Genomic DNA, 288,358 nt, shown 5'->3' with positions numbered 1-288,358 from the left:
GCTTTACATCCTCTAGAAGGCCTTGTGCTTGACTGGTATTTACGAGAGAACACCAAAATTTGCAGGTTGGGCAGTGAAGCTCTGTTCTTTTCACAGATGAGAGCAGGTTCACGCTGAGCTCATGGGACGTTATCCTGCCTGCAACATCGGTCAGCTTGATCCATCTGGTGGTGGGTGGTCTGGAGAGGAATTTCCTTGGAGAAACGCAGATCAGTACAGCACAAACAATGGCACCCTGACTGCCATTAGGCGTCGGGATGAAATCCTTTTTCATCCAGACACCTTTGTTAGGCCTTTCACTGGTGCGGTGGGTTCAAGGATACCTGCTGGTAAAGGGGCTGTACTTGTATCATGCTTTTTCAAGTCCTGAGGACCCCAAAGCGTCTCACACTACAATCTGTCGTTCACCCATTCATTCACACAGTGACGGAGGTAAGCTATACTCTAGTCACATCTGCCCTGGGGCAAACTGACATAAGCGGGGATGCTATACACTCGGCACCACTGGGCCCTCTAACCACTGACAGCAGGCAAAGCATGTTTAGGGCCATCCACCAGCAGAATGCACTTCAGACTGTCCAGGAGCTTAGTGATGCTCTGGTCAGGATCTGGGAAGAGATTCCTCAGAACACCATCCATCATCTCATCAGGAGCATGCCCTGATGTTGTTAGGTATGCATACAAGCACATGGAGACCATACAAACTACTGAGGACCATTCTGAGTTGCTGAAGTGACATTTCAGCAAACGAGACTTGCCAACCACGTCAAGTTTTTCAGTTTCACTTTCTGTGTGACTCACTGTGGGTTGATCATTTTCATCAAACGATGCAACGTCTTTTTGTTCCTAAAAGATTACCCATTCTCCATATTGTGGAACGTTTTACTGATGTATGTAACTCTGATCATATCTTGTCCAGATGCACCTGCATAACTTTGCCCTGTGATAGAAGCTCACGTGCTTACAGTGTGAATTATTGTATTTTCTTTAACCAAGGACTCAGACAGCAGTTGTGTTAGATAAGAACTGGATCATACCAGCATGTGCGCTCGTATTTTCTCAGCTGAAGTCTACTCCCACGTCCTATGTTAACCCAGAATGTATAAAGGTTTAGTTTTCCCTTTTCCTCTTGCTCTGTTTCCTGACTGTGTTGGTGGGCAGACACATTCAAACGCTCTATGCCTTTAAATTAAACTCGCAAAGACAAAGATGTGTCTTTCTCTTAATTAAATTATTAGTGTGCTTTTCTCCTTGAGAGTGATTAATACCCACCACAATATAATAATAATAATAATAATAATAATAATAATAATAATAATAATATTATATTAATATCCACTGATGTTTCAGAGGGGCTACATGTAACCAGAGAGGCTTTCAAGATGTTTTCTTGGCAACTATCTGAGGACTCTGTATTTACTTCAATCCATTTTTGTAACTCTCATCCTCCTCTTGGTTTTCCTGCATGCACACCAATCTCAAATGTCTTTAGAATTTTGTGAATCAAAGTGTCTGGAGCGCAGCAGGCTGGCTAAAGGGCCTGCAAGCGAAACCCCAGCTATGACAAATGCAGCTTTAGTGGATACAACTGAATTATTTAGACATAGAGGCCTTGGGGCTGGTTGGGGAAAAGATCATTGGTTTGGGTTCCTGTGGCTGTTATTCATGGTGAGACAACAACAGCAGCAAAGGCAAACCGAAGGTCACCATCTATAATCCATTGAAACATGAAATCAATCAGCAATTTTAGTTAACATTTGTGTTTGTGAGTAAGGGAGAAACCTGAAGAGTGATTGGATTGCAGAAAGAGTTGGTTTCAATATGAAGTTGATCAATGCACTGCATTAAATAGGCCTGACAGTGTGTGAGTGGTGAAAATCGAAAAAACAACAGCAAGGTCAAAAGAGCTCACTCAGCCACCGTACACACTGCTTTACACCGTTCAACACATGCACACAATGAAATGCACAGTGCTGCAATAAAACAGAGAGATCCTCAATAGTACTGCTAGACTGCTCAGTAGGAGAGCTCCAAAACAACTTCTGCATATTTTTATAACATTTATGGTCTTTTTACAACTACATTACAGTAACTCCCTAAAAAAGGAATATAGTGCACAACTCTCTGATGAGCATCGCATACAAGAGTGTGTTAAAGGTGGGGTGCTCCTCTCTGCCTCTCACCGACCTGCAATTTTTTTGTTACAGACAGAAGTTTGTTAGTTCAAGGCATGTGTTATGTTTCAGGCCCGGCTAACTGCAAGGTTCTCTCACATTCCTCCTGCACCCTGCAGTCAAGATAATCTGCAGCACCCTTGATCCTCCTCCCACAGCAGTGAAACTCAGCTCCATGCTATTCACCTGCTCTCCTGCCTTTATATCATAGTTAGTTGGCGCCAGATTATTTGAAAGCCATAGTTTGAGTAGATGTCAGCGTTCTTTGCCTGTATTGCCTGTTTATTAGATTAGAAATATCTTTATTGTCCCGCATTGGGTAAATCCAGAGGAGGCTGTGACAAAAACAAGTAGAAGTCAGACTTACAAACAAGATGAATTTATATGAAAATAGCTAAATATAAAGTTAAGCTATTCAGCAAGTGCAATTATTAATTGTTAATAAGGCATATACAGGTAAATATGAAATGTTGAAATTGAAAAAGGAAAACAGTAGATTGTTACAGAACAATGTAGAGAATTGTTTAATTTTCATGAATGTACACACTCCCTGAGAAACTAAAAAGCTAAATATAGACATTAGCATCTAAGAGACAGAACAGATTATTCTTTATCAGATCAGGAACTATTAGTATGTTGTAAACACTTATTGATTTTGTCGGGAGCAGCAGCATGGGTTGGGAGACATTGTCCACTAATGATGTTATTGTATTATTATACCGTAGTCGGGGTGAATACTCGATTCTGATTGGTTGCAGGATGTCGATTAAAAAGTGTTATAGGAAACCTATTAAAAGGTTCCGGTCAAATAGCCTGTTTTTTCTAAATTATATTGTTGGCTCAAACGTTAGCTAACGGCAAGACAGTTGACTCACTGGTTACCTTGGCAATATGTCACAACAAGAGATAAATAAACAGTTATAGTTAAATCGTTTTCTCAGCTACTCCTTACGGAAAACTTATTATTTTAACTGTGAAAAGTATTAATAATTGATATAATATTTATCTATTTTGAAAGTGACCATGGTATAAGAAGGATACTGCCCTTTGAGGTGTCCATTATCTGAAATTAATCGACGTTGCGGAAGCAACTGCCCTCCCAGTCAGACAGTTCACGCCTCTGCATCATCCATTCATTTCTGATAATGGACACCTTGTCGGGCATTATCCCTAAGTTATATCATTAAAATCAAGTTCTCGGCATCTGGATTCCCCTGCTTTGCCTTGCCTCTGTCTGACACCACATTAGCTTCTGATTTCTGGACATAGTATACGCCCCACGACTCCCGCATCTTACCTATAGCCCTTGGATTTTTCTGTCTGATTCTGCCTTCAAATATATGATCCTCGACTGTCAAAGGGATCCTTCTCAAACCTCAGCTATTTACCCAAGAACTGAGATTAAAGCTGCCTACCATTTTCTAAGACACAGCCTGGTGTGACATCATCACTCTCTGGATCCAAAACGGAGCACGATGGCCTTCAAATCAGATCCATCAACTCCAACTGAATCCTGAGAAGATTAGTGGCTTCATTTCTGAGTTCTTCATCAGTCATTAAATCCACAGCAACAACTAACCTTTGTCTCTCCCTCAAAGTGGTTCCCAAGAGTGCTCCTGCTAGTCTCCTGTTTACCACCAGAGTTTATTTCAATAAACCTTGTCAAATGCTCCCTGTGTTTGGCTGAGTTTTCGGGTTCTCTGTATTTGGTGTTACAGTACCAATTCAAACAGAACCTTAAATTGGATGTGAAACAGCAGATTATCTGTGACAGTGTTCAGATGCTACCCTGTGATGGACTGAATACCTGTCCAAGGAACTGGAAGTAAAAGAAAAGAATATATAAATGTTTTTTCAACATATTTACCAAGTGTGAATTTACCACACAGTTTAGACTGTACAGGACTGTCTCAGAAAATTAGAATATTGTGATAAAGTTCTTTATTTTCTGTAATGCAATTAAAAAACATTAAATGTCATACATTCTGGATTCATTACAAATCAACTGAAATATCGCAAGACTTTTATTGTTTTAATATTGCTGATTATGGCGTACAGCTGAAGAAAACTCAAAAATCCTATCTCAAAATTTTAGAATATTTCCTCAGACCAAGTAAAAAAAAATAAAAGAATTGGCAGGCCAATCAAGGACAGTAATGCCATGGTCAGTACACCAGTTACTGTGAGAATCTTATGTCGTCTCTTAACCACTACCATACTTGTGATTTAGTTTACTGAACCAAGCTGAGTGTTTTTCAAGGCTCAGGAAACCCTTGCAGGTGTTTCGAGTTAATTAGACGATTCAAGTGATTAGTTGAATAGCCTACTAGTATACTTTTTCATGATATTCTAATATTTTGAGATAGGATATTTGGGTTTCTTAAGCTGTAAGCCATAATCAGCGATATTAAAACAATAAAAGGCTTGCGATATTTCAGTTGATTTGTATTGAACCCAGAATGTATGACATTTCATGTTTTTTAATTGCATTACAGAAAATAAAGAACTTTATCACAATATTCTAATTTTCTGAGACAGTCCTGTATATCAGTGTTCTGTACCAATGTGATTTTCAATCCTGGTACTTAGGACCCACTGTCCTGCATGTTTAGTTGTGTTTTTGCTCCAGCACACCTGAATCCAATGTTTGCATGACCTGCCTGTTAAACACATGTATTTAACAACAGTGTGTTGAGGATGGTAAACTTGTAAAACAAGCAGGACAGTGGGTCCTGACGACCACAGGGTTCAAAACCACTGCTCTACCCCATTTAGTATTTTTTTAATATGGACTGCAAAGTTCAATTTGTGTCTGCTCTAACAAGAGCAGCTTCTTCCAAATGTTTGCAGAGTTTCCTGCATGGCCTGAGACAAAGTACCACCAGGAGGTCTTACAGCTTTTATCTTGCCACTCCTCTGGAACGTTCAGGTTTGTGGAGTGCACTGCTAATAGTTTTCCTGTCAACAGAGTTTACTACCTAGGCTCTGGATCTCTGCAGCTCCTCCAGAGGTACCATGGACCTCTTGGCTGCTTCCCCAATTATTGCTCTTCTTTAGAACCTCACCCTGCTTTAAAGCTCTCTACAACTTTCTCACTAACCCGTCTGTTGTGTTCCTTGCTCTTCATGTTAAAGGGGATTTTCCTTTCTGCTGCCCCTGTATGCATGCAATATGAGGGAATTGCTGTAAGTCAGTGACTTGATCCAACCTGCTGGGTTTCCTTAGGCCAGCTTCACACTGACTACATTCCAAAGAATCCACTCGATGCAGAAGATACATTATTTTAGTGTATCTCAGAGGATCTTATGTAACTTTTATTATTCATTTAGTGAAAGTCTTTTTTACCTGATTGTTTTATGGATTGTCTGTGAGGGACAAGAATAGCCTCAGAAGCATTGTTAAAATATGTTCTAAGATCACTGGAGTTAAGTTGAGACAGACTTCAGCTCCCTCTGGAAAAATCGTGGGCTCCAGAAGGCTAAACAGGTCATGATTCATCCTGACCACAGGACGGCGCTACCTCATCCCCCCAAGAAAACTAACAGATGTACAAATTATTTGATTTCTTCTGCCATCAGGCTTTTAAATACTGCTGACAGTGGTGCCAAGCATTGTAAACATCTGTATCTATTTATTTACTTGTATTATTTTCTGTTTTCATTATCTTCTTGAACATTGGTCCCTGCTTAGTCCATGTCACCTTTGTGTGTTTGTGTGTTTGTGTTTGTCATTGACACTTTGTCTCAATTCATTGTTGTCTTCTTTTGTTTCTTAATACGACTGGTAGGCTAAAACTGAATTGCCCCATGGGGATAAATGAAGTTGTTTGATTTTGAGAATTTGAATTTGTCCGCTCCATCATACACCGCAAAACATGTGCAGCAATCTGAATATGTAGGATATACAGTCACGCACCCAAACAGTCTCCCTTCCTATTTTGAAATTCTATGGATCTGCTTCACTCTTCCTGTGTCTAATTTTTTTGTCTGGCTCATCTGGTTTTTAGAAATGCATGCCGTCTGCTTCATGATCTGTTAAAAATAGACTTGATCTGTGTTTCTGACGATGGACAGTGGAGGGCTGTCTGTCATGCCGCAGCACCACGGGGGCCGTGGGAATTACCGCATTGACTAGAATGGCTTCTTTTGCCACTGACATAAAAACGCACAGATGATGAGTCTGTGTGAATAAGATGTAGGGCAGATAACTTGTTACCACTTTGAATATTAAACTGAACTTCACTGCATTATTTGATGACTAGAATCAAATTGAAATGTATTTATTTAGTGATTTGGAATCTCCCTGTGTTTAACTATTTTTTTGCCTTGAGACAATGTATGGAAACTGGCTTCCAGATCTGTGGACAGTTGCTGAATGGAAGTATGACGTGAGCAAGTGGCCCAGTATTCAGTGGCCTGATATTTATCCAGTTTACTACATTTATTTAAGTGACGTGCACAAAAGAGATAAGCTACGAGCAAACAAATCACTTGATCCGTATGACTGTGATTTGTGGAGATGTACAGGAGGTGACATACCATGACTTTTTGTGTCCTAAAAACTTTTTCTAGAGAGCAGTATTTCAAAGCCAGCGCAAAAGCATATTACATATCATGGCAATGTAAGAGGCAATGAGATTAAAAACGGTAAGAGGCCAAGGCTAAAAATCCCTACCTTTCCATCTTTGCCTCAGGTGTATGGTTTTGTTGAGTTTACACAAACACAAAAGTCACAAAATCAGGACTCTGCCAGTCCAGGGACATTTTCTCTGTCAATAATGCATACACACAGGTGATTATTAGCCACAAGCTGATACTATGTATCCAGATTTAACTGCATGAACACTGCGAGGTTTCTAGTGAAGTTAAAGAGTTCAAATAACCGTACCTGGTATAAAATAAGCACTGCAGAAAGGTACATTTCTTATAGTGTCTTTGGTCCAATTCAGCCGCTTGATAGATTGAAGCCAAAGCTGCCTTCAGTAGCTCTAAAACAATCAATTACCCCTTGGTAACTCAAGTACTTTCTCAGAACAACCATAAACGAAACAACCTGACATATTGATGCCAGTGGTGCTAATTGTTCTGCGTTTAATTTAGTCCTTCCTCCTCCTTTGTTGGACAAACATTGAGCATCCACTATCTGTAGGCTAATCCTCCATCGCACTAATGTGAATGCATCTTCCTGATGATGTAGGCTGCAAATGGGTCCGTTATTGCCAAAGGTAAGTTGCATAGGTGATTTCTTCCAATAATTAAATCTTCAATGAAAGATGTGATGTAAAAGTTGAGCAAAATTTTAGTATGTTATAGTTTTACTCTGCTTGGGTTGCTAGGTGGGAGGCTGGGCTGCGCTTGGTTGGGGTTGTTAGACGAGGGGCAGTACCTGCAACTGTGGCATAATAATTAGGGGTTTTAAAAATGGCAACATTTAATTATTACTAAAAATAGCTGGATGTTTTTAGCGTTTGAACTGTTCCTAGAAGCAGTAGAGACCCAAAGAACAAAAACATGCAAAGAAATGTATTTTTAACAATAGGTTACCTTTAACACTTTAAAGATTTATGTTACTATTCAAACTCAAATTTTATAAAATTTTATAAGCCTGTGAATCTACCTTACCCTTTCTATGGATGCAAGTAGTGGATTCGGGTGTTCATCAAAATATTAAGCCTATCGTACCTATCAGTACTTCAGCAATATTCTTTAAGGAATAGCACATATAGAGTTCATTTTAGGGGTTCAGGCAGAGCTCCGGTTCTCTCAGTTTCAGAGCTCAGTGTTCTGACAAACATTATAGACAGCCCCATGTGAAAGGGTTTTGACTCCTTCAAAGAAGAGGCTTCCTGCAACAGCAGTGATTGATTTAAAAACTGGTACAATATTTTTCTCTTTCTTTTTTACAAATTAAATTTCTCAAGTATAGTGAATGTCTGCATTGTATGCATCTGTGTGCAAAGGCATCTGTGCTGATTTCTGCTTCAATATCAATAATGTAGACTAGTTCTATTCATTTGTTATGAAATATGACAGAGCTAGACGTCTAACTGTGCCACTCTCTAGCCTGGGTGTGATTTATGGTGGTGGGGGGGGGGGGGTTGTTTGAGCACTGTATCTGATTCTGTTAAAGAAAAAAATTTAAGTTCCAGTAATCAAGTGACAAATGTGATTTTTTTTTTACAGAGAGCGGATGCAGAGCTGCTCCCAGAAGGTGGAAACCTGCCTTCAGCAATAATCAAGTGCCTGACAGATATATAAAATGTGAATAGCTTTCTATTTTCATTTTCCAGAAAATGGTTAGTTTGGAAAAACATGTAACCATTGTTTAGTTCTTTTTTATTTTAATCAATGTAAAACTGGGTTAAAACAGAACGAGACACATTGCTCATATTAGGAAAATCACATCACTGATGGAGAAAGTCTCCCACCCCATGCATGGAGCTGTTGTATCAGGGACAGACTGCTGCATCCCAGATGATCTAAGGAGGGTTTCCGCAGATCATTCGTCCCGGCTGCAGTCAGACTTTATAATCTCAGCTGCTCCCAACAGACATAATAACTCTTTGCATCATGGTAATTGTTGCACAGGTTCTGATTTAACTATTAATTGTCTACACTGTTTCCATATGCTAAGGTACCTTGCACACGCCTTAGCTAGGGATGCTGTTGCACTATTATGCATATTGCACATATTTTGTTTTATGTAAATATTGCATATTCTATTATCGTGCATTATGTACATTTACCACTGTGAAATGTTTACTCTGGAATTTATTTTATGTTCTACTCTAGGTCTTTTCTTTAAAGCTAACTTTATGTTAGATTGGTTTGTTCTTTTTTCTTTATCTCTTTATTTTTCATTGCTAATTATTGTGTCTAACTGTCTGAGTGTTTCCCACTGTCACACCCGAATTTCCCCATTGCGGGACAATAAAGGAATTCTTATTTTGAAGAAGCAATCATACGCCATTTTATTTAGGGTAGTTATTTTACATTTACTTACTATATTGATCATGTTTTCTATTCGTTTTGTGAAGCAAATATTTGGGTAAATCAATTGCATGCACCAAAAAGTAAAAATGTGATTTTAAATGCATATAACTTTTTCAGGCTTTGCTGGACTGTTTAGACCTTTGTTCTCACTTAGAACCCCTGCTACTACAAAGCTGAAAGTGTGATCTAAGTAGAAAGTGGCACTGAGGCCCTCTAACAATGAACAACAGCAGGGTTTGGGTGTATGTGTGGGGAATGTGACAGAGAGAGCTGCAGAGCACAGCCTGTGTGCACATGTAGGCAGTGTAGTAGTAGAGTGACATGAATGGGGCTAAAGTCAGAAATGAACTGGAAAATCGACAGAGAATCAGCAGAATAAATGTTACACCAACAAATGCTACAACAACAAGGGATCCCACTCATGGCAGCACTACAACAAACTTAACTTTGTGCAGAGAAGGTGGGTACAACGCTTGCTTTGGTTATACAAGGAATAGACAAGTCTTAAAAGAAACCTGAGCAACATGCAACCCACCTGGAACATGGCAGTAAGCTTTGTCCAGATCTACAAAAAATGTAGAACAAGTCTTTCAACTCTGTGATTGAACAGATCTGGTCCACTGTTTTGTGGCCAGAGAATAAAGACCAGCTATTTTTTTCCCTGAATCAATTATCAGATAGAACCTCGTTCTAGGATCTCAATGAAGTAAGAACACAGAAACTAGTGAAGCTCCCCTGAATCAAGGAGAGCAGTGCACCCCCCTAACAACATGTTTAGTGGCATTATCTCCTGTGACTAACTCCAAAAACACAACGACCCTCTCAAAGTGGGCCCGCCACCTGGGGACAGGCGCTAACTGAGCCAGGGTCCCAGCATCATAATCTGGCTGAAGCAACATTCATTTTCAGAATTGGAAACCATGACTATTAAAGTGTGTAACCCAAAAATAGAAGTAACTTAAAAACTCTCAGCAATTTTGACAACACAATTCCTCAAAAAAAAACTATTTTACAGGGCTATTTGCTTTTAGATGAACTTTTGCTTCCCACAGCAATCTAAAATCCCTTTAACATCTCAAGGACCCAAACTAAGAACTATTGAAAAAAGCAAGAGGCTTGTATCTCATGTCAAAAGCTCCTCTGTAAAGCACCCCAAAAAAATCCCTGTGCCTTTGATTCTCATGAGCAGTGAATTTTTTTATGAGCAAGTATAAAAAGAGCATAGTATTTGTAACCCGTCAAAGATATTCTCATTTTATTTTTTCTGTCCTCGTCAGATTCCCCTGTAGAGTCTGTGTACCTTGATGAAAATAAGACCTCCTTTTTAAAGGCTCCTCATATGCCAGCATCATTTGCTAGATTGTTTCAGCATTGTGAAGTCCAAAAGCTTTACTATGGATTTTCCCTCTGAGAAACCCCCGCCATCTGAGTGAGATCAAAGCAGCTGAAGCTAGATGATTTGTGGAGTGTTTAAGAGAGTTCTGAGGGCCTGCAGACGTGACTGGACTGATTAGGCAAGGTCAGGCGCTTCGGATGAGTTGATGGATTTCATCAGCCCTGAGATGAAGCACATAAAGTGTAAGAAGATTGAATCATGCTACCTGAACAGGTAAAGGGTGAAAGGATCCAGGCAGGGTTATAAGATAACACAAGTAGGCCTGCTTATCAGAGGTGTGTGTTAAAAAAATACGACAAAACAGCTTCAATGAGTGAGGCCCCTTTACACAGTGTAATAACTATACACTGAGGTTTTACCTATGAACTAAAGTGCTCTGAAAAATGATTTACGCCCTTACAGATTTCTTCTATTTTTAATTTTTGATCCCATTTAAATATTTCAGATCAACAAAATAAAATCACACAAACTAAACCTAAGTAAAGAAAAAATCTGTTTTAAAATTATTTTAAGTAAGGAGTGGTAAATTGCATGGGCAAAAAAAAATTGAGCATGCAATAAGTGGGCATGTTGCAGCTGATCTAAACCAATTGGGTTCACAACATTTAAATGAGTAAATTAATTCTGACAGTTTGAGAGAAGCCATAAAAGAAAGATGAAGTTCTAAGCAATGTGGTTGAAGATAAGAATGACATTGATTATGAAAACAAATAACATGGATAATGATGATGGATATTATTTACAGTGTGTTTTGAGTATCCCAAAGTGCACAAACAAATGTAAAAATATGAAAAGACAAAAAATACATTTAAATTTAAAGGAGCAATAAGCAATATTTCACCACTAGGTGGAGCTGGAGCACTGTCTGTAGACCAAAACAAGATGTGTATCAAGCCACGCCTTTCTCTCCTTTGCTCCAGCACTCGACACCCATTTCCCCTTCTCACCCATCATGTTGTATGCGCAAATTTGCAAAGGATAAAAACACAGTAAATCAGTATCAAGTTTTGGAGGAACATGTCTAGTGAAGAAGTAAGTAACTCATAACTCTGTAAAGCCGTTAGCAAGAGAACGTTTTGATCCGCTGGGTGTGCTCTCTGCCATTTTGTGCCTGGCGGTGGCATTTTATGGGCTCTACTAAGCCATAGTCCATCTAAAAAGATACCTTTAGTTCGTCACAAAACATTTTTTTTGTTTTTTTCTATAATGAAATTTTGCTTATTGCTCCTTTAAAAATATCAATCATAAAACCTGGAAAAGCTGACATTGTCAACTCCCTCCCAACCCAGTCTGACAGGGTTTTATAATGTAATAATAATAATAAAAATACAATAATCATCTTTAATGTCATTGCAACTTACATTTCAACGTTTAGCCAGAGAAGGAGTCATACAGTCAGACTTACAGCAAGATTCATCTCTAAATAGCTGGATTTACCTCCACCAACTCCTTATAACAGACCCAAAATATTCCAAACCAAGGAAGGCCCATAATAGTTTAACACAACATAACTGCTTCATACAGAGCCCATAAAGGACCAGGGAGGGAGGAAAAAAAACTCCCTCTTGCTACAAGATATGACCGCAACTGTCTTTATCCTCACTATTATTCTACTATTATCATTTCTGACAGTCCAATGTGTTCATATGCACACAGACTCTCTCCACCATCTGTCATTGTACCAGACCAGTGCCTCCTCTCTGGTCACAAGGACTCTATTTACATATCCTTCTTCCATACATTTGCAGGGTTTGGTCATCAGCATATGATCTGCATATTCATGAAGACACAGATGCAAAAAGCTTTGTAACCGCTGTACCACTCATTTTACACACACAAATTAGTTTGCACGTGTTATTATACACACAAACCATTTGAAGATCAGGAGCAAAGTATTTCCCTTTCATTATTCATAGATTTTTCTTTTCATGATGTAGTAAAAAGGACACTACAAATATCCAGTGGCTTTAACTCAAGAAGAGGATTGGGGCGCATTTTTTCATTAAACTTGGCTAAATACATCAATCAACCAATATTCTGTTGTTGTTGTTGAGAACAGTTAAAACAGGAAAATTGGGCACATTTGATCTAAAACTTTAGGATATTGTATGCCTTTATGTTTATAAGGCAAACACCAGAGAGCATTTCTATTTTTCATATCTACAATGATTTACAGATCCCTTCTCTATAAAAATCAGAATACTTTGCTTGATTCAGTAAAATATTGCATGTTTAGCTTCTATTTTTTTAATGGCTTCTGAAAAAGTTTCATTCCTTTATACTGCTCTACTGCTTCAGGAGTTATGGGTCAGTGAAACAGTGCCCTCTAGAGTCAATGCCAATTTATTTAGCTCCAAACAAATGTGTTTTCCTTTATAATAGCAGCAGTGTTTGCTTTCTTGAGTCTAGTGGGTTTCAGATTCTCATAAGGCTCCATCAATAGATGCTGCTTGTTTGGTTGAAAGATTGGCGCCCACAACTCATCCATTGTAGCATCAGTGAATCTGGGATCGACCTCATGGTCTTTTGTAGGCAGCCAGGGACGTGCATTTAGCGGGATTACTTACACCTGGTTTGACAAAGTCACGTTCCCTGAGCCTGGATTGGGTTTAGTCAAACGGATAAAACCAGGATGCGTTGATCACGCTGTGTCAAGCTTGGCTTTAACGCTTATCCTGGATTTCCAAATTTGGCTTTTGTGAAATAGTCCTCAGGTTTTGTTCTGATAGGTTATGCACAGCATTAGGGCTGCAACGATTAGTCAACATTACCGACAATGAAAAATTGTCGACCTGTCAAGAACTGGTTATTTGATCCCGAATTCAGCCACACACAGAGCCATGTTTTAAGAGAGTTTAATTAGAAGTGATGAATAGTGGATGAAGAGAACCAGGGAGCAGGACCGGTCTGGAGTAGGTTTCTAATGGCGGCAGAAGTGGGAAGGAGCCGGAGGACCGCGGGTCCTGCGCTGCGGAGCCAGGCAGGAGCTGAAAAACCCAGGAAGCCTCCTGGCAAGGTGGGTGAGCGCTGAAGTCGTGGGAGAGCCTTAGTGCAGGAGTGCGAGTTCTTGGAGCTGAAGGCAGGCATGAGGCAGGGGAGTGCAGCAGGCGTGAGGCGGAGGGGACGGTGAGGAAGACGGTTCGGGATGAAGGACGCTGGGAGACGAGAGGCAACAGGTTGCTGTGAGCTGACGACAGAACAATGACGACAAACCAGCGAGGATGAGCTGACTGGAGAGTGTTTAAGTTGGCAGAGTGGCAGGTGGAATCAGGCAGGCTTAATTAGCGGCGGCAGGTGACAGTGATCAGCTGTAGAGTGGAAACTGGGGAGTATGGAAGGAGGAAGGTGCCAGAGAAGGTGAGGTAGGCAAAAAGACCCTGACATGACCTAAAAATTAATGTGTCGACGTGTTGTTTAAAAATATGTAAACATTGCTGCAGTCTCAATATTTCATTTTCAGCGGTACAGTTTAAGTCACATGCAGTTCACTAAAACCACTGTTTTAAATCTACCGCTGCAATTCAATCGGATGATATCTAACGGTTATTTTTGGGTTTATTTCATCTCTATGATTAGTGGCTGAGATTAAAGTGAAGCTACATGACGGGAGAGTTATATTTAGCTTTAATGTCTGACTAGAGCGCTGGAGTTAATTTGGAAATGAGTAATTCACTTGTTTTTAATACTGCTGCTGGGAATATTTCTGAATTAAACAGAACAAACATGTTATGCTCCTCTTTTTTACACTTTGTTTAAAATCTTTGTAAACATTAAGCCATGCTTGGCGGTCGAAAGATTGTTTTAAAAACATTTTTACAGTAAAAAAAAAACATCTACTTTGATAGAAATATTAAAAATAAACTAAGTCAGTTAAATTTAAAATTAATATTTGATGGAGGATCATTTTATAAAGCTAATAAATAAAGGATAGTGTCAACAAAAGGCAAAACAGAGGCATTCAAAGGTGTGCAGACAAGAAGAGGTGAGTCAAAATATTTTTACAAGCAACTTAAGTGATGATGGAGATCATACAAAAAAAATAATCATGACTAGTCGACTATAAAAATAATTGTTAGTTAGTTGCAGCCCTACACAGCATTACCTCCCTAAAAGAACAGCTGTGCTCCCAGAAGACCATTGACTGCTTCACAAACTCCCACACAAGTGAAGGCAGACAGATTGGTGCTCTCCCTCTTCACAGAGGAATGTGCTTTTACAGACACATCAAAGTGTGCTGACAGAGTATGTAATGACTTAACACTTATCTCCTTGTTACTGTTCAAGCTACACCCTTCTACTGAATATCTAATGAACCAATTTATTCATGCTGATGGTGTTCCTCCTGAATCGCAGCAGTCACTCTGTTAATGTGCTTATTGGAAGCTATAGATTTCATTTAGCCCCATGAAAAAAAGGAAATAATAATTTTAAATCATGCAACCACTTTCTGTGCCAACACAATCCTGTTCAGAGTCATACGGGGTTGGGATCTTGCTGGTCTCCTATTTACCGGCCATCAACAGATAAGAGGTGGCTACTCACAGGACAGGTCATCAGAGACTAACAACCACACCAACACTGCTAAGGCAGTTAAGAGTTGGCTGATAATCCAGGATGACTGTGAGGGGAAACTAGTCATTATAATACCCACTATTTACCCTTACAACGAAAGAAATTACAGGGAAAGACGGATTATATCCAACTACTCACTTTTAAAACTTTGCAATGAAAGCAGGAGAAAAATTAAATGCTTCTGAAGTAAGAAGTTATTTCGCTTTAAGTAATTTGAATCAGCTGTAATGTCAACTAAACTTAAAGTCAGAAGTTTCCAACCAACCCTCAGTCTAAAGATCCAATGTTGCTGCCATTCATAATTAAGGAATTAACAGCAAAAATAGCAGGTAGAAATTATCTGTTTATTAAGAATTTTCATGAGCAGAATGTCATGACCATGTTTAGTAGTACACAATGAAAAAGCTAAATGGATTTCATTTATATCTCATTTCAATTCCCACTCAAAGTACTTTACTACAATCTCCATTAACCCTTACACACACTGATAGCAAACAATGGCTTCAGAGCCTTGCCCATGGACACTTTAGTTCAGTAGTGCTTTTTGTGGGCCGGTATGCACCGTTACACAGTACCAGCACTTTTAAATTTCACCCCATAACGTACTAGGACTTTTTTCAGCTTTCCCAGCAGTCAGTACCAGTTGTGACGATTTCGCTGACGTATCTCAGCAACAGGCCAGCTTATGATGCTTTTGTGGTTGGATGCCCCCGCTGTAGTTTGGCGGTTCCTACTTAGAGAGCATGAGCAATGTCCGATGGATCAGTATTGGTATCATGATTTTTCCACTAAGGTTTGTGTCGTGTGTTGACATAAACCACATAGATCAGTGAAGCATGTTATTTTTCAGAACCAATCACATAAACATAGAATATCTTTGATGTTTTAAAGAAAGTTCCCACGGTTCCTGAATGCAACAGCTGGGAATGTTGACTCTACCGCTGTTGATTCCACACTCGGTATCTGAGGCCAAAACAGGGCCAAAAGTTTAGAAACAGAAAAAAACATCTATAAGTGTAAAAAAAATAAAAAGATGAAAATTCTTAAATTATTTTTCAGTTTCAAATATTTTTTTCTGTTTCAAATGTTTCTTTTTTAACATACTTTATGACCCCAATTTACCACCATACAGCACCTCATAATGACAAGCAGCTGAAGGAAGTTTTAACTTCTCAAACTTACTGAATTGAACAATTAAACAGTTTGAACCTTATTTAGTAGAAGATTATCACAGTAAGCCAAAACACAAAAAAACACCAGAAGGTGGCGATGATAGAGAGGGAGATGTACCCTTTGTACACTCACTAAGCTGCTTTTGAGTTTAACACCTCAGAACCTTCAGCCTATTTTAACAGACTCAGCAGTGATTTTACACAGAAACATCAACTAAACAAGTACAAATACTGAGAAGTAGTTTTGCCATGAATGAAAATATATAGTTTCAGCTAAGCACCCACTCACCACGTACTGAACAAGCAAAATATTGCTTACACAGAGTTGTTGGGCTGCCAAGTGGTGCAGACGTCACTGAGTAGCAACCCTTGCTCATGATGTATTTTTATATACATCTGTGTCTTTAAATCCAAAATGTTCCACACAGATGAGAAAACTCAACCTTTTATTCACTGCTGCTGTCATTGCCACATGTTGGTCAAACCTTTTCATTTTTATCTTTGAATTCCTAACTTTCTAAGGTATGAAATGGTACTGTCTATGTTGGGATGTTTCATACCAAGCGTGGTTAAATTTTTACCTGCTAGAGACACGCTGTTAGTGCTCTTCCTTTTATCTTTTTGTCATCTATACTTGTCCTGAACTTTCAGAACACGACTCCTAAAAGCATGTAGGTATAACCTTTTTAAGAGGAAGCACACATCAGACAGGATATATTACAAAATAATGGCATATGGAATACGGCCTAATCAGAAAAATATATTTGTTTTGACAATTGTGTTTTTGTGAGCTTTTGGAGTCAAAATAAAAATGTAATGATAAATTTGATTAATTTCATATTCTTTGTTGTATCCCTAATTATACATGTTGACTTTTTTTGATAATGCCCCGACCCGCTGAGAACACCTGCTTTATATTACATGGTGAAAATGTAGAAAGTAAATGTATCTTACTCAATTCAAAGGCTTTCAGAATCAAGCTATCCTAAAATTGGATCTTGGTTAGGTTTGAAAAATGTGGTACACAACATATCATCTGATGCATCAGATGATATGTTTAGGTCAAAGAAATAGGAGACAGGTTTCTCAGTCATTGGACACCCTGTCTACTTTCATCAAAGTACGATATTAAATGTTTTATCCCTCAATAGCTTTGTTTTTGGGATTTCTTTGGATAAGGCAAAAAAAATTTAAGGATAACTGACAGCTTTAGACTCTCCATAATTCATGACCTAACTGTTTGCTTTAAGCAGTAAAAACAACAGAGGTGAGTAAAAACACCGTGACTGTGTTCATCAGTCTATAATGAGACAGACAGTGGCATATTTTTATTCCCATTTTCTGCATGTTAAAATGCAAAATAGTGGCATTCCTGAGTGCGGAGAAAACTTTTGTTGCTTTAATCACTTTTAGAAATAACAAGCTGTAAACATTATGTAAAGCGGAAAGGAGGAAGAAAATCAGTGTTTGCTATTGTTCTGTTTAAATACTCCATTACTGCTATAGCAATATGCTTTGTAGGCATTTCAAATATAAATCCACATTTCAGGAAGTTTGAAAGTTTGAACTTTGCGGTGTTGAATGAGAACTTCCACCTGTACTCTTCTTGCTGAGAGGGAGTAAGTAAACTCAACAAAAGTTTGTCACTTTGCTAAACTTTATCTCTGCAGTGCTAAGCATTCCCCAATGTAAGCAAGGTGACAGTAATAAGGGAGGGCGTCATGAAGGCTCGGAGCTTTCCATGGTTGCTTATACGTATGTCTGTGGTAGTTATTTGCAATCAGGACAGACTGCAAAGCAAATTTCAGAGGATTACAATCAGATGGTGCTGGATAAGAACTGGTGTGTGCCTGTTTTGTCCCCAAAAAGTCACTCCAGCAAGTCCGGTGAAAATGTTTAAGGGCAGATGTTGCATTCTCAGCATCTTTCGAGAGTTTTTCAGCTGAGGTATCTACTGCCTTGTAAGCACTTTTATTTCTCTGTCACCTTTTGCTACAGTAACTGAGGGCCAACACTTTAGTATTTGTAAAATATTGACATGCTGGAAGCTGCAGTTGCCTTGACACAGCTAGGCATCAAGGTGCAAAGCTGTGGTTCTGCATTTGAATAAACACATTTTTCTAAATGACCTATACGCAGAATAAGTCAAGGTTAGACATAGTTGTATAAAAACAAGTTGTTTTCAAAATAGTATTGAATTTACATTGACATTCTTAAGGAAAATCACATTTTTCTTTCTTTTGAGTTTTCTTTTTTATTCTTTTGGTAAGAGAATCCTGACAAAGCAACACATTATTGCTCACTGTATATTTCTGAGTAAAGTGTTTAAAGTATTTTTAGACTCAGACTCTAGTTGCACTTAACGTGCACAAACCAAATTTTAAAGGGGACTTGTGTTTTTCATTGCCTTCCTTTTCACACTAAAACATTCAGTTGTGGTCTATATAAAGTGAAACTCCAATGTTTTGGTTTGAATTCTTTGTTATTGTTGCCCCACAAACCGTCCTTTACCCCATGTTCTGAGGAGCATCTTAGAGCACCTCGTTTTGGTGCTGTCTCTTTAAATGTAAACGAGCCACTACACAGCCCTCCAGGTCGCAGAGCGATTCACTCCTTCCATTCGGCCATTTCGTAATATGCTGAGGGATGGTGTAATGAACTGTGTCGGTTAATACGTCTATTTTCTCTAAATCCCTTGTAACTTTAGAAACCTTCAGCTTGGACTACAAAATTGCGGCGAAAAAATAAATAAAAACAGCAGATTCGCAAAATTGGTTAGGTGGAAGTCTATGACCTTGTTTAGCAGTTTCGCAGCAAATACTGTGATGCAATTGTTCAAAAAACATAATAAAGAAAACTGAATGGCTTGAAAAGGGAGCTGAGAAAATTAAAAGTTGTAATTTTCAGCTGTAAAATCAGAACTGATGATTCTGTCACAGGAAATACCCTGCAACTTATAAAACAAACACTCCAGCTTTTCTGGTAACAAAAGAATCTTGAATTCCATGTTTACTTGTCTTTGCAGCAGACCCTGTAAGCCTGTCTGCTTGCTTCACCGTTAAAATTGGTTAATATTTCCAAAAACCTGAGAGGCTGTTTGAATTTGTGTATGAGTAAAACACTCCATCATTCTTAAATGATGATAATTTCAATTCATTCATATTCCCAACCAAAATGAGGACAATTGATTAATATATTGAAAGGTAATGCTGTAAAACATTGACATCCAACATGAGTATACTTTATTTAAAGTTTACAAGAAAAAAATACTAATTACTTCCTTTATATATAAGTTAAAGTTACATTAACTGTAGGGGTTAAAAATGGAAAGACAGAAACAGGAATAATCCCCCATTCCGTTTAGATTCCAAATTTCTGTGCATGTGTTCAGCAATGATTGGTTTAACACCTTATTTATACATTCCTCCTTTTAAACATTAGTTTTATACTATATATTCATATTTTTTTAATTCCAAATCTGGCACAAATCTTCTGAGAACTGTCTATAGAAAGATTAAACAAAAAACATCACATACACATTACCCTCAGATAAACCTTAACCCCTTTAAGAAAAGCTAATATTAGGTAACTACTTCATTGCGCACGTAAAGCCACAATGATTACATTAAAATAACATCAATCATCACAGGAAGAAAAAAAATTGAAAAGGTAATCATGAAAATAATTAGAGGTGTCAGGATTCCATTATATATCTAATTACTGGTTTCCATTTAGATTCAAACGTCTACATCTTAAATTGTAATCATGATGTCTCCATTGCATATTACTGGGAGATCGGGGTCTTAACCAAGCAGATGTAATAAATTTAAAATAAAAAATAAATCAGAAGACTCTAATTATTTATTGTCTTTGTCCACTATATCATCAGAAACCAAGTATACAACAATCCCTAAAATACTTTTTATCTCTAATTGCACAAGTTTCCAAAACTCAGCCACTTTAAGGCAATCCCAAAATATGACTAAAGTCACCCACCTCTCCACAATTCCTCCAACACAACTGAGATGTCTTACATTTTTTGAGTTGATAAGTGGCGCGTTAAAATAGCGCATTTTAACTTTTCAATCCAACTCCCTCCATGCCGTCTATTGATTGAAACTACTGCTTTTTAAAAGAATTGTGACGAATGAACTTCTATTCCGGATAGATAATCAACCCTGAATAAGTGCTGGGAACATGTGTAGTGGAAATTAAATCACGTTATCCACCTCCCTCATGACTTTATAATATGAGACTCAAAAAGTAGATACTTCCCCAAACCTGTAATTATTTTTCCTCTGTGAATGTTCAGGTCTTGAATCTTGAGGCGTCAGAAAATGTACTTTTTCATTAGCTTGATCTCAGATCGTATCAAACAAGCCTCATGAACAGTGGATGTACTTCGCTAGATTTGCTTTCAGAGCCTGCTGCAGCTGGAAGGCTCAGCAAGTTGGTCTGCACATTTATTTTGATCATTGTTTTAATTCATGGCAAAACCGTTTTTTAATTACTATGACAAACATATGTTCAAAGTTATAGCTCCACCAAGCTACAGCAATATAAGCTTTATGGCTACTGCAATCTGGAATTATGATTAATGTTCAAGACAAAACATTGAGAGAAAGAATAATATAAAGATGATCTGAATAGATATATCATAGAATTTTTACAGTTTAGCAACGATCTTGAGAAGCCAAGGTAGGTCGTCACTGGTCAGGAGGCAGCTCCAGCTCTATGCTTAGTGATGTTACATATTGAGCAATACTGTTATACTGTAGGGATTAACTCTTAACGAAACCTAATAATTACAATAAACAATATGACTGCAGGAAAAAGCAGATGGCACAGACAGCTGTGATCAAAAGGCTCCCATGTAATGGCAATCTGAACATTTTCTTCCTGAAGTTGGAGCAGGACCAAAGTGCAGACAGGAACTTGGGAGCTGCATTGTAACTGATAAAATGTAGCAAAACAGATGAACTTACAAGGACTATGTAAGGATCGCAGGACCAGGAACAAAAACGTGGAGCGGGCAACTGGAGCAGAGGCACAAAACCCGAGGCAGCATAACAGAGGATCTGGTAATGCTCCGTGGAGCAGCCAATGAGCTAGAGCCACAGCGCTGCGTATCGCTCTGTTGGATGAGAGGGAAGAACAGGGAGGTTTAAAGGTAGGTTTATATTTGCCACGTTGAACAGGGCGCACCACCTCCATGATGTCGCGCACCTCTGAATTTTTGTAACTTGGTGCACACCGCGCGCTCAAGGTTGATTCAAAATGGGCGATTCAATGGAGCACTTGCCGAGCAAGTTTGCTTATACTGACATCAAATGGCACAGAAGTTTAAAGCAGCACAACATTGATTGAAAACGTTCTAAACATATTATTGGCATACTTTCAGGGGTGAGTTTATAAGCCAAGTTGTGGGTGCAAAAAAGGGATTTAATTTGTTTCCATCACTTGCAGCGTAAACCCACCACATTTAAAGCCATTATCTTGTATTTAGTAAAGCAAAGTGTTTTTTTAAGCCTTAGATTAAAAAACAAATTCCCAAGAGCCAGCTTCTTCAGCCGAGGATCAGAACGCCAAGGTCCCCCGCCCTTGACTGCCACCCATTACACAACGCACCCGGCCCCTTTGGCCCCTCCTACAGGTGGTGAGCCCATTGGAAGGGGGACCCACGTCTCCTCTTCGGGCTGTACCGGGCCGGGCTCCATGGGTAAAAGCCCGGTTATCAGGCGCTCGCCAGCGTGCCCCACCTCCAGTGGCTGGGGAAAGGGAAGTCTGCGCCTCCCTACAGAAGCTGCTACCCCCGCAACCCGACTCTGGATAAGCGGAAGAGGATGGATGGATGGATGGATGGATGGATGGATGGATGGATGGATGGATGGATGGATGGATGGATGGATGGATGGATTAAAAAAACGGCCTTCTGTTTGCAACAGGTGAACATACCAACTTCTTCTGCGTCTCTAGCCCTCCATTTATATCTGTGCAGCTACCATAAACACACCAACTATTCTTCATGATTGTTTACAATACTGCACACGGCCATTATGTGTGTGTAACGTCAACTGTTTCTTCTCTTGTATACTATATTGCCACTGGTCATGTTGAATACTGCCCCCCCCAACCCGTTTGACCTTTGAACTAGAAGAGTCAGAGTTCACCTTAACTTTATGTAAAATAAACACATTTTCATGCTTTGTTATAGATATTTTCATTTTAAAATCTATATAAATGCAAGTGTGAATAAACAGGAAGAGTAATGGAATAAAATAAAGTTTTATATGCAGTTCACTGGCGTGTTGTGCTGTTTTTAGAACAGGCTCATGGGCACCACACGTGGTCCTCGGGGCTACTTGGTTCCCACAGGCACCATGTTGGTGACCCCTGATATAGACCTTTTGTCTGGAAGTAAGATGTGGATGAGTTGGTGGAACTAGCTGCTTTTGAAACCTACTGTACAAGTTCTTAAGCTTGTCTGCCAGTTGAAAGTCCTCCAAAAAGTATGGAGAATGGCTCCTGCAGTTGGCCTTTTTTTTTTCAGTCAAATCCAACCTGATGTGTCCTCTGTTGAGAAGCTGTTTAGTTTCTCTTTTTACTCTAGCTTCTCTTAGCTGCCCTGATCTCTTGGTCAGTTTATTTCTGCCTGGTCCTCACTGCTGTAAGCTTCTTCCTTGGTCTGGAACATCTTCAGATGTGAAGGGAACCATGGTTTGCTGAATGTCACATACAACACACGTCAGTGTCGTTCATTCAGATCAGTGGCTGCAGCATCAAAATCACTTTACTCTGTCGTCAAAGCAGGCCTGTAGTTCTGTCACAAAGCTTTGGCAGACAGCTACATGAGGATCCAAGAGTATTGGCAACCAAGACAATTATACCCATGAGAATAATGTCATTTACAATGCATGTTAAATGTAATTTAAATTCAGCAGCTCTTTTAATAACTTATCCTGCAGAGAAATCCCTGTTCTCTTCCCTATGAAATAGTTATAAGGCCGGATGCTCAGAACATGAAAGAGTCAGCTCTTCTAGGCTTAGCATCACTATCTAACTAAATTATCATTGTCTCAGCTTTGTCCCCAAGACTGTGGCAGACTGTGCCATAATTATTTCATGGTGAGTTTTTAAAGGGAATTGAACTTGTGTTTAATTAAATGGAATCACAGTGTTCCTCCTGCTGGCTGAAAAGCAGAACCAATAGTTCCTCTGAACAAAAAGCATGTTTTTACACCTGAAGGAGAACCACAGGGATGGACTTTGCCAACCATATGTTTATACTGTTAATGTAGTACAACACTATAGATATATGCAAAGAACATTACATTCATCTCAAAATTCATCCCTACAACAAGCCTTCTACATTCTGTACACATAACTCAGAGACATGGCATTAGGTGTTAATCCACAGAACCAAGTATTGCTAAGTACAGGTCGTTTTTTTTACATTTTTAATTCACGTTGTTCTTGAGAGCAATTTAGCTGCACAGCTGCTAAAAAACTCCCTGATTTTTGTGTTGAGAACTCCACACAAGTTTCCAGATGATTCTCTGAGCAGAACCACACAGAAGCGGGTCGTGGAATGGACAGTTTTGATTTTCAAGTACCAACTACAGATAAAACCCAGAGCTGTACGACTACAACTTCATCCACCCTGACTGCTGAGAATAATTAGTGAGCTGATGGACTGATTGTGGGTCCACTCAGCTCGACCCAACATGACTGCAGAACCGGGTTCAGTTCTGCACGACTCAGAATATAAAGTCCTCCTCTGGTTTTATGCCTCTGTAGGGTGTAGAAATCAGTCAAATGAAAAACACCAAGCAGGAAAATAAATAGACACATACAAGTTGGAAGTTCTCAAAATGAGAACAGTCAGACCTTATTTCAGCCTCGGCACCCATGTTTCCATCTATTATCAGAGTCAAACACATGAGGCTCAACTTCTTGCAGAAGGAACTCTTCCTCTGTCCCAGCTGAGGTATTCATCATTTAAAAAGCCCATCTGACTGGATGAAAATGCTGCAGGATCCAAACCAGAATCTGTTCAAAACCACTCATCCATCATAGACTTTAACCTACTCATTAGAGCAGATAGCTTGCGTCCTGTGAAGGCTGCAGTGGGTTTGAATCCCACAGTCACTCTGGGTCCCTGAGCAAGGCTCATAAGCCCAGAATCCTCCCGGTGCTCCCTAAAGGGAGGAGCAGCAGTGACAGCGTGAGCCCTCCTTTCTTACAATCATTCTATCCATCTACTGCCGGTCCTTCCAGCCCTCTTTGAAATCAGGTTCTGGTGCTGGTGACCCTGAAGTACACTGAATTTGTTTTTAGTTCTATTTTTTCTTACGCATAACATCATATTTTGGTGACACGTTGTATTTTGCAGATTCGTAGATTTTTATCTAGCTAGATGTTTCCGCCTCCTTACAACAAAATTGACTTGTTGGAATTGTTTCATGTCAATTGTAAAGTTTTCCTTTATGCAGTTAGCTGCCTCTGATTTCTTAAATGGTTTAATAGTTTTCTGCTTTGAACAGAGAGAAACCAAAATGTTTGCTAGTTGTGACGGACTTACACTTAAGCCAAAGCTTGTGTTTCAACAACTTGTGAGAAGAACGCAGCTACCAACACATCATGTGTGAAAAAGCAGCCTTAGCAGTTAAAAGCTAGTGATTGTTCATCTTCTTGACAGAGTTCATCTGGGCTCCAATGTTGAATTTTTTTTCTCCCCTAAATTTATAAACCTACAGTACACATTATCACAATCCATGTTTAAAAATCATATGTTGCCAATTTATTTTTTTATTTTTTTATTTGTATAGCATACACAACCCCAGAACTATTCCTGTTTTGCAACGTTGCAACCACAATCTTGTTTTATTTGGATTTAATGAAACGGGCCAATAGAAAGTGGGGCACTAGTCCAATGATGAAGCACCTTTTTACAACATCATGGTGTGGGGAGGCTTTTCTTCAGCAAGGAAAAGGAAAGCAGCTCAGAGTTGATTAGAAAATGGATGGAGCTAAAGCCAGGACAATCCTGGAAGAAAACCTGTTAGAGGCTGCAGGAGGCTGGAGGATGTGACTGAGGTTCACCTTCAGGCAGCTACTTTATGTTCCTTCATCCCAAATCCTCATAAAATAAATTTAAGTTTCTGGTTGCAAGCTGACAAAATGTGAAAAACTCTCAGAAGCATGAATGCTCTTGTATGTGTAACCTTGAGCCATTTTTGTTCTTTTTTAATACAAACCTAACTATTTACAAATATGTCTTATACTGTAAATAGTATTTTAAGTGTTATTACAAGAAAGGACTCTTAATGCTAACCATTAAGTAAATGAGCTTGGGCACTGTGTGCTCAAACAATGGATTTTGTGAAGATACCACCAAAACCTTTTCTCCTTTGTTTGCTTCCATACCCCATCAATTCTCTTCAGTTGTATTTAGTAACACCTTCTTATCTGACTAATGAGGGATAACAAACACCCTGATGCAATTTTTACTTAAGGTTCATGGTAACAAATCAGTATGCCAGTTAAGTTCTGTCTTCCACTGAACAAGATATCTTTCATTCATTATTGATGTTGTGTTAGAGGAGCTTTCCCCTGAAGGCACAGTAGGATTCCCATAGCCAAACTCAGCTTCAAAGGCTTCTCTATAATCGTGTCTTCTCTTTTTCTCACCCCTCCGCTCGCTGACTTTCCACATTACATGCTCCATCTTACTCATTTACTGTTTCCTTCACTATATCTCTTTAATTGAGACATCACTTGTGCTAGACAATAAGGTCGCAGGGTGAACAGCACAACAGCTCCTTTTTGGGATGTTAAGTGCCACATTTTTTCTGAATAAAAAAAGCATTTCTTTTTGGTGGACGTACTGTTTTGTATAGTTTGCGCGGGTTCACCCATGCAGCTGAAACACTAAAGTACGCGTTAAGAGGAGCAAGGGTGTGCGAGAGAAAAATCAAAATACGCTGTGGATTAAATTACATGTTTCAGACGTTTTGGTAATCTTTATTTTCTTCTTATCATATTCTCAATATTTTATGTAAAAATCGTTATTGACCTCAAAGCAAACCCTTCTTCTAACAGCTGAGCAGCTTTTTGCATGTTTCCTCTGGTGTTTGGATTATTGTTCTATGGTGATGAGCTCCGAGTCTTTGAGGTTGGAAGGCCTTATTACCATCACCCCAATCTGTAGAACTCTCTACAGATTCTCTATCAGATCCTAGTCAGGACTCGGGCTAGGAGCACTCCACAGCATCAGCATTACTTCACGCCACAAGAAACATGTTGATCAATTCAAAAGCTTACTTTAAATCTAAACCTGCCAGACGAATGAATAATTTAACCAGTAAAAATCTAATTCCGTTGTACCTCATTAAAACTGTGAAATAGCCTTTTAGTTTAGCTCTGACAGCATGCTTTGAAGCAGACATTTACTATAGCATTTTTTAGCGGCTATTGGTTAGCCTTGGTCACTATTTCTTTTTTTCAATTACCCAAAATGCAGCCAGGCTTCTTTCATGTTTTTGTAATGGAGTACTGTGAGCCAGTTTAATGAGCAGTTTATAAGGACAAAGAAGACATGACTATTTATTATTATTATTGTTATTGTTATTATTATTGTTATTATTATTATTATTACATATTCATAATATATTATTATTATTATTATTATTATTATTATTATTATTATTATTATTATTATTATTATTATTATTATAAAGATAATTAAAAAATAATTAAAAAAACTTTCTTAGAGCAAAATAAAACTTTCAAACATGGATTCAACACATGGTCGATCAAGAAGCACTGAAGTGTCCAAGTGGTTAGAGCACGCTTGTGTTCTGAGAAGGCCAACCCTGTTTGATCCCCACAGACTGCTACCACGGGTCCCTGAGCAAGACCCTTAGCCCCAGATTGCTCCCTGGGCGCCACTTGGAGACAAGACTGGAGAAAATACCTTCAGGTTAACATTACAATGAGCTAAGAATCTATTCCACAGACTGTGCTCCTGAAATTGTTCCAAATGCAATATTTAAAATATTTAGTAAAATGTTATTGCAAGTGAATACAGGTCAAATGGATGTTCTTTAAAGCTGTGGTATGTCTCATGCTAAGACTAACTTCTATATTGTTGCCTTGAATGAATAGGTTTTACCTTTGCTTTGTTCCTTAAATGATAAAAACCTAACTGAGGTCCTTTTTTGACTGTCAAGCTTAAAATCACCGTCCATTTTAAAATCGAGGTTCATAATTGGGGCTAAACATTAATTGCCAGGGGTCTAAATCAACAGGATCAACAGTTCTTTGGTCGTTTCAACTGGTATTTTTTGACAATTCATGATTTGCAAAGAGAAAGTTTGAGTTTTGGAGGCCTCCTTGTCATCGCATTCATCTCTTTCTACAGATTCTCTATCTCATTCAACTCAGGACTGTGCATGTGCCTTTTCATCTAGGTCTATGTTGAAAAACCTACAGTGGAGTAATGAAATGTTTATTCCAGATGTAGTGTAGGAATTCCTTTAATATAAATCAAAGAAACTTTTCTCATCACCTCCCGGAAGCTGGAAAAAAAATCTTTAAAAAAATGAGACAACAGCATTTTTCACACATCACTTAGTAGCTCAAGGAAATATTTTAGGCAAAATATTTTTAGGCTAAAATATTATATTAGGAAAAAGAAATAATATATATTATATATTAGTTCTTTTTCTTTTTATCCTTCAATCCCACCGTTGTGTTTAGTAATTTCTGCCAAAAGCTGCAGCATTTTTTATTTAATTCATCCGAATGCAGTATTTGCAAGCAATACTGTGATTGGATGAAAAAAACCTGTCTGTGATTGGCTGGTGGTGTGGACTGTCTTTGAAGTCGCGAGCAGAGAGACAGAGTCGAGCGAGGAAGTTTAGCGTGGAAGGAGCAGGTCGGGCACGAGTGCAGTGCCGCGTGCGAGCAGACACGGAGCCGAACACGTGCAGAGATGGAATCAGGCGTGAGGACAGTGGGTTGAGTAGAGTTTTTCAGAGTTGAGCGCACGTCAGACCGGTATTGAGCGTGTTTGATGTTTAAACCCTGAATACATGTCTCACTGCGCGCTCTGACTGGTTCCTGCATGCTCAAGTCAGTGGCACAAACGTTACGCCATAGAGCTCCGGGAGATGACGTCACGCAACCACCAGGCGCCATATTGGCAGGATAAGCTTGTGACTAATGAACAGCTGTTCAGTTTTGCGACAATGGCTGACTCGTGTTGTGCCCCCGCATGCACAAACCACCGAGGGAAGTTAAAAGACAGAGCATTTTATCGGCTAAATTAAAACGGCTTTTTCCAAGCCACCCACAAACCTCTAAAGAGCATTCCTTACTTTTCTGTCTCCCATTTTGATTGATACAAGCTTTGTCTCCGCTGTCACAACAATCAGTCCCTGATTTCTTGACAAGATACGATTTGACAGAAAAGTTCTGATTTTTTAACTTCAGTGAGAGTCGTCACTTTGCTCGTTACGCGCAGACCGTGACGACCCCACCGCTCTCACCATGGCGATCGCACCACAGGCCGCTTTACTGCTCCTGATCGAGCTTTTTGCATAGGGGTAATATTTAATTTCCCCGCTCAGACCGCCTCATTTGCATTCATTGTGAAAGGAGAGGAGAGGGTCGAGCCAAAGGAGTGCTTAGAGATTTCAAGAAAAAAAAATAGGCCGCATTTCGTGTCTCATATACCGTCAGATAGTCAATCAGAATCCGATTCATAAGCACACTCCATCTCAGCCCATATCTGCCCCATCACCATGGCAACCAATCAGCCCCAGAAATCCTCCCTCTGCTTCACTGCTCAGTTTAACCTGTTTGGCTTCTTGCATAGTCTCACATTTATCTTTGAATTTTTTTTCGGATTCATGTGGGATCCCATTGTAGCAACCGAACCATTCCCAGCCTTTATGTCTGAACTGCATCTGGACTGGGACAAAACTTCCAGCTCAGAGCCATAACTGCCTGCTGTCCACACTGGCAGCTGTGGAGCCTCTGACTCTACTCCCAGCCTTCACTCTCTCATCACCAGAGCCAGTGAGAGGCGCATAATCAACGTGGTCTCAAGTATCCTTTCTCACCAGGAACAGTGGATGAAAGCACCAGCTCCACTAGGGGTCAGCCCTTCCTGCCCACTTCTGCTTCCGCCAAAAGCTGCCACTGCAGCAGCTTCTGCCTCCTGTTGTCTATGGGGACAAGCAATCCCATGTGCCCCACATTTCCACACTCAAAGCATTTCATAACACCTGAACTTATAAACTAGAGTTGGTGACTCCAGGTAAATGAACAAGTGTCTACGTACGGACTGAATGTGTTTAAGTTTTGAATTTCTACAGCCTAAACTCGCGGCCTTGAATCCATTGGCCATTCTTCTGAAGTGTTTAGGCTCCTGTGCCAGCGCTTTATTGCATACAAAGGACAGAACTCTGGACAGTGTAGTCCAGGTAGATGGAACAGCCAAGGAGTATATTTATATGAACTCATAATCCATAGAAATCCCACTGTCTATGAGTTGAATAACCAACTCAGGTTGCTTAACAAGAACAACAGCTCACTTAGTCATACGGGAGGCGTATGTGATATTTGTCCCACTTTGTCTGCCAACTGCACCTGCTCTTCAGAGGTATTGGGCTGTGGCGCCATCCTCACACCACGTCTCAATGACAGCGACGGCATCCCTGAAGATGCCATCGCTCAGTGAAGTCATGAGCAACAAAACACGAAAACGTATTATTTAAAGCAAACACAGCAATAAAACTAACTTAAAACAAATATAACCACCCAAGCATTAAAGAGGATTGAAATATGTGACAAAAAGTTTGAAGAACCTCTCTCAGTCCTCTCCCCACATGCTCCACCGCCAAACCTCCAGCATGCAGTGTGAAAGAAACCAACGGACAAAGAAAAAAGACAGATGATAATAGGATCTTCAGGTAATTGATAATAAATCAATAGCATAGTTTTCTTCCGCATACTTGGGTGCCCAATGATGTTTCTGAGGCCTGTGTAGAAGATTAATGCGGCCATGCAAAGAGTGAAGCAGTCACTGCTTTCAGCTTAGGGACCCGACAGATCCCTTTGACTTGTTTCATGTGAAGAACTCTGAGGTGGAGTGAGGCAGAGAGGCGGTGGTGTCACTGAAACTCAGCTGAGCACCTCCGCCTAATGAAAGCTCTATCCCCCCACCACACTCCACCCCCAGCAGCTAGAGGTATCCCTCCTTATATCCCTGAGAGCATTTTGCCACCTGCTGACAGAAAGTAGAAACCACTTGGCTAATCACTGCATGCATCCACCTTATTGTGCAGTATTGTGCACGGGAGGGCAGTGGAAGGATAAGCCAAGTCAACTATGAGACGAATGAATACATTGTTTGCAGAAATCACTTTTACAAAAGTAGAAAAAGGCACAAAGCTCAGCATTTTAACAGCTGAAAAAAACAAGAATGTTTGGAATACTAAAAACACTTTCATTTCAGCAAAAGCCTCGGCGTGAAAGTTCTGGATAATCATTGCCGAAAGGATTAAGCATATTGTTAATTAAACTTTCCTTCAGGGTACTGCATCTCAGATCTTCTTCTTTGATATTTTCTAAGTCATTAACATTGAATTGTGCATTCAAAGTCTTTATCGCCAGCTGTACAAAGTATTGCCTTAAAAACCGAGGCCAAAGATTTCATGCAGAAATAAGTCGGTGAAAATATCAAACCAGGCATCATCTGAAACGCGACCTGCTACTGACTTTGAAATTCGCACTGACAGTATGTTATTCCGTCATGGCTCCACTTCCAGCACTGATGGCATTTCACAGAGGACAAAGCTGCAGCGTGCATACAAGTGGGTTAATTAAAAGACTCTGAAGTCAATCAGAGAACATTTACATACCAGGGAGCTCTTTGAATGTGCAGGGTTCAGCGTGAGAAAACATCAAAGGGGTTTAAACTGCAGGCATGAAAAGCATGGGAAATGAGCTTTGAGAAGGAAGAAGCTGCAGGAGGAGGGGGAGTGACTGTCTCAGGTAGCCTTCAGAGTCCCTCCAGCAGCAGAAGGAGAGAAATAAAAGAAGACCTCAAACACCTTGGGCTTATTTCTTTTAACCGGTTTTGGTCGTCCTACAATGTGTGCACTCACTGATGATGCTCCTTTTGCTTTTAGAACCTCAGCTGTAGATGACACCAGCGAATGCATTTTTAAGAAATGAACCGCTTTGAGGAATAGGAAACTTGTTAGTGTCAGAGCTGCTCATCCTGATTGTAAATGCAGAAACAAAGCACCGACACCTGACAGACTTAGTTCATGTTGGTCAGCTTTGGGCTGCAACAGGTAGCCTATCAGCTGTCACCACTTTCACAGCCACAACAGTCATCAAAAGAAGGTCAGCTCCCCACAGTGCCTGATTCATCCTTACCAGGCTGGCCGTATGCAGAGGTCCTCTGAACGGGGCGCACCAAAACTGACCCGAGATGCATGAAACTCTTCTTTATTCTCTGACCCACTTCAGGGTGCTCACCTGCTGCAGATTTTACACAACTTTCTAAACGCTCTTTTTTTCCCTCTAAATTGCACACATCTATAATACTATCAATGGAAACAGGATTTCATGAACACGTGGAAGCATGCAAAAACTTACCAGCGACTTGGTCTTGACGTCCGCGCAGCAAACGCGCATCGCTTTGGAGGTTAGTCTTTGGAGAGAAGCCTTTTTTTTTTCCAGCATGCATCCATGCGGTGAGCAGAGCAGAGCAGCTGTAGCGTCCTCCCATGCAGCTGAGGCACAGGTGAAGTCCTTTAGTCACCGGCGGACCGACCTGCAGCCGCTGCTCCGAGCCGGAGATCTCTAGTTGTTTTCCTAACAGGCGCGTAACCGCAGCGCGGCAGACACAGGGTCTAACCCAGCGGGATGGGAGCGCAGGTTGCACTGACACCGTTAACCGCATGACACCAGCCTGCACACACACACACACACACACACACACACACACACACACACACACACACACACACACACACACACACACACACACACACACAGCGCTGCTCATCCACAGCTAAAGACTTACTTGGGGGCAAGCAGAAGTGTTGAGGTGGAGACGTGTAATGATTTCATGAAGTCATTGCCCAAGTCATATTCAATAATTTAGAAAATGCATTTCAAGAGGCTTTTTTGTCAGATTAAAACTACATTTTGGAAGAAAAAAAAAACGACCCCCAAAGCACTATTTAACCCACTTTTAATCAAGTCATCATCTCTGCGTGAAATGGGTAGATTTTGTATTGGTTTGATGCTAGTCGTAAATGCTGTGTTTTTAAGCGGAGGTGGAAAAAAATCCTAACATAAAAATCTTAAATAAAGGCTTTAAAACATCATCAGTTAATCTATATAATGTGTTGACCCAAGTGAAATATAATTTACCTTTAGTAATACTCTTCGCTATCGAATACGACTGTGTATATACATCTATATCTCTATATATATCACTATATATATATAAATATATCAGTATCTATATATATATCACTATATATATATATATATAAATAACTATATATATATATATATATATATATATATATATATATATATATATATATATATATATATATATATTAGTAGTTAATATAGAAATATTTAGAGACTGGCTGAAGATAAAAGGAAAGAAAGGTATTGATGGCGGGGACAAGGGACGAGGTCCAAGAGGAGTTCAGTTTAACCACAGATTTGTTTATGGTTGAGTTTCAAATGCATTTTAGTTAATTTTACAGTCATTTTTACTATTATCGCAATAAATACCACAAGATATGAGGTAAAAATGTTAAGTTCATATCACTGGACTGCTAGCTGTTTCCTCCTTGTGATTAAATTGCTGGTCAGTTAGTTTTACAAACATAGCAGTACTGAATGTTTGGCATTGAACTGATGTTATAATTCAATATCAAAATGTTCAAACGACTGCCTACTTCATGTTTAGGCTTGAAGTTTGAAATTGTACCAATCTGATGTGTAGTCTCAAAGCTCTTGATGCAAGCTTGTCATGTTAAAATTTAAGTTAGCATTAGAATGAAACTGTAACTTTATTTCAGTATTGTTTGTTAGGTTATCCTTGTTAAAGAGCCAGTGAAAACACTGGCTTCTAAAACATTTGTGAAATAAAATTTATTATATGAATAACATTTTTATTTTCTAATCAAGAGATTCAGCACCTTTTCAAGATAAGTAAAAGTCTGATCCCTTGTTCATTGATGCTGCTTGGGTTAAGGTAAGATCATTCGAGTTTGGGTCATTTTCTGTCAGCACACCGCCTCTTCCTTTCAGTGAAGGTAAATACACCATTCTAATTCATAACAGTCTAATCTTGAATGGCAAGTTGGACAGGAAAGTAAGTGCATCAGGAAGGTAAGTAGATAAATATGGACAGTTTATAGTAGTCACTATAAACTATACATATGTTTATATAAAATATTGTGACGCTAAGGACCGTAATATATCAAAAATAACTGTTCCTTTAACTCTGCAGTTTGCCGTGGCTAAAGGTTTGACTGGATTTTCCTGCACAGATGAGCAGTGCCATCCGAAGAAGTTGAATGATGGATGTTTCCTGCACCACAAAGAATTAAATGGTCTACAAATATGCCATAAGTGAAATGTTTAAACTTAGCAGTGTTTTGCTATTTTGAATTTTAAATGCAATTACATGTAATGTAAACAAATTGCATAAATTAGTAAATTCAGTAAATTAAATAATGTATCGTCTTGCCAGTTTATGTACATAAGATACACTTTAGCTCTTTACATGTGCTTAGGACAACAACCACTTGATCAAAATATGAATAAATGAAAATTATATTAGCAAGTGAAACAGATTAAAAAATTTATAATATACATTTTAGTTGGACACAACCTTTTGTATATGGAATGGAGATACCTAGAAATCAGAATCTTTTTCACACGTAAACTTCTCTGCTCAATCAGCGTCCTCGTGGATGATCTCCCACTGCATGTTCACAAGGGCTGCACCGATTCTAAAGATTTTGTCCATTTTATTTACCAAGTTGATGGGTACAGTCTGGGAGATTATTTTCAAAACATTCAGCCTCCTGATAACTCTTTCTACATGTATGTGGACATTTGCAATCTTCCTTGTGGCAGTTACATCCTCATTAGACAACTGTCCTCGTTTTATGACTGAATGCTGGTAGAACAAGGTTAAATCTACTCTCAAATAGCAGATCTCCGATGGTAAAGCCTCTGTCTCCCATCACTTCATCACCAGGATGAAGATACTCCAGGAAGCCAGCGTTTTCCATGTCAAATACAGTCTTCTTCTTTTCTCCTAATATGTATGTTTGATCCATCGGTGCCTGTAGTGTCAGAATCTTTTTTTATAGGTGACTCTGACTATGGAGCAGTCCGGTCAGCCTATGCATCACAGTGGCTGTCATCTGTCAAACGCAAGACCACATAAGCCCACAGTCAGTTTAGCAAACAGCATAAAACATATCAAGACTGCTTATAACTACGTTAACACCAAGCTAATAGAGCAACATCTGTATCATTACTCATACTCATTCAAATATTCATATCACACATTCCTTCCAGTTTTTACAAATGCCCTGTGCTAGTATCTGGGTTGTCGTTTGTAAGGTTATGCAGTCAAAAGCTTACAAAGAGAATAAATTCAATTCAATTTTCAATTAAGTTTTATTTATATAGCGCCAATTCATGAAACATTCATTTAAATACACATAATATGATTTATCAGTATCAATATGGATTTAGAAAGAAAAGAGGTACAGTAGCTCAGGGTAACATAAGCCACTCTAACTATAAGCTTTGTCAAAAAGGAAAGTTTTAAGATTAGTCTTAAAGGTGTCATGGTTTAGTTTTTTCCCCTGTTATTTTTCAGCTCCTCCTCCTCTCTCACAGTTCAGCCTCCACTCACTCAGCAATCAGTCACACCTGTTAGGCATTAATTAGTCAGAACTCACTCCACCTGCCAGCCTCAATACAAAAGCCTCCCTCAGTCTTCTCTTCCCTGCCGGTTCGTCATCAGTATCCACTCACTCCACGTCTGTCAGCCTAGTTTGCGCCCTGTTTTGCTGCTGAATTCCTGCCACCTCTGTGCCTCAAGTAAGCCTCTGCTAGCTGCTGGATTTACTGCTACCTCCGTGCTCCAAGTTTTCTCTCTGCTCTGTTGCCAGATTGCCTGCTACCCTGTGCTCCAGCAGTCCTGCATTCCAGTAACAGTCTTGCTCTGCATCTCTGGTCTGATAATAGCCCTGCATCTCCAGGAACTCTCTCCAGTCCCTCAGCTTCTGCCATCTTCATCCTCCTGCTCCAGCTTGGTTACATACTCCGGTTCGCTTCATTTACTACCCATCTCACTTTCAATAAATTCTCAAAACTAAGCTTCATGTGGCATGTGTTCGGGTTCATATAACAAATCGTGACAAAAGTAGACAGGGTGTCTGCCTCACGGACCAAAACTGGGAGTTGGTTCCACAGGAGAGGAGCCTGGGGAACCAACCAAATGGGTTTTAATTTTTAAAGTCAGATTTTCACCATGTTATACATTTGTAAATGTCCCAGTTCCAAATTTAATATTAAATTACAAAGCTAAATGTTTAGTTTGTAAACTATATAATAAATTGCCAACCAAGCATTTAGTTTTCAAACTAAATATTTAGCTCCAAATTAAATGTTCAGTTTACAAGCTAAAAGTTTACTTTGGAGCTAAATATTTAGCTTGCTAATTACATATTTAACTTGGAACTGTGACTTATTTTTAAATTTATGAATAACAAACATATGAAAAAATAACTCTGCCTTTTATTTCTTATGACAGTATAACTTTACAAATGGAACCCCATAGCCTACTAGCAGGGATAAAAGATACAGATAATAATATAGAACAAATGGGAGTCTGATTACCACTCGTGTGATAAAAAAAACAATCTGGCTTCTGCCTGAGGGAGCCAGCTCCTCTTTATACTCCTCCTGATGAGCCTTGGTTAGCTTCACCTGCCAACACTGCGCACTGAAACAAAAGATGAAGAAGTATACTAAGCACTAGAGGTATCCTGATCCCAATACTGGTATCAGTATCAGGCCCAATACTAGTGTCAAGTACTCATACTTGTAAAAGCAACTCAATACTCTGAACCGATACCAATTTTCCTAATGAGCTGGGCTACGCTGCAACTCAAAGGATAGCTACCACTCTATACTAGGTAGTGGTGCTATACACCAAGACACTCCTTGCTGACCCTCCAAAATAAAAAGAAGGTGAGACTATAACTGAAGCTCTTACCAAATTCATCGCACTTGATGGTCAGTGGTTTTCAGTGGTCAATGATATTATTAAGTTATTAGTGATGTATAAGTATCACTTTATTAAGTACTTAGTATCAGTACTTGGAATCAGCAAATATCTAAACTGAAGTACTCATACTTGTACTCGGTCTGGAAAAAACTGGTATTGGGACACCCCTACCAAGCACCAGAGAACACCTTCAGGAGTCTAGTGGAGTCCATGTCTTGTCGGTCACAATATTATGTTTGTTTTGTCTGGTTGATGCTACAGACCCGTTCAATAAATTGGATTATTGAAAAGCTTATTGTAGTAACTCAATTCAGGAAGTGAAACACATAAATGAATTTCACACGCAGATGTTTTCAAGCCTTTGCTTCTGTTTATTATGATTTTCTTCTTACAGCTAATGGAAACACGACTTAAGATTAGGATATTATATCAGACCAACAAAATAAAAACATTTTGATGCAGAAATGTGGATTTAATTGTAGAATATGCTTAACACTTTCCTGAAGGTTACTATTTCAAAATGTACTTTTAATCTGACATACAAGCCTTATCGGGACGCATAGCCTATTCTTAATTGTTCAATAGTACTGTCTGTGCCATGCTCTCTGATCTGTTTGATCAGTTGAGCCTGATGAATCAGTCCACTGCAATTTCATTCATTTTCTGTGCTATCATCCAATTAAATAAAAACTTTTGTCAGAAAAATATGCTCATTTAGTATTGTCGGGTTTTCAGCTGTTTTCGGGGACATGGTGCGTCTCACCCTCAAGTAGAACAACTTAATCACCAACACTCTCCTAACTAGCTTATAAAGGCAGTCACTTGATGTGGACGTTGTTTTATGGGAAAACTTTCAGATCCTTATTTGTCCAAATCACCGTAGAACAGAAGAAGTCTGAATCCATCATATTAAACAGTATTTTTTGATTGAAAAAATTAGGAACCTGAAACATTACTTCTAATAAAGGGAAGGTAGGAGGGAAAGAAGCTTTCTCTCAGCTTATAACATGAATTAGTTGTACTTTTCCCACATCAGATGAATGCCAATCGCTGTAAGATGTAACTTCCAAATCAAATTTCCTTTCAGCTAAAAGACCAGCGCACAGGCCAGCGATCAGACCGTTTCCTCGTGACGGCCTAATGTAGTCAATGCCACACTCTCATCTCATTCAGTGGAAAAAAGATGATGTTGCTATCAGCACTAAAGGCTGAGTGGGCATTCTTCTTCTTGAAGATATTATCTTTGCCCTCCTCAGCAGAGAGTCAGAGAAAGGAAAGAGTGATGGCAGGAAGGAGGAGGGAAACTCCTCTTTTGACGGCATATCAACTGAGTGCTCCTTATCGCTTCTATTTGCTGCTGAGCCAGACGATTACCAGGGTGCCTTTATTCTCACTGCTCTGACACTCAATTATTCTCACACTACTTTCCCTCTGTTAGCGCTCGACAGCCGACTCAAGACCTGGGAAAATACAGAAGAGTTGATGTAAGAAAAACCCACTGCTGGCCTTTAGTCTCAGATAACATCTTTGTGTATCATGAAAATCTTGTATATTATATTTTAGCCAGGATTTTACCTAGAGTGTATAAAAAGACACGCCATAGTTTTATTCTCACTGTCTGGCATTGAATCAGCCTGGACATTTCCTGTTTAGTTCATTTGGGATTACCTGCATTATTTTAATTTATTAAATGCCAGAAAAATTGAAAAGATATTTTTTTTTTATTTCCTTGTTCAAACTCAGAGAATTACATATGCTGAGAATGTATATAAGATTAATTCACACAGTTTGAGTCAAGTGGGGGTATCGCTATGTGGATGTATTTTAAGGTAACATCCCAAACACTCTGCTACCTTGTGTGATATCATGGAAAAATAAAACAAAATCAGGAAAACTGTGGCTCTCCATCATCTGGTTCATCCTTGGGTTCGACGTCCAGATACTTGAAGGTTCAACGTTCATCTGTTCAAACAGTTAAATGAAAGTATAACCTGGAACAAAAACTCATGACGTTAAGATGTTGCTCAAGCTAAAAGAGTGGAACAAGTTCTGTGCCAACACTGGCTAAAAATCCACTCAGAAGAGTTCCAAAAGCAAGATTTGAAAAAATCTAGATTACAGTTGGAAATGCCCTTGGGGACAATTTTTTTTTTCAAGAAACGTCCTGTGGTCTGTTAAAGCTTAACTTAAAGCATTTACCCACAATATCCATCATTTCATTCATATGTTGTGCAATTACACATTGTTTTAAATTTGTAATGTTTAATAAATAACCCTCGGTTTGTTAGGTATTGACCGGTGGATATAAGCCCAAATAGCTGGTGTTAGGACAATATTTGAAGGGATGATTCGAGCACTGGCATTCTTTTAACAGCAAACTCTGCACACATATGGAATAAATGAGTGACGACTTCTCTTCAAGTTCAAGAATTTCTTAACAGAAATAAATGAACATCCAGAGAACATCACTATAGAATACTGTTTATCTGAATTATATTTTAATCAACAAATCCTCTCTACTAGGCTAGTGAAACTTAACTAAAACTACTAAGCATAGTTAAGATAAAAAAAAAGGAAATATTTACGCACAAAAGAAACAAAAGTAAAAATAAAATAGTTGTAAACCATCATCAGAATGATTCAGTGAATCCTGGTTCATCGCAGATCCAAGTTAGATAACCAAAGTTAATCTGAAAGAACATTGAATGAGGTTAAATTAGTTTAACTAGTTTAGAACATTTGATGTGAGTTTCAACCCATTCACAATGCAACACAATGCAACACAATGCAACACATTCACAATGTTAAACAAAACATTATTTGAGAAAATAACATTTAAAAAATTATTTGCTCAGTGAAAATCAATGCTTTTAGGATACTTGATTTTATTAATGCAATTTTTTTTACCAGGAAATAATTAACACTCAAATTTGTAACTTATGAAGCTAGAGGGAACTGTGAGGAGACAATCGATGGGAAATGACATGGCGGGGCACTTCCTGGGGCCATTGTTAACACCATAGATATCCATAATAAAGGCTAGATGTCTCATCCGCGCTGCTGGCCAATGGGGGTCGACGTCCGAACGTGGCGGCCATCTTGCCACAGGCAGCTCGCTCATTTGTAACATTGTGTTTCAATGGCGCATGTACTTAAATAACCATAACTTCCTCAATTGTCTAACGATTCGCAAACTGTTTGATTTGTTAAACAAAAGTCAGACATGTAGTTATGACACTGTACACTTATGAATAATTATAACCATGGAACACTTTTATTTGGGTGTGATTAATTATTTCACAGTCCTAATTTATTTATATTTACATACATACTTTTATAATATGAATATTACTGTTATAATAAAATATGACATACTGGCAAAAAAGGCTTATTGTGTGGCAACCTCTTGGTGTAGAAGCATAATCCAGGTTTCAAATTAAAGGTAACACTTTGAAGTTTCGTGTAAACTGTTCAGATCAGGGGTAATTACACAAAAGTTCCTATTTTTAAACCATTATAAAAGGGACATTTATTTGCTAATAAAATTGGTACAATAGTCCCCTTCACAAGTATATATAGATGTAGCATGTTGAAATCCCCACCTATACTACTGTGATGGTATACACATGGAAGACAGAGATTTAAAAAAATGACCCAAAAAACATAGCTTGGCTAATGCCCTTTGAAAAGGACGGTTTTATTGAGCTTCTGTCGCATGTTGTTGCTCTGTAAGCTAAGGTTAGTTATTTTGGCAATGTGGTGCAGCCTTAACTTAAAAAACAAGGACACAACCAATGTTAACAGCGTATGGTGGTGGCTGTCTATGCCATACTGTGTTTCTCCGATGTGCTCTCTGAGCACAAACACATCCTCTGACCCTATCCTCTTCCGTACAATGTACACGACCTCTAGCACTTTGATGGGCTGTGATCGTCTGGTACATGAGGTCTGACAAATGACCCACTCTGCTGCCCTGACTACCATCACTGTGCCTTCTGATGGAATCACCAGACCTCCGTTGTTTTTTAACTTCAGCAGGTGGTAGCTCTGGTCCTTGATGGCAGATGCAGCATCTGTTACCAAGCTGGCACGGCAGACATCACAGGACAGCTTTTTCAGAGCCCGTCGCACAACATTGAAAGATGGCGGAGTGAAACGAGAGAAACATTATGTGTAAAAACAAACCGTAGCTGCATTTACTAGGGCCTTAGCCTTAAGTTGTCCAACAGCTAGTAGCGGCTAATGCTAGCGGATATGCACTGCTATTTTAAAATACTTTTTAATTCTCTTTGGTCTATCTAGATGAACGGACTAGACAAGACAAACATTAATATTCCATCAGTGTGTAAAACCCTTCTGCAAATAAAGTTTGTTAGTGGGTTTAGCGTGTTAGCTCTGTCAAGCTTTAAAAAGACAGTGAAACACACATTAAGTAAGTCACTTTACTTTCCCTGTCTAACTTTGCTAAACATAGCTGTCCCTCTGTAGCAGTTCAGTTGACTTTGGGCATCAAGTTGGGCGAGGACGAAGGCTTGTTGTCTGAGCAGTGAGCAGCGATTAGCTCGAATAGGGAAACAGTGGTGGTTTAGGAAGCCAGGCTTGGCTGTGCGGGCTGGACATGGCTCCCAGAAGGGTTGCGCTCAGCCCCAATGCTGCTCCAACTTAGCAGCCAGGTCCCTTTATCCAATGGCCCCCTGCTGTATAACATTCACTTGGGAGGGGTGACTGCAACAGTCCCTTACGTTTATGGTGGCCTTAGATCAGCCAGAGTCTGATATTGTGTTATTTTCCTGTTGGCTGATTTCACAACACATGTCATGCTCACAGAGATGTGTGCAGAGTTGTTGTGTTGTGCTGTTTTTCCTGCAGGGCGCAGCTGGCAGTTCCCCAGGTGTGTCTCATGAGCACCTATTAGGAGGATTCAAAAGCAGCAGGAGCCAGAGGGGAGATGTCAGCTTGTTTGCTCACCAAGCGCCGTAACGTGACCAGAAGATAACCTGTGCTACATTTAACTTCTGAGATCTTCCTAGTACTTAGCCTGTCTTTGCTTCTTCTTTACAGAGTCACACTAGCATCCCTGTGATTCCTCCTTCTGCTCCAGTGCTTTGTGGTCTGTTTTCTGAGCAGAGGTGAAGTTGCTCAGCGCTCAACTTCTGTAAATCTCCCGTCTGCTCTTGGTGCCGTCCTCCCAATGATCAGAGACCATCTTCGTTCCTGCTTCCTCCAACTTAACAGCCTGTCCACTGTCCACATCTCTGCACACGTCAACCTGCTTGAAGACAACTATATAAGCTCCAGCCAAGCTCAAAATCTGCCTAATTCAGTTTCTGTGAGTATACTCACCTTCTCTAGGAACTCTCCATCCTTCCTACTTTAGTAAGATTCTCAGCATTATCCTACAAACCTCCACCCAGCAAATAACCTTATTTACCAATCCTCCTCAGTGCCTGACCAAACCAGACGTTTGACATGGTATTCGGCCTGCCTTAAAATAAACCTTTTAAACCATCTTCTTCCTGCTTTCCAGGAAGTTGAAGCTTGGAAACAAATGTTACTTCAATATGAATAAAGAAAATTGTTCACAGACTGGCTTGAGGACAACAACATCCATGTTTTGGAGCGGCCATCACAAAGCCCTGGGGTCCGTTCTTCGTACGTCGCTAACTCAGTTAGCAGGATTTCATTGTTGACGATTTGGCATGATCTTGGATCGTTTGGTTCTTCGAAAGACATCCTGCACTTGTTGTCATAGCAACATGTGCGCCAGCTTAAACCTGCTCGAGAGCAGGCTTATTTCATGTAAACAAGATTAGATCACGGCTGTATAAGCGGAGGAGATGGAGAAGTCTGCCGTAGCCATGTCTATTTTTACGACTGCAACCTGTTGCGGAAGGTGCAAGAATAATTTGCAGAGTTTTTCGAATTAATCGCGTATTGCGCAATAGACAGGATCCTTTGGCGCAGCGCAACAGTGTAATTGTAGAGAGATTTTTCTTGGTGGCTGTTATAAACAGACAAACACATCATTTAACAGTGGCTTTTAAAGAGGAAAAAGTGATGTTGGAGCCATAAATGTAAAATATTTAAGTTATTTGTATGATGGTTTGCTTTTTATTTTTATCATATTCAGTAAGAAGAGTTTGGAGCAATACAGTTTTACCGTGTAAACTGTGGATGACTTGGAAAAGGAAAATTTTCATTTTTTTATGGATAAAGATTTTTTTTTTTGTTAAACTTCCCAGTTTGCATGCGTCCTTTACTTCCCGTCTCTAAGGAATGACACTGAAATGTGGATCTCTTGACAGAACAAGTGCCTTTTTAAAATAAAGTGTAATAATTAAAGGCTACCATTTTGTAGAATATTCTTGTATTTCACTTTTACTTGTCCCCATGTTCTAGTGGGTCTCGTGGCTCTGATATAAAATAACAAATAATATAAAATTATTAAAATGCAAACATTCATGCTGTAGAATGTGATAGAAACATCTACCACGGACAGTATTTACGCATTAATTTGTCTGCTGCTTTTTGCCGGCCCTCTCTCCTGGCTTTAGCAGATTTTGAGGTGTTTTAATTAATGACTCAAATTCGGCATAACCTTCCAAGCTCTTGTTCTGCTTGGGAGAAAAACTGTGGGCGTTCTTTTCTGAACAGCCAATAGCAGCGTTGCTGATCATTGTTTCTACTATCGATACATTTCCCCTTTTAAACAAACGCATGAACGCGCGGTCATCTCAGATAACTCAATCCAGTCATACTAATCGTAAACAACAGGTGTGTTCGAAGAACCCAGTTAGCCGGATCATGATTAGCCGGATGAAATCATCTTGGATGTGTCATTTGATCTCGGATGTTTTAAGCAACGTACGAAGAACAGACCCCTGATCTCAGTCACATCAAAAAATGCTAGGCAGAGGTGAAAAGGTGTGCATGAGCAAGGCAGTCTACAAACTTGACCCAGTTGCAACAGTTCTGTCAGGAATTGGTCAGACTTCCATCAAACCATTGAGAGCCACAAGTCGGACAAAGAAGCACTACTGGATACTGAGGAAATCTAGGTAAACTCTTGAATTTGAACAAAGTACTCCACAGTTAACTGCTTTCCTTTGTCCACTAATTATAATTTTTCCCTTATCCACTAAGGCTGAAGATATAGTTTGTTTAAATCCAGCTTGCAGTTCATTTGGTCTGAATTTAACGTGTGTGTGTGTGTGTGTGTGTGTGTGTGTGTGTGTGTGTGTGTGTGTGTGTGTGTGTGTGTGTGTGTGTGTGTGTGTGTGTTTCCCCATGCCTGCCATCTCCTCTCTTCAGTCCAGTCAGTAGTGGCTTTATTTAGTCATAGAGTCTGTTTATTGGAGTTTTCGTGTTCTTGCTGATTATTTTTTTGATGCTGCTAATATACCAACAATCAATGGTGCATAAAGGAAATGTATGTACAGAATTAAAGTGCCTGCACTCTCTGTTGGCTGGGAGATTGAGTCCACCTGGTTCTCATCACTAACCAGCAGAAGCAGCAGAGGGGAGTGGCTAACTGCCAGTTTGCAAGCACAATATAAGTTGTCAAAAACATTAATATTTTTATTGCACACCGTTTTAGGCCTATATACTATAAGACTATATACTGAGTTTATCAGGCAAGTTGCACACAGTCTGACAATTGAGCACTTCTGCTTCCAGGAACCAGGTGTAGTTCACACCCTGACCACTACATGGTAGCGAAGCTCTTCTAGTAGTGCTTTAAAGCCAAGTTGCTGTCAGAACACTAACTAATGGAAATTATGTCTTATCATTTGCGATAGAGAGGCATATGGATCAACCAACATGTTTGGCATTCATTCTCCACAAAACACTTATGAATTATGATTATTCATCCATAAGGGGTTAACAATATGTAATTATCCCAGAGAACTGCAAATTCATTCCAGTGACACAGGTAACACAATGTAGAGAAAACATTCCCTAAATACATATTTAGAAGTTCCAGGTTGATAGGTCGTTTTCCTGTAACAAAGCTAACTAGGCTGGGATTTAGGACATAATTACTGTTATATTTAAGTTTGCTGTGTTTTTATGGAGCTGTTTAATGAGATTTGTTCTGATCTAATCTCAGATGCTCAGAAGTTGAATTAGTTTACCAGAAGTAAATGAAACTATCTGTATTTGCTGGACGGTTTGGTATTTGATAGTGTGTTCTTTCTCCCAGATGTCTTGGCTGAAAGTAAAAAAAACACAATCTGTATCATGTACAGATCTGATACCGAAGACCACAGATGACCTCCTCAGAAAGGAGAATTGAGATTTCAGTCTTTTCGACAGGTCATCTGTGTCTTTAGCTTGCACTCCTTGAAATTAACTATTTTTTCGGCAAAAACAGCCACCTCAGTTTCTGCAGACCAAACTGCACCATCAGGATTTCAAACATTTGGTGTTAACAGTGCTCCAATCCTGCTGTATAATTTCTTTAATTGCTAAATTTTCTCTTAGTCACATTTAGTTATTTTCTGTTTTAATCTATATGTTCTATTTTCATCTTGAAATTCAAACCATTCACAGGTAACAGTAAATAAAATAAAATAAAAACTTACCCACAAAGGTAACATATTCTGAACCTCTAATACAGTCCCCACAGATGCAGATCTTCTGCACCAAACAAGAGATGCTCTGTGATGTTTTTACAAGGATCCTGTGGGTTTGGTAACCTTCATTTACTGTTTACACTGACTGACTGACTGACTGACAGCCAGATGGTGGAAACTCCATTGGGTGTTGGGGATCATTGTTCCAAATCAAAACTGGTTTTAGAATAAATAAAGTAGTCTGAGTTTAAGCTTTTGGGATGGCCCTGGACTCAACACTACTGAAAACAAATGGACTGTGCTTAAAAGCCAAGTTGATGTCAGAACACCAACTAAAGGAAATTATGTCTTATCATTTGAAAAGTGGTCTAGCCCAGGGGGCTCCAAACGTTTTCATGTCATGGCCCTCTAAACAGCATTAACTTCTGGCTGGGGATCCCCATTAAAAAACCACAAGCAATGCCACAAAATACATAAAGAAAAATTCACTTTTCTTAGTTTTATTTACTATCCAATAGTCACTACATTTGTTTAGCATCAGAATATTAACTAACATGTTTTGAATACTATTATAGTCCCACTGGATGTCAAACTGTTGATAAGAACAGAACAAAAGTAATCAAACCTCTCTTAAATGTGTGTAGTGGGAGGGCGGGGCTTAAGTCTGTCAGTGCCATACACGTCATTGTCTATGTTTTGTCTTGAGTACCTTTAAATTGGAAAAGCCAGACTCACACAAGTAGGTTGTTGCAAAAAGAAAACTTCCAGAGGAAGCTTCTCCAGATCAGTTGGAAGACAGACCGGTAAAGCAGATCCTTCCTGCCTGCTCCCGTCATCATCTGCAGCAACTCGTTGAAGAAACCCCTATAACATGAGTTGCACCAGCATTTAATTAAGTTTGTCATCTCAATATGATATATCAATACAATTTATATTTTATAATTTTTTTTAAAATAAAATTCAGTTTTCATTTTTGCATACTTTTGTCTCATTTCGCCTTTAATTTTCTGAGCCGCCCCCCGGTGGTCCCCACTTTGACAGACACTGAAGTAGATCACCTTTAATTTTTGTTTGTTTTGTTTTGCACAAATAAAGCTTCCCGTCCATTTATGCCAAACGAGAATAATACAAACACTAAGAACTCATTTAAACATGAAAACAACATTTCAACTCAATGACCAGTATCCACGAGAAATCAACAAACGGAGCAAAATCCTGTACCCCATCATGAAACAACCTACAAAACAATAAAAGTGCCAATCTCACTGTGGACAAATTTTACATGGATGAATAGCTCTTCCATCTCTCTAACATTAAACCCTGGCTCTTCAAAACTCTGTTAAACAATGTTCTTACATCAACCACAGTATATCTTGTCCCCTGGACTTTTGATTTGTATATAAATCCCCTAATTCCCTGTTCTTAGCTGACAGGAGCGGCACCCGGTGTGGTTTTCTGCTGCTGTAACCCATCCGCCTCAAGGTTCGACGCGTTGTGCATTCAGAGATGCTCTTCTGCAGACCCTGGTTGTAACCACAGCTTATTTTAGTGACTGTTGCCTTTCTATCAGAGGGTCACGGGGACCTGCGGCTCACTGGATATTCTCTCTTTTTCGGACCATTGTCTGTAAACCCTACAGATGGTTCTGTGTGAAAATCCCACTAGATCAGCAGTTTGTGAAATACGCAGACCAGCCCGTCTGACACCAACAACCATATCACGTTCAAAGTCACTTAAATCACCTTTCTTACTCATTCTGTTGCTCAGTTTGAACTGCAGCAGATTGTCTTGACCATATCTACATGCCTAAATGCATTGAGTTGCTGCCATGTGATCGGCTGATTAGAAATTTGCGTTAATGAACAGTTGGATAGGTGTACCTAATAAAGTGGCTGGTGAGTGTAAATCCTAGTTATCAAACAGTGCAGTCAGATTTACTTTATTATTAAAATTGGTTTGAACATTTTTTATCTAAGGAAACCTAGCAGAGCGCACCACCACTATTCTATAACAAATGAAATCAAATCCAATTTTACAGTACCACCACAGATCAACACAGAAGGCAAAATAATACTTCTAAAACCAAAAGAAGATTTGACGTACCCTTCAAGCCACCATCTAATCTCCTCAATAAACGGTGATCTTGAAAACCATTGCTAAAACACTAACAGCACAACTAAAAAAAAAGCTGTCCATACACTAATTTACCCACTCCAAACTGGCTTCAGTAAAAACAGAAACCATTCACAATACACAAATACTTCAGATCCAGATTTATTTTCATAAAACCACCCTTAAATCATTTAACTACAATTACAATTTCTCAACAGAAGCAAACTAAAACTAGTATCACTTTACAATAAGGCACCCTTTCAAGGGGTTTATAAATGATTTGTAGACACATTATAATTTAATCTGTAAACATTTTATAAATCTTTAATAACAAAACTGACTGGTTTCTTGCCAGATAGTGAGCCAAATCTATATTTGGCTAAAACATTTCAAATTCTATGTATACTTTATGTCATGGTGTACATTTTACAATAAGGCTCCCTCTAGGCATTTATAAATGTTTAGTAGTCATTATCAAAGGGTGCCATTGTGTACACTTTGCAATAAGGCTCTCTTTTATAGTTGTGGATGTTTATAATGCAGTGACAAAGCAGATTATTACATGGTACAGAATTGTGTTTTCAAATGTTTATTGAGCTTACACGGTTGTACTTTAGAGTGAAATATTTAGTATAGCAAATTTATAGAATTTTAAATATTTTAGCCAAATATAGATTTGGCTCCCTACTTGGCAAAAAAAAGAAATTTTGTCTCCTTTTTATCTTTCTGGCCCTGTATTAAGCATAGTAAACAGTTATTAATGATTTTTAAAGTGTTTACCAGTTAATGTTTGATATATCTCCAAACCATTTATAAGCTTATATGAGGGGAGCCTTATTGTAAAGTGATGCCCTAAAACTGCAAGTTTCCTTGGACGCAAGGAAAGCCTGTGACAAAATAAACTGGACACATTTACTCAATGTATTATAATAATTGTGATTTGGAGAGTCATTTGTCAGATGGATAAAAATCATGAATACCTTACAGAAGGTGTCTACTACTAATGGAATCACCTCAACCAGTTTGATACTCAGAGGAACCAGACATGGATGCCCACTTTCCTCATCTCTGTTTGCTCTTTTCATTGAACCACTTGCTGTAGCAATAAAAAAAGACAACAATAAAATCAAATCAAATTGTGACGCAAACATCAAGCATAAAATCAGTTAGTATACAGATTATATTTAGCTATTTTCACATTTTTTAAGTAATTTCCTTCAGAAAACCTTCAAAACTATTAACAAAAGAGATTAAACCATAAACTGGTAAAAATCAATTATCCTTTCACTTTCTGATAGGCCGTGGTACTCTGCATTCCAAAATACTTCACTTCAGCTTACTACTGGAAAGATTAAATATTTAAGAATAAATGTACTCCACAGCCTTGTAGAATTATTTATTCTTAACTACACACCACTACTAAAAAGGCATTCAGGCTCTGCAGACAAACATTTAACTTTCACTTCTAGCCATTAAGATGCAGATACTTTTACCAGCTGATTGCCTATTTTTAGTGCCCCAAAGTACAGTCATTCATACAAGAAGACACATCTCTCAAATGAAAATGTTTAAAATAAGTTTAGCTGAGACAGACCCTTGTGTACAGATTACCTTGGATAACAGTGGTGATTATTTTCATGGACCTTGGACCTGCACATCTGTTGACATTCTGGATAAGATGCCCCTCTCTTGTTTTTTGCATGTTATTGTGTGTTCATTCTGCTCTGTTCCACCATTTGGTGGTCAGTGTCACAAGAAGGGAACTCCTACACACGAGAAAAGTCCTCTTTAGGCATTTTTTCTCTTTGTGTTCTTGACCCAAACTTTTCTGAGATCCTGGTTGACAGTGCAGCGGATGTGGAATGTGTTCAACAGGTCAGTCACAGGGCGTATATTTATAGCTAATGTCTGTACGCTGTGAGCGGACTAACCAAAGGCAAAGTCCTTGACTGTGCATACAGACAAATACAACTGATTCTGATTTAGAGTTTGTCATACTCCAGGTCTGGGTTCTCTCTCTCTCTCTCTCTCTCTCTCTCTCTCTCTCTCTCTCTCTCTCTCTCTCTCTCTCTCTGTCTCTGTCTCTCTCTCTCTCTCTCTTCTCTTCTCTACAGGGTGTGACGGGCAGCTGTTTCTCATCACTGCTAGCTAGAGCCCTTCTTAAGGAGCAGAAACCAGGAGGAGGGCATCAGTTCTTTCTGGCTTCCAGCGTGGTACATGACTGACCTAACTCTTTTTACTCAAGTTCCTACAAGACCTGTCCTAACTCTGTGTCTCTGTTTTCTTCCTAGAACCATTTACTCAAACTCCAACAACCTTCGAACCCGGATTATCTCAGGATACTGGATTCCTCTGATCGCCTGCATGCATTAGTCCTCATCCCTGAGCTCACCTGCCTGTCCGCCCTCCTACACCATCTGCACTGGAATAGAGAGCCACTGGATTTGCACTCGGACCCTGGACACCACCCTCCCTGGCTTTTTCCAAGCCTCTGCCTCTCTGAGTTTAGCTCTGTCCACATTCTTTTCAGCTACGGCCTGTTACTCACCTTTTCCCTCGTCCTTCCAAGCAGACCTGAAGACGATCCCGCCTGACAGCATCACCCCCGTGACCCAGCACTTTGACAATAAACCTTATTTAACTAAACTGCCTGTCTCCGTGGTTGCCCTCAGATTCAGAGTCATTCTTTTCTAACATGACAGATTTATTTGTTTATTTAGCTGTTCATTTACTTTCTCAGTGTTATTTTTGCAACTGATACTTAGTAATGTCATAATTATAATCTTTATTTCTAATTTATTATGATTATTTGGATTATTATTATCATTATTAAATAATTATAATCATTGTTGGTTGAAATGCATTTGAGGATGCTTTCTTTGTTTTGTTTTGTTTTGTTGTAGTTTATGCTTGTTTATCTGACCATTTACACTAGCAATGAACACACATCCTATGCATAGTTGAGCATAATAATTAGTTTTATGATCATGTCAAACTAAAAAATAATGTTTCAAATGTGTCATTTAAAGTCCCAAATTAGTGTGGCTTGTGTGTGTGTGTGTGTGTGTGTGTGTGGAGGGGGGGTGGAGGGGGGGGGGTTGTGTGCATGTGTTTTAATTCGATTTCAGTGGTGTATCTGATGACACTATTCATTTCCAAGTTTATTTCACTTTTGCAGCTGTTTATATGTTTACAGGGTTCTGCTTAGTTAGTCTTCTAGTTAAGAATCTCCATTCTGTCTTTTATTTACATCCCTTCAACACTGGTGCCATACTGTTATGGTGTCAAGTTTTCCTCTTCTCAGTACTTCTTGAACAAAAAAGGAAACAATAAAATACAATTTCTTATCTCCCTCATTTGTTTCCCCCTGCGATTCCCATATTTTTACATCAAATCTTTGAACTTTAATTCCTCACATTATGTTCAGACTTGATCACAGAAATAATCACATCGCCGTGTGACGTGGTGGAAAACACTGAGTTTCTGATGTGAACGACAGCTGGTGGGACAGGTGAAAGAGAAAGCTGTTTAACTGTGATCCTTAAATGTGTCTTTGCAGGAAAGGCTGAAACGTGCTTCATCAAAACGTTCCACAATATTCATTCAGCCTCAGATTTAGTCACCACAGCCTTCTCCTTCACTACTAAGCTACTGTCAGAATATCCTAACTGCTTGCACACCTTCCCGCAGAGCCACAATGATCTAGGTAAATGATATTGTTCAAAGGTTTTTGCTGAGGACAACACATTTCTTTGCAGATGAATGGTTGTCGGGGTTGGGCCTATGGAGTGTGATTTCTTATCTCTGTCAGCAGGCACTGGTGTAAGCTCATCGGGCTTCAGAAGACAATCTATCTGGGTTTGCAGAACAGCTCAGGGGAGCAACTGATGAGGTCAACCAAGGGGCAGCAGAGGAAACAATAACACAGGAAAGATAATGACACAATACAACAGAGTCTCCTGAAAATGGCTTGTTTTATCATCAAGGATATCATATGTTGGGGAATCCTCTGATAGAAATGTGAACAATTACTCCCTCTAGTGGCTAAACAGAGGTGGTTCCATCAAAGATTCAATGGTCTCATGTTTGGCCTGAGGTGTACAAAGGTTGCTCAGAGGTTTTACTGGAAGACCTGTGTGCATGGCACTTAAAGCTATATGTGGTAATCCTGTTCAGAAACACTGACAGAGTGAAATGGTTCTTCCATCCTGAAAGTAGTCAATCCATTTAGTATTCAGAAATAAAAATCGATCGAACTGCTGTCCGAAAACGGCACAGCAGTTCGAAGCTCTTTTTCGCTTCACTATAGAGTTGTTGCTGATGACCCCATTAAAGGTCAAGGAACAGGAGCTAGGAGCAGTTATGAGACGTTTTCTGATGTAACCTCGATCCCAACAGAGTCTATGTGTGAGGACCATCTCAATTCCCAAGAAAAAGGCGGTTCCCGGGAACTGGAGGTGATCCCCAGTAACCAGAGTGTTGTTGATGATGGTGGTGGTGGAAGTGGTGGAGACTTGGAATGCTAAGTAGCTTTAACCATGAGGTTTTGAAAATAGAAGCAAATGTACAGTATTTTATAATACAGAGCCAAAGCTCTGTTATGTGTAGAAAAAGTCACCTTTAGTTATGGAGTTCTTTTCATGCAAAGATCTCAACTTCAACTGTTTCGATGGCTAATTAACCTTACAAGCTAGTAGGAGGCTAAATATAAAGCTCTGTGATATAAAGCAGCATACAGAACATAATTAATTAATAAATCAAACTGTTACTTAGCTGTATATTAGATTTTATCAACACAATAAAACACATAGACACACTAAACCTGCTAAGGACTGTGGAGATGACGGTGGACTTCAGGAGGAGAGCTACTGCTTTGCCTCTTTGTAAATAGTTTTATTTTCTATTGAACATTGCATGCTTCCTTTTTATGTCATTTATTCAGAGCAGTTTTTAAAGAGTTTTAGGTTAGTATATTTCCGGTGATTATGGGAAATGGTCTGTACTTGTAGGGTGCTTTATTGAAATGTATTTATTTATTTGAACATGATACAAATATAAAAATAAAATAGTGCACAGTAACAAGAAGTGCATAAGAAAGAAGAGAAAATACAGATTTTTGTTTCAGTTAACATATCATGCTCAAAACGGGGTAGGAAGAAGTGAGAACTTATAAACTCCTACCCCTAAACACTTGAGACTTAGAGTCCTACTGTCATTAAAAAAAAAAAAAAAAATCAAAATCAAAGTGGCAGTTTGAAGTAACAGTTACTAATATTTACCTATACATTTTCCCATTTTATGCTGGTTTATCTTTCTAAACCCTTACACCAAGTTATTATCTTCAATACACACCTTATTGCTTTCTGTCCCCATGTGTATATCTATTGAAAATTACCTCTTTGTACCTTCTTTTGAATTGTGTTAAACTATTGCTTTGTTTTAAATCTTCATGTAACTTATTCCATAACTTTACACCTTTAATTGAAATACAGAAGCTTTTCCTTGTTGTTCTAAAATTGCGGATCTTGAAGATTGAGTGACCCCTTAAGTTATACCCCCCTTCTCTTTCAGAAAACGTGCTCTGTATGTGCTCAGGTAACAACTTCTTTGATACCTTGAACATAAATTGAGCCATTTTAAATTCTACAAGGTCGTCAAATTTGAGAATTCTGGATATTATGAAGAGCGGGTTTGTATGCTCATAATAACCGACATTATGGATGATTCTAATGGCTCGTTTCTGTAGGACGGTTACCGGATGTAAAGAGCTCTTGTAATTAACTCCCCACACTTCACAGCAATATGATAAATATGGTAAAATCAGAGAGTTATATAGAGTATGAAGTGATTTAGCATTCAATACATGTCTAGCTCTGGCCAATATGGATATACTTCTACTGAGTTTACTCTGTAAATGTTGAATATGAGGTTTCCAACTGATTTTGTCATCTATTATTAAACCGAGGAACTTATTAGCAAAAACCCTTTCTAGAGTTACGTCCTCTATTTGAACTTGAATTTCAATATTTTTATAACAGTTCCCAAAGACCATGAATTTCGTCTTGTCCAAATTTAGGGATAATTTGTTATGGTCAAACCATATCTTTAACTTACTAATCTCTGAAGTGACTGTTGAGAGAAGATGCTCTAAATTATCTCCTGAGGCTAGAATATTTGTGTCATCAGCGAATAAGATAAATTTTAATACATTGGACACTTTACTGATATCATTTATATAAAGATTAAATAAAATTGGTCCCAATACTGATCCTCCACAGACAGTCTCCTGCCAATCAGATTCCACATCTCCCAATTTCACAAATTGTTTCCGGCTCTTTAAATAACTCCTCATCCAGTCAGAAACTACTCCCCTAATTCCATAGCGTTCTAATTTTTTAAGTAGGATTTCATGATTTATTGTATCAAAAGCTTTCTTTAAATCTATAAATATCCCTACTGCCAGTTTCTTACTATCTATTGCGTTGGTTATTTTATTTATTTATCAAATCTGACGACCCCAAAACGCTTTACACCACAATCTGTCATTTCCCCATTCCCTCACACGTCACATGCTGACAAGCTACACAGTAGCCACAGCATCCTTGGAGCAGACTGACAGAAGCAAGGCTGCCGGACAATCGGCACCACCTGACCACCGACAGCAGACAAAGCCAGTGAAGTGTCTTGCCCAAGGACACAATGACTGAGATTGTGGGGGTTCAAACCCGCAACCCTGCCGGTAACCCACCAGTCACAGGGCAAACCCCGGGCTCTTGCGCCATTGTCTCCACTAATTATTTCATATATTGTCTGATTATTAAAAAGTATGCACGACATGGCTCTGATCTTGCCTGGTATTCAGTTATTTATTCAATTTAATCATTTGAGGCCCTGTTTGATAAGCAGGGTAGTAATTGTGCTCCATCCATCCAGCTGCTTAACCTTACAGGGTCGCGGAGGGGGGCGCTGATCTCCAGCGGTCATTGTATGAGAGGCGAGAGTAACATGTCTGCCTTGTTAGATAGCTCTAGATGTAATCAAATGATAAACATGCATTAAGTGCTCAGTTTTGATGCATCATACCCTGTGATTGGTTGAGATCACAGCTGCAGCACACTGGACAGGATCAAACGCTCAGAAATATGGACAACTATATTTAGCCTCTGTAATTTCATTTGTTTTTGTACATTTGTGTCAATATAAATGACATGTTCCAGTGACTGACAGTGCATTAGGTGAACACTGAAGTGAATATGTGTTGTTGTTTTTTTCATGGTGAACGCAAGAGATCAAATAAAACTTAAAAGACATCTGCAGAGGTGGGTAGAGTAGCCAAACAATTTTATTCAAGTAACATTAGCACTACTTCAACATATTTTTACTCAAGTAAAAGTAAAAAGTATTCAGTAAGAAGGCTACTCAAGTACTAGTAACTAATGATGACAGCTGATGATTTGATGTTTAATAATGTAATGGGACAAACAAAAAGATAATGTTATGTACAAATGCTATTTTAAAGACAAAAGATACACTAAAGACACCAAAGACAAAAGTCACACTTTTCTAAATCCTTTTTTTCTTCATCATTAAACTTGAAAGCAGCACATACAGCAGTGTATGTATATAATGTATGTTAGAACAGTGCAACGTACTGCCAATTACAACATCTACTGTTTACTCTGCGTTCATTTGACTTCCAAATGGCTCAATGAGCGCATGGGATAGAAAACAACATTAAAATAACAAAGCTGTTGTACAAATAAGAAGTCTCACTTTAACATTTTTATTTTTATTTTTTGCCTGACCTAAGCAGACACAGTAAAAGTGTGCCATCCAGTATGACAGAAAACGTGACAGGACATAGCCATGAAGGAACAGAGCACACACAACCGGCAGTGGTTCTGGCCTTCATACCTCCTGTGTCCAGAAGGAGCTGCAGGGAGAGGCTGCTGCTGCTGCTGAATTACGCAGTTCACCACCTTCGCCAGCAGAGAGAAGCATCTGCCAGCAAAAGTAACCGGTCTGTAAATCTTCTCAGAAGACTCTGAGACTCTAAAAGACGGCAGCCGACCAACTGATGGCAGGAGATGTGATTGCCTCTAACAACACTTTGAAAGACGTATGGATAATAAATATTTTGAGCATAACCACATAAAGGCTGTTTCATATTGACAATGTTCTAATGATACACTGTTTGAGCCAACTAGTGACATCTGAGAAAGTGAAGCTCAGAAAATCAAGGGAGAGAAAGTTGACCCTAACATGCTGGAACTTAAAAGACAAGACATCTCAGAAATGGAGACTGAATAAACGACGCTTTGCAAGCTTCAACTAGATTCCTGTATTAAGTTTAAAATGAGTGTACAGATGCAGATTTGACTCACGTGCTGCTGAAGGGCTCGAGACACAAGTATAAAAGTATGATCTCACTCAGAAGATCGTACAGCAGAAGGCTCGTACAGCAGTGACTTCAGATTTGATGCATCTAATGAAAATAAGGATGAGTGAAGCAGACCCAGATGAGTTTGACGCAGAGGCAGAAAAGGCAAGACTTTGCATGGTACTTGATAAAGAGTATGCACAGTCACTATTTGGGTTGGTGTTCTCAAATCCTGCTTTTCGTCAACATTAAAACTGTTCATCTGCACCACAAAAGCATCACAGCTGAAAAAGAAGTGTGAAGCAAATGTTGCTACAAAACAGGCTGAAATAAACATGGAGGAGATTGTTGTTGCAAAGGCAAGAACTGAAAAGACCTGCTGATCAGACAGCTCTTGAAATGTTAGCAGTTAGGCTAAAGACGTGCTAATTCTGCCTCAACTGAGCCCTGCGATGTTAGCAATTCGATATGCGGTGAAGTGACCAGCACTTCAGCACTTTTTAAAAAGGTGAAGAAAGGACAAATATTTTAGAGGGGTAGCTGTGATCCAGCAAACAGAGAAGTTTCCTTTATGCAAACCTTACATGTATTGTTATTGACCAGACGTCCTACTCCAGAACGCTTTACTGAGAATACGATTAAGTTCCTACATAAGGTTGCTTCAGAAACTTCCATATTAGTTCACCTCTGGCTGAAACTGTTACGGTACAAAGTAGTTGAAACAAACTGAAGAATATCCAACTTTCAAAGAGTTTGCTGATTTTCTGGCACAATCAGAAAATCCATGCAATCTTATAACATCACTTAGGCCCTTAAGTCCACTGAAGACCAGTCAGCCAAGGAAATAAACCAACTAAAGGGGAATGCCTTCATCAAAAAAGGCAAATACATCCAGTAAACAGAGGAAAATGTGCAGAGCTCCAGAAGATGTCATTGAAGATTCATATGACCCTTTCTAGCACTTGTGCTAGCACTCCTAAACAGTACATCTGGTTGCCCAGTGTATATGTGATGTCTATATCAAATAATTAAATAAAATAAAAAACTAAGAAAGCAAAAACATTCTCTACTTCAAACACACATTCATGCATTTAATGTGAGGAAAGCCGCTCCATTCACAAATGCAATTGTTTTGCCAGCATACCTGTGGAGGACAAGAGAAAGTTTGTGTTTGAAAACAATTTGTGCTTTACTTGCTTAAGAAACGACACAATAAGCAAAAAAAACATCTTCCACCATTGTTGCGTGAAGACAGTTCTGCTGCTAAAGAAGACAGATGTTATGAAGTTGATGCTGAAGAGAATCCATCTACACGTTCTAGCTGCATTAACACGGGTAATGGTGGCAGCACTTCCATGACGGTGCCAGTATTGATTTTTTTTTTTAAGCAGTGCTTCTGAAAAAGAGATTTGGGTGTATGCGCTACTTGACACTCAGAGTAGCAACACCTTTGTAGACCAAGGTGTGCATGTAGGATTAGGAGCAAAAACAGTTTTGGTTAAGTTAAAGTTTACCACCATGTTTGGAAAAGATTCCTCTCTCAACAGTAAAAAAAGCAAGCGCACTTAAAGTTGGACAGTTGAGCTCACAAAATGTCACTAACCTGCCTGCTTGTTTACCCTACTGACTTCATTCTACTTGAAGGCTCTCACGTTCCCGTCTCAGAGATAGCCAAAAGGTGAACTGCAGAAATTCCAGAGCTCATTAACTGTGAGGTAGGACTCCTCATTGATACCACTGTACTAGAGCTTTAACTCCAATAGCTAATGGCAGGCAGGGATGATGAGCCATACGCCATCAAAACTGATCTTGGATGGAGCATAGTTGGACGTTCACCACAAGTTGCAAAGTTAACAGAAATGACTGGCTTGTTTCATTCTGTACTGAAGCACCACATCTTGTAATATTCTGAGTTCTGTTCTGGTTTATGTTAGTTTTAGTTTTCCTTCTCTCTCCTGTCTTTTATTAGCTGGCTGTTTTTTGAGTTATGTCTAGTCTGGATTCTTGTTTACTGTTTTAGTTATGTCTTCAGAAGCTTCTTAGTTTAGGTTTGAATTTTTGATCTGTTCTTGTTTTGAGCCTCAGCACTGATGTCTGGTCTAATTACTTACTCTGCACACCTACCTAACTCCACCCCTGCTGCAATCACCTCTCACCGGTTTCACCTGATTCCACCTCCATATAAACTGCTGAGACCAGACATCAGTGCCAGGTCGTCTTGTTGAGTATGGGTGAGTCTCCGCCTGCAAATTCTGTACGTTGGTTTGCTTTTTGACCCCTTTTCGTCCAGAAACCTGAGCCATTCTGTCCGGTCTGTTCCTGCCTTGTCTGCCCTGCTCGTTTGTTTATTTTTTGTGTCATCTTTTTGTTTTGACAGCCAGTTTGGATTTGTCCCCTGTTCTTTTGATTTTGTGATTAAAAAGCTTCTTTTAAAAGAAACCTCTGCTGGTCTGGCTGAATTCTGGGTCCTTTCCCTCTGATCATTACACATCTGACTCTAGTTGCTGTTATCAAAGCTCTTGAATCCCACTTCAGATATAAATTCTGGAAAAAAGAGCATGTCTCATGATGGCATACAATTCATGCGCCTAATGCATGAGAACATACACCAGGAAGCAGAGGGATACCTGAAAATGCCTCTTCCATTCAAGGCTCGTCCTAAAATAACACAGAACATATAGACAAATGGATCTCTAAGTGCTGAGGCGCTTGAAAGAGAAATTTGATAAAAACCTCAAGTTTAAGAATGACTATGTCATATTTACAGAAAGTGCCACCGAAGATGGGGATGAGAGAGAGCTGAAAACCAAGCTCCACCAGGAAGGTTGTGGTATATTCCTCATCAAAAGGCATATCCCTCAAGGAAGCCAGAAAAGATCGGGTTGTATTTGTTTATTACTGTTGCTTGCAAGCTGAATTCTCGGGATGTTTGTGCATTCCCAAACACGAGAATCCATCTTGTCCCACTCCCGCCTCAACCTTTCGAGAAGCGACCCAGCACGAGTCAGGAATCAGATTGCAGTATCATGGTTTAAAGGCAGGACATACATCTGTGACGAAAGCAAGAGCTGCCGAGCCCAAAACCGAAGCAAAATAAACATGGCAGCGCAGGAGGACCCATGCATCGCTGCTGCTATCACATCTGTTTTGACAGAATCCACAATTTCTTCTTTAAAAGAAGAACTGCAACATATCCTTTGTGTATTTTTGGAGGGCAAAAATGTTTATGCTTGCTTATGACATTTTCATTTGAGACCGTGATTGGCTGAAACCAACTTTTGGTAGAAGGGCACTAGTGTTGCATTCAATTTGCCTCGGAAATCAAAAATGGGAGGTTGGAATGGGGTTCTCTGATCCAATGCTGCCATGTTGAATCTGACAATTGGCCTTAAAAAATTCTCTGGCGTTCCGTGGTAAAAGTTTGACTATAGGGGCCGTTGGGACCGTTCCGAGTTTTGACTGCAAAATGGAATCCAATATATGTCACTCTGTCCAATATGCCTGGGAAGTTCTTCTGAATGTCCCTTCTTTCCCTGAATGGATGCAATGGAAGCAGGCTCAGATTAACGTGCAGAACTACACTGCCACACATTATCAATCTGGCTTGCCAGGTTAAAGTATAAGGGCAGTGCTTAAAATTACCACTTGATAACTGCCCCTGATTTCACTAATGAGCTGGTGCGTGTGCACGGTTAAAAAGGTCCCACAGGTTTTATGTCAGCTTCAAGGAAAGACTATCTATGGTTTTTATAATGAGGAAATGATACAAGTATTGAACAAAACAAAAATTGCATGAAAGTCAGCCTTTTTGGAGCAGGATCTTCACAAACTTATCTTCATTAATGCAGAAGTTTTGGAGTCCATTGCTGAGACTGGACGAGTCACTGGAGATCAAGATGTGGATCTCTTTTCAGGTAATCATCCGGTCCAGACTTTATTGGGAGTAAAGCAGAATGTGAACACAGACTCTTTATCCTTTACAGTTGCCTGGGATGAAAGACCAGCAATGCAGCTGTGGCTTTAGTGTTTGACCCATTAGGTTCACTTACATCCTTTATTCTACGTCGAAAGAATATATTGCAAGAAATCTACGATAAAGGTATCAGAGGAGATTAGGCACTGTGTTGTTAGTTGGCTAAATGATCTGAAAGTTTGGAAGATTTCCAGGTTCTGTGATGCTTTGTTTCAGAGAACTTAGGAGTTTGAACTGGTTTATAGGACACACATTCTTGTGGGAAAGAGAGCTGGTTGCACCAGAAACATCTTTAAAGGTTTTTAAAAGGTTCTCAAAATGGTACACTGTACAGAATGCTGGAGCTTGAATTGAGCAGTTAGCAAAAATAATCCGAACTTCACCAACAATAATTGTGAAATAGAGAAAGCAAGTTCATTTAATGCATGCTAAGTTATCACTTTTTTTTTTACAGAATTTTTTATTTATTAACAATTACACAATGTAGTACATAAATGCTTAAGCATTTCACTTTTTCACTTACCAAAACAACAACAAAAATAATAAAACAGACAACAGGCAGTGACAATATCAAAAGCTAAGGACCTAATCATTGCTCAACCAGTATTACTGCAGTAACAAAGGCAAATGTGGGATTTTGTATCCTCAGAGAATATGTTATCTGCTATATTTGATATATATCCCAAACTATCTGGATCCATATATTGTAAGATGTAGGGTCAGGTTTGAGCCTTCTAAGGATTATGCATTTTAAGGGAGCACTTAATAATATATTCAAAAGATATTTTTTATATTGTTTCGCTATACCTGCTGGTATAACTGGTATTACATCAAATAATGCAACAGTAGGGATCAATGACATTTCCTTTTTAAAAATAACTTTAAGAGCATAAAAGCATCTTTCCAAAACAGATCTAATTTAGTACATTTCCAAAATATGTCTGTGGTTAGCATTAATAACTCCACATTTTATCCAGCATAATCCAGAGTGCATCGATCCCATATTAGCAGTTATATCTGGTGTTCTAAAAAGTCTGGTGACAACTTTCCACTTGAATTGTCGTTGGATTTTGTAACAAGATGTGATTCTGTACATATCTGTTCCCAAGTCTCTGCTATATTTATTGACAGCTTCTCGTGTCTGTTGAATATTTTCATAGTAATTAGAATACAAAGTCAAGAAAATATTATACAGTTTGCCAATTATTTTCTTGTCTTCACTGTTAAATTGTTTTACAAGGACTTTTTTTTATAGGGTTGACGATATGGGAGATTTTCCCAGTCTTGATGAGATGTCAGAAATTATCTCAATTGTAAATATAAAAAGAAATTCTATGTTAGGAACACCAAATTTCTAAAACTTTTGTCTAAACTATTAGGAGGAAAAGTTTTCATAAACCCAACGTTTGTCATTGGTGAAAGACACTTGGGCAGCCTGGACACGGATCAAATTTTATTCCAAACATTAAAGCTAAAGTTGGTAATCCAGTTCAGAAACACTTTTTGTTATACTAGGTGAAATGGTCTCTCCATCACGGCAGTGGTAAATACATTATTTATTCAGAAAGGAGGGTTAAAAAATTTCAGAAATATTTCAAATCTATTTCAAAAATTGATTTCAGTGAGAGCTGCAGGACTGTAAAACCTCTGACCAACCACTGCTGTTTGGTCCAAATGGCAGGGATTTGTCAGAGGTTTGGCCCTGCTCTCATTCCCCTCTGTCCCTCAGGTTCTTCTAGTTTTATGTATCTGATTAGCTTAGCGGTTAGCTTCTGTGTTAGCCATTCGTTGCAGCTCCACTGCTATAACTGTATACATTGAACATGGCTGAGAGTTGCAAGAAGCAAACCACGTTCATGTTTATGAGAAGAAAAGGAAGGCCTCAGTAGACAGAAATAAGACCAGAGTGGATCTGGGAGATTTTTTTCACACGATCCCACTGAGCAGTAGAAGAGCAGGTAAGACAGTCTGGCGTATGTGCAGTTATTTAAAAAGGGACTTGGGGAAACTTCCGAAAAAAATCACTGACTCTACCTTTAAGTTTTTTCCTTGTCCAAACCGACATTTCTTTCACATGAGCATCTAAAAAGGGCAGTTCTTGTCAGGGATCTACACACTTAATACTTTCAATGTTTAACCAGTGAGTTGTTGTATAATTTTTTATTCAAAATATCAACAGCTTCATTTGTGTTGCCCAATAATACAATTTTTTGTTTGGAAGATTAAGCCTACCGTCAATTTTAGCCAGCTGTAAACTTTTGAGTCTAATTCTAAGACGCTTCTTTTGCCATGTAAATGTTGATATTAGTTTGTCAAGGTGGTCAAATGTCTGTTTTGAAAATCTCCACTGGTAGCATCTATAATAAGTAAAGGAGCCTGGGAAAAAGGATGTATTTAAGGTGGAAATGCAGATGTTGGGAGACAACAAGCTATTTCAGAGTCATCCATCATCCTGGCTAGATCCAGTTTTGCAAGATATTGTTGTCAGAGTGGGAGGGCAATTAAAAAATTATGTGACTTAAAACACTCACACAGGAACACTGTCTGGACCCAGGGATGGCACCCTGTCTGTTGTGCTGCTGCTCTCTTCTCTCTCCACAGGTGACAGGTGATTAGAAGGGAAGCTGCGATGCGCAGGAGTAGCTTAAAAGGAGGCTGCTGCCAGCACTTCTTCGCCAGAGTGTTAACCCATGTGGTAGGACTCAGTCATCTCTGTTCTGTGTAAACCTAAGTTTCCAAGCTAATCTAATCCTGCGACGCACCTGTAGCGTATGCGTTTCTGATTTCTCGGTCGAGTTTCGTACCCTTGCCGCCGTTCCGGCTGGGAATCATGCGCCCTTAAGGCAGCGTTCTTCCAAGCACTCGACGAGCCACTTGAGGATGAATTAGCACTTCGTGATGTTCCAGATCTTATCACTCTAGCCACACCTAGATAATCGAATTAGAAAGAGGTTGGGGACCCAAAACAGTACATTTATTGTGGTGCCCTGGACCATTTTATTGCAACCTGTCCTGTACGGCCAAAAGACAGGGTCCATCGATTGCTCCTCCTCTCTGGGGGAAGGGTTTTTCTTCGTCCGGAAGAAGGACGGGTCCTTTTGTCCCTGTATAGATTATCGCGGTCTGAACCAGATCACAGTAAAAAACAAATATCCTCTTCCCCTAATATCGTCTGCATTCGAGCCTGTACAATCTTCACCAAACTCGGCCTCGTAACGCTTATCATCTTGTTAGAATCCGCCAGGGGGATGAGTGGAAGATGGCCTTTAAGACACCCTTAGGACTCTTCGAGTACCTGGTTATGCCGTTCAGATTGTGCAATGCTTCAGCTACCTTCCAAGCGCTAGTAAACGATGCTCTCTGTGACAACATCTCTGTTTTCGTTTGACATACTCATTTACCCCAAAAATCTCTCCGAACACCACCGTCATGTCCTTGTGGTCGTATAACGCCTGCTGGAGAACAAATTATTTGTCAAAGCAGAAAAATGTGAGTTCCACCAACTGTCCATCACCTTCCTGGGCTTAATCCTTCGAGGGTGGTCAGGTTCGATTGGATCCGGACAAGATTAAAGCTGTCCTCGACTGGCCAGTACCTGAAACCAAGAAGCAACTCCATAGGCTCCTGGGTTTTGTTAAGTTCTACCACAGATTCATCTGCAACTTTAGCCAGACTGCTGCTCCACTAAATGATCTAACCCTGACCAAGACAGTGTTTACCTGGAACGAGAGAGCTAACGCCGCATTTCTGGATTTGAAGAGAAGGTTTTCCCAAGCACCCATTCTCATACACTCAGACCCACAGAAACAGTTTACCCCGGAGCCGTCCTTTCCCAGCTTTCTAATCTAGACCAAAAGCTTCATCCCTGCACCTTCTTCTCCCTGACCCCTGCTGAGAAAACACACCGCAGAGCAGAACCGCAAGTTCGCTGACCGTAAATGGACACCAGCACCCCATTACCATCCTGGACAAAAGGTTTGGCTCTCTTCCCGCGATATTCCCCTCAGGTCCATGTCTAAGAAGCTGGCTCTCCACTACATTGGTCCCTATGTAATCAAGTCCCTCATCAGCTCCACCACAGTCCGTCTCCGTCTCCCATCGAACCTTCAGATCCACCCCATGTTCCACGTTTCCAGGGTCAAGGTTCCAGTTTTCCAGGGTTAACCAGTGTTAACCAGTCCCTTGTGCCCTCCTGCCGAAGCCCCTCTACCCACCGATCTCGGGGGGCATCCAATCTATACATCTCAGACTACATTTCCTCCCGTTCGTCTATGTCCTCTGGGCCATAAACAGACAGACTTGAGGGGGGGGTGATGTCAGGATCCGGGGGCGGCTCCCCATGTGTTGTGCTGCTGCTCCCTTCTCTCTCCACAGGTGGCGGCTGATTAGCAGGGAGGCTGCGTGCAGGTGTTTGGCATTTTTTGGGCTTCTCAGGAGGAGTTTAAAGGAGGCTGCTGCCAGCAATTTTTCAGCAGAGGGTTAATCCATGTGGTAAGACTCAGCCATCTCCATTCCACGTGAACCTAAGCTTCCAAGTGAATCTAATCCGGCGTCTCTTGTTCCCAGGTCCCACCCAAGTGTTGAACTCTCGTTCCCAGGACTCTCCATGGATCGTCCAAACTGTCCTCCAGCTCCTCCGTGTAAACCCGTCTTCCAAGCTTCCAGCTGGCAGTTTGCCGACTCCGCTCCTCTTGAGTCTTCGCCTACTGATCGAGCCTCGCTCACCCTCCACTTATCCTCCGTCCAGCATCCCTGCGTCACCGCCAGTCCATCTCTTCACCGCCGCTTCATCGGAAAGGATTACTTGTCTGCAATCTCAGCGCTGCACCTGCAGCAGTCCCATCCCTCTGATTCCACTCGCCTCCACCTGGTGGTAAACTAATTGTCTTGCAGTAAGCTGTCATCCCTGTTTAAACATTTATTCTACTCCGTTGTTCTCCCCTCTAACCACTCTGTCTCCCCTCCACGCAGCCTGTATTCCCGTCCCCAATTCTCTCAGTTCCGGAAACCCCGATCCAGCCTAGTAACATTCAATAACAAGTATTCTAGTCTCTTGAGTGTTCTGCATGTGGGCCAAACAATTGTCTAAAATCATGACAGAGACATCACTCGCTTTATCCTGAATCATTGCCAAAAAAGATACAAAACCAAGACAGAGGACAAACTCTAAAATAATTTGGGGCTAATGGGTATTGAATTTGTTAACGGCAGCAAATTTGTGTCAAACCACGTTAACCACATTTTGTGCTACCTGCCGAAGAGCTTGACATCCAACAGAAGTCCAAAGAATGGAATGGACTGCTTTGGGCCCTTTCACACCAATCAAGATTGTAAGGAAAATAAAAGACATGGACTTATATTTACTGGCTTGTCCTCCAGAGCAGTTCACATTGACGTTGTGGAAGATCTAACCACCAATGCATTCATTAATGGTTTGCACAGTTTTATCGCAATCTATGGAGCTGTCAGAGGAATCAAATGAGATCAAGGTTCAAACTTTGTTGGGGCAAATAATTAACTCACAAAGGGCCAAAGAGAATTGAATAAAGACAGACTTATGACTGACTTGTCAAAAAAACAGTGCAACTCCAGTATGAATGAAAGTCACATAGGAGGTGTTTTGGAGCGGCCAATAAGGACAGTTAGGAACATTTTGACCTGGTTCCTTTCTCAAAGTAGACTGGATGATACTTCCCTGTGAAGCTATGAAAAAGTAAGGGGGTATTTTATGACAAAGTTAGATGAAGACTTATTTATGACTCACTGGACAAAAACATCCCCCAGAATAGCAAGGAGAGGGGATTTAAATTAGTTAGATGTTTGTGCCAGATTGGCTGCTGCAAGTATTTGGGAAACTGCTGATCTACTGGGATTTGTCGCAGAACCATCTCTCATGAAGGAATGGTCTGGAAGGAGGAAAATATCCAAAGAGCGGAAATTTCCCGTCCAGAAAAGGCATGATAAAAATTTTATAAAAGTAAGAAAAGGAAAAAAGACAACAGTTTATTGCATGTTATTATCAATAAATGCACCAGTGTGGATAACTATATAACTTTTTCTTTCTGTAGCTCATGCTGTCCACTCTGAATGACCACCTACTAACGGTTAACTCCTGTTGTAAAACTTATTACATCATCCAACCCCGACCATTGATGAGGCTGGACCTCTGTTAGAACAGATAAAGCACAAGCTGTGTAATGCACAGCTAACCAAGAGCTAACCTTCAAAAAACAGTAGGTCGTATGGATGAGCTCTTCTTTTTTGAAACGTTTTGCCTCTTCTCCAAGAGACCTCAATCTAAGAAATCGGAATAGGTGTTGAGTAAAATTGTTAAATGGCTTGTACTTGTATAGCATTTTATCAAGTCCAACAACCCCAAAGCACTTTACACTATAGTCAGCCATTCACCCATTCACACACACATTCACTCCCTGATGGTGGTGAGCTATGTTAGTAGCCACAGCTGCCCTGGGGCAGACTGACAGAAGCGAGACTGCCATACATCATTGCCACCAGGCCCTCTGACAACCATCAGCAGGCAATTCAGGTGAAGTGTCTTGCCCAAGGACACAATAACTGAGACAGTCGGAGCGGGGGATCAAACTGCTAGTTACGAATTCCGAACTCCCTAACTCCTGTGCCACTGTCGCAAAGCTGTTATTGCGAGCATGGCCCGCCACAAGTGGCCATGGCTAGCAGGAAAAAACAATGAGTTTACGTCAAGCGTGAAGGTACTCATGTCATACAGGTATAACTATAGGTGAACATGAACATACATTTATAGTGTTAAAAATTTTGTATGCAATTTCAGGTAAAATCTAGACATCCCCTGTCATGTACTGATGATGTTATCAGGACATTTTCAATGGCCTGTCGAGCATTGAAGGGTGGGGGGATAGGGCAATATGCAGGGCAGACTGCTAGTTTGGAGACAGACTTAATATTGGCGTACACAGCAAGTTTGGAGACAGAAGAGAAACATTTTATTTTGGTAAATATAAAACGTTTCTCTTTGGTTCTGGATATTGCATTAGTATTACATTGTCTGGGTATGGTGACTGTCGTTTTTGTTATTATTATATATCATTTAGTTTTTAGTGTTTGTATTATCACTGTTGCTTTGGTTTTCATTCAGTTCTAAGCAATTCTTGCTTTAGCTGACCCACTGTATCTCCACTGTACACAGGACACAAATGATTCCATAGCCTGCCAGACAGAATGCAGCAGCAAATCTGTTGGGGTGATGTGGGTAGTCCACATGAAATCCAAAGGAGCATAAACAACACAAACGTCGAGAGAAGCCAGTTGAGGTGGCTCGGGCATCTGGTCAGGATGCCTCCTGGACGCGTCCCTGGTGAGGTGTTCTGGGCACGTCCCACCGGGAGGAGGCCCAGGGGAAGACCCAGGACACACTGGAGAGACTATGTTTCTCAGCTGGCTTGGGAATGCCTTGGGATTCCCCTGTAGGAGGTGGCCCAAGCTGCTACCCCCGCGATCCGACCCAGTATAAGCAGAAGACAATGGATAGATGGATGGAAAAAGGAAAGTTTTAAGATTAGTCTTAAAAGTAGACAGGGTGTCTGCCCCACGGAACAAAACTGGGAGTTGGTTCCACAGGAGAAGAGCCTGATAGCTAAAAGATCTGCCTCCCATTCTGCTTTTAGAGACTTTAGGAACCACCAGAAGACCTGCAGTCTGAGAGTGAAGTGCTCTGTTAGGAATTACGAAAGTTGGTACACAACATACGCATGTGGAATATTGCTAAAGTGTTACTTTAGCAATAGTCCAATTGCTAAAGTGTTACTTTTACATTATTACTTTTGGGTGTGTATCCACCAATTTAGATGTCAAACTTTCATAAAAGCTGTCTTAATGCAAGAAACAAAACCCTTAAACATATGAAATAACACGTAACTTTAAATAACTAAAATGGTTTTGTTAACTTTTCACATGAAGCTGGATTAACAGCTAGTAAGATACCTTTGATTAAATTGGTATACTAATGTTTAAACCAGGGGTGTCAAACGTACAGCCCGCGGGGCGAATCCGGCCCGCCGAACGATTTAGTCCGGTCCGGTGCCCAAATGCATTATCATTATTTAACGGCTGTATCTCTTCACTGCATCAAGCGACCAGCACCAGATTTTTTGTGAGTCATGGGGGAGTGCTGCCGAACACGTTCGTGTGAATCGCCCAGTGAACGGGCGGGGAAAATGCGTGACAGCATCGGCGGTGGCGGGCGGGCGGCCGGCGGTGCGCGAATCCCAGCGGTGGCCAATAGGCCGGAGCGGCGCTTGGCTGCGAGGGCCGCTTGCAGCTTTAATTTGTCTTTATCCTAATTCTAGAAGTAGAAATAGTCAAATGAATAACACTATTATTTTGTGGAACCCTAATCATACTATTATGACTACGCAAAGGTCTAAACAAGAGTAGCAGTTGTTTAGGTGGCATTTAGTGTTCTTATACTGTATTTTATGCAAAAGAAACTATACCTGCTATTCATACCTGAACTGCCTCAAATGGTCGAAAATAAATGAAAGCAACAATAACAACGAAATAATGGTAAAAGTGACACTCACCATTTTTTAGACGGCTGTGGCTAAGAATCTGAATTTTTATGACCTACAGTCTTTGCCATCTTTTCAGCAGTCTTCAGAACTCCTGGCTCAGAATATTTAGTTTTATAGAGGAGATTAGGTTTTTGTTGATAAAATGTGTTATACTTCAGAATTAAATGCTATTTTGAGATATTAACATTGGTTACTTACATTTCTCAAGTTCAAATCAAAAATGAAATCTCGTGCGGCAAACACGTACGCACATGCACGCACACACGTAATAGAACACAGCCAATCAGGAAGAGGGAAGGCGGGATTTAAGACAGTACAACCAATGAGAGCGGAGTTAAAGGGGGGTCTCTACCTTGTCAATCAAAGGCCAGGTGCGTTAGTGATTGGCTGCATGGAGCACCAGGCCCCGCCCCCGCTGGCGCACTGCAACTTTGAAATGACATGCCGAGAGCTTCAAACAGAGGCGCTCCGGGAAAACCTGTGCATGTACGCACGTCTGGGTGAGCCAAATCGATACTTTTTTTGTAACGAGTAACTAAACCAAACATTGAAAATGTATCGGAGTAAAAGTATGCAATTAAGTACGGAAATATAGTGAAGTAAAAGCAAAAGTAATAAAAAAAAATTAAACTCGAGAAAAGTATAAAGTACTCCAAAATAATACTTAAGTACAGTAGTGAAGTATTTTTACTTTGTTACTATACAACACTGAAAGTGGGTAATGCTAAAAAGGCTGTTGGAAGTTCTGAAGATCCTGAGTTCAAATTCTTTATAAAGTTTTGTCATCAGAGCATTTAAAAAGATAAATGTGCTAAGAGAGGCACTGTGTAAAGGTCCTTGTGGTATGGTGGGATTGTTGATGGTACTTGGAAGAAGGTCCTGAGATCAAATCTTGCAAGATTTTGTTAGCATGTAAAAAAAAACATAAATGCACTAGGACAGCAGGATATAGTGTGAAAGAGCTTGTGTTGTAGGAAGGTTGTTGATGGTGCTAAAAAGGTTGTTCAAAGTACTAAAGTTCAAATCGTGCTTTGTCTTACAAGGTTTTGTTATCAGAGTGTTTAACACATAAAAAGATAAATGCGCTGGGAGAAAAGGAGAATATGTGAAAGGTCTTGTGGCATAGTGGGTTTGTTGGTAGTGCTTAAAAGATCTTCAAAGTCCTGATAGTCCTGAATTCAAATTTAGCTTAGTCTAACAGTGTTTTGTTATGAGAGCATTTAACACCTAAAAAGATAAATGTGTCAGGAGAACAGGTCAGAGTGAAAAAGGTCTGGTGGCACAGTGGGTTGGTTGATGGTGCTGAAAAACATCCTCAAAGTTCTGATAGTCTTGAGTTCAAATCCAGCTTATTAAAACAGTTTGTCATGACAGCATTTAACACATAAAAAGATAAATGGGCCCGGAGAACAGGTCAGAGTGTGAAAGGTCTTGTGGCCTAGTGGGTTGGTTGGTGGTGTTGAATAAGTTCTTCAAAGTTCAAATCCAGCTTATTCTTACTAGGTTTTGTTATCAGAGTGTCTAACACATAAAAAGATAAATGGGCCCGGAGAACAGGTCAGAGTGTGAAAGGTCTCATGGTGTAGTGGGGTACGTTCGCAACCATAACGCGCCAGTGGCGTCGCGTCTGGTTCGAATCCCGCCTGAGCCTGGATCATATCTCCCACTGTGGTGGGTAAGGGAGGGGGCTGTGTCCCCTCCCCGGCCTCCAGAGAAGTAAATGGAAGGTGTTATGCAACAGGAAACGAGGTTTGGAAAGAAGTTTTACTTCATAAACCACAATAATAATGATTACTTTAATGAACAAACTAATTGAGTCAAAGGTAACTTGCTATCAACATGTTGTAGAACATTATACTTTCATGTTTATGCAACATTACTTACACTTAAGGAACTTTACTAACGTTGAACTGCATTAACATTATAGTTAGACTAAAGCTAAATTGCTTGCATTAACGTAACTTTAAGAACAGAAATGGTTCTGACTTCTTTGATTCAAGTTGTAAAACAAGTAGCTAAAAATTTTATACTTGAAAGTATGTTTATACTACTAGAAGTGTGTATGCAGTAGACATTGAGAACATGCAAAGATTGTGATAGTATATTTTATTTAACTCCAGTTTTAGAACAGGGGGAAACTTGGTTATGTTAAAATATTAAACAGCTTCAGTAAATAGAAACTATGATTTGTATGGAGCTGGTGGTGGGGAGATGACCGGGTTCTTTCCTGGACCTCTGGAGAGAAAAATGAAAGGGTCATACAACAAGAAAGAAAGACATCGGAAGAACTCTGGTTGGAATGAAAGGCACAGAAAGGTTCCAAGTTACCCGTCATATCAATAAAGTGAATGTGAATGTGTGAACGATGCATGCTCGTTCTGCACCAGATTTGTTGACTTGACAGTATAGCAATGGCACCAAAAAAAATCTTAAGCTATTTAAATTCAATGTAAACAGTCATTGATCAAATTGAATGAAGATATTTGGAGCCTATTTTTGTTGCTGCAATTTAACAGTTTCATGAAACTGGGAAACTGTCTAACTCAAGGTTCTGACTGTTGTGACTCAGTTAGAATGCTAACACAACTAAAAAATCTGGGAAATCCAGGTTAGTCAAAAAATCTCTGGTGTTAAGACATTAAAAAAAAAAACACTTTAGACACTAGCTTAGCTCCACTTACAGATTCAAAGACACAGACTGATATCAACATGTGCTCCATCCATGCTGATTCAGGTGAAAGGACAGGCAAACAGGAAGTGGAAGGTTCCAGTTACCTTTATAGAGAGGGGAAAGTGTACTGAACCAACAGCAGGGAGGACTTGGTTAATAAAGCGATGCTGGACTTGAAGCAATTTAAATTATTACACAGCTTCAGTTATATTATATCAATTGGATCTATTAATAATTTATATTTTTGATCTAACTATGAAGATGTAACTTTAATTATGGGTGTTTATTGGTTTCAAGCTGAGAACCAAAACAAAAGGAAACTACATTGGTTTTATAAAGGTCGTAGTGTTTGAACAAAATAAAATTTTTCATTCTAAAAGGAATGAAGAAATAATTCTGTATCAATATATAATGATAGATGGTTCAATCATCTACCATTATACATTGTTTCATAGTGTTTTAGTGACATTGCACTACATTTAATTTAATTTGATTTATTTATTAAACTACATTATACATATATACATATATATATACATATATATATATATATATATATATATATATATATATATATATATATATATATATATATATATATATATATCCATCCATCCATCCATTTTCCAAACCGCTTAATCCCTCATGGGGTCGCGGGGGATATATATATATATATATATATATATATATATATATATATATATATATATACACACATATACAGGGGTTGGACAGTGAAACTGAAACACCTCTCATTTCAGTGTGGGAGGTTTCATGGCTAAATTGGACCAGCCTGGTGGCCAATCTTCATTAATTGCACATTGAACCAATAAGAGCAGAGTGTGAAGGTCCAATTAGCAGGGTTTTGCTCAAAATATTGCAATGCACACAACATTATGGGTGACATACCACAGTTCAAAAGAGGACAAATTGTTGGTGCACGCCTTGCTGCGGCATCTGTGACCAAGACAGCAAGTCTTTGTGATGTATCTCTGAAAAGGGATGTTCGGGTGCTAACCCGGATTGTATCCAAAAAACATAAAACCACGGCTCCCCAAATCACGGCAGAATTAAATGTGCACCTCAACTCTCCTGTTTCCACCAAAACTGTCCGCCAGGAGCTCCACAGGGTCAATAACCACGACCGGGCTACTATAGCCAAACCTTTGGTCACTCGTGCCAATGCCAAACGTCGGTTTCAACTGTGCAAGGAGCGCAAATCTAGGGCTGTGGACAATTTGAAACATGTATTGTTCTCTGATGAGTCCACCTTTACTGTTTTCCCCATATCCGGGAGAGTTACGGTGTGGAGAAGCCCCAAAGACACGTACCACCTAGACTGTTGCATGCCCAGAGCAAAGCATGGGGGTGGATCAGTGATGGTTTGGGCTGCCATATCATGGCATTCCCTTGGCCCCATACTTGTGCTAGATGGGCGCGTCACTGCCAAGGACTACCGAACCATTCTGGAGGACCATGTGCATCCAATGGTTCAAACATTGTATCCTGAAGGAGGTGCCGTGTATCAGGATGACAATGCACCAATACACACAGCAAGACTGGTGAAAGATTGGTTTGATGAACATGAAAGTGAAGTTGAACATCTCCCATGGCCTGCACAGTCACCAGATCTAAATATTATTGAGCTACTTTGGGGTGTTTTGGATATATATATATATATATATATATATATATATATATGCCGTCTGCTCTGCCTTCCTCCTCTGAGGTGGAGCACTCAGACATGCTAGCGCAACTCACGGCCGGTGCATCGGCTTGGGGAGGAGGGAAGGCTGTTTGCTTGATGGTGTGCTCTGACTGGAGAATATGAATTAAGTAGAAAGACAAACTACGTAGACAGATAACCTGTTTTCTGATCTGACCGATTTTGAGCAAAGCAACAAAGCTGACCGCCCCTGAACCAGATGTAAGGACCATCTGTCTATACTGCAAAAATGATGGCATTACCACTTTCAGTAGGATGGATCGAAGAGGTGAAACCATTAAGACCTGTTATATGTTCAGATTCAAGTTCAAAAAGCTACTTTTTAAGTTTCTGTATTTTTATTTCTCGCTTTGTGTGATGAATTTAGGAGGACCCAAGAAATACCCGAAAACAAGTGAGTACAAAAATAATATCAGTCTTTATTTTGACGCTGCGGCTCGGTCCCTGGTTCGGCTCGCACTCTGCGACTGGCCGCTCCTGAAGGCAGAGTCTCAGGTTAGTGACCAGCAGATATTAACAGGCTTGTTAGAGAGAAGTGAGGTCACTAACCTGGACGTGCTGAGGGCAGAACTCTGACTCCTTGTAACGAAGGCGTCCGAGAGGGGGTTATCCAGGGCTCTTTTGTCCAGGTCCGGTCCGGGTCTTTGTCAGGGGGAAATCCGTTTAGTTCAGGCAGCGGTCTCCAAGGGGGAATCCAATAGAGCGTCCAGGTCCAGGTCCAGGTCAATCCAGAAGGCACAGACAGAACAGGGGGGGGGCAGGCGAACTCGTTTACTCACGGACAGGCTGGGGTCGGAATCACGGTGAGGCAGTCCAAAACTCTGAGGCTGACAGGCAGGACCCAGGCAGGCAGACAAATCCAAAGGGGCAGGCAGGTATCCAAAAAACAGAGGCAGAACAGGTCGAGAGGCAGACAGGCAGACAGGAAATTTCAAAAATGCTGGAAGCGCTCACCGTATGGCTAGAGACGTTCTGGCACTGGAGGCTACGAGGAGCAGAGCTTTTAAGCAGCCAGGGTGGGGACAGACACAGGTGTGCTGATTGCAATCAGCAGCTCCAGTGCCAGAAACGTTACACTTTGTTGCTGTGTAGTGTTCAAGCAAATGAATATTCTGAATGCTAATTTATCTTTTGTTTCTTTGAATTCAAGACAGACAATCTGAAAAGAAAAGCCATTTTTCTGCACTGTAAAGGAATAAAAGGCCAGTCTTTCCCTTGGTAAAGCCCCCTTCCGTTATCCAATCCATTCCACTTGCTCACATAGATTACGCCCACATCACTCGAATCCCAGTCCTTGTTTTCAATGCAACGTCGTGGAAAAGGTTTTATGCAAGAAACTGTGAGCTTCCCTCTTCCCTACAAAATGTTCTGTCCTCATTCAACACATAAAACTCTGGGTTGTTTAAAGGTGCAGTAATATAAAGAAACAACCATGCAAACAACTAACACATTAATTAATCCCTTTACTTTTCTGAACAATATGTGCAATATGTAATATTATGTAAACATATTATACAAATATACAGTTTTATTCAGAATGTAATATAATAATGTAATATGTAATAATATAATGTAATAATGTAATATCATCTATATTGTCATTGAAACATACATTGAAACATACATTTCAATGAAATTTGTTCTCTGCTTTTAACCCATGACCCTTGGGGAGCAATGGGCTGCCATGTGCGGCGCCCGGGGAGCGTTCTGGGGTTAAGGTTCTTGCTCAGGGACCCAGAGTGCAGGCGCTGGGGATCGAACCACATGTTGTGCGCATGTGCAATGATTTCTGCTGATTTGTCATACTGGGCATGACCCAGGGACTCCCTGTTGGAATAATTAAAAAATTCAGTTTTTTCCTGTTTCCGTCTTTGAATGATTACGCTCTCGAACCCGTTTTCAAGTTCTGCCGTTGCCAGAGAAAACATTTGGCATTGACGTGTAAACAAGGCTTCAGCAACACGGAACCCAGAGAGAGCGCAACCAAAAGAATCCCAAAAAAATTAAAAAATAAATGGTCCCCTGTATGACCGTTGCCTAGCAACATGGTTACAGAATTTCATGTTGCTTATACGCCGGGTGATTGAAACACACTTCCAAAGCTTATTTTTATTTGTTTGGTTGTTTACAAATACTATATCTCTTTTATGGGACATTCAAAATAAAGCAATACAAACACATGCATAAGAATTTTTCAAAAAATGTTCAAGTATGATCTGATTGTGAACATTCCCTTTTTATCTAAAATTCAAAAGTTTGTTTTATTTTTAGATGTACCATTTCTAAAGATATAAAACAGTGGCTTTGTGAACATGTGATCAAAAGAATCTATGACATCACAGCACATGACATCACAGTAGAGTGTCAAAGGCAACATTCTGTGACATCACAAGAGTGTGTCAGATAGCCTCTCAGTCACAACACCTTTAGCGATCGACCGTGACACATTTGCCTTGGAAATCATTTTTCTCCTCAGAAGTTGTTCAACTTTGGAATCTGATACAAGCAAAAGTTAAAATGAAGTCAAGCAAGCCAACAATTGAAAAGGAAACATGGGGCGATATTGTAGAAAGAGAATTAGGGGAGCCTCCTGAGGGGATTATCATCTATTCCTATGAAGGTGAAGATGATTTTGATGATTTTGACTCCGATGACAGATGCAGTGAGAGGAACAGCTACCCCCGTGAAAACAGCAAGGAGAAGGATTACTCTGACAATCACACCTCAGAGTGCATCAAAGATGTACGTTTTTCTGCTTCTGAGCAGCAAACCCCTACCAATCAGAGGGTTTCTAGAGAAAACGTCAAACAGCAAGCTGTCACAAAAGAATGTGATCAGGAAGCATCCTTAGAAAAACAGAGTTGTAGAAAGGAAACTCCGGTCTCTAAACCACCACTGGTCCCTGAAAAAGAAACGATCCCTGAAACACAGGAGACACAGGACCAACAAGAGAAGGAACAGCCAGTTGAGTATTTGAGCAACAAGAAGATAATAGTACCACTGGACAATTGGTTTGAGTCTGAGTCTGAGTCAGAGTCAGAGTCAAAAATAGTTCAAACACCATATATTTTATTTGACCCCTCCTTTAACCAACTATCTGCAATTTACCCACCGGGTTATTTCGACTATTATGAAAAGAAAGCTCAAAAAGCTGCTAGCAAGAAGGGGAAAAAGAAAGAGGAGGTCATTGAAGAAGTTAAGGTCTCTGAAACACTACAAAATGGGGATGAGCAAAAGCCTTCTAAGAAACCTAAACGTAAGAAGAAACAAAAGACATCTTCGGAAACTGCCTCTGGACCTGAAACCATCAAAGATCAAGAGGTTTCTGGAGAAAATACTGAACAGGAAGAAGTTTCAGTGCAGGAAAATGAAGGTGATCAGGCAGCTTCCTTAGAAAAGCAGACTTGCACAAAGGAAACTCCAATCTTTGCACCATCTCTAGTCCCTGAAAAAGAAATGATCCCTGAAAAACAGGACAATACTGAACAGGAAGAAGTTTCAACACCAGAAATAGTCAAGGATCAGTCGGTTTCCTTCCAAAATGAGATCTGTACGAATGAAACGGTGATATCTAAATCACAGGAGGTAGTTGAAGAAATTAAGATCTCTGAAACCCTTCAAAATGGTGAAGAGCAAGGAGAGAAAAAGCCTTCTAAGAAATCTAAACGTAAGAACAAACAAAAGACATCTTTGGAAACTGCCTCTGGACCTGAAACCCTCAAAGATCAAGAGGTTTCTGGAGAAAATACTGAACAGGAAGAAGTTTCAACACCAGAAATAGTCAAGGATCAGTCGGTTTCCTTCCAAAATGAGATCTGTAGAAATGAAACGGTGATATCTAAACCACAGGAGGTAGTTGAAGAAGTTAAGGTCTCTGAAACACTACAAAATGGTGAAGAGCAAGGAGAGAAAAAGCCTTCTAAGAAATCTAAACGTAAGAAGAAACAAAAGACATCTTTGGAAACTGCCTCTGGACCTGAAACCCTCAAAGATCAAGAGGTTTCTGGAGAAAATACTGAACAGGAGGAAGTTTCAACACCAGAAATAGTCAAGGATCAGTCTGTTTCCTTCCAAAATGAGATCTGTACAAATGAAACAGTGATATCTAAACCACAGGAGGTAGTTGAAGAAGTTAAGGTCTCTGAAACACTACAAAATGGTGAGGAGCAAGGAGAGAAAAAGCCTTCTAAGAAATCTAAACGTAAGAAGAAACAAAAGACATCTTTGGAAACTGCCTCTGGACTTGAAACCCTCAAAGATCAAGAGGTTTCTGGGGAAAATGCTGAACAGGAAGAAGTTTCAGTGCTGGAAAAAGAAGGTGTTCAGGCAGCTTCCTTAGAAAAGCAGACTTACACAAAGGAAACTCCAATCTCTACACCACCACTAGTCCCTGAAAAAGAAACCATCCCTGAAACACAGGACATACTGGATCAACACTCAGAAAATATCCAGGTGGAAAATTTAACTGAGGTCTCTGACAATCAAACTTCAGGGAGCACTCAGGAGGAAAGATTCACACAAGCCTCTGACAATCAGCGTTCTGAGGTTGCAGAGATTCATCCCACAATACAGCAGGACACAAAGGATTGGACTCACACCTACAGGTCTGCTGCCTTCAGAACACGTCAAGATAACAGGCGCTGGTACTGCTATGAGTACTCAGTCCCACCATACCCCAACCCATATACCATTAGGTCTGAAAGGAGAGCTCAAAAAGGCAAGGAAAATCCACTATTTGGTCTTGGTGAGGTGCAAGAAAGATTTTTGCAGATGTTTCACAACTCCCAAAATCCTGCCCCTATGCCTTACCCTAGGCCGCCACCAGAAGTTTTAACACCAGAAATGGTTTCTGGGGAAAATACTGAACAGGAAGAAGTTTCAGTGCTGGGAAAAGAAGGTTTTCAGGCAGCTTCCTTAGAAAAGCAGACTAACACAAAGGAAACTCCAATCTCTACACCACCGCTAGTCCCTGAAAAAGAAACCATCCCTGAAACACAGGACATACTGGATCAACACTCAGAAAATATCCAGGTGGAAAATTTAACTGAGGTCTCTGACAATCAAACTTCAGGTAGCACTCAGGACGAAAGATTCACACAAGCCTCTGACAATCAACGTTCTGAGGTTGCAGTGATTCATCCCACTATACAGCAGGACATAAAGGATTGGACTCGCACCTACAAGTCTGCTGCCTTCAGAACACGTCAAGATAACAGGCGCTGGTACTGCTATGAGTACTCAGTCCCACCATACCCCAACCCATATACTATTAGGTCTGAAAGGAGAGCTCAAAAAGGCAAGGAAAATCCCCAATTTGGTCTTGGTGAGGTGCAAGAAAATTTTTTGCAGATGTTTCACAACTCCCAAAATCCTGCCCCTATGCCTTACCCTAGGCCACCACCACCACCACCTTATCTTCGCCAGATGTACGACCTTCAACAACATCTAAAATACATGGAGGATGTATTTATAAACTGCTTATTTCTTTCCAACCAAGCTGATAGAAGACTGTGGGCAGAGAAAAAATACAATGACTGTTTGACACAGCTCCACTTTTATGAAGGGATCCTTAAAGACTCAAAAGAATCCCCATATTTGCCCAAGTTCCCCGAAGTGCCAAAAAATGGAGAAAAATGTAAATGTCAGGCCAAATTGGAGAAGATCCAACTGGAAAATATGGAGATACAGGAATACTTAATGAAGCAGGCAAATGAGATGTATCACGCCACTCTTTTGCTAAATGCTGAACTCAACCACAAAGAGGAGTTGCTGAAGAAAAAGGACTCAGAACAAAGACAAGACAAAAAGCAGACAGTTTCTGTAGAAATTCAGACAGATTCACGGGAAGCCTCAGAGCTGAAAGCAACCAGCTATCAAACCATTTCAACACAAACTGAGGTGGATGTACAGGAAACTAAATGTGAAATAATCCCAGTCTTTCAAACCATTTCAACACAAACTGAGGTGGATGTACAGGAAACTAAATGTGAAGAAATCCCAGTCTATCAAAACATTTCAACACAAACTGAGGTGGATGTACAGGAAACTAGATGTGAAAAAATCCCAGTCTATCAAACCATTTCAACACAAACTGAGGTGGATGTACAGGAAACTAATTGTGAAATAATCCCAGTCTATCAAACCATTTCAACACAAACTGAGACAGTTTTATTGTTAAATGTTGAAGAAGTAAAGGTCTCTGAAACACTACAAAATGGTGAAGAGCAAGGAGAGAAAAAGCCTTCAAAGAATGAAACACTACAAAATGGTGGGGAGCAAGGAGAGAAAAGGCCTTCAAAGAAATCTAAACGTAAGAAGAAACAAAAGACATCTTTGGAAACTGCCTCTGTACCTGAAACCCTCAACGATCAAGAGGTTTCTGGAGAAAATATTGAACATGAAGAAGTTTCAACACCAGAAATAGTCAAGGATCAGTCTGTTTCATTACAAAATGAGATCTGTACAAATGAAACGGTGATATCTAAACCACAGGAGGTAGTTGAAGAAGTTAAGGTCTCTGAAACAATACAAAATGGTGAAGAGCAAGGAGAGAAAAAGCCTTCTAAGAAATCTAAACGTAAGAAGAAACAAAAGACATTTTTGGAAACTGCCTCTGGACCTGAAACCCTCAACGATCAAGAGGTTTCTGGAGAAAATATTGAACATGAAGAAGTTTCAACACCAGAAATAGTCAAGGATCAGTCTGTTTCATTACAAAATGAGACCTGTACGAACGAAACGGTGATATCTAAACCACAGGAGGTAGTTGAAGAAGTAAAGGTCTCTGAAACAATACAAAATGGTGAAGAGCAAGGAGAGAAAAAGCCTTCTAAGAAATCTAAACGTAAGAAGAAACAAAAGACATCTTTGGAAACTGCCTCTGGACCTGAAACCCTTAAAGATCAAGAGGTTTCTGGAGAAAATACTGAACAGGAGGAAGTTTCAACACCAGAAATAGTTATGGATCAGTCTGTTTCATTACAAAATGAGATCTGTACAAATGAAACGGTGATATCTAAACCACAGGAGGTAGTTGAAGAAGTAAAGGTCTCTGAAACACTACAAAATGGAGATGAGCAAGGAGAGAAAAAGCCTTCTAAGAAATCTAAACGTAAGAAGAAACAAAAGACATCTTTGGAAACTGCCTCTGTACCTGAAACCCTCAACGATCAAGAGGTTTCTGGAGAAAATATTGAACAGGAAGAAGTTTCAACACCAGAAATAGTCAAGGATCAGTCTGTTTCATTACAAAATGAGATCTGTACGAACGAAACGGTGATATCTAAACCACAGGAGGTAGTTGAAGAAGTAAAGGTCTCTGAAACAATACAAAATGGTGAAGAGCAAGGAGAGAAAAAGCCTTCTAAGAAATCTAAACGTAAGAAGAAACAAAAGACATCTTTGGAAACTGCCTCTGGACCTGAAACCCTTAAAGATCAAGAGGTTTCTGGAGAAAATACTGAACAGGAGGAAGTTTCAACACCAGAAATAGTTAAGGATCAGTCTGTTTCCTTACAAAATGAGATCTGTACAAATGAAACGGTGATATCTAAACCACAGGAGGTAGTTGAAGAAGTTAAGGTCTCTGAAACACTACAAAATGGTGAGGAGCAAGGAGAGAAAAAGCCTTCTAAGAAATCTAAACGTAAGAAGAAACAAAAGACATCTTTGGAAACTGCCTCTGGACTTGAAACCCTCAAAGATCAAGAGGTTTCTGGGGAAAATGCTGAACAGGAAGAAGTTTCAACACCAGAAATAGTCAAGGATCAGCCGGTTTCCTTACAAAATGAGATCTGTATAATTGCAAAGGTGATATCTAAACCACAGGAGGTAGTTGAAGAAGTTAAGGTCTCTGAAACACTACAAAATGGTGAAGAGCAAGGAGAGAAAAAGCCTTCTAAGAAATCTAAACGTAAGAAGAAACAAAAGACATCTTTGGAAACTGCCTCTGGACCTGAAACCCTCAACGATCAAGAGGTTTCTGGAGAAAATATTGAACAGGAAAAAGTTTCAACACCAGAAATAGTCAAGGATCAGTCGGTTTCATTACAAAATGAGATCTGTACAAATGAAACGGTGATATCTAAACCAGAGGAGGTAGTTGAAGAAGTTAAGGTCTCTGAAACACTACAAAATGGTGAAGAGCAAGGAGAGAAAAAGCCTTCTAAGAAATCTAAGAAGTCGGTTTTCTCCCTTTCAGCTTCTGCTAAAAGGGAGAGTGGTCAAAAGGAAAAGCAGACTTCAAAAGCGCTGAAGGTAAGCGAAAGAGAAAAAGCCTCTAAATTCCAAAAGAAATCCATCCAGAAAGAGGAGACAAAGTCTAAAAAGTCTCAACACGCTGTAACATCCCCTCCACAGATGAAGATTAAAGAAGTGGAAGATGCCATCCACACACAAGCAGCAAAAGAGGGGCTTGTGCAGGACAATAATCCTAAACAAGCTGATAGCCTAGTAAAAAAGGTTTCACTGTGGAAGCGTATCAAAAAGGCCATGACTCCATCAAATTGGTGCCGGTGCAAAGACAGGAAGGAAAACCAGCCTCAGTAGACGTCAACAGTCTCTGACACTTTAGATTTTAAATGGGGGTGGGCAGGGTAGTTTTGTATTAATTGGAGAGTGCAAATTAAAAAGCTAAGGCTGCACATTGGGAAATGTCTCCCTTAGCATGCGTGGGTTTTTGATACTGAACATCCACTGTTAAAAACTAACAGTGGATGTTCAGTAAAAAGCTGAAATCATTGTTGATGGGATGTAAAAAAGATTTGTAAAAGCAAGGGCATACACGGTTAGTTTTAACCGTATATGCGTGGGTTCACTCCGGGTGCTCCGGCTTCCCCCACATGGTCCAAAAACATGCATTATCAGCCATCATAGGCCCCTTATTTCTGATTCAATGGTAAAATAAATACTCACTATTATTAAAGGGTTTTTTCAGCTAAAAAAAATAAACAAAAGTAATTAAATCACTGGACATGAGCAAGGGGCAGAAATGGAGCCTCTACAATTTCTGAACATATATGAAGCTTATTAGATAGATAGATAGATAGATAGATAGATAGATAGATAGATAGATAGATAGATAGATAGATAGATAGATAGATAGATAGATAGATAGATAGATAGATAGATAGATAGATAGATAGATAGATAGATAGATAGATAGAACTCTCTGAGCGTCCTCTGGACCTCTGTGAGCAACATCACACGTGCACACTGAGGCTACATTACACGTGTCCAAAACCTGAGGTTATATTAAACTACATGGTTACTAAAAGAATCAAGATACAGCAATAATTTATTTTACATTACTTAGTTTAGAAGTACTAACACCAAGTCAAATTCCTTGTAAGTGCAAACTTACTTGGCAATAAACTTGATTCTGAGATAAAAACTGATTTAGCCAGACAAAAGTCTTGGATTTTTTTAAAGAGCTGTATAGCTGTAAAAAAGGGGGTAGGGAGGGGCAGGGAGGGGTCAATCAGAAGGAAGGGACTCAAGAGAGCGGAAAAATGTAATGAAGGGAAAAATTTATCAGAATTACCTTTCACTGAATATCGGATCTTTTCCAGCTTCAGAAAAGACATCGTGTCATTGAGCCACTGGGTACTAGAAGGGGCTTTAGTCGACTTCCAGTGCAAAAGACAGCGGCGTCTGGCCATTAATGAAGTAAATGTCAAAATATCTAGTTGGTTAGAGGTAAATCGGTTATGGTCCTCTGGGATCCCAAAAATGGCAATGTGGGGGGAGACTATAATGACCACAGAAAGTATTTTTGACATGGTATAAAAGTAATTCAACCAGAAGCAAGAAAGTAGTGGACAAAAATAGAACATATGGGATAAATTGCAGGGCGAGGCATGACATTTGTCGAATTGTCTGCATTACTGGGATAAATTTGTGACAGTTGAGTTTTAGAAAAATGGAGTCTAAACAGTACTTTAAACTGTATTAATGTAAGACGGGCGCAGAATGAGCTTGTATAAATTGTCTTAGGAGTAGCGTCCCACCAGTCATCCTCTAGGTTTAAGTCCAGTTTCTTGTCCCAGGCATCCCTAACTTTAGTGATTGGCAAGCAGTCAAAAGACAGAAGTTCATTATAAATTTTAGAGATAAGTAACTTGTGAAATGGGTCATGGTTTAACAGCTCGTCCCACTGTTGAGTTGGCGGTAAAGAGGGGAAAAGAGGAAATAAAATTTTAGCGCAGTGTCTAATTTGAAAGTATCGGAAAAGACGAGAGGGTGGGAGATGAAATTCTTCTGAGATATCTGCAAAACAGCAAAAAATACCATCTTTGTAGAAGTCTTTAAAAAACTTCAGGCCTTTATTATGCCATGCTAGGAAAGTTGAATCTGTAAATGAAGGTTGAAATATATGATTCTTTAGTACAAGACTTAAAGTGGAAACTGACTTAAATTTCAAGTGCCTCCTAAATTGATATCAAATTTCAAATTTAAGGATGATGAACCACATGACTGTGCCTCCCAAATTTAAGAATCTGCACCACGGCAGATTCATAAATTTGAGCCAGAAGGAGATTTTTTGAATGTGTGCCGCCCAATAATAGAATTGGAAATTTGGAATTGCCAGTCCACCATTGAATTTACATCTCTGAAGTGTGGATTTGCTGATCTTGGGAGCCTTTCCACACCATAGGAAGTCAGAGATAGTCGGATCAATTGTTTTAAAAAAACTGCTTTGGCAGGAAAAGTGGGAGACAATAAAACAGAAACAGAAATTTGGGCAAAATGTTGATTTTAACTGCGTTAATTTTTCCTATTAACAAGAGTGGTAGACTCCTCCATCTTTGCAGGTCTATTTTAGTTTTAGATAATAATCGTGAGAAATAAGCGGGGGAAAAAATAATTTATTGTTCAGGTAATGTTGATCCCTAGATACCTAAAGCCAATCAGGTTTGAATTAAAACGGATATCTGACTGTGTGAGCTGTAAGGCTGAAGTGTTAACAGGGTAGCATTCACTTTTAGAGATATCACTTTGTAGCCAAAGAATGAGCCGAACCTCCGGAAAACCGATAAAATTGTTTGAATGAAAAGAACCGGATCTGAGAGATACAACAATAAATCATCAGCATTAAATTCTGTGCTCGCACATGAAATCCCAGTAAAAGTCGAGGAGGATCTCAAAAAAACTTGACAAGGGCTCTATCGCTAGTGCAAATAATAAAGGAGAAAGGGGACAGCCTAGCGTCCCAAATTTGATTACCACTAAATCATTTTCATTTTCTGCAGTGAGATTTAGCACAAAAATGTTGTGCCATGCAGCTTCTCTTCTGTCAGTCTGCTCCAGGGCAGCTGTGGCTACTAACATAGCTCTCCACCATCAGGGTGTGAATGTGTGCATGAATGGGGGAATGACTGATCAGATAAAACTAAATGTGATAAGAGTTCTTCTGAAGGAGATGTTTTAAATGAAATAAAATAATGTCAGATATGTTGCCCTGCGACAGACTGGCGACCTGTCCAGGGTGTACCCCGCCTCTCACCCAGTGAACGCTGGAGATAGGCACCAGCGACCCCCGTGACCCCATGAGGGATTAAGCGGGTCAGAAAATGGATGGATGGATGGATGTGTCAGATAGGCATCACTCACTAAAAGATGCTTGTGAAGTTAAGTTGATGCACATCAGGTACATTTTGTTGTATTTTAAATAGTTACCTATTTAGGGTGTGTAATGCACTTTGGCCGACTTTGTTGTTTTTTAAATTGCTGTAGAAATAAAGATGAGTTGAGTAAGGAAGTGTTTGACCCTAGATAACCCCTATGCTCTCAAGGAGAAGCTTTAATAGGATCGTCACCATAGGTAAGAGGACCATTGAGGGTATTTGCTATATGATAAACACAGTGGCTTGCAAGAGTAATCACCTCCCTTGGATTTTTACCTGTCACTTTCCAACCTGTAACTGAAATATTTTATGATTGATCTACATGGAATAGTCTAAGTTTGTGCTTTTAAACCCTTCCTTTTCACATTTATATTATTCAGTTGTGGTCTATATAAAGTGAAACTGCAATGCTTTGGGATGAATTCCTTATTATTGTGTCCCACATCCCATCTTTTACCCATGGTCTGGGCTGCGTGAACATATCCTGATCAAACTGATGTTATAAATGGAAAGCAGTCATCCACTAATGCACACAGATTACTCATGTTGATTAATTACCTGTGCATATTAGCTTAAAGCTTAGCAAATAGGCTACATTAAATCTCAAAATGTTTAATCACTGAGATGAGTCCTGGCTAGATGTAGAACCGACAAAATGTAACAATATTAAGATTTCAGACTTGCGATTTATTAGCTCAAATATAAAACGCCAGGCATGCTTTGAAAATACCAACATCAGCTCCTTTCAGACATGTTGGGACTTTCGAAAGATGACAGGGTCATTCGTATCCAATACACCCATCTGGAATGATCCTAACATCCCGCAAAATAAATAATACAACTAACTTTCCAGCCTGGAAGTGTAAATGTATGGAATACCTGGAACATATATTGGAAGAAACAGAGTTTATCCCAATTAACAGATTAAATATACAATATGGTATTGATAAAAATGAACTCTTGGAATATCAACAACTCAGATCTATAATTTGAAAATTTTATTTGATCTAATTTAAGTTGTTTTACAAAGGACATTAAATGTATTAGAGTTTCTTGATGTAAACGTCCCAAAATTATTATCTGAATTATACCAGACATTATCTAAACTAGATGATTCAATATCTCTTCCTATTATGAAATGGGAGGCAGATTTATTAGGCAGCTTTGAACAAAATATCTGGACTCAGATATGTTTAAGAACATTCAAAATGACTAAGATTTACAACTATTGCAATACAAAAACCTTCACAGAGTACACTATACAGGTCTAAGATTATTCAGGATCTAATACCTGCTCACAGTGCACAGGCAATAATCCTGACAGTGATATTCATGCACTTCATGCACTATGGTTCTGTACACCTGTTCAGAGGTTCTGGGTCCAGATATTTAAGGACTTGTCAAAGTGCCTGAGTTGTAAAATGTCACCTTCTCCCTCAGTTTGCTTGCTGGGTAACTAAGATAACAGCACTTTGAGAAATAAATCAGTTTTCTTGGCTTTACTGCCCTTTGTATCGCTAAGAGAACTATCATCATGAATTGGAAGTAAAATATCTCACTACTATACTATATCAGTATAGGCATATTTTGGTGGATCATATAAATCTTGAGGCAGCATCTGCCTCCACATCAGATTGATCTCTCTAGGCTCCGTTGATCACCTAGTTGGGTGTCAGGTAGTGATCAGGTGACCACTAGAATTGGCTTTATAAGGGAGATCCACCTGTTTTCTGCTCAGCAGAGTCAAGAACAGTTCTTCAGAGGCCAAGACCAAATCTTTAGAGTTATACTGCGTTCAGGCCAAACGCTTTTGAGCATCAGAAAGCCGTCCAAGGCCTTAACTGGGATGCTTGTGCACAAACAAGTCCGTCAGAGTGTTGAGGTTAGAGATGCCAGTCTGGCAGAGTGACTCCCATTGAGAGGAAGTACCCTGCTATTTACCTCTGCTGGACACTTTGTAAAATTACAGATGAAAACGAGAGAAAAGGCTATTTTTCCGCTGTGACAAAACTTTTTGCTTTTGTGCGCATTGAACATGAAATAGTCCCAGAATAAAATCTAATAAAGCTTCTTGCATACATAAATCAACCAGAGCATTATGGCGGCAGCAGTAAGGCGCCACTTGTGAAAGCAAAATCTGTTGGGCTCTTTTTGGCATAAGACGGACAGGACACGTTAAAAAACAAAAAACAAAACAAAAAAACAAAGGTCCTAAAAACTGGGTCATGAATGAAGACCTAACTACTAATTATGTAGTTGCCTTGTTGAGACGTTAGTTTATTTTGATGCAGAAGCTCCTTTTTGCAATAAGTTCAAGAAAAAAAGTTTTAAAATATTAAGATACAGCTGCATCGCAATTTACAATATCAACGAGAAGTTAAATTGCTTTAATAATCTAATGGCAAAAGCAAGACACATTTAGAGTTTTTTAAAGTTTTTCTTTCAAGTGATGAGAGTTGTTTAAGACTTACAGCTAATGAAAGCCCTAAAATGTGTTTTTTAAAACTATACCAGTAAAAATTACTCTATTGGGGGATCTCAAGTCAGCATAGCTATCTATACTATAATTAGGTCTATAATTCACTTATTTTGTTGTTGTTAAACTTGTTTTTTCAAGAGCTCGTACCAATGTTACAAAATTCCCTGGAAATTGTGACAAGCATTAGTTGTCAAATGGAAAGGGAGGTTTTGGTATTAAAGTAGAAGGGGGGGGGTGATTAGAGAGGGAAACTGAACTGGGAGGTGGGACGTAGGAACGTAAGCTTACAACTTGAGTACAGGAACCGGACCGGGGGAAGCGGAGCGGACTCAGCACTTGCCTGACGATGGTAGGAGCAGGTAGCTGAGTGACTGACGGGCGGGGCTGTGAGCGGGTCCAGATTTCCAGGGACAGCAGGAGGTACGAGGACAATCCGAGCGGGCACAAGAAGCGGACGAGTCAGCAATGTGTGGAACAGAGCGGAGTCAGAGAGGGGCGCCCTCAGCCTCCTGCAGGAGGAGTTGTGGTGAGGAAAGCACAGAGAGGAGTCCCTGCCGCCGTCCATCAGGCAGGAGAGGACACGAGCCTGCATGAAGACGCCTTATTTATCCTCCCTAAAATACGCCCTGCTTCCTCACTGCTGACCCGAACACTGATGCAACTTTTCCTCACCATTTCATCCTGTCTGAATTTAGATTTAGATCCATTTACACTCGTTTAATCTTGGGTTTTTGGAGATAAGCAGAGATTTGTTTTACAGCTGCATCTTAAAAAAATGTAAATACCTTAGAAAATGTTCCAGATGTTTGGTCACTCCTTTCAGAAAGTGATACTTGTATGTTGTACTGACTGGAACGATGTCCAGAGGACAGTCTCTGACACCATCCACATGGAGGGTGAGCCAAAAAAAGGGGTTTACTTGATGCTATTTTTGCTATTCCACATTCCTCAAACTCCAAACCTGTCTTCTCACTTTTAACACAAAGTAAGTGTTTTTTCTGGCCTCTCTTCCATAAAGCCGAGCTCTATGGAGTCGACTGCTTATTGTGGTCCTATGGGCAGATCCTCCAGGCTTCGCTGTGGACCATGTGAAGGAGAAAGTTCAAACCTGAGACTACTCCTTTGTTCTGAAGTCATGATGGAGAATTTCTGACTGCCATACATAGTCCAGATAATCCAGATCCAGGGTTAGCAGGCACGTCTGACATCTTTCCTTAGAGATGGCTTTCTTATTTTAGGATGTTTAATGTTTTACATTGTGGTAGCTGCACTCACTGTATGTCCCCCACAGCAACACATTTCCAGAATGTGTTTATGTTATTGGGGGGGCGTGTCCCCTCCCTGAGCTCCAGAGAAGTAAATGTAAAGTGTTATCCAACAGGAGACGAGGACTGGTTAGAGCTTTTACTACAAAAACATTGATATTGGTGACTAAAGGTATAAAACACAAGTCGCTAAATTAGACACTTAAACAAGAGGCCACATCACTAACACTAGAGTTACTTACGTTAAAGTTATCATCATATCAAGGGTAACTTAATTATGACAGGCCAACATTAACCAACATATAATTAAACCAGCTAAACTTTCCATTCCTTCAAATAAGAACAGAAATGGTTGTGCTGTTCATTGAAGGTGTACAAGTAGCTAGAATGTAGAGTGTAGTGAAAATACTATAAAGTATATTTATACTATTAAGACAGTTCAAGAATAAAGATGTGTGTGCACTAGATATTAAGAACATGCAAAGATTCTCACAGTATATTTTATTGAACTCCATTGTCCCTCAACTATTATTGCTCCTCATGCATGAGGAGCAATAATACGAGGCCCAACCAAGTATTTTCTGCATAGAAATGGACATAGTTTTCCGACGCCTGATATTTGTGCGTAAAGCCTCCTTTTTTGATTGGTCTAATACAATATTCTAATTTCCGGAGACACGTAATTTTGATCACTATGGCTCACGGGTAGAGAAAATCCAAAATTCAAGGAAATAAAAGCTTAAAATATTTTATTCTCTGTGTAATGAATTTCTATCAACCATTTCACTTCCTGAAATGACTGGGAAAAAATATTGAACTTTTACGCTAATTAGGCCCGAGCAGCCACCTAGAAATTTTCAAAGGACCCTTTGCTATTCACTTACTTCGTCCTAGAGACATGAAATTTGGTACAGTTGTAGAGCTCAACAAGCCGCTCAGAATTTACAATTAACGTCATAAAGCAAGTATCACAGGAAGTTGGATATTTTAGACTGAAACTCTGATTTTGACCTCAATTTTGACATTTACAGCATTGGTATATGATCGAACACCTCCCAGAGATTTTGAGCGATCGGCTTGAAATTCAGTCAGTCTGATCATAAGGCATGGCCAATTAAAAGTTATCAAAACGGTGAGTTTTTGAGCATGCTGAAGGGGGGTTAGCAGGGGTCAAAGTTCACCTACTCGCCATGAAACACAAAACTGTTATATTTCATACACTAAAACTCACAGAGCCATTAAACTTTCAGTAGTTGATCACCATTAGGTCTCCTACAATGTCCAATGGTCAAATGATGACATTGCTTAGGCCACGCCCCCTGACAACAGGAAGTGTCATGTTTTACTGTAAATGATCACTATGTTACCCCTCTGAGCTAATCAACATGAAACTGTGTCCAGAGACAGAAGACATGTTGGTGTGTTGTGGATTCCAGGCCCAACTGGATTCAATGGAGCAGGGCGGCGTGGTGGCGTGGCGAAGTCACCTCAAACGCCGCTGGCATATGTCCAGACTTCCATAGGATATTGACAAAATTAATGAAAAGTAACTTAAAATTACCTTAAAAGGATAACATTTTTAAAAGTCAAAAGACGTATTTAATGCTTTGAGAACATCTCTTCTATTCGGCTACAAAATCAACAAAAACAGGATGATCTTTTAAGCTATACAACCATTTTTAAGATGCCAATACATAGATTTTAAGATGGTGGGTCGCCACTGCCTCCGGTGGCCAAATGCATCGCTGCATCAACTGATCTGCACCAGATTTTTTGTGAGTCGTGGGGGAGCGCTGCCCAATGCCTTCGTGTGTATTGCCCGGTGGACAGGCGGGGAAAATGCGTGACAGCTTCTGCGGTGGCTGGCGGTGGCTGGCGGCCGGCGGTGCGCGAACCCCTACGGTGGCCAATAGGCCGGAGCGGAGCGCAATGTACCAGAGCATGTGTGGTAATGCTGCATTCACCACAGGCAGGGAGATGAAAAGGGGTCCTCAGAGATATAGCCGACCATGCTATTTCCTGATTTAAAGAGCTTTATGAAAAAATCTGACGGACTTGACAGAAACTAAGGACACAACTTTAATAGGCAGATTTTTATGGAAAATATTGTTTGATGTTTACTTCATGCATTGTTTGTTATATTTATACCCCTTATTTTTTATTTGATATTTATTTTTTCACAATTTTAGAGCTTTTTTAAAGTTTTTTGGGATGGTTAATATTGTGACCTCTTGCTGAGGACAAGTGAAATGACATGGACCTTCTAACCAAAGACCATACATTTAAACAAATTTTCCCCAAAAAGATAAAAAGGTTTATTCTAAAAATCCGATTGGTATAAACTATTCCTTTAGATTTAACTTTGTAAGTATTTGTAAGTATGTTTTATTATTTTTTTCTATAAATTAGGCTTTTCTATGTGGGACATGTTTTGTCCTGACTCTCAAGAATCAGTGATATATATGTATATATAAATATATATATAAAAAAAATATATATATATATATATATACATATATATATATATCCATCCATCCATCCATCCATTTTCCAAACCGCTTAATCCCTCATGGGGTCGCGGGGGTTGCTGGTGCCTATCTCCAGCGTTCACTGGGCGAGAGGCGGGGTACACCCTGGACAGGTCGCCAGTCTGTCGCAGTATATATATATATACATATAAATATATATAACATTTATAAATATATAAATGACAATATACAAAAACATATATTTACATATATGTATACATATATACATATACACATACTTATATTTAAATATATATAGATTTATTATGAATAACATGTAAAATATTTTAACACCTAATTTCCTAGTAGTTGATAGTGTTAGTACATCCACTGACTGTAGAATTACCTGTGAAGCGTTTTCACACAGCCAGAAAACTGCTTGTTGTTGCAACCAAATCCTATGGGATTCTGTGAGAGTAGGGAGGAGCAAGATGGCGGCCGGTGACTTCAGTTTTTCGGCAAAATCAGCACTCCAGTGTATTATATAGCTCAGTGGCACAACAGACGTTTTCATCTGTGATTAATTGTGTGAAATGTATATTACCACCAGTTGCTTCTAGGTGGCAATAGTGATTTAGTTGTAGTTATTTCTGCGTTCGAAGGGCTGTCACGTTAGTCAGGTTCAGGAAGCAAGTAAGATAAGATAAGATAAGATAAGATAAGATAAGATAGGCTTCATTGATCTCACAATGGAGAAATTCACTTGCCACATCGGCTCATACAAGAAGGTGCAGAGTAGGAAAGGTGCATTCAGCTATATACAGTGAATCTTCATATATACAATGGATCAAAAAGAATACAAAAAGAAATAGGAATGGGCATATGGTGTCTTATTTACATTCATAGTGATCTATCTATCTCTCTCTCTCTCTCTCTCTCTCTCTCTCTCTCTCTCTCTCTCTCTCTCTCTCTCTCTCTCTCTCTCTATATATATATATATATATATATATATATATATATATATATATATATATATATACATATACCTATATACATACTTATATATATATATATATATATATATATATACATATACCTATATGCCTACATACATACGTACCTACACGTATATATGTGCATATACATATGTGCATACATTTGTACATACATACATACATGTGTACTGACATATGTTCAGGTGGTGATAGCAGCAGAAGTCACTACATCAGGATTATTGCACGGGTTGTAGCCCAGTGTATTAAATAGAGTATTGCACATTAGTCATTGCACATTAGTTATTACAGTTGTAGTTACAGTTACAGTGCAGCATTGTAAAATCTGATAGCAGCAGGAATGAATGACCTGCGGTAGCGCTCCTTTTTACAGACAGCATGTCTAAGTCTGTCACTAAAGGTGCTGCTCAGCTCCTCTACAGTCTGGTGCAGGGGGTGGAAGGTGTTGTCCATGATGGATGTGAGCTTGGACAACACCCTCCTCTCAGCTACTTCCTCCACAGAGTCCAGAGTGCAGCCCAGGACAGAAGTGGCCTTCCTTACCAGCTTATTCAGCCTCTTTTTGTCCCGCTCTGTGCTGCCAGGGGCCCAGCAGAAGACAGCGTAGAGGAGAGGTGAGGCCACCACAGCGTCATAGAAGGTCTTAAGCAGGGGCCTGCTCACACCAAAGGACCTCAGCCTCCTCAGGAGGTGGAGGCGGCTCTGGCCCTTCTTGTATAGAGCTTCGGTGTTATGAGTCCAGTCCAGTTTATTGTTGACATGAACACCCAGGTATTTGAAACTCTCCACAGTTTCTATGTCCTGCCCCTGGATGTTCACAGGGGAGTGAGGTGGGGGTCTTCTCCTGAAGTCGATCACCATCTCCTTGGTTTTGCTGGTGTTTAGACACAGATGGTTCTTCTCACACCAGTCCACAAAGTCCATGATGACCGACCGGTACTCCAGCTCGTTCCCCTCAGACACACAGCCCACAATAGCCGAGTCATCAGAGAACTTCTGAAGGTGGCAGCTGTCCGTGTTGTAAGTAAAGTCCGAGGTGTAAGGGGTGAAAAGAAACGGAGACAGAACGGTGCCCTGGGGGGCCCCGGTGCTGCAGAGTGCCACCTCTGACTGACAGCCGTGCAGCCGCACGTGCTGAGGGCGGTCAGTGAGGTAGTCGATGGTCCAGTCAGCTAGATGTTTGTCCACCCCAGCGTCCTCCAGCTTCCCCCTCAGCAGCACTGGTTTGATGGTGTTGAAAGCGCTGGAGAAGTCAAAGAACATGACTCTCACAGCACTCCTGGTGGTCTCCAGGTGGGTGAGCGCCCGCTGCAGCAGGTAGATGATGGCATCCTCTACTCCGATGTTGGGCCGGTAGGCAAACTGCAGCGGGTCCAGGGTGGGGCTCACCACGGTGCACAGGTGTGAAAAGATGAGGCGCTCCATGGTCTTCATCAGGTGGGAGGTCAGGGAGACTGGTCTGAAGTGGGCCGGTTCCCTGGCGTGCGGTGTTTTGGGAACCGGTACCACACAGGAGGTCTTCCACAGGGTGGGCACCACCCCCAGGCTGAGGCTCAAGTTGTAGCACCACCCCCAGGCTGAGGCTCAAGTTGTAGATGTAGCTGAGGACCTCACAGAGCTCATCTGCACAGGTCCTCAGTAGCCTGGGGGGGATGCTGTCCGGTCCAGAGGCTTTCCACTGTTTCAGCCTCGTCAGCTGACCTCTGACCTGCATTGGTGTGATTGTGAGAGGGGAGGAAGGTAGGTCCGAAGGTGTGGATGGGTCGGTCGTTGATAAGAGTGGCGGTGGGGGGGGGGGGGGGGGGTAGATCTCTGGAGGGCTGGTGGTTGGAGGCGTGTGGAGAGTTGACGGCAAGGAGGGGGCCAGTGTGGGGGGAGTCGAACTGGGTGAAGAATGTGTTCAACTCATCTGCAAACTTGATGTCACCGTCTACAGCCCTGCTGGTCCTCTGCCCAAAGCCGGAGATGTTCTTCAGACCTCTCCACACATCCCTGACGTTGTTCTGCATCAGCTGCTCCTCCATCTTCTTCCCATAATCCTTCTTTGCCGCCCTGATCCTCCACTGGAGCTCCCGCTGAGCTCTACGCTGCTCCTCTCTGTCCCCTGAGTAGAAAGCCCTCTTCTTCTGGTTCAGGAGGACTTTCAGCTCAGGGGTCACCCAAGGGGGGTTGTTTGGAAAGCACCGTAGCCATCGTGTAGGCACAATGCTCTCCACACAGAAGTTCATGTAGCCAGTGATGCATTCAGTCAGGCTGTTGATGTCATCACCACCAAGTGACAAGGTTTTGCTGTGACGGAGCTTCACCTTTTCTGACCGCAGTTTTAGGTCTTAAGAATTAACAACATGTAGACAAGTGAATATAATTAGTTTATAAGCATTTTTGACAGTTTTACTTTGCATTTTTATTTTTGAAGAAATAAATCTTTTAAGTTGGAAGCCTAAAACGCGAGTTGGAACGTGACTTCGTCCGACTTTGTGGCTCTATATATAGTCAGAAAAGAGCTCCTTATGGATTAAGAAAACCAGTGGATGTCCTGAAGAGTGGATTCAGTCATCTACATGCAAGTATTGACCTCAAGTTTGGATTTCTGTCGAAGGAACAAGTAAGAAATGCGTCTGGATTTGCTAATGGAGTTAGTCAGACTCAGCTAAATTTGCATATTACCGCTGTCAGCTAATGCTAGTTCTGAGGAATTTGGAAAGCTCTCGAATGGAAAATTACCACATATGACGATTATTGGAATTGTACTTGTGGAAAAGAGGGATATTTGAAGATTTAAAATGCATGAACAAAGTGATGCTGTTGTGCGTTCTAAGAGGACAGTAAAGCTGACTCCTAAAGGCATTGAACAAAAGCTTAGCATGACACTGGATGAAAGGAAATCCAAGTTTGCACATCTCTGTCGAATGATGAAGGATATGGATGTCCTAATGGAAAATTTAAATAATGCTGGTATAGTTTCCCAGAAACTATCAACAAAGTTTATAGATCTGTACCTGCAATTTTGCAGTCTGAATAACACAGCAAAAGAATGTATGTCTAAGAATAACATGCAAGAAGTGCTCATTGAAACATCCTACTATTCTCCACATAGCTAGGAAGCCTACTGGCCAAACCGAGAATAACAAGACAGCGACTGACAGCAGTCCACCATCACTGAATGAAGAAACTTGATGTTGCACTGGGGCCGGAGATGCAAAATGTGCCCTACCTGTGGTTCCAGTGAAAGTTAAGTCTGAGAAAGGAACATATGTTGTGCAGACCTACGCATTTTTAGATTCAGGCAGTTCAGCTTGTTTCTGTTCTGGCATTGCCCAAACTCCCGTGGTGGCCAATAGGCCAGAGCGGCGCTGGGCTGCGAGGGCCGCTCGATGCCACTTGCGGCTTTAATTCATATTACATCTACACAGATGACATTCAGCTGTATGTATCTTTTAAATCACACCAACTGGATAGACTGTCCACTGTAATACAAAGCCTATCTCGTGTCAGTGACTGGTCTTCAGCAACTTTCCGGTTCTCAAGACAGAGATAGCACAGTAACATTCAAAGACAACACTAAACAAATGGGTTGAAGCAGGTGAAAGAAAACATTCCAGACCTGTTTGAAAAAACATTGAGAGTGCTGAAATCCCTGAAGTCCAAAAACATGGGCCGCATTTAAAATCACAAGAGAAAAACAACAAAAGGATCACCCAGCACAGGAGAGCAACATCATCAGGCCAAGATCCTCATCTGCAGGCCAGCGGCCACTCTTTTAGGGATAAAGAGGTTCTCATCCTGGAAAAAGAAGAACACTAGTTTGAGAAAGGAGAAAAGGAGCGATTTTTGTGAAGAATAACAAGCTGTAATTCAACAGGGGTGGAGGCCTCCTGGTCCTCTCACCCCCTCTTACAATGCTGTTATTGCAAGAATGCTAATGATCGGTTGGTAGCATGATGGTCCTCTTTTGCATGTAAACAATCAGTTTTAATTGTCATTGCTAGACTTGCAGATCCACTTTGCAAAGGCACTGCTTATAAGGCAGTTTTTCTGAAACTCAACAGATTGAAGAAGTCTCCCGGAGAAGAGACGAAACATTTCAACAAAGAAGAACCTGTCCAGAGGACCTATCCAATTTATTTATGTTTTTGTATTTCTCTACCTGGATTATTGAGATGCATTAGGACATTTAAGTTGATTCGTTTTTGATTTAATGTCCCTGAGTCATTTATCTGATGGAAGAGGGACAAACGGTGCATCACCACAGAAAAGACATTTGCAGGTCCGCAAATGGCTGAGGATGGAAAAACCAAACATTGGTATGACATATGGCATACTACCAAGGGTGAGTTTTGCCATGTGTTTCAAAGCAAATTTGAAAAGCAAAGCTATACAATGGCAAATAAAACCGCAAAATTATGCAACACTACTATGACAATTTTTCAACATGAAATTGTTAACTTATTACTGTGGTGCTGATATGTATCTTTATTTGTGACTGCAATGGTAAATGGCTTGTACTTGCATAGCACTTTAACTAGTCTTGACAACCTCCAAAGCGCTTCACATTACAGTTTAGTCATTCACCCATTCATACACACATTCACACCCTGACGGTGGCTAGCTATGTTAGTAGCTACAGCTGCCCTGGGGCAGGCTGACGGAGGCGAGGCCCTCTGACCACCACCAGCTGGTAATGCAGGTGAAGTTTTTTGTCCAAGGACACAACGACGGAGACAGACAGAGCGGGGAATCCAACCGGTGCCCCACTGTCGCCCCAACACACATTCCAATGAACGTTGTCCTCCCCATTTAACCCATCAATTAGGGAGCAGCAGCCAGCCACTGTGCAGTGCCTAGAGACCATTCTGGAGCATCTCCAGAATGCAAGCCCCCTCCTTCCTAACCACTAGGCTAGTGATGTGTAGCACATGGAACAGGAAAAACGGCATGTTTGGTGTCATCGTTACTATATTCCTCTGAGCATTGCTAGTTTCATGTATCAGCAGATCCTTGCAAGTGAACAATGGCCTGTGAGGGCCATGGTGACCTTTTCCCAAGGTGTCAGCATGAAGATTGTGAGTATACACACACAACCAATGGAACTTGCATGTTATCAGAATAAAATATCCTAATCCCTTATATCTAATGTGTGTATGTCACACATTGTGTATTGGCAGGCAGCAGAACACAACAAGAGATCAAGGCACAAGGTTGTCCTGAGCTCCAGGCTGCTGAATGTCCGTCAGCTGTCCCATACAGTGCAGACTTCATGCCTTGAATCTTTTCACAACATTGTCTTACCTGCAAAGAAGCAGACAATATATTATGATACAATACATATGTTCATGGGCATTTCTTTTATCCCTCATTGGAAGCAAGGTAAGGGAAAGGATTCTTTCATCTCAGGGTTTATCGATTCTTTACACATAGAGTGAGATATTGCAAGCCTTTGTCTTGTAATTTTGATGATTATCACTTACTAGGGAAAAACCAAAATTCATTGTCTGATAGAAAATTCTAATTTCTTGATATGCGCCTGTGTGTTGTTCTTGGAGAGTGACTATGGCATCCCTCCACTTCAACGAGAATGTGGGGAAGAAACTAGTATAGAAAGTAGGATAGTGCCCTGCAGCGGATGGTGTGGTATCAGAAGTTTAAGAAGAGTGGTGTTGCAGTGAAGCCAGTGAAGGAGTCAGTCACATAAGGTTAGTTCAATCATGTAGTTTGGAGCAAGAAGGAGAAAAAGGTTTGCATGTATCATCAGTCAGAGTCTGTATGAATGATTGCCGCTTCTATTATTCACTTTGGTTTGTTTTGGATCTTAGGATTTTGATTTCTATGCGTTTTGACATATCTGATAGGTTTTTATTGTCCTGTCATTGCAGACTACGAAAAAGAACTGTTGGGGCTTGTGTGGCAGATGAGGGTGGAAGTCCCCATCTAGGAAGAGATTCCGTTTCGAGAAGTTCCTCTTCGGCCTGTTCTCTTAGACATGCAGAAAGTTGCTAAGACAGAAGCCATCGCTGAACAAATGTCAAAATTTAACAAGACAAAACTATCAAATTAACATCCAGAAATAAATGTTTTGATCAAGATTTGACATCTATTTGAAAGGGCACTTAGTCATGATGTGGTTTGTTGTCTCAACCCGAACATGAGGGTCATCGGTTCTCATAATTCTCGGCTCTCAGCTTGGTCGTTGGGGCTCGTCCTCCCGTCAGCCATGATGGTCTTCATTAGGCCCATTTACACGACACTTTTTTAACCGAGCCGAGCCGAGACCAGTCTGAGCTTGGATCAGTTAACCAAGCTGAGACGACCGTTTACACACCACACTATCCCGGTTCCATGGTTGCTCCTCGCCTCCTAGTGACGGTCTGCAGTACTGCTGCTCTCTGGGATTGAAGGCGGGACCGAGCAAATCAAAATGGCGGCGCCCGTAACATTCAGGATGTTATGGTTAGACAGAGTCGGCTTTTGGGACGTGGATAAGACAAACGAACGTCTAATAAGGATTTACAGACGCAGGAAACAACAACAGACGCTGAGGTTCATCACACTGAATGCCTGAAATTTGTCTGAATGGAGTGTGAATCGGGACGTGCAGCCAGACACGCCGGAAAAACCGCGGACAGTCAGCTGACTGTAAGGGGATGACGCGGTCTGCTCATGCGCTCTTCGTTATCAGATAACCGGGATAAAAAAAAACAGTCCGAGACCACACCAGGAACTGGTCTGCATTTAGCGTGGTCCGGTTCAGTCTGTTGACCGTTTACACACAAGAGTTATCTCGGTTACCGAGCTCGGACTGATCTCGGCTGGGTTAAAAAGGTGTAGTGTAAACGGGCCTATAGTCAAACTCTGAATCTGAAGAGTCTTCAGGGGATTCTGGAGTTTCAGTTGTCGGTTTAGGTTCATACTGATATGGTAGACTATCCACTGCTACCACAAAGTCTTCTGGCATTTTTCATGTTCCAAAAAGATTTATTCTGCCATTACCAATACCAATAAGCAATTGGGAAGTAATTCCGCTCTCAGTTCTTCTGCGGTCCATTGGAGCTGGCACTGTCACCAGTAACGTCACCAACCCACAACAGTCAACCCCTCAAAAATAAGCCCACTTCGGCAGATATTGACCAACATGCTTAAAAATTGTCATTTAAGTTTTATGTCAGACAAATGGGTCCCTGGAATGTTTTGTGGAAGCCTTTCACTAAATGATATTCCCGCTATACCAATATTTCAAAATTTGATTTCATCTGACCTGAAATGTTTTGTAGAAAACAGTTCTGCAAAACAAAGTGGGACAGATTCCTCCAATGTGTTGTAAAAAAAAATTCACCCCCAGTGAATTACAGCTGTTTATTCAATTGCATTCCTGTTTGGATAATTTTCCCCTTAATATATGAAATAAAAATTCAGAAAGTGCTTTTTTGTATTTACTTAGGTTTTTTTTCTGTGGCATTAATGTTTCTTCAATTATATTATGTGAAACCAAAAAGCAAAAATAGCATTAATCAATGAGCAATAAGTTAAAAGCACAGAGGGTGTACTTTTATAGGGCAATACCTTTTACCTTAGTGAGGGATAACCCTGATTGTTTTTTTCATATAAGATCCTACCCGGATGTGCCCTATCTAATGTAACTACAAGCAACCGCTATTGAGGAAAACCTTAAAAGAAAAAAACAACTTTGTTTTAGGGCGAGGCTGTGTTCCTGCCCTTGAACCGGCTGTCTCACCCCCACAACCCGACCTCCCAAGTCAAGTTGGCGTGCTGCAACAGTCAGTCTTAGCGCGGTTTCGAAGCGTTTTTCTTCCTCTTTTTCTCATTTCTTCTTGACTTGTCTTCGGCTCCATGTTCAAGTTCCCGGCCGTCACGGCCCGTGGCAGCCGCGCACACGTTCTGCAGCGCGCAGGCACGCGCGCGCGGGTCTAGCCCCTCGCCTGATTTGCACTGGCACGGGTCATTTCAGGTTAGAGCCTGGCTCCATGTCCCGTTCAGCTTGGCCCACCGAGAGCAACACTGGATCCAGCTGAGGAGGAATGCACGGCCAGTAGGACACCGAGTCGTTTCTGGATACAAGCTTCGTTCTGCATATGCGGTACGTTACGTTTTTTTAAGGGGGAGCGGGGCTGATTCTGACTATTTAGCCACTGACAGCCTCGTTAAAAACGAACTATTGCATTACATATCAGCCACATGGACAGGAATGGCTTTTTTTTTCCTGGGCTAAATGCTCTTAGTAATGTTGAACATCTTCATGCCCCGTGGAACTACATTCAAAATGTCTGAAATTTAACGCGATCTTGCTTGTACTAGAATGGGTATGGCTGCACACACATGTTACATTTATTATAGCCATTTACACATTGTTTGTGACAATTCGGCATCTTAATTCTTTTCAAATGACACTTTATATCAGGTTTATTTGAACATTAACGCGGGTTACGACAGCAAAGACGACAAGTTTTCATCCCCGTGTTATAGCCGGAGTAAAAGGACATTTGTGTAAAGATATTCCGTTTGGACCACTTCTGGCTTGTTTTAAAGATGCCGAATCGTAGATGTGTTCATAAAAATCCTTTAGTTTCACTAAAGTTGGTTACAACGGTAGCCGAGTGTTTATTAAAGAAAGAGAGTTAAAAATAGACGCATTTAGCAGGGAGTTCCGTAGGGGAAAGCACAGGATTAGCTTTTTCTGAACACTTGATAGAGTTGGGGTTTTGGGCCCGTTAACGTTCACTTTGTGAATCCACCAGTTCATACTCGAACTCTTCCAGCACGTTCTCACTCACTTATATTCATGCTGCAACTAGATATTGGGTGTATTTCCGCGTCAGCGCCAGCTTTCGCTTTTTGGCACTTGAACTTCACTGGAGCCCTCCATTAACATCTGGTGTGCAGGAATAGGCAAACCCCGCTCACAGCGCATTAGTGACCTTAAAGGCTGAGCATGACGCTGCAGTCTGCGTGTCACTGGCGCAGCACCAACGGACCGGGCTGTTTTAGCCCGGGGAACGGCCTGCCCTCTCAGGTGGGAACGCCACTTTGCGTCCAGTCGCTTATTAGTTGAGTGATGGGTGACATGTGAACATGACGTGATGCATTCAGGCCTGTCAGAAAATTTTAGTGTTATCTCCTAAGAAACACCCAGCAAGCAAATATACCAGTGATAATGGCTGGGGTTGGTTGACACATGTTTTTTTTTTTTTTATGTCTGTGTTCATCAGTATATTTTTCTTCAAGAAACATTTCCTCATTAAAGGAAACGTCTAGGACTTTTTGAAAGTAGGTGTTATAAAGTTATTATCAGTAATAACTCCCTTATCTGTTCTGGAAATATGTCAATTTGTAGCGAGTTTGTGGAACAGCAGTGGGAGGCTAACAGGTAGTCAGGCAGGCTGTCTGTTTTACCTGAATTTAGCGATTTCTACCTCTGTGAGATGCAGTGCTATATTAGCAAATACTGTCTGTAGACACATTGAGCACCTCCATGTTACTATGCTGCAGTTATGTTATTGGACGACTATCGCTGCTTGATCGGCCTGCAAGGATAAGATCCAAACAACTGTGAGACATGGTACAGCACAGAAAGTCAACATTTTCCACGATGCTGCAGAAAAGACAAGCTGTTGCTAAATCCCAAAGTGTACTGCACTCTAGGTTGACGTGGAGTCCCCAGCTGATGTAGCAACCGTGGACAGGCTAAGCCAACTTCAGGAACATGGAGAAAACAGGTCTAAACTTAACTAAGGCCCTTGTGAAGGGGTAGATGTTTAATATCAGCTAACTTAGCATTGTATCAATTTCAAGTCAGTTTTATTTATATAGCACCAATTGACAACACGTCATCCCAAGGCACTTTACAAAGTCAAATTCAATCAAATCATACAGATTGGTCAAAAAGTTTCCTTTCTAAGGAAACCCAGTAGATTGCATCAAGTTAAGCAGCGTAGAATCACAGGGGACATCTGTATTGTTGATTGCTTTGCAGCCATCCCTCATACCAAGCATACATGAAGCGACAGTGGAGAGGAAAACAGGGAGGAAAACCTCCAGCAGAACCAGTACCAGGCTCCGTATGAAAGGTTATCTGCCTCCAACGACAGGGGGTTTAGGAAAATCAGACCTATCCGATAGACAAGAATTTCTGAAAGAATGTTGCCTTCCATTTACCTTGGAACTCAAAACTGGGAACTCGGAGATTACGTCAGCTCATTGTGACTTAACGCTTGTCTTACAGTAGGCAAAACATGGATGCCCGCACCAAAGCCATTGTTAAATGTGCAAACACAGAGTCTCAGAATGCAATCACATTTTATTGCAAAATCTTTTTTTAAGACGTGTTGAACTGAAACATGACTGAACCTGAAACGTCAAACAACAGCTGGCGATTGTTTACTGCCTATTTAGCCACTATTGTTACAACAATAACACTGTTCTATGCCGTACTTTGTCCATGTACACAGCGATGAAACGCCCCGTTTTGTGAACACTGAAAAAGTATTACAGGTATGGCTGATTAAATGTTGCATAAATAATAGAGAGCTGCTAAAAACAGTGAAAGTTTTTACTTAATGTTGCTGCCAGTAACAGCCATGTTGAATATGGAAGTCGGGTATGGTTCTGTTGCATCGATTTTCCGACTCGTAATTACAACTTTAGGGACTGTTCCAGCGGAAATTTCCTATTCTGAGGTCGGACATTCCGATTTCTAGGAAGGCAGCATTAGCTAAAATGTGGGCTGGGGGTTCCCTCTGACTAGCTGATAGCTTCCACTGGTCTGTGGATTTCTTTAATTTTTTACAATCCCACAGCAATATGCATTCTGTGTACCACAAGTACTAAAAATATTATGCTAATAACTTCACCCTACCTGAATGTCCAAATGTTTTAGCTTACCAGCTAAATTAAAAGTTAAGAAGATGGGTGTTTGTTTCCTTTTTGAAATCAGTTCTAACAAAAATAATTAACAGGCAGGGACCTTAACATCTTAATTTCAATTAATTAAATACTAAAAAAAACTGGATGTTAAAAGATTAATGCTTCAGGAGCGAAACTATGGCTTGAATGAATAATTATCAAGTTTCTGAGTCCAAGTGAATGCAGCCTGTAGTTTACCCCTGCCTCTCAGGTGTTTGACTATCATTGGGTCCGTCAAACAGCAGCGGCGTTTAAAGGAGAAGTCCGGTCAAAATCAGAATTCAAACTGCTGAAAGTACTTTAAATATACAATTATTACATACTGTTCAATAAATCATAAGCTTTTTTAATTAAGAGTATTTTTCATTTAAAGGTCTTTTTAAGTGGGAAGCCATCTTGCTGAAGAATAGGACTGCCACCTCCCAGTTTGTGACGTCAGGTTGCGGTATCGGCTGTAGAGCAAGTTCCAATGCCCTATCAGTCCCGTCATGAATAAATATCCGTTTTCATGCCAAAATATTTTTTTTAACCACTTAAACAAAGATAGACATGGTATTAAGCATTTAAATTTAAATGAATACTAATTTTACATTTTAGAGACATACAAAGACAACAAATAAGCATTAAAGTACGGTTTATAGGTTGGGTTCTGCAATGTTATGAGTATAAAACTCATCTTTAGAACCAATCTCTGCTCAAAATGGTGATCTGCACCACCTATTCTACTTTCAGCAGTTATCATCAGTTATTGCAACCGTAAACTGCAGAAAATACGGCCAGAACGGCTCCTTCTGAGTTTACTCTGCTCCTGCTGTCACGATGAGATGCAGCGCATTATGAGGCGGAGGGATATTTCAGCGTCACTTAGTTTAGAGCCCAAACAATCGACTTCACTTTCAGAAACAAGCCCAAAAAAAAACTGCAACCTGCAACTCATGAAATTTACAAGTGACTTTAGAAAAAATAAGACCAAAGTCATATAAAATAAGTGGGCTTCACAACAGTGAGCACTCTTTCCAAGTTCGTCGTATCCCTCCGCCGCTCTGATCGGGTAAACAAACGTTACGGCAAATTCTACATCATGAAAAAAGAAAAACCTACCGAAAATCCTCGCTCTCATGTCATCTTGAAGACATCCCTTTATCCAAATGTTGGCTACAGACGACGTGTTTTCTCTCTGGCCAGAAGCACGACTGGCGAATTCTCCCTCTTCACGGTGGTAATCCAGCAAAACAGCCCATGGTGGATGATGAATCGGAAAGGTGAAAAAAACTAATGTTTTTTCACCTTTTACCCGATGTATTGTTACATCCAACTGCCATGCACGTGAGCATTGTTGCTTCAACAATAGCTCTCGCGAATTTCTATGGTGAAGTCCTCTGGAATGCGCGGCGAAGTTCCGTCGGCTCTCCACTTATCCACGTCACAGGATGTGATGTCAGGCGGCCATTACTGCCCAAATATGGGCAGTAATGGTCGCCCCCATACACAGTGATCCAGACGACAATTTGTTTTTCTTATTGATTAACGCTAAATTCATTAAATAACCATGAACGTATTAGTTTTGGGTATAGCTAATGATCCCCTGATTTTTCCTTGTTGTCCGGACTTCTCCTTTAATGACTGGTGTGGAAGAAAACAACGCCGGACAGCACTAGTGGAAGTAAAGTGGAACAGCCTCTTTGAGCTTGAATTTTATTGAAAATAATTACTACAGACCACAACATAAAGCTAGAAAATCTGCGGTAACATTAGACGCGCTAACCGGGTGAGAGGATGAACAGTTGAACATATTATGTCTTGTGTTTTGGACTTTATTTCTACATTTTATTTCAGTGCTTATTCAGCACTCGGATGGGAGGTATAGTCGTGTTTAAAAGAGAGGCATTTCATGTTGAGGATGTAAAGTCCCATATTTCCTCTAACATGGTGACTGTAATGACTGTGCTATGAATCGCCCATGTGCACAGAATTAACTCATTGGTATTTCTTTAACCTTCTGCGGAATGTGTTTATTTTCTCTGGGCCGTCCAACAGATATCAGGAAAGGATTTAATACAGGAATAATACAGGATTCTCAAATGTGATATAAAGAGTAACAGAACAAGAACCATGACATGTCAGGTATCGTTGTCCAGAAAGAGTTGTCCAGTCAGATATACATGTGACGATATAAGAGTAACACAGAGCGGTTGATTCTTTCTATAAACTACATGGCAGAATCTCCTTTCCTGTAAAATATACAAATATTGAACATCTTTTCTCCCATTTGGAGGCATGTGAAGTGTAAACCTGCTGGTTTATTTGCTCTTAAGACATTTTCAGTGTAACTGCATCTGGATCTGTATGCTTGGGTGTAGCACGGCATGAAGGCAAAGCCACAACATTCAAGTTTCCATTCAGTAAAGGCAGAAATTCCTGTACCTTTTATCATAGGAGAAAGTCCAACTCTTCCCTGACTTAAACGGTTAAACAGAAACTAGTTTTCCAGCAGGAAATCAAATCTGCTGTGTTCATATCTTAAGACAGGAGTCTCCAACTCCAGTCCTCTAGGGCTACTGTCTTTTAGATACATCTCTGGACCAGCACACCTAAATCAAATGGCTGAAATACGTCATCAGCATCATCAGGTTCTGGAGAGGCTTGAGACATTCATTTAACTCAGGTACGTAGGAACAGGACTGTTCTAAAAGTTGCAGGACAATTGTTCTTGAACACTGGACTTAGAGACCCCTGACTCAAGATTACTGTCCGTGCGTCCGTCTGTTTGTCGATCCAACCATCCATCCTCTATGCCTGCTTAACTTCACAGGGATGCATGGGGGTGTCCTGTTTCTAGTGGTGATTGGGAGAGAGGCAGGGTGCAGCCTGGACCGTTGGGTGGTCTCTCACAGGGCAGCAGAGAGACACAACAGGCCAAGATCAAGCCAGGCACATGATCGTAGCTAAGGACCATTTTAAGGAGAACAATTAACCTAACAGTCGGGTTTTGGGACTGGGAGGGGACCGGAGTACCTGGAGAGAGTCCATGCACTAGGTTGTCGTTGAATCCCCAGTTCATGAGGAACATGCAGACTCCATGCAGGAAGTGCACAGGCTGGGATTCGGACCCAGGACTTTTTGCTCCAGTGGCCTTAAGATTCTCAAAGTGGTGGGGATTAATGGAAAGCCACAATTTGCAAGACACTACCATTATTTAAAAAATAAATAAATAACATTTGGTGTAATAAATTGGACATAATTTACATATAAAAGTGAATTGATTTAAATCCACAAAAAATATATTTATATCAAAAAAGTTGGCTTAATAAAAATATTAATATTAATTACAAGTCTCTAATGGTGTCCCACCAAAGGTGGATATAGTAACCAAACATTGCACCATAAGAGCAGCACTACTTCCATACTGTTTTCACAAGCTGAAGTTAAACTGTAGTCCTCCAAGAAAATAAAACAAAACACTTGCGTAGATTATAAAAAGTATTTGGCTCAAGTCTCCTTAAGTACTGAGTAGTTTAGTAATATTGTTTGATTTAATTCAATTTGTAATCGTACAGACTTAAAATAAAATGACGTTGATGTTCTGGTAAACTGAATAACAAAATAAAATGAATAATAAAAATAAATGCTAACATTCCATAATAATACATTCTGGTAGATGAAACACTTTTCCAAATCTCAGTTTTGCACAACATAAAGCCGGTGACAGGGATACATGTTAGAGCAGTGCTAAGTCCTTCTAGTCACTGCTGTTTAATGGATGTTCAGCTGACCTCCACATGGCCAGCAGCCAGAAAATAACATGAGAACAATGGAGCATGTTTACTAACCACAGGTCTCACTAGACACAGACACGCCTGTTATTTTTCACAATAAACCTTTGCATTTATTACAGAGCACAAAATAAAATGGGAACAAAGCATTGTAATATGTAAGAATAGGCATCTTCAACATGACAAAATTAAATAAAATGAAGAAATTATTTCTGTATTTACAAATGGATCAGGCTTACCATTCTAATTTTGATTTGAAATAAATGAAAAATCTGCCTCTGTTCAGTCATGAGATCAGCTCCAAAAGAAATATAGAAGCAGGTTATGTTACAGTCTTTACATAAAAAGCCATAAAGGACACGGTAACGTTTCTGTTTTGTTAATGTTTTTAATCTTCTTTTATTTAGTGGAAATCTAATTGTTTTGGCCTACTGTTGCTAACATGAAACATTACAAAGCATCCAAAACCAGATTGAATCAATAATCTCAATCTTTAGACCTTTGAAAACTGCCAAGTCTTTGCTCTCCTTGCGGTCTCCAGCGGTTTGCAGAAAATCAGGGGCTGTTTTTGTCAAGATAGTTGAAGAAAATAAAGAGGTTATTTGAAATAATTACCATCACAGATAATTATATATGGCTTCACTGACTAAATCAACTCCTGGACTTTAAGAAGTATCTGATATTAAAGCCATCTGGGAAAAGATTCCATATTCCATGGCCCATTTTGAAACTATTTTTTGTGCTGTTTAGACGTTTGATGAAAAACCCCAAATGAGCTCTTGGCAAACATTTCAAGATAGCTACGTGTTAACTTGATAGTGATCAGCCACATTGAATCAAAGTTAATGTATCTTCTTTAAATGTTTAATATTCTGTGAACTTTAAAAATAAAACATAAGGGAAAATGAGTTGACTCATTAAAATTACAAAATACCTTGTCATGTCAAAACACTAAAATAGACAGTCAGGTTAATGGTGTGAATTCAAAATATCATAATTTGACAGTAACCTTGTGACAACCAACCCTGATCTATCCAATACTATTCAGATTGGTCACAACAGCAGACAAGCATTGGGTTTCTTTTTTTTTTTATTCCGATATGTCATGTGAGTGTTTTTCAGCACGCACCCTGGGAGCTACCGAAGGCAGCATCAGTTGTCAGCTGAGGGTATTTAAGGTCTCTGTCTGTCTGCTTTGTAGCTCATGTTTGTAGTGGCTGGTCTGGACAGCCCACTGGTTCACAGAGCAGTAATTGTGTCTGCAGTCTCCAGAATATCCCTGTGTATTATTATTGCAGCTGAGTGCTTTGTGTCACCAGAGCAAATAGCTGGGAAAAAAGTGACATTGCAATTGTTCACCCTTTAGAGAGTAATTACAGTAGATAAAAGTATGAGTCGATGAGAACTGCTTTGACAAACCTAAAAAGATCTATCTATCTATCTATCTATCTATATATATATATATATATATATATATATATATATATATATATATATATATATATATATCTATCTATATATATATATATATATATATATGTGTGTATATATATATGTAAAAAGTAATTTTGCTGTTATTCTGATCATTAGATACATTTGGCCATGCCATATCCACTAAATGTAATTACTGTAATTGGTTCAGTACACAGTATTCAGCAGTGACATTCTACTGCTGTGCACGTAGAATGTACCCCTCCAAAAATTATATTGAGAAATCACTTAAGAGAAATCTGAGTAATCGTAATAGAAATTTAAACACGACAGTTGGAATACTGTGATCACATTACGCTCAATCGCAATGAAATTGTATTCCGAATGACGATGGTTTATGCAGATTGTTAATCCGAACAGCGTCCATCTAAACAGTTGTTCCGATCGTGTCTGACGGGTTTTGGCAAACTGCCCTGACTGCGCATGTGTGCCCTATGTCTCTCATCCTGTGCTGCTGAGCCTGTAGCTTTATTAGAGATTGCAGTAAAATCTTTACTGTTCTTAGAACATGGCGCGGGTCCATTCTGGGCACTCAGAAGACCCAAACAAATACACAACCGTGCATATTTGTTGTGTTTGTTCAAAAAAGTTGAAAAAATAACAAATTTGTGTGTTTTCCTTGAGGGAAGCTTGCAGACTGCACATGTCAAAGTGCTTCTGTTCTGTAATCGTACGTCATGATCGGATGAATTTGTTTTGCATCTATCTAAACAATCTATTTGGGTTATTTTTTATTTTTTGATCCGCATACATTTCAGGAATTTTGTTCACGTAAACATAGCTCATTCATTTTTGCCATTGTGCTTTATGTGCAATTTGTTACCCCAACATCAATAAGAATGGAAATAAGTGCTTCAAAACATTCTCTTGCCGTGAGTTGCTGCGTGTTGAAACTGTCCACATGGAGAGCATCTCTCTCAGCTTGGCTTAAAAAGCCAAAGCGGTATAGGACGTCTTCCTGAGTATGTTCTGGAAACTGTTTGTACTGTTGTTGTTGTTACAGCTCTTGCTTTTACAGTATATCTTATTTTATGAGCTCCAAACAGCATGACTCCTTGATTGGTGGCCGACCGTATGAAGACTTGGACCATAGCTGGAAATCTGTTAGGAGGCTGTCGTCTTGACTGTTGCGCGTGGTGCGATGTCTGGCTGGCAGTACAAATTGTACTCTGCAGCTGTCAGAAACAACTGCTAACATGGCCCAGAAACAAAAGCATGGTATCATAACTTACTGACCAATAAAAATGTTGCTCTTATGTTTCAGTTTAATATCCGTAATGTCAGCTGTGTGACAAATTACGGGATGAAACTGGTTCTGTGAGTGGTTTAACAGGAGCTGCAGGTCTTTGTGACTTTGTAAAATACAGAACCTTGTTACAAATGTATTCGTGTCCCATAAATATTTTCCCGTCCTGTCATGCTACAGTCATTAATTAGCATAACATATTTTGTTCAGATTCCACATTATAAATAATCACCAAGCTGTGAATCAGAAGCAGAGTGATACATGACCTTTTAAAAAGTTTTACAAATAAAAATCTGGAAATGTTTTGTACATTTACATTCAATGCCAAATGAGCCAGTAGTTTTTAGAACCACCTTTTGATGCAATGACAGCGGTTAGTCTTAGCATTAATCTTTTGAAAAATAGGGCGTGCTCAGGCAAATTGGATGCAGAATGTCTTTGAACAACAACTTGTCACAGATTGCCATTTGGACTTGTCCTGGACTTTTACTGGGCCAATCTAACACGTTTCTATGGAAACCGTCCCGTTGTAGCTGTGGTTGGGTGTGACGGTGGTTTCTTCTCTGGAAGGTGAACCTCCACTCCAGTGCCAAGTCTTTTACAGCCTCTTACAGACTTCCTTCCACAGCTGCCCTGAAAGTGTAACTCAAATGAAACTCATCCAAGTATTCCGTTGTGATTGCAAAACTGGACCCACGGATGTTGCGGTGACGACGATTCAATATATTGTGCAGCTCTAGATATTATACACGTGTTTTGGTGTAGCTGGGTAAACGGTGTCCAACCTTTAGCTGGGTTCTGATCCCCCAAAATAACTAACACTCCTGTTAGTCTGCTGCAGTTACACTGCAGCATGTGCTCATTTGGCTTCTGATCAAACGATCAGAAAACATCCTACAAATTGCATAATTGAAGACGGCAGTAAAAGTAAAAGCGCTGTTCAAACTTTCTCCCACATGATGTATCTATTACAGTGGTTTGCAGCACTGTGTTCCTCAGCACATGAGGCAAATAAATGAAAAGGTGTTTGACTCCGCTGTGTTTTGTAATCACCTTGCAGATGTTACAACTGGGACGGTTTTACATCTGCTGGAAGGATTTTAAACTGTCATATAAAATGCATACCACAGCAGGTATAAATTAACTCCTCAGTGATGATCAGTTCACAGGCCCAACGGAGAATAAAACTGACGTGTGATGGTCAGGATGGTCAAGCTGAAATCTTGTCGAAACAAGTGACCTACTGCAGTGGTGGTTATACATAGAATTTTGGACTGCAATCCTTGCATCTCAAGATGTTTAATAAAATTCAATTCAACACCTATTCTCAGCCCAGCCCTGTAGCTGGCACTGTTTTTTAGGTGGTTCCAGCTCCTTCTCTTCCTTCATCACTTTCTTCTCCTCTTTCTCCTGTCCCTCCTCATATGTCTCTTCTTCCTCCTCCTCCTCCTCCTCCTATGATTGGCATTATTCTGTCCCTCTGCATCAGCTCCACAACTGAAACTGGCCTCCTCAGCTACAAATACTAATAACAGCAACAATAATGAACTTTATTAAATTTACCACGTTAGAACACTCATTCAATGAAAAAAAATAAATAATAAGGAAAGCACTAGACACACAAACACAGTAAGGGAATTGCTCAACTAATTTCTATTTTTCTTGGGCTTGAAAAAAGTAGTTAATGTAGAAACACAAGAAAACAGGATGTAGCCTATAGTTATTATATTATCCTTTCAACTAGGGCTGCAACAACCAATTGATAAAAATCTATAAAAATTGACAATTAAATGCGCTGGCAACTAATTTCGTTGTGTTGCGCGATTAATGCGTCACTCACCTTGTTGCGGAGCCGTTTACCTCTTGCAGGCGGTCAATGCTAGCTGACGCACACTCCTCAACAGTTGGTGGCGGTAATACACGCTGAAAAGATGTTTGCTAGCCACCAATAAACTCAAGAAGAAGAGGAAATGCTAGCTGACTGGCTGCAGAGCGACATAAATGCAGAGAGGCGGAGTGGAGGCGGGATTTTCAAATGCTGCTTTTTTGTAGTAAGTTCTACAAATGACACCACAGGAACACAGGACCTAAAATAACATGGAGTCATTGATGACGGTGAAGAGAGCTAAACAGCAGGGTAAGTCGTTACTATATCTGACATAACGACAGATGAAGCTGCAGAAATGTACCTGTGAATATGTTCCTGGAAATGCTTGAACCCAAAGCAATTACCATTAGATCGAGTCGAGACTTTTAGCCAATCTCTTAACAGTTAACTGGTTAGTGAGGAGGGGTTTCTGTTAAACCGAGACTATTATAAAAGGTCAGCTAGCTCCCAATGAACTGCAATTTGAGTTTTGTTATTTTTTCCATCTAACTGTTGTGTGGAAAATGTTTAACTGACCTGATGACCTGACCCTCATCTACTAAGACTCTTCTTTTGACCCGGAGGAAGCCGCAAAATTAAAGCAAATAAATAAATACATACATAATTGCACAGGATAAAAAAATCAAATTTTAATGAGAGTATGCCTTTCATTTTTCCATATTGTATTTTTTTAATATAGCACTACCTTTAAACTTTAGTTTTCGTTTAATATATCTCGTGCATGAACGTGCCTTGGCCGTCTGATTGAACAAATTTAGTCTTGCAACATGCATCACTTTTTTCCCACCACTATGTACCCATTCACCTGGCGATATGAAGTCAGCCCACATGTGCTTAGGAATAATGGGTCTTGGCTTCTTAAGCTCATTAAGGACAAAATAACACCACCATAAAAGTGTAAGACTGCATGTACCTTTGGATTCGTTGGACTTTGAATGATCTAATCTCAAATCATTTTTTAGCAAAGGCATTTTGTGAAACATAACAGATTTATGCAAAACTGCAATATTTCCATCTTTAAGTAGCATTTATAGGTTTGAATAGCTGTGGTGTGATTTAACCTATTGCCAAACATGAAATTCGAAAATAAAATGCACAGAGAACTCGTACTCTCTTATGTATTCAGATCAAAGGGATATAGCAGCGACAAAAGCTGCCAAAAGAGATCAATATTTTATGCTGCCCATGTTAAAATTCTACAGATATCCATTTGTTTATCATTTCTGTAGGCAGTTTCATGATAGTTTTGCTTAGCTAAACACATGAACACTGGCTGCAGCTGTCACACACCTCAAAGCAACCTGATATATTTTATTTGGTCCAAGTAGGACATGATACAGTTTGAAAAGCACAGACTGGTCCAGAATCAGCTGCACGGATCTACAAGTGGCTGTTTAAAGCCACATTTAATGTGATTGTTCTGCAGTGGAGACTGCAATAAATGTCAGCATCTTCATACATGGATTAGAGGACAACTGGCAGGTAAATGCATTTAAACATGCCAGAAATGATCCACATCAACTCAAAGAGCTCAGATTTGTTAATAAAAAACTTCATTTCTGAATGTTTTATATAAAAAGGTTTTTAAATAACAGCATGAAAAAGATTATTATGCAGCATGTATTAATTTCAGCATCTTAATTATTAAAAGATAGATCTACAAGTTTAACTTCAGTGTTGCTGTTTGCCAACCGGTTGCTATGTTCTTTGGTTAGCATCGCAAAGTATTTAACTTCTTTTAGCATTAGAGACATTTAACCTTTTTTCTTGTCGACATTCTAACCAGAAGTAAATATTTATATATTCTGGACCCGTAAAAATTTCTAAAACAACTATTTATATACTATAAATAATTTTTTTCAGTAAAATTAATACTTTTATTCTGCAGCACTCTAGACGTTCAGTGGATGTATTATTTATGAAAGATTAATCGTTTTGATTACTATGCTGTAGCTATAACCTTTCAAGTACATACTTTTTAATCATAAATAATATCAACTGGATATATATTTTTAAGAGTTCTATAAAATGTATAAAAAATAAAAATTCTAATGTAAAGATGTCATGATGTCAAGATGTTTACCCAGAAATGTAAAACAACAAAATCTTTATCTCAAAGAGAAAGGCTAAGTTGATTTGCAACATAACATCTCCAGACAACTGTATTTATCTTTATTGGTAGAAAGATGTACGAGCATTCTTTAAGCCAGCTGGCTGACACAGCAACAGGTCGGGGAGGGGCCACACTGTGATGCTCTAAGCTCCGTATTACCAAGGAACAGTCTTGTCACTCCGGTCACTTTCTCTAGCATTCCATTACAACAATGTTAAAACTGTAGAAATGGCTTGATAGCAAATGTTACCCGTTTTCAGACTAACCTGTTAAGACCTCGGTACATCTTAATATTGTTAACTGGTGATTGACTAAAAAGGATCTGTTTTTGCTAACTTCTGTACTTCTGCCCTTAAAGTCTAATTCTTGGACTGAATGTATTTTTACGCAGATGCATTCAAATAGTCACCAGAGTAAAGAAATGTATATTATATGTGAATTATGTGCGCCGTTTGGAAATAATTTCGATAAAACTTGCTGTATAAGCGAAAGGGCCCGAACATTCCTCAATCGGGCTGCTCCGGAATGTGACGTCACAAACAGAACTAGTACCGTGCATCAGGCTGCTAACACTACGACTTTCGCTACCGATTTATTCAATTTAAGTAATAACTCTTACTCTACGTACAAAAAATTAATAAAAAAATGTCTGATACATCTACAACCTCCACCTTAAGCATCGGCGACTCTGATACCGAATATATATACGAAGAAACGGAGTTTGAACAAGGTGAACCTGAGGAGACTATATCTAACGCTGCCCAAGACATAGAGCCCATGCTCCATTGTAAGTACCCCTCAAAATCCTCGCTCGTCAAGTGTGAATCGCATAAAACACTTTTGTCACTGCCGGCAATCCAGTCCTTTCGCGTTTCTTTTACGAATTTATCCCATTTCTTTCGGACCTTTTGATCCACCGGCCAAGTATGTAGCGCTACTTTCTGGCCTGCACTAGACCGCGGTGAAGTTGGTTTGACATTGGACATTCAAGCTCCGCGGAGTCAGCGGAGCTCTCTTGATAAACAAAAATCAAATCAGATTTGGTGACGGTCCCACCGTGTATGGGAGAAGGGAGCAGCTGAGAGACGCGAGCCGAAATCAAAGTCCTTCAAACGGATCAACCGTGAGCTACATCCCGCTGACTCTGCGGAGCTTGAATGTCCAATGTCAAACCAACTTCACCGCGGTCTGCTCTAGGCCTATAAGCGACACTACAGCCACCAACTACGCACCTAGAAGGCATTTTATTGTGGGCTTAGTTCGGCGATTTTTTTTTTTTAAAAGCGCTTGCCAAATCAACAGAGTTGGTGTGTGAAAGAAGATACTCGAAAACATCCATATATCCTTGTTCGCCGTACCGGTTGTACAACGTAAACAATGTGTGTTTCTATGCAAGTTCGCTTCGCGCATTCTCGATGTTCTTGAACTGACGTCACACGTCGGAAATGGCCGATCGTAAACGGAGGCAGCACTCAAACGCGGAATACCATAATTGGTGTAAAAAATGCGCAATATTTCATATTTAAACTTAATTTGAACACTTTTGATACATGAATATTCAAAGTTTACCTTGTCCTGGAAGTTATTCAATGGTTTTCAGGATTTTTTTTCAGTCCAAGAGTGGGACTTTAATGTTTTCCTCTAGCAGGTCTAGTGCTCTTAGATAGGACGTTCATCTGAAAAACCTAATGATTTTTAACCACTTAGGCATGGTTTTTATCCCCTCAATAGTAGAGAATGTATTCACTATTAACAAGAAATCAGTTGATCACTTTTTAGTTTTGGTTACATCTTTTATTTCTTAACTGTTGTAGTCATTCATTGCATCCCTTTGAGCTTTGTTTACAGCCGATCTCGTTGGACTAAAGCAGAAAACTGACATGATGAGTTGTTGGACTAACTGAAGTGTATATAACCCATCTGGCAGGTCGGTCATTAGGATCTTGCTACATCATTTCTGCAGCTAATGATCATTTTAGTCATGACTGCAATAAAGTCAAATATGATAGACACATAATATAGTTAAAGCATGGCACATACTACACATCTGTAGTAAAACCTGTGCTGCTCAATCATGGCAAAGTGGTGCTACTGTGTTGTTGCCAAGCTAGTCCTATATGTTTAGTTTGCATAGTCTTCAAATGCATGTGTGGGTGTTTCTCCTAGCATGTTCTGTTAAACTGTTCTGGGTTTAGCTCTGCCTCTCCCCCATTGTTTGCTGGAAGTGGGCACCAGCCATTCTTTTCCATCCAAAAACATCAAGTGTTTGAACGATCCCGGACCACCTGTAAGCTGTACAAACAGTCTCAATCTTTATTTGTGCTTTAAAATCTTTCTCATTAATATCTTCAAATTGAAGGACACTAATCCTGGACCATATAAATGTGTATAGTATATAATTGTCTAATTTATGGAATTTAGAATATTTTTAGGCTCTCCAACCAATTTCTAACGTTACTTAAAGGTATACTATGCAACCGGGGTTGGATTTCCAGCGAGGCTCCCCCCAGAGGGCGAAAGTAAAAGTGTACTGTCGTAAAGATGCTCTCCGTCGGTTTCTCCGTCAAACCAGGCGCGGTTGTTTTGAGCTTAGCAGACAGGCGAACGCAACGAAAGTCAAAAAAACGGCAGTACAAACAATGACTAACACAGTGAAAGTATGAACATGCACACAGAGAGAGAGAAACCATTCCAATGTTACTTACAATCGCATCAGCAGAAACGCGAGGTCCGCATCAGCCTTGCAGCCTTCTTTTTCTTTTAGCTCTCGCCATTCAGAAAAAGCTTGCCCGATGTTCACCAGTGTACGACTGCTCTCTCTGTCCAGAGCCCTTTTCCTCTTTCTTGCCTGCTCCGACATGGGCTTTCGCTGTTTTCTCGCTGGTTCCGCCATGATAACTACACAAATATCGCCACTGCGCTAGCAACGAGCATGCCTTTCACTGGGGGCGTGTAGCAGTTCTCGCCGTAAAGCAAGACCGACTCTCGCGATGCACAGACTTCTGAGCCTGTGGGTGCGGGCCGAGGGCTCCTGCAATTGCAAGTACGGTATTTCCTCCACAGACCACCAGGGCGGCCGAGAAAACCTTTGTTCGACCTGAAATGACTCATTTAATCATCCAAAACGCTATGGAACACATTAATTAACTGAAAAATGTTGCATAGTATGCCTTTAAAGAAACAAAAAAAAAAGAACTGTTTTTTTTTTTCTCCCCTGAAGCATTTTTTTTTACATTGTGGTAATCTTACCAAAGCAACACGTTACCTCTAAGGGATAATGTTGCACGTTGCATGATGGCTTCACCTGGTCTGAGCAGGGCAGGCAGCAACCTGTAAACCTTTTAGCTTAACATCTGGTCCAAAGATCAGTTTGTAGCTCAGGAAAGGTGGTGTTGCCTTTCTATCATATCTGTAAATTATGGAACCTCCACAATATCTCATTTGTCATTCTTCTACTGTTTTACCCTCTGCCACTGCCACCCATGTTTCTTTTTTTTTTTTTTTTTCTTGAAGCTGCAAACCTCCAGCTAAAGATTTGCTCCAAGGTGTGCTTTGATGGAGCAGAAACAGAAGGAGCCGTGTCACAGGCGTTCCCATTATCAAGCCAGCGTTGTTTCTGCTTCTGGTTTGTCCTCTTGCCTCTGCTGTCTGGTGTTTTTATAGTGGTTTCATGTTGACGTTTTTCAGGGTCGGCAATCAATTGTCTTTTCAGACAATTGATTGGTATTTTGGAAAATTTGTGTTTCATAATTTCAAAATCTTTACGTAGAGAAGGTTTTAGGTATTTATTTCATTAATATTAAGGATTTGTGCCTATAAATCCCACTCCCTGCGCTACTTCTATTAAACAAGAGGCATCAATAGAGTGCTGGAAAGGCAGCGGCAAAACAATTTATAGGATGTATATGGAAAGAAACATTTGACATGTTTAATCATATTTTTAACTATCCACCACCTAGTGCAGCTTAGTGAAGTAGAATATTTTAAGGTTTTTAAAATGTGGAGGTTATAGATAAACAGCTGGGTGTTTAAAGTAGATACGAATTACAGCTTTGTCTAATAAAGCCAGAATAACTGACATTGAACTTGAGAGGTCAGTCAGCGTGTCATGGGAGGTGATGTACACTCAACAAAGTGAACCAGGGCAGTTGTCCACGTTATGCTTAAGGAGATATATCATGCTGCTAATCCACTTTTCTAACCCTTACATACATTCTGTTGTGTACTTAGAGTCTCCAGAAGTGAAGAACATTTGAATGTTGTCTGTCCAGAAGCTGCATAGATGGTATCATTATATTCTTTTTGGGTCATATTTTTTCAAGCCATTCAGTTTTCTTTGTCTTCTTTTAAGTTTTTTGAACAATAACATCACCAGTATTTGCTGCAGAGCTGCTAAACATGGTCATGGACTTCCAACTTACCAATTTCATGGATCCATCACTTTTCTTCTCCGAGTAATTTTATAGTCCAAGCGGAAGGATGCCGAAGCTACAAGTGTATAAGTCTTCGGTTGTTCAATACGCCGTCCCCCAGAATACTCCAAAAAAAGATGAACTGGGTGAAGTGGAACACTCTGCGAACTAGAGGTGGACGGGGTGTGTATTGCCTACTTTAGATTTAAAGAGACAGCACCGAAACAAGTTGCTTGTTTCGGTGCTGTCGGGCAAAAAGAGGGAGCGTGGGGATAAATTACCGAGGAATTCAGACCAAATCATTGCTGTTCCACTTTATATTCAATGATTTCAATGTGAAAAGGAAGAACTGAAAAGCATGAAATGTAACATTTAAAATTTAATTTGCAGTTAACACATAAAAATGGTGTGTTTTGGGCTGAATAGATTTATTTTCTAGTAAACATTACATAACTGTTTGTTTTTAACCCAACATGTTCTTGATGTGTTAACTGGAAGTGAAATGTTAACATAAAGTAGACAACTGCCCTAGTTCACTTTTTGATTGTGTATGTCTGAGAGTAATACATTCACATGTAGTGGTATTAACCTCAGTGTGTGCTGTAAAAAGAACAAAAAGTGTGTAGGGATGGTGTGATCAACAATCTGTATGATACAGACAGTATCTTCATTTGTTTTGTGGTGCTGGCCTTGCTTCTAAAAACACAGATTAACACAAGTGTGGAATTGAAACTTTTAGGGGGCCATTTGACTGTGGGTGCTATGGTGATCTGTACACCCCAATAACAGCCCAGTGTTACAGTAGAGTCCAGAATATAGTAAAGACTATGAGGTCATGTTGGTACACTACTATTCTCTGATTCTTTTATAGCAGGTGGTATTTAGGAGTCAAGTGCTACCACTCCAAACGTCATGGAAATATGTAACTGAGCTCACCCTGACTCCCAGGAAGGAGTGAGGTCAGGATCAATGGAGCAGGAAGAAAACTTCCCTGGTTCTGGGAGAAGGTTCCTTTTGTGGAATCTTGAGAGAAGAAAACTACTCTGGTCTGGTACCATAAAAATATAATGTTGAACTAGAACTGGGCAATATGGCCTAAAATTAATATCATGGTATATTGAGCGGTTCACCTCGATAATGATAAATGCACGATAACACTAACTCCACTTCAACATTTGAAATTTCCTAAATGTTTTCAGCATCACCATCTGTTTTACTTCTTGTTACAGAATGGGTGAGGTGGAGTCACGTGACTGCAGACTGTACATGTCGTGGAGCATTTTAAAGGGACATGACCATAGCCTACCTATTAACAGACCAAAAAAGAATAAAACAACAAAAAATTTAAACACAGAAAATACAGACATGGGGAAAATGTCATAAATTTCGGTGTGAGTACATTTTCTGTTTATCACCCAGGCCTTTGTTAAACCCTTAACCCCAGAGGGTTTCAAGGAGCAATTTTTGCCTGAAATTACACAAGTGATTTTAAATCAAGTACAGCTCCAAAGTCATAAAGTGGAAATGTAAGTGTTAGTTTTTGTATGACACAAAGGCATTAAAGAATATTTTTCAGGTGGAACCACTACTGCAAAAGTCACCATGTCTGATTTATAGGTGACTAAACAAAGAAAAAAATCTAAATGTTTGAGCCTTGCCTAAATTTTATCCCAAATAAACACTGCAAAACACCATGAAACACCCTTCAAAAATATAAGCGAAGCCTCAGACTTTTTAGATACACATGTTGACTATAACTGCAACAAATCTGGACTGAATCAGTTGAAGCATATTTGTTCCACAAAGGTTTTAGTGGACAATGTGCCAGGTGGATTTTGGCGCAGTTGTGCCAAAATGGGCCAAAACTGTGCAAAATGTGTTTAAAAGATCCAAAGATTTATTTTGTCACAGTGTATTACCGTGGTGAAATTTATTTTTGGCCACTCCTGTTCAGAGTACCCATAATTAAGTCAAAAACACAAAGAAACAGGCAATGAACAAGGGTTACAGTGTTGTTTTCTTGTAGTGTTCAAGAGAGATTAAAAAATAAAAGGATGAACCAAAAGTTTGTATGAAATAGTGGTCCTTCTCGTGTTATAGATGACAGATAATGAGGTAATAAGGTGCTCATTGTGCGATAATGTTATATTTCTTATAACAGAGGCACAATAAGCACATGTGTTTTCTTCCATAAAAGGGAATCTGGTCAGATAAAAGTGCAGATCTCCATTGTAAGACACCTTCTGCATATGACAAAGCCTTTGGTCATAAGATTCACCCTGTGTTTATCAAAATGTACCATTGTGCACAGCATAATATCAATAAAATTAATAGAAAATTAGATGAATTGTATAATTATGTCTCCAAACATAATGTTATGTTATTGAAAACAAGGATTATCAATCCCAAACTGTCCTAAAATGTACAAAAACATAAAAGTAGGCACAAGTGGCTCAGTGTCAGGGTCACCTGGCCTGTGCCACATGTCTTCGCTGTCATCAGGCAGAGGTGTAGTCTGACTAACCTGCTTTGAAGCTTTTTCTCTCTTTCTGTTGGTCTGGATGAGCTGCTCCTTTGTTTTGCGGCAGATGGAAGCTTGCGCTTCCCAGGTCTTGAGGCTGAATGTAGCTGCCTGGAAGAAGATGACACAACTCACCTTCTTCACCATCGTCACTGTAGAACCAGTAAAATATATATTGAAGAATATATATCTAAAACCCACACTAAAAATGTGACTTATAATAATCATAGGAACATAATTCTAACACAGTTATGACACATCCAGTTCATAACTGCAGATCTTTGCAGAATAGACATCTGACCTTGAAGAAGATAACTGAAGTGGCGAGGAGCAGGGTCTGCTGTGTTGCAGATGGTCCTGTGACATCCTCCTAGCTGTGAAAATTTAGAAAAGGTAGTTTATTATAAAGTTTTGATTATAAGGAAAAAAGTTTGAGATCATAGCCAGATAACATAAAAAAAATGTTTTTAATGCTATGTGGGTCCTTTGTTTTGGAGGTGGGGGTTGGTGGAGGAGATAAGTCATGGTAGACTTTTCTGATTACAAGATTCTCTTTCCAACTGAATCACAAAATATATATATATATATATATATATATATATATATATATATATATGTTGTAACAGTAACATGTGTTGGTAAAGTGTGTATAATGTAAAAGTTTTATAATGTTCCTTGAATCAATTCCACCTACAGTACGTGTGCTTCCTTTGCTCCGGGGGTGAGGGTGGGTGGGTGAGTGGGTGAAGGAATCAATTGCAACGTTTTCTGATTACAAGATCAGCATTATTTCCTACAGTATTCGCGTGCCCTCCTTATGAAATAGCAGACACTTAACGTAAAGATGCTGGAAATAAAAAGTTACTGCACAACTTACTCGTGAACCGGGTCTCTCAGAAGCATTTCCTCTATTTCAAAATCCAAGCAGCTGTCTGAAGAGTCTGTGACCCCTCCGTCACTGGTCCGCCAAATTTCCTCCAAAGCTTCGAAACAGTAATTGTCTTCTGTGCCATTATTGTGTTTGATGATCACGAGAGAATAGAAACACCAAGAAGATTCACAAACAAACGCAGCAATTTGCGCTTGCGGCCGCGTGTTAAGCGATCTGAGTTCAATGCAGCCATGTCTACAGATTTTATGCACGGAGCATGCCTGTGTTGCACACGGAAATTGTGTCACCGGAAACGGTCAGAGACTAACCCCCGACCCCTTGTTGGAAAGGTAAGAGCCTCTAGTTGCCAACAATAACAGCCATGAGGGGTGGGACATTTTGGTTGTTTACACTACTGTAAAACAAAAAGTATTTGTGAAAAAATGGTTTTGTTTTAGAATCTTTAAAGCCCCTTTTTGAAAGGCATGTGGGTGAAAAAAAACATCAACGTGTTTGACCCACATATAAAAATAGTTCAAAATGCACACCGGTCTGCTTGACCCGAACACGGGCCGATCGCGTAAATGAAGTTAAACAGTTGCTTAGTTTGCCTTCGGCAAGCCTAGTGTGGCTCTCTCCCACAGGGACATGCATGTTTCTTTACATTTATATGCAAATATAATTTTGCTCACAAATGACAATCTTCATAGGTAATGGCTTTCTGTGTCCATCTGTGCATACCGTACCAGACTAAGAACTCAAGTGTTGAATTATGGGACCTTCTTTGTAATGTTTTCTCATTAAGGCACCAGTTCTGTGTGCTAAGCGTGGTCTATGTATTCATTTTCTGTGCATCGAAAGTTGCACTGAAATATTTTTAACTAGATTTTACAGTTTATACAGTTTGTTCTGGTGAAAATTTGTTGGGTCCTGTGGGAGCTTGATGTGATGGTTCTTAAGCCTTTTTTGGCTCTTTGCATTCACACTGCAGCAAAGTTTGCTTCTGAGATGTCTGTGTTTGTTTTCATTTAAAGACCCTTCATTCCTACCCAGACTACCTCCTAGTTCCTGCTACAGATTAATGCCCAAAGCTGAAAGGTGTTGTCCAGATGCTAGCTGGCTGTTACTGCCATGTATTCAGTTTTGTGCAAACATTGCTTTAATTTGTTTACACAAGCGGAGAAAGTGTCATCACTGCTTTAAAAGAAATCAGGTTGTCAACCAAGTAATCCTAATTCTAACTTTTAAAAAGATATTTTCCTATCGGGTGTTGTCTAAGAATTCGAGCTCACCTTTGTATAGCCTTACAATTGCTCAAAACATGCATATTGCATACTATCTCAAGTTCTTTAAATGTGCTTTATCTAATCACTTTACCTTATTTTCTATGGATCTATCATGGGTAACTGAGTTCAAATATTAAGTTTTTCAGATATTTCTTTTAATTCAGTGCTCATTTTTATTATGGCTGTTTAACTGTACGTGCAGAATTTGTTATTACATATGTATTGATGTTTCACAGTAAAATATGATCCAAATTCTGTACTCTTTTACGTGTAAACTCGACCAGATCCACTCTGCTTTTCATCAGCTGACTTCCTGCCTGAATGATCCGCTCGGCTCCAGATTGACAGGGAGTCAGTGCGGCGAGCGGCAAACATAGAACAGCCTCGTATTTTAGAGAAGCGGGGAGCACATGCAAATCTAGGATGCTTCAGAAAGGAACCGTGGCGCACCGGGTGGAACCGCTCTGACTGACTAGAGTTGCTGCCTAAAGTTCTACTGCAGCGCTCCCGCACTAGAACCCCGGGGTTAGATAGCTCGTGGGAGGCAATACAGCCAGGTGGCCAACTAGGTTTGTAATACAGTGGGGGAAACCCTGATTCCACTTAAATTTGTCAAAAGCCTTCTCTGCATCTAATAAAATAATTAAACCATTTTTATTTTATTATTTATAGCAAATCAGTTTTTTGTTAATTTCATGCTGGTCAGGATGACAAGGGGTTATCTTTTCAAGTCTCATGGCTATCATTTCACAGATGATTTTAAGATCTGCAGGCTTAAATGATATTGGGCGGTAACTAGATGGAGATATGAGGTCTTTATCTAGCTTGAGGATAAGATTTATTTTGCAGAATTCATGTGTGCGGAGAGTATGGAGGATTTCTGAATCATGTGACCATCCTTTTGAAAGGTTTGGGCCAGCAGGGGCCAGAATTCTTTGAAAGAAAACTCAGAAACTGTTTTTGTTGCTCATTTAATTTAGGAAGATAAAGTTTATTCAAAATTCCATCTGTGTCAGAACTGGAGGGATCAATATTGAGTATAGATTTTTGTGAAATATTTTCAAAATGGGGCTGTGCAGTGAGAAGCGCTGCTGCCTTGCAACAAAGAAGGTCCTGAGTTTGAGTCCTATCCTTGCCCTGGGTCTTTCTGCATGGGGTTTGCATGTTCTCTCTCTGGGTACTTCGGCTTCCTCCCACAGGTTAATAGGTTAACTGACCTCTCCATAAATTCTCCTTCGGTGTGAGTGTGTGTATGAATGAATGTCCTTTTGTCTCTGTGTTGCCCTGCGATAGACTGGCAACCTGTTCAGGGTGTACCCTGGACAGGTTACACCCTGAACTCACGTTTAATCTTAAGAGATTTCAAAACATTTCCCGTCTGATCATTTCACTCAGGATCATTTCCCGGATGATACCAGGTGAACTCTGTTTGTGTGTGGTGTGTGCTTGCCCACTGACCGGACACCACACATTGTACAAGCAAACCTATTATAGCTATGATCGATAGCTGTGATGTCTCACAGGCTTTAAAAATCAGCCGACTGTTTTTAAATCTTGCCGCGTGAACCAGCCTTTACTGTTACTGGTTCTGTTGCACCAACAGGATACTGAACAGGCACCACATCCGCATTTTCTAAATAATTCACTACATATGGACTAGATTTTCATAAAGCTCTTTTAAGGAACAAATGAGCAATTTCTCATTCGTTCTTGGATTTATTTGGATTTCTGCTTGATGTCTAGGTTTATGAGGATCTTCTGGTGTACTTCACTTATTCAAGCAGGTCCCATTGAAGTGATTTCTTGATTGAGAACAGGTGTGGCAGGAATAAGGTGTGTGTGTGTGTGTGTGTGTGTGTGTGTGTGTGTGTGTGTGTGTGTGTGTATGTGTGTGTGTGTGTGTTAAATACTACAAAATCTGACCAGAATGTGGTTGTCCTGTTATTTTAGACCTAGTCCATCTGACATAGCATATATTGGGATATATAGTAAAAGTTTCTTAAAATGTATGGTAGTAGGAACACTACACCATACTACAGGAATATGGGGGGCAAGAGGAGTAGGAGTGAAAACAAAAGCAACTGACAGGGTACAACCTTTACTAAATGTTATTTTTTAACCATTTCCAGACACTTTTCCTGGAATTTTACAACCATGGCTTCACTAACAATCAGTTAGTTATGAGGAAAAAATACTTGTATTTTCCAGGACAATTATCCATGATGTATTCATGGATGTGTTGTGGAGAGTCACAAGAACCGAGTACGTCTGGTGGATTATCATCTCTCCTCCTTTTCCAATGCTACCTAAAATAAAATTACATGGTAGTGCAGAGAGATATCTGGTGGATAATCATTTGTACTACATTTTGCTTTTCTTATGGAGCAGTATTTCAAAGCCAGCACCAAACATATTAAATATCAAGGCAATGGGAGAAAGGATAACAAATTTGAAAAAGGGATATGATGCCAAGGCTAATTATCCAAACCTTTCCATTTTTTCATAGGTGTCCAGCTTTATTTAGGGTAAACAAAGAAGGTAAAACATCAGGACTAGATCATTCCAGCCACAAGCTAAAGCTGTATTTCGAAATTTTATAAACCATTATATGACAGTTAATCATACGTTTATTGTTGGTTTGCACCTCTAGTACAAATATTCAGGTAAATGGTTTTAATTAACCAGTCTTTGGTGAAATAGCAGCATATGGGTGTTTCTTTTGTTTGTATTTTATTCTAGCTGACCTGATAGTAAGCTGTTGGCATTGCAGGTCTGATGGATATGATATTATTATGGAGTATTAGCAATTCCTTTTTAAAAATTACTGGCCAAAAAGGTGCATTGTTAAAACTGTGCCCAACATGTGGAACTACTTCAGCCCTGAATTTGTTTTTAGGTTAGCAACTGGAAACAGTAACTTTTGCTTATAAGCTCAGTTCAACTCAGGAACTGGCAGCCTTCCCTGCTTTCACTGATGTGGTCTGGACTGAAGAAGGGTGCATGTACTGTAATGTCTGTCATTATTTGTCCAAACCGACCAAATAAGGAAAATGTTGAGTTTGATCTGTAAGCTTTATCCTTCCAATAGCTTTCAAAGGCATCTTTTTGCTGGTTCACCCTGTGAGGCCCTTTAACGCTGAAGACACATTTTCATTAATGTTTCATGGGCACTGTTTGGTTTAAACTAAATGCACTAAGGATCTCACCCAGCTGATAATACAGTGTTTTTACAGAAATGTAAAAAGCTTGACAAAGATTTCTTTAGTCCTAATACCAATAAATTAATGTTAGATCTTTTTGTTCTCTTTTATTTGATATGATCATTGTTGTTAACCCACAGACACATTTACAGGTAAGCATTTTTTATTGTTTCAACTTCTAATGTCGTGTTTATCTTCAAATGTAATTCATAGCATAGCATTGTAGGTTTGGTAACTGACCTCTGAAGCTTCAGGAGGCCAGAGCTGTTTGGTCAGCCTCTGAACCTGAGTTGTATTAGTTTTGTTGTTGAACATGATGCTTTGTTCTAATTCAGTATTGTTCTAGTGAATTGGAATTGGTGCTGGATTGGCATTAGATATAATTGGCTTGAATGGAAATTAATTTGATTTAATTCTATTAGCATAAACTTGTCTAATCAGATTGCCTTGCATTAATAATACTGAATTTTCCAGACTATAAGGTGCACTTAAATCCTTAAATCTTCTCAAAAATTGATGGTGCACCTTTATATATGCGGACTGACCGATTTTTATATGGTACAATACGCTGAAAAATCTCTTAAAATGTATACATACGACTTTGGTAAGCAACAAAGCCGCTCCGCTCAATGGCTATTTGGAGCATTACGGTACACTGTGTCACTACCTGATCGGACCCCTGAGCTGTCTACAAGACTGCCTGACTGTAATGAAACTAGAAGTGCATTCATGTAAAGGCCCCCACATACTCGGGCGTAGTTTACTCTGTGGAGGTCGGCGCGTACTCAAGGCGAACACAGCTACGTGTCACACTACAAACTTCTAGGAGGCAAGAAGTCTTTACATCAAATTGTTTTATATGTGACACTGAGCTTGATACACTGAGTTGCTACAACCAGGCGGTTGCAAGGTCCCACGGCATCACAGTCCCTCTCTGTTCTCACTGACAGGTGTGTGGTGGGAGCCTGCTGGAAAAAAAACGGTTCTCGGTGCTCAGCTAGCTAATCACACAGTTTACCATTCGTTCCGCTGCTTTGTCCCACTGGCAGAAAGTGTGGGAATTGTAGGAATTTGCCACAAGAAATGTAGGCAACAGTACGCTCAACTATGAAGGGTAAAACATCCGCGGAGAGTCAGTGCAGAGTCCGCCAAGCTCACAGTATGCGCACAGTACGGCCGAGTATGTGGGAGCCTTCAGGCAGCCCGCCCCTGGAGTACGCGCTAGCAACAATAAACCTAGTAAGGTTTATTTTGGCCTTATGTTAGAAACAGGGCAGTGTAGTGCAACCACTCTGTCCTCCTGACAGCGATGGATAGAGAGCTGAGTAGGTGAAGGGGCGCAGTGATGTTACACACTTGGGAAGAACATTTAGTGCGCTTTATATGTGAGCAAACACACAGACACGTTAATTTACTGTGTGCTTTATAATCCAGTGCGCCTTATGGTCCGAAAAATACGGCAGACTGAATTATGTAATAATTGAATTGATTTCAGCTGCATTTTAGTAGATTTGAATTAAACATGTTTATTTCTGCAGATGGTGCTGTAAGATGTTTAATTGAAAGACTGGACTTTGTTGAGCTGGGCAGATATTGGTACCACACTCTTCTAAGCACCACTGCACTTTGTTCAGATTTTTGTGATACTTGCAATGAAAACTATGGTTTCAAAACATTTGGATTACCAAGTCAGTTTTTAGGTTTTAAGTGTCTTGACGTTCATAGTGCACATCATGCTTAAGGGCGATGCGCTCTGCCTAGAGTGGGGTTGGGCCTTTTCATGAAAATATCTGTTCTGTTCTTTGTGGAAGCATTTTGGAGTTTTGTAACGTGTGGTAATTGTAGGAAACGGGGGATGAACTATGTCTGTGTGCAAGCACTTTAGAACATCTAGTATGTTTGCTCATTTATAGTAAGTATGCCAGATCCCAGTAAACAAAGATGGTGTTTAAGTTTAACATAAATACAATACAATCTGTCCAGAAGCTCTGGTAAATTATCCATGTTTATAGTATTATAAATGTGTCCTGTTGTGTCTTTACGTCATATAATGACTTCTTCTTTCTCTGTCTGTCTCTGATTTGACATGAATACCAAATTGTAGGTAAACTGGATAAGAAGTGTTGTGTACAAGATGTTGGTCAACAAGTTAAATGTAGTTTTACATAAAGCCACTATTCCATTTTTCAGAAACTGTGTTGGTACATTTCGGTCAGTCTACTGCTTTTATCCAATTAGTTTTTTTTTGTCAGATATTTAAAAAAATATCAATACTTATCCTTAATCTGCAAGTTGCTCCGATATGGACATTGATTTGGGTCTTTTGGGATTCGATGAGTATGGAAAGACGTAGATGCAGCATAAAAACCATAGATAAAAACTCATACCTCAGAGAGAAGAATTGTTATATAATGAAACGGTAGTGAAACCTTTAAGGTTTATATACATTCCCATATTGGTCACTATGGATTGATTTACGTCATAAATAGGTAAAAGTAAATATACATTTTGCTGGTCTGAGTTTCTTTGTACTATAAAGCCATGTATTTTCCAGGTTTGATATTTTTCACAGATATAACTGCTTTTATGAGAACCCTTTAAACAAGTTCTCCAATTTGGGCAGATTTTCATGAACTCTCTAGTTTTCCATGTTCAGAATATTTACTAAATTAAGGTTAACTGAATCAGCAAATAAATTATGTCTAAAGCCTTAAATGGGTTTACCCCGCTAGCTGTGTGGCCTAATGTGATCCTGTTATATTCAGGGGTGAGTTTCTGGTCAGGTTTGAGGAGCTTATGGACCCCCCCTGGCAGTCAGAGTGGTACATGCTCTGTTTTTCCCCTTCAGGTGAGGTTGAAAAAGGCTCTTAGGATTAGATGGGATTCAATTTTTCATGGCGACCTAGAGAAAGAAGCAGTAAAAATCCTTCATCTTCACTTTCCACCCCCTGACTGGGCTGCTTTGTGGGAGGGTCAGCTAAGGGAAAGGGGGCTTTATTATCTTTGAGAGACTTCATACCACGCAGATTTAAAGGAACTATAAATGATCTTGCACAAATTTGAACCATGAGTGAAGAGAACAGTTTGAACTGTAAGCCCAGCCCCCAACTGTTTTATGCCAATGAACAATCTCTGATGTTCATGACTAAACACGCGCCTCCAGCTTGTGCGCAATCCTCCAGAGGAAACATGGCTTCATCGAGGTACTATTGCCCAGGTCGCTGCTTATTCCTATTGAAAAAAAGCCTGGTCTTGCTCTATTGTGCAATCACTTAGTCAATTGATATGATCAAATTACATCTTTTCAACAATGCGTAGAAAACATTTTTCTCTACCAGACAAAGATCTATTCAGGTTTAGTTCCTTTAAAGGGTAAGACCAGGAAGGACAATGCTAGAGAGATGGATACAGTGTCTTTTATCAATTTCTGATGTGTTTACTGGTCCTCAAGCATTCAATCTGATCATACTGACATGTTCTAAATAAAGAACATACATTGGTGCAAGTTATGGAGTGCTTTGTGAGAGGTTCATGGTCAGCATTCATTCCTGCTGGATGAGCATGTAGCAACAGTTGAGCGCCGCTTGCATCATTCACTTATCAGAGATATAGTCTGTTAAAAAAAAGTTGATGGCAGAAGCAATGTTCTCCCTAATTTTTTATGTGTCTGAGCTTTCTCTGGACATCTGTGAGCAACATCACACATGCACCCTGAGGCTACACCAGTATTATGCCTGTACAAAATCTGAGATTATAATTACATGGCTAACTAAAATTATCAAATTATAACAATCATTTTTTGTAAATACATCTGATTTAACACAATTACAAGAAAAAGACAAAAATCTTGGATTTTCTTCATGAGCAGTTTAGTATGTTTTATGTCAGAGTAGGGGTCCTGTTAAGGAAGAACTGAGAGACATGTACATCTTTCACAGTTCAAATTTTCTTGCAATTAAATTATTTACATTTTGTGCAATGAGATTTTGCACAAGGATGTGGTGTGCAGCCTCTCTTGATAATTTTAAGCATTTGACAGTCCGGAGACTGCTGCGGGGGGAAAAAAACAACGCGATTAACAAGCGTCAACAAAAATGTCGGCGTTATGGTGTAACAAAGTTAACGTGTTAATGACTCGTTAAAACTGACAGCCCTTATACACATATATATATATATATATATATATATATATATATATATATATATATATGAAGAGTTAATTTGCAATTTGTTTTTATACATTTTCAAAAAAACACACTTTTTATTATTTAGGTGATACCAGTCAAACTAAAGGTTGGTAAAGTTGATCAAGTAAGGGTGACATAACAAAATAATGGCGTCTCAAAAATCTTTTATTAAACCCCCCCCCCCCCCCCGCCCCCCACTTACATTTTAGTTTTTTTTTTTGAAAAACCAGATATCTCCAACAATTTTTTTTCCCACAAAATCAGTTAACTCCAAAATTCATGTCACACCACTGAATAAAGTTAAATATGACTCAGTGCTTCTTCTCATGGCAACAGTAAATTACTCATAAAACAAGCAAAAAAGTGATAAAATAAACTTCATATAGCATTAAGTTTATCTGCAAGTAATCAGTAACCTCATGCATGTACGTACAAAGAACAGTGTTCCACATTCAATAGTCAGTTGATATTAAACAGCGCTCATCACAAAATAGATGAGGTAATTTAAAACTTCGTAAAATTTGTAAACATTATAAAAAAAATCTCAAAACAAGTAACATTTGGATTGCACAAATCTGTTAAAACAGCCATTTTGCAGTATTTGATATTCATTGGTCAGTGCTTATAATCAGTATTACACAGTATCCTGTGTCACAAAACACAAAAACAAAATACAAGGTTTAGACTGCACAGGTTTTTGCATCATATGCAACATTCATTAGTTAAATTAACATTACTTTAAGTGCTAGTCTTTGTTTAGTGTTAAACATTTTACCTGTGGTTTCCGTTTAACTCAAAGTGTCCCAGTATTTAGTTCTGTATAGTATGCAGTAAAGCTGCTCAATAACTTCTCAGTAAATCATTCAAAATTCCACTACGTGGGGATAAGGCATTCAAGCTCTAGCTTATATTAGGTTAAAATCAGCATTCTTCATCACTGCTTTCCTCCAAGTCTTGTCTGCCAACATCACGCCCTGCCTTAGCCAAGACATCCTCATAAAATCTGCGCATTGTTTCACTAACGCCTAGCTCACACAGAAGTTTAAGGACATCATCCTTCTGTGCCTTCTTGACACAACTCATCTGTGGAGCTAGTACTGGTTGAAAAGTTTCCCACTTCCTACCACGCTTCAACAGAGGATGATACCAGAAAACACCACTGTAGAGCTGCTTGAAGCCGACTTTGTCCCCATTGATTTCGAGTACCTTGACATCACTAATTTTAGAAGTCATAACACTGCCAGTGTTGTCCAAAAACATGGACATTTCCATGTTAGTTCATAATGTCCACACATTCAGATGGTAGTAGTATAGTGTATTTCTTTCTTATCTCCTGCTCTAAACAGCCAAAGACGCGGTCAGGGGGCATGAATCTATGGCCACGAACAGGAAAAGTATATTCCATTTGTAGCTCTTTGAACTTGCGCTTTCTGAGGGCAAAAAGCATTGCTAACACACTAACATTTTTATTTTGCCCATAGCAGGAATCTGAGAAAAGCCTTAGATCTTTATACTCATGTAGTTCATTGCTAGCAACATTACCTAAGTAATGGTGTAAAGCAGATGCCACCATGTTGCTGTCTTTCTTGTTCTGATTCTCTAACCATGTGTACAGGTCAATGTCCTCTTTCCTCTGATTCACACCACGTCCACGATGATGAACAACAGCAAAAACGTATTGGTACAACTGTCTTGAATAGTAGGTCTGGCCAATTGGTGACTTTGGCAGCACCATATTTTGCATCATGTCAAACGAGACTGTAAATGATTCGCCCACAGAATTTAAAAGATCGCAACATCTGCGTCCCCTGCGCCTATGTAACATACACAGGGCAGATTCTTTGCTCTTGTCTATATCTGAGATTTCTGGATCTTTTAGTCTGAGTCTGAACTTAATGCAGGTGCTACACACATCTTTAGATGGATGTCCAAAGCCAAGGTTAAAGTCATACATAAAAATACTATAATATAAAGCATAGGAAATCTGCTCCTCATTCTGTCTGCGGAATAGTTCATGCATATTTTTAACATTTAAATCTACAGGAAGGTGTTTTCTGCCAGGTGCACCACGATGAGCATGGTGAATTTCTTTATGTGATCTCTCATGGCCTCTCATAGCAGCAGAGCTCCAGGAACAAACAGCAGGTATAGTGCTCAAAAAATAACCAAATTGGTTGAAACATGGCCCTTATGATCTCAGCAGAGCCCAAAAACAGCCACATAACCAGCTAACATGCAGCAGGAGTAACAAAGACGTACACCGCAACCTGCCCAGCTATAAAGGCGTCTGCCCTATCCATCAATCAGTGGTGCGTGCCGATCAGTACCTGACACACAGAGTGGGACCACATCTCACCAGAATTGCAAAGTGGTACAACATAACTTGGTTTATTATCATTTTGTTTACAGTTCAGCTTGGATTTTCTGCGCTGCTTAGATTTGCTGTGCGCGGTGAACCCAGCTGCAGTGCGCGATTGCGAGGAAACAGTGAAAACAGTGTACAGAAGTAGCTCCTTTAGTGTCTTCATCCTGGAGCGAAACACAGCTAAACAGATAAGCTTGGAGCCAGTTTTTTAAGTGGTGAGAGTGAAAGCTTGTCTCTAAGCCCCTGTTGCTCTGAGATGTGAAGAAACGTTGATTTGCATTGGTCCTGATGGCTGTGGCATTATGCAATCGGAAGCAAGTGTCTTAAACTAGGGACGACCTAAGAGGTTGTTTTGGTAAGTTTTAGAAATCGTGTTTAATTGGATAATTAATCTGATGTTGAACACGCTCCTCCTTACCATGTGAGGAAAAGAATGTTGCAGGAAAACAGTATGTATCTCTCTGTGTTAGCAGTGAAGTGGTTGATGATCTTATCATTACTATCCACAAAAATATCTTTTTTGGATTCTTCTGTCATGGTTTTCAGATGACGAGCCCACATGCAGATACGAACGGGAGGCAAAACGCAGTTTTAAGTTCTTTTATTAAAGGAAAAATAAGCAGGTTTATGGACGGACTACTGGTACACGGCTGGGTCAGAACGTCAAGGCTGGAGAGACTGTAAGAGAGAGAGCACGTGAGTTCTTCATAATGAAAGCCAGAAAAACCAACTAAGAGTTGCGCTGCTTACCATTAGGCAGGGCGGACCTAACCGGGAAGAAGTAGCGTCAGGAGATCTCTATGTGACTACTCTGATGGAGATAGGTGGCTAGTGGCTGAGGGCGGCAGATGTAGCTGGTGAGGAATCCGAGATGACCTCATCGGCAGCGGTTGACAGATGGATTGACCAGAGTGAGCACAGAACCGACAGAACCCGGGAAAGGGGGATCTCAGCCCTCGCTGGGTAATTTCCAGGAAGTATGAGGGGAGCGCCCGAGCAAAATCTGAGCCGACAGGTCTGCTGGTCTGTTTCTTCGGACGAGGCGTCAAGACAGGTGAGTGCATCCAAGCACCAAAATCTGGAGCACAGAGAGGTACAAAAATTACTCAAAAAGATGAGCAACAAAAACTCACAAGCTGGTTTCCGAGAGTTGGGACAGAGGCCACGTCGTACCACGACTGGTTAAGGCTCCGGCGTCTTCCATCTGCCAGTGCTCTGCTTAAGAAGCCAGAGGAAGCCGCCTGCAACGAGCTGCAGGTGTGGACCACGCCTCCTCAGCCAACTAGGCACACCTGCGGAGTAGAGTTAGCAGCCAACACAGAGAATCCTGACACTACCCCCCCCCTCAACGGCCGCCTCCTGGCGGCCCAGACGAAGATGTGCTGGGTTGAGTAGACCAAAAGTCTCGGATCAATTCCTCATTGGCGATGGTGGCTGCAGATACCCATGAGCGATCCTCCGAGCTGCGACCCACCCAATCCACGAGGTATTGGTAACCCCTTCCACGTCGACGGACATCTACAATCCTGGAGACGCGAGAACTCTGACTGTCCTGGGAGGGTGGAGGGGGTCCGGAAGGAGGGTAAGAATCATTGTCCAAAACAGGCTTAATCTGGGATACGTGAAAAGTGGGATGAACACGAGAGTGAGGAGGAAGACGTAAGCGGACAGTGGTGGGGTTGATGACTGTTTCTATTTCATAGGGACCTGTAAACCGGGGAGCAAGTTTCTTGGCGGATGGATTAGTCAAAACATCTCTGGATGATAACCAAACCCTCTGACCGGGGCGATAATGGGGAGCTGGTCTGCGGTGCTGGTCGGCAAACCTCTTGCTCCGCTCTGCGGTGCGAGTGAGGGCTGTAACTGTCTCTTTCCATATTTTCTGGCAGCGAGCAATATAATCGTTAACGGATGTGAAGGGAATCCTGAGTTCGTCTGAAGGTAGGAGTGGTGGTTGATATCCTAATGCAACTTCAAAAGGTGAACGTCCCGTGGCTGAGGTGATATGAGAGTTCAGAGCATACTCTACCCAAGGCAAAAACTTGTTCCAGTCGGAAGGAGTAGATGACGTGAGGCAACGGAGGGTGGTTTCTAATTGTTGATTCATTCGTTCAGTCTGACCGTTGGTTTGAGGATGGTATCCGGAGGTGAGCGTGTAACGGGCACCCAGAGCAGAGCAAAAGTGCCGCCAGACCTGAGAAACAAACTGGGGACCCCGGTCAGAGAGAATGTCAACAGGAATTCCATGGAGCTTGAAAACATGTTTAATGAGGAGTTGGGCAGTCTGGAGAGCGTTAGGTAGCTTACGGATGGGTATGAGATGACAGGACTTGGAAAAACGGTCAACCACAGTTAAGATAGTTGACATGCCTTGGGAAACAGGGAGTCCAGTAACGAAATCAACAGCTATGTGAGACCATGGACGTTTGGGAATCGGAAGCGGATTCAATAACCCAGAAGGCGGCTGGTTAGACGACTTGTTTTGGGCGCAGACAGGACAGGCTAAAACGTAGTCTCTGACGTCCTTGGTCCACGATGGCCACCAGAATCGCCGAGACACCTGAGACTGGGTTCTATAAATGCCCGGATGGGCGGAAAACTTGGCATCGTGAACCCACCGTAAAACCTCAGGACGAACAGATCGGGGAACATACTTTAATCCCGGTGGGCCCGTACCAGGATCCGGATCTAATAACAGGGCCTGATTAATCCTGTCCTCTAGGTCCCAATGCAAAGCTCCAACTGTGCATGATGGAGGAAGAATTAAATCCGGTTGTTTCTCTTGTTCCACTTGAGCAAACTGACGAGAAAGCGCATCGGGTTTAATGTTTCGAGAGCCTGGTCTGTAGGTTATGGTGAGGTTGAATCGTGAGAAGAATAATGACCAACGGGCTTGCCTAGAGTTGAGTCTGCGGGCTGTCTGCAGATAGGAGAGGTTTTTGTGATCTGTCCAAATTATGATGGGCTGCTCGGATCCCTCTAGCCAGTGCCGCCACTCCTCCAAGGCTAACTTAATAGCTAATAATTCCCGATCGCCTACATCATAATTCTGTTCAGCAGGGGACAAACGACGGGAGAAAAATGCACAAGGGTGAAGTTTATTATCTGTCTCAGACTGTTGGGAGAGGACCGCTCCTACACCGGTGTTGGAAGCATCTATTTCAAGTGTGAATTGTCTGGAAGGATCAGGGTGAACTAGTATAGGAGCCTGGGAAAAACGGGATTTAAGGGTCTTAAACGCCTCATCGGCTTCAGAACTCCAGAAAAAAGGAACCTTGGTGGAGGTAAGAGCATGTAACGGGGAAGCTATTTGACTATAGTTCCTGATAAATCGCCTATAGAAATTAGCGAACCCTAGGAACCGTTGAAGCTGTTTACGTGACTCAGGAACTGGCCACTCTGTTACCGCTCTAATCTTTTCTGGGTCTGATCTTACTTGCCCCCCCTCCAAAATAAGACCGAGAAAAGAAACTGAAGTCTGGTGAAAATCGCATTTTTCGGCTTTTACAAACAGGCGATTCTCTAGCAACCGCTGGAGAACAAGCCTAACATGTTGTTTGTGTTGATCTAGGTCACGAGAGTAAATCAGGATATCGTCTAAATAGACGAACACAAAAACATTCAAAAAATCCCGCAGGACATCGTTCACTAATGCCTGAAACACTGCTGGGGCATTACACAAGCCAAAAGGCATTACTAGGTACTCAAAGTGACCTAACGGAGTCTTAAAAGCTGTCTTCCACTCATCCCCCTGTCTCACCCGAACCAAATGATAAGCGTTGCGCAAATCGAGCTTAGTGAAAACTTTGGCATTCTGGACTGGCTCAAGGGCTGATGATAATAGAGGAAGTGGGTATTTATTCTTGACCGTTATCTGGTTAAGCCCTCGATAATCAATACAGGGTCGAAGGGTTCCGTCCTTCTTTCCCACAAAAAAGAACCCAGCCCCTAATGGGGAAGAAGAAGGACGAATTAACCCCGTAGCCAGAGACTCACCAATGTACTTCTCCAACGATTGACGTTCTGACCTGGAGATGTTATAGAGTCGACTCGCCGGTAAAGGGGCCCCAGGTAACAGGTCAATCGCACAATCGTATGGGCGATGTGGGGGCAGAGAACACGCCTGAGTCTTACTAAAGACCTGCTGCAAGTCGTGGTAATCCTCAGGAACGCGAGACAGATCAATAACGTCTCCGGAATTAGTTAGGGAAGAGGAGACCACTACGGGTCGAGCAGACTGCAAGCAACGGGAATGACAAGAAGGTGACCATGACTCTAATCGGGACTCAGCCCAATTGAACTGCGGATTATGGACCCTTAACCAAGCTATACCCAAAACCACAGGTGAACGCTTAACCGGGAAGACAAAAAAAGAAAGTTGTTCTCGATGGTTGCCGGAAACTATCACCTCCAAAGGTCGTGTGCGATGAGTAATAAGGGTCAAATTTTGCCCATCCAATGACGAGACCTGGAGTGGTTCGGGTAAATGATCCACAGGTACACGAAGCTGGTCCACAACCGCTTGATCAATAAGATTAAAATCAGAACCTGAATCTACTAGAGCCGAAACATCAAAACTCTCCTGGTCAAATATCAAAGTAAGAGGTAGACAACAACGAGAACCAGATGAAACCTTAACAGTCTCCCGGGGAATAGATCCCAACTTGTCCACCGATCCCCCCGTTAAGAGCGGCGGACTCGATCTTTTGGCCGAACAGGACAATCTCTGAGGAAATGACCATCACCTCCACAATAAAGACATAAGTTCTCTGAGAATCGCTGCTGACGTTCCTTCTTGGAGAGACCCACCTGCCCCAACTGCATGGGTTCGGGAGGAGATGTAAAGGAACGGGGTTCCCTCCTGATAGGAAAAGAAGCTGTGGAGGTGGATGGTTGCAAGGCAAGGTTGGACTTAACCCGATTTCGGCTGCGTAACCGAGAGTCCAAGCGAATAGCTAGCGCGACAAACTCCTCAAAGTCCTCTGGTTCCTCTACCCGAGCTAATTCGTCCTTTAATGACTCGTCTAGAGCCTGAAAGAAAGCTGCCTTTAACGGTCTCGGCTGCCAACCTGCAACCGCAGCAAATGTACGAAACTCCACAGAAAAATCCAAAACTCGACGACCGCGCTGTTTCAAGGTGAGGAGATGTCGAGACTGTTGTGCCGAATCCAACTCCGGTGCAAAAATTGTCTTAAATTCAGTAATGAAATCCTGAAAAGTTGTCCCAAATGACTGACAATCAGGGAATCTAGCCTCAGCCCACCTAAGAGCCCTACCCGTTAACAGGCGTAAAACGTAAGATATCCTTACCTCATCAGAGGCGAAAGTCTGGGGTGAACGGTTGAACACCAGGTTGCACTGGAAAAGAAAACCTCCGCAACTTCCGTCGTCACCGGAGAATTTGTCCGGAGAAGGTGACGCGCCCTCAAGTGATGGAGTCCAAGCCTGATTCTCCATGCTCGGAGCGTCAGAAGGCGGGGTTGCGAGACCTTGAGTGACAAGTGACGTCTTCGCGGAAGTAACTGTGTCCACTAGTAGGCTAACCTGCGCGGCTAACCTCTGAAGTTGTTCCTGAGTGGAATTCACAGCAAAACCTAACGTCTGCATCTGTTCTTGATGTGCGGCTAACTGCCGCCCGAACGTATCCGCTGGACTTTGGTGGCCGGAGCCTTCTTCTGTCATGGTTTTCAGATGACGAGCCCACATGCAGATACGAACGGGAGGCAAAACGCAGTTTTAAGTTCTTTTATTAAAGGAAAAATAAGCAGGTTTATGGACGGACTACTGGTACACGGCTGGGTCAGAACGTCAAGGCTGGAGAGACTGTAAGAGAGAGAGCACGTGAGTTCTTCATAATGAAAGCCAGAAAAACCAACTAAGAGTTGCGCTGCTTACCATTAGGCAGGGCGGACCTAACCGGGAAGAAGTAGCGTCAGGAGATCTCTATGTGACTACTCTGATGGAGATAGGTGGCTAGTGGCTGAGGGCGGCAGATGTAGCTGGTGAGGAATCCGAGATGACCTCATCGGCAGCGGTTGACAGATGGATTGACCAGAGTGAGCACAGAACCGACAGAACCCGGGAAAGGGGGATCTCAGCCCTCGCTGGGTAATTTCCAGGAAGTATGAGGGGAGCGCCCGAGCAAAATCTGAGCCGACAGGTCTGCTGGTCTGTTTCTTCGGACGAGGCGTCAAGACAGGTGAGTGCATCCAAGCACCAAAATCTGGAGCACAGAGAGGTACAAAAATTACTCAAAAAGATGAGCAACAAAAACTCACAAGCTGGTTTCCGAGAGTTGGGACAGAGGCCACGTCGTACCACGACTGGTTAAGGCTCCGGCGTCTTCCATCTGCCAGTGCTCTGCTTAAGAAGCCAGAGGAAGCCGCCTGCAACGAGCTGCAGGTGTGGACCACGCCTCCTCAGCCAACTAGGCACACCTGCGGAGTAGAGTTAGCAGCCAACACAGAGAATCCTGACACTACCCCCCCCTCAACGGCCGCCTCCTGGCGGCCCAGACGAAGATGTGCTGGGTTGAGTAGACCAAAAGTCTCGGATCAATTCCTCATTGGCGATGGTGGCTGCAGATACCCATGAGCGATCCTCCGAGCTGCGACCCACCCAATCCACGAGGTATTGGTAACCCCTTCCACGTCGACGGACATCTACAATCCTGGAGACGCGAGAACTCTGACTGTCCTGGGAGGGTGGAGGGGGTCCGGAAGGAGGGTAAGAATCATTGTCCAAAACAGGCTTAATCTGGGATACGTGAAAAGTGGGATGAACACGAGAGTGAGGAGGAAGACGTAAGCGGACAGTGGTGGGGTTGATGACTGTTTCTATTTCATAGGGACCTGTAAACCGGGGAGCAAGTTTCTTGGCGGATGGATTAGTCAAAACATCTCTGGATGATAACCAAACCCTCTGACCGGGGCGATAATGGGGAGCTGGTCTGCGGTGCTGGTCGGCAAACCTCTTGCTCCGCTCTGCGGTGCGAGTGAGGGCTGTAACTGTCTCTTTCCATATTTTCTGGCAGCGAGCAATATAATCGTTAACGGATGTGAAGGGAATCCTGAGTTCGTCTGAAGGTAGGAGTGGTGGTTGATATCCTAATGCAACTTCAAAAGGTGAACGTCCCGTGGCTGAGGTGATATGAGAGTTCAGAGCATACTCTACCCAAGGCAAAAACTTGTTCCAGTCGGAAGGAGTAGATGACGTGAGGCAACGGAGGGTGGTTTCTAATTGTTGATTCATTCGTTCAGTCTGACCGTTGGTTTGAGGATGGTATCCGGAGGTGAGCGTGTAACGGGCACCCAGAGCAGAGCAAAAGTGCCGCCAGACCTGAGAAACAAACTGGGGACCCCGGTCAGAGAGAATGTCAACAGGAATTCCATGGAGCTTGAAAACATGTTTAATGAGGAGTTGGGCAGTCTGGAGAGCGTTAGGTAGCTTACGGATGGGTATGAGATGACAGGACTTGGAAAAACGGTCAACCACAGTTAAGATAGTTGACATGCCTTGGGAAACAGGGAGTCCAGTAACGAAATCAACAGCTATGTGAGACCATGGACGTTTGGGAATCGGAAGCGGATTCAATAACCCAGAAGGCGGCTGGTTAGACGACTTGTTTTGGGCGCAGACAGGACAGGCTAAAACGTAGTCTCTGACGTCCTTGGTCCACGATGGCCACCAGAATCGCCGAGACACCTGAGACTGGGTTCTATAAATGCCCGGATGGGCGGAAAACTTGGCATCGTGAACCCACCGTAAAACCTCAGGACGAACAGATCGGGGAACATACTTTAATCCCGGTGGGCCCGTACCAGGATCCGGATCTAATAACAGGGCCTGATTAATCCTGTCCTCTAGGTCCCAATGCAAAGCTCCAACTGTGCATGATGGAGGAAGAATTAAATCCGGTTGTTTCTCTTGTTCCACTTGAGCAAACTGACGAGAAAGCGCATCGGGTTTAATGTTTCGAGAGCCTGGTCTGTAGGTTATGGTGAGGTTGAATCGTGAGAAGAATAATGACCAACGGGCTTGCCTAGAGTTGAGTCTGCGGGCTGTCTGCAGATAGGAGAGGTTTTTGTGATCTGTCCAAATTATGATGGGCTGCTCGGATCCCTCTAGCCAGTGCCGCCACTCCTCCAAGGCTAACTTAATAGCTAATAATTCCCGATCGCCTACATCATAATTCTGTTCAGCAGGGGACAAACGACGGGAGAAAAATGCACAAGGGTGAAGTTTATTATCTGTCTCAGACTGTTGGGAGAGGACCGCTCCTACACCGGTGTTGGAAGCATCTATTTCAAGTGTGAATTGTCTGGAAGGATCAGGGTGAACTAGTATAGGAGCCTGGGAAAAAACGGGATTTAAGGGTCTTAAACGCCTCATCGGCTTCAGAACTCCAGAAAAAAGGAACCTTGGTGGAGGTAAGAGCATGTAACGGGGAAGCTATTTGACTATAGTTCCTGATAAATCGCCTATAGAAATTAGCGAACCCTAGGAACCGTTGAAGCTGTTTACGTGACTCAGGAACTGGCCACTCTGTTACCGCTCTAATCTTTTCTGGGTCTGATCTTACTTGCCCCCCCCTCCAAAATAAGACCGAGAAAAGAAACTGAAGTCTGGTGAAAATCGCATTTTTCGGCTTTTACAAACAGGCGATTCTCTAGCAACCGCTGGAGAACAAGCCTAACATGTTGTTTGTGTTGATCTAGGTCACGAGAGTAAATCAGGATATCGTCTAAATAGACGAACACAAAAACATTCAAAAAATCCCGCAGGACATCGTTCACTAATGCCTGAAACACTGCTGGGGCATTACACAAGCCAAAAGGCATTACTAGGTACTCAAAGTGACCTAACGGAGTCTTAAAAGCTGTCTTCCACTCATCCCCCTGTCTCACCCGAACCAAATGATAAGCGTTGCGCAAATCGAGCTTAGTGAAAACTTTGGCATTCTGGACTGGCTCAAGGGCTGATGATAATAGAGGAAGTGGGTATTTATTCTTGACCGTTATCTGGTTAAGCCCTCGATAATCAATACAGGGTCGAAGGGTTCCGTCCTTCTTTCCCACAAAAAAGAACCCAGCCCCTAATGGGGAAGAAGAAGGACGAATTAACCCCGTAGCCAGAGACTCACCAATGTACTTCTCCAACGATTGACGTTCTGACCTGGAGATGTTATAGAGTCGACTCGCCGGTAAAGGGGCCCCAGGTAACAGGTCAATCGCACAATCGTATGGGCGATGTGGGGGCAGAGAACACGCCTGAGTCTTACTAAAGACCTGCTGCAAGTCGTGGTAATCCTCAGGAACGCGAGACAGATCAATAACGTCTCCGGAATTAGTTAGGGAAGAGGAGACCACTACGGGTCGAGCAGACTGCAAGCAACGGGAATGACAAGAAGGTGACCATGACTCTAATCGGGACTCAGCCCAATTGAACTGCGGATTATGGACCCTTAACCAAGCTATACCCAAAACCACAGGTGAACGCTTAACCGGGAAGACAAAAAAAGAAAGTTGTTCTCGATGGTTGCCGGAAACTATCACCTCCAAAGGTCGTGTGCGATGAGTAATAAGGGTCAAATTTTGCCCATCCAATGACGAGACCTGGAGTGGTTCGGGTAAATGATCCACAGGTACACGAAGCTGGTCCACAACCGCTTGATCAATAAGATTAAAATCAGAACCTGAATCTACTAGAGCCGAAACATCAAAACTCTCCTGGTCAAATATCAAAGTAAGAGGTAGACAACAACGAGAACCAGATGAAACCTTAACAGTCTCCCGGGGAATAGATCCCAACTTGTCCACCGATCCCCCCGTTAAGAGCGGCGGACTCGATCTTTTGGCCGAACAGGACAATCTCTGAGGAAATGACCATCACCTCCACAATAAAGACATAAGTTCTCTGAGAATCGCTGCTGACGTTCCTTCTTGGAGAGACCCACCTGCCCCAACTGCATGGGTTCGGGAGGAGATGTAAAGGAACGGGGTTCCCTCCTGATAGGAAAAGAAGCTGTGGAGGTGGATGGTTGCAAGGCAAGGTTGGACTTAACCCGATTTCGGCTGCGTAACCGAGAGTCCAAGCGAATAGCTAGCGCGACAAACTCCTCAAAGTCCTCTGGTTCCTCTACCCGAGCTAATTCGTCCTTTAATGACTCGTCTAGAGCCTGAAAGAAAGCTGCCTTTAACGGTCTCGGCTGCCAACCTGCAACCGCAGCAAATGTACGAAACTCCACAGAAAAATCCAAAACTCGACGACCGCGCTGTTTCAAGGTGAGGAGATGTCGAGACTGTTGTGCCGAATCCAACTCCGGTGCAAAAATTGTCTTAAATTCAGTAATGAAATCCTGAAAAGTTGTCCCAAATGACTGACAATCAGGGAATCTAGCCTCAGCCCACCTAAGAGCCCTACCCGTTAACAGGCGTAAAACGTAAGATATCCTTACCTCATCAGAGGCGAAAGTCTGGGGTGAACGGTTGAACACCAGGTTGCACTGGAAAAGAAAACCTCCGCAACTTCCGTCGTCACCGGAGAATTTGTCCGGAGAAGGTGACGCGCCCTCAAGTGATGGAGTCCAAGCCTGATTCTCCATGCTCGGAGCGTCAGAAGGCGGGGTTGCGAGACCTTGAGTGACAAGTGACGTCTTCGCGGAAGTAACTGTGTCCACTAGTAGGCTAACCTGCGCGGCTAACCTCTGAAGTTGTTCCTGAGTGGAATTCACAGCAAAACCTAACGTCTGCATCTGTTCTTGATGTGCGGCTAACTGCCGCCCGAACGTATCCGCTGGACTTTGGTGGCCGGAGCCTTCTTCTGTCATGGTTTTCAGATGACGAGCCCACATGCAGATACGAACGGGAGGCAAAACGCAGTTTTAAGTTCTTTTATTAAAGGAAAAATAAGCAGGTTTATGGACGGACTACTGGTACACGGCTGGGTCAGAACGTCAAGGCTGGAGAGACTGTAAGAGAGAGAGCACGTGAGTTCTTCATAATGAAAGCCAGAAAAACCAACTAAGAGTTGCGCTGCTTACCATTAGGCAGGGCGGACCTAACCGGGAAGAAGTAGCGTCAGGAGATCTCTATGTGACTACTCTGATGGAGATAGGTGGCTAGTGGCTGAGGGCGGCAGATGTAGCTGGTGAGGAATCCGAGATGACCTCATCGGCAGCGGTTGACAGATGGATTGACCAGAGTGAGCACAGAACCGACAGAACCCGGGAAAGGGGGATCTCAGCCCTCGCTGGGTAATTTCCAGGAAGTATGAGGGGAGCGCCCGAGCAAAATCTGAGCCGACAGGTCTGCTGGTCTGTTTCTTCGGACGAGGCGTCAAGACAGGTGAGTGCATCCAAGCACCAAAATCTGGAGCACAGAGAGGTACAAAAATTACTCAAAAAGATGAGCAACAAAAACTCACAAGCTGGTTTCCGAGAGTTGGGACAGAGGCCACGTCGTACCACGACTGGTTAAGGCTCCGGCGTCTTCCATCTGCCAGTGCTCTGCTTAAGAAGCCAGAGGAAGCCGCCTGCAACGAGCTGCAGGTGTGGACCACGCCTCCTCAGCCAACTAGGCACACCTGCGGAGTAGAGTTAGCAGCCAACACAGAGAATCCTGACAACTTGTTTGTTGTAAATATGCTAAATTGTTGTACTGCTGAGCTTTTGTCATGTTGTGTTCACCGTGTGTTTTCAAAACCTCTCAGGTTTTGAAAATGACTCGACTGTTTTTTTTTTTTTAAATCTTGCCATGGTATGCAAGCATTAAGTGCACTAGAATGGTTCTGTTTTATTTTAATTGAATTGTGCTTTTATTAATGCAAATAATCCAGAATGGAACATGCAAGTGAAACTTTTTGCACTTGTTTGTTTGTGACCATTTTCACTACAGAGGCAGCTAGCCCTGATGTTGAGTCAACCAGAAAGGGCTGAGCTATGGACATATTGATTTTAGAACCATTTAGCTGCAGTTGCAGTTTTTTTCATTTTCTAATCCAAAAAAGGAAGAACGGAATAGAATTATTAGGTTGTTTTTTCTTGTTACATTTTTAATGTATTTCTATTACTCATAAAATAAGTAATTAAAAGTCTTCAGATTGTGTCAATTTTTTTATGTTATTTCTCAATTAATCATCAGAATAGTCAATAGAATCCTCGACTACTAAAATAATTGTTAGTGAAAGCCCTAGATTGAGCCATTACTAAGTCAGAGGGCCCTCCGTTTGCAGACATATCAGCAGTTCTGGCCAATGCTGCCTTAATTTTCATTAGTTGCTTTATGTTTGTGATGCTGTAATTACTACAGCATCACAACTAATCTATATTTGTTAACTCTGCAACAGTGCCACATATCCACTCTGATGGCTCCGCTTTAAAATGGCCTGTACTTGTATAGCGCTTTATCAAGTCTGACAACCCCAAAGCGCTTTACACTACATTCAGTCATTCACCCATTCACGCACACATTCACACTATTACAGCTTTACTACAGAAAGATAAACATGACAAGAAATAAAACTGTCCTTTTGGAAACTGCAATTTTTACAAAGCAAACTAGGAGACGTGTCATGTTTCCATCAGAGTTCTGCATCCATTTCTGATGACATTACTCGTTTCCTTTAATCTCTGTGCAGTCTCCCCTTCTGCTCTGGTTTCATGGCACTGCTCAAACCGCCTCTTCTGCCTAACACAAGTGGAGGAGAATGCAGTTGCAGACACACCCAGCTCCTTATAAAGGGGCCTGGTTCGCTGTCTTCTGAGGTCTACATGCTTTCTGAAAAATACCATGTGAGCTTGAAGCAGCTGTAAATCTAAACTGTTCTGGAATGTTAAAAAACTTAACTGCTGCCCATATTTTAGATAGATCAGTTTTAAATGAATCGGTCTTTTGTTCTTTTTTTACTTTCTAAAGATGTTTGGTCCATCTCTAAAGATCATTTGGTTACAGCTGGCATCTTTCCGTTCCGGCAGTACAGAGTAATTCCTGAAAGAACCGTTGTGCTCCTCATTGAGCACTGCCCTGGGACTAAATGTTTTCCACTGTACAGAATTCCACGGGAAATCTTGCTACCCTTTCTTGGAATTTTGTCGTAAAAATCGAAGGCTCCCTCAAGAAAAAAAGAAATTTGTTTTCCTTAGTATTTTTGCCAAAGCATTAAAAACTTCTTTCTATTCAAGTGATCTTGTGACAAACTGTGAGTACAGACAATGAGCAGTGGAAAAGTACTATAACTATATATATATATATATATATATATATATATATATATATATATATATATATATATATATATATACATATATATTCTTAGTAATTCCCATATAGACCCATCTTTCCTTGTTCTGCTTATAGCCCAACTATGTTCATCTGCTAACTATCCAATAAAATCTAGAAAAAAAGGAAAGCTTAAATAACACATCCAGACTGCAGTTAAAACAGCATCATTAGTGTGTTTTGTTTAAAGCAGCATCAGAGAAACTATTTGGAGCTTGTAAAATCAGCAGCTCTATAACCAGAAAGCTTTTTCTCTTGTTTAACCATGTTTTGTAATTGTGGACTGTGCTTGAACCTGCACCAGTTAAAGTGCAGCTAGTGAGCTCCTAAACTCTTTGTTCTGAGTGCTCTGCAGCCACCCTGACTTGTGGATGGTGTGCCTTTACCTTTAAGGGGAGCGGCCTGGAGAGCACTGTGGCCTGTTATGTAAGGCTTGGCTCTGCCGTCCAGAGTTGCATGGCCCTTGCACTGTCCCACTGCCAAAGGCGCTGGAGGTTTCATCACCCTGCAGTTTGAAAAGCTCCTCTGGACTCTGGATGTTGTTTAGCACCACTCTGTAGTTTGCTCAGTTTATTTTCTCCTTTCCTCTCTGCTTTCCTGCACCATCTGTCATCCTTGCTGATAGCCCATCTCTTTAAAACCCTCATCCCACCCCGCCCCCACCACAAAACACTTTTGCTGATTCACTCCATCTTGTAGAATTATTATGGGCTGAAAAATCCCTGCATTATTTGAGTTTAATATTTACTTTGTCTTTTTCTCACTTTATCCAGAGTATGTGTATGTCTATCTATAACTTAAAAATTAGACTTCCCTGTGTGGTCTTGAAAACTAAAGGTTGAATATGTAAAAAAGGGTTTGATTTTTCTAGAGGTTTTTCATTCCTCTATTTTCTAAGTGACAAAAGTCTAATAACATTTAAATGTGATAGCTTTCACTATAGATTTATTGACTTGGTATGCGTTTCCTTTGATCATTTTACCTGTCAATATTTGTTTTTTGACTTACTGGATGAATACTGTTACAAGAAATTCCAAAGGGTCATTTTACTACCTGTTTTTGTCTCTAGACAGCTTTAAATTTAGGTTGGACTGGCCTTGGGGTTCTCAAACCTCAAGTGCTAAACAAGTAGCAACACTTTTATTTTCTTGGAGTCCTCACAACACAACAAACAAGTCCAATTGTTCTACATTTTATTTTGAATAGAGTTAGTCCAAGTATATTTAGATACTAAAAAAGCATTTCCTTGTTCCATTATTGTGAAAACTCAATTTGGAAAAGTACCACATTTTGTTATGAATACAACTCACAGTGTGAAAATAACTTCCAGTTTTATTTAGTTTTGTTTTTTTACTTTCAGTTTCCTATAATATTGTCTTCCTTTTACCATGCTGTCATGTACAGCTCTACAAAAAAGCCCTGTACTGATTTATTTTGTTTACTTGCTTAAATCAGGGATGGGCAACTTCCATGATAAAGAGGGCCACATTTTTTTCAGCACGACCATTGGAGGGCCACATGACCACGCACTTCAAATAATTGGATATGAAAGACGCTACAAATTATTCTCAATAAGAACAAATTTTAGATTAATTTATATCTGTATGTTTACTGCACCAACATATAACTATTTTCTGCATATAAATGCATTTTAATATGTCCTTAAGCAAAAGACAAACCGTTTGCTTTAAAAAAAATTGCAAAAAAGGAATTTAAACTCCATATCAATGCATTCAGGAGCATGGGTCATTTCAAATTTACAAGGAAAGAGGCATAAAACGGCACAGAACTTAACTCAAACAATAATGTGTCTATCCAGAAACTGTGTGGGCTTTCTTACAATACTGAATGCTCTATAATTGTATTTCTGTTACTTTTTGATTATGCACATCTGTTAGCTTTTTATTCTGAAAAATCTAATGTCCCATGCTCCTGAATGCACCATAGCTTTCTGGCGCTCACGAATGCATCACACTGGTCTGTGAACGCGGTGCTGCACGTTTGATCTTCTGCTTAAGACAAAGCTTTGCAGTTTCAAAACTCACGTCGGCTCTCACGGTTTATGTTGTGTGTGAATGACAAGAGACCAAAAAAAAATTCCCCATGACCATACTTCTTCCTATTTTGTCTGAAAAATGTGACTTTCTCGTCAAGTTTTCCCTTTATTCCACTGCTAGTGGCCAGGGCTCTTGACTTACTTCCTCGCTGTTGCAAAGCGGCCCATGCCCGCTATTGTTTGGGTACGGCCCCCTATCGGTCAAAAGTATAATTACAATTTTTATTTATTTATTTATTTTTATCATTATGAAATTATTATTGATCTATTCGCTGGCCGCACTGAGTGATGACGAGGGCCGTGTGCGGCCCCCGGGCCGCCAGTTGCCCATCCCTGGCTTAAATGATTAATGTCAGTTCTGTCAAGTATCAGTATTAAAAAAGCAACATATTATAGCCCAATCTAAAGTAATCAAAGAACAGATAAGGAGCAAAGTATATACATTTCATTTCCTAAAATGTGTGATGTGCACAAAGAGCTAAGAGATTGTGCTTAATAATTGCTAATAATTAGAAAATTGTAAAAGCAGCTGTTCCAACTGTTGAACTGAAATCAATGTGATCAGACCCTGTTATCCAAAGGTGGATTGTAAGAAACATCCAACCCTCAATGTACAGTATTTGTATGAGCATGTTGGTGGAGACTGAGAAAAACCTCTAAGTCTATGAAAAGTGATTCTTTATGGTAATACACATCTTTGGAGTCAGGCCAAAGTTTCACCTGTCAGAGTTCTTCTGATTCTGTCAGCTTGCAGTTGGTGTGTCTGGAAGTAAACTTGCTCATGTGTTGATATGAGTGTAAATAATGCTTGTTCTACTTTTAAATGCACCATCTGCTGTGTAAGCTTTGCACAACACCTGCTCTGGATGTCTGGTTCTTCTCAATGAATGTGATCCCGTCTGTGTGCTGTAATTTCATGCAGCAAGTACTTAAGGGGAACTTTTTACATTGATCGTAATTACGTCTGTTTAGTTGAATTGTTCGCTGATACCCATACTTTACAGGCAAATTAAACAGACTGACTTAGTCTGTGTTTTTCTTTCTGCTTATAAGCTTTGAAAATTCAGTTAATGCATATATCTCGCCGGTCTCTTGGCTGGAGGAGGGCAAGTGATTGTCGCCTCATCACATAAGTTCCATAGGAAATTAATGGAGAGGGATAGACGTCACTCCCCATGTGTCAAGCCCATTAGTTTCTAAAACAGTATGCCAATATTGGAACATCTCCCAGAGAACTAACCCCATATTAACCCAATATGTTACCTTCCACACCAGAGATAATACATTGTTGGACTTATTAGGCCCATTTACACTACACTTTTTTAACCGAGCCGAGCTGAGACCAGTCTGAGCTTGGATCAGTTAACCAAGCCGAGACGACCGTTTACACACCACTCTATCCCGGTTCCTTGGTTGCTCCACGCCTCTTAATGACGATCTGTGGTACTGCTGCTCTCTGGAATTGAAGGCGGGACCGAGCAAATCAAAATGGCGGCGCCCGTAACATTCAGGATGCTATGGTTAGACAGAGTCGTCTTTTGGGACGTGGATAAGACAAACAAATGTCTAATAAGGATTTACAGACCCAGGAAAAAACAACAGACGCTGAGGTTCATCACACTGCTAAGCAGAATCATCACTTGAAATCGTGTGGCATGGTAAGGAAGCTTGTATTTTTATGAATGTCTGAAATTTGTCTGAATGTAGTTTATTAATCGTGCAGCCAGACACGCTGGAAAAAATGCGGACAGTCAGCTGACTGTAAGGGGATGACGCGGTCTGCTCATGCGCTCTTCGTTATCAGATAACCGAGATAAAAAAAAAAAAAACAGTCCGAGTTTAAATGACATTAATGCTTTTTCAAGGGATTATAATGCTGTTTCAGGGTTTCCCTCAGTGCTCTCTTGGCGAGCACTGAGGGGAAAAAACTAACTCGATATGCTGTTTATTTGACGGTAACAGGCGTTTTTTCTTTTTTTCTTTAGTTGTTGCTTTCGCGCCTGCATATAGTGAATGGCAGGGCAAAAACACATGGAGTTCTCGCCGTAAAGCAAGACCGACTCTCGCGGTCTTGCACGAGACTTCTGAGCCTGTGGGTGCGGCCCGAGGGCTCTTGCAAGTACGGTATTTCCCCCACAGACCACCAGGGCAGCCGAGAAAACCTGTGTTCGACCTGAAATGACTCATTTAATTATCCAAAACGGTATGGAACACATTAATTAACTAAAAAATGTTGCATTGTATGCCTTTTAAACTTGCTTACTAAGCAGTCTAGTTGGATGCTCATCCCCACTGTTGTTGTGAGTTAACAGACTTAAAGTAGTTGTTATTGATGATATAAACAGGCAGACAGAGGCTTAGTAAATACAGAACTGTGTCCTGGCACTAATTGATCCAGCCAGGCAGTTAAGAAGCTAACAAAGATAATAACATTTGTCAGAGAGAGCGGCAATGTAGAGCTTTGTATTTTGCATTAGACATTAAAGAGAAATAATTTCATGTGCTTGCTGTATTGGCCCTTTTCTAAAGGAGTGACCGACAGTCCCTAACTGTATGGTACATCTACATCTTAGTGTCATTTTTTTTCTTTAATAAATGCTAACAATGTAGTATGTCATGTTTTGTTATCTCAGTTGAAGAAAAAATCCTATTCTAATCTTAAAATTTGTCTGAGATGAGATCTGAGAAACTGTTTTCATGAATGTTGGAATCCTAGTGGAAAAGGCTTCAGTTAAACTAGGAATGTCTACATTGTGCAAGAAGGAAGTCACAGAGATTGTTGTCAGTCCCTTAAACTTTGGGCAGAGACAGAGAGGAAGCTTTCAAATAACATGTTAGAGTTTATCGGTTTCAACACGTCTTCTTCCAGTGTGGTTTTGTGGTTTCAATCTATGACGACATGTGCTCTAACACAGTTTTCCCAGTTGCTGTTTCAGTTCCATGTTGTTGAGGTTTTTGGGTAGGTAAAAAATGTAAAATGTATAGTTGTTTGCCTCAGCTTGGACAACATTTTAAAACCTGGAATGCTTTGATCACAGTTTGGGAGTATGATGAAAATACCAAGGAGGAGAATTTACTGTAATCCTTTCATTACTGGATTAGACCTTTTTGTTTTGCTGACATGTTCATTCCTGCTGATTTGAAACTGGTTCCAAATTTGTAGATTGATTTAACAAGGATAATATTGAATGATAGTTTTTGTAATGATAGTGGGGTTTAGCTCTGCTTGTAGCCAATACAATGTGACAATATGTATGTAAATATTGTTAGCAATCCAATACATTAAAGACTACTATCAAACAGCAATTTTAAAGGATAAAATCCTTTAAATGCAATACAATTTGATTAAATGACATAAAATAAATTAAGATAATGCAGCGTTAAGAACGTGTCTCATATGTTTTGCTGCAGCTACTGAGAATACAGCTAAATCCCGTAAAAACCAAAGATAAAGAGGAAAGGATGAGACAAATGCAAATGGGCTGTATCCATTTTTAAATATCTTCTATCCATCCTAAGAAAATACCAGGATATAGGGTTATAATTGTGATTAAACAAACGTGATGTATAACTGCATGTAATATGAAATATTTTGAGGCTTTTAAAATACTCCCATTTAAAGAAACAACACCCAACTGTTGTTTTACAGTAAAACCACATCTTGTACAAAGCAGTCCCAGCAGCTGGTAAAGAGAACCAATCAAAAAAAAAAATAATAATAAGTTTCTCACATTTTAAATGGAACATGACATAATGACCACTTTTTCCTCACTCTGCTACATTCTCCTACTACTCTCCAACTTTGTATTATGTGCTGTTATTTAAACTTTTTACTTTTTTTCTCTCTCTTAGGTAAAGCCATTGAAGGAGCTAGTACTGACACTAACCTTTCACTTTTCTTTAACATATAAAATCCCTTTAGGCCCAAAGGGGTTGAGTAGCAGGTTTCGGCTGAAATTACATACCTGATATAAATCAAGTACAGCTCCAGGGCTATAATGTCTAAATGCTAATTTGGGTAATTGTGTGACAGTAAAACATAAAATAATATTTTTTTCCAGTGGAACCACTACTGGAAATATCACTGTCTGATTTATGGGTGATTAAACAATGACATTTTTTTTTTACAAAATGTAATGTTTCGTTCCCCCCCCCCCCCCCTCCCCAAAATAAACATTGCAACTCACCATGAAAACCCTTTCGAAAATATAGGAGAAACCTCAACTTTATAGATCTCTATCTTGACTATAACTGCAGCAAATTTGGATTGAATCAGTTGAAGCATATTTGTTCTACAAAGGTTTTAATGGGTGGTGTGCCAGACGGAGCTGTGACTTTTGGCACAATTTACCCAAATGGGGTCAAAATAACCAGTTGTGCAAAACAGAATTATCAATAAAACAACTATATTGTATCTTACCCTTCACAGGTCTTGAGGCAGTCTGTAGCCAACAGGCAGGTGGCTTCATCTGAAACAAAGAAACATGTTGAGGATTAAATTTTACTGTCTTTATCAAAACGGTAGGCTAAAACTGAAGTTGCATCTGAGTAATAAACATGTCTAAATTTTACAGGGAGCCTTGTGAAGTGTAAAACATCACAATTTATTTAAGACCAATAAACATGTCTAACAGTAGGACCGAGCCTTACTATATAAAGTATATAGCACAGTTATTTAGCATTTCTTAAAGTTATAAACAAGCTTTATAAAATTCTAATTAAATTAACTAAGACTATAAAATAACGTAAAACAACAGTGTTTTAAAACAGGAGCAGGTTTCCCCCACAGTATTATAAGCCTGTTAGGCTGAAATTAAGAAATATATTGTGATCTATGTTTTGACCATATCGTCCAGCCCTAAGAGATTTCTGCAAAGTCAACAACACAAAGCCTTCCCACTGTGGCTCCATGCTCATCCAAGAGGAGTGAATGCTGCAAAGCAATGACTCGATGCAATCTGCTGGGTTTCCTTAGAAAACTTTTGACCAATTTAAATAATATATTGAACTTGACTACATTGTTTGAGAATTAGGATTAGGTACATATTTGGTTGATGTAAAATCTGCTTGTAGGATTCGATCAAATAGATTTTACTTTTTTATGGTAAAGTGCCTTGAGGTGACATGTGTTGTATATAAATACACAAAATATATTTAAATTGAACCAACACATCACTTCTGAATGTCATTTTTGTCATACAAAAGCCTACCAGCCTCAACTGTAAACTGATGTTGATGCTATAAAGCAGTAGGCTGCAAACTTTCCATCTGAAGATCAGATCTGAAGATAAGGGAAGGACGTCTTATATTCCCATATAGTCTTGGATGTGCATGGATGGCGCACTCACAGGAGGAAACAGGTGTCACATTCTAGCTCTGTGTATCACAGGATCATCCCTAAAACTAGTCAGTGGCTCTGCTCTGTTAGTGTTTTTGTTGCTTGCTCACTTTACTTTTATTAGGTCTGCAACTAACAATTATTTTAATAATTAATCGGTCAATAATGTTTCCGATAAATCAATGAATCATACTAAAATTATTTTCACCCTTTTTTTTTTTCAAAACAGAACATTTGGACTGGCAGAGCAAACATGCAGATAAAAAAACAACTTGCTATTTAGGGGCTCTGTTACAATAGTATTACATAGTAAATAATTTTGTTTTAAATAAAGAACTTTGTGTTGACTAGATTGTAACTCAGTGTCAACTTTATTTATAGATCACTTTTATAACACTTGCAGCTGTACCAAAGTGCTGTACAGTAATCAACAAGTCCACAAAAAGAAAAAAAAGAAAAAAGAATAATCATACAACTTACAACAATTACAGAAAATCACAAGGACTTAAATGCCAAGGAATAAAGATAAGTCTTAAGAAGCCCCTTAAGAAGTCAGTCATTTAATAGTTAATATTGTCTATATGAACAGTGATATAACACAACAAAATTGAAGCTGTTAAACTGGTGTCAAATGCAGTTTGGGTGTGCCTCACTTTTTTCACCAGTGTAGGAAATGGTACACTTTCAGGCATTATGTTTGGACTAGTGCCAGACAATCAGATTAATGCAAAATCATTTTGTCTCAAAAAAAAGTATTCTCCTGCTTTAGAGGAGCAATATTTGTAGTTTTTTGGACACTTTCTGATCTCCACCTTGTGCAAAGCTGTCCATAGTCAATTCAGATTTCTCTTTAACAACTATGTTATCAGAAGATTTAAGAGGACTATTCAAATTATGTTTTCTAGCCTTCCAGCATGAACTGCCAAATAATTAGTGATAAGTGTGACTTTACTAAAACAGCAAACCATGTGGACCCTTACCCTAACTCTGAGAACTCCAAAAGGCCGCCAACATTTCCAATTCTAGCATGTACCATCAGAATCCCGTTAGCAGCTTTCTCTGTGCATGTCGATCCTGATGTTTTTCTGAGTTTCTGTAGTGGATCAGTATCTCTGCATGCAGATGTTGTAGCCAGGCTTGGCCATTAATGCTGTTTCAAAAGCTGCAGCAGCATGAGAGCTGGGAACAGTCCTGATTTCTAAAATGAGGACTCTAAAATGAGTTTATAACTAGTACTACAAGTAAGGCTCTAAACTTTCCTCTGCTACATGCCGGTGATATCAACCTTAACAGCAGGAAGATGAGAGACAGTGAGCTCCTGTTCTTATACAGGTCATTTTCTCAGTCATTGTGTTAATCTGAAACTAGGCAGAATAATAACCAAACTTATTCCTGAGTTTGAAATGTGGCATTCCAATATTTTGTTTGGCTGAGCCTGCCTCTAGCTCATGATGGATGTGCTTCTTCCCTCTGGACCAGCACGGAGGTGATGCTCAGATGGTACCCGTTTTGCTGTGCTTGAGCTGTTGAAAAGATAAAGAGCTACCAGTTAAGCACTGTGTCTATTTTGGTGGGAAAGGCCCTCGTACCTGTGGACGTCAACAGTCCAGATGCTTTGACCTGTTTGGCTATAGAATACTATCTGTCATTGCATCAAAGTACAATGTTGAGTTGTTCAGTCGTTAATGTTACGTAACAGTCGAGCACTTGATATTAGAATGTTCTGCTTTTTTTTCACCCCTTTGCCTTTTCATGTAAAAATCCCCATGCCTCGGACACTTTCACCTTTCTTGATTTCCACTAACTTATGGTTTCCAGCTACTCTGAAATCACCTTAAAAATGTGTGTGGGTACTGAGGTTAAGGCAATATTGTTAACAGGTTTTTTTCTTGTTAGATATAGTATTGACACAAGTCCTTCAGACTTTACAGTTCTTCTTTCTGTTTTGACTGGATGACAGGGTTCTGTGCAGATACTATCTTTCTTTACCACATATCTCTTGTATGTATGCAGTTGTCTGGTCTGGTAAAATTTTAGCTTAACCTTCCCTGTTCTACCAATGGGACACACATCTGTTTCTACATTTAGCAAACTAAAGAAGTCTTTGATCACACCAGTGAGCCGGAAGCTTTTCCCCTTTAGATTTTGGTATTCGCCTGTCTTGATTTAGGGGAAAATCTCTGCAGGCCTGAAACTGGTAGGCATGATGAGTTGCCAACACTGACAAAGCCTATGTTTTGCAGTCTATTTCTGTACTTTGCCCTGAGTTAAATGTTCAGGAGCTGTGCAACTTTATTTGCCAGCTGTGACTTACAGGACTTCAGGTTCACTTTAGGTTACTTGCTTTGGAATACACATATTTATTTATTTGGATTAGAGCTGTGTACAGCCCAATCAGTACTATCAGTGTCGTTGAAAAAAAATATTGAAAAAATCCCTTCATTGTCTCACAATGGGGAAATTGATTCATGATCAGATCAGAAACCTTGAAACAATTAGCATGGTTTAAAGACTTATTGAGTTTGTTATGAGCAGCAGATTTAAAGTAGGGCTGCAAATAACAATTATTTAAAAACCAGTTGATTATTTTTTTGATTAATCAGGCAAAAATATATTTTTTAAATTTCCACCTCTTTCTTCCAAAATACATTTGGTCTGACAGGGCAAATAAGTGCATAGAAAAACAAGTTGCTACTTAGGTGCACTGTCACAATAATATTAAACAATCAATAATTTAGCTTCCAATAAAGAACTTTATGTTGAACTGTATGTTTGTTATTGTCTAGAATGTAACTCAAACATATACAATACTGAACAGTGATTTAACACAAAAGCTGTAAAACTGTAATGTGAAATGTGGTTCAGGTCCACCTCACCTTTGTACTGGTGCACCTAGAGAGAGAATTGGGCATAACAGTGCAACCAGAGCAAAACCACCCTTAATAACAATCAAATAGACCACCAATCCATTTGATAGACTGTTTCAGCACAGGCTGTATTTTATGTAAATACAACGTGCCACATTTTCTTATACATATTTTTTCTCCAAGGATGTTTATATCTTCTATGTGTTTCGAATTTTGCCTCAGAGTAAAAAAAGCTTTTTGATATTCAATACTTTGTTTTTCTCCTGAGGGTTTTACGTTTTGGAGGGTGTCCTCTAAGGATGCTTATTTTTCGTATTTCTAGTTTCACAGCCATAACTGTGGGGGCCATCATTTCTGTTGGTTTCTGCTAACAACTTGCAGTTTTCGTGGTCACTGGATATTTTTCGGTTTGTTGTGACTGAAGACAGCAACTCTTTATTACGTTAAATAAAGCCATAAAAGACTGCTGTTGTCTCCACCTGCATTAGCTGCCCCCGACCCCACGCAAAACGCGGGGCCAGCTATCACCCCATCCACCTCCTTGCCACTTATTTTACAGGTAAGGTATGCTCGTGATCAGTTTAATCAGCCTTGTTGGCCGACGTCTCTGAATCATTAACAAAGTAGGTTACAATACCTGCAGTCCTGGTGGACCTGCACACTACTGGCATGTATGCGGACTAGAATGGTGAGGAGGAATAGTGCTATGAATGAACAGAGGGATTTTTATTACTATTATTATTGATTTCAAAATCACATTGGGGTGACGGGATGGACTCTGTGGCCATTGTAGTTGATTGCCAGTAAATCTCATACAAAAGGACAGATATACACGATTTCATAATAAAATAGGCCACCACATCGCACACATTACAGCAATTTCAACATCTTACTCACAAATAACAACTAATCAACAAATAATTGTTTACATTGTAAGGTGAACAAACTCACCTTTCATTATAGTCATATAATAACAATAAAAGCTGTTGATTCTTAAAAAGTTAGTTTAGTGTCCTGCTCACTCCCATACAGTGCAGCGCCTTCACTCAGACTTTGTCAGCAAATTGAAAATTAAAGCTTAATCAACAAATTATTAATATCAATCAATCTGAAGGAAATTGCATTCTGATTGAGAGGGTAGGTTTATGCCAATCCATAATTCATCTAAACACTTGTTAAGATTAACTCAATGACTTACTCCGCAAGCATGCAGAGGATGGTGCAGCAGTGCTGGGCATCACAGAACTTTCAGGGATGATAATTTCCTCCCGCTCTCTCATCAGCAACAGCATGAGTTGCTAAGCCTGTAACTTAATTATGGAAAGAAATAACACCTCAACAACTCTCGGAACTTGGCACAGGTCCATATGCGCTCAGAACAGTCAGACTCAACACACCTCTGCGTTTGTTGTTGTTTTTTCCCCGCATGGGCAGAAGTTAAAAACTTGTGTTGTGAAGAGGAAATTTGACAACTGCGAATGTCAGACAGTTTCTACTTTGAATAAAGCTTTGTGTAAGTAAAGGTACATCATGATCAGATCATTCAATTTTGACCCCATAAATGGTGCATTCAAATGCTTACTTTTAATCCAAACATGTAAACATATCTGCTGACATTAACCAGCTAACAAGCAAACAGTAGCATCAAGTGAGCTATCAGAGAGACTAAGGTTAAGGCTAATTTATAGTCGTGCTTTAGGGTGTCGTGCAGGACTCCGCTGACAGCAGACACGCAGGATGTGCATGACTCCGCCGACAGCACTTGCCGGTGTTTCCTCACTTTGAAACACAACAAACATTAGATATTTTTAGGACTTAACCTGCTATGGGGCTCCCATCAGCCTCATAGATGACCCCATGTTGTTTCAGGTGCTGTATCATCACCGTGGTGCTCTCATGTCGTGTCAAATCCCTTTTGTAAAGCTAGCATGTTACTTATTTTTTTGTTTTTGTGAAGCGTAAGATGCTCCCTATCTTTTGAGAACTTACTTCAAAGCATTTTCTCTGTGTTGTCATTTGTAGAATTTATTAAATTGCCATCTAAAATATTGCCTCTGCTGTGCCCCGCCTCGCTCTGTTCAACTTGCTCTCTAGCCAGTCACACTACATTGACAACGATTGCAGGTGGAGTAAATGGCTCCACAACATGGCGAGTGATGCATTAATCTCACAACACAACAAATCAATACTGAAAGTCATTGCCAATGCTTTTAATGGTCAATTTGTATATATCCAATTGATTTGTTGTTGCAGCCCTGTTGACATTATGTATATTGGTTGTGCTCTCATTTGTCATTAATTTCTGTTTCCTGTTGGCCTATTGTATGTCACATGACCAAATTGTCTACCCAATTTAACGCAGCTGTGCGAAAATAAAAGGTGTTCTCTCACAGAGAGGAGAACAACACAAAAAGTCAAATATGTTTGTGCATATGTTCAACATTGTGCCAAAACTTTTCCCTGTTGACAAGCCCTAGACTTTATAGTCTAACCTCTGGTGGGATGAAGGACATGCAGAAGTACTCCTTTGAGCATCTGGGATGGAGCAGTCTGTCACTGAAAGAGCTCTCGAACTCTGCAAAAGCTCTATGCATGGGGTGGAAGACTTTGTCCCATGAGTGGTGTATTGGTTCCAGGAGGCATTCCAGGACAGAGCTGGCCCTCATAATGAGTTTATCTAGCTGCTTCCTCTCAGCTACAGATAAGCTGCTGCTCCAACAAACCACACCATAGAAGATTGGTGATGGCACCACACAAAGGTCTTCAGGAGCACTTCCTGCACTCCAAAGACCTCGGTCTCCTCCGCAAGTAGATTCTGCTCTGACCCTTCCTGCCTGCCCGCCCCCCTGCTGTCCCTGCTTCTGCTGTGTCTTGTCTTTCTGAGCTCTCTCTTCATATTATCCGAACTCTGGAATCTATAGATCTGGTCAGCTGGTCTCTCAATGCTATTGATGAAAAAAATTGCATTGATGGGAAGGCAGGGAAAAGGGGACCTGTCCTGTCCTGATGGGACACACTTCGTGGGATACACCCTAGATTCTTGGAACAGGTGGAAAATGGTGTGTTTTTCGAATTTTGTCAGTCGAGGATGTTGAAGACGTATACATGTTTGGATTCATGATACTCAGATTTCTTCTATTTGGATTCGGAGGATTTCTGATGTACCAACAACTTCAGAGGATGTTGGTAGCAAATATAGCCATGATCAGGCTGCCGGCCGCATATGATGCGATCACTATGGCTGTGAACGAGCAGAACCGTAAGTTGGACGAGCAGAGACGCAAGCTAGATGTGATGGAATGCAGGCTGGCTACGGTGGTTGAACTCAGAGGATAGATGGGATAAATCTGGATGTGAAACATGGTAAAAAGTTCCGACAAATTTGGATTATTGGATTAGAGATGTGGCAAAGGACTTTAAAGCTGACAGAAAATTTGGTGCAGCTTGTTCTCAAAACAGATAGTGTATTTGGATCTGGCTTCCCCACTTATCTAAAACTCCCCTGGATGTTATGGCGAGAGGGCCCAGAACTGCTCCCCCTGCTGCATCCTCCCCAGCGGACATCTGTGAATGCGTTCAGAACAGTGGCGCCGGTTGATAAACTTTCCATCATATCAAGGACAATGGCCCTCTGGACAGCATTCATGGACAAACTGAACAAACACTCACTACACACACACACACAACTGACGCCCATAATCTATATGAACTTACATGTGACAAGTTTCCAATGTAAACCCTCTGCTTAAATGTTGTCTCATAATATGTGCTTTTCTCGTGCGGAGGTTTTTTGATATCTCAAACTGTACCCTTTAAGGATAAAGTGTGAAATATGCCTTTTTTTCCCTCTCCCTCCCCTAATGTGGCTCCTATCGTTCCACAGAGTTAAAGGCAGCGCCTTATGGAAACCGTGTCAGGCGGGTTCCTTGGCAGCAAGGCCTCAGTCAAATCGTTTCCCCGAAATATTTGCGATGTATGTGATGGACGGTTGTACTGGAACTGTAATTTCCCTCTGGGATTATTAAAGTATTTCTGATTCTGAAAGAGCATCAGTGTTGTGACTTCTGTTTCAATTATTGTTAAGTTGAACATACAGTTACTTATAAGAGTCCACTATCTCAACACCAGTTCCCAGGATGTTAACCAGTATCAATGGGGTTGGTCTGTGCCTGCGAAATTCCACCACCAGCTCCTTTGTTTTCTCTCTCTATGCACTGTTTGTACTCTGAATCTTCCTCATCTGTTATGAGACCTTTTATAGCAGAGTTGTTTGAGAACTTCTGAAGGTGGCAACCTGATGAGGTGATGGAGACATCCGCACTGTAGAGGGTGAACAGACACAGTGCCAGCACAGTTCCTGCTGTGTGGCATCATGGGATGTCCCCCATGATGCCACACAGCAGATTCATGCAGAACCTCAGCCTGGAGCTGATGCCATCCAGATTTGCAGCCTTCCTCAGTTTGGTCTTTTGACGGATGTTCCTTAACTGGAGTGTTGAGAGAGACATGGTGGGGGATCGGTGCAGATTCATGGAGGCATCTGAAGGAGAGTGGGTGGATGATTGCTAAGAGTCTAGTGATGTGCAGTTCTGAGAGGAACTGCAGAGGAACAGGTGACTGCAACATGTTAGATTGGGTTGGAGGGCTGGCCTAGTCAAACCTCAGTAAGTGTTGTTTCAGCTTATTCACCCAGCTCAAGTGACGTACACTGCATGAAAAGTGAGATTTTCGTCCCCGTAAACTACCGCAGATCTCCCTCATTTTCTGCAGTTAACGACAATTTGCAACCCGCGCTTGTCGCCGTTTGTCAGTGCCACAAATTGTCGGAACCGGACTCTGACATATGTGGAGAGCGATCAGCTGTACTAATGGCCCTAATTAGCATATGAATGCAGCGAACCCGCACGGCTGGCCAGGTCTGGCTTGAATAACCTACTCAGTATTGGCTGAAACCACTATTTTTAAATAAGTAAAATCGCTCCTGATTGGCAGCAAAACCACACGTGGCCAGGCCAGGCTTGAACGTTCTTACTGAGTATTGGATGGAACCACTTCTTTCAAACAAGTAAAATCACTCCTGATTGGTTGGCAGATCCCCAATAACTTATTTACATATATATATATTTATATTTTTATTTATATATATTTATTTATTATATATATATATTTATTTATTCATTCATATTATGCTGTATATTCATGTTATCCTATGTAGGCTACTACACTATTATTAGGCTACCATCAAGGACATCAATGAATTTATACAGGAAATGAACATTTGCCAGGAAGATGTTTATGCAAAGAAAGAGCTTTATTAAAACAAACACAACTATATACAACGCGAGGATCCAAAAATTACAACCCCGTGAACTGTCCGTTTGCCTCCTCGGGGTTGTAGGTAACTGCTGGCGGCGTTCTTTCTGAGGCAGGTCCAATGTGCAGACGCCTACTGTGCGTGGCTCTGTACTTCGGCGTCGCCTCTAACCGGGACTGCAGCTTCACACAGAGTTCAGAGAGATCCGGTGTTGTGCGCAATTCTGTTCCCCCGTGAAAATCTGTTTCCCCTGTGTCGGGAATGCGCTTTGCAGCCGTTTTCCCGGCGCTTCTAATTGATTTCTCGGTAAAACAACTCATATAATCATGTCAAGGTTGTAACAGTCAGTTTAATCGGCAGTTGTTTACAAAATTGTAGAATAAAAATAAATAAACTATGTCTTCTTACGCTGTATTGTGTTATTATAAATGGCAAGATAAACGGTCTTTTTCCAACTTTTGTCACTTTAACCTGACAAATAAAAGTAAGCCATAAAACACTATTCCAGCACCTACTGTGTATTTATGATTTTACATTGCTGAAAGAGGAGTATGGGATGGCTGATAGCAGGACACAAACATTATGGCTGTTTCTCAATTCACGAGAATGCGAGCGCGTTCTTGTGAATTGAGAAACAGCCTAAGACTTCCTGAAAACACAAGAGTGTAGACTTCCCAGTACATCCCTTTGTAAAATAAAATATGACAGTTTACTGGATTAAGGAAATTTCTAGTATACTACATCCTATCACACATAATTTTTGAGAATTTAGAAACATTTGCTCTTTATTTCCCAAAGTTTTCGGGAGATGTCTGAAAGACCGTTTATTTATTTTTATTTTACAACTTTGTAAACAGCTGCCGATTAAACTGAATGTTACAACCTAGACATGATTATAGGATTTGTTTTACCGAGAAATCAACTAGAAGCGCCGGGAAAACGGCTGCAAAGTGCGCTCCCGACACGGGGGAAACAGAATTGCGCACAACACCGGCCTACGAAATGGCGGCGGCCGTCCAATCCATCCAGAGACCACGCCAACAACACCGTCTTCTTCGCCAAGCTGGAAAACAATTAAATGAGTGGTATGAATAAAAATCAAACGCAAGTCACAACAACATTAAACAAGGAAGGAGAAGCAGTAAAAACAAGTCACTTACAGATAATGTCGTCTTTATCAACATCGTGTAATCTGGATTTGCAGACATTGCTCCGAGCAAATAGGAGGTCACCGCCTCGCTCCGGTTCATAGCGCCTGCAATTTGTCTCCGAGTTGTGAAGACGGCGTACTGCTTCCTGTAAATGAAAATACACTTTAATAAAGCTTGTTCTTTTGCAAGGCTACTAGGCTAATCTTAGATTTGGTTGTAGGCTAGGCTACTTTTAGCTTAGCTAGCAGTCGCTGAACATATTCTCACCTAAGCTTGGGATTCTGCACCCATCTTCTCTTCTTGGAGTTAGTCTCTCCCGCACAGTTGTTCGACTGCAGAGCCGCCAACTTGTCCTCTATGGACAGCAACCTGGAGTTTACCGAATTTTGCAGTTAAGTGAACCGCTCATTCATATCGGCACTATTAGCTGACGAGACGGTCCACTTCTTCTTCTTCTTCTTCTTCTTCTGTGTGAGAGGAGTGTGAATGAAGGAGAGGGGAGAGAGCGTGAGAGTGAAAGTACCTTTTTTCATATCTTTTGGCTTTCTTCACTGTTTCACTGGGTGTGCTGTTTATATTATTGGTTTATTTGACTTTTGGGATTACTTGGTTTGAGTGTTCACAGGTTTTGTTTGGGGCGTGGCCGTCAGGCCTGCCTGGGTGGCTAGCAGCTGCTAGCACCATGGTGGTGGGTGTGGGAGGTTTTTCCACGCTGACACGGAGAAATGGCATCAAGGTGGGTGCTGGCTCTCCATGCAGCGTGGAGGAAGTTTGTTTAGCGGTGGGGGAGGTGATTGGACATAGGTCAATCAAGTCCGCAGCCCGCATGAATGGGGCTGTAGTTTTGTTTGTTGAGAAGGTAGAGCAGGCTCAACAGCTGGTTGAGGCCGGGATTTCAGTTAATGGCTTGTTTTTGCAGGTGTCGCCACTCACATTGCCAGCAACAAAAATCATGTTGTCCAATGTGCCACCTTTCATTAGTGATGATTTTTTAGTTAGGGAGTTGTCCAGACATGGGAAGGTGGTGTCCCCAATTAAAAAGGTGCTGTCTGGATGCAAGTCACCACTGTTAAAACATGTTGTCTCCCACAGGAGACAGCTTTACATGATCCTAAATAGGAATGATGAGGAGTTAAATGTTAGGTTCCATGTAAAACTAGATGATTTTGAATATGTTTTGTTTGCCACCTCTTCTAATTTGAAATGTTTCGGGTGTGGCCAAGAGGGGCATATTATTAGAATGTGCCCAAACAGGGCTGGACCAGCCCCACCTCAGACAGAGGAGCGGTGTACTTCTGCTGCTGCTCAGGTGGAGAGCGTGGTTGCAGAGGTGCCTGCCGCTGATGCGGAGGAACCTCCTGAGGTGGCAGGGGTGTCTACCGCTGCCGAGGGACAGCCCCTGACAGCTGACGTTGTCGGTGTCACGGAGGGCTGTCTTCGAGATGTTGTGGAGGAACCAGGTGTTAATGGAGAGAAGACGCTGATTGCGGGGTGTGTGGGGATAGATGGGTGCACTGCAGTGTGCAGTGGTGGAGGGGATCAGATCACGGTTGGCGGTGGGGTGGAGGAGGGGGGTGAGCAGAGTGCAGAGCAGAGAGGTGAGGCAGATGATGAGGAACATTTAGCGAGTGGAGACCGGGCCGGGAAGCAGGATGTGCAGGAAGAAGATGGAGGTGCGGAAGCTGAGAGTGGAGGGACTTTGTTGAGAGTAGACTTAGAAGAAAGGAGGGGGGAGGCGGAGGAGCTGATGGAGCAGGAAGCTTCAGCCATGGTAAAGAGGCGAAGCAAAAGAAAAAATGTTGTAGCTGTTGAGCAGGCTAGCAAACAGTCCAGCAAGATGGTTGCTGATAGAAAAGAACAGCTGGATAGTAGTGACAGTGAAGAAGAGTTTTCCGACTCTAGTGAAGTATCACTTTCGCAAGTTGGTGGAAACGAATCCAGATATTCTGTTGAATCTTTCTTGTCCTTTATTCAACAGACCAAAGGGTTGAGGGGACTCAAAGTGGAAAGCTACTTTCCAAACTTAAAACTGTTCTATGCCTCAGCAAGATATTATGTCAGGAAACAGGAGGAATCAGGCCTCACTGATCAAGAGATTTTTAGACTGAAAAAGATAATGGGTAAAGTGAGAAAGCAACTTTGAACTAATGATACACACCAACATTGTATTATTATTATTATTTATAGTTTTTGGGTGTGCTGCTTTTAATTTTTTACCCATAATGGATACCTTTAAAATAGCATCCCTAAACCTCAATGGGGCCAGACAGGCTGCTAAACGAGAAATGGTTTACCAAGTACTGAACAATAAAAAAATCAATGTTCTTTATTTACAGGAAACACACAGCGATATTTCAAATGAGGCAGAATGGAAAAAGGAATGGAAGGGTGAAGTCATTTTAAGCCATGGTACCTCCCAGAGCGCTGGAGTAGGCTTCCTCTTTTCAAGGGCTTTACTCCTAATTCAATTGAAGTACAGCACATTGTTAAGGGTCGATGTCTTTTAGTCCGAGCTGGTTTTGAACATTTTAATGTTGTTTTTATTAATATTTATGCTCCATGTGCCAATGCAGAGAAAACACGTTTTTTAAAAGAAATTGGGGAGAAGTTGGGGGATTGTGGGACGGAGGATTACGTTTTTATAGGAGGGGATTTTAATTGTACGGAGGACGATTCCGTAGATCGTAACCATGCAGAGCCGCATGTAGCAGCTCAGCGCGCCCTGCGGCAGCTGGTCTCATCACATGGCCTGGTGGACGTATGGAGGAGGATGCACACAGGCTCCAGGCAGTACACGTGGTCCCATATGAAAGAAAACCACATTTCACTTGCTCGTCTTGACCGGTTTTATTGTTTTAAACACCATTTTAACGTGTTTAAAACTTGCCAGATTTTACCAGTAGGTTTTACGGATCATTCCCTGGTTTTAGGTAGTGTTTTTATTAGAAACATTTTACCTAAAAGTGCTTACTGGCATTTTAACTCAGTTTTAACTTATGATCGTAGTTTTAAAGAAACTCTGAGTTATTTTTGGACTGGTTTTAGACAGAGAAAGAGCGATTTTACCTGTTTGCAACAGTGGTGGGACCACGGTAAAGTTCAAATCAAACTGCTGTGTCAGCAGCACACTCTCAATGTTACTCGTGACATCACCAGATCTATTAAGGATCTGGAGATAAATATAGTGGAGTTAGAACACTTGAGTGAATCCACAGGAAATCGAGAGTACATTGAAGCTCTCAAATCTAAAAAGCTAGTTTTAGCAAACCTGCTGGAGACTAAAGTTCAAGGCGCATTGGTCCGGTCCCGGATGCAGAACATCACGGACATGGATGCACCTTCCAGCTTTTTCTTTAACTTGGAGAGAAAGTGTGGTCAGAGGAAGCTGATCCACTCTCTACTGTCAGACACGGGGCAGCAGTTAAGTGAACCGGGGCAGATCAGGAGGAGGGCAGTGGAGTTCTACTCTTCGCTATTCCGTAGCGAGTATAAAGAGAATGGTGAACTGTTCGGGGAGTTCTGTAGTGGACTGCCCCAAGTTGCTGAGGGGACCATCGCCCAGCTAGAGCGCCCCTTGGGGGTGCAAGAGCTCCACGCGGCCCTCCAGAGCATGCAGGGCCAGAAGGCCCCAGGCATCGACGGGCTCACCGTCGAGTTTTACAAGGCATACTGGGACATCTTAGCAGGGGACCTGCTAGATGTTCTCAACGAAAGCCTGACTACTGGTTTGCTCCCGCTGTCGTGCCGCAGGGCGGTTATCACCCTCCTGCCAAAAAAAGGCAATTTGCAGGACATAAAGAACTGGCGCCCCGTGTCTCTTCTGTGTACGGATTATAAAATCCTATCCAAGGCCCTTGCAAACAGGATGAGAGGAGCAATGGAACAGGTCATCCACCGGGACCAGACTTACTGCGTCCCCGGCAGGTCCATGGTAGATAACATCTACCTAATTCGGGATGTTTTGGAAGTCTCCAGTTCATTGGGTTTGAAAACAGCCTTGGTCTCACTTGACCAAGAAAAGGCTTTTGACCGCGTCGAACACAGCTTTCTATGGAAAACCATGAGAGAGTTTGGGTTCGGCGCTGGTTTTATAGCCAAGATCCAGGTGCTGTACAGTAACATTGAGAGTGTGCTGAAGATCAACGGTAGCCTGTGTGCTCCTTTTAGAGTGTGTAGAGGCGTTCGGCAGGGCTGTGCGCTCTCGGGGATGCTCTACGCACTCTCCCTGGAACCCCTCCTCCAGAAAATACGCTTGAGTGTTTGTGGCCTGGTTTTACCTGGTTTTAGCAGTAATTTGGTTTTATCCGCCTATGCCGACGATGTCGTTGTTTTAATAAAAGACCAAAAAGATGCTGACTTGCTGCATAATGTCACCGAAAAGTTTTGTGTCCTGTCTGCCGCGAGGGTAAACTGGAGAAAGAGCGAAGCCTTCGCCACAGGTGAATGGCTTGGACAGCCCCCAGTTCTACCTCAAAATCTTCCATGGAGGAGGGATGGTTTTAAATATCTTGGTGTCTTTTTAGGGAATCAATCTATGGTACAAAAGAACTGGGAAAATGTCGAGCAGCAAATTAAGAACAAACTGGCTAAGTGGAGATGGATTCACTCCCAGCTATCTTACAGAGGCAGGGTGTTAATTTTAAACAATCTTGTTGCATCGCAGTTGTGGCACAAACTTCATGTTTTAGACCCACCACCGGACTTGCTCATGAAAATACAGTCTGAGATGGTGGAGTTTTTTTGGAAGGGTTTACATTGGGTGCCACAATCTGTCTTGTTTTTATCAAGAGAGGAGGGGGGACAGGGCCTTGTCCACCTGGCCAGCAGAACAGCTGCTTTCCGCATGCAGTTCCTCCAGAAGTATCTGGCAAGCCCTTCTGACATTGTGTGGAGGGACGTGGCCAGCTGCATTTTAAGACGCGTGAGCGGGTTGGGGCTAGATGCTGCTCTGTTCTTAACCAATTTTAGCTTTTTAAAGTTAAAAGGGTTGCCTCGTTTTTATCAGAGCGTTTTTAAGTCATGTGCTCTTTTTAAGTTACATAGATCCAAAACGCATAATTCTCTGCATTGGCTTTTAGAGGAACCTCTGGTGTGCGGAGCGAGAATGGACGTCTGTGACGGTACTTTGCCGGGTCTGTCGGAGGCGTTGTGCAGGTCCGGCACGGTGACCGTGAGAAAGCTGGTGGAAGCAGCCGAACCGGACTTCAACAACATCATGGCAGTGGGTTCGCTACTGGGGGTCCGGTCCGCCAGGCTGACACGGCGCTTCCTCGATCGGGTGAAGGAGAGATTGACAGCTGGGGAAAGACAACTCCTGCAGCTGCATTCTATAGGACAACGTGAGCCCGACCCGACCGACCCGTTCCCAGATGTCTACATGGAACCTGTCTTCGCAGAGGACAGTGGTCCTCTACTATGTAGCACGGCCCCCAAGATGATGTTGTGCAGCACAAGCCCGAAGGTGCTGTACAAAATGAACGTGAAGGTAATAAATAAACGGACCTTGAGAGACAGACCTGTTACCATTTGGGGAGACAAACTCGGAGGACAGAGGCCCCAGTGGAGGACTCTTTATAAGCCCCCAGTGAGGAAGCGGACTGGTGACCTTCAGTGGAGAATCCTCCACGGTGCTATTGCAACGAACTCTTTTTTGTCGGTTATCAGTCCAGGAGTTTTAAACACCTGTCCCTTCTGCAACTCGCCTGAGAGTGTTTTTCATGTTTTTATGGAATGTGTGAGATTGACAGGTTTTTTTAGTCTTTTGATGAGAATTTTTAGCCTTTTTGGCATGGTTTTTACCAATATTGTTTTTATTAACAGTGTGCATTACAGCAGAGCCACTAAGACAAAATCTCAAATTCTAAACTTTTTAATTGCAGAAGCCAAGATGGCAATCTACATATCTCGAAGAGACAAGTTGCAGGCTGGACCCCATCTTGATGCTGTGGCTCTGTGGAAGTGCAACGTAAAGGCCAGGATAAGACTGGAGTTTCACTTCCACAGAGCCACTGGCAACTTGAATGATTTTGTACAACTGTGGGGCTTTAAGGGAATTTTATGCACAGTTTGTAGTCAAAATGAACTTAAATACAGCAAGCACCTGATGTAACTATTTCTTTCTAAGGTTCTGATCATGTTGTTAAAAGTGTTTTAAGTTATTGTATCAATAAACGTTTTGTTAAAATCTAAAAAATCTTCTTCTTCTTCTTCTTCTTCTTCTTTCGGTTTTTATGGCGGTTGGCAACTAACTTTAATGGTGCATTACCGCCACCAACTGGACGAGTGTGGTACTGGAGTCTAACCTTCCCTAATAGGTTGCAAACAAATAAAACAAACACACAAACAAACATAACGAAACAAACCAATCAAAACAAAACAAACAAAAAGATCATACTAAATTATTTTAATTAGTCCTGTATTCCTCAGGAAGCCAATTACATAGTTTACACTCATTCCCCCTGTGTTTTTTTGCAGAATTTCTTCTAAGTTTAGCCTCATCTGTTCTTGTAATTGTAAGACTAGTCTTTGTCTTTCTTCCTGATATTTATTACAGTGTACAATAACATGCTCTATAGTCTCTGGACTATAAGTTTTATTTAGACGTGTGTGTCCATACCTCATTCTAGAAAATACATCCTCCTCCTCCTTGCTTCTGTTTGTATTTCTGCTCGTTCCCACTTTATTCTGAATATTATAGAACTGTCTTCCAGTCTGCCCACCGTCCCATAATGTTTGCCATTTACCCTTGACCCCCTTGACTATGTTTTTGACCATACTTTTAATTTCTTCTTTGCTGTAGTGCACTTCAACATCTATATTAGAATGTCTAGCTGCTTGCTTAGCACTTTTATCTGCTAACTCGTTTCCTATTACTCCTATATGAGCTGGTACAATACCAGAGTTATATTAATTCCTGACTTTATTAGATTATTTGCAGCTTGCAGTATATCATACACAATGTCTTGCCTTGATTTTGACTGAAATGTTTTAATACTGATTAAAGCTGAGCTGGAATCTGAAGCAATTACTGCCTTCCTTGGCCTATTGACCTCCACCCAAAGCAAAGCTAGCCACACAGCAATCAATTCCGCTGTGTAAACTGCTAAATCATCACTCATTCTTTTTCCAACTTTAATGTATAATTTTGGAATGACATAAGCAACACCCATTCTTTTATCAGTTAGTTTAGATGCATCTGTATATATAGTTAAATCCTCACTATACCTCTCCATTAAAGTGGGACTTATTTTTAGTTCATTAAACCCCATTTCATTTACTTTAACCTGAATGACCCAACCAAAACTTCTTACTTGAACATTTCCACGCTTCTTGGCATTGCTTCAATACCGACTGACTCATATGAGACAGTCCACTGATAGCAATCAGCAGTTTCTTCTCGTCAGTCTGCGGACTGGCTGAAAGTTGTAGATCGCGTCCAAGAGGAGTTGAAGGGGAGTTGAATGCGAGACATGGGTAAACTCCCCCTGCAACCCTGATTTGCATTTGTATAGCTCACAGCATTTTCATTTACATGTTAAAGCCTCCCCTAGAATTAGGAGGAGGGGGGGTCATGGGGGGACCACGCCAAGCAAGGCCCACGTCAATTTCTGACAATTCACGGCAGTTTTCGGTGTTGCCTGCAAATTACCGTGAACAGCCGTTAACCTGAACTTCCACGACAATCTACAGTGCCGCATAGTGACGAAAATCACACTTTTCATGCAGTGGTACAGCTTGTGCGTTCTGTTTCTGACATCAAATTGTTTTCAGGCTTTTCCAAATGTAGCCTGCTATCCTTATGGGGAGGACAGAATGCATCAGAGAGACTGAAGCAGTGTCTCAGGGCTTCTTTGGCCTCCTCAGAACATTTCCTCACTGTGTGTCTTACAACTGGTTCTCTGTGTACAAGTGGTGTATGCCCAGGCCTGAGGTGAACCAGGTTATGATCTGAGCCCCTCAGGGGAGGCAGGGGTGATGAACTGCATGCCTTTTTTTGGTTTACATGCAGTAAGTCTAATATTTTATTGTTTTCAGTGTTGCAGGTAACATACATGGTTAAAGTCTCCAGAGATCAGAAAAAGAGCCTGGGAGTGTTTTGTTTGCATACTGCTCACAATGTGGAGTGGATGATGTCACAGGCTGTTTCAGTGTTTGCAGATGGCAGCACACACGCTGATATTGCATAATGTGCAAGAACATTAAAAAAATCATATCTAAGGAAACCCAGTAAATTGTATCAAGTCTTGACAAGCAGCATTCACTCCTGAAGGGGCGTAGAGCCACAGGGACAGTCGTCTGCATTGTCCATGGCTTTGCAGCAATCCCTCATACTGAGCAAGCATGAAGCGACAGTGGAAAGGAAAACTCCTCTTTAACAGGAAGGCAAAACCTCCAGCAGAACTACTTTTAGCGACCTAAGGAACCACCAGTAGACTTGCAGTCTGAGAGCAAAGTGCTCTATTAGGAACATGCGGGGTAATCAGAGCTTTGATAGATGATGGAGCTTGATTATTAAGAGCTTTACACATGAGAAGGAGAATTTTAAATCCCATACTTGATTTAACAGGAACACAAGGAAGGAAAGCTAAAATTGAAGAAATATGATCCCTCTTTTTGATTTTCATCAGAACTCTTGCTGCAGCATTTTGGATCAGCTGAAGGCTTCGAACTGCATTTTGTGGACTTCCTGATAGTAAAGAATTACAATAGTCCAGCCTTGAAGTAACAAATGCATTGCTGCATTTGAAGAAACATTTTATAGTTATAGTTAAACAGATAAAAAGTACTATGTGCCACAACAAATATGTAATGCATGTCATTATCACGTGCTTTCCCTGGTTTAGTAAAGCAATTATTGACAAATGTCTCTTCAGATGTTAAAGCTTTCTGCAACAATATGAGACAAGGAAATCAACATATCAACAAGTGCACAACATTTACTGAGGCCACTGCCCTTGATCCACTTAACATAAGAATAATATCTCTTGGTGGTCAAGCTGCTCTCCACACAGTGAGAGAGGTTCCCTTAAACTCTGTGGTAAGTTAGCGAATAGCTGTAAATAGTGTGGTTCATGATCATACATACAGTAAAACAAAACAGAGACGCCTTTGTTATGCTTCTGAAAGATGGAAGTATGTTTTTATTGTCACAATTTATTTAGACAAGTGATCCATGTTTATATGCCACAGGAAAATATAGTAATTGTACACTGCAGAAGTTGGTCAGAGGTTCTCTAATCAGAACTGAACTGAGTTATATGTCAACCATCCACGTTCACACAGGCTTTTACAAAGCTATAAATGCATCTCAAATAGTTAGACCATCGATGTCCACTGTCCAGCCTGATTGCATGTCAGCTACTGAATACGCATTACTGTACATGATTGAAAAAAAAAGGAGCTAGTTCTGGGTTTCTGAACTGATAAGGAAACTTTCTAAACACTTAGTAATGTAACAAATCAAATTGCACTTCAGTGAAAAAATGTTACTTTGTTGTTCTGTGATGCACTCTGGAATTCCTGTTATCAATATTTATGTATTTTGGTGAAAATTACAAAACAACAGTTGTTTAGTGGTACAATCATCATTATAATGATCTCAGGTTATGTGAAAGGACCACCAAGTATTGACATTTATTCTAAAAGATAATTTGCAATTTATGTAATGTGTTGATGGTGTGCCAAGTCTGATGACAAACAGGTTTTAACTAAAATAAATAGAAACTTTACAAGATTTACACACACACGCATCTCTCTCTCTCTCTCTCTCTCTCTCTCTCTCTCTCTCTCTCTCTCTCTTTATATATATATATATATATATATATATATATATATATATATATATATATATATATATATATATATATAAATATATATATATATATATAAATACTAAGTAATAAATACTAAAATAAATACAAACTTTATAAGATTTACACACACACGCATATCTCTCTCTCTCTCTCTCTCTCTCTCTCTATATATATATATATATATATATATATATATATATATATATATATATATATATCTTCTCCATATGAGTAAAGTCTTCTGTCTTTCTGTAATTTGCCCTGTGTACTTGGCAGCAGCTGCCATCTGAATTATTATGAAGATTGAATAATTATTTCAGGTAATACGAGAGCAAATTTGTTCCAAGGTGGTGGCAGAAACATATGAAATGCATTTACGTAGGTAACAGGGCAGTCAAACTTTTTTACAGTAGCAGGTCACACACTATCAGGTAGGAGGGTGCACTTATGCCGGTGCCCGAGTCCCGGAGGGGAGAATTTTGAAAAATTTTGAAGCTTTCAAGACGGATGATTATTTAAACAATAGAGTCAGAGTGCATGTTTCAAATTGAATAAGAGGTAAAAAATGTGAATGATCAATTCCTCAAAAAACAACCTTTGTTTTTATTATTATTATTAAAACATTATTTTTTCACATGATGTTATCATGTTTTAACAAGGTAAGGTAATCTCTATTTGCATAAAATTAGTTTAATTTGAATTACTAGCACCACATAAAACAGATCAGATTAGGTGAGGTCTATTCATCTTATTATTATTCACAGTTCTGTTCTAAAAATTATCGCAACATTTCTTTTCGAACAAAGTCAAATTTTTATGATAAAAATACAGGGTTGGAATTAGAAATTGAATTTACATGTTGAATTTATTTCAGTCAAATCGCTCTTTTGAAATCTCTTATCTCAGTTTAATTTCACTTGCACTCTCACACACATGATATCATATCATCGCCGAGGATTCTAGAGACGAACACAAAATGCATCCCCTGAAAAACTTTGATAATTTGCTGCTGTAATATTATATTATATTATATTATATGTAATATAGATTTTTCAGAATAAAAAGCTAACAGATGTGCATAATCAAAAAATATCAGACATACAATTATAGAGCATTCAGTATTGTAAGAAAGCCCACGCTGTTTCTGGATAAATACATTACTGTATGAGTTAAGTTCTATTGCGTTTTATGCCTCTTTCCTTGTAAGTTTGAAATGTCCCATGCTCATGAATGCACCATAGCTTTCTGATGCTCGTGAATGCATCACACTGGTCTATGAACGCAGTGCTGTGTAGATGCACGTTTGATCTTCCGCTTAAGACAAAGCTTTGCAGTTTCAAAACTCACGTCGGCTCTCACGGTTTATTGTTGTACGTGAATGACAAGAGACCACAACAAATAAATCAGCCGTACCTCGGAAAAAAACTTTGGATTTAATGTTGTTCATAACACCCGTAGCCCTGCGACAGACTGGCGACCTGTCCAGGGTGTACCCCGCCTCTCGCCCGGTGAACACTGGAGATAGGCACGAGCAACCCCCGCGACCCCATGAGGGATTAAGCGGATCAGAAAATGGATGGATGGATGGATGGATAGATGGATGGATAACACCCGTAATTTTGTAAACGAATCTGCCAAATAACAACAGTTTTTCCCACAAGAGGTTTAAAAAAAAAGGTCTTGATATCATTAATTTAAGAACAAGTAACTGCGTTTGTCACATTTTAATTCGTTTTCTTCGTTGATATTCAGTTGTACAGAGCGAGGCGCGCTCCCACGACAGGGGCTTCATAAATCCCCGCTTGTATCCGGGAAATGTAGTATCGAGGTAATCAAGAATCAATCATCTTTATTGTCATTATGTAACCATTGTGAAATTTTGGTGAGACACCGGCTCAGAATTCACACAACACACAGACACTAATAAAGGCATAATGTTCAAGTTAAATGTACCAACATAACTTTCTGAGAAGCTAAAAGTGAGCAAACAGTCCTAGCATCTGATAAAATGTAAAGTCAAAAAGACAGGTAGCAGTCACTCTACAGTACCATGGAAATTACTGTGCAATTGCATGAATGTATGACAAGTTAAAAAGTGTGCAAATACTGATTAGCAAAAATGTAATTGATAATGTAAGGTTATGACCACATGGCTTCGTTGCGCATCCAAAATTGATCAATCACATCAACTTTTAAATAATTATGTCTTTCTATAAAAAACATTACAGCATTTTTAATCCTTTGGTGAGAAGGTAAAGTTTGAGGCCTGGTTTCGTTCTATAGACGTGCTCAAAAACTCATTTTGATAACTTTTAATTCCATATGGCTTAACGGGATATTGAGGAAATTTGAAGCCCATACAGCTTCTTCCCAAGGGCTGTGAGGGCTATCGCCCCCTGATGGGAGACTTCAGTCCAACACTTTAAAATCACCTCACTGTTACTAGCCCACCATACTTTACTATCACCTTAATGTTACTGCCTACCTGCACACTATCAACTCTGAATATCTAAATGCACATTGCTGTAAATGAAGACTTAAATCATCACTATACAATAAGCACCTTACTACCTCATTATCTGTTATCTTGTGACTCTCCTGAATGCTACAAAAAACAAAACAAAACTGTAACCATTGTTCATTGCCTGTTTGTTTGTTTGTTGGTTTGCTTTTCTTATGTGTAATGTGAACTGGAGTAGCCAAATAGAAATGTTTAAGAAACAGTTCTTAATCCCACTGTTTTTAGCTTGACGGACAGCCACCTTCTAGCTGCACTACGCTGACCCCCCCCCCCCCCCAGTTTAGGCCTTGAAAAATCGAATTCCTTTCATGCAATACCAGGAAGAAACATTTGAATAACAATACGCCTTGCAGTGCTTTTGCTGCTCAAACCTAATTAATAAAACAAAGATTTTAAAAGATATGGTTTTTAACTGGCTTTTAAGAGAGACCACCGAGTTTACCAATCTCAGATCCAAATGAAGAAAGGAGGTGGTTGAGACTTCTAATCTGGATTCCTCCTAGGCACTTCCATTTCGGAGGTTATCAGGGTACGACCCACTGGAAGAGACCGGGTTAATCCTAAAATTCACTGGTGGGAATAAAGCATTCCCAGGCTAGGTCCCAAAATGAGCTGGAAAATGTTGCCAGGAGGTGAAAAATCTAAATTTACATCCTGTTACCCCTTGTGATGTCGTGATGTGGATCACTGGAATTTAGCCAAATTAGCACATTGATCATGCCTTTGCCAAACATTGTTTTAATTCTCTCCTGTTGTCTTTGCTCATGTAAACTGAGTTTTATAATGACTGAATTCCCAAAGCATCTGTTTTTATTCAGATTTTGATTGAAAAGCATGGTTTGTAATTGGGGTCACATCTAACTGCTTCTTACCATCAATTCAGCACAGACAGATAGAATTAGTGTTTTTGTTTTTTGACCTTCAAGATTTTATTCCACAATCAGAACCACACTGCAATAATGAATAGTGGACACACTAAAATTGAAATTCTCTTGGAAAAAATTATACACACACACTCCCTCTTTACACTTTTTATATGATGCAGTTGCAAAAAAAAATCAATCAAATTAAGTCAAGTTAAATTAACTTAGTTTTGGTCATAAAAGGGTTGAAAACCATCATGCTCATCATTAATAAAATCCTAACTCTATTTAAGCCCATTAGCTGACAAAATCTTCAATCGTATAAATTAATAAATCGCAGTTTATCTGCTTGTCTGTACAGTGTCTTGCAAACATACGCCCCACCCCCAAGCAAGAGGCATCACACCATTAACTTTGTCTCTAAACTTGAAGTAATAAAATGTTTGCGATTGTGTACATAAAGTGGAATATAACAATCTGAAGAATATAAAATCTGTTCACAGAACTTTCCAGATTCCTTATATTTTATTAGTCCAGAGATGTCGTAACTATCCAGAATAAGAACTGCAGGCAGAAAGTAATGGCGGGATTGGATGATAACCACATAGTTCAGATCAGATGGAAACGTGAAGTAGGGCGTTCACAAAAAAATGGTGGTCAGGAGCTCTGCTAAAACCAGACAAAGACTATTTCTAATCACTATAGCAAGGCCAAGCTGCGGATGTCTGCAGGTCTTTTTTTTTATTTGGTCTTCAGGCCCAGACACAAAGTGTGAATGTCGTTTTGAATTTAGTTTGCTCTATTCAGAGGTTTAGCTCATTGTTTGAGAGATGGGGAAGATGAGGAGCCTGCGTCACTTTGTTAAATATAACTCAAATCACCATGGAAACTAAAGTATCATGGGGTGTCTTGTTACATTTTTTTATGTCTTAGTTTGTGTCCTTGGAGCCAGACATTGAAAGGAAGAGTAGTAGGTAAGCAAACATGCAAATTCCATTAAATCCATTTACGGCATGTTTTACAGGAAACAGTCTATTAAAACAATAATTTTCTTTCAAATAAATGTGAATTAATGTGTTTATGGAGGATGAGTTTCAAATGAGCTGGTTGTCCATTTTAACTGACAGACAGAATAGGGAGGGAAAATCCTTCCATTAGAAAACTTTTTTTAATCTGATTAAAAGTTTTTTTTAATCCATCCTGTTCTGCCACGGATTGAGAACAAATATTAATACTTCTCTCCTCTGAACCTAATGTACAGCAGTACCAGCTGCTGCTTCCTATCACTTGTTTCTTTTAATCACAATTGTTTTGACATTTATCGGTTCTCAACAGACACATGTCGCTGGTATCAATGTATAACAAGATTTTAAAAAGTTATTCTTTGAAAGTGTTATGAACTTCCATCAAACCATTCCTGTTGTTTAAAGTTACTACATGACTACAATCAGATCTTAAGTTAAGTTAATTGAGCTGCTTTGTTAGGGTTAGTGTCTGATGGCATTCTGCCATGCAATACTGAAAGGTCTTTAAAGTCCTATTGCTCCACACTGTGTCATAATGCAGAATCACTAACAATAACATTAAGCACCAGTTAAGGCAACTAAAGGAATGGCCCAATTACACACACAGCCATCACTGGTCTACATGCGTCCCCAAACTGAATGTGTAATGTTGACTTTTGGCACAGTGTAAACATGCACATTGTGTGTGTGTGTGTGTGTGTGTGTGTGTGTGTGTGTGTGTATGTGTGTGTGTGTGTGTGTGTGTGTGTGTGTGTGTGTGTGTGTGTGTGTGTGTGTGTGTGTGTGTGTGTGTGTCTATTAGTTTCATATTGTATCCTGTCAGAGGTTTTTAACCCTAAACCCCTCCCAGAGCCATGGTAACATATTTACCCTGACTTTTATCCTGCTTCAGGGCCTGTATGTTTGCAGTGCTGGATTACAAATGTGATCTTGTTCATAGAAAAGTCTAACCGGACTTTGTTTATGTGTCTGTTTTCATAGGTGTTCTTCTCGGGGAGCTCAGCTGCTCCTCACGACAGCACACAATCAGACCTCAGGCTGTTCTCTGGTAAGATTTACGTTTGTCAGTTCCACACAGCCAGAGCCTTGCACTCTGCAGATTGCCATTACGTAGTGTCTGTCTGAACTAGACTTACCTGCTGTGACCATTGAAACACTCAGTCACATGTCTTTTTTTATCCTGGAATTATAACGATCAAACTGAATGCAGATAAGCTCACATTTCATGTGATATTTATTTGATTACATGTATGCAGCGGAAAATAATTCTCAGAGTTATAAAACAATTGGTTATTTTGGATGCCATGTGGCTCACTGATACAGTGGACACACCATAAATGGTTCCTACAGCCCTTGGCGCAGCCGTCCCAAGTTTCATTCTCGACCTAGGCTATTTAATGCACGTCTGCCCTTCTTGTTGTCAATCTACTAATAAATTAAGTCCATTTATTGTTTTTCACAATATTCATGGTAGCACAGTTGTAGTTACTCAGAATAGACTCTTGAACGTAAAAGCAACTGACATATTTCTTCATTTATACTTTTTTAAATGTATCTGTTCTGAGGAGCTTTATTAGTAATCCATTACTTCTTGTTTCCCTGGGGTCTTGATAAATCATGACATTTTTTTAACCAGGTCTCACTAGGCTGGACGAGCACTCATTTTTATGTTACTACCACCTACAGTGAGCAGAACGGAAAAGGAGGCAAATAAAACTCCAAACGCAGAGTTTGAGATCTACAGCAAAGAGGAACATCTTAGTGTCACAAAGTCTCAGTAATAACCATCAGACGCTATCTAGATACCACCTGGTTGTTTTTGAGAAAAAAGCCTCTTATGTTCTTGTTCTCCATCCATCCATCTTCTACCGCTTTACTGGGGTTGGGTCGCGGGGGTAGCAGCTTCAGTAGGGAGGCCCAGACGTCCCTCTCCCCAGCCACTTGGGCCAGCTCTTCCGGGGGAATCCCAAGGTGTTTCCAGGTCAGCCGGGAGACATAGTCTCTCCAGCGTGTCCTGGGTCTTCCCCTGGGCCTCCTCCCGGTGATATGTGCCCGGAACACCTCACCAGGGAGGCGTCCAGGAGGCATCCTAACCAGATGCCCGAGCCACCTCAATAGGCTCCTCTCGACGTGGAGGAGCAGCGGCTCTACTCTGAGTCCTCCCCGGATGACTGAGCTCCTCACCCTATCTCTAAGGGAGAGCCCAGACACACTACGGAGAAAACTCATTTCGGCCGCTTGTATCCGGGATCTCGTTCTTTCGGTCACGACCCAAAGCTCGTGACCACAGATGAGGGTAGGAACGTAGATTGACCGGTAAATCGAGAGCTTCACCTTTTGGCTCAGCTCTCTCTTCACCACAACGGACCGGTACAGCGCCCGCTTCACAGCAGACGCTGCACCAATCCGCCTATCGTTTTCCCGCTCCATCTTCCCCTCATTCGTAAACACTTGAACTCCTCCACTAGGGCAGCACATCCTCCCCAACCCGGAGGAGGCACTCTACCCTTTTCCGGTTCCAGACCATGGTCTCGGATTTGGTGGCACTGATTCTCATCCCGGACGCTTCACACTCGGCTGCGAACCGCTCTAGTGAGAGCTGTAGATCACGCCCTGATGAAGCCAATTGGACCACGTCATCCGCGAATAGCAGAGACGCAATCCTAAGGCCACCAAAACGGATCCCCTAAACACCTTGGCTGCGCCTAAAAATTCTGTCCATAAAAGTTATGAACAGAATCGGTGACAAAGGGCAACATTGGCGGAGTCCAACTCTCACCGGAAGCTAGTCCGACTTACTGCCGGCAATACCTAGCAGCCCTTATTAAAGGGCCTAGTATTCCATACTCCCAGAGTACCCCCCACAGGATCCCTCGAGGGACACTGTCGAATGCCTTCTCCAGATCCACAAAGCACATGTAGACTGGTTGAGCAAACTCCCATGCCCCCTCCAGAATCCTGCTGAGGGTGTAGAGCTGGTCCAGTGTTCCACGGCCAGGACGAAAACCACACTGCTCTTCCTGAATCCGGGATTCGACTATCCGAAGGGCCCTCCTTTCCAGAACCCCTGAATAGACCTTACCAGGGAGGTTTAAGAGTGTGATTCCTCTGTAGTTGGAACACACACTCCAGTCCCCCTTTTTGAATAGGGGGACCACCATCCCGGTCCGCCCACTCGGTGGGCGGAATACTTCAAAGACCTGTTCTTGTTCTACCATCACCAATAACCATATGTGGAGTTTCCTAATACTTTCACTTACACCTGCTCAGCACAACCCGACTCTGCACAGTTCACGTCGCTTTCTATTACATCTGAGTTACCACCTTAATGTGAGTAGAATCGTCAGTTTAATGATGCAAGCAGTGCCAATAACATCTAGCCAATCAGTGAGCAACAATCTTCTGTCACATTTTCAGCTTACTTGGCTGGCTTGGAACCCTGGCCAAGCAGGTACTAAAAATGAGCTCATACTTAGTAAATGCTTCTAATGGAAAAACCTAATAACTGCGTAGAGAAGAGTAGAGCTGTGCTGGGAAGACAAGATAAAGACTTTATTGCCCATAAAAACAGAAATTCAGTCAGTGGTTAGGGCAATCCTTGTAATCAGTGTCAGACGAGCAGGAGATTGAAGCCAGGGAATCCAAGGTGGCAAGTGAGGAAGCAGGTTCAGACAAGCAGAGGAACTGGACAAGGAAGGAAAGAGGCAGGATAGAAATATGTCAAACTTGGCCCAGTCAAACTTGACACGAACAGAAGTTTGTGTCAAGCCGGACCAGTGTTACCACTGGGGTTAGACAACAATATGACGCCATGCAGGTGGAAGATCTGTCCTTATGTTGCAGCTCTGATCATGGTGATGAAGCTCAGGTTTGATGGTCACAGCACAACAGCAGGTGTGACAATTTGGTTTACATAATCCGTCAGATGCCTCCCATGCATCAACACTTATAACAGTTCATACACATTCATCATAATAACTTAAACTTAGGGCTGGGCAACGATTGAAATATTTAATCGCGATTAATCGCCCTGATTAATCACGATTAATCGCATTGTATTTACAAACTCCAAGAATGAATTCAAAAGTAGTGTAAAGAGCACTTTTATTTTAATGTTCTGCTGCCATATGAACAAAAGTGTTGTAACATTTGTAGCACTTATTTTATACTGGATATTTTCAACCCATCTATTGAATTTAGTGCACTAGTTGATCTTTTCTTCATAAGAGAACAGCAGCACTGCAGCCAGAATATGGCCTTTTTGGACCTGCTGTATATTAGCCAGTCCCTAAGCTTGATGTATCATGAAACTGTTGACCTTTTGGGTTTTGTATTTTACTATTACAATTAAATAATAATAATAATAATGTTCAGTGTTTTTTCGCTAATCCACCTCTTATATATTTCAATCCTTATGTAATTTTGTCTGTGTTGTGTGCACCTGCCTGTTGCTTTAATCCTATAAATTTCCCCGTCGTGGGATAAAAAAAGGATTAGCTAATGTTATCTTATCTTAAATAACACTTTTTAATATATGTACTGGGTTCTTTCAAGGTCTTAATTACATGTTATGTGTGGGCTCCAGTAACATCCATCCATCCATCCATCCATCCACTGATCTACCTGGATGTTCCCTGGAGGACTGAAACGCCTCAGTCAGTGACGTCAGTCTGTGGGTCTGTCGGGGCAATGAGAGAAGTTTCGTCTCCTCTCTCCGTTTCTGGGGCTCGACGTTTTCATGTTTTTTCACGTGCTTAGATAAATTTATTGTGTTTCCACTGAAATAAACCGGCTTTTTACAAAACATACAGCTTGATTTCATTTATGGTATTAAAATAAAGCCAAACGGTGCTACTTCCCCGTTCATGTTTTTCCGCTGCTGCGGTCTCTCTCAGCTTTTTTCAAGTTTGTGTGAGAGCTGAGCGGGCGGGCCAGGCTGAGCCTGCGTGCTGATTGGCTGGCGCCGCTGAGCCATGTACGAGAGGGGAGGGGGAGAGTGCTGCCGTGACAGCGCGCTGCAGTCAGCGCGCCTGCTGACTGACACTGACTGAAAGCATATGAGCAACATGCGTTAATGCGCGATAAAATAAATATCGCCGTTAATAGTCTAATGAATTAACGCGAAATTAACGCGTTAACTTGCCCAGCCCTACTTAAACTAAAACTTGATCTGCACTAAACCAGTTCATTTCTCCAGATAGTAGTGGAGAAAGGGCATAAACTCCACTGGGCCTTTAACTGGATCTTTAGTAAGGCCAACATTTAGGTTTTCTGCAATAGATACTCAAGGTGGCTGTGCTGTGAAACTAAGGATAAACCTCATGCCCACGCAAGTATAGTTAAGAATCTGTAGGCGTTTTGTTCTCCACAAGCCCAGGGGTCTTTGTTTGACCGGGTTGTGTGTTTTTCTACTCTATGGCAAAAGGTTGTTTTGTTTTATATATATATATATATATATATATATATATATATATATATATATGTATATATATATATATATGTATATATATATATATATATATGTGTGTGTGTGTGTGTTTGTGTATGGCATCGATGGTGACATCAATTAATATTGGTGGTATGTCCGATACTTACCGATGTGTGTGTAAAACTCTGTACTGACTGAATACTATGCTAACTGAATTTTTCAATATGGGTTATAGTCTGCTCTTTTTATCTCCGTTTCATTAAAAAAAAAACACTGTCTTGGCTGCAATGCATCACTGTCACATGATATATATATATATATATATATATATATATATATATATATATATATATATATATATATATATATATATATATACATACATACATACATACATACATACATACATACATACACATTTCTCAAGCTCGGGTCCTCTACCAAGGGCCTGGGAGCTTGAGGGTTCTTCTTAGGATCTTGGCTGTTCCTAAGATTGCGCTCTTCTGGACTGAGATGTCTAATGTTTCTTCAGGTATCTGTTGGAGCCACTTCTCCAGAGTGGGGGTTAATACTGTTGTCTTCACCTTCCAGGTTATGGCGTTCCATCTGTTCCATCCCTGCTAGTATCTTACACCCTGTAAGCTGTTGAATGACAACTTTGACAGCCAGTCCAATTGCTAAAAGACCTAGCAGAATAATCTCTACATTTAAAACCTGTTGATGTCATGTTTAACAAAGTTAGACTCTGAATGAGGGCAACCACAGAGACAGACAGTACGGTAAGAGAGTTTATTGAAAACGGGGGTGGTTTATTCTGAGGTGGTTCTGGCTGATCGGACTGTCCGGGTTCTGCTGGGGAAAGACGGGGAGACTGGTGAGCAAAGGAAGGTGCCGATGAGGATAATGAGGGGGCGTATGACTCACAGAGATCGAGGCTAGCTTTTGTCCGGGAAGGGTGATGTCCAGGGTCCAGGCTGTAGGTGCAGGTCCGGTAAGTTCTCTCCAGTATGGTGGTGTAGAAGGGTGGACAGGCAGGTGAGCACAGGCAGGAGGACTTAACCAGAAAATAGATCCAAAGGTCTTCTCTGATTCTTGGAGGTCCGGCTTGGAGTTTCTGAGGCTGGAGTCCAGGTTTCTAGGATGGGAGAAAAAACAGGAACACAGAGTTAGGTCCAGGCTAGGAGTTAACAAGAACAAGATATCTAGGTTGGTCAAGTACCACGCTGGAAGCCAGAAAGAACTGACGCCCTCCTGCTGGATTCAGCTCCTTATGAAGGGCTCCTATTAGTGGTGATGTGGAGTACCTGCCCGTCATGCCCTGCAGAGGAGGAGAGAGAAACCCAAACCTGCACCTAGACCTAAGAGTGTGACAGTTCAGGGTTTCCCCTAGGAATTTTGTCTGGCCTTTTTATGCTTCTGCCTGTATCGTGTACATATATACATGGTTATAGTTTGAAGTTTGAATTTTCATAGTTTGAATGAAAATCTCTAACATCTAGATCTGCCAGAGTTCATAATATTGTTGAGCATAACTGTATTCAATTTTTATTTTATTACATTTGGAATATATTTCTGATCCATTCTGGGATGTATAGCAACATCCCATTTCCAAGAATAACACAGCCATCTGTTTTCAGGGATGGACTCAGGAAGGTCAATTTGTTTCCAATAGACAGACTTTTGGTGATTTGCGACAATCAAAGCAAATGGTATTTTTGTAGGACATCTGAAAATGACCATAGAGCTGTTTACTTGTTTGAGATTGTGCTACATTGAGCGTTAACGCTCCATTAATAATCCAGTTTAAACTTCATATTTGTATGAGGAAACGTTCTCGGTATATTGAAGTAATCGGGGCACCACGTGAAATAACCAAATTCGTCCTTTTTCAGTTGTAACACAACAGAAAAAAATTTACAAAGTACGCATTTATCCCGTGGATCCCGTTGGATCCCACGCTCCTGATGCAAGTAATACTAATTCTGTCGGCGGTAACTCATTTATAAGAGTTTCTCTTTAATGAACACCCCATGTTCTCCAATCAGAACAGCCTCCATCGACGTCTTCATGGCCAGCAGACGCTCAGTGCTCCCGACTCCATGGGAGTTTTTAGTGCAGCCATCCTCAGAAATTGGGTTCATTTACAAAATGCAGAAACATTTACCAAGGCAGGTAAAAATAAGTCGCTACTCTAAGCGCTCTCTCTCTCCTGGCGGGAGAGAGAGAGTTACCTGCGTTTGCACGCAGGTAACTCTGAGATTAAATTAAAGGAGCGACGATAAGCTTTGGAGAAACATTAAAGGCAGCTGCACACTTGGTTGTACTGCTGACTCTCCGCCGACATTTCAAATGTCATAGTCAAGCGCACTTATTGGCTATTTCTTGTGACAAATTTCTACATTTCCTACCGCAGGCACCCAACTCACATCCTTCAGTCTGTGGTGCAGAGAGGCTGCAGGAGCTTGCGAATCGCAGCTGCCTTGGATACTTCTTCCCACTGAGCAGTTTATAGTGTGACGTTGCGTACACGCTCGTAAAGTTGAGCTCTGTACGAACCTGTCCGTCTGACTCATGTCCGCCTTATTATGTTGGAGCCCAGAGACAGAATTAGCTCAGGATGCAATCTGGTGCTATTTAGAAAGGTTAATAGTTTAAATGAAATTAACCGTTACTTCTGGGGAGGGGGAGGGGGGTTGTTGGCAATGCACCCCCCTTTTTGAATGGTAGGGGAAACATTGTTGTTCATCTGTCTGTGCAGTCTGCTGTAGAGATCGACTGATTTTTTTTTTATGGCCGATACAGATTATTCTGACATCAGTCTAACCGATACCTGAAATGTGCTGCCAATTTATGGGGGCCAATTCTTGAAGCCGATATTGTTTTTCCTTCATCCATTTACACAATAAAAATGACGCAATGATAACAAACGTTACAAAAGCCTCATTGTTTTGAGCCTCAAAAGCCTCAAAACAATCAGCTTCAGACCGCAGTTTGAAAAGTACACAGAAAAACATGTCACGACTCTTAATGAATGTCACAGCTTCTTTATTTTAATGGGCAGAAGGAGGAGAAAAAAACACCACCACTGCAGTGTAGGGAGATTATTTTATTTAAGGTTAGATTCTGTACGTGTAGTGATTAGTTATTTTTTATGTCGATACAAGATTCTCCATGGGAACTAAAAAATGCACAGCGGTGGCAGCTCGCCAGCTGGAGATCAGACGTGGGTTTTTTTAGACACAGAAACAGACACGCTGCTGTGCCCTCCCACTCACAGTGAGACAGGGACAGACTTTTAAAGGCCTGACGCAGCTAAATTAGACAGTTAAAGCTACTTTAAAAGTTTAAAACACACCCATATTGTTGGCACTCAGTCTTACAACATTATCAGCTGCTCTCTGCCAGGGAGGGCACAGCAATCCCTGGCAAGTGGATCAGCGAACATATGCACGAATTGGCCGACACGATACAGGAAAAAAATGCAAATTTGGGCCTTAAGTATCGGCCAGCCGATGTATCGATCAACCTCTATATATTATATTATAGTAGTTACCTGAGGATGATGATGCTATGATCTGCTGTTTTGGACCCTCTGATATACACGAGGAACACATGGTGTGTGGTTTGGATAGCTGTTTGTGTAAATTTACTCAGTCAGTGAGAAGTGAAACTATCCCTGGGTTTTTGACTCAATATGAGTACCCCCCACAGGATCCCTGAGTGAAACTCACTGTGTACATCTCATATAAGATGTTTTTACTAATGCATGTGTTGATATTTATGAGGTCCCCTATGTATTAGTAGCCCACCCACCACAGGACTAAGCCTGCTTGCATCAGATTATTTTGGTATACATTAGTATTAAAACATGTTAAAGCTGATTTATTAAGTGATTAAGGCCAGATGATGTTGCAACTGATTTTCTTTACACACTCATTGGCCACTTTATTAAAGACTAGGGATGCAAGTTATTGATAAATGAGTAAATCTAAAGTTTTTTGATTTTCGCAAAGCAAGGCAAATTTATTTGTGTAGCACATTTCAGTTCAAGGACAACGCAAAGTGCTCTCTACAATGACTAATGATTAATTGAAGCCATGAGAGTTTTCTTTTTTATCAAGAGGGTCTTTCCATAACATCAAGGGCTCATTTTTTTTTACAATATGCTGAATTTAAAAATAATTTAAAAAGACATTGTTGTATTTTACCAATTTATTGTCGCACCTGTATTACATAATGACTGATGTTGTGCAATTATACACTGTTTAAAGTTATTTAATGTTTAATAAATAACTCTCTGTCGTATTGTCTGGAGGATATCAGTTCTTAAGCTGATATCAGGACAATACAAGCACTAGCGATCTTTTAACAGCAAACTCTGCACACACATAGAATGAGTGACGACTTCTCTTCAGGTTCAAGAATTTAATAACAGAAATAAAATGAACACCCAGAGAACATCACTATATAATGCTGTTTATCTGAATTAACACTATATTTGAATCAATACGTTTGATTGATTGAATCAATACATTTGATTTGATTGATTTGATAAATTTTTGGAGACTTGTCTTCAGTGTCCGTGTGTGCAGCAGAACTGCCTTTAAGGAAACCCCACATTCACCCTCTGTAGCAGCTACCTCCTTTTACCTGCCGCACGTTTATTACTTTTTTGTTTATCTGTACCTACATCTCGTTCAGTTGCAGCTTTACCCTGACTGCTTATATCAACATTGCATCGACAGTGTGCAGAAGCCATTAAGTCTTGACTACTTTTTGTAATAAATGTATTCTCTTTTTTCCATTCAGAATTAAATCAAGGTTTTAGGTTTTGGCATGATGCTAACCTAGGGCTGGACGATATAGAAAAAAAGCTTATTGATAAAAAAAAATGCATATTGATCGAAATTGATAATTATTGAAAATATTAAAAAAATTTATGTGCAGCTCTGCCTGGACATTTTATGATATTGCTTAATGATTTAATTTTAATAATGAACACAAACACAGAATTCCAATTAAATCTTTATTTAACCAACTTTTTTAACCATAACAGATTTTTTTTAAAAGAAAAATAACTTAAGAGACCTGAGTTATGTTATTAAATAGTGACAAAGAATAAACTAAAGTGACCAGTAAAATGACCAAAATAAATATACCAAATAAATAAATAAAATAGCCTATTTAGGTGGGAATAGTACACTAGCTACTTCTCAGGTTTCATAACTCAGAGGCTGATGCAGGGCTGAGGTCCAAGGTTGTGGCGTGGGAAGACACAGACTGCAGCTCATTTTGCACTGATTCTCTGCATTAGACAACAGACAACAGCAGCATATCCATCACTATTAATCATTTTACTGCATGCGTGATGTCATTATGCCGCTTGGACGCCTTTTCATTTTATCACAAAGAAGGGAGCCCAGTTTAGCTGCTATACCTGCTTTGTTTTGAAGAACTTCCAGATAATTCCTACGAACACACGGAGTCGCGCGTGGCCGACACAGCTCGCGATGCTGCGGGTGTGAGCGGCTGAGCGGCTTACGTGATGAAACAAGTTGGTTGCATTACCAGATTTTTTTTTTTACCGGTTCCTCGCAAGTTTTACAAATCACTGTTGTTTATTTCTGTCAGACTGGTGATCTAGTAAAACCCCATTTTGGGATCATTTCCTCCGCCGCTCCTTGCTGCGACATATTCATGTGCTCTGTGTTGTGGTTTGAGAGGGCAGCGCTTTGTGACGGCGTGCCTGGGTCCGCGATTACGATTGGTCGAGAAGAAAATAGTGACTGTAGCTTCAACTAATACGATAGGCTGAAAGGAAGGAAGGAAGGAAAACTGTCTCTATCGAACTTTTATTGACCCTTTTTTTTCCTATCGCGCCACACGTCTATCGACCGATATATATTGTTATTGAATTATCGTCCAGCTCTATGCTAACCTTCTGTCAATATCATATGATGTAGCAGCACGTGGACCCTTGTTTCCTTTTTTTAACCACTGCCAAGAAGATATTCATCTGACACCGGCACCGCTCTTAGCCAATCACTTGTTAGACCAGATCTGTTGGATGCATTTTTTTTATAGTCTTTGATTGGATATTCAATGCAATCAAAATCACTGCAGCCCAGCAAAGATGAAAAAAATGCGCTCTTCAACCCTAGTGCCTCAAAAAGGAGGATAAATACGTGTCCGGCTTGATGCTGCACCGAATGCCGGACAGGACATGGAAAATCTGGACTGTCTAGCCTAAAGCCGGACGCCTGGTCACTCTAGAATTCTGCTATTCAGGTAGTAACTAAGGAGCTTGTTGAGTGTTTGTATTTAAAAACTGAACAGCATAAATTCAATTCAATTCAATTTTATTTATATAGCACCAATTCATGAAACATGTCATCCCAAGGCACTTTACAAAGTCAAATTCAATCATATTGTCTCTGTCTCTCTCCAAGGTCGGTCGTGTCTTTTCTCTCTCTGCAGCTTTTACCCCCCCCCCCCTCTCCTGCTTTGCTATGTCTTGTCTTTCTGAGCACTTTCTTCATATCAACCAAACTCTGAAAAACATGGATCTGGTAAGCTGGTCTCTCAATACTATTGATACATTTTTTTCGACGGGTAGGCAACGGAAGGGGGACCCGTCCGGTCCTGATTTGACTTATTTTGTGAGATACACCCTAAATTCCTGGAGGAAAACGGTGTGTCTTTCGACCTTGTCATTCCTGGATGTTTGAAATTTTCACATTGGATTAAGGATACTGGGATCTCAACTTAATGGTTTTTGTGGATTTTCGGCAAATACAGCAGATGTCGGAGACATTTGGCCTTGATCAGGCTGCCGGCTGTGAACGGACAAACCTGGAAGGTAAATGGAGCGAAGCCGAAAAGCTGCCTGTGTTGGAACGCAGACTGACTTTGGTGGTTGAACTCAAGGGGAGATGGGATAAAATCTGGAAGTGAAGCGCGAAAAAGCCCAATAATTTGGAAAATTGGATTTACTATGTGGACCCAGCAAAAGACTTAAAAGCTGACAGGAAAGGCAGTGCAGCTTGTCTCATAACAAATAACATATTTGGATTCCCTTCCTATCAACTCCTGGATTGTTATGGCGGAGAGTGCTCAGAAAAAGCCCCCGGCTACCCCCCTGCCCAGCTGACACCTGAGGATGCTTCTCTGAACTGTGGCCCGGCTGATAACATCAAGGACAATGGCCTCTGGAGAGTGTTCACGGAGATAAAACACTTTCGCCCATACACACATGCATAACTGATACTCATAAAACTGATGAATTACGCACACGCGACAGGTCTCAAATGTTTACCTTCTGCATACATGTTGTATTGTGTTATTTGTGCTTTTCGTGCTATGAGGGTTTTTTGTGTCGGTTGTTTGTCTCTTTATTGGTAAGAGCATAAATAGGCAAACATCTGTCTCGTTTTTTCTTCCCCCCTCTTTCCCCCATGTTGTTGCTCTTCCTTCGACAGTGTCAAGGGCAGCGCCTCGTGAACTCCGTGTAGGCGAGGTTCGGGGCTGTTTGGAGGAATGTGGCCTTAACGACCTGCGCTATTTAGCAGCGGCTGACTGGCTGCGTTCCTTGGCAAAGCAAAGGCCTCAGTCATTCGTTTCCCCAAATGTTTGTTTGTTTAAGTGTATGTGATGGACGGCTGTACTGGAACAGATTTTTCAATTGCAATGCAAATTGTAATTGACAATAAAATTTGATTGATTCATTGATATTATACAGATTGGATCAGATTATCCAGATTGGTCAAAAATGTCCTATATAAGGGAACCAGTTGATTGCATCAAAGTCCCGACAAGCAGCATTCACTCCTGGAGAAGCGTAGAGTTACAGGGAGAGTCGTCTGCATTGTCCATGGCTTTGCAGCAATCCCTCATACTGAGCAAGCATGAAGCGACAGCGAAAAGAAAAACTCCTCATTAATGGGAAGGAAAAACCTTCAGCAGAACCGGGCTCAGTATGAACGGTCATCTGCCTCGACCGACTGGGGGTTACAGAAGACAGAGCAGAGACACAACAAGAGAGACAAAAAAGCACAGAAGCACACATTGATCCAGTAATCTGTTCTACATTAGATGGTAGTAGCGGGTGAGCCGTCTTCTCTGAATGATGTCACAGTTAACAGAATGCCAGACCAGGTGTACCTACTATGAAGAAAAAAGAGAGAGAGAGAGCTAAAAGGTAAAAGCTGAAATGACAACAGTCATATTAATGTAATGCAATGCAAAACTTGAGAACAGTAGAAATCAGTAGAGTGAGAAAAATAGGCCCTGAGATCCTCCAGTAGCCTAAGCCTATAGCAGCATAACTATAGAGGTAGCTCAGGGTAACATAAGCCACTCTAACTATAAGCTTTGTCAAAAAGGAAAGTTTTAAGATTAGTCTTAAAAGTAGACAGGGTGTCTGCCTCACGGACCAAAACTGGGAGTTGGTTCCACAGGAGAGGAGCCTGATAGCTAAAGGATCTGCCTCCCATTCTACTTTTAGAGACTCTAGGAACCATCAGCAGACCTGCAGTCTGAGAGCGAAGTGCTCTGTTAGGAACATACGGGGTAATCAGAGCTCTGATATATGATGGAGCTTGATTATTAAGGGCTTTATACGTTAGAAGAATAATTTTAAATTAGATTCTTGATTTAACTGGAAGCCAGTGAAGGGAAGCTAAAATTGGAGAAATATGATCCCTCTTGTTGATTTTCATTAGAACTCTTGTTGCAGCATTTTGGATCAGCTGAAGACTTTGAACTGCATTTTGTGGACTTCCTGATAGTACTACAATACTACAATAGTCCAGCCTTGAAGTAACAAATGCATGGACTAGTTTTTCAGCATCACCCCTGGACAGAATGTTTCTAATTTTGGCGATATTCCTGAGGTGAAAAAGGAAACTCTGGAAATCTGTTTAATATGGGATTTAAATGACATGTCTTGGTCAAAAATAACACCAAGATTTTTTACTTTATTACCAGAGGCTAAATTAATGCCATCCAGATTAAGTGATTGATTAAGAAGTTTATTTTTTGAGGACTCTGGTCCAAAGATTACAACTTCTGTCTTGTCAGAATTTAAGTGCAGGAAAGTCATCCAGCTTTTAATGTCAAGACATGACTGCAATCGAAGTAATTCATTGGGTTCATCAGGATTTATGGATTAATATCAGCATAACAGTGGCAATTAATCCCATGCTGTCTGATAATTTTGCCGATCGGAAGCATATATATAGCAAAGAGAATTGGTCTAAGGACTGAACCCTGTGGTACTCCCAAGGTGACCCTAGATTTTGAAGAAGATTTATTATTAACATGAACAAACTGGAATCTGTCTGACAGATAAGATTTAAACCAGCCTAATGCTTTCCCCTTAATCCCTACAGTATGTCTTTGTAGGAGAATATTGTGATCAACTGTATCAAATGTAGCACTGAGATCTAACAGGACAAGTACAGACACAAGTCCATTATCTGAGCCCATGAGAATATCATTAGTGACCTTCACCAGAGCTGTTTCAGTGCTATGATGAGCTCTGAAGCCTGACTGAAACTCCTCAAATAGGTCATTACTTTGTAAATGTTCACAAAGTTGATTAGCAACTACTTTCTCAAGAATTTTAGATAAGAAAAGAAGATTAGATATAGGTCTGTAATTTACTAACTCATCTTGATCCAGAGAAAGTTTCTTAAGTAAAGGTTTATTAACAGCTGCTTTAAAAGCCTGTGGTACATATCCATTTACTAAGGATAGATTAATCATGTTTAAAATAGTGCCACTGATTAGAGGGAAAATCTCTTTAAACAACTTGGTTGGGATCGGGTCTAACATATAGGTAGAAGGTTTAGATGAAGCTAGAATTTTAGTTCAGAAAGCTCTACTGCCTCTAAACAGTTCAGACACTGCACAGGTTCTAAAGATTCCTTCAACACTGCCTCACTTACTGAGGATGAGGTAATCATGTTTGGGAGAATGCCAATTATTTTATTTTTAATGGAATCAATTTTATTTATGAAGAATCCCATAAACTCATTACTGCTAAGAGCTAAGGGAATGGATAGATCAACGAAGCTATGACTCTGAGTAAGTTTGGCAACTGTACTGAAGAGAAATCTAGGATTATTTTTATTCTCCTCAGTTAATGATGAAAGATATGCTGCTCTAATTCGGCAAAGGGTCTTGTTATACAACAATAGACTGTCCCTCCAGATTAGGTAGGATTCCTCTTGGTGTGTAGAGCACCATTTTCTCTCCAATTTCCTAACATTGTGCTTCAAGGAACGCAGCTCTGAATTAAACCAGTCCATTTTGCATCCCTGTCATCCATAAACAGTGTCAAATAATCCCACACAGGACTATGCTTATACACTGCACTTTCCCGTTCTGGTTGGCATGTTCAGAAATCAGTGATTTAACACTTTCATGTTGTTTAGACCGGATTATGACCGGACCATAAAATACTGATCTACTTATGAATGATTTTTACTCATTCTGTTGGCGTATTTCTCCTTTTAAGAATAAACCCTTCAAAGCATCCACCCAGCTGTGGCTCAGTGACCACATTTGTGCACTTAGATGTACCTTTTTGACTTCTAGATATTCAGTGATGGGAAAAGTGTTTGTTCTCTTCCTGATTTCTAATTTTTTTGCACGTTTAACACCCTTAAGTGTTTCACAACATCAAACAAATTTAAATATCAGTCAAAGATTTAGATATTAAGGGGAAAAATCAACTTGCAGTGAGTCTTTTATTGCACTGTGGAGGAATGTTGGCCCGCTCAACTCTGCAGAATCTTTGGAATTCAGCCACAAGGGAGGGTTTTGGAGTATGGACAGCCTTTTTTAAGGTCCTGCCACAGCATACACTGCTCTGACAGTAGAATTTTATGGGGAGGGTGGAGCTAAGCCCTGAGTGGCAGTTATTCACATGCATGTACGTCCAAGCGCGGCTGGCCCGGCTTTGTAAACAAGAGACTGAGAACAACACAGAGACATGGTGTGTGATTGCATACCACAGTCCATCTGATAGATACCTTTAGTTCTTCCCATCACAAGTTTGCAGTTATTTCTATCTAAAATAGTGAAATTTTGCTTATTGCTATTTTAAAGCTCTTACCTTGCATTGTGGATAATATGCCTGGGTTTGTCTTTAACTGCCCGTGGATGGAATCACTGGCATATCTTTGTTTTTATGCTTCTGTCATACTACAGATCTATACTACCCAGATTCACTCTGTTAAGCCATCTCAGTACGCACCTTGCGTATCTCAGTACGCACCTTTGCGCACCTTTGCGTACTGTACGCATCTCAGTACGCATCTCAGTACGCAACACACTGAATTATGTTGCAGCCTCTGCATGGGATTAGCTGCAAAAGTAATTAAATCTTTGGGAGCCATTCACCTTAAACATGTTTTTATCTGTTCTAAAAAATTCAGAAGTAGCCTCAACTGATTGCAAGTGCTTCTGTTAAATTTTAAATCCTCTTTTAGACACTGCTTTTGGTTTGATCCCTTTCTGGTGGGTTGATAGTTATATGTTCAGTTTTGCATTTTCATTTGTGTTTTTGTGTTGCTGCTTGTTTGGACCAGAAAGTCAGTTGACATCAACACACCCATTGGTCACTGAATATTTTTTTCTTCTTTTTGTACACCTGAGAGATGGCTGTGCAGTATGTGAAAATCCCAATGTGTCAGCAGTTTCTGAAGTACTCATACGAGCCCGTCTGGGAGTGTATATAATGGATGGTTGAGTCAAGAGATTTTATATTTCAAATAGATATGCAGCAAGATTATATCAGTTTGTTTTGGACTGCAAATAATAAATCTAGACTTTAAATGCACATCATAGTCGCTGTCTGTAACTGGCACAAAAATGACCAGAGGAGCTTTAGAGAACTGCTGACATGTTCCCAAATGGAACAGTACAATTCATGTTTGTTTTCTAAACTGCTTGACTGTCATATGATTGCACTTCAAGCCAAAAGCCAGTAACCATTGGCAGTGATGCTCTCAGCACTAGATGTCACCTCTGAAAGCAGTTGTTGAAACTAAGGATGTTCCTGTTCTGGACCTTTCATCCCCAATACAGATCCCAGTCATTTAAGAACAGGGTTAGTCCCAGTATTACTTCTTTAATACTAGTAGTACAGTTTATTTACTGTAACATAAAATGTAATCCACATTAACTGCTCTACATATGATGTGACTGTTTACTGATTGTAAAAATGCAATCATATTCACATGGAGCCAACATTTGGGAGCAGATAAGAACTTCTGTAGTTAAACCTAAGGCCCGTTTACACTACACTTTTTTAACTGAGCCGAGACCAGTCCGAGCTCGGTAACCGAGATAACTCTTGTGTGTAAACGGTCAGCAGACTGAACCGGACCGCGCTAACTGCAGACCAGTTCCCTAGTAGGTCTTGGTCTGTTTTTTTTTTTTATCCCGGTTACCTGATAACGAAGAGCGCATGAGCAGACCGCGTCATCCCCTTACAGTCAGCTGACTGTCCGCGGTTTTTCCGGCGTGTCTGGCTGCACGTCCCGCTTCACACTCCATTCAGACAAATTTCAGACATTCATAATAATACTAGCTTCCTTACCGTGCCACACGGTTTCCATAGATGATTCTGCTTAGCAGTGTGTTGAACCTCAGTGTCTGTTGTTGTTTCCTGCGTCTGTAAATCCTTATTAGACGTTCTTTTGTGTCATCCACTTCCCAAAAGCCGACTCTATGTCTAACCATAACATCCTGAATGTTACGGGCGCCGCCATTTTGATTTGCTCGATCCCGCCTTCAATCCCAGAGAGCGGTAGTACCGCGGATCACCACTAGGAGGCGAGGAGCAACCTAGGAACCAAGATAACTCTTGTGTGTAAATGGCCGTTTTTATCCCGGTTAACTGATCCAAGCTCGGACTGGTCTCGGCATTGCTCGGTTTTTAGGTGTAGTGTAAACGGGCCTCTAGTTTCTGAATAAAGCTGTGACCAAACCTGATGTGGTGCTAAAGTTTTTATAACATCACAAATGCAACGAATGTGATGGACTGGCAACCTGTCCAGGATGTATCCTGCCTCTCACCCATTGACCACTAGAGATAGGCATCAGCCCCACCTCCTTACCCCTGCAACCCTACATGGATAAGAGGGTATATAGGATGGAAGGATGGTTAGTTGGAAGGTTGTGTTGGCCAAAACATGCTGTGGAAATATGTGTTCCAGTTATAATAGTGCCTTGCAAAGGTTTTCACTCTCGTCATTTTTCATGTTTTGTTGCCTCATAACCTGGAATTATTATGGATTGTTTGAGTTTGCGCTATTTCATTTAAAGAACATACCTACAACTTTAAATATGTATTTCTTTTTTATTATTGCAAAGCGAACAACAAATAGGACAAAATAATAGACAATTTCAGCATGCATAAATGTTCACCGCCCTTAAAATCTGTACTTTGTAGTAGGGCCAAACAATATATATCGATCGATAGATGTGTGGTTCAATACAAAAAAAAGTGTCAATAAAATGTTCAATAGAAGAACAGTTTTCCTTTCCTTTCCATTCCTTCCTTTTGCATTCTAGCCTGTCATGTAGGTTAATACTAACCTGACTCTCGCCAGATGTATGTCGCTTCGCCTAGCTTCACTCACATCCATTTGGGACATCTCCATAGGAATTGCCTTTATTGAAGGCTGTGCCTTATCAAAAATCCTTGCATATGATTGGATAAGCCACTTGTTTGTCATCTTTATCGACGTGCTATTTTAACCACTCACACTGAAGCCAACCCGTGACGCTGTGAGAGCGACGCTGGAAAAAACAAAACTTTTTTTTTTTATGTGATTGCGGCTCTAGTGGCACGCGTTTTATTGACAATGAGCTGACAGGAAGAGGGGGGAAGACAGGCGGCAAAGCGCCGCAGGTCGGAGTCAATCCCGGGCGAACCGCGTTGAGGACTAAAGGCCTCCTAATATGGTTTGCGCGTCTGCGGCGGATGCGCCCCAGAAAATAAAACTTGCCAAATCCGGTCGGGAGAAGGGCGAAAACATTGTTTCCACCAACAAAAGCCTTCAGAGCCGTTATCTGATGTTCTTTAAATGAAACAATACTAGGTAGATTGGACAACACAGAAGAAATAGCAGCATCAATGCTAAAGCTTGCTTCCTCGATGCGAGCCGCCATTGTTGTTGGAATCTGACGGTCGCTTCTCCACTACGTCACATCTATGAAACTCCCGCTTTTCGTCCTGATTGGCCAGACAATAAAATTGGTTGGAGAAATTACTCTCTATGGGAGAGGTTCCAGATGTATGTGAGTGAAGCTAGGCGGAGCGACATACATCTGGTGAGAGTCAGGTTAGGCTAATACTACAGTCATTACATCCTCCCAACCAATCACAATGCAGACTCAGGAACACTCCGTCACCAAGCTCTGCCCCCTTCAAAGAGTTCAGAGAGCACATGTTTGTCTGTTTTTGCCTTTTTTTTAAACTTTTGGTTTTAGTAAAAATTTGGTTGAAGGGTTGAGTTTGAATTCAGTGATTGTGTGTTCTTTATCTAAAAATAGGTAATTTAGCAACAGCATAAAATGACCAGGGCTGCACTTCAAATATATGTTTTTAATTGTTTAATAATTATCAATATCGATCAATATGATTTGTATTTTATCGATATTTTCGAATATCATCCAGCCCTACTTTGTAGAGCCACCATTTGCAGCAATTCCAGCTGCAAGTGGCTTTGTATAAGTCTCTATGAGCTCACAACTTTTGCGAGGCATTGTATGTAAGTATCCCTAACTAGCAACTATTACTCATGGATCAGCTCCAAGTCTCCTGCGGTCTCTTGTGTATGCACAAAATGAGGGGGGGCGAAATTTTCTGTCTACGAGATGATGTATTATTACCTACCTTACCTTAAGGGGTTAACAGATGAATGTGACATGGTGTGAGGCAATTGCTTTAAGTGCTGTAAACAGTCAAATACACTCATGTATTTCAGGGATCAAATATTCCCTTGCCAATAAAAATGACTAGCCAAAATGCCCCTTTAGACTCCGATCATTGCGATTTTCTATAAGATATAGGAGAAAGTTGCTACACCCCCCTCACTGGTGAGAGCTGAAAGGCAGCTCTCCAACCCCCAGAGCGAAGAGAAGGTGTACGTACTGCTCTGAATCCATCGACTTCCTAAATTGCTTTTTGCTGCATTTTAATTTTTTAGACAGATTTTTTAAGTTTTGTACAGGTCATATTCATAACTGTGCACAGTGGAAGAACACCTGAACATGCTGTGCATCTGAAATCCATTCTGAGATTGACCTGTTTCCATCATCCATAGAACTTGATGTAATATGATAAGTGCACTGAGGACACAGTGACTCGGTTTATTCTTCCATCAGCTTGAATTCTTTAATGAAAACACCATCTGCTGTTCTTATTTTGTGGTACCAGTTGCCATGATGATAGGCCTGTGTCATGTTGCACCTGCTCTGATGCAGCCTCAGAATAAAGTATCAGGGCACCAGGTGTATTGCTCAGAGATGAAGACTGAGTCTTATCTGAATGCTACCTCAAATATGATGAACATTGAACATTGGTAAATAAGCATATTCAGTAGACTGAAGACTTAGAGAATCTCCTGATATGCCCCGGGGTGTTTTCCAAACCAGAATCTCATCTCACCTTTTTTTTCATCCTGCCAAAACCTGGTTTCTTTATCCAACTTAATATTTTCAATCAAACAATTAGCAGATCATTTTATCCAAACTTAGGCATGAACAGAAACACTGGTTCTGTTGTCCAAGTCCTGTTTCAGTGCACAGGTATGAGTCTTGAAATCCTGCAGTAAGATAGAAACCTTTCTGATCTGGTATCTGTACAATATGCTACACAATAGGCTTCCTTATGCACTGCAGTAAGCCTATATCTGGGTGCGCATTACAACCTCCTAACGATACCAATTATAAATGATAAATTAAAGAAAAAATAATTATTTCAGTTATGCACAAAAATATGGCCCTTTTCACCCTCAAGTAGAAAATAGAACCAGATGCTCTCCAATTTATTTCTCCTTGTTGGAAAAAACATCCAGAGCAATGACTAGATTTTATTTTGAGATAATGATAATATACTGTAGTGAACAAAACTGTGTTGAAAATGTTTTATCATAATTTCAAATTAATTAGCTTTATCCTATTTTTGTTCAAGGATGTAAAAATATGAAGCTAGTAGCATAAATATTCCGTCATTATTATCAATAGTAGTACTATTATATTTCAGACTTGACAACTTTTTAAATGGAATAAATTCATCTCTGCAGACCGACCAAGGAAAAACGACCCTACTGTGAGCTGGTTTTAATTAGCTTTAGATTAGTTTTTATACACAGTTTATTTCTGCTTAATGTGTAACTCACCCCAATGTAAAGGTATAACTCTGCCCCCAGATACATTTTGAAAAATGCGACCAAAGTGGGCGGTTCAAAGAGACAAGGTAAAGCGTGGGGATGAGTGGTAGAGGTTATGCAGGGGTTGTGGACAGGACGAGGGAAAGTGACAAGTTGAAACATGGAGTGACACAGGTCCTTGAGGATCCTTGAGGATCTGTCTTTTGAGGTGGAGGATTTTTCACTCCCGTTCTTCATCAGAGGTTGAAGGAGGTTTGTGGAGCCCAGTGATGTTCAAAGCAGTAACAAACACCATCAATCAAAGATTCCATTGCTCATGATTCCAACTCCTTAGTCTGACTCTCCACAGGTGTGTGTCTGACTGACATGCTGTCAAACTCAAACCGGACAAAGGTGACAAAACTATGTACTGTTTAAACCAGTAGGAAAATTCAACTGCAATAGGCTATGCTCAACCCTAAGAGGGCTGCACTTATACGTGTTTTTTTTTTTTTTTACATTCTTTTTCGGGGTTTTAATGGCACTGGCCATAATCGAACCTAGGTCAGCCGCGTCGAGGATTAGAGGCTCTTAAATTGGGGTCGTGCCTACTACCCCTGTGCCATCAGAGAACGCCACTAAGACTGGTTTAAGACAAATATTACAGAACTAAACAAGTTCATATCAAAATGTAAAAAAAAAAAAAAGCGCTCCACATAGGAACACGGCCATTTTTTTGGCTGAACAAAACTTCAGCAAAAGCAACTATGGCCTGTTGTGAAACTGTTGACTCTGATTTGAACATTTTCACTCTGAGTTGCTTCAGTGTGGAAACACTAACGGTCTTTTTGCTTCCACTTCTTTGAGTGTTTGTTGTTGTTTTTTGTTTACTTTACAACAAGATAGCGGTGATGTGACATCTTTCTACCACTATTCCATTCTGGTCTATTCTCCATACTGGCCAAACTACAACAGATAAACCTCATGCCACAGGGCATGCTCTGGCATTACCAGTAACTATCTTAAAAATGGTAATGTGAGAAATCCAGCAACACTTGAAGTATTGACAAACCGGCTTTCTTCTATCGTATTCTTTGCATCATAAAGTGCATCGGATTATAACGCACACCATGGATTGACACCCACATATAAGGCACACCGGAATATAAGGCGCACTAAATATTCTTACCAAGTCTGTAACATCACTCCACCCCTTCACGTACACAGCTCTCTCCTGAGAGAGAGCTATCCGTCTCTGTCAGGAGGACAGAGTAGTTGGACTACACTGCCCTGTTTCTAACATAAGGCCAAAATAAACATAACTTTTATAATTAATTAACTTACTAGGTTTGTTGTAAACAAACTAATTTGGTCTAATTTTAATGAGTTTAATCACATGTGTTTAGAGAGAATTGTTGTTCAAAAATGGCTGAAGATAAAAGCAGCAACACACCCGCATTATGAAGACCTTCTGGTTTTAGATCCGACAACAGAAACATCCATAATTGATGGGACAGGGGTCAGATGAAAAGTTTTCCTGAATTAATTCCAGGGAGGCCAAGAAACATTCCGGGTTGAATAGTTGAATTCCCGCCACAGGACTCCCCAAGGGACACGGTCGAATGCCTTCTCCAGATCCACAAAGCACATGTAGACTGGTTGGGCAAACTCCCATGCACACTCCAGGATCCTGCCGAGGGTGTAGAGCTGATCCAGTGTTCCACGGCCAGGACGAAAACCACACTGCTCTTCCTGAATCCGAGGTTCGACTATCCGACGGACCCTCCTTTCCAGAACCCCCGGAATAGACCTTACCAGGGAGGCTTAAGAGTGTGATTCCTCTGTAGTTGGAATACACCCTCCTGTCCCCCTTTTTAAATAGGGGGACCACCACCCCAGTCTGCCAATCCAGGGGGACTGCCCCCGATGTCCACACAATGTTGCAGAGTCGCGTTAACCAACACAGCCCCACAACATCCAGAGCCTTAAGGTACTCATCCACCGCTGGGGCCTTGCCAACGAGGAGCTGTGGCTCCGACTAGCCGCCTCAACAATAGAGGCAAGAAACATGCCCCAATGTCCCCCACCTCCCTCAGAACGTGTTCAGAGCTCTCCCGGAGGTGGGAGTTAAAGCTCTATCTCACGGGAGTCACTGAATAAGCCCATTCTAATTATTTTTTAAAAAGTTCAATTTCTTGTTTTAAATAGTCCATGTTTACAAGCATTTTTGTTGGTTGTGGTTAATGCAGAGAAAAGTCAAAATTAAATGGCAATCACAATTATGAAATAAATCGTACAGCCCTACTCAAGTTGGAGAATCTGTCAACAGCTGTCCCGTACAGCATTATGGCCTGTACAGAAGAATGACAGAAAGAAAAACCTTGTGAAATCTCATTTGAATTTAGCTACAAACCATTGTAGGGAACACAGCAAACATGGAGATGGTGATCTGCTCAGATTAGAACTAAAGGAGACCCTTTTTTATCTACATGGAAAATATTGTGTGGAGGAAAAATAGCATTGCACATCACATTGAACACAGCCTCCGTGAAGTGAAACATTTTGGCAGCAGCATCTATAGGGACAACAACACATTTAATGATGGTCAGAGTAGATAGGAAGATGGATGGAAGTAAATTTAAAACCACCCTGGAAGGAAACCTGTGAAAGACTGCAGGAGACCTGAGACCAGGGTGCAGGTTCACCTTCCAGCAGGACCACCACCCTGAACATACAGCCAAAGATGTTATGGGATGGTTGAGAAAGATGAAGTGAAAGATGGTTGTACAAAGTATAGATTGACCATAAATGCATGCTACTATCTTCAGATTTTTATTTGTAACATTGTTTTATGAAAGCCACGTATTGTTTCCTTCCACTTCACAATTATTCACTACCTTGTGTTGGTCCGTCACATATAATTCTAAAAATACACGCTGTTGGAGTTTCCAGTTGTGATGTAAAGAAATATATAAAACATTTATAGAGCATTAACACTTTTGTAAGGTGCTGTATAAAAACCAACTAAAGAAATACAGCATTGCATTTTAGTACTTAAAAAAACATGACTAGTTATCGATTTTTCAAATTCTATGCAGTGAAACTAATCAAACATCTGTATGGCACAACAAGCTTAATAAATTCTCCCGACTCAAGAAAATTCAGCAAGGAGTATAAAACTAGTTTTCTCCAAACAAGTCAACTCATTAAAGTTATGTCTATTATTAGGGTGTTGTGGTGAAATCAGGAATCTGTGCCAAACTGCCATGTTTGTTTTGTGTGCTGCAGAGCTATACAGAACATACTGTTCTCGTTGTTTTCATCATACAGGATGTGGGAACTGTTGTGGAAGGGAAATGATGTCCTCGTGTAGAGAAGGAAGTGCTCGCTCACAGTCTGCTCCGCTGTCTTCAACCAGCAGCATCAAAGATGCCTTCAAGACGGTGCATACTCTGTTGTGACTCCTAAAGAGGCAGATCATTTCTACGCTCTATATGCTTGGACAGAAATTGGACCTGTTGATTTGCGTTAAACCTTGAATCTGCAGATCAAAAGATTCAGATTTGAATCTTGGCCCAAATTTGATTGTTGCAGATCAGAGCTGGGAGCAGCTTTGATCTGCTGACTTTGGTGACCTCTTGAGTCGACTGTGTGGTAGTGTTTCACAGCGTCAGCATTATGGGGCATTTCCTGCTCGGTCACTTTATGACTCAGTGTCAGGATTTAAGTGTCTCTAACTGTGCTCCTAACAGTACATTAAAACTGCTGTCACACCAAATCTTTTCAAACTGTTTGTAAAGAAAAGTTAATAAAATAATAACATTAACCAGGTAGTCTGTGAATTCCAAAGAAGGTTAAAAAAATGCAACAATTGGGCTGTTGAATACATTTTGCTCTTCATCCAAAGTGCTTTCTCAGGTAGTCTGTGACTTCCATTACTATGTGATGGATTCCTAAACAGATGTCTTTTTTAATGAGGGAATAAGTTCAGGGTGTCCCTCTCTGGCTAGTAAACTCAGCTGACTTACAGTAACAGGTGGGCAAAGGGCAATGATACTTGATGCTCCATATTAGTGGAGAAAATCCCTTACTTTTGCCTCTTAGTCACATAAATGTAAACAGCTGGAATGATCCTCCAAGAATTCCCTTCATATAAATGGAAGGATATTCTCTCACATAACCAGGGTAGCCGACGTTCGCTTCGAGTTTGGATTAAGATTGGATATAATGACGTAAAAAGGGACAAAGTTTTGAACCTAATGATAGGAAAAATGTATCTAAAATTATTACTGGTAGCATACTATTATTCTCTTGTGATCATTCCATTATTCCATGAAAATGTAGAAAACTGATTAAAAACCATTTGTTATTATACCTTTATTTAAAAACAAGTTCTTTATCATTTTTAGCCAATATTATTAACAGCCATTATTGAGAGCTAACCCAATCTGGAGCAGTGGGTAGCTGATTGGATTTTAAAGTTACGCGCAGGGATACTGTTTCATCAGATCGTAGGGAGCTTTGTTTAAAAAAGTAAACTGCATGACACCAACATATGTTGTCATGTCGCTGTAGGAGACATGTAGGTTTTCTACTGTAAATGATAGGATTCACCGTGAGTTAGGGACGTGCAGCGCTGTCGAATAGGAAACAAATACAGTTTTATCTCCTTTTACCTTTCTACACATAGCTGTAAACTGATTGAAGGGATCATGATTGTTTTCTAGTCAAGCATATGGATCAAACCAACTCAGAGGTAAAGGAGGATTGGGAATTTTATCTTTTGTTTGCATATCAAAAAAGTACAATGAGAATGAACACAGTCTTTATATAGTTGTCAGACTTTATAGCATGTGGCGATCTTTGGGCTAGGAAATGGGGAACAACAACATAAGCTTATTCCCCTATTTTTAACCAGTCGCTCCTCTGTTCAGACACATATGTCTCTAATGTTGGAGACCCAGCCAATTGTAGTTATAATGTATAATATATGATACATTATATATTATTGAAACTAATAAGCTAATAAAATAACATTTATGATACATATAATGTATCATGTTTGATAAATTATATGTATCATAAATGTTATCTTATTAGCTTATTAGCTTCAATAATTAAATTTAGTTCAGTCTCCTTTTCTTTTTAATGTAGTACCAGTTCAGAGAAATGTCATCTCAAGGTACTTTCCAGTATAAACAGGAAGAACACATATTTGAATTATCCACAATCCAGTTCCTTCCAAATTCATTTAATTCATTGTATGCACTGCTTGAGCTGGATATTGATTCTCAAGAGTTAGACCTGATTCTTTTCGATCCAATCTCAAATTGGATTGCTGGTAATAAAAAACATTTTGTAGCTGTTACCTGAATCACATGACTGTGTAGGTATGCAACATATTGATACCGGTATTGTATTAACTAGGGTTGAGCAATACATTCATTTAATTGATTTGTAATTTGTTAAGATTTAATTTTTGCAAAATGGGGATTTTGTTTTGCCAATGCACTCATTGGGCTTCCATGAAGAGACTAGCATGCAATGCTGATATGTTTAGAAAAATGTACTGTTAAAATATTAGAAAGAGGAAACTTCTTTTATCATAATACTTTAAGTTAATTAAATAAAATCTAAGTTAGTTTGAAGTTACACAAGTGAAGTGAAGCTTGATCTTAGCGCATTGTGTAATACCACTAGCGGCAAACATTTTATTATTGTTTCATTGTTTACAATGGCAGGGTCGCCATCTTGTTTTACAAGCATCTTTCACTGCTTGTATTTAGTTAGTTGCACTTTGAATTCAGGCCAATGCCCGGACGAAATGATTGAAATGAAAGCTCATAATTTCTTTAATTTCTTTTTGTGAAATGAAAAGGAGGAAGAAAAAAAAATTATTAATCAGATTTGGTGTAATAAAATTGGAAATTTTATTTTTAAGCCATATCTCCCAGCCATAATATCAACATTCAACAGCAACCTAATAAAGTAATAGTAGTAAATGGTGGCTGTCAGGACAAAACCCTCTCCACTGACAACTGCTTTCACAAACATGCTGTGGGCCAGAATACCAAAACAGATCCAGGATAGAAAACGGAGGACACCAGAGATATCTACAGCTGCTATTTGGACACTAACCTGGTGCAATATTAAAAAAATTCACCTCCTGGAGTGGAGTGTGAGCCAGAAATTCACAGTGGATCCATTTTTTAAATCGATCTTTGGATATATGAATCAATCTTTAGGAATTCATATGAGAATTGATTTGGCATTGGAAAATTGTTTTACACAGCCGTATGTATGTACTGCTGTTCAGCAGTCACAGAATAAAGCCAGACTAAGTGCTACCACTTAGTGCTTTCCTGTCAAGTTATAAATGTTGCTCTCCTGGAGGCATTTTTACTTTTTCATTAGGATCATTTGGTACTTTTTTGGTGCCCATCATTTGCTAAGAACGTCACATCAAGCATCCCTGTAATTCCTGTGAAGGCAGACAATATTTGAACTCTGAAACAAGAAAGCAGTGGAGCCAAATTCAAGTTTTATAGTTCAGTCCAGGTTCTGTTTAAAAATGTAAAAGCCATGAAGCAGGTAGTCAAGGAGAAGAAGACAAAGAATTTGGGTAACACTGCGCCCTGTTGCTCCTCTGTCTGCAGTAGAAATCCAATATTGTCGTTAATGTTTATTTGGAATGCTAATTTGTAGAAATTGCCATTATATTTTCAGTTTTGTCATTCTCTTCTGCTTTACAGCTTAACTTTGAAGTAGCTTTTTATTCACCTTTTTTAATGTAGTGTGTAACTCTGGTATACCTTGTCCAGGCATGGACTGGTAATCGGGCGTACCGGGCATTTTCCCGGTGGGCCGACGTGCTGCTTGGGCCGGCAGACCCAATATGTATATTAATAATATGTATTATTATTATTATTATTATTTATTTAATTAATTAATTAATTAATTAATTAATTAATTAATTAATTAATTAATTAATTAATTAATTAATTAATTTATATATCGGCCTCGTTATATTTGCATAATGCATGAAGAAAAATAAAATCAGCAGAGCAAGAGTCTGTTCCGATCATCCAGCCCTGACCACAGGCTACTGCAGCCCATTGGTTATCATCCCTGACAGTCTAAAGGGCTAGGCCAATCATAAAGTAGAAAAACACCTTCACGCTCCATGTGGAACTTTGTGCAGCGGTGTTCACAGTAGTAATGGATAAGAAACGCAAGGGAGGCGCAGACAAACTGCGCGAAAAAAAGAAACGAGTTGCGAAATGTGTCAAACTGACTGACATGTTCCCAACAGCAGGCCCATCATCTGCTCCGTTGTCTGATGTAAAATATGGTGGTGGTGGTGGTTGTAGTCAGTGACGTGCGGTAGGGTTCATAGCTGGTGAGGCACTGACGTCATCAGAGTCAGATTTACAAATAAATACACTCTACAGAGTAGACTCATTGCAAAGTGCTGAAGGAGACTGATTGTACCAAATAAATTCACCAAGAGACAAGGAAAAAAATATTGATTCTTTGATGAAAAAATAAAACTAAATTATTTGTCATTTGACTGGTAACAGTTTGAGTTATGATGGATTTCTGCATTTGTAACACATTCTAAAACTATAACCCACATTACGCACATTTTATCACAAAAACAAAACATGAATAAGTATCGCTGTCTTACCTCTACTTATAATTTAAGTCCCTGCGGCGCTCTTTCTGAACAAAAATATAATTTTCCCGTAAAAGTTCTCTTTATCTTCTTCAGTTTTAAAAGTCTCTCAGTCTCAGTGGAGATCACTCCCAGGGAGGAAAGCCTTCCTTGGTCAGTCCCGTTCCAGTTGTATGTTTAGAGTCTTTTTAGTGCTTTACTTGTTTAGCAAAACTCGCTAATAAAACATCCATCATAACTTGCTGTCGCTCTACAGTTTTAGGATCAGCAGCGGTGCTCCTTGAGCGCCCCCTGCCTAGAGGCTAAGGAACTGCCGGCCTCACCTACAACCAGCTCTTTGACTTTTATGATCGCGCGCAGAAGCACACAAACATGTTACCTGCACACAGTTTGATGACCAAAACACAATTCGTAATCCACATATATTAAATTGTGAAAATCGGTTCATAACTGTTTGAACAATTGAATTTATGATCTAGAGACAGGAAGATGCATTCACAGAATGGAAGCCAGCACAGTTAACATGGGGTTGCGCAATCCCAGGGGAGGCCAAGCTCGCTGCGGCCTCACCGGCTTCACTATCAAGCGCCACCAAGGATTTACATGAAAAATAGCGAAAAGTCTGCGATTTTAAAGAAAATATGATAAAAAATTAGGAAAATAGATAAATAAAATACTTATTACAAATGAAAAATTTATATTAAGTTATTATATATTTTCTTTCTTTCCATGATGACAAGTGAGGCCTGGCCAGTTGGTATACACATTCAGTACACAAAAAAAAATGTGGTGGGCCAGTTTAATTCAAAATTTCAGGGCCGATTTTTTGTCCCAGTCCACCCCTGACCTTGTCTATGTGTTTTGCCCACATTTTGGGTCAACAAAGGCATTACTATTCCATTCCATGACACTATACAAGCAGACCTTGGCCTATATGAAAAAGTGATTACACTCTAAGGCAGACCTAGGTATTTTATGGCCGTGTGAGTTTGTAGTGAAAAGGTAAATCATATTGTTTTGTTACAGGTTCAAAAAATTAATTGACAGTATTTATTTTGAAGACCACTATTCCTTTCTCAACGTCGTCGGTACACTTATGCACCTGAGCAAATATGTTGAACAGCATTTAAGAAATTATCTCTTAGTACTTAAATATGTCAGCTGATGTTAAAAAAAAAAGATAAATTAACACAGAATACAGTCGTCAATAAGGCATTGGCTTCTGTATGTTTGGTGTTTGGTGTGGAGAACAAAATGCAGTGCTAAAGGATCACAATTTGAACCGCCATTATGGGAGTAAACACGGAGAGAAGTACAAGAATTTTACTCACACAGAGAGGGCATGAGCATCAGCAGGTTTGCTAGCCAAACTGCAAAAGCAACAACAATGTTTTACAAAGCTCCACTCCTCCATTGATGCATCATTTAGAAATTTGTAATAATCCACTAAATTGCAAGATTTGGAGAGCAATTCTCTAATGGGGAATTAATCAAAGACTGTTTACTGGAGTCTGCAGTGCTAATTTGTCCTGAGAAAAAATATGCGTTCGCAAATATGGCTCTCCCAAGGTATACCATAATGAGGTGGTTTGAAAACATAGTAAGGAATCTACTACTTCATCATTTAACTTTGCATGCTTTAATCCTCTCAGGAAGTCTTGTTGATACAATCAAAAAAGTGAGAGCATTATGCCCGGTGCCTGTGTTTAAGTGTAATGTATGTCTATTCTGAGCTAGTGCCTCACCAAATTTCATTATGGTAGCACACAATGACAGTGATTATTCTTTATTCTTGATTGATGATTCTTGATTTTTATTGGCCTTCAAAAAGGCCTTCAAAAAAAATATGGCTGAAAATACTTCAAGAATGAAGTTCAGTGTGATTAATTTCACTTTCTCTTAGGCCTGAACTTACATAAGAATCGTATTTGATGTGCTAGGAGTTGTGGAACCGAGTTGAGTCCAGCTATAGAGAAAAACCATAGACTTCCATGTTTGTGTTTTGGTTTTGCTGGACTGCAATTTTCATTCTTTGTGGTTCCTAAATGAGAACCTGCACATTCGCTCAGTCATTAAAATACAATCTGCTACATTTGAATTGAGTTTAGTTGTGCTTCATTTATTTTATTACATGCGGGTGATTGCAGTTGACAGTGCATCTTTATATGTTTATATGTAATTTCTTTGGCCTTAAGCTCTGCTGTGAGCAGAATTTGCAGTCTACACTTACAACTTAATTTTGCACTGGTCATTGTTCTGCTTAAATTATTAAAGCCGCAAGCGGCGTCGATCGGCCCTGCAGCCAAGCGCCGCTATGGCCTTATTGGCCACCTTCGGGGGTTCGTGCACCGCCGGCCGCCAGCCACCGCAGAAGCTGTCATGTGTTTTACATGCTACTTTTACTGAAACATCACGGACAGAGGGCTTAGTTTTAAAATTGATTAGAACAAATTCATAAACAATTGTTTTCAACAGCAGACAAACTGAACTAAACAGATGCCAATGTCAAACTGAACTCACGTCAACAGGAGACGTCAACTGAAATAATAATAAAAAAAGATAACCTGAATTTAACAGACGTCAACAAATTCCATATTCCAATCTACTTTTTAGGCTAATTATACACAATTTAGACCTAACTTTAGTGCTATTTTAACAAACAAGCATTTTATTTGTTGTTATCTCTTATCTGATGTATTTCTGATGTTTGGCACTTTGTTTTACCTCGTGTTAAAGTGCTCTTTAAATAATGATGACAATGATGATGATTATGATCAGAATAAACTTTTGCATCACCTCCCAGAAGCTGGAAAGAAAAGAGACAAAAACATTTTTCACACCTCACTTAGTAACTCTAATATTTTAGTCTAAATACTTTAGCCTAAATATTTTAGGCTAAAATATTACACTTTTTATTTGTTTTTCTTCAATCCCACGGTGATGTTTAGTAATTTCTGCCAAAGGCTGCAGCATTTTGATTTAATTCATCTGAATGCAGTATTTGCAAGCCATACTCTGATTGGCTGAAACAGCCGATCAAGCGCACAGCTGGTGTTGAGCGTAGAATGAGCAGGTGCGCGCAAGCAGAGATGGAACTCACCGCGAGGACAGTGGGTTGAGAAGAGTGCCAGAGTGGTTTTGAGCGTTGAGAGTTGTCTCACTGCGCGCTGGGATTGGTTCCTGCGCGCTCAAACAGAAGGCACGAATATCGCTACATAAGCTGTGTCTCAATTCGCAGGCTGCGTCCTTCAAAGGACGCATTTTAAGACCAATATATATATATATATATATATATATATATATATATATATATATATATATTAGGGCTGGGCAAGTTAACGCTTTAATTTCGCGTTAATCCATTAGACTATTAACAGCGATATTTACTTTAACGAGCATTAACGCATGTTGCTCACATGTTTTTATTTTGTGAAGATCTGTTGCTGCGGTGTAGGGGTTTGAATCAGAACAGTAGGTGGCGATAATGCGCCAATAACCTCGCTGTCAGCCAAGCCTCGGATTCAAGCAGGAAGAAGAAAGGTGCTGGCTGGTTAAAGAAAAACGCGGAAAAAAACAAAGCTGACATGGGGAAGCCGGTGTTTCCCGCAGGAATTTGCTTAGGCGAGGCGGTGAGTTGGCGAACGGAACAAGTTTTGTGCGGAGCGGAGCGAGGTCTGCATCAACGCCGTCGGTGAAGTCGCTTCTCGCTTCAAAGTATCCATGTATTTTTGCCTGTTTTTCCCCTTCTATTCACTATATGCACGCGAGAAAGCAACAACAAAAAAACACGTGTTAACGTCAAATAACCATGCAAGCATATCGAGTTAGCAAGCATTTCAGTTTAAAGTTCTTCCAGCAACGAATATGACAGAAACAAGTTAGTTGTAACCACTGCCAAGTTAAACTTTGGTATTGAACATAAAATGGTAATGCTGCTCCCTGCTGTTACCTCAGAAATTGCCTGTTTTTGGTAGATTTTTTCCCCATAAAGAGAATTCCCTGTCAGTGCCAATAAGCTTTAATTTATTATTATTGCTATTTTTTGTTTTACATGTCTAAGTTGAGCTTTACACTAAATATGTGTTACTGATAAGTGCTACAAATGTTACAACACTTTTGTTCATTGGCAGCAGAACATTAAAATAAAAGTGCTCTTTACACTACTTTTGAATTCATTCTAGGAGTTTGTAAATACAATGCGATTAATCAGGCAAATTATGCGATTAATCGCGATTAAATATTTTAATCGTTGCCCAGCCCTAATATATATATATATATATATATATATATATATATATATATATATATATATATATATATATATATATATATATATATATATATATGCAGGGCAGTCAAAAGTAGCCATACTGAATGCTCTATAATTGTATTTCTGATATTTTTTGATTATGCACATCTGTTAGCTTTTTATTCTGAAAAACCTATAATATTACATATAATAAAATATAATATTACAGCAGCAAATTATCAAAGTTTTTCAGGGGATGCATTTTGTATTCGTCTCTAGAATCCTCGCCGATGATATGATATCATGTGTGTGTGATGAGTGCAAGTGAAATTAAACTGAGATAAGAGATTTCGAAAAGAGCAATATGACTGAAATAAATTCAACATGTGAATTCAATTTCAAATTCCAACCCTGTATTTTTATCATAAAAATTCGACTTTGTTCGTGAAGAAATGTTACGATCGTTTTTAGAACAGAACTGTGAATAATAATAATAAGATGAATAGACCTCACCTAATCTGATCTGTTTTATGTGGTGCTAGTAATTCAAATTAAACAATTTTTATGCAAATGGAGATTACCTTACCTTGTTAAAACATGATGATAAGAATAATGATAAAAAAGAAATGTTTTTGAAGAATTGATCATTCACATTTTTTGCCTTTTATTGAATTTGAAACATGCACTCTGACTTTATTGTTTAAATAATCACCTGTCTTGAAAGCTTCCAAAATATATCAGGGAGAGTCTATTTTTCAAAATTCTCCCCTCCGGGGCTCGGGCACCGGCATAAGTGCACCCTCCTACTTGATAGTGCGCGGCCTGCTACTTTAAAAAAGTTTGACTGCCCTATATATATATATTAATCTTGGGGGGGTGTCAACCCGGCTGGGACATGGAAGGGGTGCACGGCTAAAAACGTTTGGGAACCCCTGCTCTATCACACCATGACTCTCCCTCATAATTTCTTCCAAGGCCTCCTGAATGGTACATTTCCTCTTCTGTGCAATCACGACTGCAGATGTTCTTTGAAATACCATGTCTACTGCGTAATGCAGCACATGCGCAAAGCAGCTGTGGCTGTGAATTGTCCAGTCTCCGGTACGCATGGCAAATACATCACCTACACACCTCAGACGAAGACGTCCTATACCTTGTTGGAAAGGCCAGAGTCTCTAGTTTGCAAAGATTCCAGCCATGGGGGGATGGGGCGGAGCATGTCTGCGCAGTGAGGCATTTTTCTGAGAGTCAGCAATTCTTGATAGACATTTAAATGGCATCTCCTGTGTTTAAATTGCTGTAAAACCAGAAAATATGTATGAAAAAAATTATGACTTGTTTTTAGAAACTTTAAAGCTTCCTTTTTAGAAGGATTTAAAAAGAAAATGACAATTTTTTACCTAACTTTTTCAGCATTTTCAAAATGTTTGAAATAAATCAATAGATTTAAAAAAAGAAACTTTCTCCTTATAATACCTGGGGTTCAAATCTAAAAATCTAGCTTTGGTAGAAATGAATATGTTGCGCTCTGTCATAGGAGAACTTGAGGCAGCTAACTCGGCCTGCAGGGCAGGCATTTGCAGTTTTATTATAAAGTCTAAAAAATAATGCAGACTTTGTTTTTGTCCTAAATTTCCTGTGATGCCTGTCCATAGATCACAATAAATGTTGATGGGGATGTATGAATCATGTCATGATGACAAGGCTGCTACAGGCATTCTTTGTGTTGTACAGATGTGATAAGAGGTTATTTTTAAAAATAGAAAGTTATCTATCTGTAAAACAGCTTGAGTGGCACCTGTGACTTCAGTCTTTCTCTGGATATTACAGCATGTTTTCGTTCCTGCCTTCTGTCATAATGTTCATTCCATTGAGACACTCTGAGCTCCTGTCTTTCTGTGTCCTTACTGGACCCAATGTATGGATGGGGCAGCTTCTTGGCCTTCCCCAGCTGTTGTCTAGATGTTAAATGCTCTCTGGGGTGCAGCCAGTAAAACCCCGCACTCTTTCCCATCAAGCTTTTCCAGCCAGCTGTTTTTCTGTTACAGCAAAATTCTGAAAGCCATTAAGCCTTTTGATTTTTGAGTGTTAATATTTAAACATAAGGTTAGCAGCAGGATAAAAACCTTATCCTTTATTTCCTTTAATATTCATCCCTTAGACTGTATATGTTTAATCAGTTTAGCAGGCACACATTTTGCTTTGTTGTTTGGGAGTATGACAATATGTTTTAAAATATTACTGTAGCCCTTAGAATAATTTATCAGCTAATAGATCATAAAATGACCTTTGAAGATCACTTTCTGCTTGATGGCAGGTATAGATTTGTCCTTTAAAGATAATACAGGAAACTATCGAGTGGAAAGTCATGCTTAACGTGTCTCAACAAAGACAGGAAGAAGGTCTACATGTTTATAGAGCTTTTCAGTTGGACTGCAGAAAGCAGGTGGCAACATTTTCTCAGTGAACTAATCATGTTTCACTGAAACAAATGCTTTTGTTTAGTACGGTGGCACAGTATGCTGTCACTTTATATGTAAATTCTAGGGTTGACGCCCATCTGCAGTAAATTGCATGCTAGTGTCATTTCCACAGAGCTGTCTGCAGATTGGTGTTCGTGTCTTTCCTCACCACTCTGCCAGCCAGGACCAATCAAGAACAGCTTAAAGTGGAGCAGATACCATGAGCGAGTTGCCTGATTGTTGATTAGACCCAATTAGCCATTTTCCCTCCTTGGTCTCATGTGATTCATTAGTGTGACCCGCTCATTTACACAGACTCCTTCATCCATGCGTTCTCTATTACGTTACAAATAAAAGCCATTCTAGTCAGTAGGGCATTTAACACAAGTCCGTGGCGCTACGCCATGACAGAGGACCATCCTCCATTGTCCGCCAAAAATACAGATCGAGTCTGTTTCTGACGGATGACAGAGCGAAATGAGTCAATTTCTAAGAACCAGATGAACCAGACAGGAAGTCAGACACAGGAAGTGTAAAGCAGATCCGGTATTATTTCAAAATAAAGGAGGGAGGGGGGCAGGGCTGTGTGGATGCATGAACAGATCCAGAATGGGTTGCTGAGTGGCACATTTTGTAATGAACAGACGGAGCACACAAGAAACGTAGTCAGTGTTACAAGGAGTGAGATGTGAATGGACAGCAAGTGTGATAAATTTGGTATTATCTCTCTCACATTCTCTAACTGGAAGTTCAACATGCCATCATATGGCGAAGAACTCTTAAGGATCTGGGGAAAAAAAGAGAAAAACACTTCAGAATCACTGCTCCACATAAACATGGCCTTGGCTATAAGGGGATTGCCAACTCCCTGAAACTGAGCTACCGCACGGCAGCCAAGACCACACAGCGGTTTAACTAGACATGCTCCACTCAGAACAGGCCTCACCATGCTCGACCAAGACGTTGCGTGCATATGCTCAGTCAGCGTCATATCCAGGGGTTTGTCTTTTGAGAATAGATGTCCTTCCAGCATTACTGCAGAAGTTCAGTGGGAGGGGTGGCCAAACAATTGTTCTGCATGGATGTCGTCCCAGAAGGAGGCCTTTTTTAAAGATGGTGCACAGGAAAGTCTGCAATTAGTCTGCTAAAGACAAGCAGGCTAAGAACATGGATTACTGGAACCATATCTGAGATTTGAACAAACTGGTGAGAAGCACAAAGACAGGTTTGTCTTGCCTACAAAGTTTATTTGTATAGCACATTTCAGCAACAAGGCAATTCAAAGTGGTTTTTGAAACTAGTGTTTATAAAACTCAGGGTTTCAGCAATTTTGCTGTTGTCCGGTAGTGTGTTTAAGATTAGTGGAGCATATAAACGGAAATGTTGTGCCATTACGCATGGTTAAAGTTATTTAATGTTTAATAAATAACTCTCGGTCTGTTTGGTATTGTCCGGTGAATATCAGCCCAAACAGCTGATCTTAGGACAATAGTTGAAAGGGTTTATTCGAGCACTGGCTTTATTTTAACAGCAAACTCTGCACACATATCACATGGAATAAATGAGCCCCCTTCTCACATGGTTAAAAATGTCTTTTCAAGTTTAAGAATTTATTAACAAAAAATAAATGAGCATCCAGAGAACACCACTATAGAATATTGTTTATCTGAATTAACACTATATTTCAATCAATAAATCCTCTCTATATGGCTAGTGAAACTTAACTAAACTGCTAAGCAAAATTAACATAAAAAGAAACTAAGGAACTATGTAAACAAAAGGACACATAATAGTTGAAAACCATCATCACAATGATTCAGTGAATCCTGGTTCACTGCAGATCCAAGTTAGAGAACTAAAGCTCATCTTAAAGAATATGTAATGAAGTTCAATTCATTTGACTAATTTAGAACAATATTTGATATGTTTCAACCCATTCACAATGCAAATCTGAGTTAGACAAAACGTAATGAATGATTTCTCAGTAAAAAGCAATAAACTTTAAGACACTTGATCTCATTGATGCAATTGTTTCTCCAGGATGCTAGGGGGCACAGTAGCGATTGGTCATTAGCTTGTTGGGTTAATCTTAAAGTTACACAAAACACCATTAAATCTACATTAATCTTCCCTGTTAATAATGTAATAATGCTTGTAGCACTATTGACACGATGGTGCAGCGAAACAAATTCAAACATGTTTAAAACTAACTGTAGTTATGTTTGCTCGGTGGTAGTTGTAAGCTGTTAAAGGGGAAGTCCGGTCAAAAAGGCAACGTCAGGGGATCATTAGCTATACCTCAAACTAATACGTTTGTGGTTATTTAATGAATTTAGCGTTAATAAATAAGAAAAAAAAAACATAAATTGTCGTCTGGATCACTGTGTATGGGGGCGGCCAGTACTGCCCAAATATGGGCAGTAATGGCCGCCTGACATCACATCCTGTGACGGGGATAAGCGGAGAGCCGACGGAAGTTCGCCGCGCATTAGCAGCTGTAGGAGCTGTTGGACACAGCTGCGATCAACAACAATTATTTTGGATTTCCAGAGGACTTCACCATTGAAATTCACGAGAGCTATTGTTGAAGCAACAATGCTCATGTACATGGCAGTTGGATGTAACAATACATCGGGTAAAAGTGGCAAAAACGTTTTTTCACCTTTCCGATTCATCGTCCACCATGGGCTGTTTTGCTGGATTACCACCGTGAAGAGGGAGGATTCGCCATCGTGCTTCTGGCCAGAGAGAAAACACGTCGTCTGTAGCCAACATTTGGATAAAGGATGTCTTCAGTGCAGCATTTGATACTGTCGATCACTCCATCCTGTTAGAACGCCTGGAGAACTGGGTCGGCCTCTCTGGTACAGCTCTCCACTGGTTTAAATCCTACTTAAAGGACAGGGACTTTTTTGTGTCAGTAGGTAACTTTACATCAGAGATGACAAAAATCACATGTGGGGTTTCCCAAGGGTCCATCCTGGGTCACCTCCTCTTCAATATCTACATGCTCCCCTTTGCTCAGATCATAAAAAAAACAACATCAGCTATCATAACTATGCAGACGACACACAGCTCCACATCACCATGTCACCAGGTGACTATGAACCAGTTCAGGCACTGAGTAAATGCCTAGAAGAAATCAATGCCTGGATGTGTCAAAACTTTCTTCAATTGAATAAAAACAAAACTGAAGTAATAATCTTTGGACCAATAGAGAGAAATCAAAAGTTAGCACACAGCTTGAGTCACTTCAGCTAGGAACCACTGATCAGGCCCGAAACCTGGGTGTAGTAATGGACTCAGACCTGAACCTTCAAAAGCATCTAAAGACAATTACAAGGTCGGCTTTCTATCATCTGAGGAACATTTCCAGGATTAAAAGACTAATGACTCAGAAGGATCTGGAAAAACTAATCCATGCGTTTATATTTTGTAGAATTGATTACTGCAACGGTGTTTTCACAGGCCTGCCTAAAAAGTGGATCAGACAGCTGCAGCTGATCCAGAACGCTGCTGCCCGTGTCCTCACTAATACTAAGAAAGTAGAGCACATCACCCCAGTTCTAAAGTCCTTACACTGGCTCCCTGTATCTCAGAGAATAGACTTTAAAATACTTCTGTTAGTCTATAAATCCCTAAATGGCTTAGCACCTAAATACATCACAGACTTATCAGTGTATAAACCATCCAGACCACTAAGGTCTTCTGGCTCCAGCCTACTCTGCATACCTAGAACATGAACCAAACACGGAGAAGCAGCATTTAGTTCCTATGCTCCACTTATCTGGAACAAACTTCCAGAAAACTGTAAAAGTGCTGAAAGCCTGAGTTGCTTTAAATCGAGATTAAAAACACATTTGTTTAGAATTGCCTTTGAATGTTCCAGTTAAACTGTTTTACTGTTTTTAATGTTCTTTTTTTGTTTCTACATTCTATCCCTACTTGCTTTTATTCCTATATTTTAATCATATAAAGCACTTTGCATTGTCTCTGTACTGAAATGTGCTATATAAATAAATTTGCCTTGCCTTTGCCTTGCCTTGCCTTCAAGATGACATGAGAGCGAGGATTTTTGGTAGGTTTTTCTTTTTTTATGATTTAGAATTTTCCGTAACATTTGTTTACCCGATCAGAGCGGCGGAGGGATACGACGAACTTGGAAAGAGTGCTCACTGTTGTGAAGCCCACTAATTTTATGCGACTTTGGTCTTATTTTTTCTAAAGTCACTTGTAAATTTCATGAGTTGCGGGTTGCAGTTTTTATTTTGGGCTTGTTTCTGAAAGTGAAGTCGATTGTTTGGGCTCTAAACTAAGTGACACTGAAATATCCCTCCGCCTCATAACGCGCTGCAGCTCATCGTGACAGCAGGAGCAGAGTAAACTCAAAAAGAGCCGCTCTGCCCGTATTTTCTGCAGTTTACAGTTGCAATAACTGATGATAACTGCTGAAAGTAGAATAGGCGGTGCAGATCACCATTTTGAGCAGAGATTGGTTCTAAAGATGAGTTTTATACTCATAACATTGCAGAACCCAACCTATAAACCGTACTTTAATGCTTATTTGTTGTCTTTGTATGTCTCTAAAATGTAAAATTAGTATTCATTTAAATTTAAATGCTTAATACCATGTATATCTTTGTTTAAGTGGTTAAAAAAAATATTTTGGCATGAAAATGGATATTTATTTACAAGGGGACAGATAGGGCATTAGGAGTTGCTCTACAGCCGATCCTGCAACCTGACGTCACAAACTGGGAGGTGACAGTACTGTTCTTCACCAAGATGGCTTCCCCCGTAAAAAGACCTTCAGATGAAAATTACTCTTAATTAAAAAAGCTTATAATTTATTGAACAGTATGTAATAATTGTATATTTAAAGTACTTTCAGCAGTTTGAATTCTGATTTTGACCGGACTCCTCCTTTAAGAGGGGCTAACTACCGGACATTCAGCGCTAATTTATAAAGACTTTTAAGCTTTATTTGGTCTTAATGAGCAGACCAGACAACACAAACATTAATATCCCATCGGTGTATAAAACCATTTTGTAAATAAAGTTTGTTAATACCGTAAAAACTCTCAAACATATCAGAATAGCATTGCTATAGCAATGCTATTCTGCATAGCTTACAGGCTAATGCATAGCTTAGCCTGTAAGCTCCAGGTCTGTTTACCTTGGTCAAAAATGAAAACAAAACAGTAAAACACACTAAGAATAAACCATTCTAAACTTTCCCTGTTTATTTCTCTGCCAAACCTCTGCTTTTGTCTTGTTGTGGGGATAGGGTCCTGTGGCAGTGAATTACTCCAGGGTGAAACTGGTTATGCGGCCTGGGGTGGTGAGCAAGCTCAAGAGGGAGTACAAAATTCGAGCCCGTTCTAGAATGTGCTTACACGGATCCGGTGCTCTGCTGTGGAACACGGGGACCTCCACACGGCCTTCCTGGTGTGGTTGTGTCTTAAGGTTTTCTGTGCGGGCCTGCACAGGTTCTTCTTCTTTGTGATGTTTAATGCCGTTTGGCAAACAACTTGAATATGCATTATCGCCGCCTACTGGTATGGAACGTGGAACAAAAATGTCTGTGTATTATCTATTATATTTACTTGTTACACTGTTGTACACTGATAATAATTGTATCCCCTATCTTTATCTAATATTTTAACTACTATTTTTAAACTACTATTTATTATTTTTAAAACTATTCCCTTTCCTAAACTGAAGATGGTGTCCGAGCAAGTAGAGAGGCAGAAGCACAATCTGTATGATTCTGCAGTCTAGCATGGTGATCGGAGTGCCATGGTTTGGGGCTGCATGAGTGCTGCTGGCTACAGTTCATTGAGAGAACTAGGGCTGTACAATTGTGCCAAAAATCAAATTGCAATTGCAATTTTTACTTTTCTCTGCATTAATCACAATCAACAAAAATAGCCTGTATATAAAGATGTTTGTAAACAAGGACTATTTAAAACAAGACATTTAGCTGTTTACATTAATCAGAATATTCCTATTCAAGAGAATACCTTGTTGAGGTGGACATCAATCCTTGTTGAACATAAAGTGCAACCAACAAACAGATCTATGTATTAAACAGTTTTACCGGTACTTAATGCTATGGTGCAATTTCTGAAAGTTTCTAGTAAAATAGTATGATTATATAATCTCTAAACAAATAATAAAGTTAGATTGTCTCACTGCTGCAACTCTCTTCCCTTCCATGTGGAGGCAAACCCACTATAAACATATTACTGACACCTACAGGACGTGTCTTATCCTTTAATTGTTACATAGCAAAAAATTGCACACCTCTGAGATTTGGAAATTGTGTTGTTTTTTTTCAAATTGCAATCATATTGCAAATGCGATTAATTGTCCACCCCTAGAGGGAACCATGACTGCCACATATACTTTGACATACAACAGCAGAGCATGATCCCCTTCCTTCAAAAACTGGGTCGAAGGGTAGGATTCCAACATGATAATGACCCCAAACACACCCTCTAGATGATTAGGGGCTGTGATAGGTTTATTTATGGATATACTTACTTTGGTTGCCAGCAGTTTAAAGATTTGCAGCTGTTTGTTGAGTTATTTTGAGGGGACAAAAAAATTACACAGTTATAGAGGCTCTACCCTGACTACTTCATATTGTATAAAAGGCTCTGCACACAACAACGATCCATTAAAAACAAGACTTTTTTCTGTTTCTGTTCACACATCTACATGATGTTTTAATTTTGATCCCCATACACAAGACACTTGTAGAAATGGTAAAATGGTGTAATTTCCGTACCACACCACTAGTAGTCAGTATGTTCTTCAAAACTCAACAGCATGCACATGCACAAAAACTCCCTCCTTTTTTTCTACTGATTGCAGTCATACTCACTGAGCTATATAATACACTGGAGTGAGTGCTGATTTAGCCGAAAAACTGAAGTCACTGGCCGCCATCTTGCTACTCCCTACTCTCACAGAATCCCACAGGATTTGGTTGCAACAACAAGCAGTTTTCTGGCTGTGTGAAAACGTTTCACAGGTCAGTGGATGCACTAACACTATCAACTACTAGGAAATTAGGTGCTAAAATATTTTACATGTTATTCATATTAAATATATATGTATATATATATATATATATATGTATATATATATATATATATATATGTATATATATATATATATATATATATATATATATTATTATATAATATCTATATATAGATATATATATATATATATATAGGTATATATATTAATATGTATATATATATATATATATATATATATGTCTATCTATGTATATATGTATATATAGGTATGTGTATATGCATATGTATATATGTATACATATATGTATATGTATATATGTATATATATATTTAAATAAATAAAATGCAAAATATTTCTGCACATGACTTTCTCAGTACTTGATAGTTTTAGAACATAACATAAACGTATATGACATTTGACATTTTAAAAGTTTTAAGCCCCCCCCCCCCCCCTGAAAATGAGAAATATCATCGTTATTCGATGCTATAGCGCACATATTCCCTGGTTACTGGGGGGAAATAGGGAGTACCAATATGGCGGCTGGTGGCTTCAAAGCGACTCGTTCTAACAGCGGGCTATTAGCAATCCAGTGTATAATAGAGCTCAGTGGTCATACTGCAGATGTTTCAAGGCTTCCCCATACAGGCAGACTCCACTGTTCCTGTTTACACAACAACAGAGAGCGGGATGTTTTTGAATCCGGAATTCGGAATCGGTTTTCAAATGGGAACTTTTTTTTTTTTAGTGAAAACAGATGCTGTTGTGGTGTACACCAGTGCAGTCATTTGAATCAAGTAAACACATCTACAACATGCAGGACAGTGGTACTTGAGGGCCAGGGTTGGGAATCACTGGTGAACACAATTATTAGGAACGCACCAAAACTTTTCATTTTAGTCAAAAAAAAGTCAAAAGTGTCATATCTTCAATGTTCCCCCATAATAAGGTAATATAAAATATTTACAAAAATATCAGGGGTGTATTCAGCCTTCTGAGATACCGTATCAAATTAAAAGATGCCCAGTCATTCACACCAATGAGTTTCAGCCAAAATGGATCTTAATAAAATATACAGTACGGTGGTATTAAATCCTTCCGACCAGGATTCTTAAATTCTAAACTGTAACTTTCAACTATTTAAAAAGCCTTCTGAACTTCTACTTTGAAGGTGAACTAGTAAATACTCATGTAGTGATGCCCTTAAACCCTGATGTCAGGTCTCTGCATGAAAGGTTAAAGGCCAACTCAACAACACAGATAAGACTGTCCCTTGATCATAGTGAGAGGTTATGTTACTGTAAGAACAGGGCACAGCCCCTACTTCCTTATTACTGTCACATTGACTCTTGTCTTGGCTTTGACTAGACAAAAGATGTTTGTGTGAGAACTTTTTTGTGCATTTTACTAGTAAATTGAGGACATATTTTTGGTTCGCACTTTCTTTTTTGGGCCAGTGGTTAGGTTTAGGACTATGGGTTAGGTATATGGGGGTAAAGGTTAGGTTTAAGGGTTAGGGTTAGGGTCAGGGTAAGGTTGTAGAAAGGGTTGAAAATGAATGGAAGTCAAGGCAAGGTCCTTACTTTGTACTTAAAACGTGAATTGAATTGAAGTCTATAGAAGGCACGGTCCTCACTATGTATTTCAAACAAGGGTGTGTGTGGGTGTGTGTGTGGTTGGGTGTGTGTGTGTGTGTGTGTGTGGATGTGAACTCGAAGGGACAGCCAGTCAAGGACATTTAGCTTTCTGGTTTCTCATCTTACCTAGTTCCAGTTACAGACAGATGCACTGTCTGTGGAAGAGCATAATGCGGCTGGCTCAGATACAATAGCAGTCAGGCAGACTGAGGAGATGCTGCAAAGGGGTCCTGTTATAGAAACTCCTAAGTGGACTGTGCATCAGCTGTTATGGCCTTCGTTGCCCCACTGCTGCTGATTTATCATTTATTAAAAACAGTTCTTCTGATGGCATCATTTAGTTTGACTTGCCAAAAGCAGAATAAAGATTCAAGCACTGTTCAGTATTACATTATAGTTTTGGTTGTTGTTTTTTTACCATCAAGTATTTAGTCATGATTACCTGGGCGATCCATCCACTTTCTATACAGACTACAGTTTGAACAATTAATTTCCCCCTTTTGGATAGTGGAAGGAAACCAGTTTACCTGGAGAGAAACCATACGAGCAAATGGAGAACTGGTGTTTATTGCATTTGGGCAGACGAAGATGCTGCCTAGCCTCACCTGCTGCTTGCAGTCGGTCAGGAAGCTGGTTATCCACTGACAGGTGGAGGGCGGCATTATGAGCTGGCTGAGAATCTCAGGTTTCATTGTTTTAAAGGCCAAGCTTAAGTCTATAAACAGGATCCTGGCATACAGACATGGACAAAATTGTTGGTACCCCTCTGCTGATCAAATCCATTGGTCACAAACGTAATAAGAAATAAATATTTACTCAAAATCAACCAATACAAATCAGACACTGCTTTTGAACTCTGGTTCAATAGAATCATTAAAAACCAACTAATGAAACAGGCCTGAACAAAAATAATTGCACCACTTGAAAAGATTGAAAATAATTTGACCATAGGTACATGTTAAACAGAGGTGTGCCCTGACCTCCAATCAGCTTTACAGATGTCTTCAAGCTTGTAACCAGTCAGTCCATCTATTTAAAGGGTTAAGAGTAGTCACTGTGCTGTTTGATAACATGGTGGGTACCACACTGAACATGGATCACAGGAAGCAAATGAGAGAGCTGGCTCAGGATATTAGGAAAATGATAGACAAGCATGTCAAACGTAAAGGCGATAAGAGCATCTCCAAGCAGCGTCATATTCCTCTAACTACAGTTGTAAAAACGGTCCACTCCACCAGCCAATCACAAACAGGTTTTTTTCCATCCAATCAGAGTATGGCTTGGATTAAATCAAAATGCTGCAGATTTTGGCAGAAATTACTAAACATAGCAGTGGGATTGAAGAAAAAAAAGAAGAACAATTAAAAAGTTAAATATTTTAACCTAAAATATTTAGACTAAAATATTTGAGTTACTAAGTTAGGTGTGAAAAATGTTTTTGTCTCTTTTCTTTCCAGCTTCTGGGAGGTGATGCAAAAGTTTCTTCTGATCATAATCATCATCGTTGTCATCATTATTTAAAGAGCACTTTAACACAAGGTAAAACAAAGTGCCAAACATCAGATAGGAGATAACATCTAATAAAATGTTTGTTTGTTAAAATAGCAATAGGTTTGAATTGTGTATAATTAGCCTAAAAAGTAGATTGGAATATAGAATATGTTGACATCTGTTAAATTCAGGTTATCTTTTTTTATTATTATTTCAGTTGACGTCTCCTGTTGACGTGAGTTCAGTTTGACATTGGCATCTGTTTAGTTCAGTTTGTCTGCTGTTGAAAACAATCGTTTATAAATTTGCTCTAATGACAGTTCAATTTTAAAAGTAGGCCCTCTGTTCGTGATGTTTCAGTATAAGTAGCCTGTAAGATTTTTTATGAATGTACTTTGTTAAAAGAAATACAATTAAAAAAACATGTATTGGGCTGTCAGCTGTTTTTGAAACACAGCATTCCAGGAACACAAAAGAAAGATGCATTTACTGCAGGGAGTTGAGTGGGGTAGGTTTGTGGTTGGGTGGTTTGTTTTCTTGCGGTAAAGACCAACACAACAATCAATGCTGCAGTAAAGCTTCAGAGTTTGATGGAGCACCGTTATTAGGTATCTGCACATTTGGTCCACTTAATATAGTTCATACAGTAAGGGAGCTAATTTGATAAAACAATTGCCATTTTAAATCTTTGTCTTAATGTAATGACTTGGTTAGAAAGGATTCAGATCCAGAGCAGAATTAAAGTAGACTTTATACTGGTGAAGATTCCCAGTCATCCAGGTCATGGTCATTCCAAAAAAAGTAAAAAACAAAGCAACTGGACTTGTTTTCCATAGTTTGAGGACGTTTCACTTCCTATCCAGGAAGCTTTCTCAATTCAAAAAGTTTGGAGTAATGTATAAAGCTTGACACTCCACATTACTCCAAACTTTTTGAATTGAGAAAGCTTCCTGGATAGGAAGCGAAACGACTTGGAACAGGTAATATAACCTTGTTTGTGGTGGTACTGTTGGAGCATTCAGAACGGGTTCGCTTTGATGTTGGGATGGCTGCTGGTTTCTCAGATTTTTTTCCCCATGATGACCTAACTTTGTTCCTTGTACAGGTTGTTGTGCCTGAGAAAAAATAGCACAATGGTTGATGTTTTATTCTTCATCCAATATTTAGGGTAGGGTCGGTTAGGTTTTATTGGCTTGTTTTATCTGCGCTGGGTGGTTGTTTAGTTGTCTCGTATGACCTCAGCAGGTCTCGACCACCCCTCCCTCCCTCCCATCCCTAGGTAAATGAACAAAGCGGGCAAGCCGAAGACCAGTAGAAAATCTATTAGGCTCTTGCTTACTTACATAATAACAGCACAGTTGTTGCCTTTAATCTACATGAGTGTAGATTTTGTCAGCTAATGCGTAAAAGAGTAATAATTTTATTAAAGTAAAAAAGAAACTTAAGTGACCACAATTACAGTCGTAGTCTAAATAGATTTTATACTACTTTTTTCAGTAACATTTTCATACTTTCTAGAAAAAAGGGCAACTCAAGGGGAGCAGGGTAATTGTTGAAATGTGTTAGTGATGAGGATCCTTTTGTGTTGCCATTCGAATAGACGTTGCTGAGACATGTACCTCATTGCAGTAGTATGACCATCAGTAAATGGTAGGACTTACTGACAGCTTTTATCAGAAATCCGGAGGTCATTAGGTTAAGGTTGATTTTTATGGGCAGAACTGTGACAGCCTCAGTATTATTACTAGTGCTGTACTCCAAAACCTATATTCATCAGGGGAATACAATGAAGTGAAATGTGCTCTATTTAAATCGAAATGTATTAGTTGCAAACATAGACACAGTAGGAGACATACCAGAGACAGAGTTGTAGAAATGGGACTAATAAAATGTCTTGGATACATCTGTACATGGGAAGAAAATCCAGAACTTAACTTGAGGTTGAAAACCCTGTTCTAATGCAGACCACTGTAGTTTATGAGGGAAAGGAATGAAAACTAAACCTGAAGATCTGAGAGGCCATGACCTCCTATGAACGTGTGCTGGGGTTGTGTGAACATAATAGGATCAGCCACCAGATGTCGCTGTACACTGACAAAACCATGTAGCCACAGCCTTGGGGCTGTGGCTATAGCACTGTAGCAGGGTATGTAAAGACAGACTGACTTTTGGTTCTGTATTCTGCTTGCTAGGTTCCCAGATGTCTGAGGAGGCACTGAGGATGTCAGCTTGGCCTTGAAGCCCACCAGTATGTCAGGTAAGACCCTTTGGCCCTCACAGCAGCACATGGCCACAAGAGACACATGAACAATTCACAATAGCATCACTTTAAAATTTTTCCCAAATCAAAAACTGACTATTGCATTTTATAAAAGCTTGTTCTATGATCCCATGAAACTCTGAGGTGCTTTTAAAACCTTTGCAGCAGTGGTCACCAGCCCTGTTTTTCAGGCCCCCAGGTCCTGCATGTTTCAGATGTGTGTGTGCTGCAGCACCCCTGAGTCAAATGGCTGCATTCACTCCTCAGCCTGGCCACAGGTTCTGCAGAAAGCTGCTACTGACCTATTCATCAAGGTGGGAGACACTGAAAACATGCAGAACAGAGGGCCCTGAGGACCAGGGTGGAGACCACTGCTTTACAGCATCCAGCCCAACAAGTTGTTCCGCCCTCATTTATCTGATTTATATCTGGATAAAGTTAAGTTATTTAAACCCATTAAAATCCACTTGACAAAAGGGGATTTTTTTTCTCTGTCAAAGAAGCCAAACACCCTGAATGTTGTGGCCTCACTGCCTTCAGTGCTCTGCAGCACATCTCATCTTCTGCTGCTGACCCACCGAGAAGTTTTGAATTTTACTTTTAAATCCCCTAAAGAGGTGTTCAAATTATCTGTTTTTCCTCATAGCGACTTAACTATGAATTTAAGAGTTTTAAATGCTGATTTCAGTCAAATCATTCTCTCTGCTTTGGTTTCAGGGTTTGTTTTTTTTGTCAGTACTCTCCTCTTGTAACAACTTATAAATAGAGATCAAGTGCAGTTTAAACTCAGTTTGGATAAAGTTTTGGATTTTTTAACTTTATAGATTCATCATTTGATATATAATGATACATATGTTATTATACTCTTAATTACCATCCATAATAGAAGTAACACGTGTAGTAAACTTCTAAAACAAAGTTTACAGTATTATTCTTAAACTTTCCAATTAATCTGAAAGTTTAGCTCGAACTCAGCTTAAAAAAACCTGCAGAACATGAAAGTTTTACAAATTTTCTCAATTCACCAGAGCAAATACTCCAAACTACTAGAGCAGAATCCTCTTACAGTCCTAAAAACCAGCCTGTCCACACTGAATCTCGCTGTGTGCGGGACATATGGGCTGCAGTAGCTCGCTAACAGCTTGTCCTTTTAAATTCAACAGGCACTACAGTATGTGCCGCTAGGTGCATTTAGTCAGTAGAGATAATGTACGAGGTAAATTGGTTGTCACGTGTGGATTTAGCCGTCCCACTAAACACCTCTGATCCGGCACATATGTTATCGAACTAAACAGACACAAGCTCACGTGTATCGCACGAGGAAATGAACCCAATCCCCTCGCTTGCTGTTACACCCTGAAACCTACAACAACAACACAGTGACTAGCGTAATGCCTGTGATGCTGCTGTTTTTACCATGCACATTTAGCACCTGTTTTGCAGCCCTGCATTCTTCAGTGTTTCTGATTGAATATGAAAGCGGAGCAGCTGCTCTCTGTTTCTCTGTAACCTGTTTTACTCAGCTCAAGTCTCTTTTGGTAAAGTGCCTCTCCCCATCTGTTTTAGAGCCTGCAGAAAAATGCTCCCCCTGCTGGAAAGATGAGGCTGTTCAAAATGGTAATTTTCATCCTCCCTCTTCTCTCTGTCCATTCTGGGTGAATTTGGGGTGTTTGTGCAAAAATGTTGAACTTTGACAAAAAGCCAAAGAAGTGCTGCAGTCTTCATCCCTCCTCTTACTTTCCTTTAAATCCTGCTTTTTGCTCTTAAAGTGGTTTTCGTGAGATCTAGAAAGTGGGGTTCTGCTTGAAGGTAGAATTATGCAAACCTTTTTTTTTATTCCCATTTTATTCCCATTACATAACAAACCATTTCCATTCGTTAAGTGATTGTGTCGCCAGGCTAAGTTTATATGAACGTTGTATGTCAGAGGAACAGGAATTAACACGAATTAGGGGCAATTTGTTATTAATAGCGATAAGATTATTTGCTGCTAGGAAAAGAAGAAATTAATTTAGCATCTCTCATTACACTTTTTTCCATTGATTCATCCTCATTATTTAGCAGCTTGTCATTTATTATCCAGCCATCCATTTCCTACCACTTAAGTGGGTTCAGGTCATTTGGGGTCAACCAGCCAAACCTCCATTACCCGAATTGCATCCTCTTTGCTATTCCAGGAGGACTCTAAAGCGTTCTCAAGCCAATCGAGAGGCATTATCTTCCTGGCGTGTGCTGGGTGCCCCCGCAGCCTCCTCCTGGTCCAACCTGTCTCAAACACTTCGCCTGGATGATGTCCAGGAGACATCCTGATCAGATGCTACAATCACCTTGTAGTTCTTTAGGTGCAAAAGGGTAATGTCTGCACTCTGAGCCCCACAAATGAGTGAGCTCCTTACCGCATCCCCCAGTGTAAACACAGACTGTCTTTAAAGCAAGCTCATTTGAGCCACTTGGATTCATGACCCTGTTCTTTCAGTTACTATCAGACTGGGTTTAATTGCCTGTTTTTGAATGTTCAGGGACTTTCTGGCATGGAAAAATTTCTAAATAGGTCAAACTGAAAAACAAGCCCCAGCCACACACTGACATTGTTTACTAATACACGACTAAAGCATTTAATAAGAACATAAATACATTTTTTACCGTTTTGTTGCCATCTAGAAACATTGTACATTTATGTATGTGCTGATGGTTTTCTAGTTCAAACCTAAATATTTTTAGATGCTCCACACATTTTACACTAAAATATTTTGCACCTTCTTATGATACATTAAAAGCCTCTGTGTCATCATTAAGCCTCCACCATGTTTCATAGTTAAATCCCAAAGCAGAGTTAGTTTTGTAGTGCTGCTTGAATCATCTACTGTTGATAGCAAGGTCATCCTGGGGTTGACCTGCTGAAATACTGTGTTCTCTGAGCTTTTTTAGGTCCAGTTAATAAACTTTCACTATGGTTTTTACTTTTATAGCGGTTTAACTAGTATGACAACCCCAAAGCACTTTACACTCCAGCCATTCACCAATTCACACACACATTCACACCTTGACGGTGGTGAGCTATGTTAGTAGCATGGGGCAGTTCTGCTGTACATTTGGGCCCTTTGACCACCGGCAGCAGGCAATTCGGGTGAAGTGTCTTGCCCAAGACTGAGACGATCAGAACAGGGGATTGAACCGGCAACTCGCCAATTGCAAAATTAACCCCCTAACTCCGCTATAGGTGTTCTAGATAAAACCATTCATCCATCTATACCTGCAGGATTGTGGTCATTTGGGAAAGGTCGCCAGTCCATCACAGGGGAACAGAGACAAACAACCATGCATGCACACTCATATCTCTGGGCAATTTAGAAAGACAATTAACCCAACAGTCCTGTTTTTGGACTGTAGAAGGAAGCTAGAGTACCCAGAGGAGCTCACACATCCACAGGTAGAAATTGCATACTCCGTGCATTTTGCTGAACTGTTGCTGCTAGGCAGCAGTGCCACCAACTGCACCACAATACAGCCCTTGAATAAAACCATCTATGTTATTAGAATATTCTTTGATAGAAAGATTGTCCTAAATAACTTCAACTGTGCAGGTGAAGCTGGTCAGGACTGGGGTTCATTCTGATCATTTTCTAACAGAATTCCAATTTTCTATCCATCTTTCTTCAGCTAATCCAGACTTTGGTAGAGGGTGTGACAGCTCCATGAGGGAAACCCAGACATTCTTCAGCTACTCCTGGGATGTTTGGTACTAAGTAATTTAAAGTGATTGTTCATCATCTGTCCATGGTCCAATCTAAGGAAATGTAATTATGTGACTCCAATAAATAATATCAACTAACAGGAAGTTACTCAGAAGGATTTTGCTTTAATCAGGAGTCATAATATGTCTTATCAAATACAAGTCGACTGGACCCTTTGGGTTTGAAACCCACCTTAAATGGGCATATTAGGTAATGTAAAGTCTGATGTGAAGTCTGATAAAGTGGTGATGTGAGGCAGAGCGCAATAATTTCTTCTCAAAGTTCAGACCAAGTGGCTCTTTTAGCACCTGATCTGCACATCGCTGCTGCACTGTTTTGATACCATACTGCAGCTGCTTTAGGTTGACTTCATAAAATGGGCAGCACCCACGTGGGGAGAAGAGGCGTTGCACTAAATGCAAGCGTCTTACTACCGGGTTGGACAAATAGCACCAGAAAACAACTAATGTTTAATAAAAAAATTAATGCTTCAAAGGGCCAAAGGCAATATTCCACCATGTATATGCCTAGAGCATTATATAGAACCTTTAATTGTTTGTGCAGAAACTAATTTAATCTTCTGACCTATTTGCACAGTTTATAGTTTATAATTTTATCTGGCTTGTTGGATAAGGCTTATAGTACGTAGTAACGTTAGTCACTGGTTACACAGTACTAAAACTATAGAGTAAAAAAAACTTTAAGAGTGCATTGGAACAGCTAATGTGTTCCAAAGCCAGGAGTCAGGTTTATGTGGGGCACTGAAAAGGGCCAAACTTCTCAGGAAACAGTTTGGGAGCAGCTGTAGATCAAGCTGATTTGGTTAATAATTTACAATGTTGAAACAATAAAAATGATTAAGTTAGGAATCTGTAGCTTTTTGTAAATAAGCAAACTCCCTGATGAGCACCTTTATTCAGTCCATACCCAAATCAGGAAAGCTGCATCATAGGTCGCCGTCTCTTGGCCTTAAAGGTTTAAGCTTCCAATAGATCAGCTTTTCAAGATCATGTGTTTAAATTGTTTACCGACGGGTGGCCATTTAGTTAAGGTAATAAATAAATAAAACAATAGTGGTGTAACAGTATGCGTACTGTAGATGTTTGGTGATCAGCAGTAGTTTTCTCTTTTTTTTGTGGCACCCAGTCATCTCCTCAGTGAAGCGGAGCTGCCCTGAAACAGCTCCATTAGAGGAAGGGGATGGCAGTAGTGAAACAAACGGAGAACAGAGTTGTTTGACAGAGATCCTTGCATCGGGAAGTTGCGGATAATCCGCTCCAACATCAACCTTCAACCTGGGAGCCTTCTGTTGTTCCCCTGAGCTTACCCTGAACGTTACTGGGAACAGTTCGACTAATATGGCCTCCTCAGGTAACACGGAGTAGCCGGGGACATCTGGCACGAGGCGTTGTGTTAATTGAGGGCCCCTGGGTGGAAGAGATGCCTCACATCCAAATATTGTTCATGACCGGCTTTGAACCCCTTAGTCCCAAAGTGATAAATCAGGGAGGGAATATATTTGTGTAAAAGCCCTGTGCTGAGCCACTGCAGCCAGGCGCCACTGACTGGGAAACTATCATCCTGACTGCACGGCGGCAAAAAATGATTCGAGAACAGGGTCAGGAAGGAGCAAATCTGTTGTTACCTGAAACAGAAAGGCATCAGTGCTTTATTCAACTATTTGGCAGGAATATTTGGAGTCAGCTGCTGGAGGGTTGTCCAGGTGTTTACTTGGCTTGGACAATGTGCATTACTCATGTGGATATAGCGTTCTGGCGCATTTTCATTAGAGCAGGTTTGGAAAAAGGAAGTGATGCAGAGATCACTGAATCTGGCACATAAGGTAAGTAAGTCCATAACGTTTTGCCAAAAATAACTTTCTGTTTAAATTACATTTGATCTTTAGGGTACACAGTATATTTCTGAAAATTGTAAACCGAATTGTTATTTTTTATATAGTAACTGAAAAAAATCTTGTTAATTAATGAAAAAACATAAATAATAAACATTTATTATTTCTGTATTTTAAAAAAAATGACATTTAATCAAATAATTTTAGTCCTTTTTTATAATCCTATAATATCCAAAAAAGATGTAATTAAATACAAATGCTAGAAATAAGTTCTGTTTTATATATACAGTATCTTACCAATTATAAAACGTTTTGCTATCTGTTAAATTAATGATTAGATTTTTTTTCTTCACGCAAAATGTCACTATCATCAGCCTGACAAACATGCGACCAGTAAAAAAGGCAAGCTAAAAAAATTTGTTTAAGCAAAGCCAGACCTGTAAATGGCGGTACGGTGCAGCATGATCAGACAACAGATTGTTTCAGTATTGACTTGCTTTAAACTCTGTCTGATGGATGCTTAACAGTTTGTCGACAGTTGCTAAGGAAACTGCAAACAAGATTAGTCCCAGTCAAGGACATCACCTCATCAAAAAGTTAAACTGGTATCAAGCCCTCTTTGCAAGCAGATTTGCCTCATAGGACCTGTCGCTTCCAAGCTGTTGCATGTTGATTGAATCCAAATGTGACACACTGACACTTGTTGCATTAGTCTAACCTTAACTCCATGCTAAGCCTTTCTAACATATTCCTGTTTGAATCATTATTTCAAATAAACATCAATTATGCCCTTACTGTAAATCCCTTCGTTTGTTACTTAAAGCTCTGTCTAATTGTCCACGAGGCTGACATTACTGTTAGATTAACAAAGTATTGATATATTTTAACAACTCAAGTAAACACCCTATTAGTGTTTTTCCCCCATAAATCTATGATTTGTGCATCTAATGTTTAAAACATAGACAAGACATTTTAAGCATTTTCTCATGGTAACTTAAGTTTGGTATGCAAATGATATTGAAAATTCATTTTTTCCCTTTTAGAGAATATTTTTGTATCTTATTAGATTTTGGAACATGGTATATCTGATACAGCTATAACATACATGATGAAAAAAATGTAGGAACACTTAAAAAAAACATTTTCAGAAGGGTGAGCACACTTTAAATAAGAAAAGAAAAGTTTTAATTCTGATGACTTTCTATGTAATAAAAAAGTGCAAAAGCATTGAAAACTTTTGTAATGACCAGCTTTACAAAGCTCCAAACAAAAACCACAACGAAAGGCTTGGAGAGGCTAGGACATGAATGTTTTCTAGTGTAAATGTGCTCAAAGAGTTGTCTGAGAAATGCTCGTCTCAGATGGACTGGGTGGACACGTGGCCTGTGGTCAGACAAGTTTAACTTTCATCTTGATTTTGGTACTATGCCAATTTAAACCTGATGATGATCTTTGCACTGTAGACGAGATTTGTTCTTGACTTGAAAGTATAGCAAGAGGATAACAGCTGTGGGTATTTGAGCAACTAAAACCGCTGCAACATATCTGTAAATGGATGATTTGCTGACTGTGTAGTCTGTGTTCACCTGGAGTACTAGAACTCTTGTTTTCCCAGGTGTTAGTTTGGCTCCAGACGTTTGAAAAGCTTCAGCTACCCTCACCTTGGAGCCGCCATGTTCGCCTCTGTACCTGCTCCATCTTAGTTTGTATCGATTTTAAAGCCTCCTCCTTTTTTCTCCAAACCTTAGTGGCCTTACTTTTTGAAGGCTTCATAGACTTTCTGTGATAGTCTGTAAAATCTCTACTACATTAATGTAGTATTAATCAACACTGTTTCATTAAAAACAGTGCTTCGCTAAATATGCTCAGAGGGCTGTTAGTAATTCATAGAAGATCAGAGATTCTCTATGAGATGTCCCACTTTATAAACTGCCTACTGAACTTAGACACAATCAAATCTTTATATCCGCCCTTAAAATGTTTATCTGTAAAGCCTTTATCAATGAGCTGTACAGAACATAGGCCTGTACTGCCTTGTTTTTTTCTTTAGGAAAAAAACACTTTCTAATTCATTAAAATATTTGACCACAGGTCTAACCAACTGTAAAATATACCTCTTTCACAACCTTTTGTTTGAGTTTGTCATTAAACACCCTACATCCAGTCCAGTAAATGAAGTTAATACCTGGTAAGGGCTTGTACAATATTGTGACAGTGACAACTGGGTACTGGATGTTCTCATAAATAGTGTATTAAATGTAATGAAAAAAATCCTTTACAGCCAAAAGCACAGTAGTTAATATACTTCTGCTAAAATATTAGGGCTGCACAACATCAGCAAAACATGATATTGCCATAATATTGTTCAGGATATCTGAATATCCCAGTTTCCTCACTCTTTCTTTTCTGTCATCACACACTCTGAGCTGTCTGATCTCGGTCACTAAAAGCTATAGCAGCTGTGGACATAAGGACAATGGCAGTCTTTCCAAATGGAGCTGTAACACATGGAACCAACCACTTAGTGACAACGGCAACTTAATATACCCTGTTGTGTAACTGTGTAAGATAAAGATCAAGTGTTGCAATAATGCCTAGTCAGTGATTCTGATATTAAGAAATCTAGACATTCTAACATTTTAGCCTTTTTATTATTGTCTATAATTTATCAAAATGCTTAACGACCGGCAGAAATAAATTTGTTCCCAAAGGCTACAAAATAAGTTGTTTACGTATACAAAATGGAAGTAGCAAGGCGATTAAATGGCAACATTAAGGGGGAGTGGGGGGTGGGGGGTTGAAGTAAGCGTACATATTGGTGAAGGTGTAAATTAGCCCAAAGCCAATTTAGAATATAGAATTGCTTGCTGCTAAAAACTAATTCCAGTATGAAATAATGCTGGCAGTCTAAAAAGCTAAACTTAGTTGATTTATGAAATGTATGATCTCCCTCAGAAGCTAGTAAATTTATATTTGATCAGTACAGATGACACCTAATTTAGCTGAATGCTAATGTGTTTCTTAACCAAAGGTTGTCTGAAATAAATGCTGCTTCAGTAGAATGTAAGTCTTATAAACAAGGTCTCCTCGGGTAGTTATGAAGGTCTACATCGTTCAGAGCAGCAGGACTCAGAGACAAACGATCTGAGCTTCTTTAAGCCTGGTGCAGTGTGCCGTTTTCAGGGTAGGAACTACAACCAGTGTGTTTGGATCAAAGTAATTGAGACTCTGAGCTGGTCAGCTACAGCGTCACACAATCCATTCCAGAGAAAATAATTGATTATTGTCACTGAGGACATGAGAACAGATTCATTTTTATTTAGCATTGTTACCAATATAGGACCTCACATTTTCTCTCTTCTATACAATGCATTCTGATAATTATTTTGTGTCCACTATATTAAAACTTAATTTCAGTATTTTAGCTCCGATCTGACCTAAAAATGACAGTCAACGGTAATTGGGAAATCTGACTTTGGTTACAGCGTTCACAGTGTACAAACATTTGGTATACATACAAAAACAGTATGTCATTGTTTGTTATATGCAGTTAGAAGAAAAGGGGAGATTGTGACAGTACAATACAGTTACTTTGTTTCACAGCAGTGTAGCTGACTAATCAGGTTGTAAGGTGTCCAGTGTGTTAATCAGAGAGACAACCTGGGAGAAGAAACTGTCGCGGTTGCTGCTGGTTTTTGTCACTATATAGTTCTCTGTAGTGTTGAGCTGAGGGTAAAAGTCTAAACACTTGTGTCCAGGATGTGTGGGGTCAGCAGAATGTTGGCAGCCTTTTTCCTGATCCTAGACCGATACAAGTCCTGGATGGAGTGAAGGTCAGCCTTCTGATCTTCTCTGCACTGTGGTCCGGTACTGTTTTGTGTATGAACCAAACCACACAGTAATGGACCAACACAGGACAGACTGCATAAAGGCAGTGTAGAGGATGACCAGCAGCTCCTGTGGAGGATCATACCACTGGAAGTATAGTCTCTGCTGGGTCTTTTTCCAAACAGTGACTAGGTGTGAGGTTCATCTCGGGTCCTGAACATGGTATATTGATGCTATATGTGTGAAAGGTCTTGGTATACGCTCACATCCTCACAAAAACAGATGTATGATGTCAGTTTCAATTCAGTGAATGAAGCTTCAAACATGCTCCAATCTGTGCAGTCAAAGCAGGCCTGTAAAAACTGCTGTGACTCATTAGTCCACTTCCTAAAAGTCCTAACCACAAGCTTAAAGGTTTTCAGTTTTTGCCCTCTAAGTTTTAATGAGGTGAAGCAGACGGTGATCAGAGTCCCAGAGAGGCACGCGGAACAGCTCTGTATGCGTCCTTTAATGTGTCACTGGATCACTGGTACACATGCAGTATATATACACACTAGAGTATTGGTTCTATGCCCAAGCCCAGGCCTTGATGTCACGTCGGACGGTCGTGTGCAGGTTGGACCCTGGTCAGGTGCTAAGATGTCTTTTTTCTCATGCGATATATGAGCCCATCCTTCTGTTGCGGGAGCAGTGACAGAGGGCACACCTGAGTTTGCTGTGCTTTGATACTGCCATCTTTTGATGTTTGTTGTGACGTGGCTCAGCGCACAAACCCCAGACGAAGCTATGAAATTGAGTAGACAGCACAAGGAACTCTAGTAGGAGGAGAAAAGAGGGAATCTGGGAGTACATTACCAACTGGTGCACTAACCATACTGCTTTACATAGTTACTGTTTGCTATCTTTGAAATATTTACCGTTGGTATGCAGGCCATTCTATCTTCTGAGGGAACTCTGTGTTTTCATTAAGGCTGTTTACATCCCACCATGTGCTAGCAAGCAGCAGGATGCTCTCTCGGACAAAGCCTTCACTGTAGCAGGGGACTTTAACCATGTCAACCTTCAAATGGTACTACATCAAATTTGCCAACATGTGAAATGTCCTACTAGAGTTGCCGACATCCTATACCATGTACTAATATTAAAGACTCATACTGAGTCATCTTGGACAGTGTGACCATGTCTCGTGGCTTCTGACACCATCATACAGACGGTCAGAATCTGGTCAGAGGAGGCCATAGCACAATTGGAGGATGGCTTAGAGCCCAAACATTGGGGATTGTTTGTAGAACCAGCTACAGCGCTTTGCAGTCTATGTTGTTTTTGGCTCACTACCTGGAATTAAAGTGGATTATTTGAAAGTTTGCACCATTTCATTTGCAGCACATGCCTACAACTTTGAAGTTTGTTTTATTGTGAAGCAAACAGCAAATAGGAGAAAATACCAGAAAACAGGAGTGTGCACATCGGTTCACGGTTGACCCGCCTGTAGTCAGTATTTTGGAGAGCCGCCTTTTGTTCCAATTACAGCTACAGAGGCTGAGTGGCTCTTAGTCACATCTGACCAGAGCACCTTTCTCTTGGAGCACTCCTTGGTCTTCATGGTGTGATGCTTCTTGCTTAGATGTGGGGCCTTTCAGAAAAGGTGTGTTTATGCTGACAGATCACGTGACACTTAGATTACACACCAGAGGACTTCATTTCACTAATTATGGGACTTTTGAAGGTAACTGGTTGCACAGGAACTTTTCAGAGGCTTCATCGCAAAGGTGATGAATACACATTTACGTGCATAGTTTCAGTTATTTTCTCCTTACATTGTGGGAAGGTATCATAGTTCTCACAAACTACAAAATCTGACCCTCCCTAGCCCATTCTGAGATTTTACTGCTCAATGAGCTCAACAACTTCCTTGCCAGGTTTGATAATGTTAAAGGAAATTTGGTAAGAAGCTTCTCTTTATCACTTTGGATGACCAGACAAATTCACCCCCTGCTGCAGCTACAAAGTTTAATTGATGTCTGAGCCCATTGTATTTCACTCTGCTAGGACCTGGGGCGTATTTCAGAAGGTACCAGGAGGTGCCCGATACAGATCAGGATGGAACTCTCCCACAGGTTGAAGGTCTAGTTCTGGAGTCAACATTGTTTTTTCTAAGGTTTGCAGCGGTTCTCATAGTTCTCATAAAAGCCATTGGTTTTGTCCAAGGACCTTCTTGTGAGAAAATGCGGTGTTCCACCTAGCATAGAGGCCACTGGTAATTAAGGGAGGGATTGGTTTTGTCTAGTTAAAACAGAATAGAGCCGACAAAGACCCTCTCTGGGACATGCTGTTCTCCTTCTTATATGAAGATTTTAAATTCTGTCTGATAAAATTACGATCTCTATCTTGGTAATTAAGTGAAGAAATAATTTTTCCCCTCAATAACAATAACAGACGGAAGGCGAAAACATCCCCAATCCCACCATCAGCAGAGGAGCAACTTCAAACAATCGGTGCACACATAGTCCAACAGGTAATGGAAAACGTCAACCTATGAAAGTGACTGGTCCGGATGGTGATCCAGGCTGGATTCTTAGGGACTGTGGTGAACAACTTATGGAAGTGTTTACTGATTTTTTTCAACCGGTCTTTGACAAATGCCTCGAAGGGTCTGAAATCCTCCATCATTGTATCGATACCAAAGAAAAACCTACTTGAATTTCTTCTGACCTTTGGCTCTCACATCAGCAATAATGAAACACACCAGCTTGCATACAAGAAGAGCAGATCTGCTGAGGACTCTGTCTCCCTAGCTCCTCACTCTCCACTGACTCGCATCGATGGGATAGATTAGATAGATTGACACAGAGTTCTGAATAGGTGTCGAAACGTTTTCAGAAAAACTAAACGATAGTCCAGCTGGCTTGGATTTACTACTGTATGCTTGCGCAATGCATGGCAAAAAAAGTGACGACAATCATTTTATTTTAACCATGCATGTTTTGTCTGAAGAGCAAATTATTAAGTTATATCCAAACTTGTACATTTATGTGACATTTGTATTCTCTATATAATGATTTTTATCATTGTTTGCTTTTTAAAATCAGAGAAAAGAGTGAAATTATGAATCCAAACATTGTTAGAATTTGCATCAAGTGAGGACTGGGTTCGGGTGTATCCAAAACGGTCCCTATGTATGCTGTCTATGTTTTCATAATGAGGCGGGTATCGTTGCACTGATAGATTGTGGCGCACTTCAAAATGTCTTGCTGTATGCTTCCACCTGTCTCATTGGACTATCCTGTTCCCACTTTGTGCCAAGTTAACCAGAGACTTGTTGCATTTGATGAAGGTTTGTCTTCCTCCTCCATATTGACTGCAATCCACCGATTTTATCAACATTCATCCCTGTTTATTAGAGCTAAAGTGTGTTACTCTAACTGGAGTAACACAGCATTTAAATTAGAGAAAGTGCAAGTGGCGTACTTGGTTTGCTAGTATCACCTAAAAGTGAATTGAGTGTTTAACAGAGATATTTTGCCTGGGTCAGCTGGGTATGTTTGTGGACAATATGTCCATGGCCCTACACTGACCAATGACTACTGTGAGATAGGACACGCCTCGTTCCCTTTGACCTGCTGCAGGTCAAAGTGTATAATTGAAACGACACTTTAAATGAACTGTGGGCCAGCTATGAAAGTCACAAATTGTGGTTTCACAGTATTACAGTGTTTAGAAAACCAAAATTGCAACTAGGAATATTTAAACAACAAATTTTTCTTACCTGTGAGGAAAAACTATGAATGCCTTTATTCAGCCTGCTGACCTATAGTCCACAGCAATAGGTGGGGGAGGGTTAACACTGTGATACCATACACTTTATGGAGCCACAGGAAACTCAGCTCCTTCCTTTACTTTGACTAAAATCTTATTCAAAGGACAAGAGGAACCGTTTGATGTAAAATGTTGGTGCAAAAGTGTAACTTGCATCCCTTTGGTAGTGCTAACTGGCCCATCTTGATACCACTAACTGGCTTATCTTGATACCACTAACTGACCCATGCCTGGGCTAGTCAGTATGTAACAGCTTGTGTTAAAAAGTCTTAACCAGTGATAGATGTGAATGTAGACTTATCTTGGTATTGTAGCTGCTGGTCCAGGCTGAAAATGTCTTGGAACCAGACACAAACCAAGTGGCTTATATCAGTAACATCTGAAGTAGGATTTGATGAAAATGCCATTCAAAGTGCATTTCTTTTAAATGAATGAAAAATGAAACCTCTTCATAATGTAAACAATCTATTTAGCCTGGGGAATGAGATGGTTTTCTCTCATCTAAACATGTCCCTTCACTTGCTTTTAATCAGTCACCTAATTAAAGGTTCAGTAAGATTGCTGCAGTAATCTTTAGAAAATACAGACCCACCCTAACAGCGGCTTACTGTTTCTAGTGTTATTTAATGGCTCATGGCAGTTTGAACGCCAAGCTTCATTGGAAGCTGGTAACCCATCACACAACACAAACATCAGGCTCATCTCAGACCTAATTCTGCAGCTTATGTGTAAACTGCCAAGCAACAAAGCATCCCGAAACGTGCAAGTCCTTTTGTACTCCGCAGCTAATGAGATTAAAAAGCCAGCACTCTGCACTGCGACTTGTTGCTTCAACACAAGTCAACGTATTTAAGACGCCTTAAGCGTCATATTATATCAGGACCCATAATCACTTTATAAGGCTTTTTGTCTCAAGTGTTAAGCTGCATTACTGGATTATCAGCGCTTGTGTTGATCATAATCTATCTGGAAATTAAAAGGTGTCCAAAAAACTAATAGTTGGATTTGTTTATTGGAACAAGAAGGATTCCTTTTTGTTGTTAGATATGGCACAATTACAGTAAATTAGACTGTACATGAGTACAGTAATAGTATTTTGTAAGAGTAGTCCTGCCTCAGATTACTAGTTTAACTGTGTGTGGATGCATTGGTCAGTTTCGGTTTAAGATGAAATATCAGCAATTTATAACAAACATTACTTTTTTATTAATGCTCAGGGTTATCTCTCGTTTCTCTGACTAACAGTTGAGGCAGTTAACTTGATGAAAAAATTTCAGCAAAGAAAAAAATTAAACATTTTGTCTTTAAACAGCAAAAACATCTGACATGATTGAGGTCTTTTTTAGAACTAGACTGAAATAATACTGTTCTATGAATAATTTCTGCATCATTTTAAAACTAACTTTAGGTTGCTTTAAATTTGTTTTTGCTTGGCAGGAGCTGGTGTGAGATTCTCCCAGTGTGATAACCTTAGAAAAATACCACAGTGTTCACAGTACCACAGTATTTATATGGAAATCCAAGACAAGAATGGATAATGGGATCTTTCAATATTTTACACAAAACAGACCAAGCTACTACTGCTTCTGCTGCAGCTGATGAAATATTTTACCATATTAATTTTCACAGTTGTAACAAAGTTGCCAAAACCGTTTATGGTTATATTAATTTTGATACATCCACATTAGCAAGTACATAGCGAATACACTCACTAAATTTAGCAGCAGTCTTCAAGTAAATGTGCGTGCAAATAGCTGACCTTTCAGAAGTAGGAACACAGCTATAGAAGGCTGCTCACGTAGCCTGGATGCTAAGTGGCACATCTTTAGCTTCCACTCCCTGTTTGACTAGGTGTTTTACAAAACAAATCGCAACAATATCTGTCTTTCTTGTAAGCAATGAAAAACAGTAGTAGCCCTTTTGTAGCCAGCTGGTCAGCAGTGTGCAGCAACAGGTGAAAGAGGGACAATGCTGGGATCTATGCTCCACAGAGACAGACAAGACTATAGTTTATCATACCGATATACCTATCATTATTTCATCATAGGGCCGGGCAATATTAACCTGACTCTTGCCAGATGGATGTTGTTCTGCCGAGCTCCACACTGCTCTGCAGAACAAAATCCCTCTGGCGAAAGTCAGGTTAGGGCAATATGGCTTAAAAATAAAATCTCTGATTTTATTTTACCACATATGATTAATCATGTTTTTCCCACCTTTTTCTTTCACAGAAAGAAATTAAAGAAATTATTTCAAAAACTTGCTTTTATGTCAAACATTTCATTTGGAAGTTGACCTGAATTCAAAGTGCAACTAAATCCAAGCTGTGAAACAAGCTTTTAAAACTAGATGGTCCTGCCGTTGTAAACAATCAAAATATAACAAAATATTTTCTGCTAGTGGTATTAGACAATGAGCTAAGAACAGACTTCACTTGTGTAACTTCAAACTAGCTAATAAAAAGAAATAGGTGAGCAAATTAAAGTTAAAAACAAATTTCCTCTTTACAATATTTTGACATATTTTCAGCATCACACTCTATGCTCTTCATGTAACCCTAATGAGTGCATTGGGAAAATAAAATCCTGATTTTCCAAAAATGCAATCTTAAAATATTGCAAATTTGCATTAGTCGATTAAATCAATTTATTTCACTGTCTCTTTAAACAGAAAACCTTTTTTAGATGTTGAAATAGTAATGGTTTAAACTTTGGGAAACCTTTTGGGTGGTAACCGAATGACAGGTTATTATTTCTCAGATCCAAAAGGATCATGTACGTGAATTCGTGAATTTCTCCACTGTGAGATCAGTAAAGTCTACCTTATCTTATGTTACAAAACCCCGGAGCAGGATGATAGCAGCCTAATGCTTACTGTCCTCAAACTAGTACAAAAAGTATCAGGAGTTGAGAACCACTAAATTAGCCTGTGGTCGCAGTGACCGCAACCATGCATTTCACAAAGCCTATCAGTTCAGTGTTAAAATAAGGAACAGTCAAATGCCCACTGGTGCTAAAAACCACTTCAGCAGAAATGTCTGTGGTGATTTATTTTATTCATAAAATGTTCTGGTGTTGTGGTCATTTTAAAACAGCATAATGACAAACAGCAGCATATGATTATGAACCAGAGAAGTACTTTCAGTCAGCTCCCTTCACCTCTGCTGCACATCTTCTGATACAGTCCAAAAACAAGACTGGTGGGTTAACTGTGCTCTCCAAATTGCACTTAGGTGAGTGTGTGTCTGGCCCACTGACCACTGGAGAAACTCACCCGCCTCTCCTGCAACCCTGCATGGATAGGCGGGTATGGATAATGGATGGATGATAAATGAATAAATATGGTAAATGATAAACAGCTAAACGTCAATTAGCCAAAACAGTGTTTGTGGTTCCGTTTGTTCTGCTCACTGCGGTATTCTCTAAGGTCATCAAGAACAGCGTTCCAGCCTCATGTTTCTGCCTTAGAAACTTTGAGACTCAATCTTAATAAATAGGCTTCATCGTATTAAGGCTTATCCCCTCATTATTGAATAGGAAGCCTGATCAATATAGCTGAGGACAGCCTGAGTTCAGACTAAGCATATTATCTGAAATGGACCGTGCCCTCAGAATGTTGCTCAGACGCTGTTAATTAGAAAGAAACATAATCTTATTCTGTCATTAATGTATAAGTACAACAAGCATAGCGAGTGTGGTGTTGTTTTTTAAAGAATAAAATGTGTGTGTGTGTGTAATCTGACAAACAAGCCTCTTCAAAATGCATATTCTAATTTATTGAATATGACTGGTATATAATAAGATCAAGCACCCAGTCATGTGAAAGAATGGGTCACTGGTTCTGTTACTGGATGCCACCTGGGCAACAAGTCCAGCCGTCCTCACTCCTAAACATTCGCCAGTCATCTGTCTGCGGTAATATAACAAAGTGGAATGTGATTGGAAACAACATCAACGCAGCCACGTAAACCAACGGATAAATTGTGTGTGTGTGTGTGTGTGTGTGTGTGTGTGTGTTCTTGTACTTGCAGCTGAGTGAGAACATTTTGTGCTCATTTTACTAGTAAAATGAGTACTGTGATGTAAAGTGGGGACCTATTTTTGGTCCTCATTTTTTTCTGGGCTAGGGGTTAGGTTTAGCACTAAGGTATCAGTTAGGTTTAGGTTAGGGTGGGTTTAGGTATATACTGGTAAAGGTTAGGGTTAGGTCATAGAAAGGCTTGAAAATGTATGGAAGTCAAGGCACGGTCCTCATTTTGTGTTGTAAACAAAGATGTGTGTGTGTGTGTGTGTGTGTGTGTGTGTAATGTAATCTAGAGATAAACATATGAATAAAGTCAAGTAATCATCATGAACATATTTGTGAAGTGTGACATTGTGGATGATGTGCCCCCATCTGTAGGTCTGACCAGATGGAACAAAAGCAACTAAAAATGCAAACAGAACAACATAAAAAATCCACACAAAAGAATCCATCATTGAGGTGGACCTGATACGATGGAAGCCAGGGGGTTTTCTAGTCTTTTTTTATGGTTACGGCTCGGTGTAACAGGCACAGGAACGTTGTGTGGGCTGTTCTCGGTAAGAGCTCAAGAGCTCAGGTGTGATTTCTGGGTAAACTACCAAGCTTTGTTGCATAAATTAGAATAGTTTTCTTCCTCACACTTTAGTCTTCATCACATCATGTCTTGTGTCTGTCTGGAGCTTTTTCTACTCTGGATTTTACGACACAGTGCTTACTGTAGGTGCAGCGCACAAAGATCTTAATCTGTAACTTTGCCAGTGGAAGTGGCACATCAAGGATTTGCGGAGTGTCAGATTAGAGCCCTGCGTCGTCATAAATCTCTGCTTCCCAATTCGGCCGGGTGGTGGCGGGTGGGGCAGTTGCTAGGTGTAGTCTGTGGTCTGTGGATTTGCTTGGATCAAAGGTTTGTGCTTCTTCTTGATGCAACTTCATGAAGTTTTTTTTTTGGGGGGGAGGGAGTTTGGACTGAATATTTCATGTATTTAGCCTGATCGATAGATCCTGCTTGTTTTTTTAACTTTTGAGAGGATTTCCTGTTTTTCTATGCTCTGTTGTGGCTCTGCATGATGAACTTCTGCATACCCGACATGTATGAGATGCCTCACACTGGAGTCGGGGGCTACACTGTTCAGAGTGGTGGGGAGCATTGCATGTACCCAGGTGAGGGACCCGGATATGGACACTATGAACCCCAGCCCTTGCATCACCCGCCCTGCATGGAGCAGGCTTGGCCCCCCAGCCAGCACTACTCCTGCTCGTACGCTGCTGGCCCTTCTTCCTTTAAAAATGAGTTCTGCAACATGGAGGTCCCTCTTAGCCACTTCCACCATCAGCCTGAGTATTTTCCTGAGATTAAACCTGACTATTCACATCTGCAGTGGATGCAAGGGGCCCACAGGAAAGGTATGACATCTGGACTGTTTTTGTTGGCATCTTCGTGGTCAAAATGCTTTTCATGAGTGGAGATAACTGCTGCATGTGCACTTTCACACTTAGATTAGTTAAACTAACTCACACCATTAGGATTCAGGCTGGAAGATATTTTTCCTAATTTCCCACGTGTGTGTGTTTGATCATTAGTGGTGACTCTTCTTTGATCAATGAACCATTGCTTTGTGGCTTTTTCAAATTAATACTGGTACGCATGAAGCCACAACTCATGGCATCCCGCGGTGGAAGGTCTGTGAGTGGGCTTGGACTGAGGCAAGCCGGGGCTTCGTATTGATTGATGCTGAGGCAACAGAAGGCTGATGTTCGATGATGTAGTTTGTCCTTTAATAAACCCCTAAATAGATATTGATCATTTTGTGCAACTCCGATCCTGGAGACTGCCCTTGCTCCAAGATCTGATCTCATTAGAGCCGGCACCAAAGACGGAGCGAGGTGTTAACTAAGTTAGCTAGAAGATTACTTACAAGGAAAAAAAAACTAATCTGGGCCTGGGACTCTGCATAACCACACAGTTACATGATATTTTACTCACACGTTAGAAATACACAGAAATGAGCAATAGTGTGTGTGCCTGGTCATGTGATTTTCAAGTTTTAGTTTGATTCCTTACCATTTTTTTTCTTACTCTTAAATTTATAAGTCAGGAAAACATAAAAATAAGGGGAATCAAATTTAGACAGAAAATCCTAAAATCTATTCAAGCCTGCAATGTACTTTTAGTGCCTTCAACGGCTGCTTTGATATAGAAAAAAAAAACATTTGCATTTCAAATACTTCCTGCATCCGTTTTCCTAAAAAAAGAAAATCTAGATTTCTAAAAATGCATTATTTGAAGTAGTGAAATTTGTGTTAAACAGTTGTTAAAAACATTGCCATGGTTTCTTAGCATCTGTGATTTTCTAGCTAAGCAGGAATGCTAAAACAGGGCCAGAGGTGCGATCTTCGGACCAACGTTTTGCATGACTGGTTTTAGAGGTTGATAGCAGGATTAGGGACACCAAGCACTAACTGGATAACTGCAGCACCTTGTGGAAAACTACATTACTTCTTCCTGTCAGCATTCAAACAAGCAAAAGCACAGCTCTTTAGTGTTGTCGGATTCATGCACACATGTTGGCGGGGTGCTGGCACAGGTCATAACCTGGTTAAACCCCGGGATCAGTCCTTGCTGCCTTTGTTTTGTTTCAGTTCCTCAGCCTCATCCCGGTAAAAATATTTCTTCTGTTGGAAACGTCCGGATGTAGACATTGACCGCTGCATTAACTACGACTTTAGTTAGCTGTGTATTTGAAGTCAGTGTTAGCTCCTCTGTGCATGAACTCATGGTATGAAAAGTAAGGGCCTTTTCTGTGTTTTTCTCTACAGGGTACATACCAAGTTACCTGGACAAGGATGAACTGTGTGTAGTGTGCGGGGACAAAGCCACGGGCTATCACTACCGCTGCATCACATGCGAAGGCTGCAAGGTAGTGACATCAAGGCGTCCTCTGATTTTAATATGCAGCAATAGCTTCTACTGTTCCAGCACTGATCATGCTGCCGGTTTCCCTGTAGGGGTTCTTCAGGAGGACGATTCAGAAAAACCTCAACCCGACCTACGCCTGCAAGTACGAGGGCAAGTGTGTCATCGACAAGGTGACCAGAAACCAGTGCCAAGAATGTCGCTTCAAGAAGTGCATCGCAGTAGGAATGGCAACAGACTGTGAGTACAGGAACGCCTGTACGTCTGACTCTGTGTGTGTTCATAGTTTTTAAGCTATTATGAGGCTGTTTTGTTTTAAATCCTTCTAAAATCCACTGGATGCCTCATAATCTGTCCAATAAAACCTTTGTTTCAAATAATCTGCAGCAACTGGACATGTGACATCACAAAGCATTTATCACACATCCTGGGTGTCTTGTTAATTTAACAAGATGTTGTTTATTTAACACAAACCATTCCCCCATTACATTACAATACATTATTAAAACCAGTAATTTGTTTACCTTAGTATTTCTCAAGCATTTTTCATAAAAACCAAACAAATAAAATATTGAGCATGATGAGCGTTCCCTTAATCAGTGCAAAAAAGATTTTAAGAAACACTATTTAAATTATATTTAAATACAGGGCATTTGAATAGAGCATGCACTGCTTAAAGAGTAATATATTCAGATACAATAAATCAGAATATTAGAAAAAAGTTCCTTCATTTCAGCAGCTGCAAATGAAATACATTATATATATTAATTACACAGAGGCAGATGTTTTCAAGCCTAGTTCTGTTCATTCTGATGATTTTTCACTTACCGCTAACGAAGGTTGACATTTTATATTACTGCATGAGACCAGTTTAAAAAAAACATTTTAATACAGAAATGTGAACTTAATAAACAGTATGTTTAATACCTGCTTAAAGGGTGTTAGTTTCAAACAATACTTTTTATCTGACAAATAAGCCTCATAAGAAGGCATATTCTCATTTATTGAATATTTACTGTACTGTACATCATATTGACTAAATGAATAATAATTTCATGGCCCCGTAAAAGATGAACAAGGGAAAGTCACAATTATAGTCAGTTCATTCCAATCAAATAAGATTAAGACTCAACGGTCAAACATACATTTAGTACATTTAATTTCTGCTTTATAGTTTATTTCCTGTCCTCTCTGCTCATTCATTAGATCAATTTCTTGATTTCAGTGACATAAAAATGAGGTTAGTCACTTCAAGCCTGATTCATCTATAATAATCAAAGGTCTGCTGGTTGCAAACACACACAGTAGAGAGAAGTGCTTTTTTTATACTCAACACTGTAATTCAAAGAAAAAGAAAAGTTGAAATGTAAGTCCTTAGAAAGCTGTTGAGTCAGCAACCCCCCCTCCTCTTCCTGTCGGCTCACATCATTCCCGCTTTTTCGCTCTCCGCCTGCCGCCTCTCCTGTTTTGCTCCAGTGGTGCTGGATGACAGCAAGAGGCTGGCCAAGCGGAAGCTGATCGAGGAGAACCGGGAGCGCCGGCGGAAGGAGGAGCTGCAGAAGACGGTGTGGGACCGACTGGAGCCCACACAGGAGGAGTGGGAGCTCATCCGTCTGGTGACGGAGGCCCACATGTCCACGAACGCACAGGGCAACCACTGGAAGCAGAAGCGGAAATTCCTGGTGAGACTTCTTCCTCCAGCCTGCCTGCCTTCCTCCTCATCAGAGCCGCCATTGATTTACTCTGCCTCCTCCTCAGCCCCCGAGCCCCCTCCCACCCCCCCTCTCCCCGGCCCTGTCGTTCCTCTCACCTTCTCCACAGCCACTGTTCCACTGTTCCCTATGTTAATATGTCCATGTGTTGTTTTTGTATCTCCTTATAGAGGAGGTGAGGAGAGTTAGCTGGACGAAGGAGAAAAGTGTTCCTGAACACGGCGTCTCTTATTTAAAATGGAACATCTTACTTTTGTCTTGTTTTCTGTCCCTCTAAGCAACAATCTTTAACTGCTGCTACTAATCACTTGATTTTTCTTTAAAAGTGCTCTTTTGGTTTTCTAGTCTCTTTTGCAGCTTCTGATTTTACGCTTCAAAGCTGTTTCTTTTGTATTTTTCTTTAACAAATTGGCTTTTTTTCTGTTTAATCTAATAATTCTGTTCAGAGTTTCTATGGCCGGATTTGAACTAAGGTTGTTTTTCCACAGCGTCTATTTATTAACCCCAGGCTTCTCCGGGTTTGTTCTCATGTTTAATTCATTTAATTTAACTACCTAATATTTGATGTGTAAAATTTGGGCAATAATTTTCATCGTGATTGTGAATGTTTTTAAATTAAAATCCCATGTGTAAAAGGGAAACTCCTGGGTTTAAATCCCACCACAGAAACTCATTTCTTTGCCTGTTTTCTGTCTGCTCACCTTTCATCTGTCCTCAGTTTAACTTGTTTTCTTCTTAGCTGACTTGACACGGGTTCTTCATTGAAACTTCACGATTCCTGTTGATTATCCAACAGGTCGAGGAAGCAATGCTTCTTAATGAAATAACATGTAATTTATTCTATACTTCTGACCAGAGTGCAGCAGGGGTGAAGAATACTAAGGTAAGAACCCTCACCTATGATTAGTACAACTTATGACTGCTCTCCAAAGTAGTTTCACAACATCAACACATTGAATGTCATAGTTATTTTGAAAAAACAATGCAGACTAAAAGCATTTTCACCTGTTTTCTGTCCTCCAGCCTGAGGATTGTGGTCAAGCCTCCATGGTCAATGCAGCTGAGGAAAACAAAGTGGATATTGAAGCCTTCAGTCAGTTTACAAAAATTATCACCCCTGCCATAACCCGAGTGGTGGACTTTGCCAAAAAACTGCCCATGTTCTGTGAGGTAGGTGTCCGAGCCGTACACCCTGCTACCATTTGTCACACCACTTTTGTTCCCTAGTCAGTGACAACGTTGTGGGACAAAGATCTGATCTGAGATTTACAGCAAATAAATTGTTCTTACTGAAAAAGCATTGAAGGATTTATTATTTATTTTTGTAAAACTGAAACAAAACTACACACAAATTCTAAAGAAGCTCAACTAAGTGAAACGTCTTAACAGCTTGCTGAATTTTTCACAATCTGTATGAAAATGAGAAACACTAAAACTGTTCAAAAGGAATGCATTAACTAAGAGCACGTTTATAAGTATACACTTTGGGGAAAAGTCTTTCATTTGATTAAATATTCAAAAATCAGAAAAGATTTTCTCTGGTCAAACATGATTTTTTACATATTCTTTTCTACAAATGATAAAAACATTAATCAAAATATATACTAAAAGGAGCAGTTAAAAATGGATACTAAACATAGAGTAAAACCTAAATATTGTAGTAAAGTACAGATTACCTTGTAACCTCACAACCTGAAATGGACTCAAAAGATCTGAGGACTATAAAGAAGTATTTTTGCTCTTTATCAATTGCAGTTTATGATGTTAAACCTTTAGTATTTGGCTGTTAAACCATTACATGCTTCTTTTGGCCACTTAAGTAGATAACCCTATCACTAATGTTGTTAGCATCTCAAAACTATTAGCATTGTTAGCATTGAGCTACTTTTCTGTGTTAACATTCGCTAGAAACATTCGGTCAATATTTTGTTTATAAATTACCATATTTCCTACATCAGTAAATATTCATTGGGATTTTCAACTATTTTGAGTGCGAGCACCATCAGTACATGAACGTTCTGACCAGTCTGTGTGTCCTAACCCTCCCAGCTGCCTTGTGAAGACCAGATCATCCTGCTGAAAGGCTGCTGCATGGAGATCATGTCGCTGCGAGCGGCCGTGCGCTATGACCCAGAGAGCGAAACCCTCACGCTCAACGGTGAAATGGCTGTAACTCGAGGTCAGCTTAAAAACGGAGGACTTGGCGTAGTTTCGGACGCCATCTTTGACCTTGGTGTGTCGTTGTCCTCCTTCAACTTGGATGACTCTGAGGTGGCTCTGCTTCAGGCTGTTATCCTTCTTTCATCTGGTAAGCCGGAGGAAATACAGAAAAAAAAATTAACAGATTTGCATACCCAAGTAAATTTTCTGCTCCTTGTCCTATGTTGTTATTCTCAACCAACATACATGTTTAAACTTGATTACTTGAAAGGAGCAGATTATTTTGGAACTCGGTGGATTTGGAGAACTCAGACAAACTTCTGTATAGCAAGAGAGATTTTTTTAGCCCAGTGAGTTATTTTGCAGAGTCTACCCATAACCATTGGTGATCCTGCTATCAGCTCTGCTAACTCTCCTTCTAGAGTACTGCTTGTCGGCACAGATTGAGTGAATACTTGGCTTTGACATGAAATCCATATTAAGCAATCAATTAATTAACATAATCAATACGAGGAGCTTTGTCCAGCTAGCTTGGGTCTGGCTTTGCTGCCATGTCTCTGTCCAGCGCGCTGCTCCTCATTGAAGATCAATACTGCTCTGCTGTGGCTTACCTACCCTTCTGTTCTGCTCTCTGCTACACTCACTGTAAGCGTTTGTAGTATTAATGAGGGACACATCATAGTTGATCTTTATTCATTATCACTTAATACTGCCAAGTTATTCTCATTTTAAGACAGCATGGTTAAAAAGCAATTACCAACAGTGAAATGCAGTTATAACATCGAATCAAAACACAACTATAAAAACACAGTGAGTGCACCCTTTGAACACCCGATGATATCAGTCTTTAGTTAGGGTTTATCACTACCAATGCATAGGTCAGTTCAACTCTAGTTTGGCTGTAGGCCATTTAAATTTTATTTAATTGAGATAGACTACAAAGGGTAAATCAGTTAAATTCAGTAAAGTTTTGATTATGTCCTGCCATAAAAGAAGCTTGATCATCTGGTTAGAGAGTGTGATGACAGGACAAAGACACAGACAGAAAGAAAAACTAAAGCAAAGACTAAAACAAAGGAGAAAAAAAATGAGTTAATGACATGAAACTTAACAATTCCGAACACCACGTTCTTATTGAGCTACCACAAAAAACACCTTTTACTGCTTATGATTGCTTAAGAATCACTGTGCTCACCTTGACTCCTTTAATGCAGCAAACCTCATGTTTAGGATCCTAGCATCAAGTGTGGGGCTCTCTGTCTCGCCTACTAGCTTTCATAGTAACTGTCGCTCTCTGTTCAGATCGTCCAGGCCTGACCAGCGTGGAGCGAATCGAGCGCTGCCAAGAAGAGTTCCTGCTGGCCTTTGAACATTACATCAACTACCGCAAGCACAAGGTGGCCCATTTCTGGCCCAAGCTGCTAATGAAGGTGACGGACCTGCGGATGATCGGCGCCTGCCACGCCAGCCGGTTCCTCCACATGAAAGTGGAGTGTCCCACCGAGCTGTTCCCTCCACTCTTCCTGGAGGTCTTTGAGGACTGACTAATGGATTTCAGCGTATGAGTGTCCTTGGATTGTGTGTATATTGCGTGTCCAAAGCCTGGGCACCCTGGTGGTCTCAGGGGTGGGACCAGCCGAAGGCCCGTCTCCCTGAACGTTCTGATAGCACTACTGAGTGTCACTTCATTCCATAGTTTAGGACTAGCGCTCTGGTCTAGTTTTGGATGAAACCATTCCTCACATTGCGGGTACATGTGAATAGCCTTTTTGTTTTCCCCGTGTTTGTCGTCATTTTTGTGTATATAACCTCTCACTTCCAATTTGACCTTAGTTTTTGTTTTTTTGTTTTTCGATAATTGTACAGTTGGCATAATAGTGATCTTATCAACAGTTGTTCGTATGTTAGAAATCATGCAAATGTTGTTTTTTCCATTATAGTTAAAAAAAAAAAACTCAGTGAAAACTCACCTGATACAGAGGAATAGACCAGGTCTGGTGGTTTTCTCCGTAATCCACGTCTGGTTGGTCCGTTTTACTGGTTCATACATCACGTTTGTACTGAGAGTCTAATCACACTGTCACCTGACTCACTCTGAAAGGGAGCAGCTCACATCTCTGGGAAACCAAACCACATCAAGGTTACAACATAACGCTGCGTTCAAAAGCTCTCGGAAAAATCTGAATTTGCGAGGCGGGATGACACCACATCCCAATCAGGTATGGGTCCACCTCTAGCCTGACAGGTATAGCAAAGTTTGAACAAGTTTGGGTCTTAAAACCACCGAGACTTTACATCATATTGTTCCTTTGGGTTAAAGCTCTTTTAATGAGACATCAGTGTGACACACCAAAGTCATTTAAGTTTTCTTCAGCCGTCTGAACCATACAGTGCTGTCCCTCCCCCACCTTTTGCTGCACACTGCCAGGAAGCTGGCTGAAAGAAGGCTCCCACACTTTCCACAGACTTGCATAAGAGGCAGTATTTCTCGTGGTTAAAAGCACAGACTAAATGCGTGCTCCCCATCACACTGAATAAAGGTGATCTGTATTGTAACTACAGCCAGTAAACTGCATGCATCACATCTCAACCTGCCGACATGAGGCTGACTACCTGAGCTAATACTCATCAGCTAGCCTCAGCCTGTTGTGCTGCCAGTATTACTCCAGAAGAAGCAGAACAAGTTCTCTTCTGCACAAGTGGGATGTTTACTCCTAAATGTAGTGCGTCTTTATTCTATATTTTATTTAAACTCTACGTGTCACAATCAGAATAGGAACAAGTGGATACCATCATTATAACTGTAATAATCAATATTTTTATTAATTTAGCTCCATTAGGAGTTATTTTTGCTTCTCTTGTTTAAATAGAAGTAATTCCGTTATGTTTTTTTTTCTTTAATGGTTTGTGTTAATACAGTGAAGCGTTGCTCTAGATTATCATACTGTAAGAATATTGTTGCTAATCCTCAGACAGAGCTCAGTGCAATAAGAAAATCAAAACAACTTGCTCACACATCCGTCAAAACACATGTAAAGCATAATGGTTTTGAATTTTGAAAACGAGGTTATTTCGACCAGATGCTGAGAAACATTGTGACTAGTTCTTCTAGCTGGGAAAACTAATCAAAGTAAGGCGCTTTTCTAGTCGTACTCAAAGCACTTTATACCAGCGCCATATTCACCCAGTAGCACTAACTAACGCACACGCATTCATACACCGATAAACAGGTTGGTAGGCAACTTAGGGTTGCATGCCTGGCCCACGTGCACATCAACATATGGCCAGGGTAAAGCTGGAGTCGAACCAGCAACCTTCCAATCGTAAGACAACTAACCTCTGAGCCAGAGCAATAACATCTTAACGGATCCCCACTTCAAAAACGCCAAAGCTATTTAAAATTGTCGTTGCAAAAGGTAGACCTGCCCCTGAAGTTAAAATGAATTGAAATGAGACATTTTTAAATGTTTTAATTTTTACGCGCCTCTCATGTGTTTCCGTGCTTTATCCTCGGCCACGGAGAAAACTTCAGACTTGTCCGACAGTTAAAGGAACGCAGCGGCAGCATTGATCTGTTCATCGGCCCACAGTAGGGTCGGGACCAATAAAAACACACCTTCACCAATGGCAGGAACGATATTCGGTACTCATTTTCCTGAAGCAGTTTTTGTGCCAAAACAAAGTGAAAATTTGTCTTAGACTAAAGACGGTGAATCCTAAGATGCTTAATGGCTTATAAAACGATGACAGGGGATGGTGGACACAGAGAGTGAGTCATGTTTGAGTGAGCCCGTCAGTTTGAAATGCTTCATCTCAGCCAAGGTGATTAACACTCTCAATACTCAATCATTTTGGTGTTGCTTTGGCCTCCTTTTCCAGCTCTCTGTAATCCCAACACTGTATGTTAAAGCAGTGATATCATGGTGCTATGATGGCGAGGTGTCAGGAGAGTGAGTGGAGTTCTTATGTACATGTCTGAATTGCAGCGCATATACACTAACAGACACATATTTCTACATGCAATACAATGCACAACGGCTAACACCTACACCAGTCAGCCATAACATTAGGACTGAACATGATGGTGAATCTAGGGCAGATCCTCTCACTCTTGAATGTTGAGATGTTCTCCATCATCATCTTCAGTTGTCCAGACATCAGGGTGATCCGGAGGCCAAGGTATAACCTCTCTGTTAGGTTTCCATAAAACATTTTTGAAGAATCTTTAAAGAGACTAAAGGAGCAGTCCTGAGACAGAAACCAGCCCATACGTGTCATTCTTCTTGTGATCACAACAGTGTTTAAGTAGGTGATTCATGGCAACATGTGGTAACGTCTGAGGTTTCCCATCAGAATTTTGTCTGGAGCATCAGACTGGGCAGTTGCCTTGCTTTCTCCCCTGCTGGTGGCATGTCTTCCTGAGGTAAGCACCACCCACTGACCCCACCCGCCATCCATGGAATGGAAATCCAGACCTAGCTGATCAGAACCAACAGGCTTCTTCCATTCCACGCTTTTGGTGATGAGCACAGTGGAGCACGACAAAGCTGACTGGACTGAGCCAGAACAGTGCTGTGCCACACTGGGTGTTCTGGTACCTTCCTACCAGAATCAGCTGCAACTCTCTCAGTCCTTTTAGCTGCAGCTGTAGGAACCAGGGCAGATTTCTGGAGCCTTTGTGTTTTGGCTGCAAATGACCAGGGAGGAACTGTTCCCCAGAAAACACCATGAATTCTTTAATGTTTGTTTTCTGAATGAAAACTAAAAACAATCCTGGTTGTTCTTTAACAAATTTAGAAGAAGTTCATCTCCAGAGCATATCTCCTTTTCTATGGACTTTGTGACTTTAAATAAGTTCTAAACTCTGCGACAAAACCATCAGGTCTAGTTTTCTTGTTGAAAGTCACAGCTGTTATTTTGGGGACCGAACCGTTCCTCTCTCCGTCAGCAGCTGAAAAAGACAGCAGTCAATCCTGCTGCAGTGGAGATGTTGACGCCATCTGGAGACAGCAGGGCCTCAGTTGGACTCCTCAGTTGAAAACTTCAAAAGATGACTGAGGTAAATGACAATTGCTCTAGATCTCGTTGTCAAGATCTTTAAACTGGGAAAACACAGCTCATCTTCCGCTCCCACTATCCACCTGTTAACCTCTTGCTCTGTCTTAGACCACTGTTTTTGGCCAAGAACATCCTACATGCCTCCTTGCTGGGATGTCCCAACATCAAATCTGTAGTCCTTTCCATCATTGCTGCTTTTAATTCAGCAGTTCAAAGAGGATGTTTCACTTGCTTCCTTATCCCATGACCAGGACATCAGAGTTTCTCTCCCACATGTCAGTAACCATAATGTTATGGCTGCTTGGATGACATCCCCACACAACACACAGGTCTGACCCTGCCACTATGCCAGCTGCTGGGATTTGAAAGCCGAATGAATGTTAACTCGTCCAAAACAAATATATCCTCAGCATATTGTAGTGACGAAGCTGGTGTGATTGTGAAAACACGGCTCTCTTTCCTTTCGTTCATTTTAGTCAGCATGTTGTGTTTTTGTGCTTGTTCGAAGATGACTAAGATTTTGTTCTCGTGGCGAGAGTTTCATTTATCTGTCTGGCTTCTGCCGATCTTCACGCGCCACCTGGAAGCAGCTTTTGGGACTGTTGTTGTTTTTTCTCTCATTTCTGTGAAGTGATGCCTTTTTCTCAAAGCAATAGACTTGCTACAGTGTTAGAAAGACCCGGACCTCACACAAACCTACACACACCACGCAAACTGTACAGGTTCAACCTAAATGCACAGACAATCATAGGGGGGAGGATGCAAAGGTGGCCAAACTCAGGTAGCCCATCCCGTAGTGAGGGGTCAGGTCATGCTGAGCCAGGGGGGGTTGGGAAAGCAGCAGTGACCACGTTTCAGTGCACCCGCCGTTCCCTCAGCGTGTGGTCTTACTATCACTATAAGAATCTTTATTTCAAAGTCCTCACAATGTCGTCATAGGGTGAGTGTCCATTTTTTGATTGCTTTGACACCAATTATCTAGAATTATATGATGGCCCTCTTCAACCAAAAAACGTCCAGCAACTGAACTCAGGGAACTAAATAAGGCCCCAGGTCTCTTCCTACTGCGTTTATATTTGGTCCAAATTTTATAAATGTGACAGACAGCTGCAGCATCTTCTACTGATGCATTACCAGTTCTAAAGTAGATTTAAAATGGTCTTTAGATTTATAAAAGCTTAAATCAGATCTTGGAGTGACGCCACAACCCAGTTGAGACAGTTCCGGGTGTAGGAGACATAATACGGTAGCGTAGCATTTGGTGCTAACAGCTACACAAACCAATAGAGTAGCTGTTTCCGTTTTAATGTGCTCAAACACTGAAGGACATGTTCTCTGATAGATATTTTAAACCACTGTGTGACTCTGGTTTAATCCACATTAAACTGTTAGAAGAGCTAATAATTAATTCAAACCTGTAGCTTTCTTTACATTCTGTTTGCACGGCGGCCATATTGAAAAACCAATCACTGGGTTATTTGGTGAACTTTATCTTTCCCTGTCAGAGTTCTGACGTCAGGGGTGAGGAGGCATTCTTCTTTTTCGGACTGGAAAGTCGGAAAATCTGATTTCCGGATACAGATCGCATCATGAGTTTATGAAATGTGCTTTAAACTTTGTGTAGAATAAATACGTTTCAACAAATGACCCCAGTTCTAAGCCAAAGTATGACTTTAGTAACCAGCAGCACGTGTTCTATGAGTTAAAGGGACAAAAAAAAAACGATGAGACTTAAACATTTTCATAGTTCCATGGAAAGATTTCCCCTACTGTTAGAGATCTCTGTGTTTTACCAGTCTGTGGTTCTGTCTGTCCATTGTGATGGGAGCAGAATATGCACTTTTCTTCCATAGACATCCATCAATGCATGAATAAATGAGAACGATCTGGTCCTTGTCAGGTATTAGCATATGCCACCACAGTCAAACAGTATCACTCAGTCACTGTAACAGACAAGCATTGTGTGTAAAACTAAGTTTGGTCTACACACATGAGCAGCAGGCGGGTGCTGCTACTCTAATGCCCATCAGTAACTGGGAACATTTAAGAAAGCAGGACTTTTCTCATTTGGGTTACTCAGGAGCTTTCAAGTGTGTGTTAGCACAATGTCAAGGAACAGACATCAGCAGTGACCCTAGAGCTGTTGTCGTGCATCTAAACCTTCTCCTCCTAAATGTTTAGGAAGTCATCTCCCAACTAAAATCATTCAAGAGAAAGAAAGAATTGTCTTAAATGAACATGTAAGTTGAAACCATTTAAAGCAGTGTTCAGTATCAGCAGCAGTGAAGGTTTCAGCAAATCCATCTTGAGTTCTCCTTTACTGTTGTTGGACGAATGAAGAACTAAAGCGGAACATCTCAGACTCTACAGTTTATAGCATGTTCAGTCTTAAAGCTCGTCGCATTACAATTATAAAAACACTTAACATGTAAGACTTAGTTAGAAGAGTTCTCAGCAGAAATGTTTTTTGGGGGGAAATGAATCAAGATTTTGTAAGGGTCTAGTCAGAGTCTAGACCACAATCCAAGTTAAAGTGTAGCATAATCTTACATTAGCTGTGAAAAAATATAAAAACTTCTTCAGTTCTCAATATTTCATCCATCCACAGCAGTATTAGCCCTTTTAACCAAAGATTATGTGATGGGCTGTACAAAAGATTGCTAACGTTACCGCTGGTTCTGGTGACTCTCTGAGCTACTGGTGGTGTGTTCAGTTAATACTCAGAAATTGGAATTTCTGGATTCGTAGTTTGAAAAATCCAATAGAATGTGCTCTAAAGTCTGATTTGGAAGGTTGGAGGCTCCTGAGTATAGTTTCCGTATGGCTGACGTTCACATAAAACATGAAATTCACAGGAATAAACTGTCATTTGACAAAACGTTCCTTCAGTGTTTAAATGCATAGAAAGAGAGGAAATACAAGCTTGTATTCTAGTAGTATTTAGCTTTGTTATTGGTTTCCTGAATAGAACCTGGAATACGTCCAGCTCAGGTTTAGTATCATTCCCAGATCTAACTTCAAGGATGGGCGCATAAATTATGGGGTGGAACAATGTTTCTGGATTTTTGTTCAGCTCCCAAACTGTTTTTAGCCCAGTTAATTTTAGTAAAGATGATTCTGATTAATTTAAGCTGGGTCCATGTTCGTTCTTTTTGTCTTGTTTAAAATTTCTATTTGGAACAGTCAATGGGTCAGTTAGCAACAAATTTAATTAATCAATTTAAATTGATCATTTCCATTATCTGACTCTTGCTCTGCCTTCTTGTCCTAATAAGGCCAGTAAAGACGAATACAGCTAAAGGCCAAGATAAGTGTTTCAAAACAAAGAGTTAGAACTGTGACTACAGAGCTCCAGAGAGTCAGTTAAACCAAAACTGACATTGACATCAAATGCAAACTCAAAGCTACCATAAATCTTGAGTTATTTTCCTTTTCAGCGCACGTTCTTGGTTGTTGGTGCACATAAATGTTGTCGCTGCTGACTGCCTATTGAGAAGCTGAACTGGTACCTGTTCACTGTTCTCTCTCCCACAACTTGTTCCTCTAAGGTTACTCGGTTACAGACCAATAACAAGACTTGCACCATAAAAAGCTTTTTTTACAGTACAAAGGAAATCGGATGTATATTTTCAGAATGCTGATTTTTTTTTTAAACAGATGATAGCATAAAAGAAACATGGCATTGTTTTGTGTAGTATTAGCAAAGTAACTGCTCTCATTCAACATCTAATCCAAGATCTCGGCAAATAAACTGAGCAAAGCAGCTAAACCCATAAAATGTTAGCACGGCGTTAGTTGTTCAGTAAGTTCCGTATTTCAGCCCTGTAGCTGGACTTCACTGTCAGTACAAAGCGAAGCAGCTATACACGTCTTAGGAGCAACCTCTGGATCCAGCAGCAGGTCACCCACTGTCAGCACAGACTTCCCTCCTTAGATTTGAGTGTTGTTGCTTGTATGACCCGTTCTGCACTGACCTGTTCTACGCAGACTGGTTCCACACACAGAGGGTGTGAATGAACGGCTTTTACTGGAACTGACTTCTGGTAATCCGCTGTCCAGTGGTATCACATGAACAGACACCTTTTGTAGAAGGTTTTTAAATGCACACAATGGATGATGATTGCAACTAATGTGAATTGGCTCTTGAGAATAAACGTGTTTAAGAATTTTGTCTCTGAATGTTTGTTTTTTTCATCTTGGTCTTTTTTTTGTTCTTCCCTCCTCCCCGCATCTTAAAAAGGTTTACAATGGACATTCTCAATTTTAGACTTAAAAGGTTTTAAATACTCACAGATTCAAAATATTTGGTTGGAATTGCATCTGGTACGTTGTTGCAGTTATGGCTGTGGGATATACATTAGGAGTTATTCATTAGGATAATGAATACATTAATGGATATACATTAGGAGTTATATTGGCAGTACAGCTCCCTCGGCATCGGAAGGTGTTTATTTGTTAAGCTTTGTTTTCCAAACTGAGATTTCAATAGTTGGTTTAAACCTAGAGAAAACTCTATGGGGCAAAGTCAATTCTGGCCTTTCTATTTCTGCAGCTGATTAATGGTTTGCACCTAGTGGTGAATTCTTTGTATTTACTCTCATGAAGTCTTTTTTTTCATGTTAGACTTAGATTCTGATACATCTACCTCCTGGAGTGTTCTTCACTTGAGTGGATATTGTGAAGGGTTTTTATTCACCATGGAAAGGATTCTGCGATCATCCTCCACTGTAGTCTTCCGTGGACATCCAGGCCTCTTTGACTTCACAAGTTCACCAGTGCACTCTTTTTTTCTCAGGATGTACCACTACTAACATTTCTGCTATCTCTCTGAGGGATTTCTTCTTTTTTCAGCATCTGGATGGTCTGTTTCATCTCCATTGAGAGCTCCTTTGACCACATGTTGTGTGTTCACAGCAACAACTTCCAAATGCAAACGCCACACCTGGAATCAGCTCCAGACCTTTTAACTGTTTAATTGATGACAGGTTAACGAGGGGAGAGCCCATGCAGCCTTGTTATTTATTTTACAGTCTTCTGAGTCAATCGTCCAATTCATTTTGGTCCCTTGAAAAAGAGGTGGCTACATATTAAAAAGCTGTAATTCCTAAACCCTTGCTTCAGTTTGGATGTGAATACTCTCAAATCACAGCTGAGAGTCTGCACTTTAAGCCCATACTGATTATATAATTGTATCCTGAATATGTTTTCATAAACAGCTAAAATAACAAACCTTGTCACTGTATTTGTTAACTGTATGACCCTTGCCTGGTCTGCAGCACCAGAAGTCCACCAGCTCTAATGCTCTGTGTATTCTGCCTCCTTTCAAGGTGCTGAGTGGGACTTTAGTGACAGCTAGTGGAAGAAAGTGAAGTGTTTAAACATGTATTTGATTATTTCAGTGATACTCATAGATATCCACAGTGGCACAATGGTTGACTTTACCAGTAGTTCCTGGTTGTCTTGGAGATCATGTCCCCAGTATGCTCTGTGTGATGATAACGTATGGAGACTAGTGAAGTCTTCATGGATCTCTGCTCACCATCATCATTTACTAGTGAAAAAGCAAAAAATAAGTGTGAAATGTAACATTTCTTCTTTGATTCAGACAGAAATTATAGCAATGATTCCTTCTTTGCTGTTGCCAGTTGACCCCGATGGTGTTCTTGCTAATGGGAAATGAGCTGTAAAAAAAAATAAAAGTTACATACATTATTGTCTAAAGTAGATGAAGAAACATTTAGATCCTAGCATCAAGCTAGCTAAATATCTATAGCTCGGACCAAAATATTTAGCTTGCAAATTAAATATTTAGTTTGGAAATTAAATGTTTAGTGTTGAAATGAAATATTTAATTTGGAAACTTGACATAGTGAAAATATGACTTAATCCTAATATGATTTGAAACTAATCCCTATTTTTTTTCTCTTACAACACGCAAAATAACCCAAAATATTGCTGTTAATTTTTGTCTGTGTAAGTTCACAAACGCCGCCCCTTAACAGTATGAGTCCATTTAAATTCTGCTCGGACTTGTCAGGAGCAGCAGAGACCCGTAACAGGTGAGCCTGGCCTGGAAGACTGCAGTGTTACGGCCGTAACAACTTCGTTATTACTCAGCCAGACCGTCTGCTATTTCCCGCTGACTGGATCATGTTCGTCGCAGCAGAAAGTCACCCTTAAAATCTTAGCTGGATGTTTTCGCCGTTTTGAGTTCATTTTAAGCTGATCCGCCTGTGTGTGTGTGTGTGTGTGTGTGTGTGTGTGTGTGTGTGTGTGTGTGTGTGTGTGTGTGTGTGTGTGTGTGTGTGTGTGTGTGTGTGTGTGTGTGTGTGTGTTGAGTCAGGTGGTCCGGCCCTGTAGATGCAGAACTGGCTTCAATCGTTCCACCTCGGCCACCATGTTTGACCGCAGAGGTGACAGGGTAAATAATTTGCTGTGGGCTTTTTGTGCTGACTCACTGTGTGGTTTCTACAAGGATGGTGCTGGAAATCACAGCCAAACATTTTAACTTCAGTCGCATCTTTCCAAAGGACATTGTTCCTGAAGAGCTTCCATTAGATGCAGCTTTGCAAACTGAAGGTATGAAGCCATATTGGTTGACAGAAAAAGCTTTCTCCTGGAAACCTTACCAAACAAGCCATGTTTGTTCAATGATTGCTTTACTTCCCTCTCACCGACCTTAAGATTTTACATGCAAGTTGAGGCCTATAGAGTCTGAGAAGGAGCTGCTGGTTTTTTAATTTCTTGTCTCATTCCACAGTCACATTTGACTTGTTCATAATATTTTTGCTGGGCTGAATTCATAGAGACTCACGGGAGGAATGGCTTAACTGCTGTCTGCTGTGTCAAACAGTGGCCTTCCTGTTGGTAGAGAAAGGCTTTGTAACTCTCCCCTCATTGATGTGGACCAACAGTCGCTTCTCTGAGGCCATTGCTGACGTCCTTCGTTCTTGGCCTTGCTCCAGAACATCAAACTGACAGAAGTCCAGCTCCGTTGGAGGTCTCACACTGATAATCACATGTATTTAGATAGCATCGCCCCGGCTGCTACTTTCTTTCCTTTAATCCTACAGAAGTGGCAAAGGTGCGCTTAGTTTTTCACAAACAGCATCTATACAGTGACGGTGTGAAGTCTTTTACATTTCTTTGTACTCTTGAGGTTTAATTTGAATAATATTATAGCCTGGTAATGTGGTGACTTGATAACCTGATTGTGCCAAAATCTAAGGAGCTGAATGAAGAATGATTTGTGTGACCGAAAAGAAAAATAACAGTATTGAATGGACTTTATTCAGTAAGTGGAGTCTTTATTGTTACGTGAATAAGAGCTTCTGGTGGATCTGAACAGGCAAGCTGCCATCTTTGCCCGCTGAGCCACCTTTAAAGGGTTGTACAGGTTGTCCTTTCAGAGCTCACTGACCCTCTAAATGGACCCGGTGGGTTCTGACCACCGTGGACTGGTCAATCAGGTGCAATGGAAGAAGAGTGTGTGTGCACGGCTGTGAGTTTTCACGTTGAGCAGAGCTCGGTGGTCTGTTGAGGAAAGAAGCTGCAGGACCGTTCTGGCCCATTGGACATGTTCACAGACGGTTCTGTCTCAGATATTTCTTCATGTTCAGGATCATCTGCTTGGCTCTATCCACATCGAGATCCTGTTATCACACCGTGTCACCAGATCTGCCACCTTCCTCCAGAGTGTGTGTCTTAATGCCATGAGTGATCACGCCATGGCGTCATCCACAGGCTTCAGGGTTATGTGGTCCTCATGTGCAGCAACAGTCTTATGAAAGAACTGTGGAGCTGGTATTTCATAATGCGTCTTCTGTGGACCGTGAGCAATCATGCTGGCTTTGACCCAGGCAGGTTCTGTAGAGCTTCAGCATCTTCCTGCGGTGGACTGTGGGACTCGCTCAGGCTAATCCTCCTCAGAATGATCCCTACATGGACCAGAGTGGAGGCTGCTGTGTATCCTGAGTTAAACAGGACAGAGAAAAGAAGTAGGGCTGCTTTTTCTTCCATCCTTTCTGCTGTCTGTCTGTGATTTTACTGTGAAATACTGCAGCATGTGTCGGTCATCAGCCATGGTCCTGTGATCCTGCAGGTTTAACCACATCATCTGAACTCTGTCTACGGGACGCTAGTCTCCCTGTTCATCCTGTCCTTCAGGGCCGCCCTTCAGCAGTGATGAAGACGGCATCAAAGTCGACTGTTTTCTTGTCGCTCATGTCATCATCTGTATGAGATGCCAGTGAGATAGGTGGGATGTAAGGTCAAATTAGGACACCCTGTGAAAGTCTCTTTCTTTGGATATATCATCATTTAATAGGAATTTTACAAACAAAATAAAAATCTGACGAATGTCCGGACAATATAAACTGAGCAAAATACCTTTTAAAACTTGATACGTCCAGCCTCAGGTGTATCCCATCAGGTGAGGACATCATTACTCAGCATTCTGAAGGCGGTTTGTCCGGTTTAAACCTCAGATATTTAGTTTGGTGCTCCTGGCTGTTACAGAATGAACACCATGGTGAGATCCAAAGATCTGTCTGAGGCCTTCAGGAAAAAGATTGTAGCAGCTCACGATTCTGACAGGGGATTTAAAGACGTGTCAAAAGAATCTGAAATCAGTCGTCTCACTGTGAGGAAAACGGTCTACAGGTGGAGAACATTCAACATGATCAGGCTTGATGTGACGCATGTTTTCCAAGAGAGGAAGCTAAAAGATTCTGACTGAGGCGAATCATTTGGACACCAGAACAGAAGACATGTTGACATGAACCAAATACAGCTCTCCAGAAAAAGAACCCGATACCAATTATGAAGCATGGAGGTGGAAGTGTCATGGTTTGGGGATACCCCACTGCAGCAGGACCTGGCCAGCTCACCATCATAGAATCCTTCATAAACTGTAAGTATCTATGAAAGCTGACGCAGAAATGGGCCCTACAACATGACAATGACCCAAGGTGCACCAATAAACCCACTAAGGTGGTGGAAGCTAACAGCCAGTCAGCTGTCCACCCTCTGTTTTAGCTGCCTTTAGCCAGTGAACAGAACACAAAGTGAAAATCTTTCTCTCAGAGAGCTATATGGTTATGTCAGCAGCTAAAACAACCTCCATGCTTCTGTGTGGAGCAGCCTGGGCTGAGACTCGTCGACAGTGTTAATCAGCCAGATCAGCGGGTTTGGATCATTTTTTTAAACCACCATAAGGCCTGGAAAGCACTGGGAAGCTGCAGCACAACTGATATTCTGATGAAAAACCAGAGCAGAGATCCACTAATCACATCCCTGCTCTCCCAGCTCTTTTCTGCTGGCCACCGCCTCCTTCAGGCTGCAGCTTTCCACCATAAACTGATGACAGAACAACCCATAGCCCAAACATTGATAATCCCACACAGACAGTACAGGCATTGACCTGGATGGACCAGGGAGAGCGCAGCCTGATAGCAGGCCTCATTATCAGGCGCTGAATGGCCTTCTCATCTCCTCCCTTATGCAGCTGCTCCCATGTTTTCCAGGAGCTGGGTCAGAGGTGACCTTAGAACCCAAGCTGTAGATTTCCACCCACATGGACATACTACTTGTTCTGCATGAGCCCAAGTGAATATAAATCAGACTATCCTTCCTGCTCCTGACATGGTCAGCTGAAAGGCAGAACTCTGATCTGCTGGTGAAAATGTGTTTTTGCCTCATCAGTAAGGTTGCATCAACAGGTAAAATCTGACAGCTTCTCCAGGTAAATGACACGTATTCTTCTCTCCTTGCTTCTGCAATTATTTGTATTCTTGCAGTTGAACGTCATCAAATTAGAAAATCAGCAAAAAGCTCATTGATTTCCATAATTCAGTTGAAGAGGAAATGCTCGTATACATTTGCTCCTCACAGCCGGACTGATTTCAGGTTTATTGCTGTTCATGTTCTGTTCAGCTAATAAAAACCCAAAATGTGGTTTCTCAGAAAGAGAATATTACATCTGACCAATAGAAAAGGATTTAGTCTAGAAATATGGACCAACTGCACAGTATTCAATTCAATTCAATTTTATTTATATAGCGCCAAATCATGAAACATGTCATCTCAAGGCACTTTACAAAGTCAAGTTCAATCATATTATACAGATTGGGTCAGATTATACAGATTGGTCAAAAATGTCCTATATAAGGAAACCAGTTGATCTTCAAAGTCCCGACAAGCAGCATTCACTCCTGGGGAACCGTAGAGCCACAGGGAGAGTCGTCTGCATTGTACATGGCTTTGCTGCAATCCCTCATACTGAGCAAGCATGAAGCGACAGTGGGAAGAAAAACCACCCATTAGCGGGAAGGAAAAATCTCCGGCAGAACCGGGCTCAGTATGAACGGTCATCTGCCACAGTATGTCCATGTTCTTTACAGTACCTGCCCTCAGTGCTGGTTCTGGGCTCCTTCTGCATGAATCCCTGCATCAGTGCAGCGTGGCATGGAGGAGATCCTCCTTTGGTTCTGCTGAGGTGCTCAGGAAGCCCAGATTGCTTTAGTAGTGGCCTTCAGCTACTGTCCACTGTCGGTTCTGGTGTCTCTCATCAATCCATGGAGTCTGTGGGGTTCAGGTCAGGTCAAATTGCTGGGGTTACCATGGTGATTAAAGCGGCATTGGTACTTTTCTCAGTGTGGGCCGGCACCAAGTCCTGTGGGAAGATGAAATCTGAAGTGTTCTGGTGGATTGCTGCAATGACTTTGGACCTGATAAAACCCAGCGGACCCACACCAACAGATGACATCCATCCATCTTCCATCATGCTTAATCCCTCATGGGGTCATGAGGGGTGCAGGTGCTGTCAATGGGCGAGAGGCGGAGTACACCCTGGACAGGTCGCTAGTCTATCACAGGGCACAGCAGATGACATGGTTTCCCAAATCATCACAGTCTGTGGAACCTTCCCCTGGATTGACTTTAATCCTAAACGATGACTTTGGAGCAAACGATCCAGCTGTTTTTCTCCTGAGCCCGGTAAGATGCTTCTGGCGCCGTGTCTGGGGTACAGCACTCAGTCAACAGTGACAACTGTCAGTCAGTAATCTGCCCCATCACTGTCGTTAAAACATAAAACCCTTTTGTACTAAAATGCTCTGATGAAATATTCTTATTTTCTGATCAGCTAAAGGCATAATTATGAAAAGTAACAGATGCCTGTAATATATAACTGTGTATCATAAATCTAGATGGTATGCCCCTTTTGAATTAATTACCTGAAATGAACATTTTGGATCATATTCTAGTGTTTTAAGATGCACTTATAGTATTCCTGTGCATCTGCCCCACTAATACGTCATCAGTGATATATTACCCTGTATCAAGGTGCATATTATGTTCAATATATCTTGCATTTCTAAAGTACTGCTCAAAGAAATGGTGGCATTCCTTTAATGGCGTCTATTACTAAATTTAGAGCAGGCAGTGCGTCTGCGGCTCGGCCATCTTGTGGTCGGACAAGCTGAATATTGCAAATATAATGGTAACAACAAAACTTCTAGCTAAAGAAAACCTTACCTCTCCACTAATCCAGCTTTCTTTCAGCCAACTTTCAGGCCTCTACATTTCAACCAACGTCTCAGTTGTTCCACACTGTGCTTCTCGATTGAAGCCTGTGCAAACGAAGCTCCTGGAACATCATTTTCCAAAATTATTAGTGTTGCAAACGTTGCCATTTCTCAGTTTGTAATATGCTTCTCTGAACGTCTGGGGAACTGGAGTTAATTTAGGAGCAGCTAATCGGACTCATTGGAGAAATGCCCTATTGAGGGAACAGTTTAAAGACACGTCAGCACGTCAGGGGGAACCCTGCTGGTTATCCATACTGATGGAGAATAGGTAATGTTTTAGGACGGCACATCGTTTGATGAAACTGGTCAACCCACAGAGAGTCACAGAGAAAGTGAAACTGAAGAACTTGACGTGGCAGGTAAGTCCAGTTTGCTGAAATGTCACTGCAGCATCTCAGAATGGTCCAGTAGTTTGGTTTATTCAGTACAGCAGTGCTTACCAACCCTGGCCTTCAATCCAACACGTTGGATGCAGGAGAAACATGCAGGACTCCAAAGTCCTGCATGTTTAGGGGTCTCCTTGCTGCCACACACCACACTTAAATGAACGGTAGAGGATTCTGCAGCACCTGATTGCATGCAGGAGAGGTCAGTCCTGTGAATCAGGTGAGCTGGAACAGAGTCACATCTTAACATGCAGGACAGAGGTTCATGTGGACCAAGGGTGGCCAACCACAGCTGTTCAGGTGTGTGGGTCCGTCCATGGAGGTGCCTCCCCAGACCAACACCGACCCACCACCAAACTCATCCTGATCAATGTTGCAGGCAGCATAACGTTCACCGCAGCTTCTCCAGACCCTTTCACGTCTGTCCCATGAGCTCAGAGTGAACCTGCTCCTCTGTGAGAAGAACAGAGCCCCAGTACCAAAGCTGCCAGTTCTGGCCTTCTCTGGTAAAGCAGGATGAGCTCCACGGTGCCGGGTAGGGAGAACCAGGGTCTACTAGAGGATGTTGGGCTCTCAGCTCCCCCTCATGAAGTCTTCTAATGGTTTGGTCAGAGACATTCACACCAGTGACCCACTGGGGTCCCTTTGGTGGACTCTGGCAGAACTCATCCTGTTCCTCCATGCATAAAGGAGCAGATACGGGTCCTGCTGATGGGTTAAGAACCTCTGACGGTCCTATCCAGTTCTCCTAGAGTTACTGCCTGTCTCCTGGAATCTCCTCCATGCTCTTGAGTCTGCCTGGGAGACACAGCAAACCTCCTGGAAAAGCCCGTATGGATGTGCCCTCCTGGTGGAGTTGGACCGCCTGCATCCTCTGTAGGGTCCAGGTATTCCAGGTATTCCAGTTTTTGGGATCGTCTCCTTGTAGATTTCATTACCACCTGAACAGCTGGCATGGATTAACAACCTATTCTATACTGACCTGACCAGATCAATATCCCACTGGCTCAATATTAAATTCAGTTTAAAAAGAGTTTTATTTCCCTGAGCAGTTTGTTTAAATTATTTTAAAGCCATAAAACACCCAGATTGTCTTGAACCGTTGCACTTTACCAGTTAGACATATTTTTAACTGTGATTATCTTTGGCCACATTCAGGATAATACTGTAGATTGTGTCATTTCTTTACAGTTCAGGTCAGTTTCTCTTCTAACGTGGTTTAATAACTGACTGTAACCTAACCACACCATCCCCAGGCCCTGGTTGGCTCTGGTTTAGCTTCAGCACTGCTGCCCCCTGCTGACCGACTGTGGAACTACACCTGGTTGGGCTCTGATGAGCCCGATGTAGCTGGAGCCATTTTCTAATGACAAAGAGAAAAAAAGCATACATCTCCGGTTCAGACAACCTGACACAGAAACACTTCACCTCGCTTATAAAATTTATTTTAAAGACATTCATCTATACAGTCATGTGTAACATTACATATTAAGATTCTATATATACTTCTTTTAGAAATCTGTTTACTGCAACCCTTTTCACACACTGGCAGAAGCTGTGGACGCTAAACTAGACTACATGATCTGAACACTAGCAGCTCTACGCTCACTTCAGTAATACTAGTCAGAATCTAGTCGACAGCACTGGAAAGGAAACCAGACGTGAAGCTCAGCGGGCCACTGGGGAGTCGCTGAGGCTCAGGGTCCAGAAGGGGGAACAGGTCCAGGATCAGTGTGCTATCCAACGGAGACGTCAGATTTAGAGCAGAACAGCACAGAGAACGTACACAGCATCAGCACGAGGCTCAAAGAAGACGTCATTCAGCTTAAACCACATTCTGCGATGGCCCCACTGGAAACCTCCATCTCCCGCAACATTCAGAGTCAAGTAAGCCACTGGAAATCACTGCTACACCGCTCATATCAAAGCAGTCACATATTGCACTATGAATGCAAATATCTCAGTCACAAGACAGAAAAGTGCTTCTAAACGCTGCACAGCTGCTACACACAGACACCACATGGACATGACGCAGGGGGCTGCGTCAGCCTACAGTACAGTCTCAGGACGCACCGCCCCCCAGGCCGGCCCACCAGGCCCGCCAGGCCCCCCAGGCCGGCCCACCAGGCCCGCCAGGCCCCCCAGGCCAAAGTTCAGGAATGGACCTTGAAGGCCAGCAGCTGCTCTGAGTGCATGTTGTTGAGGGAGCGCAGGTCGGGCAGCTTGAGCAGCAGCTTGGTGAAGATGGCCGACTCGTTGGGATGGTTCCGGGTGATGAGGCTCCGCAGGGCACGGATCAGCGTCTCCTGCAGCGCCTCCACAGAGTTCACGTTCTCGATGCCGGAGCGATCTGGAAGGAGAAGGGTGGCACAACCGTTTAGACGGCAGGAAAGAGCAGCTCCTTTCATTATTTCAGCAGGAAAGAGCAGCTCGTTTATTTCAGCTGGAAAGAGCAGCTCCTTTCATTATTTCAGCAGGTCTGCATTAGAGCTCCGGTCAGGATGCGGGGAAAAGTCTCTCCTGCTGCGATGTCAGAACCTCGGTGGGACCCGCAGCGATCGAAGCAGGAAGTGACGTCGCACACAAAGGCCTAACCGTTCTGATGTACATGTGAGGGTCAAAGCCTTTCTTCTCCAAGCTGCTGAATTAGCGCCACCCTGTGGACATGTTGTAATTGTGCGTGACATCACAGCATCCTCAGTAACCTTTTCCTCGGTTCATGTTCAGCACTAAGAACGTCTTCCTGTTCCCTGTGTGAGGAGATCCACATGGTTCTGAGCCTCGCTGCCTGTCCTTTGGCTGCATAATGACCCTTCCAACCATTTAGCAAACGTCCGGCCCTAAAACAACACAGCAGCAGCATGACTGCAGCTGATCTGCTGGCCCGCCTCCTCTCAGCACGGTTCCTACAGGAGGCGTGGATCCAGGCGCAGTAGGAACGCTTTACAGGCCGCGTGTAAAAATCACTGAGCAGAACGGCGGCGTTCTGTGGGAAGGCTTTAGTCCCCTTAATGATCACTTCCTGTATGTGTTTGTCACATCAGATGATGTCATTGAGTAAAGGGAAAATAAAAAGCCATTCAAACCAACCTGGCCCTGTTCAGGAATAAACTGTGATTCTGATATTTGGTTACATTTCCAGAACAAAGCCAGGTCCCATTACTGCCTGGAGAATCACTTTAATGGAACCCGACAGACAACAGGAAAAGGACTAAAGGAGGTCAAAAAGAAACACAGTGTGCTCTGATCCAATGCCATTCAAGAGCAAAGGAGATGATCGTTTAGATCCATCAGTCTGGATCTACCCCATTTCTACGGCTCTGGAACTCCAGAGAACCACAGAGAACCACAGAGAACCGTGTCCACTACTGGAGTCAGCATGGAACATGCTCGGGCGTACTGTGGGCAGACTGTCCGCAGATGTTTTATCCTTCATACCTACTGCCTACATTTCTTGTGTGTGCGCAAGAGATGTAGGCAGTGTGGGGGTGCTTTGTCCTTCAGCACCTACACGACCCGCTGTGATTCATGGAACTATGAAATCCTGGAGAACATCAAACCTAGCAGGTCGGTGATCTCCAGCTCACCAAAAGCTTCACATCTGAATGGCTTAAAACGAGGACATTATACAACATGACAGTTTTGAAGCGGTCTAGTCAAAGCCTGGATCTACATCAACTGAGATGCTGTGGCATAGAAACTGCAGTGTGGCAGAACGGACAGCATCCTGGCCACAGTTCCTCCCCAGCTGGAAATGACTCGCTGAACCCTTTAGGGCAGCTTTCACACCGTCGGGGGGGTTTTGGTGGCTTCTTCCGTTGAAAACTGAATTTAGTATTTAATCACCTTAGCCTTGATATGAACAGTTGCTTGTTGATGTGAAACATTAAAATGTGAGGAAAACACTAGCAGGGAGTAAGGGGTGAATACTTTTCACAGGGACCGGCTGTGGGTTGAAAACCCACCGGCTGAGACCAGGACCACGGCGGTGAACAGGCTCATCTCCTCCTCGCTCAGACCCAGGTTCATCAGCTTCTCACAGAAGTCAAACATGGAGCTGAGCAGGTCGCCGGAGCCCATGGTCCTCAGAGCGTCCACGCTGTACTTGTTCCCGCCCAGGAAGGTGACGCAGCGCTCCGTCACGTCAAACAGCGAGGCGAAACGCACCACCAGCACCTGCGGGACGGGAGAGAGCGGGCCGTGAGGCGCTGAGCAGAAGCTGTGGAGCAGCGCTGAGAGGAAAGGAGGCGGAGCTTACCTCGAAGGTGCCGGCCTTCAGCAGGCTGACCTGGTCGTGCTGCGACAGCTCTCTGAAGCCCGGGATCTTCTTGGCGAACTCCACCACCTCCCTGACGGCGGGCGTGAAGCTGCGGGAGAACTCCTCCCACACCTCATGGCCCGACTTCTGGGGATCCACGCGCGGAGACATGTTCATGGGGCAGACCTGCCAACACAGCCAACAGGGGCTCAGCGTGACTGGGACCAGCTAGCATCCACAGCCTCCTCCGCCATGCCTCCACTCTGAATCGTGTTGATCTGGGATGTTTAGGACTAGCTGCCTCATGGCCTCACTAAGACACTGAAACAATCCATGCAGTTAGCGGCAGTCTGTCCTGCAGTGCTGACCGCTGGGCTGCACCCGCCTTACCAGGAACATCCTGCTGCCTCCTCTCCATGCGCCCCTGCTGTAGGCGGTGCCGGGGCGGAGCTCGGTGGGCGGAGCTCTCACGGCTCCGTGTATGTAGGCCGGACTGTGGCCGGCCGCCGCTGCGTTCCTGGACCCTCTGAATGGACACTGGCTGGAGGCGGGGTCCGGCGTGCTCTGAGGTGGTCCCAGGATGGACAGGAGGCTGGGCCCGGCCACGCTGACGGAGTTGTTGCGGCGGTTCCAGGCGTCCCGCCCCTCCTCTGAGAGCTGGTTGGCGGTTGCTTTGTTCAAGTTACTGTTGGGGGGGGCCCGGGGGGTCTCAGCTGCTTGGGTGCTCGGCTCCTGGTTGTACATGAAGGTCTCCTGATGGGCCCTGGTCACCGAGCCGATCACCTCCTCCTCGCTGCTGTCGGACCCACTGGGAGAATCCGAGCTGGAGCCGGTGTCCATGGCGACGGCGGCCTCAGGGTCGGAGCCGGAGTCCGACTGGCCGGAGCCGGTTGAGGATGAGGGCGAAGGGGCGGAGGCGGGCTCCTCAGAGGCAGCGGGTGCTGCGGCGCCGGCTAATGGCGTGCTGGTGAGGCCCGGTACCAGGCTGGCGTGCGGCTGGGCCAGCGGGGCCTGCAGGTGGCTGCTGCTCATCATGTTGTTCATGGCGCTCTGCATCTCCAGCAGCATGCGCTGCTTCTCTCGCTTAGGAATCCTCCCGAAGCGCACAGCTGGACAGGGGGAAGAGGGTTACTTCACCTTGTCCTTCTAAGATCCACAAAGCAACAACATACCGTGACTCTGACTAACTGACTTAGAGTACACAGCCTCAGAAAAGTACTCACACCACTAGAGCCTTCATGTTGTGTTACATCACAACTACACACTTCTCCATTATGTAGTGCACGACCAAAGAAATAAAGCAGAAAGGGTCTTTAAACTGCTTTACTAAAAATGAACATTGTGTATATATTCATATTCAGTCCGCTGGTTCTATTCAGCTGCAGAGCTTGTGGGTTCTGATTCTGTAAAACAGAGTCTGGACTTTGACTAGGCCATTCTAACCCATGAATCTGCTTTGATCTAAACCACCCCCTAGAATCTCTGTGTGTTCAGGGTGGTGGTCCTGCTGGAAGGTGGACCTCCAGTCTCAGGTCTACTGCCCCCCCTCAGTCCAGTCCAGGATTTCCATCCATCCATCCATCCATCCTCCCATCCTCCCATCACCTCTGACCTGCCTCCCTGTCTCTGCTGGAGAAAAGCCTCATCACAGCATGATGCTGCCTCCACCGTGTTTGCCTTTGGTGATGCACTGTACAACGTGTTGCATGCAGGCCAAAACGGTTCCCTTTGGTTCTCCCGTTTGTTCATCAGCGTTCTCTAAAGAAACCTCTGAGGCTTTAGAGCAAACATACGGCCCGCGGTACGGATCCGGCCCGCCGAACAATTTAGTCCGGCCCTGTGGCTAAATGCATTATCATTATCAAAAAAAAAATAAAAAATTGCCAATGTGGCAATAAGACGCCACAAAGAGCTAATCAGATTTGACTTTCACATGTGGACAAGATAAAAGGAAGAGAATGATAAAACAATTATTGAAAAAAACATGTACTTCGTTTAATTGAAAATATGCAGTTCCTATATTGTCCACGAGGGGCGCTGTGTTTTAATTAGCAGATTAAGCTTCAGGTGTGGAAAAATTCAAATCATTTCTTAATTTTTTTCTGTTTGATGTATTTTGTCATGTAGGACAGTGTTTTTAAGTTCCAAAAAATGTGAATAAATGTTTTTCAACATTGTATAATCACTGTGATCAGTTCTTATGCATAATGCACAAGTAAATGTTTAACTGAGTAAAAGTATTGTTGAAATTACACATACTTTTCTTAAAAACGCTGAGGTTATTCATAATATATTGTGTAAAAGTGAAATTAACTTAATATAAATATCAACAACAAGTCCACATTTATTAGTTCTATTTATTAGTTCTATTTAATCTTGCAATGAGTTTAGTCGTGTTGCCCTCTTGAGATCAGATTAAGCTGTATGCGGCCCCTCAACCAAAATGAGTTTGACACCCCTGCTCTAGAGAGTGATGGCTTCATATTAGGAAAATACGACATTGTGATATCAGTGTGAGCACTGTGTGATGATGATACTGACTGTGAATGGCCATTTTCTTCCCTACTCTTTCTTCACCGTGTCCTCACCACTCTCCCTGAGCTTCAGCGCCTTGTTCAAGCATCTAGATCAATAGATGGAGCAAGGAGACACCCTGCCAGTTATGCACCCATGTAGTCTTCTTTAATTGTGACGTTGCCCAGGTTAATATTGCAATAATGCGTGCCTTTTAACATACTGTCCAGCTTTCATTTAAACTAAGGTTAAATGCCACCCAGGTGATTAATAGTTTAAATATCATGGCAAAGTCAATCCAATCATTCAGGAAGAGTCAAAGTGATTTAAATACATCCCAAGCTGGTCCTGGTTCCTAAAAAATGGAGTCAGGTTCAGCTTCTCATTCATAATGAACCTCGACTTCATGGTTTTATGACCAGAACCAAACTGGTATGAAGGCAACCTGGGCTCAGCTTTAGGGAACACCTTTCTAAGGTATCCAGGAACCAGTCAGTTCTGGAGGTGAAGCTGGGATCGTTTACACAGCGCTGATCCACAGCATTCAACAAGACAGCAGATCCAGTGTATGTACAGAAACACAGACATGCAGATGGCAAGTGTCAGAGATCAGCCTCCAGCTTTGTAGAGGACTCCTGGATAGGCGCTGAAACAGAGAAAGTCCGCTAGCCTTTCATTTGAACCTGCAGTAGCTGCCATGACGGGGAACGGACCTGCAATCTGTGACTGGATCCATTCACCTACAGTTCCTTCAGACATCTGCTGTGAATCAGTCAATGAGCCACTGACTGAATTATGCCCTAGCATTGGTCGGTCCATCACATGTACACACGCGGCTAATTCTCTCACCGCCTGCTGAAGCGATCAGCAACAACACAGCACGCCTTTGTTTTATACTAGCTGAAGATCCTGAACCGTTTAATCGAAGCTTAACGAGGTTACAGAGGTCAGTTAATAGTAAAACGTGTTTAACCAGCTCAGACTCTTCATGCTGTCAGGCTGCAGGGTGTGGCTGTAAAGGGATGAAATTAAATGCTAGTAAACGTTTATGGGTGTGAATACTTTTGCTCAGACGGGTTAAACAAACTGAAGGCCAACGACCTGGTTTCTACTTTCTTGCATCTTGATGATGATGATGATTTAGGCACTCACAGTCTCTGGACATGCCCACCATGAGGCATTTCTTGAAGCGACACTGCTGGCAGCGGTTCCTGTTGACCCTCATGATGGGGCAGCTCTCGTTCTTAAGGCACTTCTTGTACTGGATGTTCTGCTGGATGCTCCTCCTGAAGAAGCCCTGGAGAAGGTGGCACACACACACACAGCACGGTGAGCATGGCGGCTCAGAGGGCAGTGGGGGGGTGTTTAGGCGTAGGGGGAGATCTCTGCACCATGATGGATGCTACACGGCCTCATAGGAGTCTACAGCCTGAAGGAAGCTTGTTCCTGCTTAACCCTGAGGGAAGAACCTCATCATAGACCATTCTCCCGTTCTGACTGTCAGGAACTTCCTGAAGAAACGTCAGGGAATTGTTTTAGTGCAACTGTTTCAGAGAAGAAGGAAAAAAACTATATTAAAACTATTTTATTGTATTCAGCTTTGTAAATGAGGGTGGGATCCTCTGCGTTCCTCTTTGCTCAGACTACAGGCGGGTTTCAGGAAGACGCAGCAGCTGCTGGCAGGTTCTTTGGTCCACTGCTCATTAGCAAAGTGCTTTAATATGTTTGGGACATTTTGGTGTGTTTTCTTCGTTACTCTTTACAAGCAGAGTTCAAAAGCAATGTCTTGTTTCACTACATTTTCATTTAGACTTTTTTCTCTATTATGATTATTACTATAACTAGTAATAATCATAATAGATTATGAGGCCGACTGGTAGTGAGTCGCTGTGGCAGGAGTCCGGGCTGGAGGTGGAGCTGGAAGAGTTCTTCCACTTATCCAACCCCGGATAAGTGGAAGAAGACAGACGGACGGACTACTTTTTTTGTTATTTTAGTGAATAGAAGGTTAAGAATAACTTTGAGGACAACTGTACATAGTAGGATTTTAAATTTGAAAGGCTAATATATTTTGTCACAAAATAGTGGGTTAATAAGTGGACTAACAAAGAAAAGGACTATATATGAAGGCCCAGCATTCACACCAATTTTGTACCTCCTACTAACTAACATTACTGCTTTGCTGTAAGCAGCAGGTCCTGTGACACACGACAGGGAAACGCTATCGGTAACGTTCATTTGTTGAGTTAGAGCTCATAATGAAGGTAGCTAGTGTAGTCACTAAAAGCTAATGTTAGCTTGAGTCGGCCAACGTTACCTTAAAGCCTCTTAAACAGGCCCTTCAACATCTGCCAAAGTCCAAACAAACAAATGGCTGAGTCTTAACTGCTATCTGCTCTTGGATCAGCTCGTGAGCAAAGTCCAATCAGGTAGCAGTATTATTTGCGCTAATAGTTCAACGCTGTAGCTCTAGCAGGGAAATGTCTTAGAAGAATCAAGGCTGCCTCCATGCGCGTGCACGTGTTCTCTGCTCACTATCAGTCACACTTTGTGCCGCTCTCGTGCCATAACCCCCCCCCCCCCCCTTTTTTTATTTTATTCATTTATTTATTTATTTTATAAATCGGAGCTACACGATTCATGTAGATGATCATTACGGATTCAAAATGGTGAATTTCACTGAAAGGTGATTTATTTTCATGTCTGAATAATAAGCGGAGCTGCCAGCATGTCGCCTCTGGCTCCTCCTCTTCTCTTTGATCTTAGAAACACCTTTATTGTCCTACAGAGAGAAATCTCCTCCGTGTCGGCACAGCACACAGCAGCTGGTTGTCTCTGTTTGCTGTGAGCAGGACAGCTTCCTGTCCCCTCCAGCAGCACCAAGTACGCTGCTAGGCTCATAACTGGGGGGGCTATGGGGGGCTCTGAGGTGAGCTGTCCTCACCTTGCAGCCCTCGCAGGCGTGGACGCCGTAGTGGAAGCCGGAGGCCACGTCACCGCACACCTTGCACAGCAGCACCAGGCCGTTGATTTCTGACCGGAACACAAACACATCTGTAGATTGGTCGTTGCAGCAGTTTCACACACAGAGCCCCGCAAACAGCACATTCAGGCCAAAAAGGCTGTGGATGCACATTTAATGCTGGTTCCAACTAATTTAACACTTTTACATCAAATCCTGACACCTTTTTCAGGATCATCTGTGTGTGCATACATCTGCTGCTTTTTCTTATTTTTCAGGTATTGTTAAATTACCATAAAGTCTGCTTTTTATAGATAAAAGTACAGATTTAGAATGAATGAATAAAATTCTAATTATCTAAAAATGAAAGGTTTAAATAGCTAACATGATTCAATAAAAATTTTGATTCACAAAATGTTGAAAATGAAAATATTTCATTGTTTTAAGTAAGAAAATTGAAAACTGAATGAGCACAAATAAGTTCTCATGGAGAACAGCTGGTGAATAAAAAAAGAACTTGCATTTAAACCCTTATATCACCTCTCATTAACATAATAAAATATGAGGAATAAGTTAAAAAAAAAAATAGTGATTATTAAATTATGTTTAGGAATGAGGAGAATTGATGATTTTGCCCACAATAAAATCCTAAAATATGAGAGTAAATAAATGTAAGGAAAGCGGTAATCTTTCGTATTTTGTGACGTTTGTGAGCGTTTGTTCTCCATCAGAGCCATTAGTCCTGTATAGCTTTATAGCATTTCTACCTTTCTCTTATTTTACAGAGCACAGACCTAAAGCCTGCAGCGTCACATGGACTTCATGAAGGACCACTGAGGCAGCGCCGCTTACTTGTGACTCCACATTTCCCCGAGGAGGACGAGCGGCCGCCTCTCTGAGTCCCTGGAAGGTTTTGGCCGCCGACGCAGAGCGCCGGGTCAAGCGGCCGGCCCGGCCGGCCCCGGCTGGGCGAGGAGCCCCGCTGAGGCGAGGCCGACTGGTAGCTGCCGTTGGAGGAGTCGCTGTGGCAGGAGTCCGGGCTGGAGGTGGAGCTGGAAGAGCTGATGTAGGCGATCACGCCTCCTGGTCATGTAGAGGGGAGGAGAGGAGGAGGAGGAGAGTGCATGAGAAAGTGGAGCACCGGACACCGCACCGAGCAGAGAGTACTGCTCCACACTGCCTGTCAGCTGGCTGAAAGAAGCATACTGCATCTTTGCTTTCCTCCAACAAAGCCTCATTTAACCACCAGAAGCATGTTTGGTTGTGACAAAACAGCGACGGTCAGCCACTAAAGGAGCCTCATCCATCACTCTTCTTATAGTAACACCATTCTGAAACTCTCAATTTAATATCAGTTAAAAATTATAAGAAATGTTAAATGCCACCTAGGTGATTAATACAGTTTAAATATCATGGCAAAGTCAATCCAATCATTCAGGAAGAGTCAAAGTGATTTAAATACATCCCAAGCTGCTCCTAGTTCCTAAAAAATGGAGTCAGGTTCAGCTTCTCATTCATACTTTTACTGTAGTTCAGCAAGTGAAACGTTACACAAATACCCTAAAAACTACTGCTGAAGCTAACTGTCGTTTGTGGGATACTTTTGCTTAAATGGATGCATGAAAATAAGTATATAGCATAAATATTTGCGTTAACATTCTATTTTTAGCGCAGGATGGAAAAAAGTCATTTCTGAAGTTGGCATCAGAGTAACAGCTTTTAATTTTGTACTAAAACCCAAAGAGTAAACGAACGCTGTTGTGCTAGCATTATTCAAGTATTAAAACCTGCTTATTCTTGCAGCAGCAGCAATAATCATCGCTCCTCTGCCTTTTCTCACTTGTATTTTTACTTTTTGGAAATGTTGTGAAAGCGTGACATTGTGACCCTGTGTTAGCTTCTCATAGCCAGTCTCTATTGGTCAGATGTCTCAGCTCATCAACCTGTTAAGCTTTCTGCTGGCGCTCCCCCCAGCGTCCCACTGTCAGAGCTGGGAATCCAGCCCCAACATTTACCTCAGCCGCTGCCTTACAGCTAGCCGTCTCAAAGCAAAGAAACCAGATCAGAACTCACCGACAACTTCCTCGCCAGATCAGCTGCCTCCCCATCACAGGCTGACCTGATTTCCTACCCCTGCTCATCTCAGCCATTAGATAACAGCCATTACATAATGTCAGCTTCACATGGTTGTGTGTGTGTGTGTGTGTGGGGGGGGGGGGATAGGCTGGACCTTTGCTGCAACCATCTGCACCAGAAAGCCTCACAAAGCGGGGCCCATTTCTAAAGGGGTCTATTTTGATGGCTTTTAAGTTGAGCCCACTCATATCACAGCAGTCAAGGTGCAACATGAGGCAGGTTATTGATCAGTCCTCTCAGCACATGTCTCTCATCTACATCCGCTGGTCAGACCCACATAAAAGGCCCCTGCAGTAAGCTGAAAGACATGGCAGGAGAAAAAAGCATGGCCACGTTTGGTACAGCAGGCCAGTGGCACAAGTTCATTACAGGAGGAAACGATGCAAAACGATGAATAGAATAGGCAATGAATGTTATGTGATGATGCATTCCAAGAAACTCCAAGAAACTGGAAGACTGAAATCTGAAAAATGATGCTGCCTTTAAAGGCCTGCAGGAAAATCCAGATCTACTTTCTTTTTTTTTTTCACGCTGAGTTTTAGAAGTGCAACCAAATATCACGTTTAAAGCTGTCAATCCATAAAAGTGCTGCATGTCAAAATAAAAAAAAAACAGTGGAAACGATTTTTACCACACAATCTCGATAAACAGCACGTTCACACGATGTTCTCATGGGTGAATCTTTAATAAGAAGTCGAATTATTCAAAACATATAACATTTCCGATGGACCTGAACGCACCACTAATTCATAACTCTCAGCCCAGCCCACGTGGAAGTGGCATGCTCTTCCCCTGGAAAAGTGGGTCACGGCGCGCCGCCTCACGTGGATCCGCAGCACCAACCCACGCTTCGCGGCGGGGCGAATTATGTAATGATTGCGTCACCGCCACGCTCGACCAATGAGCGGAGACGTAAGGGCAACGTAAACACATGTGCACATGGCTAGGCTGGCGGGTCCATGTGAGGAGAGGGGACCGCAGCGCTGCCAAAACAAAGTGGACGGCCAACAGCCCCCCCCCCCAGCCCAGACAAACATCCACACAGCCAGAACCTCCGGATGTAAACACGGTCCGGAGGAGCAATTCTCATTATGGCCAGCTGTGTGGTATGATGAGTCGGTTCTAGTCCAGCAGAACTTCTGGAACCTACAAGTCTGTCGGTATTTAAGTGACACTCACCAGCTTTGCTCGGGTCCATGTCCTGCGAGTTTCCCCTCTGCTACCTCGGTGCCGAAGCCGTGTTTGGTTCGGTGCTCAGCAACTGGAAAGTCGCTGACGGGTAATGTTCGGTGGGTGAATAAAAAAAGTGGACTTGGGGTTAAAACATGGACAGTAAGAGCCCCAGAGAGACAGCCCGGTTCGTAGAGGCGCAGTCTGACAGCGGTGGAGAACAGCACAGCCTTTAAAGTCCACCTCAATAACGTAACAAAAAAAGCCCAACAATTCGAGCTAGAAGGTTCGGTGCCGCTTTCTCTCTGCTCCAGTAACCGAACCTGAGCGATGAAAGCCGGAACACAGAGGCTGAGAGCGCCAGGTGAGGAGCAGTGGCTTCAGAAGGGAAGGGAAGGGAGCCGATCCGTGTGCTACCATGTGACCCAGTTAGTTCCCCGGCCGGCTCCTCCCTCTGAGTCTGCGCCGCCTGCAGCGTCTATGTAACCCACTGACATACTTTCACCACAGCGAACAAAGACTGCGGAGAGCTGGGAGGGAACAGCCGAGAGCCGCTCAGTTAATCAGAACCGGACCCAGCCCGGTCTGAAGCCAGTTCAGTTCTGCTTGGTTGGTCCAGCTTCATTGTTTTATTCTTATCCTCCTGAGGAGTCCTGACAAAATGCTCTGATTTCTGCTGCTCTGTCGGTCTGAGGCGTCACTGAGGACCGATACAATAAATCATGTGGAAAATATTATAGCAGTGTTTTGCTTGTTGCTGCTTATTTACTCTGTGTCATGTTGCATTCCATTTGCCTCGGAAATCAGAAGTAGGAGCTGGGAATGTGGTAAACCAGAGTTAACAGCGTTTCAGATCGAGGAAGTCAGGATTCCAAAATAAAGACAAAAGGTTAGGATTCCAATATGGCGACGTACTTTAAAGCTGTACTCTCCCCATGTAAACACCGTTTTAAGTTGTTTGGTTCTGAGTTGCACCCACTACATCTAACGTTGATTTTAGACGCATTATTCTTGTAGAATAAACATGTTTTCATGCAGTGGGGGTTCTAGACCAAATTTAGCAGGGGGGCCAGGGTGGGGCCAGTGTTTTTTTACAGGGGCACAGAACAAAAGATTGGGGGGAAAAAAGCCTAAATAGGTCAACATTTCATCGTTTAATATATTAAGTAAGCCAAAGAGCCACTTGTGGCTCTGGAACTGCAGGTTGCAGACCCCTGATCTTTTCTCAATACGGCAGGAGCTTAATGTGAAACAGCTACATTTTTTAATTATTGTTATTTTTTATATTTATTTTTAAATTATTTTGTTATTTTATTATTTGGCAAAACCATAAACGTAAAAATACAACTGATCCAAATGACCAGTCAGTCACGGTATCTTTGTCAGCATTTATCATCCTAAGAAATTTATTATGTTTTTAGTACAGGGGCCAGGAACAGTTCTACAGGGGCCCTGGCCCCAGTTGGCCCCTGTCTGGAACCGCCCCTGTTTTCATGACAGCTTACTGTTGATGATGCGAGGAGCTGCCATGTTGGATCCTACAGTCGGCCTTAAAAAATTTCTACGACTTTCCAAGTGGAATGTCCAGATTAAGTAGAGGTGTCAAAAGTATTCACATCTATTACTCAAGTAAAAGTCTAGAAGTATCAACTCACACCTTTTACTCAAGTAAAAGTAATAAAGTAGAAGTACCTCCCCCCCATTACTATAGTTATATCGCATGAATTTAATATTGAAAAATGTGGGATTGGATATTTCACTGTTTCAATGTTCATTGAAAAAAATGTAGTACATTTTATTATTTACAGTCTATATACAGGGGTTGAACAATGAAACTGAAACACCTGGTTTTAGACCACAATAATTTATTAGTATGGTGTCGGGCCTCCTTTTGCGGCCAATACAGCGTCAATTCGTCTTGGGAATGACATATACAAGTCCTGCACAGTGGTCAGAGGGATTTTAAGCCATTCTTCTTGCAGGATAGTGGCCAGGTCACGACGTGATGCTGGTGGAGGAAAATGTTTCCTGACTCGCTCCTCCAAAACACCCCAAAGTGGCTCAATATTATTTAGATCTGGTGACTGTGCAGGCCATGGGAGATGTTCAACTTCACTTTCATGTTCATCAAACCAATCTTTCACCAGTCTTGCTGTGTGTATTGGTGCATTGTCATCCTGATACACGGCACCTCCTTCAGGATACAATGTTTGAACCATTGGATGCACATTGTCCTCCAGAATGGTTCGGTAGTCCTTGGGAGTGACGCGCCCATCTAGCACAAGTATGGGGCCAAGGGAATGCCATGATATGGCAGCCCAAACCATCACTGATCCACCCCCATGCTTCACTCTGGGCATGCAACAGTCTGGGTGGTACGCTTCTTTGGGGCTTCTCCACACCGTAACTCTCCCGGATGTGGGGAAAACAGTAAAGGTGGACTCATCAGAGAACAATACGTGTTTCAAATTGTCCACAGCCCAAGATTTGCGCTCCTTGCACCATTGAAACCGACGTTTGGCATTGGCACGAGTGACCAAAGGTTTGGCTATAGCAGCCCGGCCGTGGATATTAACCCTGTGGAGCTCCTGACGGACAGTTTTGGTGGAAACAGGAGAGTTGAGGTGCACATTTAATTCTGCCGTGATTTGGGGAGCCGTGGTTTTATGTTTTTTGGATACAATCCGGGTTAGGACCCGAACATCCCTTTCAGACAGCTTCCTCTTGCGTCCACAGTTAATCCTGTTGGGTGTGGTTCGTCCTTCTTGGTGGTATGCTGACATTACCCTGGATACCGTGGCTCTTGATACATCACAAAGACTTGCTGTCTTGGTCACAGATGTGCCAGCAAGACGTGCACCAACAATTTGTCCTCTTTTGAACTCTGGTATGTCACCCATAATGTTGTGTGCATTGCAATATTTTGAGCAAAACTGTGCTATTACCCTGCTAATTGGACCTTCACACTCTGATCTTATTGGTTCAATGTGCAATTAATGAAGATTGGCCACCAGGGTGGTCCAATTTAGTCATGAAACCTCCCACACTGAAATGAGAGGTGTTTCAGTTTCATTGTCCAACCCCTGTAGGTGCAATATGGAGCATCAACATGGGCTTCGTGGAGCAGAAAATCTGATGTCTGGTTGCCTATAAGTATTGGTGCAAAAAGTCAAACTTCGGAGACATGTCATCAATAACCTTTTACTTGTTATGAATGTAAATGAACATCCAAGCGCAGCCACCAGAATTAATGAGGGCAACAGATGTAAGATAAGAAAACTGGACATGAAAATGAATGCATTACCCTTTTATAACTATTACCCTTGTTTGGTTGCCTGTATAAAGTAGACAGTGTTGTCAAAATGAAAGATTCATTCAAGTGGTTTATCAAAACATGAAAACGAATAATCATAAAAATGCAATGTTCTTCTACGGTTTGTTCATCAGTTTTTGTTGGGCGTTTGGCAAACAACGTGGCAGTACTGCCTCCAACCACAATCCAAATCACTCTGTGCGGGTAGCGCCGTTTATCTGAATATTATTTTGTTTTTGTTTTTTATTGACAAGCCAAAGTGAAAACAAGCTGGAATAAAATAGAAGTAATGAGGCTATTTTCAAAATGTAAGGAGTAAAAAGTACAGATAATTGCATGGAGTGGAAGTAAAAAGAAGGCTAAAACATAACTACTCCACTAAAGTATAAATAACCAACACTTCTACTTAAGTAGTGTAACAAAATACCTTTGCTTTGCTACTTGACATCTCTGGAATATAGCAGCTGTTACAGTTGATTTTTGGGATCGCTGTGCTGTTTCTGTGCGCCGTGTGCGTCACACTCATCTGGCATACTTGTCTGGTTGAGGACCTGACCTGCAGGTTTGTGACGCCTCACGCATCATGCTGTAGGAGCGGTGTTGGTGTGGGTCGGGTGCAGTGATGGTTTGTGTGCCGCCTCCAAATGTAATTTAGTAAAGCTCAGATGATGATGACTTTGCGAGCTTCTGATGGGTTTATTCACAACACGTTCGCTTTAGGAACGTCTGTGAGCGTCAATTCCTCAAACACACTGCTTCCTTGTGTGACATCATGGGAACATCTTCCTGAAACCAGCCCAGACATCAGGACTGTGGACCTCCACCAGTCTGGTTCTTCCTGGGGTTCAGCTTCCAGATGCGTGAGGGTTCCACGCTCACCCTTCCCATCACCCTAATCTTCAGCTCCCTCCACAGAATCTGTATCAGATTCTAGTCAGGACTGTTTGGGGGCTAATAGCTGTATAGTCATTTAGAGAAATGACTGGTGATTTGTCTTTGGTACCGGAACAATGCAGGAGGTCCTCCACAACACTGGAGCCTTCTCCTGGGTCAGAATAAGGTTTACAGAGTCCCAGAGAGCTGCTCTGCACAGGCCTTCAGGACTCTGGACCAGACATCATCTGGACCGGCTGTCTCACTCTGGTTCATTTTCTCCAGCTGCCTCTTCTAGAGTCAGAACAGTAGGAGGAGGAGAGAAAAGGAGCACCAGCATCTGCTGATTTGGCAACATTGCACCGGTAAATGTTCTTGCAGAATAACATTTCAGTGTCCCGGCTGCAGAGATGACACTTCACAGTGACGTGTAGAGGTGGAACCCAGTCATTGTTTTGAAAGTCCTAAGTAAGACTCAAGTGTTAAGGCATGCAAATCTGGAGTAGAACTTCTAAACGTTCTAGCTTTAAAGTCTTATTCTATTTATATGACCAAATATGTAACTTAGTTAGATTAATAATAATTATGAGATTATTATTAAATAGGAAGTGTACTTATGATGCTTTTTGTAGAACATATGAAACAAACAAACAAAACGTTCAGTAAATATAGAAAATAATGAGCAAATTGCTCCATAATATAAATAACTGAAAAGATTTCTGTAAACAATCAGAATTATTTCCACGTGTACCAACTGCAACAATGCAAACCTGCGTTTACAGCATCATCTGAGTAACCTCAGATGTTCTGCTGTCTGCCAGCAGATTTAAGTTTCAAGTTACACCTACGCTGACATGGAATTCCTCCTGGGTCAGTATGACATCTGGATGTTTTATTCTCCTACTCCAGTCAGCAGCGCCTGGCTGCAGCTACGGGGCTCTTTTTCAGAGAACACTCCACTGCATGAGGCGTCTGAATGAAACCTGGGAGGGGTGATCAGTACCGCAGTTCACCCGTTTCTTTTTGGGGTATTTAACCAGATAAGGTCAGAGCTCAGTGGGACCCTAGAGATCCAGTGAAGGACAGACGATGAAGAGGGAGTTACAGAGGAGATGGCCGTTATTCTCATTCCATCTGTCTTCGTTTCCGGTCGACTCAGTCCGTCTGTAGGTTACAGGGCTATACTGTTCTAGCTGTGACCTGGAACATCCTGTCATCATCATTCCTTTTTTTAGTGCTTACAATACAAATGCTGGGGAAAACTAATGTAATGGGATCTACTGTAGCTTATTTAAAAAGGGGGGAGCATGTAATTATTGGTGAATATGTACACCATACTGGGGTACTTTTCAGATTTTGTCACGCTACAACCACAAACCCTTGTGTCTCATTTCAGGTTTAAGTTTATTTCTGAAGGGTTGATGTGAGACAGATGTGTGCATCGTTTTTAAGCAAAAGGAAATTATACCTTTTTTTTCCCAAATAAAAATCTGAAAAAATGCGGTGTGCCGGTCTCTGAGTTAATACTTTGTAGAACCACCTTTCACTGCGGTTCCGGCTGCAGAATCATAGTCAGATATGATGGAGAGTGACGGTGAACAGGCACTTTCAAGTCTGGCCACACATTCTTGTCTCCTTCTGCTGGGAGGAGGACCTCCACTCCAGTCTCAGGTCTTCTGCAGCCTCTAACAGAGTTTCTTCCAGGATTGTCCCAGATTTAGCTCCATGCATCATGACCATCTTCACCATCACTGTGGCAAAAGCATCCCCAGTGTTATGCTGCCACTGCCCTGTTTCAGGCATGTGTTCAGTGTTAGTTTTCTGTTTAGCATGCAAAAAAAACCCAGAGGAACATGCATCATTTTCCTTTTACTTTACAATTATTCCGTACTGTTTGTTGGCCTATTTTGTAAAATCCCAATAACATATACATTGATGTTTGTGTCTGTAATGTGACAAAACAGGAAAAGGTTCAAGTGGAATGGATACATTGAAGTAGTTGTATCTCATCCTGCTATTACTTATAATAATTCAGTTTAATTCAACTTATTCACAAGCAAAAGTCATCTTCAAGCGGGGTGTGTGTGGTGATGAGGTAATCTAAAAATGCTTCCTTAATTCATTTGGTCGGGATTGGGCCTAACATACCAGTTAAAGGTTTAGATGAAGTTAGTATTTTTTTGATAACTCAGAAATGTAAACTGGATAAATAGTTCAACCACAGATCAGGTTTTACCTTTGCTGTGCAACAATATGTTTGGTTTGGCTATGAAGAAGTATTAATAAATGCAAAACACAATTATTATTAACACAAAATTACAGAGTCGGGGCACCACCTGATTAAAAGGAATTAATAGGCAAACAGTTCTCTGACTTAGTTTCTCAGCTAATAGCTGCCTGGTGAGGCTTGGCATTAAATAACAATAAATGAGGGAGTGAATTTCTGCACTATTACCCTTTAACTCAACATTTAGTAAAATGAAAAGAATAAGCAAAAAAATAAAAATATAATAATACTGAAAAAAAATAAACATTAAATGATGCAGTGAAATCACAGTTCGGTGATATCATGCATGCTTTATTTGTATGTTTAAGAACATGGCTTGTTTTGAAGAGTTTGGAATGAGGTGAAATTAGCTTAAAAGCAAATTAACAATAAATATGATTCTAATGAACTAAAGTTGAATTCATATTTTCAATCAATAATCTTTTGGGCAATTGATTCCTAATGTTGTGACGGTTAGCCCTCAGCGAATGAGTTCTACTGAAAGGACATTTTTTGGACCCCCACAAGATGGCCGTCTTGCCGGCAGGCCTGATATTTACTTGTTCAGCAAACAAAGAAAACAGAGCAAGCTCACATTACTGGACCATCAGTGTTTAAACACTAAATAAAGTTTGCTGTAACTTGACAATAGGGTGGCCATTTTCATAACACCAAAAAGGAGGACACTATTCAAAAACAAGCAAAACTAGGATAAAAACATAATATCAAACCTATAACATAGTAGGGCACTGTTGTACTCACCACAGATGTGAAGATCTACTTCTTATATTTGTGTCCTTTCCTGGCTGCTTCCAATAGTTTCTTATTTGAGAGAAAAGTCCTGTACATGTCTGTGCACTCCAGTGTGAAGTTGACACAAATTTGTAGCTCTGCCTTGACACTCTCCACATCGAGACGATTTCTCTCATTTCTCCATGCTGAGGACATCATTGAAAAGACACGCTCTGTATGTGCATTGCTGCATGGAATGGAGAAGATGTAGGCACTGACTTTTCTTAGGTTTACCAGTGGAACATCAGCTTTGGAAAACAGCTTCAGATATCGGTCCTCACTGTGGCAACCTTCCACTTCTGGGGAGCTGAGGATACCTTCCACCATGCCATATTCCTCATACAGTCCATCCATATCAATGTTTTTCAGTTTGCATGCCTGGACTGCATCACTGTACTCTTCATAGGACACAGCAGTTGTGAGGCCAAGCTTTGACATTTTGCTGTGAAAGCTGTTCTCAGAGAAGTCATACCTCTCACTCAAATATTTCAGTGCTCTTTCATAGAACTGACTAAAATCAGCTTCACATTTTGTTGTCAAATCAGGTATTAGTTGTTTAAGTCTGGTGTTTACAGCAAAGCCGAAAAAATGGTCCTTCAGCCTCCTCTCAAGTTTCGCTTTAAGTTCAGTCATCACTTTAAAGACTGAGGTGATGCTGAATGATTTGGCCTCTAGTGCTTCAATGCAGTCTGAGAACACCTTAAGAATGTGACTGAGGAAAAGGAAATACATCTCAGACACTTCAGTGCTGTCCTCTGCAAAGCACCTCCACAAACTCTTAGGACATTCTTCTTCACCCAGGGTCTGAAAGTAGCTGGTCAGAGGCTTCCAACACTTAAGCATTCTGTTGACGGCCGGCAACAGAGACAGCCACCTTGTGATGACGTGCCGCAGCAGGTTGCACTCATCCACTTCCACAAACTCACAAAAGTCTTTCAGCTGCGCTGTTCTGCTGGCTGAGATACTAAAATGGCTGTAAACTTTTAACACAACATTTTCAATGTCTATATCCAAGTTGCCAGCCGCATATCTTGTTGTATTGTGCAAAATATGCGCTAAACAGTTGGCGGCAAGCACGTCACTTTGAGCTGCTTTAAGCTTTTGATAAACACTGTTGTGTTTTCCAAAGTTCACACTTGCGTTGTCTGCTGTATATGCTGACATTTTTTCCAAATCCAGACCAGACACCTGGAGTTTTGTCATAAGCTGATTTGTTATAGCTTCCGATGTCTCATTACTGTCGCTGTAGAAATCGAGTAAAGCGTGCTGCACGCCAGCCTTAAAGTGGAAATATCTCAATAGGATGGGGAAACACTTGATCGTACCTTTGTTTGATGCATCAGTCGCCAGTGAATAATGCAGATCGTTTTCTTTTATGTAGTCCAAATGCGCCTGGATGGAGTATGGCGCCAGAACATTTTCACACAAAGCTTTAGCTTTCGTTTTTCCACAGGTTACCCCTTTGGCTATTAATGAGTCGTTGTAGATTTCTCTGTCCACTTTTACTCCACAGTCTACACTCCGGTATGATTGGTGATGCTTGACGGCGTGATACACTTTGCAAAGTTCTGCAGCAGATATTTTGTCATCCTGTGGAGACGTGGCTTCGTGGAAAAATGAAAAAAGTGAAGAGGTTCCCGCACTTCGATTGTTGCTCCTGTGCTTGTCTGTGCTAGCATGTCGATCGATTGCACCTTTACCTTTACTGCTCACATCCACGTCACATCGACACAGCATACAATATGCATGAGAATCATCCTTCCTGCTTTTAGATATAAATCCATAGTCTTTGGTCCATTCAGGATTAAATGTTGTCTTCCGTTTAGGCATTTTTGCGGTCTGCAGGTGCGCTCGGTTCCGTTGGACTACCAGCTGCTGAGCTGACGTCAGCACGTACACATTGCTGATTTGATTACCGTTCAGTACCGTTGACCAATGAAATGTCTCATATTTATTTAACAATTTCATCCAATAATCTGCCGCAACCTCGCGATCCAATGAGGGATATGCATGTCAGAAAACGGATGGATTGATGGAATCTGCCACAGTGGATTATTATGGAATTATTTTTTTTATTTAAGTGTATATAATTTTTAGAATTTGCTCATAAATATGTATACTTTTTACAAATGGGCGTCCGTCTCAAAGCAACGGCGGATGACGGACAGACCTTTTAAAAACCGGACTGTCCGTCTTAAAACCGGACGTATGGCCACCCTACTTGACAAGCACAAAACAAAGCTCATTTTGTAGCATCAAGACTCAGAGACCTGTTAGCACTCAATCAGTTAAACAACACACATGAAATAAAAACACAAGGACATGAACAACTTTTAAAGTGCTT

The 288,358-nt window shown here is 40.8% G+C and overlaps 3 protein-coding genes and 2 long non-coding RNA genes across 15 annotated transcripts; 3 read left to right on the top strand and 2 right to left on the bottom strand.

Moving 5' to 3' along the window:
• The first annotated feature begins 75,113 nt into the window (after positions 1 to 75,113).
• LOC118565340 (probable serine/threonine-protein kinase kinX) lies at positions 75,114 to 81,587 on the top strand. Of its 8 annotated transcripts, XM_036145593.1 has the most exons (3): positions 75,114 to 78,775; positions 78,842 to 78,860; positions 80,247 to 81,587. In XM_036145593.1, the coding sequence occupies exons 1-3, from the start codon at positions 75,197 to 75,199 to the stop codon at positions 81,224 to 81,226; spliced, it is 4,578 nt and encodes a 1,525-aa protein (XP_036001486.1). In that variant the 5' UTR covers positions 75,114 to 75,196; the 3' UTR covers positions 81,227 to 81,587. The 8 variants fall into 8 exon arrangements, with proteins under 8 accessions (XP_036001486.1, XP_036001487.1, XP_036001488.1 ...); XM_036145594.1 differs by lacking the exon at positions 78,842 to 78,860 and having other exon boundaries at positions 75,114 to 76,549; positions 78,875 to 81,587; XM_036145595.1 differs by lacking the exon at positions 78,842 to 78,860 and having other exon boundaries at positions 75,114 to 76,777; positions 80,489 to 81,587.
• Positions 81,588 to 96,389: 14,802 nt separating this feature from the next.
• LOC110369550 lies at positions 96,390 to 97,124 on the top strand. Its single transcript, XR_002429175.2, has 3 exons — positions 96,390 to 96,591; positions 96,694 to 96,895; positions 97,072 to 97,124. It is a non-coding gene; the product is annotated as an uncharacterized LOC110369550 (long non-coding RNA).
• A 2,308-nt stretch (positions 97,125 to 99,432) lies between these two features.
• Positions 99,433 to 257,922, top strand: thrb (thyroid hormone receptor beta). Of its 4 annotated transcripts, none has more exons than XM_012879124.3 (11): positions 99,433 to 99,620; positions 177,001 to 177,067; positions 224,592 to 224,656; positions 226,226 to 226,276; positions 244,730 to 244,830; positions 244,919 to 245,066; positions 246,303 to 246,508; positions 247,395 to 247,421; positions 247,562 to 247,708; positions 248,588 to 248,846; positions 250,001 to 257,922. In XM_012879124.3, the coding sequence occupies exons 3-11, from the start codon at positions 224,650 to 224,652 to the stop codon at positions 250,240 to 250,242; spliced, it is 1,188 nt and encodes a 395-aa protein (XP_012734578.1). In that variant the 5' UTR covers positions 99,433 to 99,620; positions 177,001 to 177,067; positions 224,592 to 224,649; the 3' UTR covers positions 250,243 to 257,922. The 4 variants fall into 4 exon arrangements, with proteins under 4 accessions (XP_012734578.1, XP_012734577.1, XP_012734576.1 ...); XM_012879123.3 differs by having other exon boundaries at positions 247,335 to 247,421; XM_012879122.3 differs by lacking the exons at positions 99,433 to 99,620; positions 177,001 to 177,067; positions 224,592 to 224,656; positions 226,226 to 226,276 and adding an exon at positions 242,747 to 243,316.
• On the bottom strand, positions 132,381 to 132,599 carry LOC118565341. The gene is made up of 2 exons (XR_004932321.1): positions 132,546 to 132,599; positions 132,381 to 132,473 (listed from the first exon to the last, which is right to left on the bottom strand). It is a non-coding gene; the product is annotated as an uncharacterized LOC118565341 (long non-coding RNA).
• A 9,231-nt stretch (positions 257,923 to 267,153) lies between the features above and the next one.
• Positions 267,154 to 279,283, bottom strand: nr1d2b (nuclear receptor subfamily 1, group D, member 2b). Its single transcript, XM_012879119.3, has 8 exons — positions 278,780 to 279,283; positions 276,317 to 276,547; positions 275,447 to 275,535; positions 273,655 to 273,799; positions 270,379 to 271,097; positions 269,989 to 270,174; positions 269,696 to 269,906; positions 267,154 to 268,080 (listed from the first exon to the last, which is right to left on the bottom strand). Exons 1-8 carry the CDS (start codon positions 278,796 to 278,798, stop codon positions 267,884 to 267,886), a joined length of 1,797 nt encoding a protein of 598 aa, XP_012734573.2. The 5' UTR covers positions 278,799 to 279,283; the 3' UTR covers positions 267,154 to 267,883.
• Positions 279,284 to 288,358: the final 9,075 nt, after the last annotated feature.

The sequence above is a fragment of the Fundulus heteroclitus genome, chromosome 13, assembly GCF_011125445.2.
Source record: "Fundulus heteroclitus isolate FHET01 chromosome 13, MU-UCD_Fhet_4.1, whole genome shotgun sequence".
Taxonomy (NCBI): Eukaryota; Metazoa; Chordata; class Actinopteri; order Cyprinodontiformes; family Fundulidae; genus Fundulus; species Fundulus heteroclitus.
This window is presented reverse-complemented; position numbering and strand designations above follow the sequence as displayed.

Coding starts and splice junctions, on each gene's coding strand:
- LOC118565340 (XM_036145589.1), top strand. CDS start 75,197: ATGAAGTCAAGCAAGCCAACAATTGAAAAGGAAACATGGGGCGATATT. Junction 78,578..78,643: donor CCATTTCAACACAAACTGAG/GTGGATGTACAG, acceptor ACACAAACTGAG/GTGGATGTACAGGAAACTAA.
- thrb (XM_012879121.3), top strand. CDS start 242,977: ATGATGAACTTCTGCATACCCGACATGTATGAGATGCCTCACACTGGA. Junction 244,831..244,918: donor TCACATGCGAAGGCTGCAAG/GTAGTGACATCA, acceptor GTTTCCCTGTAG/GGGTTCTTCAGGAGGACGAT. Junction 245,067..246,302: donor AGTAGGAATGGCAACAGACT/GTGAGTACAGGA, acceptor GTTTTGCTCCAG/TGGTGCTGGATGACAGCAAG.
- nr1d2b (XM_012879119.3), bottom strand. Junction 269,907..269,988: donor TGAAGGCCGGCACCTTCGAG/GTAAGCTCCGCC, acceptor CCCGTCCCGCAG/GTGCTGGTGGTGCGTTTCGC. Junction 268,081..269,695: donor CGTGGTCCTGGTCTCAGCCG/GTGGGTTTTCAA, acceptor TTCTCCTTCCAG/ATCGCTCCGGCATCGAGAAC.